At 42.8% G+C, this 262,457-nt stretch overlaps 3 protein-coding genes and 1 long non-coding RNA gene across 8 annotated transcripts; 2 read left to right on the forward strand and 2 right to left on the reverse strand.

Moving 5' to 3' along the window:
- The first annotated feature begins 15,316 nt into the window (after positions 1 to 15,316).
- LRP12 (LDL receptor related protein 12) lies at positions 15,317 to 95,582 on the forward strand. Of its 2 annotated transcripts, XM_062188120.1 has the most exons (7): positions 15,317 to 15,489; positions 49,113 to 49,169; positions 73,035 to 73,170; positions 83,477 to 83,679; positions 85,238 to 86,342; positions 87,867 to 87,999; positions 91,226 to 95,582. In XM_062188120.1, the coding sequence occupies exons 1-7, from the start codon at positions 15,411 to 15,413 to the stop codon at positions 92,090 to 92,092; spliced, it is 2,580 nt and encodes an 859-aa protein (XP_062044104.1). In that variant the 5' UTR covers positions 15,317 to 15,410; the 3' UTR covers positions 92,093 to 95,582. The 2 variants fall into 2 exon arrangements, with proteins under 2 accessions (XP_062044104.1, XP_062044106.1); XM_062188122.1 differs by lacking the exon at positions 49,113 to 49,169.
- Positions 95,583 to 97,329: 1,747 nt separating this feature from the next.
- Positions 97,330 to 111,481, reverse strand: LOC133757585 (uncharacterized). Its single transcript, XR_009865699.1, has 3 exons — positions 111,412 to 111,481; positions 103,993 to 104,037; positions 97,330 to 97,390 (listed from the first exon to the last, which is right to left on the reverse strand). It is a non-coding gene; the product is annotated as an uncharacterized LOC133757585 (long non-coding RNA).
- A 670-nt stretch (positions 111,482 to 112,151) lies between these two features.
- Positions 112,152 to 220,540, forward strand: DPYS (dihydropyrimidinase). Of its 4 annotated transcripts, none has more exons than XM_062188123.1 (10): positions 112,152 to 112,488; positions 124,637 to 124,795; positions 127,544 to 127,723; positions 129,491 to 129,680; positions 144,192 to 144,348; positions 145,818 to 145,959; positions 148,127 to 148,269; positions 180,813 to 181,020; positions 197,295 to 197,425; positions 199,466 to 199,867. In XM_062188123.1, exons 1-9 carry the CDS (start codon positions 112,225 to 112,227, stop codon positions 197,409 to 197,411), a joined length of 1,560 nt encoding a protein of 519 aa, XP_062044107.1. In that variant the 5' UTR covers positions 112,152 to 112,224; the 3' UTR covers positions 197,412 to 197,425; positions 199,466 to 199,867. The 4 variants fall into 4 exon arrangements, with proteins under 4 accessions (XP_062044107.1, XP_062044108.1, XP_062044109.1 ...); XM_062188124.1 differs by having other exon boundaries at positions 197,295 to 197,392; XM_062188125.1 differs by lacking the exons at positions 197,295 to 197,425; positions 199,466 to 199,867 and adding an exon at positions 218,972 to 220,540.
- An 8,864-nt stretch (positions 220,541 to 229,404) lies between these two features.
- Positions 229,405 to 235,842, reverse strand: DCSTAMP (dendrocyte expressed seven transmembrane protein). The gene is made up of 2 exons (XM_062189480.1): positions 235,016 to 235,842; positions 229,405 to 229,429 (listed from the first exon to the last, which is right to left on the reverse strand). The coding sequence occupies exons 1-2, from the start codon at positions 235,840 to 235,842 to the stop codon at positions 229,405 to 229,407; spliced, it is 852 nt and encodes a 283-aa protein (XP_062045464.1).
- Positions 235,843 to 262,457: the final 26,615 nt, after the last annotated feature.

A 262,457-nucleotide genomic window follows, 5' to 3' on the forward strand; every position in this document is an offset into this window, starting at 1 on the left:
TGATGCCATCTGTTGTGCCCTAACCTCTAACGATTGAAGACCACCTTATTTCTACATGGTTACTTTGGTTCCTGATTCTGAAATTGATACCATTTGTACATTATCTCATGATAATTAAATCCTCCAGTTAAGTATCAAATTTCCCAGCATTGAGTCAGACTGGATGTGGGTGGGTGTCTATTATACTATATGTTAGTATAATATATTTCCACTGCTGCTTCTGCATCGCTCTTCCTCTCTCTTCTATTGCATTTCCTCCTGATGGGTGATTGTCATCTCTTCAGATTATTCCATTGCAATGGATATTTTTATGTGTCAATTCAGCTAGACCTGGGACCCAGATATTTGGTCAAACAGCAACCACTTTGAAGGTGTGTCTTAGATTAGATGAACATTTAAATCAGCAGACTTTGAGTAAAGCCAGTTACCCTCCACAATGTAGGTGGGCCTCACCCAGTCAGTTGAAATTCTTAAGAACAAAGATAGATTTTCCCCAGGAAGACATATTCTGTCTGCAGCCTGTCCTTGGATTTGAGTTGCAATATCAACAGTTTGTATCCAGCCTGCCAGTCTGTCCTGAATATTTTGGACTTGCCAGCCCTACAATTGAGGTGATCAAGTACCAGCTTGCATAACTTGAAATGACTTCAGTTTTTCCCAGAACAATTTCACAGAGCCCTTGGACATTTCTGAGTAGGTGTGACATGATTTGACATATATTTAAAAATTCATTCTGCCTGCAAGTTGAAAATAAATCACTTCTCAAAGTCACTTAATTTTCCTGTACCTCATTTGCGAAACCAGTAAGCTTGATTAGAGATCCTTCTAGGTTGCATTCAACTTTTAAGAAATCATAAGAATATGAGTAGAACCGATTTTTCAAATCCCAGGTTTAACTGTTTTGTGATTGACAATAGACAGTTTCTTAAGTACACACCACTTCAAAAAAATAAATGCTTGCCTATAATTAATTTATGATGATCCAGGCTGCTCATCAAAGTGCCCTTCAAATTCTCAGGTTCTCCAGTTTCTCAGGCCTCACAGATATTTTCACATGTCCCCACTAAAACTTGGCTTGAAGAGCTGCTGATAGGAAATATGGCAGAGATTCAGCAGATGCAAGATTTATTGTGACTCAAATTTAGACAAAGTTAATCAAGCCTTGGCATGGGAAATTTAAGCACAAAGTATTGAGATATGTTGCTTTCCTGATAACAATTTTCAAAAAATTAAATGCTACTGTTCTAAATAGACCAAACTACTTGAAATAATTGAAGATTTTTCAGCATTTGATTGATTGTCAGTGTGAAAATAGGCCATGTGTATTTTAGTCAGGGTTCTCCAAAGAAACAGAATCAATAGAAGATAGATAGGCAAATATTTATTTCAAGGAATGGTCTTATGTGATTGTATCGGCTGGCATGTCAGAAATTTGCAAAGAAGATCACCAGGCTGGAAATTTAGAAGAGATGATTTTTCAGTCTAAGACCAAATTCCATAGGACATCAAGATGGAAACTCAGATAGGGTTTCTATGATGTGATATTGAGGAAAATTGTTTCTTCAGGAAATCTCAGCCTTTAGTCTTTTTAAAACTTTTTATTTACAAAACAAAAATTGTGAAATAGCACAGAGTTCCCACACATGTCACACCCAGATTCCCCTATTTAACATCTTACATTAGTTTAATATATTTGTCATAATCAATAAGCCTCATACAACTTCTGCTATTATTAACATATCATATTAGTATTTGTCACAATTAATGAACCACATCCAGTTTCTCCTAATTTTTTTTATCAAAGCTTTCTCTGTCTCTCCCATCCCTCCCAGCTCTAGTAGTCAACATTCTGGGTTTAAATTGAGGATTTTTTCCTTTTAGTTCCCACATATGAGAGAGAATATGTGGTATTTGTCTTTCTCTGTGTGTGTGTGTGTTTGACAGGTAGAGTTTAGACAGTGAGAGAGAGAGACAGAGAGAAAGGTCTTCCTTCCATTGGTTCATCCCCAAAATGGCTGCTACGGCCAAAACTACGCAGATCCAGAGCCAGGGATCAGGTGCTTCTTCCTGGTCTCCCATGTGGGTGCCAGGGCCCAAGCACTTGGGCCATCCTCCACTGCCCTCCTGGGCCACAGCAGAGAGTTGGACTGGAAGAGGAGCAACTAGGACTAGAACCTGGCATCTACATGAGATGTCAGCACCACAGGCGGAGGATTAACCAAGTGAGCACAGCGCCAGCCCTTTTCGGTGTTCTTAAGGCTGTCAACAGACTAGATGAGGCCCACTTTATTTAAGTAATCTGTTTTACTCAAAGTCTTACAGATTTAAATGTTGATTATACTTTAAAAAATTACTCTCATAGCAACACCCATACTGGGCTTCAATCAAACAACTGGGCAGCTTAACCTAGTCACGTTGACATGGCATGTTAATCATCACACTATAATAATCTTCGGTTCTAAGACCCTGCACAGGGCAGAGTCTCAATAAGTGCTAAACCAAATCATATCAATTCCCAAATAATGCAAATTATCCCAGTTATCTGACATTTTGTATGATATTCCAATTACATTTGTATTGTTCTTCACTTTTCTCTTTCTGTCGGAAACAAAGCAAAAGCATAATTCAAAGTTCTATGATGAAATTCATGCACTGAAATTAATGAGAATTCATGAGAATGATTAGTATTGTTAATGACAAGGGAAAGGGAAAATGTTCTTCTATTTCTCCATCCCAATATTGGTAATGTAAGTTATATTTGAGAATGACTGGGGTAAAATCTCTAGATTAAGTTCATCTATTATTGTTGACTGAATGTGTCCCCACCAAATTCATATCCTGAAATCTTAATGTTCATGATGGCATTTGGAGCTGGGGTCTTTGGAAGGTCATTGAGTCTTGAGGACTGAGCTGTCTGAATAGGGTTAGTACTCATAGAGAACCCAGAAACTATCCTTACCCCCTTCCACCATGTGAGGTCACAACCAAAAAGATGACTGTCCATGAACCAGAAAGCTGGACACCACCAAACACCAAATTGACTGGCATCTTAATCGTGGGCTTCCCAGCTTCCAGAGCTGTGAGCGATAAATTTTTCATAAATCACTTAATCCCTGGCATTTTCATTTTAACAGCCTGAATAGACCTATTAAACGTGAAAAGTAATTTGATTCATACAGAATTGTTTTATACTAAGTTGGCCTTGAGATGTTAGGAGTAACTAAAAATATGTTCCTGGGGCTTGAAACCCTCTTCTTACAGCTGAATCAATAACTCTCCACATACTAGAGTTTTTTAGAAAGTGTTTACCCTTAAGAGAAACATGGGGGGTTCTATCTTAGTATCTTCCAACATTCATTTTTGTACTTTGTTTCAATTACCTCTGAACTTATGCCCTAGTGCTAGGAATGCAACACTTCATTTAAACATCCATTTTAATTCAATACTGAGTATCTATTTTAAAAAAAGATTGATTTATTTACTTGAGAGGCAGAGTTATATACAAAGAGAGGAAGAGACAGAGACAGAGAGGTCTTCCATCCTCTGGTTCACTCCCCAAATGGCCACAATGGCCAGAGATGAGCTGATCTGATGCTCAGAGCCAGGAGCTTCTTCCAGGTCTCTCACACTGGTATAGGGGCCCAAGCACTTGAACCATCTTCCACTGACTACTCAGGCTATCAGCAGGGAGCAGGATTGGAAGTGGAACAGCTGGGACTCAAACCTGCACCCATATGAGATGCCAGTGCCACAGGCGGATGCTTAACCTACTATGGCTCAGTGTCTGATCCATTTATTTGTAACTTAATTGATATCCCAATCTTTCAGGGGTTGGACCTTGTCTTGTTCTTGATATGTTTCTTTTCTTTCTAGCAACAGGACATGTGCCTCTGGATTGAGGATGAATAATTAAAGCCCCAGCTACTTGCTCAGGGTTCACTACCTACCTGGTAGTTGACTGGTCTCCCAGTGATAACTATGTGCCATCTGTCTATTAGGATGCTTCTGCTACCTCAGCCCATCAAGTACCATGCTCTCCCCATGATATTGGGCTTCCTTTCTGGAAGCCAGTCTGTCTTTCCTTTCCCAACTCTTCAAGGGTGCATAGATCTAGTTCTAGGTCCCTATTTCTCCCAAATTGCCTATCCCCTGGCAGAATTCAGAGTACCATCCCTGTATAAAGGGACCTTAGGTTTTCTCACTTGTAAAATTAGGAGATTGGCCTAGAGATGACCCTTTCAACTCTGACAACGTTGTGATTCTATATAAATGCCTCTTCCATTTAATAGCCCCTGACAGCACCTCAGAGAAAATGAAATCACACCAGGTCCTGAGTAGGTCTCTCCCTAACTCCCTTTTCTGATGATAAATTTATCATCAGTCCTTTGGTATAATGTTTCTATTTTTTTTTTTTTAATTTTGACAGGCAGAGTGGACAGTGAGTGAGAGAGACAGAGAGAAAGGTCTTCCTTTGCCGTTGGTTCACCCTCCAATGGCCGCCGCGGCCGGCGCACCGCACTGATCCGAAGCCAGGAGCCAGGTGCTTCTCCTGGTCTCCCATGGGGTGCAAGGCCCAAGCACTTGGGCCATCCTCCACTGCACTCCCGGGCCATAGCAGAGAGCTGGACTGGAAGAGGGGCAACCGGGACAGAATCCGATGCCCCAACCGGGACGAGAACCCAGTGTGCCGGCGCCGCAAGGTGGAGGATTAGCCTGTTGAGCCAGGGCGCCAGCCTAATGTTTCTATTTCTTAGAGAGTACTTTTCCTTAAATACTACAGTTACTATCAGCTCATCCAATTTATTCTAATCAGGCCATTAAGGGATACACTAAAGATTCTCCTTCTAGGTTTCTTACACAACACAAATTGAACTTAAATGGCAAGCATTGCTAATCTACTTCTTTCTCCCTATCAGGTGCTTGTCGTTTGAGGGTATTGGACAGGACCCATGCATGTCTCTGGTAATAAGCCTTTGCTGGTTAGGATATCTTTGGACTTATATATTTCCTTCTCTCTTTTTATAAAAAGAATATTAATATGCAATGCATTGATTGGGAACCTTGTTCCCTGAGGTTTAAATGTAAATAGCGGATTAAGAGCATAACTAATTTACATGAGATACAAACATATCCAAGAAAGCATAACACATTTTAAATGATACACTGAACAAAAACTAATATGTTTTCCGTTGCATATCAGAATAGGCAAGTCCTCTTGCTATATACTTTTACCTTCAAAAATGAGGATGCTTACAATAAAGCTTTTCACTTGCTGTGCTATTATTGTTTTTCCATCTGAGACCTTCAGCGAAGACTGTTTTAGGAAACTGGTATCTACATGGCACACATAAAGTTAATCTTAAAAAACATTAATGAGACTGTTTTCCTTCCTTAAGCCGAATTAAATAAACAACATGATCAAACTCCTTGGCTATACAAAAGTCAGTCATCGATATTTTTTGAAAAATTTAACAGGAAAGAACTCATTCAGTAGACATAGATATATATGGTCTCTGTAGAGTTGAACGTGTCTCTCCTGAACCACATTTGAAGTTACTCCAATAGCTCCAAGCAAAATAGTGACAGAGTAATTGGCATTAAACAAGATAAAGGATATGTGTTCTTTGGCTATTATGTTAGCAACTAAGTACATTGAAATATTATAAGCCAAAAATAAAATTTCCAAAAAGAACATTAGAGATATAATAAATGTTTGTGACCTTTAAGTCTTCCAAAGGTTTAGTATGGTTCTAGGGGGAAAAATTAGACATTCTCCCAGCAGCTTATCTCCTACCTGAGGCAAGGATGGCCTCACAGTAACCGGTAACCTTAGAGAGAGGTTTTAGAAAAAGCTTCCTCACCCACATCTCTCCTCCACCCACTGAAACTCCACCTCAAAATTTCTACTAACGACCTGTTAAATTATAAAGACTCTAGGAGAGAAGCTATATTTGATTTCAAGTTGGGTTCACTTATAAAGTTTTTTTCTCTGAAAACCATCTGATGGAGGAAAGGTGATGGTGGGAAAGCCTGAACATGTTGGGAGCCAAAGTCAGAGGAGGAGAATGTAGGTCAGTCTGGAGATGGGGGAGGAGAAACCGAAAAGGAATCATTGAATGGTAAAGACAGTTTATGGACTTCAATATGCTTCAACTTCCATGCTGAACTTAGAAATTCCCAAGTTTAAATTTAAAATGGATAATGCCATAAGATAAGCTGGGGGGGGGGGGAATGTTAAAATGATTCATGAAATAGAAGAATATATAGATCACTAAGATTTAAGCTTTGATCTAAATTCCAAAATGAATTTCTGAAGAAGCCTTCAGAAAAGTATACCAGATTCCTTGTAGAAAATTCTGTTAGCTCCTCTCCACATGTTGACTTTCTATTCCTTGAGCTCTGTTTGGCACTGACATGTGTTACTTCTGCTCTCTTCTTAAAATTCTCTTTGCTTAGATTTTGAGACATCAGTTTTTTCTGCATCTCCTCCTACCCATGGTCATTACTTCCCATTCTCCTCTTTCTGTTGTTTCCTCTTCTTCTATCTTGTTTAGTCCCTAAAATACTAACTATTTCCATATTTTCTAAAGGAAAAACCATTGTCTCCAAAAGCACAATATTATCCATGCTAGTAATTTTCTACCTTCAGCCCATTTTTCTCTAGAATAGACAGTGCATCCAACTGCTACTGAACTGCTCTACTTGAATGTGCTATCTCAAAATCATATTCATCATTTCTCTGTTCTCTCCAATTCACCTCCTCTCCCAAAGTCCCTAGCACAGGGAAAGGTCACTACCAGTCACTCAAACTAGAAACCTGGGAGTCTTAGATTCTTCTTCTATACAGCTACTGGTCATGGACTCTACTGTCCAATCATACGGCTGCTAGGCCCTCATCTGCCAATTCCTATCCTCACTACTATGGCAGCCTCTTGTCTGGTTTCACATTTCTTCTCTCTCCCATTTCAGCCTCCATCATTGATGAAGCAAGACTCTTTGGCTCAAAATTCTTTCAAGATTCCCAATCACTTACATTGTGCAAAATAAAATGACCCTCATTTGCATAACCCTTTTTGATGTAATTTCTGGTTATATGTCAATTTCCTCACCACCTCCGGCCCCCAAACACACACACATTTCTGAATCAGCAATACCAAATTACTTTACATTCCCAGAACACACCCTGTTCCCTCTTATCTCCACTTGCCATTCATTGGTTTGGAATACTTTCCCACTATTCTTTGGGTATCTCCTACTCAGCCTTCATTTCTCAAATTTAGTGTTTCTCCTCTGTGAGGCCCTCTCTAGCTCCTGTGGTTCTGGTGTATCTTATATGTGTGTGCCTCTGCGGTCACAGTTACCATGTTTGTTCCCTGAGAAGTTCCAATATCTGCTGAAACAATGATTGGCACATAATAGGTGTTCAATAAATATTTATTGCATGAATGGGTGCTGTGTGTATTTTTTGGTGTAAATATTTCCTCACTAGATTATAAGTTCCTTTGTATCTGCAATGACTGGTTTGACAAAGCAGAACTTCCATTGTTAAGTGTTTGAAACAGGTAATACAAATTTCCATATCATCTACAATTCCTTAGCATATTTCACATACTAAAAAATATCAAGTGACTTATGAGTATAATACCAATCTTTTAGCTAATTTTTAGAGAATTTATTTTATTTTTCCAAACAATCCACTGTGGCAAACACACAGTAATGGAGGGAAGACAAAGTTGAAAATAGCAAATGAGGACTAATAATTTAGTTTGGAGTATTGAAATTAGAAGGCACTTTTTGTACATTTCACATTTTAATCTGATAGAGACTGATGGTCCAGAAATTAGTAATGCATTGGCCACATCTTGTATTCACACTGCAAAGGTCTTGCCATCTGTGTTCCTTTCTCTGCTCTCTAATCCTGACTTCACACTCAGCATTAATTTCATCACCCTTTAGACTAATGCTAAGGAACAGCTTTATTTCACAGACAATAGAAGAAGAATGTTTTCAAAAGCCTTCTTTTCTAAGTTTCCCCTGGGCTGGAAATTGATGGCCTTACTTATTTTAATAGTCAGTAAAATAAATAGCGTCCAACTTATAGAAACCCATTTAACTTGGTATAGTGGGAATATTATACATCGACAATAAGAGTATAGAAAATTGTGGTTTCAATTCCAGACTAGTTTTTGAAAAACACATTGGGCAGTATTTTAAATTTCAGCTCACAAGAGTATGTGGACATGGGTCTGGCACTGTGGTGTAGCAGGTGAGGTCGCTGCCTGCAGTGCTGGCATCCAGTTAGAGTCCTGGCTGCTCCTCTTCTGATCCGGCTCTCTGCTGTGGCCTGGGAGAGCAGTGGAGGATGGCCCAAGTCCTTAGGACCCTCTTTATTGTGGGAGACCAGGAAGAGGCTCCTGGTTCCTGGCTTCGGATAGGTGCAGCTCCAGCTGTTGCGGCCATCTGGGGGTTGAGCCAACAGATGGAAGATATCTCTGTCTCTCAGCCTCTGCCTCTCTGTAACTCTGCCTTTCAAATAAATAATCTTTTCAAAAAAAAAAAAAAAAAGAACATGTGGACCTTGTCTTGCAGTGAGGTTTAATGGCTCTTCCTAAAACCAACCAACAAGGATTTGGAGCCAAGGCTCCAAAGCTAGGGACCTTCACTGTAGGCTTCTTGGGCAGTAATGTCAGGACAGGTATCTGTCCTGCCTCCCCTTTGCATTGTCTTCTAACAGCTTTGCTTGTCATTTCTCCCCAGGTGTCCATTTCATTCCTGAGCTCTTTTATTGATTCAACAAATGTTTACTGAGCATCTACTCTGTGACAGGCCTTCATCCACATGCTAAGGATACAGAAAAGAACAAACCCCTGCCTATCTGGAGCTTTCTCACTTGCCTTATTCTTCCTCAGTGAAGATGGGGGAATTGAATATTTTGATTGTAGTCTCCAGATTAGCAAATGCACCAGGCCTCAACTCTGAACAGGATTAGTGAATGCAAAGTAGTTCTCCCGGCTTCGGAGAGAAGTCCCTGTGTCGACTCTTAATGTGATTATTTCTGAGTTAATTAAAAAACGTGCATGACGTGCCTGGCCAGAACATGTCTGATGCCTTACTGGAAGGAGGCTCATGGGGAAATGGGTTAACAAGCCTAAGTAAGGGAACAGCACTGTGAGAACACACGTCTGAATTGTATAGGAAAATCAGACAGGAATGGGAAAGAAAAAGTGTATGTGGTAAGCAGCCTGAGTCTCTGCATCTGTGGGAGGTAATTTAAAAGAGAGGGAGAGAGAGAGAGAGAGAGAGAGAGAGAGAGAGAGAGAGAGAGAGAGAGAAGGGTGAAGCATCTAAAGCAGCCTCACACGCATTTGTCCCGGTACTGAAGGTCAGTGAGCCCAGCTACTCTGAGACGGTGCCTCTTCCTCCCCATTCACAGGGCAGCTGTCAGCCACCCCGCGTAGCTGGGTCTCTGCTCGCTAACTGCCATTCATCACCTTTCAGTTGTGCATTTCAAAGGCTGAAGGCACTTTATGAAATTTTGTTAATACGAGTCTTAATAAAGTGGGGTTATCATCTCAGGATCATCCACAGAGCTGGTAACAACATAGGAAAAAGTTGTGGTGCCTGGAGTTCAGTGCCCTAAAAGTCTAGAACCAGTGTACACAATGTTTGGAAATGCTTAAGTTTTCTTTTCAGTTACTTAACTCATTTTAGTGAGTATGAGAATAAAATTTTTATATTGAAATGCTCCTGACACAATTTCTTTCACATTCCCTGCTGTGCGAGCCAGGCAGCAGACTACGGGAATCCAAAGGCTTAGACTGTTCTTTTCCATCACAGCTGGTACGAATTCAAAATGCAAACCCGCCTGGGTATTTCCAAGGAGAATATTCTTTTCATGATGAAGCTGGAGTAATCTATTCTTTAGTAAAAATGACCTCTGTTTTTATGGCCTGGTAACTGAGCAGTTTCGTAGGATTTGATGTGTTCTTTGAGATCAGGAAAAATCTGTCATAGATCTTTTCTGAAGATTAGGGTAATAAGCAACCTAGGGTTCTCTGATCTTCAAAGGAAACTATAAATAATGACTCCAAGGTCACACACACAAAATTAGCACAAGCAGCAAAAAGCCAGACTTATACTTCATCTAATTGATGCTTGCTGTTGTCCAAAACTCAAGGAAATAAAACTTAAAAACATGACTTTTATTTTTAAAAAACATCTTTCAAAAGGTTTCTAATGAACTTAAACAGAAATCAAGGTAGTATTGGTTAATTCCAGGGAACAAAAGGAAGATAGAAAACAACTACATTCATATGGGTTTTAATTATATATTAGAGAGTAAGGATTGTTTTTGCTTATGTCATTTGTGTGTTCAGTGACAAGCATTGCCATTTATTGTGAGTACCTACTAGGTGCCTGTTGTTGTGTGAGTGTTGAGTGCTTTACATACAGTGTGGTGCAAGTCAGACTGCCCAAGTGTAAATGCTGGCCATTTACTCTCTGTGTGAACTTGACAAAATTACTGACCCTGTCTGTTTATTGGAAAAATTGAAATAAACAATATCATAGAATTGTTTGAGGATTAAATGTATAGCATACCATAGTAATTAATTATATATATTATATATGTATATATATAGTTATTGCTATCTCCATTAAGACATGTAGATAATCAAATGAGGCCTTTTTCCCCTCCATTATATAGAAGGGACTATGAGGTACAAGAAGTTAGGTGCTTTACCAAGGTCAACCATCTAGATCAAACTCAGCTCAAACTCTTGAGACAAATAGCTTTGTCTACTTTAATATACTATACTCACATTTGCCAAATACCCTGGGGAACTTCAAATCCTTTTTGGAGTTGGGCAGAGTACAAGTCAATGAGTTATTTATGCCTGAAATTAGCAATATTTCCCTATAATGAGCCATTGAGTTGCCATCACAGTTGCCAAATTTACATCTGATGGGCTCATGGGGACATTGGGTAAGACTACTTCCCACAAGCACTTCCAGTTTATATCCTTATATCCAATCATGAGAAGGATTGGACACAAGGTTATGCGCATTTAAAACTTAGCTGACAGACAACAGTAAGAAGTTTCAGAGTATCTCTTGATAAACGTAAATATGTAAAGTTAATTTTCTCTTTACTCTTTTTTAATTGATGGGGCAATTGTTTAATATATTACAGAATATACAAAGGTACTTCAAAAAGTTGATTAAAAACAGTGGAAAATGTCTATTATGAAGAAACTATGCAAGAGTTTAAAAAAATTTTTGCACCAATATAAACTTATCCTTTAATTCCATTTTGCACAAACTTTTTTTAAAGTACCTAATGGATGTTATTATGACTAGAAGTTCATGCATGCTCTGTTTGCTTTGAAAATGAAGAAGTTGAATTGATGAGGGCAAAACCAAGTCTATGTGAATTGGGGCTGTTTAATTTAGAGCCAGGTTGATGCCTGCTGGGTATGTTGTCAGAGCACAGGATATAGTAATAACCACAATAAATGTGCTAGGGAACTGGAATAAATGTTGCCTAGATTGAAGGATCTCATTTTTTTTTAACTCAATACTATTCAACTCCAATGGAAATTACAATTTTCTTGTAAATAGATACAATTTAAGTAACTGTAATCTTTAACTTTTTTCTTTCTCCTGTAGTTATTTATATATGTTTTTTCTTTTTAAAAGGTAATATTCCTTTGGGAGGAATTTAAGAGATTTAGCTTTGTCTAGTAGCATACCAAATTAAAACCCACCATCATCAATTTTCTTTCCAATGGATGATGCTTAGAGTGGCAGACTTACATTCCCAGTCACCTCACAGTGTTGATGAGATCATTAAATGCTACCAAGTGGAGTGGAGTCTAAACTGGGACAGAATAAAATTTTATTGGTGATGAGAGTAAAAATTAAACCATTATATGTGATGATAACCAAACAGAAGAGTTTAAAATCAAACAAAAAGATTATTTAAGAGCATATATCCATCAAGTGGAGGACTGTAGCCCTTTTAAAAGTTCATGTGCTTCTCCTTTCCTGATTACATGTACTTGAGGAGTTCAAGAACCACTTGGAAATGGATTAAGAAGCAACTCAAATAATTGTCTCATTCATTTTTTTTAAACTTTTTTTTAAAAAGGGTTGACATAGCCATGTAAAAGTCTGATGAAAATAATCATCTCTTTAAAAAAGCACATGAGCACAAAATTTTCATACAATTTCAGGAGGTTTAAGAGCCCTGTTGAGGGACTGGCACTCTGACAGTAGAAGGTTAATAAGCCTTTGCCAGCAGTGCTAGCATCACTTATGGGTGCTGGTTTAAGTCTCTGCTGCTCCGCTTCTAATCCAGCTCCCTGCTAATGTACCTGGGAAAGCAGTGAAAGATGGCCCAAGTACTTGGGCCTCTGCACTCACAAGTGAGACCCAGAAGAGGTTCTTGCTCCTGGCTTCTGCCTGAACCAGCCCTGGCCATTATGGTCATTTGGGGAGTAAACCAGTGGATATGTGATATTTTCTTTCTCTCTCTCTCTCTCTCTCTCTCTCTCTCTCTCTCTCTCTCTCCCCTTCTCTCTGTATTTCTTCATTTCAAATAAATCAACCTTAAAAAATACAGAGTCCCTTTGAAGTATGTCTATGGGAGCCTGAGTTATGTTTCATAGGGTGCAGAGCAGAGTGCTGGTCCAACAAAACCAGTGGTCCTACCGCAGTGGAACTGACACCCATGCCAACCAGAGTTTTAATGGATTTTGAAGTGTTTTGTTATTTGATATAACGGCCCAGACAGTCATCTAGGCAGCTTAGGTGACAAACTGAGGAACTAATATTGGGTGTCAATTCTGTACTGTACTCTGATACTCTATTAGAAAAATTTTCTATAAATAATGTTTCCTCATACAACAAATATCCTCAGCTGGTGGATATTGAATAATTACTACTTTCCAGTGAGAAAAAAAAAAATGTTGGGTTATGAAGACACTAAGATAGACATCTATAGCAACAGAGTTCGAAGTTTGACAGGCTGAGTATCCTTTATCCAAAATGCTTAGAACTAGAGTGCTTCGGATTAGTTTTATGGATTTTGGAAATATTTGCATAAATCTTACTCATTGAGCATTCTTCATTTGAAAATCTAAAATCTGCAATACTCAAAGTCTGCATTTCAAGTTTTTGAAGTAGGGATGCTCAACCTGTGTTCAGGGTGGTGGTGGTTCATGTTCCTGAAACAACTTACAGGAGGCACATCAGGTCCTCCCTTTGCCAATCCATAAATCTGTGTGAATCTGGGTTTTCTATTCTTCAACGAAAACAATGCATTACAGCAGATTGAATGCAGAAGCAGCTATGTGAATCCAGCTGTCTGGTATTAAATCAGGCAGTAAGGAGGTTTGCAAAGATGGAAATCAGTGCCACTCTTCTATTTTGTTGTTGTTTTGGAAAATAGTAAACTTAATGTACTTTTTTTGATCCTAAATGAATTTGCAAATGTTTTTCAATCGCTTCAATTTCTAAACGGCAAATAGAGCCAGATATCAAAATGTTTGAGAATCTGTGAACTCTGAGTAGACACATCAGACACACAGACGAGTAAGTACCAGGGTGGAGGGGTGTGAAGACCAGGATGGGCAAAGGCTAACAGGAGCTCTGTGTGTCTGATATGGAGGATCCGGTTCTCTGACCAGCTTGAAGGGGCGACAGCGGAGGACACAGTCCAGTCTACTTCCTCACTTCACAGCTGTCATGGCAGTGCAGTTTATGGAAGGGGATCTCAAGAAACAAGCCAGCGGCCTTCGCCGTGCTCCAACTAGCAAAGACAACTGCAGGTTGTTGAGGGAAAAACGCAGAAGCTACTGCTTTTTCCTCCACTGAGGGCGGAAAACGGGTTTCTGGATACATTTTTGCCAGATGATACAAGCCTTGTTCATCGATGGATTTTGTAATACTTGCTCGTCCCTTTTCTCCTATGAAATGCTCTTTGCTGGAAAAAGAAAATCAGATCGGTAGGAGAAAGAGGAAAAGCCTATATGTAGCCCCCAAAAAAGAGTACATCCGTTTTAAGTAGCATGTATGTACTTTGCACTAAACATTGTGTTGGGGGGAAACGGACTTGACTTTGCCATGAGAAAAATTGTCGCGATTTACTTGCTATATGATCTTTGGGTCACTTAACCTCCGAGTCTCATTTTCTTGTCTATTATAAGGATAATATTTATCTCACAGAGGTTGTTAGGGATTACAGGAGGATAACCTATGTCAATAGTGCCTTGTCTTCCGTGCAGAAGCCAGAGAGTGCTTGGAAAGGCCGATGACAAATCTCACGGAGGCGTTAAGGCGTTGTAGATGCGCAGGGTCTGACGTGCCAATGTCACTACACAAAGTGTTTGGAAAAGTGTTTCCAGGACCTCAGGGATCACACTCGCTCGGGAAGAGGCCTGGGGAACTGGGGGCGTGCTGAGTGATCCCCCTCCCACTTTTCCACCCCCAAGGTCGGGGGCAGCCAAGAGCCCCGGGCCGCTTGGCACCCCCAACCCCCGCCGACCGACGTCAAACCGCCTCCCGGCAGACTGGAAGAGCGAACTCCGCACTCATCTTGCGCGACTCATCCCGGGGACCTTGGGCGTGGGCGTCCAAACTCAGTTCCCCGGCCCGCGTCCACGCCGACCCACGGTCCCCGCGCTCCCCCGAGTCAGCGCCGATCCCCGGCGGAGCCCGTGGAGCCCGGGGGGCGAGGGCTAGGGGAAGAACTCCTAAGTTCCCGGCCTCTGACTGTCCACTCTTCCCCCACACCCGTTCGCCGTTACCCTCTTAAGTCCTCCGTACGCCGCCCACAGTGCCACCCGCGAGGATTCAGACTGCGGCGGAGCCCCGTCTCGGGCCCCGCTCTCCAGCCGCCTGGAGTCCGGCGGCCGCGTTCGTGCGCTCGCGCATCGATTGGCCCTGCCTTGCTCCTCGGGCTCCAGTCGCGAGGAAATGGGCCCCCAGCCTTGGAAAGTCCAGCGGCGCGCGGGGCGGGAACCAAAGCAGGCGAGCCAGGGGATTGCCGATCGCACGGATGAGCGCGAGCGCCGGCTGGGGCTCCGTCTGGCGGGTGGAGGCGCCGGCTGTCCTGGGCGGCGCGAGGCCGCAGTCCCGAGTTCGCCCTCCGCTCGCCTCGCGCCGGCGGGCGCGCCGCCTGCCCCGGCCCCCGGGAAGGCCGCCCGGCGTGGGGCTCTCGCTCCGCCGGGGGTGGGAGCCGGCGAGCGGCTGAGGGAGGAGGGAGGCGGCGCGCGCGGGCGGCGGCCCCTCCCCTCCCCCTCCCGCCGCCGCCGCGGAGAGCGCAGGGAGCAGCCTGGGGCTCGGCGGCGGCGGCGTCTGGCCCCGGCTCCTCCTCCATCTCCTCCTCGCTCCCTCCATCTGCCGTGGTTATGGCCCGTCGCTGGAGCACAAAAGAGTCTCCGCGGTGGAGGTCTGCGCTGCTCTTGCTGTGCCTCGCTGGGGTGTACGGTGAGTGTCCGCGTCCCCGCGCCCCGCTGACCGAACAAAGCTGGGGCGACCCCGGGCCCCCGAGGCCTCCTCCGGGTCGGGGGTTCCACGGGAGACCCCGGTAGGGGGGAGGAGACCCTGGCCGCCGGCGGGACAAAGACCCGGCGAGGGGGTGGATGCGGCGGGAGGGCTTTCCCCTCACCGGAGATGCTGGAGCCCACTCGCCCACCTCCTAGACCCTCGGGGAGTGGGAGAGAGGCTGGGGTCCGGGCCGGGGCTCTGGTGGAGCGAGGAGGTGGGCTGGTGCACCTGGGTCCTGCGCTCGAGGGCCCCAGCGCCTCGAGGACTCGCAGCCCCCTTCACGATCCACGCACACAAAGCTGTGTGAGGAAGCCGGGGGGGAGGTCGCCCCTGCCGCCGCCGGGACGGTCCGGCCACCCCCGGGCCCCCTCCGGCTCGGGAAGTTCTCTCCACTGGGAGACTCCCACCGCCCGGCGCCTCGGGGTCCCCGCTCGCTGAGCGCGCGCCCCGCCGCTCCGCTCCCACCACTGCGCCTTGGGGCCGAGGTGCTGTGGATCCCGGGCGTGCAGGGTCCTGTTGGTCCTCCCCGGGAGCAGCGCGCGGGGAGAAGGCCGGGAAAAGAGTTTCCAGCCCCACCTCGGTCTCTTCCCTCTCTCGGGGCGTGCACGTCTGCCTGCACTCCCGCTTCAATGGTCGATTCATCCGTCGTCGCCCGCTCCTCTTGTCACTGTCGCTTTCTGTATTCCAGTCTGCGATCGGGTTAGAGATAGTGCTTTCAGGTTGAGAGAGGGCTGGAGAGAGATGCCGGGAGGACGGGGCTGAATGCTGCGTTGGGGTCAGAACAAGAACTACCTGGGATTAATTGGCAGGCACATCCATCGCTTGGGAGATTTGAATTCCACTTCTGACTTCACCATTTTTAGTTTCTCGGTGAAACGCGTTGAATAGGCATTTCAGAGAACACTGGTAACCTTTCCTTTATGGAGCGTTGCTTTGATTTCTCCAGAAGAAAATAATTAGAAGTTATCGTTCTTTGGTGGATTTTACTTGTAGAAGCTCTGAGTCATTGGCCACCAGCGCTGATTCTCGTGGTGTGAGGGTGGTTGGTGATGGGTTCAGTCAACATGTAATTTGTGAGCAATTACCTCTTTTGAAAGCCTTTATCTATGACATTGAATGTGATGATAACTTTTAAAACCTAAGAAACTACACTAAGTGAAGAATTTAGTGAATTGAAGTGATAAACACCAACAACCAAGAAATAGTGCTTTCTTCGTGTGTTTCGGGATGAATTGCTCTTACCTGATGAGTATGTTGTGGTTTTTGTTTGTTAGAGGGAGGAGAGTGCTTTAGTCCACACTTGATGTGGTGACTGCCCATATGGTGTGCCAGTGTGTCGACCAGGAAAACCAGATCGTGACTTCTGATTGCTAGTTGCATCAAGTGGCTGTGATCTCTGCTTGCCTGAAGACTTGTGGGTTTGGGTCTACACCAGAGATCAATAAGCTATTGTATTGTTTCTTCTAGCTCGAAGTTTTGCTCTAGGCTTGGTGTATTGGCCCAGGAGATAGAAGAAGTGAGAGGCATCTTTAATCTGGAGTAATTAGGAGTGTCCAGTTTTGGCCGCCAGGGTTAACCAGAATTGAATTTGTGGTGTCTGATCAGAATAGATATATAAATGGGCTCTTGTATTGTTACCACTAAAACCTGTGTCTTAGAGTTTGAAGTCTTATTGCCTGTAGGCATAAGAGGCTGTGAACTTCATAATTTGTTTCGGTTCATTCTTTAGGACTTGTACACAAAGTGACTTTCTTGCAGGTATGTATCAAAGGTTTATCACTTTGGAATTTGTTTGGTTAGGAATTGTTAGTAGGCAGAGACTGAAACTCCTCTAACAGTATGAACTCAGATTATAAACCTAGCTGTTGGTTATGCCAGAGGTTGATGTCTCAAACCACAGCAGACTTCAAAGTGTAAGAAAAAAGGAGACAGTGAGCCCAGCAGAATAGTGTGCTGTTAACAGCAGAGAGTACAGGAGCCCTTCACCCTGCCACTGGAGAGATTGTCTTTATAGCTGCATATTTTTGTCCTCTTCAGAATGTGGGATTTATATTAGTAAAAAAAACAAAACAAAACAGCCATACGGTGTGGTGGTGGTGGGAGCTTACATGGCAGTAGTGGGATTTGAATCACTTGAACACATAGTATTTGTGATTTTTAGTCGGTACATACTGAGAAATAAACATCTCTTTGAATCTCTTAGAATAGATAGTAGCTATAACTGCCCTTTATACAGTCAAAAAGTTTTTTTTTAAAAAAAAGTGACTTCAAAAATAATTGAAAAGCTTTGTTAAAACAACTGGATATTCGGAATAACTTTGTACAAAGATCCAGTGAAGAAAAGCAGGTCTAATGGCCAACAATCAGGGAATGGTTCTGCACTGGGTGACTCTTTAACTGTTAACTGCAGCATTAAATGGTTCCACTTGTGCCTTGAGTCTTTAAAACAGCTCATATGCCATTTAAAAAAAAAATTCTATTTGAGTGGTTATATTCTCCATGTGACCATTTCTTAGTGAACTTCGTGTAGTCTCAGACATCATACTTCCAAGTTATATTTTATACACTATACTTCCAGGTTTCTTTTCTGAATGCCAAAGTTTTATTTGCAGCTCTAAATTGTGAAATTAAGTACACTTAATATTTTCTAGAAGTATTTGTTTCAGGATCAATAAATAATTATCTTTCAGGAGCCTGTGGTGTCTTAACTGCTTGAATGTGCCTAACAGGAGGAGAAAGTAACAGGGTGCCCTCTGCCTTTAGAAGTTGAAAGAGGTGAGAACATTAATGGCTCCAGTTGTGAGTTCTGCTGCAGATTGTGCAAGGCCTACAGTAAGGGGAGAAAGTGCGTCTTCATTTCTCACGTAGGGATGTGAGACTCCTGTGTATCCTGTAGTCTTGCCTACCTCCCAAACCCTGATTAGGTGATTGAAACAGATCCACTGCTTTTGTCTTTTTCCCTTCTGTTTGTCTCTCAGGCCAGTGTTTTCTAGTTTTATTTAAACCAGCCCTTAAAATACATTTAACATTGCTTTCAGAAAATACCTAGAAAATAAAACAAAGTTCATAAACTGGTATTGCTGCCTTTGATGCCCTGAGATACTTTCTATTTATTCTCTCTCCTTCTCTCTTTTGTTCATTTACTGACCTGGACTCATTAAATTAATTGTGGACCCACTAATAGATTGCAGTTCTTAGCTTGAAAAACACTGCCCTGGATGAAGCCATAAAAGGTTACTTGAGAATGTTGGTTGTATTGGTGTATCATTTACAGTGGCCCTCACAAGCTGCACATGGTTAGGTTACTTGCTGCCAGAACAGTGAGTAGCAAGAAGAATTCTTCCTGGCATATACTGATTGACCTGTGATAAAATTCATTTTTAAACTGGATTTCAGCTTATTACAGCCAGGAGTCTTTTCTGTGAAAAGTACTGTTCTAGATGTTGTAGTAGCATAAAATACTTGTATTCTTTTTACTCTTGCACTTTATATTTAATGGCTGGATCTTTTCCCATGAATTTTATGGAACAATCAGCAGTACTTTATAAATTTCCACTTTAAGGATAGAGTGTAAGTTCCAATTTTAGGAAGGTTGTAGAAATAACTGGAATATGAGGGGAAAAAATCCAAACCAGATATCAATTACATCTAAAAAAGTCAAACTTGATTATATAAAATAATGTTGGCTAAAATTGAATTAATTGCTTAACATAACCCTTCTTTAAGTTCGGAATCTAAACTATATCTGAATCCTGAGGAGAATATGAAGGTAGGCAGCACATTCCACAAAATTCTAAGTGGTTATCAGACAGAGCATTTTAATTGACTGTTTCCAGTGGGGTAGCTGTATTCCAGAAACAGTAAGGAGTAGATTTGAATGGCGTATGGTAAATGATTTAGTAGATTCCCAGAAAATAAAATCTCCTTTGAAGAAGACATAATAAAATGTTAGGCAAAATGTTAAGACTTTCTTTAGTGATTAGGAAACTTAAAGCTTATCAATAAATTAGGGGAACAAGGAGACCTTCCTGTGTTTCTGATGAGAGATTTTTGTTGTTGTTTGATTTGTTTTTACATTTTATCTGTTACAAAGAAAAGAATGCAAAAAGGAAGCAAATACTTTAAATATACATGAGATTTATATAGATTTAAATAAATAGAAATTATTTTTATTTCAGAATTTTAGAATGAGTTTTAATCCAGTTTTTGCTTCCCAATGAGTAGATGAAAGTTGTTCTAAATTTAGGAATTGTGGGGCTGACATTGTGGCCTGTCTGGTTAAGCCACTGCTTGGATGCCTGCATCTCAGAGAGCCTGGGATTGAGTCTTGTCTTTTCCTTTTCCATCTAGCTTCCTGCTAATGCACCTGAGAAGCAGCAGAGGATAGCCTAAGTATTTGGGTTTCTGCCACCTATGTGAGACATGCATGGGGTTTTTGACTCCTGCCTTCCACCTGGCCCACCCCAGGCTGTTGTGGGCATTTGGGGAATGAACCAGTAGATGAAAGATCTTTCGTGTTTCTCCCCATCTCTGTCACTCTGCCTTTCAAATAAATAAAAACTTAAAAAGCATAAATTTGGGAATTGGTGAGCTCTAATTTTTAAGGTTACCTTTTTCTTTTGTTTCTCCTTCCAATCTCACTGCCAAGAGCTGGGCCAAGCTGAAGCCAAGAGCCAGGAGCTTGCTCCTGGTCTCCCTCATGGGTGGCAGGGGCCCAAGGATTTGGGCCATCTTTGGCTGTTTTCCCAGGCTTATTAGCAGGGAGTTGTATTGGAAGTGGAGCAGCTGGGACATGAACCAGAGCCTGTATAGGATGCCAGAGTCGCAGGCTATGGCTTTACCAAGTTTCTGTTATTTAATCCAGAAAAAGAGAAGATTAAGAACACTTAGTGCAGGAAAGGATATTGTGAATAGTTGTACAACAGATGGCAAAAAGGCATGAGGAGCTAATTTATGAGGAGAAACTAAAGGGTTCTATGGAAAACTTGATTCTAACGGCTGTCATTTTTGTCATTGAAAGAAGTATAGAGCATAACTTCCTACTGTATTTTAACAGTATTTCAGGCAAGAAGCTAAGGATAGGACAAAAGCTAGATTTTTTTTCAAGTTATCTTTTGGACCAAGTTAAATGTTTTAACTAAGTGATCAATAAAGATTGCTGATGTCTTTAGAAGAATCAAGACTATATTGGCAGATAGTGGATTTCAGAACCATCTTGGAAGAATAAAGTGAGTTGTTATCTTTTCTTCTGGATGGTATAGCTTATTTACAGAAGACAGAAGTTTAGTAGGTCTCAAAACTTCCAAATCAATGAAGGTGACAGAAAAAATTTCTAGTTTTCTTCTTTAATAGCTGATAACTCACTCCCTTGCTATTATCAGTCTGGTAAAGAAGTAAAATCATTTTATACTGTTTTTTTGTTTTTGTTTTTGTTTTTGTTTTTATTTGACAGAGTTAGTGAGAGAGACAGAGAAAGGTCTTCCTTCCATTGGTTCACCCCACAAATGGCCGCTATGGCCAGTGTGCTGCACCGATCCGAAGCCAGGAGCCAGGTGCTTCCTCCTGGTCTCCCACGCGGGTGCAGGCACCCAAGGACTTGGGCCATCCTCCACTGCCCTCTTGGGCCACAGCAGAGAGCTGGACTGGAAGAGGAGCAACTAGAACCTGGCGCCCATGTGGGATGCCGGTGCCTCAGGCGGAGGATTAACCAAGTGAGCCACGACGCCGGCCCCCACACTGGTGTTTTTACCACTGAGTGAAACTAACTTGATAGTAGGTATAGATCAGTTTTTGGAAAATGGAATATGGTGCTAATTGTTTAAAATCAGGATTAAATGGAACAAGTAGGATGCTTAGTGGTTGGAATTTGCTTTTCAAACATAAAGAAGAGCGTAAGCCTTCTATTATGACTAATTTCATTAATAGTTAAAGCATCATTTAGGTTTAAAGTACCTACATTGGAGAAAATGTAAGATGAATCTTTGTGTGATATATTCTCAAATACTACTCAGTCTTGAAATTATTGCTTATTCCAATGACACTCAAATCTTTTACTAATTGTTTGAAAACAGAATGCCTTTATTAAAAGCCATGATTAATTCTCAAAATAATTGTGAGGTAGATATTATTATTATTGTTATTAGAAGCAACTGAAGCTTCCAGAGTAGTGATTTTGCTTAAGGTTCACTTCTCACTACTGCTGTTCTCTTCATATAGAGGCCCATTTTTGGTTGACGTCATTGTAATAGCCTTCACTTAGTCTTGGCTCTAGTCTCGCCCTAGATTGATCAGATCATACACAGCAGCAGCCAGAGTAACTTTAAAGTATGAATCTGATTATGTAACTTTCTTACTTAAAACCTAACAGGAATTCCCTATTCTTATAATCCAACACATAATAATCTAAATTGACTAGAGCCTTCATGATCTCTTCTTATCTTTTTGACTTATCTCTTGTCATTCCCCTTAACTGCTGCCCTTCCGCCTGCTGTATACTGTGTTAGTAACTTACTGCATGTGTTTCTCTTGTGTGCAGGGCTTTGTACATACTCTTCCCTCTGTCTGGCTTTGTCTTCCTTCCTCTGCCACTTTCTTTACCAGGCTAACTCCTGCTAACCTTTGAGCTTTCCCTTAGGGGCTAGTTCCTTTGCAGTCTTCCCTGATTCCTCAAAACACAGTGCCATCTTTGTTTTTTAATCTTTATTTTTAACAGATTCATTATGATTTGTAGATACAATTCTAAGAACATGATATCCCCCTTTCTCTTCCTCGTACCATCTTTCTTGTCCCTTTTTCTTTTTTTTTAGTTTTTGAATTAATAAAAAGGCTTAATACTTCATCAACTAAGAAGTTTAGCAAGTAAATAAAAATACCCTAATTTATTGGAAATATAGACAATGGCTATAAGCAACAATTGAATGGAAAAATGAGCATTTCACCCATATACAATAGATTTTAAAGTAGTCAAAGATTATTAAATTGTAGTAGTATATCTTGACCATTGGTTTGACAAAGTTATAAAATAGACTTTTGTAAAACTATATTTGCAGCAGTACTGATACACATAGGCATTTGTTTTCCTTTGTTTTTCATATTTTAGCTCCCACAAAGAACACACAGTATTTGTCTTTCTGGATCCAGCTTATTTCACTCAACATGATGCGTCCATTTTGCTGCAAATGGTAGAATTTCATTCTTTTTTATAACTGCATAATAATAGTCCATTGTGTATATGTATATATGTGTATACATATATATATACACATTGTGTATACATATATATGTGTGTGTGTATATATATATATATATACACACACACCACATTTTTTTTTTTTTGACAGGCAGAGTGGACAGTGAGAGAGAGACAGAGAGAAAGGTCTTCCTTTTGCCGTTGGTTCACCCTCCAATGGCCGCCGCGGTAGGCGCGCTGCGGCCAGCGCACTGCGCTGATCCGAAGCCAGGAGCCAGGTGCTTCTCCTGGTCTCCCAGGAGGGCCCAAGGACTTGGGCCATCCTCCACTGCACTCACGGGCCACAGCAGAGAGCTGGCCTGGAAGAGGGGCAACCGGGACAGGATCGGTGCCCCGACCGGGACTAGAACCCGGTGTGGCGGCGCCTCAAGGCGGAGGATTAGCCTAGTGAGCTGCGGCGCCGGCCCACATTTTCTTTAACCATTCATCGGATGATGGACTCCTTGGTTGGTTCCAAATTTTGGCTGTTGTGAACAGTGCTGCTATAACCATGGTGGTGCAGATATCCCTTTGATACAGTGTGTTCAAGTCTTTTAGGTATATAATCCAGTAGTGAGATTGCTGGATTATATAGCAAGCCTATTTCTAGTTTCTTAAGAAATCTTCACATTGTTTCCCACAGTGGCTTTGTTGATTTACATTCCCACCAACAGTGTATAAAAATGTTCCCCTCTGTCCACATCCTTGCATTTGTTACTTTGTGTTTTGGATTTTCACCGTTTGGACAAGGATGAGGTAATACCTCATTTTGATTTTGATTTGCATTTCCCTGATGGCTAGTGATGTTGAGCACTTTTTCATATATTTGGTGGTCATTTGTGTTTCTTCTTTTGAGAACTGTCTATTGAAGTCCTTTGCCCATTTCTCAAGTGGACTGGTTTTTTTGTTGTTGCGTTTTGTAAGTTGCTGATATATTTGGGATATTAATCCTCTGTCAGATAGGTGGTTTGCAATTATTTTTTCCCATTCTATTGGATGTTACTTCACTCTGTAACACAGTGCCATCTTAAAAGCATCTCAGAGATGGGCCAAGGACCTAAATAGACATTTTTCAAAAGAGGAAATCCAAATGGCCAACAGATACATGAAAAAATTTCAGGATCACAAGCAATCAGGGAAATGCAAATCAAATTTTACGTCACCCTGGTTAGAATGGCTTACATACAGAAATCAACTAACAACAGATGCTGGCGAGGATGTGGGGGAAAAGGCACACTAATCTACTGTTGGTGGGGATGCAAACTGGTAAAGCCACTATGGAAGACAGTTTGGAGATTCCTCAGAAACCTGAATATAGCCCTTTCCACACGACTCAGCCATCCCACTCCTCAGAGTCTACCCAAGGAAAATTAAACTGGCAAATAAAAGAACTATCTGCACATTGTTTATTGCAGCTCAGTTCACAATAGCTAAGACATGGGATCAACCTAAATGCCCATCAACAAAGACTGGATAAAGAAATTATGGAATATGTACTCTATAGAATACTACACAATGGTTAAAAAAAAATGAAATGCGGTCATTTGCAAGACAATGGATAAATCTGAAAAATATCATACTGAGTGAAATAAGCCAGTCCTAAAGGGACAAATATCATATGTTCTGCTTGATCTGTGACAACTAACTGAGCACCTAAAAGGAAGCCTGTAGAAGTGAAACTGACACTATGAGAAACAATGACTTGATCGGTCCTTGTCCTAACTGTTGAGGAACAGCTTACTATTTTATTCTTTTCAACATTTTCTTTTTCTACTTAATACTATTGGTTGAACTCCTTAATTAATACACTGTTATTCTTTGGTGTTTAAATTTAACTGAAAAGTGATCCCTGTTAAAATTAAGAGTGGGAATAAGAGGGAGGAGATGTACAGTTTGGCACATGCTAATGGTAGAGCTAGAAACATGCCATGGGACTCCAAATTCCATTAAGTTGGTAGGTACCAATGCCATCTTACTAGTTAAAGTGATCAGTTTAAGTTCATAATCATAAAGATAGGATTAAGTGTCAAAGGGATCATGTAAATAAGACCAGTGTCTGCTAATAATAATTGATAGAATTAAAAAGGAGAGAATGATCCAACATGGGAAGCGAGATACACAGCAGACTCATAGAATGGCAAATGCCCTGAACAGCACTCTGGCCTCAGAATTAGCCCTTAAGGCATTCAGATCTGGCTAAAAATAAAAAGCCCATGAGAGTTTCTCAGGCATGGAAAGCCAAGACATTGTGGCAAAAAATTACCTAAATGAAAGATCTCTGTGAGTGAGATCCCAGTGGAAAGAACAGGCTATCAAAGAAGGAGGTACCTTTTTCTGAAGGGAGGAGAGAACTTTCACTTTGACTATGACCTTGTCTAAATAAGGTCAGAGTTTATGAACTCAAGAGGCTTCCATAGCCTTGGCAGCTCATGACAAGAGCATCGGGTGATTACTGACATCATAACTAAGAGTGTCAATTGTTAAATCAACAACAGGAGTCACTGTGCACTTACTCCCCATGTAGGATCTGTGTCCTTAATGTGTTGTACTTTGTGAATTAACGGTAAAACTATTCTTCAAACAGTACTTTATACTTTGTGTGTCTGTGCTGGTGCAATCTGTTGAAATCTTTACTTAGTATATATGAAGTTGATCTTCTGTATATAAAGATAATTAAAAATGAATCTTAATGAAGAATGGGATGGGAGAGGGGATAGGAGATGGGATGGTTTGCAGGTGCAAGGGAGGTTATGGGGGGAAAAATTGCTATAATCCAAAAGTTATACTTTCATAATTTATATTTATTAAATAAAAGTTTTCTCAGTAAAAAAAAAAAAAGCATCTCAGAAACGTGATGTGAGCCACAGATGTCAGTCATATAAGGGATTTTAAATGTTCTAGTAGCACTATATAATTGTTTTTGTTACTACAATTAAATAACTGAGACAACTAATTTTATAGAGAAAAAGTTTATTTAGCTCAGAGTTTGGGAGGTTCAAATCCAAAATCTGGTGGTTGCATCTGTGGCCTCTGTGGGAGTGATGGAGGGCCATGGTGGAGCATGTGCTGAGGTTCGTTTTTTTTTTTTTTTTTTTTTTCTTTTTTTAACCATGAATAGATACTGTTTAGGATGCCTTTTCTACATCTCCTAATGTTATTATATGATTTTTCGTTTTGAATTGTTAGTACTTGTATAATCATTTATACTGTTTGATTTCCAAATATTGAGCCTTTCATTCTCAGAATAAACCACTTGGTTTAAAAAAAGAAAAAAAAACTTTACACAGTAAACTTCAACCTTCTAAAGTATACAATTTGGTTATTTTAGCATATTGACAGTATTATGTAACTGTTACCACTAATTCCAGAAATTCTGGTGTAGCCCTTTGTGTGTGGCCTCTTTCACCTAACCAATATAGTATATTCACAATTTATCCATTTTGTAACATGACTGAAAACATCATTCCTTTTTTAAGCCAAATAATATTCCATTTGTCTATATGCCACTTTTTAGTTATTCATCAACTGATAGACATTTAGATAATTTCTGCTTTTTGGCAATATGAATAATGCTGCTGTTAATATTTGTGTATTATTTTCTGTGTGAATATGTATTTTCAATAATTAGGGATATATATGTAGGAGTGGAATTGTTAACTCATATGCTGTGTGTTTACTTTTATGAAAAAACTGCTGATATTATTTTATGTACTACCAGAGTGTATGAAGATTAGTTTCTCCACCACTTGATTGTCTTGACTGTAGCTATCCTAGTGCTTGTTAAGTGTTCCTTCATTGTAGGTTTTTGTTTTTTTTTTTTTTAATTGTATTTCTTTGACAGGCAGGTGGGGTGGGGAGAGAAAGAGAATCTGATGGTTCATTCCTCAAGTGCCTGCAACAGCTGGTGATGGATCAGGTGAAAGATGGAAGCCAGAAGCTCAATAGAGGTCTCCTACATGGTGACAGGAAACCCAGCACTTGAGCCATCCCTGGCTATCTCCCCAGGTGTGCATTATCAGGAAATGGAGTTCAGAGTGGATCAGGGACTTGTACCGAGCTACTCTGATATGGGATGCATACAGTAACATACTGTCTTTGTTACTGTGGTTTTGTAGTAAGTTTTGAGTCAGAATGCGTGACTTAGCGGGGAGCTGGATTGGAAGTGGAGCAGCCAGGACTTGAACTAGTGCTCATATGGGATGCCCACATCTTAACCTGCTACACCACAGTGCCAGCCCCCAATTCCTTGAATTTTTATAAGAGTTTTAGGATTAGTTTGTCAATTTATGGGAGTGAGGACAGCTGGGATTAAATAGAGATTGAATTGAATTGACTCTATAGGGCAATTTGTTAAGAATTGCTATCTTACCAATTTATTTCTCATCCATTAACTTGGGATATCTTTCTATTGATTTGTGTTTAATCTCTTTCAACAGTGTTTTATAGTTTCAAAGTATAAAGTTTTCACTTACTTTGTTAGGTTTACTTGTATTTCATTCTTTTTATTTATTTATATATTTTGAAAGAGTTATGGAGAAAGAGCTTCCATCTGCTGGTTCACTCCATAAATGGCCACGATGGCCAGTGCTGGGGCCAGGCCAAAGCCAGGAGCCTAGAGCTTCATCTGCGTCTCCCACATGGCTGTTAGGGGCCCAGACATTTGGGCCATCTTGCTTTGCTTTTTTCCCAGGCCATTAGCAGGGAGCTGATCAGAAGTGGAACAGCCAGGACACAAACTGGTACCCCTGTGGGGTCCCAGTGTTGCAGGTATCACTTCAACTGCTACACTACAACATGGGCCCCTATTTTAACCTTTTAAAAAATATTTTTAAAATTTATTTTATTTGGGGCCAGCACTGTGGCTCACTTGGCTAATCCTCTGGCTGCGGCGCTGGCATCCCATATGAGCACCAGGTTCTAGTCCTGACTGCTCCTTTTCCAGTCCAGCTCTCTGCCCTGGCCCAGGAAGGCAGTGGAGGATGGCCCAAGGGCTTGGGCTCCTGCACCCACATGGGAGACCAGGAAGAAGCACCTGGCTCCTGGCTTCGGATCTGCACAGCGCCGGCCATGGCGGCCATTTGGGGAGTGAACCAACGGAAAGAACTTTCTCTCTCTCTCTCTCTCTCTCTCACTATCTATAACTCTACCTGTCAAATAAAAAAAAAATTATTTATTTGAAAGGCAGAAAGGCAAGAGATCTCCCGTCTGCAACTTTACTCCCCAAAAACCCACACCAGCTGGGCAAGGCAGGACCAAAACTCAATCCAGGAACTCAATCCAGAATTCCCACTTGGGTTGCAGAGACCCTACCGATGAATCATTACCTGCTGCCTCCCATAGTGAGCATTAGTGGGAAGGTAGAATCCAGAGCTGAGCCAGGACTTGAACACCTGCGTGCCCATATAGGCTGTAGGAATCACAGTGGGGGTCTTGACTGCTATGCCAAATGCTTCCTTCTGTATTTTACTCTTTTTTATGCTGTTGTAAATTTAACTTTGTCATGTTTGTTTTCAGATTGTCGTTGTTAGAACATAGGAATGCATGTTTTCTTCTAGCCTGTGACCTTTCTGAACTTGTTTATTAGCTCTAGTAGGTTTTTTGAATTCCTTAGGATTTTTTTATATACAAGATCATGTCATGTGTGCAAAGATAGTTCTTTCCTTCCAGTCTGGATGGGTTTTTTTTCCCTTATGTAATTACTTTCACTAAAATCTTCATACAGTGTTGGATAGAAATGGCAAGAGTAGACATTCTTATATTTATTTATAATTACTTTTTAAATAATTGTGTTAACCATCTTATTGTTGTTGAAACTGAGAGTATGATAAATCGAACTTATAGTATTTTCTCCATATTTGAAATTTCACATAATAAAGCAAAAGAAACAGGTGTTTAAATACTTAAAAAACAATTGCAGCAAAATTTGCAACCACATTCTCTTTCATTATTTTGACTTCTTAGCTCCTTAGATTTTCTTCTCCATCTCCCTTACTGCTTTAGTTTTTAGGGAATGAGGGGGATCCCATTTCATCATTCTTGAAATCTTTAATGAGATGGAATCTTATTTTTTCTGAAACATTTTTGAATTGTATTCTTCCTGTCCTACCCACCCCCAAGAATTTGTGAGTTGTATATATTCTTGGGTGTACATAGTGGAAAATTTTTTTTTTATTTTGCCCTCACACTTGAATGGTGATTTGACTGGATATGGAATTCCAGGCTGCAAAATTTTCTTTCAGAATTCTGTATATGTTACTTTAGGTTGCCATTTTGAGTCTTATAATTTCCTTTTTGTATTTAGAGTTTATAATTTTCACCAGTGTGTTTCTGTGTGTGTGTGTGTGTGTGTATATATATATATATATATATATATATATATATATATGACTGGAGATGTATTACTGTTTGGCATTTGGTGGGCCATTTTATCTGAACATACTGATATTTTCTAAAACACGTTTGCATGAAAATATGTATATTTGTGTGAATACATACACACACACACACACACACATATATAAATTTCTTTTTATCCTTTAAGTTCCCTTCTTCTAGAACTTCTAACTTACTATTTTTGTCTCTTAGATTTTGTATCCTTGTTTTCTACAGTTGAAAGATTCTTCAGTTTTCTAAATTGTAATTTGTCTATAATATGTCTACTTCCAAATAATTTTCTGTCTTTATGACAACTTGGTGTTTTAAATTAGTTATGGAATTGATTTGTATCTTTCTTATCCTTCCCCAGAATTCTAACTCTTCAGCTCTCCAACTCTCCTTCCCCATCCCCTTTTCCCAACTCACTCCTGAGGATATGACAGGAACTACTGGTCCTTTCCTCAGAAAATAATCTCCATGAGCACATTCAGGAAAAATAATTATACATAGTGTCATGTGAGTCTAGAACTTCTGAAGCTCGTTGATAAACTCTACATACCACCTGGAACCACCTGGGAGCTTGTTAGAAATGCAGAGCCTCAGACCATGCCCCAGATACTCAACTGAACTCTTCATCTTAACAACGTCCTGATGCTTTGTTTCATGTTCAAGTTGGGGAAGCTTTGCTGTAAGTGGTTAGAAACAGTTTCTGTAGACTGGTATATGATCTATAAATACGTTTATTTTTCTCTTATCTTGCCCCCTTTAAAAAATTTAACCATGTCTATGATATCCTCTTGAGCACTTTTTAAAAGAAATCATGCCTTGATCACAAGTTACATTACATGGAATAGCATGAGACAAAGAGGGACTGATGTATATACCCATTCTTAGAATAATAGCAAACGCTTACGTAACAGTTACTATGGGCCAGGCAGCTTTCTAGTCACTGTGTTTGTGTGTCTTAGTTCACTTGGGCTGCTACAGTAACAAACCATGAACTAGATGCCATATAAACAAAATTTCATTCTCACTGGCTGGAGGCTGTGAAGTGCAAGATGAAGGAACTGGCAGATTCGGTGCCGGGTAAGGGCCCACTTTTTGGATCATAGACAGTGCCGTCTAGCTATGCCCTTTCATGGCGGAAAGGGCTGGCTAGCTCTCTGGGGTCTCTTTTATAAGGTCATGAATCCTATTCATGATGGCAGAGCCCTCAGGACCCAATTACCTCACAAAATCCCTAATGCCTACTACTTTATACCTTTACTTTGGAGGTAAGAATTTCAACATATATTTCAGGAGTTCAAACACTCAGAACATATAACTTTGTGTGTTCATGTGTGTATGTGAGACACAAAGAGAAATAATTTATTTACAGCAGTTCTATCAGCCTAGATACTGTTAATATTTCAATTTTAAAATAAAAAATGGAAGCACAGAGAAGTTAAGTATCTTAGGCAGAATCACATAATCGTTAAAACAGAGAGTAAGAATTTAAATCCATATAGCATGGCTCTAGAATTTGTGCTCTTAACCATTGCATACAATCCATTGTACTGCTTCTTTGTACTTTCATTTAGAGAGCTCCTTCAACTCACTGCAGCTCGTGAACAAGCTGATTAATTCCTGATACATTTACTCAGTTTATTTCATTACTAGAATTCATGTGCTTGTGGTATTGCTGATAGATGAGCCAGAAGTGCCAGATCATAAATGTTTTCTGAATTCACTTTGGTTTGCTATTAATTGAGATTTCTAAATGGCAAGGTGCTGAGTTATTGAATTTTATCCTGCCTATGTGAATGTTTGTTGTTAGGCTATTAAATAACTTATATAAATACTTTTTACATCAAATGTTAATTTCCTTAGTCTATGGACAAAAGATAATTTATAGAAATGGTAATTGGATGACTAATAAAATCAGAAACAAAAATTAATTTCAAAAAGTCAAAGAAGTGCAAATAAATACCATCTATCACTTTAGTAAATATGTAAAAATAAAACTTTCCTATTAGATGTTCAAAATGTTCAGTAAAGACATAAAAATAGCGTGGATTAGGGTTCAATAAAATGCATTCATACTTGACTAGTAGAATTGATAAGCTTTTGCTGATAGGTTTATTTGTATTATTTAACATGTCTTTTGCATTTTTCTATATAATTTTATTCATAAATCATTTAATGTTGAACATTAGATATTTAATTTTTACCGTTTTGTTCACATAAATAATGTTATAATTACATCTTCCTTACTATTGAGTCATAAAAGTTGGAGTTACTGGGTCAAAAGTTGGAGTATTTTAAAGAATCTCAATAACAGCACTGTATTTTTATTCAGTGCTTACTATGTGCCAGTTTTTGCTTTACATGCTTTATATATATTTATTTCATCTGTAATGAAAACTATGAGATGGGGGTGTGTTTTGACCCAGCAGTGAGAGTGCTGCTTTGGGAAGCCCACATCCCACGTCGAGTGCCAGATTGTGAGTCCAGTGACCATAATGGTGGTCTCTAAATATCATTCCTTACTGAAAGGATCCAGAAGTCACTGAGTGAATGTCCAATTCCAGTTGGGGGTAGAACATACAAAAGGTGAGCCTGAAAATTCTGTTGTGTCAGAAAGCAAGGAAGCTACAGTAGTTCATGCCAGAAAGATAAGTGCGATATATAGGGTCATACATGAGTCAAGGATGAGAGAACTTAAGCAGTTCCTTAAAAAGAGTAATGAAGGGGCACATATTTGTGCAGCGGTTGAGACATTGCTTAGGACACCGGCATCCCATGTCACGGTACCTGGGTTCAAGTCTCAGCTTTGCTCCTGATTCCAGTTTCCTGTTACTGTGCACCGTGGAAGGCAACAGGTTGATGGCTCAAGTATTTGGGTTCTTGCCAGTTATACCATGTGGAGAACCAGATTGAGCAATTAGCTCCTGGGCATTTGGGAAGTGAATCTGTGGATGGGAGATGTCTATGTCTCCCTCTGTCTGTCTGTCTCTCTTTCTCTCTCAAAAGTAAGTAAATAAACAATAGTGAAGACTGTTGGCAGAAATGCACTGAATGTGTAAAAATTTCTTGGCTCATAGTGGTAGTCTTGTAATAAAAACACGTACACACATGCAACACGCACATACACACACACACACCCAGTATAGCAACAACTAATTGATGGATGTCAGTGAGAACAAAAAGGGCACTAACTGCATACTCTGAAAATAAGAATCGTGAGGAAAGAACTAAGCATTATCTTTCCCTTTTCTGTATGAATTCTGTTGCAAGGTAAGCAAATAACATTACTTGTTGAGGGAAAGTTCTTTTCAAAACCTTGAGTTGATGAATGTGGAGAAAATGACAGGGTTAGAATATCATTTTGCCACCCCTAATGAAATAATTTATTCAGACTGTAATCACCAGTGGATGAAACCATTACACATATGGTCATGTGGAAACTTCTTGATGGAGGAAATATGCTTCCCCAATCTGAATCTTATGAAAAGCAGAATGCGTAGACAGTGTGTTGCATATAAAAACGTATGGCACAAACTCAGAAGTTTTTCTAGACAAAAATATTGTGCCTATGTCAGATCAAGCTTCTCTAGCTTGAGTTGGCAAATTATGGCCTTCCAGTCAAATCCAATGTATTGCCTCTGTTATATTTTAATACCGTTTTATTGAAACACAGCCATTCTCATTTGTTTATGTATCATCTGTGGCTCCTTTTGTGCTGCAGTGATAATGTTGAGTAGTTGAAGCAAGGATCATATGGTCTGTGAAACCTGAAATACTATTTCATTCTTCTACAGAAAAAGTTTGCTGACCTCTGAGTTAGATGAATAAAGTTAAATGATTCCCAAGGAAGGGAAACCACAGAATAGAAGCTTTTTATGGGACAGTTGATCTGATTTCTGCAACAACTCAAAGGTATGGGAAATGAGAGTGTCACTGTAGGTTAAGGGAGACTTAAGCACATCAATCAAATGAAATGAAACTTTGGGTACTGCTTCAAACAAGCAAACAGAAAAAAAAAAATAACAGAATAATCAAGAAAGTCCAGTTATGAGTTTGCTAGATTAAATTGTATCAATAATTATTAATTTTGTTAAAATAATAGTGAGAGAGAGAAAGAAAGAGAAAGTCTCCCATATGCTGCTTCACTCCCCAGATTGCTGTAATGGCTGGAGCTGCACTGATCTAAAGCAAGGAGCTAGGAGCTTCTACTGGGTCTCTCACGCAGGTGCAGGGGCCCAAGGACCTGGGCCATCTTCCATTGCTTTCCCAGGCCACAGCAGAGAGCTGTATTGGAAGTGGAGCAGCTGGGACTCAAACTGGTGCTCATATGAGATGCTGGCACTGCAGGCTATGACTTTACTTGCTATACCACAGCACCCACCCAAGCAGCATTTATTTTAAGAAACTTCACAAGAAGAAAAAAGTAGCAAAGGTGGAGTCAAACTCAACTTTCATGTTTACATTCATATGTATCAATGCTATCTTAGCAGATTTTAGCCTTCTGGCTGGTTCTTGACAAGGATTACCAACAGCAACCTATTTTTTTTTTTTTCTAATATCCTAATTCCATGGTTTCTTTGTTGATGTAAGTACACCCTTAGTTTCCTTCTGCTCCACTGAATCTTGACATTGTTAACAAAGGATCTATCCAGGAATAATCCATATCTTCTGGTCTTGGTGGCAGAAATCCTGATATTTCGGTACTTGATTTAACTCCTGGGTAGCAGTATTGTTTAGTCTTGTCAGTTTAAGTGCTGCATCAAATTCCTTGACCTTAAAAGGGGACTGCCAGTTATCCCTGGGATTGTTTCAAAATAAAAGGAAATATATTACAAAAGTGTTTTGTATATGATGAAGTTATTAGCCAAAATTTGGCCCATTTATATTTTGAAAGGTACAATGAGGAAATTAAGTGTGTGGTCTTTGTGATAACATAGACTTAGTTTAGATATTATTTCTATTTCTTGGTTGTGTCACCTTGAGCAAGTCATTTATTTTGTGTGTGTGATTTTCTAAAGTTTAACTTTTTAAAGATTTATTTTATTTATTTGAAAAATAGTTACAGAGAGAGGTAGAGAGAGAGAGAGAGAGAGATCTTCATCCACTGATTCACTCCTCAAATGGCCACAATGGTTGGAGCTGGGCCTATCAGAAGCCAGGAGCCAGGATCCTGTGGGTGGGGGTGGGGAGGTGAAGGGTAGGGTGGGAGTGGGAAGTTTGTAGCACTGTGCATAGCCCTTTTCCTTGAGGTTGAAAGTCGTATAACTTGGGTCTTGCATTGTAACAGAGTGGGTTAAACCATCTGCAGAGCTGGCAGCACCAGCATCCCATAAGGGTAACAATTTGAGTCCAGGCTGCTCCACTTCCGACCCACCTCCCTGCTGACGTGCCTGGTAAGACAGTGGAAGATGGCCCAAGTGCTTGCACCCTCGTACCCACATGGGAGACCTGGAAGAAGCTCCTAGGTCCAGCTGTGGTCATTGTGGCCCCCATTTGGGAACTGAACCAATGTATGGAAGATCTCACTGTCTCTATCTGTAACTCTGCCTTTTAAATAAATAAACAATCTTTTAAAAAAATCTTAGACTGATATTTAAATTTTGCTTTCTTTATATCTTTTGGATGCTATTTTATACATGAACAATCACTGTTATTATAAAACCTAACACCGTATGTTTGCATTAATCTGTATTGCCACTAGTGATATTAGCAAGAATATAAAAGTAATAGCCACATATTAGTCTTCTCATAATTTAATCTCATGTATGAGAACATTTAAAAAAAAAATGATTTGATACTATAGGAGTTAATGAATATGATTTAATATTTATATTTAAATGATAGTTCATATACCATTTTGTCAATAATATTAAGAAAAAAGATATCATTTATAATATTTTTATTATGTTGTAAAGAAAATGAAACTGCAACACTTTAGAAGTTATTTTAGGTTTTCCAGATAGTAGCATTCCAGTACATATATTCTATTTATATTAATTATAAAAGCCATTTGTACTATAACAAGTGACACATTATAGAAATGTATCGAGAGCAAACACTGATCATTTCTGCCTCTCCTTCTTCCTGTCTTGGAAGGCATGGGGAAACAGTGTCACAAGAATAATGTATCTTTCCTTATGTTTTTCTACATGTGTAACTTGGGTGTGTTATGTATGTTGTTTTTAATGATAATAAAAACAGACAAAATATATGGGGGTCCACAAACTCAAATGCTGACAAAGATCAGGAGGGTAACACAAATTAATGAAGTCTGGTGTCAGTGTCAGGGTGACAACAGAAGATAGTGGACACTGGGCACCTGCAATCTTGTATGCTTCCTCTAAAAGAGGCCAGCCTTTGGGGAGCTCAGTAGGTATATATACAGAAATAAATGTAGACTGATATTAACATTTTTTCAAAAGGAGCCAATAAATTTAAGTATTTGTAGATGAAAACTCTCAACTTTTTAAAAAGATTTATTTTATTTATTTGAGAGGCAGAGAAAGAACTGGAACATAAGAGCACATCTGCTGGTTCACTCCCCAAATGACCACATGACTGGAGCGGGTCCAGGCAAAGCCAAAGCCTGAAACTCCCATCTGAGTCTTACGTGGGTGGCAGAGGCCCACGATGGGGCCGTCTTCTGCTGTTTTCCCAGTCACATTAGCAGGGAGCTGGACTGGAACCAAGTGGCTATAGAAAACTCAGTTTTTAATCTTGGTATTAGGTAGATCTAGATTTGAGTCTGCTCCTGCCAGATACTAGCTGAAGAATCTTGGGCTAGTTAATTGTGGGTCTGTTTTTTCATCCATAACACAGTAATAGATAATAGGATCTAATTTTTTTTTTTTTTTTTTTTTTGGACAGGCAGAGTGGACAGTGAGAGAGACAGAGAGACAGAGAGAAAGGTCTTCCTTTGCTGTTGGTTCACCCTCCAATGGATGCCACGGCTGGCGTGCTGCGGCCAGCGCACCGCGCTGATCGGAAGGCAGGAGCCAGGTGCTTAACCTGGTCTCCCATGGGGTGCAGGGCCCAAGAACTTGGGCCATCCTCCACTGCACTCCCTGGCCACAGCAGAGAGCTGGCCTGGAAGAGGGGCAACCGGGACAGAATCCGGTGCCCCGACTGGGACTAGAATCCGGTGTGCTGGCGCCGCAAGGCGGAGGATTAGCCTATTGAGCCACGGCCCTGGCCGGGATCTAATTTTAAAACTTTGGGAAGAAGACCTAATATCCAGACTTCAGGACAATGTATAATGCTTGTTAAATGATAACTGTTTTGTTGTTTTTGATCAGTAATTGTCTGGCTTTAGGAGTGTGGGAAGGGAATTAACTGCAAAGGGACATGAGGGAGTAGTGGTTTCAGGATTATATATACATTTGTTAGAACTCTTCAAACTGTACCTTTTAAATTGATGAGTTTTTTTTTTGCATATAAATTGTTCCTCAACAAAGCTGAATGTTAAAAAAGTAACTGCCTTCTGTTTTTTCTGCCTACCAGTTTCATCAACTATCAATAAAATAGAGTTGATAACAAAGGTTTTTATCACCAAGATTCTCTCACTATCCCTTCCAAACCCCAGACTCAAACCTAACTACAGTTCCCACAGTGTGAAAGATTTTGTCTGTCACTCTTTTCTCCTGTACTGACTGTGTACCAGATTTATCAGTCCAGGTACAGTACTTCCTATGTAATTTTGAGTAAAGCAGGTGATTAGGTACTTTCCAGAAATGATGTAATGTAATCAACAAGCTAATTATGACCAAAGCACAAACACAAAAAGGAAATAAGTGAATTGAACTGTCTGGAAAAAAAATGTATAAAATACAATGTGCTTCAAAAAACAGTGTCAAGAAAATGAAAAGTCAGACTACAGAATGGTAGAAAATATTTGCAAATCCCATAAGGAGTTGTTAACCCACAATGTATAAAGAGCTCTTACAGTTTAACAAAAAGACAATCCACTTAATAAGAAATGAACGAAGAATTTGAGTGGTTGGTTTGCCTAGGAAATAGCCAATAAACACAAGAAACCTCAGCATCACTACTCATTAGGCAAATGCAAATCCAAAGTACAATGAGGTATCAATTTATAACTCAAAAGGGTGGCTAAAATAAAAAAGTAGACAATAATAAATGTTGTCAGGGTTGTGGAGAAATTGAATCCCCACTGCTGGTAGGACCTGTAAAATTATATAGACATATGGAAAGCAGGTTGGCAGTTCTTCAGAAAGGTAAATTTAGGATTATGATATGACTTCCTAGTTCCGCTGTGTGTGTGTTTATTCTTAAAGAAAGTGAAAAACATGTTTCCACACAAAAACTTGTGCAGATACTCTTAGCAACATTATTCATAAAATGTGGAAACTATTCAAATGTATTTCAACTGATGAATAACGAATTTTTAATGTGTTGAAAATGTTCAATTTTGATGTTTGCATAACTTCTTGAATACGCTAACACAGAGACTGTATACCTTAAAAAGCTTAGTTTTATCATACATGTAATATATCACAGTAGAGCTGTTAATGGAAGAAATATAGCTATATAATTTTCTTCTTTTTTAACTAATTTATCTGAGAAAGAGACATCCTTACCACCACCACCACCACCACCACCTATCCACTCATTCACTCTGCAGATACTCTCCAAATGCCCCTAACAGTCAGGACCAAAGCTAGGAGCCAGGAACACAATCAAAATCTCCCACATATGTGATAGGAACCCAATTACTAGAACCATCACTGCTACTTCTCAGAGTCTGCGTTGGCAAGAAAGTGAAGTCAGGAGCAAGACCCAGGGAATCAAACCCCAGGCACTCCCAAGCAGGACACAGGCATCTTAACCACTTGGCTAAGTTGCGTATTCTTCTTTTTTTACTTTTCTGGAATTCTTAATCTCTTCAAACGTGCATATTTACTCCATGAACCACAGAGGTCATGTGTAGGAAACAGTGAACTCAAATAGTCTTAAAATTCCTTTTCTAGTTTATGTTATGAGCTGTTCTCTCAGTAGTTCAAGCTAATTTTAGAATAAAGAAAATTATTTCCATCTGCATAAACACTGAGATACTTAGCAGTAGGATTCATAAAAATCTTTTCATATTCTTTAAGTGATATGATTTATTCTTTGAATACTAGGAGCTTTTGTTATTAGTTTAGTATTTGAATACTAGTTCATTGTCATCTTACTCTTATTTTCAAGACAGCTCAAACATAGAATCTTGCTAATACTACAGGAAGTCTAAACAAATAGAAACATTGAACTACCAAATGTCTGTTAAGAATGTGTTTTAAAAATTATAATGTATCTTTCCATTCAAAGTAAAAGTGGAAATAATCATTGCTATTAAGTGGCAGTTAGATTCAGGCCAGTTCATAAAAAATCCACAATGGATGGCTACAATTATAAGGTAATAGAAGTAATACTCAACTAGTAATTAAATAAAGCAGGAAAGCACAATCTTATTTCCCAGGGATTCCTTAGACTCTTTTTGCTTGAAATAACTTAGGTATTTGTTAGACATTAATGCTTCTCCTCAGAAAGATGTATTGGGGCCGGTGCTGTGGTGCAGCGGGTTAAAGCCCTGACCTAAACCACCAGCATCCCATGTGGGTGCCGGTTTGTATCCTGGCTGCTTCTCCTGATCCAGCTCTCTGCTTTGGCCTGAGAAAGCAGTAGAAGATGGCCCAAGTCCTTGGGGCTCTGCACCCACGTGGGAAACCTGGAAGAAGCTCCAGGCTTCTGGCTTTGGATCGATGCAGCTCCGGCCATTATGGCCATCTGGGGAGTAAACCAGCGGATAGAAGATCTCTCTCTTTCTCTGTCTCTACCTCTCTGTAACTCTGTCTTTCAGATAAATAAAATCTTTTTTTAAAAAGAAAAAATATATATTGAATTCCTCATATGCTCTCAAAGGGTGCATAAACATCTTGATTCAACCATAACTGGGAAAGGTATATGTTTGAACCACCACAACAAAATACTACAGACTGGGTGACTTAGTAACAATTTATTTTCTAACCATGCTGAAAGCTAGCAGTCCAAGCTTTAGGTACCATCAGGGTTAAGTGAGTCCTCTTCCTGGCTTGGAGTGTCCTTACATGGCATGGAGTGTCTTCACATGGTATCTTCTCTGTGCATGTGAGGGGAGAGATCATCACTCTTGTCTCTTCCTCTTATAAGGACATCAGTCTTAGATTAGTGCCCCACCCATAGAACTTTAGTTAACCTCATTTAACAGAGGTCCAAGATTCAATGGTAGTTTTGAGAACTAAGAAAGTGGCCACTCTGCACACTTTAATTCTAGGTCTTGGCCGGCGCCATGGCTGAACAGGCTAATCCTCCGCCTTGCGGCGCCGGCACACCGGGTTCTAGTCCCGGTTGGGGCGCCGGATTCTATACCGGTTGCCCCTCTTCCAGGCCAGCTCTCTGCTATGGCCCAGGAAGTCAGTGGAGGATGGCCCAAGTCCTTGGACCTGCACCCGCATGGGAGACCAGGAGAGGCACCTGGCTCCTGGCTTCGGATCAGCGAGATGCGCCAGCCGCAGCGGCCATTGGAAGGTGAACCAACGGCAAAAAAGGAAGACCTTTCTCTCTGTCTCTCTCTCTCTCTCACTATCCACTCTGCCTGTCAAAAAAAAAAAAAAAAAATCTAGGTCTTAGGCCTGCTGACGTGTAACTGAGGCTAAATGAGCCTTCTTGTATCAAGCCTACCTTTCTAGCAGACTCTGTTAGAACTGGGAAAATGGTGATTGGCTCACTGGTAATGAAAACAGAACGTGTTTGCCCAGCATTGCTTATTGCATACATATTTTCTCAAATAAAGGATGATGGTCATGCTACAGCATCAGATTTGAAGATTCTAGGACCTGAAATTTGAGCCCTTCTCTCATTTTTTGTCTTCTCACGTTGTTTAACATGAATTATCTATAAGGTTCCTTACAATGATGTCTTACTATAAAACCAAATAAGAAGTTTGAAACTATAATAAATTGTCATAATTGTTTTGCTCTGCGTGCTTTACATGAAGATAATGAGGGTGGGTACCAAAACAATGCATCTGATATAAAGCCTGACTTTAATACATCTATATGTTTGCTTGTGCAAATCTAAACTGGAGCATTTTTTATATCATATAGATAGTCTAATATTCTGTCAGAGGGTTTTTTAGTTTGTTTCTTTTATTACTGGGTTTGTTTGTTTCTTAAATCCCTTATTACAGATAATTTAAAATATTTGTGAAAGTAGATAGAATACTGTAATTAGCCTCTATGCACCCAGTACCTAGGCCCAAACAATCATTAACCGAGAGTCTATCTTGCCTCCCATTTGTAGCCATATTAAATTCTTTCTTACCCATATTTTTTGAAGAAACTATCAACATCATTTCATCCATTACTGGTTCAGAGTATATCTCTAAAAGACAAGGATACCTTTTTTTTTTTGACAGGCAGAGTGGACAGTGAGAGAGAGAGACAGAGAGAAAGGTCTTCCTTTTGCCGTTGGTTCACCCTCCAATGGCCGCCGCGGTTGGCGCGCTGCTGCCGGCGCACCGCGCTGATCTGATGGCAGGAGCCAGGTGCTTCTCCTGGTCTCCCATGGGGTGCAGGGCCCAAGCACTTGGGCCATCCTCCACTGCACTCCCTGGCCACAGCAGAGAGCTGGCCTAGAAGAGGGGCAACCGGGACAGAATCCGGTGCCCCGACCGGGACTAGAACCCGGTGTGCCGGCGCTGCAAGGCGGAGGATTAGCCTAGTGAGCCGCGGCGCTGGCCAAGGATACCTTATTTTTAAATAAAGAATAGTGCGTTGCCACTTGTGATAATTTTTCCTCAATAAAATTTCAGTTCAAAATTTAGAGTCCTTTCATGAATGTCATAAATGTTTATTTATGAATCAGAATACAAATAAAGTCTACTGTTTTCAATTACTTGATAGTTCCTTCAAACTTTTTTCAATCTATATAGGTCTCTTCAAAACCTTTATTTTTCTTTTTTTAAATCTTAATAATGTATTTGCTGAAGAATTTTTCAGACTAGAGTTTGCTGAGTGTACCTCCGTAGAATGATTTAAAATGTTCCTCAGTGCTCTGCCTTTCTTATTGTTGATTAGAGTCAAAGTCCCAGTGTTTAATAGAGTCATCTTTAACTATATGAGTTATTTTTAATTTAAAATAAAAGTAAAGTTAAATAAAATCTAAAATTCAGTTGCTAAGCTATACTAGCCTCATTTCAAGTGATCAAAGCTGTATTATTGACTATCATAATGGACAGTGCTTCTGTAGAACATTGCTGTTATTCTAGAAAGTCATTTTGGATCAGGCTGCTTTAGGTGGAGGCTTGATCGAATTCGATTTCCTTTTATGTGTGTGCTTTTCCATTAGGAACCAGATGATGTTCTCTCTCTCTCTCCCTGTCTTTATCTTCTGTTGATGGCCAATGCCTGAATCTTTTAGTTCGTTAAAGTATACAAAATGCAGACCATTGGAGTTCTAGAGCCTCTTTCAGGTCAGAGTGATTTCTAGAAGCTTTGTGGCTGAGTTAACATTTAATTGAACCTTGACGTTTCTCAGAAAAGTTGATAAATGAAGATACAGGAAGGAGGGGGATTTGTTATTGTTTTAAATAGAGGATGAAAGAGCAGTGTGTTTGATGTACAAAGGAGAAGAAATTAAAATTGAAAAAGGATGTTTGGAACCTAGAGTATGTAGGTTGTGAATGCGAGAATAAGGAGTTGACTTTGGAAGGAAAAATAGCTGCAGTAGTTGTTGGTTGCCTATCTGTCATCCAGTTATCCCCTTCTTCTGTGCTTCAGAAAAAATTAATCCAATACCTCACTCCTAGGCTTATGCCAATAATCATGTTCCATTTTGTTTTCCTTGATGGGTGGGCATGTGACCTAGGCTCTTCTAAGCAGAATGAATATCAGAGCATTTTGTTTCAAATGATGGGAAACAAATATTCTCTCTTTCTCTGAAATGTTATGCCTGGATTTGCTGTAACCATTTTGTTAGGTTGGTAAGAAAACCCCCACAACTGCCAAGAGCAATCAGGCAGAATGGCAAATAGATTCCTGAGTCCAATCACACCTCAAATCCAACCTAACTCTTGACTTTATTTATTTTTAAATCAGCTTCATTGGGGTATAATTTCCATACAGTAAAAAGCACACATTTTGAGGTTATATTTTGGTAGATTTTGACTCCTGTAACATAGCCCATCAAGACACAGAACATTTCATTACCTGAAAAAGTTTTTCCATACCCCTTGACAGTCACCCCTACCTCCTACCCCCAGTACCATGGTTCTGATTCCCTCCACTCTGAATTAGTGTTTCCTGTTCTAGAACTTTATATAATGAAATCATACGGGATGAATTCTTTTATGTTTGTCTCATTTTGCTCTATAGTTTTTTGGAATTTCTTCTTTAGATGTTTTTATTTCGCTTATATAGTTGTGGAATTGTTAGGTCATAGAAGTATATGTTCATCTTGAAAAGAAACAGTCTGTTTTCTAAAGTGGTTGCACTATTTTATATTCCCATCAGCAAAGTTGGAGTGTTCCAGTTGAAGCCTGTTTTGAAGCTTTGTTAGGGCAGTTATAGAATATCCTTCACTCTAGAGGTAAGTTCTATACCTATGTTGAGGGGGTACTTTCTGATATGAAAGTCTTCATTCAGGTTTATCTTCTTTGGAGTTCTTTGACTCTTGCTTTTCAGGACTTCATCACCTCCTAATTTGGTGTGATGGAATTAATTTTCCAGCTTCTAGGAGTAGTTCTGGCTTATTAAACTAAATATAATGGTCTCCAATTGCATCTGTTTTGTTGTGACAAACAGGATTTCATTCTTTTTTATAGCTGAGTATTATTCCATAGTGTATATATAGCGTAATTTCTTTATCCAGTCATCAGTTGATTCCATCTGGGTTGATTCCATATCTTAGCTATTGTGAACTGAACTACTCTAAAAATGGGAGTACAGATAAATCATATGTTGATTTAATTTCCTTTGGGTAAATTCCCAGTAGTGGAGCAACTGGGTCATATGGCGCATCTATTTTCAGATTTTTGAGGACTCTCCTACAGTCTTACATAATGATTGTACTAGACTACATTCCCACAACAGTGGTTTGGATGCCTTTTCCCCCCATATCCTTGCCAGCATCTGTTACTTGATGTTTAGATGATAGCCATTCTAACTCGATAGGTGGGGTAAAATCTCATTGTGGTTTTGATTTGCATTTCCCTGATGGCTAGTGATCCTGAGCATTTTTTCATGTATCTATTGGCCGTTTGTATTTCATCCTTTGAAAGATGCCTGTTCATATCCTTCTCCCATTTCTTAAATGGCTTGCTTATTTAAGCTTATTTTGAGCTCCTTACATATCCTATATATTAATCTTTTATCAGATTTATAGTTTGCAAATACTTTCTCCCATTCTGTCAGTTGCCACTTTACTCTGTTGAGTGTTTCCTTTGCCATGCAGAAGCTTCATAGCTTGATATAATCTCAGTTGTCAGTTTTTGACTTTATTGCCTCTGCTTCCAGGTCTTATCCAAGAAGTCTTTATCTATACCAGTGTCTTACAGTGTTTCCCCTATGTTTTCCTCTAGTAATATCATGGTTTACGGTCTTAGATTTAGATCCCAGATCCATTGTGAGTTGATATTTGTATAGGTGTAAGGTAGGGGTCTTGTTTCATACTTCTGCATGCGGAGATCTAATTTTCCCAACACTGTTTGTTGAAGAGACTGTCCTTTATCTAGGGAGTGATTTTAGCTTGTTTGTAAAAAATTAGTTGGCTGTAGATGTGTGGATTAATTGATGGCATTTCTATTCTGTTCCATTGGTTCACTTGTCTAAGTGACAGAGAGAGAGAGAGATCTGCCATCTGCTGATTCACTCCCCAAATATCCACAATACCCAGGGCTGCGCCAGGCCAAACCTGAAGCCAGGAATTCCATCTGGGTCTTCTAGGTGGGTGGCAGGCACCCAAGTACATAGGCTGTTATCCGCTGCTTTCCCAGGCACATTAGCAGGAAGCTGGATCAGAAGCAGAGCAGCCGGGACTCCAACTGGTGGTCTGATGTAGGATGCCAGAGTTATAAGCTGCGGCTTAACTCAATATGCCACAGTGCTGGCCCCTCAGACATTATTTTCTGATGACATCCTGTTGTACAGGTAAACAAACAAACAAAAAATCTGAGAAGTAATCTAATTGAGGTTTGTGACTAAATAAATAGTATAGCAAGAGTTTGATTGCAAAAAGTCTGGTTCCAGGTCTCAAATTCTTTCACTGCTCTATAACTTCTTTACTAAAACAACATCTGTTTCAATTGATTCTCTGGTGTATTGCACTCAAAACTACGGAAGAGCGATTAATGGGGATAGCTGGCAGTGTTAGTTGATCACCTCTTGATAGTTAGCAGGACTGAAAAAAATTTTTGCATCATAAAAAATTACTTCCTGATTCAGGTGAAAATGAAACATTTTCTTGAAAAACTTTTTTTAAGCAGTTTTCTACTTAATCATTGGGTTCATTAATGTCAGCTTCTACTGTATAAGTACAGAAATCCTGTTTCATTAGACTACATGTTTTTCCAGTGTTTACGACCTCCAAAGGGTGACATTTTGCAAAAATAATGTAAAATGACTGCATCTGAATATGAGTCACACCCTAAAGACAGTGGTGTGTAAAGAAATCAGTGTCTGGTCACCACTAATGTATGAGGAACAACACACATTCACCTCTGGTTCCAGTTCCAGAGGTGTTCCTTATGGTCTGGGTGTTACCCTCAGACTTGTCGTCACCTGTGTAAAGGCAAATACATGGGGACTTCAAAGGGTTTCTGGAAAATGGGATTAAAAGATAAGTTTTAGGGGGCCGGCACTGTGGCTCACTTGGTTAATCCTCTGCCTAAGGCACCGGCATCCCATACAGGTGCCGGGTTCTAGTTCTGGTTGCTTCTCTTCCAAGTCCAGCTCTCTGCTGTGGTCTGGGAGGGCAGTGGAGGATGGCCCAGATGCTTGGGCTCCTGCACCCGCATGGGAGACCAGGAGAAGGCACCTGGCTCCTGGCTTTCGATCGGCACAGCACCGGCCATGGCAGCCATTTGGGGAGTGAACCAGTGGTGGGAAGACCTTTCTCTCTCTCTCTGACTATCTATATCTCTACCTGTCAAATTAAAAAAAAAAAAAAAGATTTATTTTGCTGCAAAAATGTTTGAAATCATATATACTTAATCATGTATACTATATTGTGGAAAAAAACTGCATGGATTTCAAACATTTTTTGCACCAAAAACAATTTTTAATTACATTTTTCATGAACCTTTTGAAGTGCCTATATATATATATATACATATATATATAATATACTCATATGCATATTATAAACTGCATATGTAATTTTAAGTTGTTAGGTCAAATTCTAATGCAGTTCAGAAAACATTTTTAATTTAATATGGATATCATTCTAAATTACTAAATATAAAAGTATTTCATTCAGTTTATTGACTTTTCTTAGAAGCTAATCAGTTTATTCATTTGCATACTTACATAGATTTTTTTCTCTTTTTTTAATATTTATTTATTTATTTATTTGAAAGGCAGAGTTAGAGATTTTTCCATCTGATGGTTTACTCCTCAAATGACCTCAATAGCTAGAGCCAGGCCAGATTGAAGCCAGGAGCCAGGAGCTTCTTCTAGATCCCCCACATGGGTGCGGAGACCCAAGGACTCCCTCCACTGCTCCCCCAGGCACATAAGCAGGAAGCTGGATCAGAAGTGGAGCAGCCAGGACTCGAACTAGCATCAATATGGGATACTGGCATCGCGTGCAGTGGCTCAATCCATTACACCATAGTGCCAGCCCCCTATAGTTCCTTTTTTCCTGTTAGGAAGAATTCTACCAAGCCCTGTATGGATAGATATTATTTCCATTTAGAGATGAAATTGAGTCACAGACAGATTAGGTAACTTGCTGTAAATTTAACAAGTAATAGAGCTAGTAGTAGAATTTTGGCAATCTAATCCAAAATCTACAATATTAAATGCATTATCCTACATTTTTTCCTTCTCTCTTTTTAAAAAAAAAAAATTATTTTAAGAATACATCTTAATGGAACATTATGTCTTTTTCTTTTTTAAAAAATATTATTCTGAAAGAATTACAGAGAGCAAGAGAGAGAAACAGATTTTCCATCCACCAGTTCACTCCACAGATGGCCACAAAGCAGGGCCATACAACATTCTGGAGCCAGGAGCTTCATCCATATCTCCCACATGAGTTCTGGGGCCCAAGCGTTTGGGCCACTTTCTGCTGCCTTTCCTAGGACATTAGCAGGGAGCTGGATTGGAAGTAGAGCCGATGCCCATATAGGATAACAGTGTTGCATGTATCAGCTTTACTCGCTGTGCCAGAATGCAGGCCCTATATTTAATCTATTTATTGAATAGGAAAAAAATGTAATGCATAATATATATATATATATAATGTATTAAAACTCGAGCATAATTTAATATGCTACCTTGAAGTCATTGGGAACTTTAGCATCATAAATTATGCTATAATTTGTAGTTGTCTATAATACAGAAGTAGAAGATTTTGTTTGTTTTTTGAAATTTGCAGTTAAAGGGAGAAAGATATTCCATCTGCTGGTTCACTCCCCCAGACAGCCGCCATGGCTGAGCCAAGTCGTAGCCAGGAGCTAGGAGCTTCATCCAGGTCTCCCACATGGGTGCAGGGGCCCAAGCGCATCTTCCACTGCTTTTCCCAGGCCATTAGTGGGGAGCTGGATCGGAAGTGGAGAGGCTGGAATTCAAGCTGGTGTCCATATGGGATGCTGGATTCACAGGCAATAGCTTTACCGGTTGTGTCACAGCACTGACCCCCAAATAGAAGATTAAAACTAAAACCTTAACAGTGCTTTTCAAATTTTAATGTGTATAGATAACATTGAGTGTTGGAGGATCCTGCTAAAATGAAGATTCTCATTTAATAATTAGAGGTGATTATTGCATTTCTCATAAGTTCCAAGGGACAGTACTGATCACCTACTTAGGAGTATCAAGCATTAAACAGTTTATGCTGACTTCTGGCAAATCTTGTTAGATGATATATTGAATCCATTTCTTATTTTGTTTCTGCTACCTATTTTTATAAGTGGTGTGTGATAATGAAATGGGTGGAGTCTCTAGTTGTCTCAGTAAGTAACATTAAGCATTGCTATGAAAAAGAAATTGTGCCTTATCTGGTATTAATGCACAATACTTAAAATCTTTAGGATCTGGTTTATTTATATATTTAATATAGCTTATGTACCTGTTTCACCATTTCTGCTGTGTCATTCTGGAAGGAAACAACATTTGATACTGAGTGATATAGCTATAGCTGAACTAAAAATGTTCTGTTATTCTATTGTTTAATAATAATAATTATTAGGCCGGCGCCGCGGCTCAATAGACTAATCCTTCGCCTGTGGCGCCGGCACCCCAGATTCTAGTCCTGGTCGGGATGCCGGATTCTATCCCAGTAGCTCCTCTTCCAGTCCAGCTCTCTGCTGTGGCCGGGAGTGCAGTGGAGGATGGCCCAGGTCCTTGGGCCCTGCGCCCGCATGGGAGCCCAGGAGGAAGCACCTGGCTCTTGGCTTCGGATCAGCGCAGTGCGCAGGCCTCAACGCGCCAGCTGTAGCGGCCACTTGGGGGGTGAACCAACGGAAAAGGAAGACCTTTCTCTTTCTCTCTCTCACTGTCTAACTCTGCCTGTCAAAAAATAATGATAATAATAATAATTATTATTTTACACTATTATAAAATTGAATACCTTTTCAGTGCTATATGCCAGGTACTATATCAAGTGCTTACGGGGCATGGTTTCATTTTAATCATGCTGACATACTTCATTTATTCACCTGACAGCTCTTTGAGCACTTGCTGTGTCCCAGGAATTGTGCATACAGTGGTGAACCAAATAAACAAAGCTTCTGTTCACCTACAGCTTAGTGCAGTGAGGGATGGTATATAGTAATCAATCAGTCATGCAAGTGGATAGTTGCAAAGCAATAGTTAGTAGTCATATTTGCTGTTTTCCTTCTCTCTCAGCCATAAAAGATAATTCTGCTTTTGACTTCTAAGCTTCTCTCAGCTAGCTTTGTACCCCACTTCACCCTACTCCTGGGAGAATTCTTTTCTGGGCTTCTGAGCAGTTGAAGTGCCAGATACAGATGATGAGTAGAGTGAGACCAAACTTTAGAAGTAATAATGAACAATTTGTGCAAAAAGAACAGATAGAGGGAAATCATTTACAGAAAAATTAAAGTTTTAAATATTTAGTACCTGTGAAGACACTGTTCACATTAATTTGAAAAGAGTATCTTCAGTACTTTAGTGTGAATCATGGAAAACCTTGCTTTTATTTTACTGGGTGATGGTTAATTCTAAGTTACTGGAATGTATCTCTGTGCCCAACTCTGTGGAGTGGGATACAAAAAATCAGAGACTATGAAAACAGAATGTAATTCTGTTCCTGCTTTTAAAACTGTTGTTGTTAAGAAAAGGTTTGAAGATTTAGAAGACAGTGTAAGACATCTTTTAAAAAAATCAATTATTAAGATGTGTGACTGTGCTGTGTATAAAGCAATAGTTCTCTAGTTAGTCCTGAGTTCCCTTTTGATTATTAATTGATAGAAATTATTTCTGGTGTCAATCAGATCTATATATTTAACCTTTATATATTACACTACACTGTTGTAACTTATAAAGTATTTCATTTTCTCTATTATTATCATTTTGAGCTTCCTAGTGTTGTTTTGAAGATTATTATAAGAAACTGAAATTTAGTTTCTGAATATTAGAAGTAGTTCTCTATAGTTATTTCTCTTTTAAAGGGAGAATCTAAAATTTTTTATAAATTTTATCTTGGAAATTAGTTTATTCATTATGTTTAATTTTAGGAAATGGTGCTCTTGCAGAACATTCTGAAAATGTGCATATTTCAGGAGTGTCAACTGGTAAGTCATTTTTTGTAATGTTTAAATTTCATGCATGACTTATATGGTAAATATTGAAAGCCACCTGGTATCTTACAGAGTGATATTTGGCTTTAAAAATTATTACTGCTTTTTGCAGCATGTAATAAGGAATGAAGTAACTGGAACATGGAGAAATTCATATAAGATTAAATTGATACTTGCATGCCCTTGGATTGATTATACTTTTTCAAACAGACTGCATAATTTTTTTCACTCAAATATTAAACTGAGAGAAAAGTTAGCTCAAGTTGAATTAGTATTTTCTTGCCATGCAAAGTTATGTGAAATTAAATTTGTTAAAATGTAATTTTGAATGTTGTTGCTGGGATTTAGAGCCTTAAAAATTAAGCATTTTGCTTGATTTTTAGATTAGAGTGCTACTGTTCATCAGCGTCTAATATTTGAATCTACAATTGGATGTACAATTCATTTGCTGTTAAAAGCAATACAACAACATACTTATGTCCATGAAATTAAGAAACTTGTTGAGGCAGATGCTTTTTTTCCACTCATCTAAGCTTTTGTAACTTAATAATTACTTAAAGTGCCATAAAAAAAAGTCTTCATTCTTAGGTGACTTCCACAGTATTATTACCTAAAGTTCCTAGGAGAACAAAAATATTTAATTTTTCATGTACTGAAATAAAGTTTTTTACTGTTAATTTATTATTTCCCCATATTCTTGATAGGTTTTATGTGGTTAAAAATAATTGTGTTTAGTATGTTTGTTGGTTCGTTGATTGATTGGTTTGTGTCACCTTATAATTTGTTAGATTATTTTTCCCTCATGAAGCAAAACTGCAGCTTTGCTCTTTTGTTTTGTGAATGACTTTGTACTCAAATAATAAACTTAAATACTCTAAAAGTTAGTGTGTACTCATCAAGCACATCTAACGCCTGGTTTCCTGAAAATGAAAACCAGTGCCTCTGAAGGCTGTATTCATGCTTTCACAGTTTGTTTCACCTTTTCCATATGCTTTTAAATTTTAGGCAGTTACATATATCAAGTAAAAATAAGGTTACTTTAAAGATAACCTGAATTTTCTCCCCTTTTCTATTTTAAATAGTTGGTGAGAATTATGATTACTTTTTCAGGTTGTGACTATAAAATAAAATTAACAAACATTTTAATTTATAAAACCAAATGATTATTGTGTGGTTCAACTGTTTTCAAAAGTCTGTAGTCTCAGGATCCCTTTGAAGCTTTTAAAAATTACCCAAGGATCTTATTAGTCTGCTCATACTGCCATAACAAAGTATTACTGGATCATTTAAATTAAAACCCTTATTTTTCTCATGGTTCTGAAGGCCTGAAGTCCAAGATCAAGGTGCTGACAGAATTGTCTGGTTCCTGATAAGCCTTTTTTTGCAGCTTACAGGTGGCCAGTTCTTGCTGTGTTCTCCAGTGGCCTTCTGTGAGTGCTTAGAGCAAGAAAGGAGGTCGCTGGTGTCTTCTCTTTTCTTTTTTTTTTTTTTTTTTCTTTTTAAATATTTATTTATTTATTTATTTATTTATTTGACATAAACAGAGGGAGAGCAAAAACAAGCTACCATCTACTTGTTTACTCCCCCAAATGCCTGCAATAGCCAGGGCTGGGTCAGGCCAAACCTAGGAGCCAGGTCTCAATCCAGGTCTCTCTCATGGGTGGTAGAAATCCAACTGCTTGAGCCAACACCTGCTGCCTCTCAGAATACACAGAAGCTGCAATCAGGAGCCAGGATTTTAACCCAGGTATTCTGATATGGGATGTGGACATCCCAGTTGGTATCTCAACTGCAAAGCCAGAATGCCCACTCCTTTTCCTCTTTGAAGGATGCTAGTACTGTTTTACGGGAATGCCTACCCCTATGTTCTTATTTAACCTCAGTTCGCTCCTTAAATGTATTCTCTCCAAATATACTGACATTGAGGATTAGGTCTTCAACATAAGAGTTTTCAGGGAGGACATAGCAGGGATTTCAAAGAATTTTTATTTGCAAAGACTATAGCTGCCAATATTTATTTTATTAAAATTAAAACTGAAAATTTTAAACATATTAATCCAGGGAACAGATGTCTGATGTGGTGGTTAAGATGATGCTTGGATTGCTCTCATCCTATATTGGTTGGAGTGCCTGGTTCAAGTCCCAGCTCTCGCGCTTCTTATTCCAGATTCCTGCTAATGTACACCCTGGGAGGCAGCAGGTCATGGCTCAAGTACTTGGGTCTCTGCCACCTATGTGGAGGTGCAGGTTGAGTTCCAGGCTCTTGTCCATGCCCTGGCTGAACCCTGGCTGTTGGAGCAATGGAAGATCTCTCTGTCTCAGTCTGTCCCTCTGCCTTTCAAATACAAATGAAACCCCCCAAATTTAATCATATTAATCTAACTAAAAATAGCAGTAATAATCCTGGTGCTTGTTTACATCAATAATGTGGTTTTATGAAATGAAAACCACTAAGAATAGCATTATTTTATAATTTTTTAAAGCCTTTGATGATTGGGTTAACATAGGATAGATTCTTCCGTCTGTTTCTGCATTCAGTCTTGCAACATGAAATTTTGTTTGACACATATGAGGGCAATCCAGCTTCACACTGAGATATAGTTGGAAAAAAGAGAAGGAGATGGGGAGAACGGGAGAGAAGAGGAGAGAGGGAGGGAGAATATGAATCAATTTTCATTTGTTGGTTCACTTTCCAGATGGCTTCAACAGCCAGGGCTGTGCCAGGATGAAGCCAGGAGCCAGGAGCTTCATCCTGGTCTCCTACGTGGGTGGCAGGGCCTCAATTGAGTACTTGGACCATATTCCATCTTCCAGTGCTTTTTCAGGCACATTAGCAGGGAGCTGGATTGGAAGTGGAGCAGCCAGGACTCAAACTGACACCCATATATGCTGTACCACAACACTGGCCCAAAGAGGTAGTTTCTTAGAGGTTAATTGCAATGTGGAATCTAAAACCCTATCAGTGAACATTTTATAATCTATTATATTGAAATCTAATTAGCCTTCCTTGTCCTTTAAATAGATTTTCTTACAGTGTAACAATTTATGATAGTCATTGGTTTAAAAAAATTCAGAAGACAAGAAAAACCAATTAGATTTTAATTGTGTAAGCAGGTTCATTGCATTTTTTCCTTTGGTCAGTATGGAAATATGGAACTATAATGTTTAGTATAGTATAGGTTAAATTTGTTTAATCCTAAATGCTTGAAACTTTTTCCAGTTTTAGAATAACTGCTTAGACTTCACTGGTTGAGCATTGCTAATCCAAAAATCCTAACTCCCAAGTGCTCAAATCATTTGGATCATTTTGAATTTTGGATTTCTGGACTGGGAATTCTCAAATTGTAAAAGTTTTCTGAAATCCTTGCATCCCCAGTAGAAAGTAGGGCGTCTTCAATTCCGGTATAAATGGAGAACTAGATTCCGAAAGAATCTCTGCATGTGGAACTTCACTTTCTGTTGAGAACAGCAAGCAATAGCTGTGGAGAAGTCCTCTGTGCTCCGTGGTGCTGTTTCTGCTTGGACAGTGCTCAGGGTCCTACTCTAGTTTTTTGTGCTTGGGAAAGTCTACTGACAATTTAGCAAGAATTTTAACTAGTATACATTTAGTGTTACTCAGTAATGTATAGTCCAGATCAGGACACTTTGAAAATGGGAGAGTGCATTTTTTTTAAAATCATGCTGGCACTACTGACAAAACCAGGACTGTTCTGAACAAATCAGAGGGTATAGTCACCCTTTCTGTAAAGTTCAATTCATTCTGCATGTGTTAAAACACCTAATGGGGACTTGTGCCAAGAAGGATAGAAGAAAGCAATGAGTAAAATATTCTTGTCTCAAGGAATTTACTTGTTAACAGAGAAGGTAAATACGTGTCTCCCATGTGGGTGGCAGGGGCCCAAGTACTTGAGGCATCTGTTGCTGCTGCTCCCAGGTACATTAGCAGGAAGCTGGATCGGAAGTGGAGCTGCTGAGACAAACCAGTGCCAATATGGGATGCCAGCATTGCAAGCAACAGCTTAACCTCTGTGCCACAACTCTGGCCCCAATTCTAGAAATAATTTGATTCTGTTCTCCTTACTGTTGATTATTCCCAACTCAAATTTTTAACTTGTTTTCACAGATTCTATTTATTCTATATACAGATTTCAGTAGACATTTTGAAAGATTTTTTTAAAAGGCAAAAAGATGAAAATTATCCATTTAACTCTACCCATCTAGTATAATTAATAGTATTTTAGCTTATTTCATTTTTTCTTTTTCCTTTTTTGTGCATACCTTAAACAATTGTAAATGTGCTTGCATTGTAAGTAATCTCCTGCCCTTTCTATTTAACACTTTAGAGAATTTTTTTTATAGTATACATATCCATGTTTTAATGCCTACTTTAAATTCCCATCAAGTGACTACAGTATAATGTTTTGAAACAGCAGTGGGTTATTTCCAGTGGGCTTTTCCTAGTCTCAATCATGCTGCTGCAGACATATAATCTATATCTAGGGGTTTTTTTTTGTTTGTTTGTTTGTTTCTAAGAATATTTCCTGAACATAAATTTCTAGAAGTACAATTACTATATTATACTTCATAAATAATTTATTGACAGATTGCTATCCAGAAGGGTTGTGCCAGTTTACAGAGCTGTCTTCAGTGTGTAAAAGCACACTTTACCTTGAGTTTCATCACATTTTTCTTATTTAAATTCTTTCTTACCATATTTCTGTTCAAGTCTCACCCTTCTGTTTTCCTTAAACTTTTTATGAAAAAGTAACTGTTTTTCTTTTTGATTCACGGCCTGAAGTTGTGACTTTGTAAAGATAAGAAAATGAGATTGGTTTTCATTTCTCGTTAGACAACAACAAGCCTGAAATTTAAAAGATTTTCTGGCTGCTGCTAGGAACAGATACTGTGGCTTGTGCTTTGTCAGAAGGTATTGCTACATATTAGGATTAGCATGTTATTCCCAGTTTATCAATGATACAGCTTCTAAATGTTTCGACCCTTTAATAATGTTAGTTGAAAGCTGTAATTGAAGTTACCGTGATCCATAGTATACACCACACTTGACTTTGAATCTGTTTTTCAGGCAAGGCAAAAGTGACATTTCTGAGAGCTAAGAGAGAAGATATTTACATAGAAAGTTCCTTTCTTAATCCTGTGCATATTAGCTGAATTAGCAGAGTATAGTAGAGATTTCACATAGATTTCAAGCATTGTTCTTTATTTCATCATGACTTTATGCTGTCAAAATTCTTTACTCTTTCTTCTTTTGTATATTTACATTTTATAGTTCTTATTAAAGTATTCAAAGGCCAGTAATTTAATTATGACCTTTTTAATTGGGAATATGTTAATTTCTAAATTGCAGCTAATTTGCTATCCTTAACAACATTTTGTACTAGTGTAGAGCTTTAGGCTTCAATAACTGCACATGGTATTTTGAAGTTTCCTCTAGAGAACATCTATTCTAATAAAACTTATTCTAGAATTGTTGTTGTTGTTGTTGTTTTTTTGTTTGTTTGTTTGTTTTTTTGATAGGCAGAGTGGATAGTGAGAGAGAGAGAGAGAGAGACAGAGAGAAAGGTCTTCCTTTGCCGTTGGTTCACCCTCCAATGGCCGCTGTAGCCGGTGCATCATGCTGATCCGAAGCCAGGAGCCAGGTGCTTCTCCTGGTCTCCCATGCGGGTGCAGGGCCCAAGGACTTGGGCTATCCTCTACTGCCTTCCCGGGCCATAGCAGAGAGCTGGCCTGGAAGAGGGGCAACTGGGATAGAATCCGGCGCCCCATCCGGGACTAGAACCTGGTGTGCTGGTGCTGCAAGGCGGAGGATTAGCCTGTTGAGCCAGGGCGCCGGCCTATTCTAGAATTTTTAAGACCATCTAAAATGAAAAAATTTGAAAAAAAACAAAAACTGTTCATTTGTAAGATTTGTGTTTAAGATATAGAAAAGCTGTTCCAGGAGCCAGAAGCTTCTTCCAGGTCTCCCACATGGGTGCAGGGGCCCAAAAAGTTGGGTCATCTTCTGCTGCTTTCCCAAGGCCGTATCGGAGAGCTAGATCAGAAGTGGAGCAGCTGGGACTTGAACCAGTGCTGCTCATATGGGATGCCAGCACTACAGGCAGTGGCTTTACCTGCTCTACCACAAGGCCGGCCTCTCACTGTATTTTTTTTTTATTTCATATTTATTTTACACAGACCTAACATGGTAACTAAACAAGGAACACATAGGACATGGAAATAGACATTGTTAGTTTCTATGATCTTGTCCCAGGACAGAATGTATACTTGAAGGGTTAAAGCTATTTCAATAATAAAAATTGATTAGTCAAATATTTTTATTTTGCCAAAGGACTCTAACAGTTGGCCTTTGGCGACTCCCAAACATACAATGAACCCCAAACAAAAACAAAACTAAATTGCACTATTACAAAGACACAAGTCCGTGAAACCACAGAAGCGGCACCAGTTAGGGCACAGCGACTTCAAGGAGACGGTTGTTTTTTCGCTTGCACGTGGGGACGCTCCCGTTCTGCTGGCTGCCCTGAATAAACTTCACACATACTTTGTCTTGTCTGAATTGTACCAGTGTTTGTAGTATCTTTTAAAAGTTTTTTAAAGATTATTTATTTGAAAGGCAGAGTTACAGAGGAGGCGAGGGGCCAGGGACAGATCTTATATTCATTAGTTCACTCCCCAAATGGACACAATGGCTTGGGGCTAGGCCAGGCTAAAGCCAGGATCCAGGAGCTTCTTCTGAGTCTCCCACATGAGTGCAGGAGCCCAAGCACTTAGGCCATCTTCCACTGCTTTCCTAGGCACTTTATTAGCAGGGAGCTGGATCAGAATTCAAGTGGCTGGGATTTGAATCAGTGCCCATATGAGATGCTAGCACTGCAGGCAGAGTCTTATCCCTTTATGCCATATTGCTAGCCCCTTTTTACAATTTTTAATTTTTTTAAAGTGAACAAATTTCATGTATTTCATATAAACAGATTTAGGAATATAATGATACTTCACACCCTATGGTCCCTCTTGCCCATACCTCCCTCCTTCTTTCTTTCTTATTCTTTTAATTTTTACAGTGATCTACTTGCAGTTTCCTTTATATTCATAAGATTAACCCTACACCAAGTAAAACACTGTTCTTCAACAGTGGAGACAAAGGCTGAAAACAACCATCGAATCTCAATGTCAATGTAAATTTTGCTCATATACAGTTCATTTTTTTGTATTCTATTAGTTACCACAGATCAGGGAAAATATATGGTGTTTGTCTTTTGGAGACTGCCTTATTTACTTAAGTATAACAGTTTCCAGTTAGATCCATTTTGTCGCAAAAAAACAGGACTTCATCCTTTTTTATAGCAGAGTAGTATTCCTGTGTGTGTGTGTATCTTAAAATTTCTTTAACCAGTCATCAGTTGATGGACATCTGGATTGATTCCATATCTTAGCTATTGTGAACTGAGGTGCAATAAATATTGGCATACAGATAACCCTTTCAAAGCTGATTTCATTTCCTTTTCCTTTAGGTAAATTCCCAGGAGTGGGATTGCTGGGTTATATGGTAGATCTGTTTTCAGCTTTCTGAAGTGTCCTTACACTGTTATCCATGATGGCTGTCCAGTTTGCATTCCTACCAGCAGTGGATCAGTGTACCTTTTTCTTCACATCCTCACTAGCATTTATTGTTTGTTGATTTCTGTATGAGAGCCATTCTTAATAACCTCATTGTGGTTTTTATTTGCATTTCCCTGATGACAATATATAGTACCTCTAATCCATGTTTCAAATGAAGAGAGCAAAGAGAACATCATTTTTTAGGTGATAATGAATCTGTTAGGGCTTTTAGGATTTCAAATTATGAAAACAGAGCTTAGTGTGAACTCAAGAAACAACCCTTCAGATAAAGAAAAATGAGTGTTGAATTTTTAAAAAAAATACACTGGTATTTGATACTACTAATTTTTTTTTTTTTTTGGACAGGCAGAGTGGACAGTAGAGGGAGACAAAGAGAAAGGTCTTCCTTTTTGCCGTTGATTCACCCTCCAATGGCCGCCGCGGTAGGTGCGCTGCGGCCGGCGCACCGCGCTATTAAGGCGGAGGATTAGCCTACTGAGCCGCGGCGCCGGCCCGATACTACTAATTTTAAAAGTCATTGGCAGCCGGCGCCGTGGCTTAACAGGCTAATCCTCCGCCTTGTGGCGCCGGCACACCGGGTTCTAGTCCCGGATGGGGCGCCGGATTCTATCCCGGTTGCCCCTCTTCCAGGCCAGCTCTCTGCTATGGCCCGGGAGTGCAGTGGAGGATGGCCCAAGTGCTTGGGCCCTGCACCCCATGGGAGACCAGGAGAAGCACCTAGCTCCTGGCTTCGGATCAGCGAGATGCGCCAGCCGCAGCGGCCATTGGAGGGTGAACCAGCGGCAAAAAGGAAGACCTTTCTCTCTGTCTCTCTCTCTCTCACTATCCACTCTGCCTGTCAAAAAAAAAAGTCATTGGCTACTTTCAGACAGTCTTTTTTAAAGGTTTTGGAGTAGAGTATTCTTATGTTTCAGAAAGGAAAATGCTGGTATTCTGATTTTCACTAAATGTTATTTTATGTAATTTAATTTTATTGATGATGTTAATTATACCACAGTGCATTTTATTTGAGGCTTCTCTATATTAGATATTTATCATATCTTATATATATTATCAAATTGTTGATTAAACAATCATTTTTATAATAAGATTATTACATATAAGCAAGCCTCAGAAAGTTCATAAAAATGAATATTATTAAAAATAGCATGGATTTCAGAAACTTTGCAAAAATTAAGCTCATATTAATTTACTATCTGAATAGAATATAGTTTAAGACACTAAGCAGGGATTGAATTGGAATCCCTTGGCACTCTACCATTTGGGGCAAGTCCAATTGAGCATGTCCCAAATTGTACACCTCTTCCCTCTCTTATTCCCACTCTTATATTTAACAGGGATCACTTTTCAGTTAAGTTTCAACATTTAAGAATAATTGTGTATTAATTACAGAGTTCAACCAATAGTATTAAGTAGAACAAAAAAAAAATACTAAAAGGGATAAAGTATTAAGTTGTTCAGCAACAGTCAGGGATTCCAATTCAATTCCATCAAGGTGGCATGTACCAATGCCATCTCAATAGTCCAAGTGGTCAATTTCTGTTCACAATTGATCGTAATGATAGGACTAAGAGTCAAAGGGATCACATAAATAAGACTAGTGTCTGCAAATACTAACTGATAGAATCAAAAAGGGAGAGAATGATCTAACATGGGAAGTGGGATACACAGTAGACTCATAGAATGGCAGATGTCCTAAACAGCACTCTGGCCTCAGAAGCAGCCTTAAGGCATTTGGGTCCAGCTGAAAAGCCCATGAGAGTATTTCAGGCATGGAAAGCCAAGACACTGTGGAAAAAAAAATGACCTAAATGAAAGTTTTCTGCGAGTGAGATCCCAGTAGAAAGAACAGGTCATCAAAGAAGGAGGTAACTTTCTCTGAAGGGAGGAGAGAACTTCCACTTTGATTATGACCTTGTCTAAATATGATCAGAGTCTGCGACCTCAAGAGGCTTCCAAAGCCTTGGCAACTCATGACAAGAGCCTAGGGTGATTACTGACGCCATAAACAAGAGTGTCAATTTGTTAAGTCAACAACAGGAGTCACTATACACTTACTCCTTATGTAGGATATCTGTCCTTAATATGTTGTACATTGTGATTTAATGCTATAACTAGTACTCAAACAATATTTTACACTTTGTGTTTCTGTGTGGGTGCAAACTGTTGAAATTTTTACTTAATGTATGCTAAATTGATCTTCTGTATATAAAGATAAATGAAAATGAATCTTGATGTGAATGGAAGGGGAGAGGGAGCGGGAGAGGTGAGGGTTGCGGGTGGGAGGGAAGTTATGGGGGGGAAGCCATTGTAATCCATAAGCTGTACTTTGGAAATTTATATTCATTAAATAAAAGTTAAAAAAAAAAGACACTAAGCAGAATATATCAATTTGAAAAGTGTTTCTATCAAAGCAACATGAACTTTTAAAATTGAAGCAAACACAAACATCAATTTTATGGTGAAACTTGATAAAAGAATGGTGAAATCATTGAACCTTAGCATGGAGTTTATGTGGACAGAATCCTGAAGAAATCAGCAGCTTACAAAAGGATTACTTAACAAGGGAAGAGATGGTGTTGAAGATGAAGCCCACAGTGACAGACCATCCACCTCAAGTTTGAAGGAAGAAATTAATTTTATTCATGCCCTAAATAAATAGGATCAGCAATTAACAGCAGAGACAGTGGCCCAACACCATAGACACCTAGTGGGTTCAGCGTACCAGTTCAGCATACGCAGCTGTGACTGAAAAAGGTCTGTGTGTGACCAGATGGTTGTGACAGAATGCTGCAGACAAGAGCAAAACTCTCAGTGGGAGTTGTAAATAAGCGAGATTAAGATCCTGAAGCATTTCTTCAAAGAATTTTAACAGTGGATGGAACATGTATGATTCTGAAGACAAAGCACAATCAAAGCAGTGACTACCAAGAGGAGGAACCGGCCGGCGCCGTGGCTCAACAGGCTAACCCTCCGCCTTGCGGCGCCGGCACACCGGGTTCTAGTCCCAGTCGGGGTGCCGGTTCTGTCCTGGCTGCCCCTCTTCCAGGCCAGCTCTCTGCTGTGGGAGTGCAGAGGAGGATGGCCCAAGTTCTTGGGTCCTGCACCCCATGGGAGACCAGGATAGGCACCTGGCTCTTGCCATCGGATCAGCGCGGTGCGCCGGCCGTAGCACGCCAGCCACGGCGGCCATTGGAGGGTGAACCAACGGCAAAGGAAGACCTTTCTCTCTGTCTCTCTCTCTCTCTCACTGTCCACTCTGCCTGTCAAAAAAAAAAAAAAAAAGAGGAGGAAGCTACAGTGGGCTGATCAAAAATAAGGGGTCATGGCAACAGTTTTTTGGAATGCTCAGAGTATTTTGCTTGTTGAATTTTTTTGCGTGTTGGAAGGCTGAAGAGCAGTAACATTCATTTATTAGGAGGGTGTTTTGCTTACTATTTTATTCTTTTTAGTATTTTCTTCTGCTTTATACCATTGGCTGAACTCTTTAATACACAATTATTCTTAGGTGTTTAATTTAACTGGAAAGTTTAAAAAAAAGTTAGGCCGGCGCCGCGGCTCACTAGGCTAATCCTCCGCCTTGCGGCGCCGGGGCACCGATCCTGTCCCGGTTGCCCCTCTTCCAGGCCAGCTCTCTGCTGTGGCCAGGGAGTGCAGTGGAGGATGGCCCAAGTCCTTGGGCCCTGCACCCCATGGGAGACCAGGATAAGTACCTGGCTCCTGCCATCGGATCAGCGCGGTGCGCCGTCCGCAGCGCGCCTACCGCGGCGGCCATTGGAGGGTGAACCAACGGCAAAAAAAGGAAGACCTTTCTCTCTCTCTCTCTCTCTCTCTCACTGTCCACTCTGCCTGACAAAAAAATTTTAAAAAATTTTTAAAAATTAAAAAATAAAAAAAGTTAATAAAAGTTAAAGTTAAAAATAAGAGTGGGAATAAGAGAGGGAGGAGATGTACAGTTCGGCACATGCTCACTCATACCTACCTCTAATGGTAGAGCTAGAAACATGCCATGGGATTCCGAAGTCCATTAAGTTGGTAGGTATCAGTGCCATCTTACTAGTTAAAATGATCAGTTTAAGTTCATAATTGATCATAAAGATAGGTTAAGTGTCAAGGATCACATAAATAAGACCAGTGTCTGCTAATAATAAATAATTGATAGAATTAAAAAGGAGAGAATGATCCAACATGGGAAGTGGGATACACAGCAGACTCATAGAATGGCAAATGCCCTAAACAGCACTCTGGCCTCAGAATCAGCCCTTAAGGCATTCAGATCTGGCTAAAAATAAAAAGCCCATGAGAGTTTCTCAAACATGGAAAGCCAAGACACTGTGGCAAAAAATTACCTAAATGAAAGATCTCTGCGAGTGAGATCCCAGTGGAAAGAGCAAGCCATCAAAGGAGGAGGTACCTTTCTCTGAAAGGAGGAGAGAACTTTCTCTTTGATTATGACCTTGTCTAAATAAGGTCAGAGTTTGTGAACTCAAGAGGCTCCCATAGCCTTGGCAGCTCATGACAAGAGCATCGGGTGATTACTGACATCATAACTAAGAGTGTCAATTGTTAAATCAACAACAGGAGTCACTGTGCACTTACTCCCCATGTAGGATCTGTGTCCTTAGTGTGTTGTAATGTGAATTAATGGTAAAACTATTCTTCAAACAGTACTTTATACTTTGTGTGTCTGTGCTGGTGCAATCTGTTGAAATCTTTACTTAGTATATACGAAGTTGATCTTCTGTATATAATGATAATTAAAAATGAATCTTAATGAAGAATGGGGTGAGAGAGGGTTAGGAGATGGGATGGTTTGCAGGTGCAAGGGAGGTTATGGGGGGAAAAATTGCTATAATCCAAAAGTTATACTTTCAAAATTTATATTTATTAAATAAAAGTTTTCTAAAAAAAATTGTGTTTTGAGAAACCCAAAGGTTTAGCAGAAAAACACTAAATGCTTTACTAGAAAAGCTTCACCAGAGTGTCCTTCCCAACACGATGACATTCCTGCTCATTCCTCTCCTCAGGCAGATTTCCAAAAGTTTTGATAATAAACCACTAAGCGTCCACCTTGCGGTCCTGATCTGGCTGTTCCTTTTTACAGTTTTCCTAATCTTAAATCTTTATAGGATATCCATTTTTCTTCAATTAATAATGTAAAGAATGCTGCATTGACACAGTTAAATTCCCAGAACCTCAGTTCCTTAGGATTACCTCGTATCGTTACTTCAAAAAAATGTCTTGAACTTGATGGAGCTTTTGTTGAAAAGTAAAATTTTTTATATTTTAATTTCATTTTTCCATGAACTTGTAGTCTACTTGCGTTATATTTTTATATTTTATTATAATAAATTATAAATAAGCTCAGTATTAGAATAGTACATATGGGTGCCAGATCTGTAGACAGAACAAATTATATTGTGAAAAAGTGTATGATGCTCAGATGGTAAAAATGAAATTCATGTGGTTGTGGGCCAGGCCTAGCGAAGATGTAAAAAGAAGTTGATTCAGACATTTAAAATTTTCTTTTCTACTATGTAACTTTGAAAATAATTATTCAAAGTGTGATAGCATATTTGTTGTTTGTAATTTTGCCAAAGTACAACTTTGAATTGAATGTACTGTGCACCTGCTGTGTAAAAGCCACTTTGTGGATAAGAAAACTGGACTGAGGATACCAGTTGACTAGAAGCATAGCATAATTAAAGGAGTGATTTAAACTGCAATAATATAGATAACAGAATCAAGAACAGAGCACATAATTGTTCTTCTTTACCCCCTATTTAAACACACTCTGAATATGTTATTTATTTCTGGGCTCCACCCTTAACAAAGGACAAAATGACTACAGCACTTGTAGAAGGTGTGGGCATACTAAAAACTATGTGAAAGCTGATAGAGATGGCTTGGAAAATCACAATCTACAAGACCAGTTTTTTTTACTCAAGTGCTCATTTCTACCTAATGTCATCTGTGCTTCCTACAAGAGTCACAGTGAATTCCAAAAATTAATATTCTTTTTATTCTGGAAATAGAAGTATTAGTTTGCTTGGTAATATTTTAGTCTTCTATAGGAAAAGATAGGTACTATACCAGTTTTTTATGCCCTTACTGGGGTGGGAGGAAGAAGCTTTTTTATGCCCTTAAGAAAAGATATCTTTCTATCTGTGCTTTGCCAGCCAGATTTGGAATTACACTTATGACTTAGAAATTTCAGGGTGAAGCTTTAGCTAGTATATTTTGGGTTCTTTGCAGTCGTCATCTTTACTCATACTGTTGTGACCTTGTTTTTCTGTTTTTCCAACTCCGTTTGCCCCAGTTTTGTGACTCTTCTTACTTTTTTTGTTTTATTTTACTGCCATGTAACCCCTGAGTATTATTTGTTTCTTTGCTGTGGACATCAGTAACCTTTATGAAACCAAAGATTTACCTGCCCCAATTAGAGCTAAAGGCCAACTAAAATAGTTTTCTTTAACTAATGTCACTTAGGATAACAGAAATTACTGCATTCATTCTTAACTGTGTATATTAATGAAGAAGAATACTCATGTGAATTATAAATAGCTGGATGTAGGATTTCCTACTTGCAATAGGAACATGTGGTTTCAGAATATTTGTCTAAGAGTAGTAAGATGGTCTTCAGTGGCAGTGATTGGATAATATTTTTTTCTTGCCTGCACTGATTCTTATAAATCACAATTAAAAGCTTTTCCATCTTAAACTAGTAAATATTTCTATCCAAGTGCTATTAAAAGAAAGGTTCAGTTTTCTGATTTTAAAAAGCTTGAAACTTATCTCTTTCCAACACTGTCCTCACTGTGTTGACTGTTTTGACATTTCCACAAGAAAAAGTTGAGCTCAGGATATTGAGTAGTCAGAAAGGAGCCTGGACAGCCAAGGAGCAGGAAAATCAAGAGCAAGGTATGAGCAACAAGCCCAGAATAAGTATCAAGTAGCAAAAGAAAGACTTTCAAACTGAGGTCTTTCCTTCCTAGCCATGGGCTTCTTATGTTTTGTGTTCAGGTTGGAGGACTTAGTTATGTCATAAGTGCAAAGAATACTGGCATTGATGGTGGAGTCAGGGTCTAGCAAGGTCACAAACTCCAGTGAGGTCCAACAGGTAACTCAGTAGACTAGGAGTGAAGTGAGAGAACTAGTAGAGAATCTGTGAAATAGAAGTTGGAAAATTCATGACCAACATAAAGGTATTGGTGTTCAGAAAATGTTTAGTCATTGCTCATAACATATTTTTGGAACTTGTGTGGCCCACACACCATTTATGCCTGACTTCTGCCTATAAAGACATGTTTGTTCTGTTGGTTAGTTTGGAAACATGTATGCCAATTCATTAGGAATCTTTCTTCTGAAAAGTGGAGCAAGTCAGTAATATTGAGGAGTGGTAGCAGTGAGTGTGGGAAGTGGGAAAGTTATTCTGGTGACCAGAGTCAAGAAGCTGTAACCAAAGGGGAACCACCAGGCTGAGATCCAGAAATCCACTCCTATGCAAAGAACAGTTAGGCATTATGGATAAAGTCCACTTTGATGCCGTGGAGAGCAGTTTTTTTGACATCCCACACAGAGGTCGGCAAGCTGGTTCCTTCAGGGCCAGGCCAGAAAGTCAAGTTGAACAGTGATCTCTGACAAAATAGGAAGGAGCTGCTTTGACCCTTGGGATGAGGTGGGGGTGAGTCTCCAGTCTTTTAATATTTCAAATAATACTCTTCTCCTAAATTAAATTGGGCCAGTAGATACCTGATTTTTCTGCTGATCATCCAACTATATGAGTATATTTTAAGTTTTCCATGTTTTGTTGCCTTTTATTGTTTGCATAGACAATATTTTCCTTGAATTGCATAATTTGCTTGTTAACCTTTATAATCATTCTTAACATTCATCCCATAAGGCTATTCAACAGTAGCCTCAAACCACTTGCAGATTTTTTTAAAGCACATTTATTTCCATTGGAATCAAACTCTTCTTACTAGTATTTTCATCTCTTGGAATTGCTTTTATATTTATCACCCATAATGGAGCTAATAATATTATAAGATAGCTATACTCTGAAAAATAATGTAGCCTAATGAAAGAAACTACCATTACCTATAAATGCTATTCTTTGCCCATGAACAGGATGAACGTGATTTTATTCCATAGCAAAACTTTCTCAAAACCTACAGGAAAAGGAAGTATTCTATATTTGCTTTTTGGCTGGTCTCTTTGTTTCACTGGTTTCTCTTCCTGTGCGTTGTAGTACTACAAATAATCTTTACAAAATATTCAGATCACATCCCTTGTTTCATAGTAGGTCTACCTTCTCTTAACTGGAATATTCTTTTTACCCTGATGCATATACATTTCTGTTCTATAATAGAGATACTTTATTCCTGGTGAATTGTATTTACCACCTGTTCTATACTCACATGATGCAATTTTCTGGAGAGCCTTCTTTCTGTTTTAAAAATATCAAATAGGGCCGGCGCCGTGGCTTAACAGGCTAATCCTCCGCCTTGCGGCGCCGGCACACCGGATTCTAGTCCCGATTGGGGCGCTGGATTCTGTCCTGGTTGCCCCTCTTCCAGGCCAGCTCTCTGCTATGGCCCTGGAAGGCAGTGGAGGATGGCCCAGGTGCTTGGACCTGCATCCCATGGGAGACCAGGAGAAGCACCTGGCTCCTGGCTTCGGATCAGTGAGATGCGCCGGCCGCAGCAGCCATTGGAGAGTGAACCAACGGCAAAAAGGAAGACCTTTCTCTCTGTCTCTCTCTCTCTCACTATCCACTCTGCCTCTCAAAAAAAAATATATATATATCTATATCTATAGATATAGATATATATATATATATAATCAAATAGAGGGTCGGCGCTGTGATATAGCAGGAAAAGCCGCCGCCTGCAGTGCCAGCATCCCATATGGGTGCCGGTTTGAGTCCCGACTGCTCCATTTCTGATTCAGCTCTCTGCTGTTGGCTGAGAAAGCAGTAGAAGGTGGCCAAGTCCTTGGGTCCCTGTACCCATGTGGGAGACCCGGAAGAAGCTCCAGGCTCCTGGCTTCAGATCAGTGCAGCTGCAGCCGTTGCAGCCAATTGGGGAGTGAACCAGCAGATGGAAGACCTCTCTCTCACTCTCTGCCTCTCCTCTCTCTGTGTACTCTTTCAAGTAAATAAAGAAATCTTTTTTAAAAATAATATACATTCCAGAATGTAATATTGTTTAAAAAAGATACCACATGTGTGAGTTTACATGTGCACTTTGGTGATTGTGTTATGTCATTTAGTACTCTTGTTTGCTCTCAGTAAATGTTACATAATTCTTGGATTCAGTTAATAAACATACATCAATGTTTTAATGTTATAATTTCTTTACATTTTTCTTGTGAAGTTAGGTGGTTAGTAAACATAGCTGATTTTTACTTGTAGTTCAGTTTTGTGATTTATTAAAACATACAAAAATTTCATGTCATTTTTAGTCTCAACTACTTTTTGTCATTAAGTGTCAACCCTTGACAGATTTGGAGGGAAAAGAAGCAAACAGTCCTTTACCTGTAAAATAAGAAATTGTAGTTTTCTTTTTCTTTTACAAGTAGTTTAGCTCTCATCATGCATTTCTTTGCCTGCTTTTTTCCTATGCTTTAAAACCATGAAATCTCAAATTGAATGTGCAGTTTATTTCATATCACTTCTGTTTTGAAGTGGTTCTCTTAATAGAGGTTGTTTGAACATTTCCAGTTTTCTCAATATTTAAAGATGATAAGTATGATGCATTAACTTAGTTTTAAAACCGTGGTTCTGTGTTTCTCTGTGGAATTATTGAAATAGTATCAGGATAAACATATAGAAGTCTTGAGTATTTCTCAATCATTTAGTTCTGTGCTGTTTTCTAAACTATACTGTGAGGTATTTTGTATCTTAAACCAGAAAACTACCATTAAAATTTTATTCAAAATCTTTACCTATTGATTTCTTAGTTAATTTTCCCTTTTTTTTTTTTCCAGTTTCTTGTTTTATTATTTGTTTGCTGTGCAGAGGGCTTTAGGGAGAGAGAGCTGGAGCCAGTAGCCAGGAACTCAATCTATCTCTCTCATGTGGGTGTCAGGAACTCAAGTACTTGAACCATTACCTGCTGCCTCCCTGAGTCTGCTCTGTGGGAAGTCTGAGTCAGGGGCTGGCACTGGGAATCATCCATAAGCAGTTCAATGTGGGACATGGGCATTAATTTTTAACCTCTAGGCTTAACTTAACTCCCAATTCTGTCTTTCTTGGCTGATGGCATGCATGCTAAAATTTTAAGAAGTATATATTCTGTTTAGCTTTTTAGATAATGTTACTCAGTTTTTAAATTTTTATTTCAGATATCCTGTACTCTAGCTCCACTGTGTGTTAAATTTAATTTATGTGGTGGGGGTGGGGGTGGGGGGGTTAGTCAGATAACATAATCAGCATCATATTCTTACAAAGTTTGAACAGCGGTGTTCAAATTGAAAAGTTACAATCTTTTGAATGAACTTCAGAATCCCTTTAATTTTAGTTTGCTCCTACCCTTCCCCCTCTCCCCCCTCCTCCTTTCTCCCTCCTCTCCCCCCCCCCTTCTTCTTTCTTCAAGGTTTATTTATTGGAGAGGCAGAGTTACAGACAGAGATAGGGAGAGTCAGACAGAGAGGTCTTCTATCTGCTGATTCACTCACGAAATGGCCACAATGGCTGAAGCTGGGCTGATCCAAAGCCAGGAACTAGGAGCTTCTTCTGTGTCCACCAACATGGGTGTAGGGGCCCAAGCACTTGGACCTTCTTCCCATCTTCCACTGCCTTCCCAGACCATTACCAGAGAGCTAGATCAGAAGAAGAGCAGCCAGGACACAAACTCGCACCTATATGGGATGCGGGGGCTTAACCTACTACACCACAGCACTGGTCCCCTTAGTTTGCATTTCTAGAGTTATGGGAAATTTATTAATTAAAAGTATAAATGTGTATCATTATCCAGAATACTTGAATACTTATTTATATCTAAGATATTGATCACAGTAAGTTAAATAGATAATTTTTGTAGATGTTTAAGGACAAAACATTAATATTGATAATTAATAGATGTATCAAAAGAGCAGAATGAACACAGACTAAAATACAGTCACTTTTTTAGTAACATTGTGCATTTGCTCCTGAAAAACCTCACAATAAAATAACAGGGCTTATAAGAAACATATTGTTAGACCAGACCCAAATACTAGCATAATCAAAAACCCAGACATTTCTACCTAAAAGGAGTCCTTACTCTGCAGCCATATATGCTCAGTTTCATGCTCTGCACTTAAAACAGTTTACTTCTAACAGAGACCAGTTTAATCTGTCATACCTATTGTTCAATTCAGGTGTTTTGCTTTCATAATAGATTGATACCTTCACACCCCTATCTGCCCTTGTGGCTTCTCAAGAGAGCCAAGCCATTCTTTAACCACTTCCCAAAGTACTGTACTTCTATAGGGTTTTTATATTTTTTCTTTAACTGTGAAAATTCCTGCCTTTGCTTATTTCAAATCATTAGCATGCTTATTTCAAATCATTGCATTATTTGGATAAGATTCTTCCACTTGCCAATTATGTGTGAAATAATTGTTATTGAAGAATTAACTAGACCATAGCTAAAATAATTATGTATAAGCAACACAGAAGGCATAGACAGACGAGACAGATGTAACACAAATTGAAAGTGCTGTCCAAATATAGAAAGATGAGGTTCCAATGAGCAAACCATATGTAAACAGGTTTAAAACAAAAAAATAATTAATTTTGTAGAGCTTTCAGAGTATAATTCCCTACCCCTTCTCTACCCTGGCTGCTGCAGTGTCAGATAACCAGTTAATCATGGCATAATTTCTTCTTTTTTTAAAGCTGTATTTATTTACTTGAAAGTCAGAGTTACACAGAGAGAGAAGGAGAGGCAGTTGGAGGTCTTCCATCCACTGGTTCACTCTCCAGTTAGCCGCAACAGCCAGAGCTGTGCCAGGAGCCAGGAGCTTCTTCCCGGTCTCCCACGCAGGTGCAGGGGCTCAAGGACTTGGGCCATCTTTTACTGCTTTCCCAGGCCATAGCAGAGAGCTAGATCGGAAGTGAAGCAGCCGGAACTCGAACCGGCACCCATATGGGATGCTGGCACTGAAGGCAGCGGCTTTAACCTTTACACCACAGTGCCAGCCCCACAGCATAATTTCTCATTCTGTCCAGAACATAGGGGTGCCTAGGACATGCTAAATGAACAGTCACTACACTGCCTTCCTTCCCACTGAGCCTCAATAAAGCCTTAGTAGCCATATCAGTATATTCCAAGCGTAACTACCAGTCAGCCAGCTCTGGCATATCCTGTAATGTTACTTGTTGTCAGTTACTGTAATTCAAGCAGTATCCTAAGTCCTTTACCAAAATACTTGTATTTAATCCCCCCATGTGCAAGGTAGTATTTTAATCTCCATTTACAGGTGAAGAAATAGAGACTTAAAGTTTATCAAGTTGATCACCATAAGCCTTTTAAGCCTTTTAAAATGATATAAAATGAATAACAGTAATATAATAACTGAAAAAAGTGAAATTATAGTTGATAGTAGATGCTAGAACTGAAGTGTTAGATGCTTGAGAAATAATTTATAAGGCACTGAAATAATGAAAAGAAGTAGAGCAGTCAGGAAGCCATTTGGAAGATGGGGACAGAAGTATAGAAAATAAAACCCCTTGATTCCTTAAGAGGTGGTGAAACCTCAATTTCTGACTTTAAAATTTCCAGTTTTAGTTCCTGTGAGGCCTTTACTTCCTATCCTTGAGAATCCATGAAACTGCCTATGGTATTTTTTATTTTTGAAAGGCAGTGAAAGGACAAACAGAGATCTCACAATTGCTGGTTAAGTCTCCAAATGCCCGAAACAGCCCAAGCGGGGGCATGCCAAAGCCAGGAGTCAGGAACTCAATCCAGGTCCTACGTGGGTGACAGGGACCCAACTGTCTGATTTATCACCTGCTGCCTCCTAGGTTGTGCATTAGCAGGAAGCTAAAATTTAAAAAGTGGAGCAAAGACTTGAACTCAGGTACTATAACATTGTGGGATACCGATATTCCAAGCAGTGTCTTAAATTACTCTGCCAAATGCCCACTCCTACCTGTAGTATTTCTAAAGTAAATTTCCTTTTTATTTAACTGCTTTTCTTGCAACCAAATGATGCTTAAGACCATGAAGATTCAGAATATAGGGTAAAGAGCACGTTTTAGGAAACACACAGTTCTAATCATGCTGAACTTGAGATTGGAACTTCCAGTGGGTACTATGTAAAGTCTCTGGATTGGAGATGCTGAATCTATGACATGTAGATCTCAGTTGAAACTGAGATCCTCCATCAGAAGTAGAAAGTGGCAAAGGCTTGGGAATGGAGACTGAGCACCAAAATATTGGACGCTGGTTGAGAAAGGAGGATCCAGTACTAGAGGACTAAGTCAGAGCAGGCAGAGTTGGGAAGAGAACGAGAATAAATGACACCAGCAAAGTCAAGGTAGGACGGTATGAAGAAAAGAAAATCAGCATCAGGTGCTCCAGAAAACCCAAGTGTCTTAGGGATTGAGGATCCACTGGATATGGCAGTGAGGTCAGTAGTGGTTTCTAAGGAGATGAGGGAAGAATTAGAAGTCTGACTAAAGTAGGTCAAAGAAAAAAATGCAAAGAAAGAAAATGAAAACCTTATCAATGTATCCGAATGAGCTATCAGAAATATAGTGGAAGTATATCATGATGATGAGAGGAGGGAGAGGCTCATGACTGAGAGCTGAAATCAACCTTAAAGATAGTTGAAGAAACTTGATTCCTAGTAAGTTTAGTAGTTGCACCATGGCAAACCCAGTAGGTGACAGAACAGACAGCATCTAGGTCTTCTGACTCTACACCTACCAGTACAAGTAGGCAAATTCTTAATCCAAAAGGGAGGAGAAATTTTTAATGGTTCTTTTGGAATTTCAATTTATTTTCTCAGATATAGAATGGAGTAAATTAGGTTGCATTAAAAGCCACTGGCACAAAATGCCAAATTCAATCATATTACAAATGGGCAAAACTAAATGTATATATTCATAACTATGTCAAGAGGAAACTTTATTGTGCTATAGTTTTGCTTTTGATTAAGGAGCTTCATTAATATTTTTAAGTGTTGCAAAAATATACACTCATAATTAAAATGCAAATTACTAAGTCTTAAAATAACTTCTTATTTATGGTGCTATGTGTAATTGTATGAGAATAAAATTGTCACAACATGTACTTTTGGGGGTCATACCAGAATATAACTTTAGTTTTTGTTGTAAGAGCACCACCTATAGGTTTCTTATGTATTTGGACGATTTTTCTTAAAGCAAAACCTAGTAAAACAAAAACCTAATAAAATTCTCTCTACTTTTTCCTTATAATTAGGCTATTTATTAAAGATTAGCAATTTTATGCTTTGTTATAGATTACCTCCATCTAGGTTTTGTATATTTAAATCAGTTTTAAAGTATTTTAGTATTTACATGCTAGTATGGTGTTATAAATTTAAGTTAAATGTTTTTAAAGATACAGCTTTGGATTTTATTGATTTTTCTTTTGTTCACTTTATATTTCAGTGAGTTCCACTCTTTTTTTTTTTTAAAGAGTATTTATTTATTTGAAAGGCAGAGAGAGATCGATCTTTATTGCTGGTTCACTCCCCAGATGACCCCAGTAGTTTGTGCTGGGCCAGGCTGAAGCCAGGGGTCAGGAACTCTATCTAGGTCTCCCACTGGGTGGCAGGAACTCAGCTACTTGGGAACTCAGCTACTTGGGCCATTGGCCACTGCTTCCCTGGCACATTAGCAGAGAGCTGGATTGGAAGCAAGGTAGATAGGACTTGAACAAGGCACCATAAGGTTTGCCCCAAAGTTAAATATGATTTAACTCAAAATTATGTTATTCTCTTTAGTGCAGATGATTCTGTTAATGAAAATGAATAATTTTCCATAACAATTGTTTTGTTTCTTTATCTGTATGTTTATTTATATCTTTAATATCTTCTCTAATGCTTTGGTAAGAGATAACGAAAAAGAAGATCTTATAAATGACTTAGGATATCTTTTTATTAAATTATTATGATGATAACTCAAAGTAAAGCAAAACTCTTTATTATTAATAAGCCCTTAAATAGAATTCTATTTGGATTAATTTAGTCTTATTCTAAAACATCATTCATTACAATCAAAATGTTTCTGTAAAAGAAATTTACCTCTAATGAAATTTAGTGAAACACCATCCAAGGGGCAAAAAAAAAAAAAAAGAAGTTTTGTGCCTTGGCAGTGAGATAGATGTTCAGCTTTGATGGATGGTGTCTGAATTCTGTGACTACATATGAGTCTCCTTGATCTGATATTGGTCCAAAACAAGATCCCTTTGGCAGTGCACCCTCATTCCAGGTAGATCTCTTTTAGGCATGAACATTTTTTTTCTTTACTAAAATATTCTTTTAAACCTTGATTACATGTTTCCTTCAAAGAATGAGTTATTTTGTGTAAATAAGGATTGACTTTAAGTAATATAGCTTGCTTTATGTTAGCCATTCTGGATAAAGTTTTTTAAGTTACATAGGATTCTTAAGCTGTAATAAATTTTAGAAGTTAAATTGAATAAATAAAAGACTATAGTAATTCTGAATGTTTTGCTATCTTTATTCAGTCATTCACTAACTTCTTATAGTTACAATCCAACTTATTATGTTTATTTGTCTTACTGTGTTTATTTGAAGTATCCTAAAAGCAACATTTGCTCCTAAGGATCCAAACACACTAACTGAGTAGAAACTGAGCTTTTAGATAGCTTATAATAAAGAGAATAAATTTGGAAGATGAGTTTTGACTAAAGATAAATGGATGGATGGGTGAGTGGGTGGGTGGATCCACCGATTGAGCTCCATGGCAAATGCTAGTAATTCTGATTTGAACTGTAATGCAGTGACTGAATTTAAAAACCTCCTTTCCTACCCTAAACATTCACTTAATTGTCTCAAAGGGAAGAAATTAAAGTATCTCACTAGAATAATAGATGCATTTAAAGTTTATAATACCACATCTTATTGTACATGATTTGCTGCCTAAAGTTTTTTTTTTTTTTTTTTTGATAAACACTGATTTACTTAATGCTGTGTTTTAAAGTGTAATAATTAGCTGAGATTGCTTTGGCTATCTTCCAGCTTGTGGAGAGACTCCAGAACAAATTCGAGCACCAAGTGGTATAATCACAAGCCCAGGCTGGCCTTCTGAATATCCTTCCAAAATCAACTGTAGCTGGTTCATAAGAGCAAACCCAGGGGAAATCATTACTATAAGGTAATTTTGACTGTTTTCTGTGTTACTATATAGTATTTTACTATAAAATAAATGGAGTTTTCAAATATCATTACTTAGCATGTAGTAATATAAGAAGCCTTTCCAGAGCATTTAATAAATTATAGATATCAGTATCATCTTAAGTGTAAGAATAATGGCCTATCAGACAGTGCTTTGAACACTCTAATGGGAGCAATGTAATTTTCAATGAATCATCTGTATTCTTAGTTACTTTTTGGTTAAAAAAAGTACATATTTGTAAACCTAAAAAGGAAAGAAAAGTGTAAATGGATTTATAAAAATTATATTTTTACCAGTACTGGGATTTTTCCACATGAAACAATTTATAGAGATAATTCATCTTTTATCCAAAAAATTAAACTTATAGCTTACCAGCTCAGTTATACAAAAATTAGAAATTGTTGGTTGCACAGAAGAGATGCCATGGAATTCTACCATAAGGTTTTGATCATGTGTTGGATCCTTGGGATTTCACAAAGTAAGATAACACCAATAGTCACATGCAGTGCTGAGATGCAGAACAAAATTACAGTGAGCCCTGTTTGTAAAGGGAAGGGAGATAACCCAATTATTAAAGGAGTTAATATCTTTAGATTTATGCAAATCAGAGGTATGGGGGCTGGGCATTTTGTGTAGCTATTAAGTCAAAAGTTTTTTATCTAGAAAGGATATATGCTTTAAAACATTTTGGTCAAAAAAAAAAAGTAATTCAAAGTAATTAAATTAAGGTCTTTGGTAAAAGTGGTATTAGAAACATGGTTTTAAAAATTCTGGATAGAAGAAGGAAACTGAAATTACAGAGTATACTAGAGAACTTCAAAAAGGTTGTTGAAAATGCACATTAACTTTTAATTCCATTTTCCCAGGAATTTTTGAATAGTCTTATAAACAAAATATCCTGAGAGCCCTCTATATAAAACTGGCTGAGGTTGGCATTTTTCACTTCATTCATACTGAGATTGAAGAGACCCACCAAAATCAACAAAGGCCACCTTATCTGTTGGAATTAGAGGGTTGGATCGTAACATATGTTTCAGGCCAAGGACTGGGATCTGGCTGCTTTACTCAACAAAACAAACTGAAAAAAACTTCCACTAATCACTGTTTTAACTTTAGTGGGATCATTTAAGATTTGTTCTATATGGACACCCAGGCAGGGAACATGAGAGATAAGGTATTAAAAAATAGAACTGGGGCCAGCGTTGTGGTATAACAATTAAAGCCACCCATAGCCGGTGCCGTGGCTCAATAGGCTAATCCTCCGCCTGCAGCACTGGCACACCGGGTTCTAGTCCCGGTCGGGGCTCCGGATTCTGTCCCGGTTGCTCCTCTTCCAGTCCAGCTCTCTGCTGTGGCCCGGGAGTGCAGTGGAGGATGGCCCAAGTGCCATCCTCCTGGCACCTGGCTCCTGGCTTCGGATCAGCGCAGTGCGCCGGCTGCAGCGCACCGGCCGCGGCGGCCATTGGAGGGTGAACCAACGGTAAAGGAAGACCTTTCTCTCTGTCTCTCCCTCTCTCACTGTCCACTCTGCCTGTCAAAAAAAAAAAGCCATCCATATGGTGCCAGTTCATGTCCTGACTGTTCCACTTCCCATCTGGCTCCCTGCTAATGTACATTCAAAAAGCAGGAGAAGATGCCCCAAGTACTTGGGCCCCTCCACCCACATGGGAAACCCAAATAAAGCTCCTGGCTCGTGGCTTCAGCCTGGCCTAGTCCCAGCCCTTGGCGGCAGTCTGGGGAGTGAACCAGCAGACTGAAGACCTCTCTCTCTGTCTCTCCTCTCTCTGTAACTCTAACTTTCAAATAAATAAATAAATCTTTATTGGAAAAAAAAAAAAGAAAAACCTTCGACAAAATGGCCTGCAAGCCAAAGTTCCAGAATATGTAGGAACATTTAATGCTAAGAAACACAGGGAACAAAATCACATTGGAGCAAAAATGTACTACAGACTTTGATTATGTCAGTGGTTCTTTCATAACTTTCTTATGTCATAGATATTTTGTTGTCTAGTGAAGCATATGGATTTTTCTCCAAATAATGTTTTTAATATATAGCATTGCAAAGGTAACCTATTACATTAAGATATGGCTATCAAATATTTTAAAATATTTGTAATGTAGTAATATGCTTGTATATGCTTAACAATACACTTGTATTTGCTTATCGGTAAAATCAAGTGGTGATCAGTAATTTCATAGTAACTTTGAGTGTGTATTATTTTTTTTTTTTTGACAGGCAGAGTTAGAGAGAGAGAGAGAGAGAAAGGTCTTCCTTCCGTTGGTTCACCCCCCAAATGGACGCCACGGCTGGTGCACTGTGCCAATCCGAAGCCAGGAGCCAGGTGCTTCCTCCTGGTCTCTCGTGCGGGTGCAGGGCCCAAGCACATGGGCCATCCTCCACTGCCTTCCCGGGCCACAGCAGAGAGCTGGCCTGGAAGAGGGGCAACCGGGACAGAATCCAACACCCCAACCAGGGCTAGAACCTGGGGTGCTGGCACCACAGGCGGAGGATTAGCCAAGTGAGCCGCGGCGCCAGCCTGCATATTGTATTTTTAGATATATAAAATGAAACATAATATGAATACCTCTGGTTTCTGATAGTAACAGTGACATAAAATGTAAATACCATCATGGTTGTTTATATTTTAAGTGAAGGAACTGCTAATAAAATTTTAAGAATAGTAGATGGAAGGCAGTGTTGTGGCATAAAGTCATCAACTGTGACACCATCCCATGTGGACTCTGGTTTATGTCCCAGCTGCTCCACTTCCCATCCAGCACTCTGCTAATGCTCCTGGGAAAGCAGCAAAAGATGGCCTATGTACTTAGACCCCTGCACCCACATCGGAGACCCTGATGAACTCCTGGCTTCCAGTTTCAGCCTGGCCCAGCCCTGGCCGTTGTGGCCATTTGGAGAGAGAATCATAGGATGAAAAGTCTCTTTCTCTCTCTCTGTTTTCTTTCACTCTGTCTCTCCTTTCTCTCTAATTCTACCTTTCAAATAAAAAAAAAAATTTTTAAAAAGTAAGCTACTAAATAAACATACAAATGGGTTAACTCAAATCTCCAATGAGTGATTATCCAATCAGATTTATTGAGTGGTTGGTTGGTTGGTTTGTATGACCCTGCTATAAAGGACCTTTCTCTCTGTCTCTCTCACTGTTTCATATAGCTAAAATAAAACCAATAACACAAAGTCTTAAGGTGGGAGTCGGGGTAGGCATTTGGTACATCCAAGCAGCCAGTAAGATGTTGCTTGGGATGCCTGCATCCCATAGAGAAGTGACTGGTTCCAGTCCCAGCCCTCTAATTCCAATTCAGCTTCTGCTAATACATACTTTGGGAAGCAGCAGAAAATGACTCAAATATTTGGGTCACTACCTCCCATGTGGGAGACCTGGATAGAGTTCTAGGCTCTTGGCTTCAGTCTAACCGAACCTTGGCTATTGCAGGCACTTGGATAGTGAACCAACAAATTGTAGATCTACCTGTGTGTGTTTGGTTGCCTTTCAAATAAAATGAAAACTTACCCCACTTTAATCTTTTGGCATTATGTAAGGTGAATAAATTGTGATATCTATGGGGATAGCTATTATTTTCGCTGTTAATCATCAATCTTTCTTTTTATGGTGAAACAACATATATTTAGTATTAGTGAAGCTGGACTATGTTTATGATCCTAAATTTTGTTGGTGACATCCAAAGAATCATAATTAGGAGCCAAACAAACATACGCCTTCTTCTCTCCCTCAGGCCTGATTAGGGTACTGTCTGACCTTAGCAGTGTCATAGTTTCCTCACAGCCTGTTTGACCTGGTGCTTGCGGGCTTTGACATCCACAGTGTACACAAGTGTCTTGTCATCTGTCTTCTCCATGACAGAAACTTGATGATGGCATAGTGCTCAGGCTTGTTCCTGCAGGGGCACTCTCCTGAGGGTACTTGGGCTGCTGCTGGAGCCATCATGGTCGTTGTTGTGTCTTGGCTGCCAGAACATGAGTGATGCGTGGGTCTTTGTGTGTGTGTGTGTGTGTGTGTGGTTTTAGTCACCTTTCAACACTGCCTTTTTGGCCTTCAAAGCCTTTGCTTTGTCATCAGCTTTTTTGAAAAAGTTAGAGAGGGAGAGAAGAGACATCTTCCATCCATTGGTTCACTCTGCCAGATGGTTGCAACAGCCAGCACTAGGCCAGGCCAAAACCAGGAGTCAGAAGCTTCTTCCAAGTCTCACATGAGGGTAGCAGAGGCCCACACCTGGGCCATCTCCTTTTGCTTTTCACAAGCCATTATCGGGAGCTGGAACAAAAGTAGGGCAGCAAGGACACAAACCAGTGCCCACATGGGATACCAGCCTGCCGACAGTGGCTTTACACACTACACCACAATGGCTGCTGCACTTTCAATCCAGCTCCCTGCTAATGGCCTGGGGAAGCAGTGGAAGAAGGCCCAAGTATTGCCGGTTTACCTTAGGCCAAAATTTAATATTCGGGTTCTTGCCTTTAGCTTAGACAAGAATTCTAAGCTCAGGCACAAACAAGACATGTAACATAGTGAAGTTCAGGATTTATTTGGAGAACTACACAGGAATGTGGGGGCTTTATTAAGGGAGAACAGGTCAGAAAAAGTAAACGGAGAGTTTCATACTAGCCTTTTCCAGGGAGTAGGCCAGAGCTGCAAACAAGAGAAGGCACACCAAGCAGGAGAGCGACTAGCATGTAAATAAAGCACAGGCAAGCAGGCATGAGAAGCGGCAAAATGGCAGCTGGCTCAGCTCGCTCCAGCCCCTTAAGCACTTCCAAAAGTGGAGCGGTTACATAATCTGATTGACAGGTGGTTGGATACAGGTGAGATCACACAGCAGGCAGGGGAGGTGTGGCCTCCAGCTCTTGAGCCTAATCCTGTCTCCCTGATTGGGTCCCTGGCTCCTGGCTCTGGCTTTGGATTGGACCTGCTCCCGCCATTGCAGCCATTTGGGGAGTCAACCAGCAGATAGATGGAAAACCTCTCTCTCGCTCCTGCTCCCTCTTTCTCTCTCTGCCTCTCTGCCTCTCTATAACTCTGCCTTTCAAATAAATAAATTAAAAAGTAGTATAACATTGTTTTATTTTTTTGAGAGATAAAAGCAGGTTTTATTTAAGTTGGAAACCTCCTGCTGAAGCAGCCAGAAGCGGGGTTCTAAGAGAGGAAGACCAAAAGGGCTGTTGGAGTGGAGTTTTTGAGCACAATTTTGGGGGCAAAAAAAACCTGACAATGATTAGTTACAAGGCAGGGACAAAACCCCTCACAGACTCAATTTGTAGTATTCGCTCTGTCTGGCTAGCTCGTGATTAAACAGAAGAGCCATCTGGAGGGTGGGCTCACCACTCCTTTGCTGTTCTCATAAGATTGGAAGCTCCCAAGGAGTGGGACAGGCATTTTTGTTTTGCTAAAAGCAGCTTTTGAGGAGAAACATACAGTGGAATTCACTTTAATTTTGTTAAAGATAACTTTTGAGGGGAGGCAAGCATTTTGCACCCTCAATTTCCACAGGGACCGACCTGACTGCCTATTGACCCATCTGACTGCTCCCCCAGAATAATGAACCCCGACTTTTGTTAGGGGGTATGGGACAGTGACCGCTCCAGCTTCTCCAGGCTGAGTATGGGCAGAGTAGGGAAAGGCAGTCAAGAAGGATCCAGCAGGAGGTGGGCTCTCGAGGGGGCGCAGGGCCAGCTTGCAGAAACGGCTTCCATCCAAGGTGTCGTGTGCGTGCCATCTACAACTTCACTGTCTCAGGTCTGGAGAAAACGGATCTAACAAGCAGATTAAATACAGGGTCTAAAACAAAGGACAGAGTCATTATCAGAGAACTGAAGGAAGATGCTGTCCAAGCCGTGAGGAAGTTTTCCCATTGAGAGGCAAATAGAAACTGACAAGAGGGGCTTGATAATAATCAGGTGGGCTTTAAGGCCTGGCCAGGTATGAGACTCAGACCTGTCTATCTCCTCACACCCGGTCCTGGAAGAGGCCTCACAAGGGAGGGAGGGCACCTGTTGACTTCCATTACCTAGCTGACCTGGGAGGAGAGCTGGCCTGAATAGAAGGCAGGTGGCATCTCTAAAAGGAAATTTACAGTCCTGCCTGCAGTGTTACTGGCCCTACTTGGCTGGCCACTCAGTAGTTCTGATTACTTTGGAAGCTGGGCAGAGTGAAGGGCTTTTCAACTTAGAGCCAACAAGGTCTGCAGATCAGATCTGGGAGTCCTTTGACTCCAGGACAATTTTGTTTCCAGCAACCCAGCTCTCGGCTGGCAGAGCACGGGACCTTCAGAGGCTGATTTCTATCGTGACTGCTGTCTGTCCGAAGCCCTGGCTTTCCACATCAAAAACTAGTGCCATTTGGGGTGGAATGGCCTGTTGGATCTCCTTGATGGCAGATCACTGTGTAAAGTTGTTATTAATTGGCATGCTACCTAGCTTTACATTACTCCTGGTTTGACAAAGGTATAAAACAGTTTTACAAAACTATATTGCAGCAATACTGATACACACAGACATTTCTTTCTTCTTTCTTTTTGTTTCTTTTAAAATTTTAGCTCTCACATATAAGGGAAAACATGTGGTATTTGTCTTTCTGGGTCTGGCTTGTTTGACTCAACAGGATGTCCTCCAGTTACATTCATTTTCCACAAATGATAGAATTTCATTCTTTTTTATAGCTGAATATTCCATCGTGTAAATATACCACATTTTCTTTATCCATTCATCTGATGATGGACACCTTGGTAAGTTCCAAATTGTGGATGTTGTGAAGAGTGCTGTTACAAACATGGTGATTCAGGTATCTCTTTGATACGTTGTATTCTTTTAGTTATGTACCCAGTAGTGGGATTGCTGGATCACATGGCAAGTCTATTTCTAGTTGAAGAAATTTCCATAATGTTTTCCACAGTAGCTGCACTGATTTACATTATAAATTGGTGTATAAGTGTTCCCTTTTGTCCACATCCTTGTCACCATTTGTTATTCTCTGTGTTTTGGATTTTAGCCATTCTGACAGGGGTTAGATGATACCTCATTGAAATTTCCCTTATGGCTAGTTGAAAAAATGATGAACATTTTTTCATATATTTGGTGGCCATTTGTATTTCTTCTTTTGAGAACTGTTTATTGAAGTCCTTTGCCCATTTCTCAAGTGGACTGGTTGGTTGGTTTTTGTTGTTGAGTTTTTTAAGTTGCTGATATATTTGGGAAATTAATCCTTTGCCAGATAGGTAGTTTGCAGATTTGTTTCCCATTGTGTTGGATGTCTGTTCACACTATTGATAGTTTCCTTTGCTTTTTGCTTTTCAAAAGCTTCTAAGTTTGATATAAGCCCATTTGTTTAGTTTTAATTTTGTGGCCTGTGCTTTGGCGGTCTTATCCAAGAAATCGTCACCTACACCAAGAATGTCTGGGAGTGTTTCCGCCACGTTTTCTTCCAACGACATCATAGTCTCAGGTCTTAATTAGGTCTTTGATCCATCTTGAGTTGATTTTTGTATATGGTGAGAGATATTGATCTAATTTCATTCTTCTACATACAAATACCCAGTTTTACCAGCAGCATTTGTTGAAAGAGATTATCCTTACTCCACTGTATGGTCTGAGCACTTTTGTCAAAAATCAGTTGGCTGTATATATGCAGATTAATTTCTGGGCTGTCTATTCTGTTCCATTGAACTGTGTTATTGGGTTTTTATGCTAGTGCCAAGCTGTTTTAATTGCTGTAGCTTTGTGGTGTGCTTTGAAATCAGGTATTGTGATGCCCTCAGCTTGGTTTTTCTTGCTCAGGATTGCTTTGGCTATTCTAGGTCTTTTGTGATTCCACATGAATTTTAGGATTCTATTTTCTAACTCTGTAAAGAGTGGCATGAGCTTTGAGAGGGGCAGGGGATTCCTTCTTTGCTTCTAGCACTGTCTTGGTGAAAAAGCCATCAGGTTTCAATTAGAAAGTGAACAAGATGGATTTTTTTTCTTGCGAATTGGTGTGAATGGGCTGTCCCTGTAGATTTCATCTTCAACATTGTCTCTTCCCTTCTTACAAGTTATCTTTTTATGAACTGCTGATCTCTTTGGAGTATTGTCCTCATAAACTTTTCATAAAGTGTCAGTGATTTCACCATTCTTCTACCACGTTTCACTATGAAGTTGATATTTGTTTTTGCTTAAATTTTTGCAGACTTCATGTTGTTCTGATAGGGACTGTTTTTAAACTGTTGTCTTTTCCTTCTGAGTGCCTTAAATAACAGTTAATATCCCCACATATACACATGATTGTGATATATAAAGAGTTCTTGGTGCCGACACTGTGGCATAGCGGGTAAAGCCGCCACTTGCAGTACTGGCATCCCATTTGGGTGCTGGTTTGCGTCTCAGCTGCTCTATTTCTGATCCAGTTCTCTGCTATGGCCTAGGAAAGCAGTAGAAGATGGTCCAAGTCCTTGGGCTACTGTACCTACATGGGAGACCCAGAAGAAGCTCCTGGCCCCTGGCTTCAGAATGACCCAGCTCCGGCCTTTGCAGCCATTTTAGGGAGTGAACAGTGAACCAGCCATCTTAGGGAGTGTCTCTGCCTCTGCCTCTCTAATTCTACCTTTTAAATAAATAAATCATATACATATATGTGTGTATATATAAATATATAATGAGTTTTAAGCCGGCGCTGCGGCTCACTAGGCTAATCCTCCACCTGCGGTGCCGGCATCCCGGGTTCTAGCCCGGTTGGGGCGCTGGATTCTGTCCCGGTTGCTCCTCTTCCAGGCCAGCTCTCTGCTGTGGCCCGGGAAGGCAGTGGAGGATGGCCCAAGTGCTTGGGCCCTGCACCCACACAGGAGGCCAGGAGGAAGCACCTGGCTCCTGGCTTCAGATTGGTGCAGCACGCTGGCCGTAGCAGCCATTTGGGGGTGAACCAATGAAAAAAGGAAAACCTTTCTCTTTCTCTCTCTCTCTCTCTCTCTCTAACTCTGCCTGTCAAAAAAATAAATACATAAATAAAATAAATATAAACATATATATGAAGAGTCCTTAAAATAATTAAGGATGAAGATTATAACTAGTATATTTACAAGTAATGAAATAACAATAGTCAATAAACATAGGGAAAGTATTTCAGTCTTAGTAATATGTTAAATCTTTTTTGTTCACCTCATTGACAACAAATTTTTTAAAAACAGTATCAAATTTTGCTAGAGGTATTGGATATACATAGTCTAATGTACACTTGGATGAATTGTGAATTAGTATGAACATTTTCTGTCATTCTCTATCAGGTTTTTAAGAACAGAATCGTGTGTCTTTAACCCTGGAGTACTATTTTTAGAAAAGTTTGTCTTGGAGAAATACTTGGTCATGCCATAGGAAAGATACATATGTATAGGTTCTTTAAAGCATTGTTTATAATAAAGAAAATTATAATTAATGAATTCTTCTATCCACCTTTGTTATAGTTCTTCAGAATATTTAAAGAAATAGCCTGATATGACCATCTTTGGATAATTAACCTCATTATTACTTAGGTTAAGGCAGAGGGAAGAATATAAAGTCAGATTTTCAACTTTTGATGGGACATGTTCAGATACTGAAAAATGATATTTCGGTTTCTCTTTCATAAATGTTAGCAAATTTGGTATGAACTCTTAATTGACATTTTTTTGCCCTTTACTCACGCCCTTATTTTTATGAACTATAAAATAACGTTTGGCAACAAAAATTATTTATTAGAGTACTCCAACCAAGAGATTTTCAATGGAAATGTTCTTTTGTTTGTTAATTTTTGATTTTGTTACTTTACTCAGATTGTGCTATTTGCCCTGCAGAAAAGGTCAGTGATAAACTTTTCATTAAGCAAGCAAATTAGCTGATCTAAGAAAAGTCTTTGTTCTGTTCATTATTATGGAGTGGTGTTTCTAATTCAAACACAGAATAGTTTTGGATATTCTAAAATACAAGTGGGTTTTCCTAAGCACATACATACACAGAAGAAAAAGAAAACAATGGCAACTATCACCATTTTTTTTAGCATTATTTTGGAATTTTTATTATTTATAAAGAAGTTTTGTTCTAGAATCTGAGAAAAAGAGCATTATTAAGGAACATAGAAGCAACATTGTTATTTGCTGATGATACAGTCAAATGCCTAGAAAGCCTAGGAGAATCAGTAAATGTATGGAGATTTACAGTCATGTCCTCAGTTACATTATACTGTTAATGAATTATTTTTCCAAAATTACCTTTTTAAATAGTCTTTTCTAACTTTATGTGTGTGTGTAGTTTTCAGGATTTTGATATTCAAGGGTCTAGAAGATGCAGTTTGGACTGGCTGACAATAGAAACATTTAAGAATATTGAAAGCTACAGAGCTTGTGGTTCCACAATTCCCCCTCCATATATCTCTTCACAAGACCACGTCTGGATCAGGTTCCATTCGGATGACAGCATCTCCAGAAAAGGTTTCAGACTGGCATATTTTTCAGGTGTGTTGTAACAAAATGAAAGATACTGAACCAAATTCTGTACTCTAACTGCTCAGTCACTTCAGGGCTGATCTAAACAACACCCATTTAGTAACAACTAGACCCTCCAAATAGCAGGGAATGCGGGATAGAAGCTAGAGTCAGGTGCCTTAGAGTTGCAAAGGTGTTTTGTGTAATCCCAATAAAATGAATAATGTCATAAACTAAAGTCAGTTTTCCTTTTAAGCTTCTCAAATACATTAATTTTAAAAATAGCTCTTTCTCCCTCCAGTATTTCTCCATATTCTGAAAGTTGCTTCAGAATATGTTTGTGTGTGTTACTGTTTTATTACCTTCAATGAAAAGCCATAACACATTTCCCCTTTATAGTCTCAGAGGAACTGTTCTTTTACTTTTCTCAAACTGTGTTCACAAAGAGTGACCAGATCATGTGAGTGTGAGTCATACTGAGCATTAGAGTTATGTGTATTCTTTGCTGAAAATTATTTATCTTCTGAAATAATGTGGTCTCCTTTAGCAAGCATGTGCTGCTTTTTATCTATTTTAGCCACATGATTGCCACTAAGTTGTTAGTGGAAAAAAAAAAAAGGAAAAGTAAGTATTGGCCCAAAATTGTCCATTGGAGGACTACAGGAATTTAAAGTATTGTGGTTGTCTTTTCTTGCCTCATTATTGTTACAGATTTACAGTGGTACACTAAGATAATTAGAGTCCTATAGGCAAGTGAAATTTATCTGTCCCCATCTCTTCTTTTGATGAGCAGATTTATTCCTTTAGCTAAGATTCATGCAATACATTGCAGTTGTATTAAAAGAAGAGCAATTACACAGTGGAAGTATTTTGCTATGATTACATGAAATGGAAACTTACATTGTTAATCTTAGCGAAAGTTTGCATAAATAATGAGCTTGTAAAGTATACTATGATGTACATGGCAAAATATTGTGTCATATGAGTGTCATTCAAAAGGTTTATGGAGAAATGGAATTTAAAAATGAATTTGTTTTGGTGCAAAAAAAGCTGAAATCCACACATAGTTTTCTTCATAATACACATAGTCCGTGGGCTTTTTAAAAACTATAGCTTTCGAACTTTTTTGATACCAAAATAAACTTACCTTTTGGTCCATTTCCACTAACTTTTTGAAGTGCCCTAGTATAAATGAATACAGACAAGAATTAAAGAAGAATATATTTAAAAGTCTTACTATATCCTGTTGGCTCATATATCTTACATCATATTACTTAGCCTTCTGCAGCAAAATAGTTCTCTGCAAAACCAGAGTTGGTCCCTTCTCTCTTTAGATCAAAATATAAAGACCCTCAGGGAAAAAATGATAGACACTATTTAATAAATTAAATTTTTAAGTAATTAATGTACCAATTTTAATTTGTCACTAGAACGTTTACCTATCTTTTAAGAGTATTATTTTTTAAAATCACTATCACTTGGACTTATTTAACATTTATTATAAAAATACCAGTTGCTGTTACATATCTTTTGAAGAGTGTTTTTTTCTCCTCCTCTCTCCATCTTCCTTCTATCTACATCCTCCCAGGGAAATCTGAGGAACCGAACTGTGCTTGTGATCAGTTTCGCTGTGGTAATGGAAAGTGTATTCCAGAAGCCTGGAAGTGTAACAACATGGATGAATGTGGAGACAGCTCCGATGAAGAGATCTGTGCCAAAGAAGCTAATCCTCCAACAGCTGCTTCTTTTCAACCCTGCGCTTACAACCAATTCCAGTGTCTCTCCCGCTTTACCAAAGTTTACACCTGCCTCCCCGAGTCTTTAAAATGTGATGGGAACATTGACTGCCTTGACCTAGGAGATGAAATAGACTGTGATGTGCCAACTTGTGGACAGTGGTTAAAGTATTTTTATGGAACTTTTAATTCTCCCAATTATCCAGACTTTTATCCTCCTGGAAGTAATTGCACCTGGTTAATAGACACCGGTGATCATCGTAAAGTCATTTTACGCTTCACTGACTTTAAACTTGATGGCACTGGTTATGGCGATTACGTCAAAATATACGATGGGTTAGAGGAAAATCCACACAAGCTTTTGCGGGTGTTAACTGCCTTTGATTCTCATGCACCTCTTACAGTTGTTTCTTCTTCTGGACAGATAAGGGTACATTTTTGTGCTGATAAAGTGAATGCTGCAAGAGGATTTAATGCTACTTATCAAGTAGATGGCTTCTGTTTGCCATGGGAAATACCCTGTGGAGGGAACTGGGGGTGTTATACTGAGCAGCAACGATGTGATGGATATTGGCATTGCCCAAACGGAAGAGATGAAATCAACTGTACCATGTGCCAAAAAGAAGAATTTCCGTGTTCCCGAAATGGTGTCTGTTATCCCCGTTCTGATCGCTGCAACTACCAAAATCATTGCCCAAATGGCTCAGATGAAAAAAACTGCTTTTTTTGCCAGCCAGGAAATTTTCATTGTAAAAACAATCGTTGTGTATTTGAAAGCTGGGTGTGTGATTCTCAGGATGACTGTGGCGATGGCAGTGATGAGGAAAACTGCCCGGTAATTGTGCCCACCAGAGTCATAACTGCAGCCGTCATAGGGAGCCTGATCTGTGGCCTGTTACTCGTCATTGCTTTGGGATGTACTTGTAAGCTTTATTCTCTGAGAATGTTTGAACGAAGGTCAGTATCCAGACACAACTATAGTGATTATAGTGTCTGCAGTCAAAACATTACCACAAGTACTTTGATTAGTAATATGTTTTTGTTATATATTAGTGTAAAAATGAACAAATGCTACTTATTTATGATTTATAAAATTGGTGTGAAAAGCCCAAATTGAAAGGAATAAACAATCACAAACTAATAAATACTTATCTCAGAGTGGGGTAAGTAAAGCCAATCTTTTATTGGCCTGTTCTTGTTTTCAGAGTAATCTGTTTTATAGGAATTTAGCAAGTTACAAATCTCAGTTGTAATTTTTAACCTGTCTTGATAAATATTCAGTTCCAGATATCTGAGGAACTACTACATTCAAAACACTACATAGGTTAATAGAAGAAAGGATAAAGCATAACTCACAAGTAGTTTACAGATAGGAAGAATGACCTGGTGCATGAAATAGGATGGCAAAATGCAAATACCGGACAAGCTGAAAACAAAGTGATATAAAAATCAGAAATACCTAATCTGAAAGGGGGGATGCGCAAAGGCTTTAATTGGAAAATTGCCTTTGAAACATATTAGTAGAATGTAGGTAATATTTTTAAAAGATAGCCTGGAGAAATATAAGGAAGTAGGAATGCCCAGCACTGCACATAGTGCACTTGTTCTGGAGCCCAGGATCCATGTGAAGGATTAATAGGAGATAAGACTGGAATGCAAGGCTGGCATCCTCTTGTCAGATTGCATAGTTCAGCGAGAGCCACATTCCTGAATTCTCAGTTGAGTAAGAAATGGTTAATCCTTAAAGAGTGACTTCAAGGAGAGTAGTGTCCTTTGTGAGCAAGGTAAACTGGACCTGGTAGAGGATAAGGGCAGGGAGGTCCCCTAGGAGGCTGTTGTGGAGACGGTTACCTTCAGTCCCAAGAGAGTTACAAATTAATTTTTAAAAAGCTTTACATAACAGACAGTTGAGAGACTAGATGGCACTCAGTCACACAGCATTGTAACAGCCGCTACCATGTCATTTCTTTGCCAAGTATAAACACCTGGAGAACTTTCCACACCACTGCAACAGAAGAGCACAATAAGGAGTCTGAGGTCTTCAGTTCAGGCTCCACCTGTTCCAGGGAGTGTATTGGTGACTCAGGTCACTCTTCCCTGAAAGGAAGTGTGGGGCTTGAGGGACGAAGTGTCTTCTGAGAATGCTGAAATTCCGTCACCTTACATCTGGGGGTCACCCGCCACCCATTTTCTTTGGGGTTTAAAAATTAGCATTTTCTTTTCTCCCTTTATTTTTTACAGAGGTTTTCTAGTTTATTAAAACTTTGATGCAAACTCCTGCTAGTGTAAAGCCCCCCAGGAGCAGATGGTCAGCTTCATATGTGTGTTCCCAGTGAGGCATAGCACATCTTTGCCATAAATGCTGGTTGAATAATCAAATATACTGAGATTCAGATTGTTTTATAATTACTGGTAATGGAAAATTAATGTTTTGAATTGCCTTTTTTTTAACTCTTTTTACCCTCTTGTGTATTTTTAAAGATCATTTGAAACTCAGTTGTCAAGAGTGGAAGCAGAATTGTTGAGAAGAGAAGCTCCTCCTTCTTACGGACAATTGATTGCTCAGGGTTTAATTCCACCAGTTGAAGATTTTCCTGTTTGTTCGCCTAATCAGGTAAGTTGCAGTTTATGGTTTGTATTTCACTACTTCTTAAAGGAAATGTGTGCCTGTATATATGGATAATTCCATTCACGCACTGCCATCTGCCAGCCCTACCCCCTAAGCCCTCTGAAGATAAAAGCACAGCACACACACTGCCCTCACTCTTGACCCTGCTTGCGGGTTTGGTGAGTTCCCCAAACCACCTTCAGGTCTGATAACTCAAGAAGTGGACTCAAAGAACTCCCTGAAAGTTGTTTACTCATGGTTACAGTTTATTTCTGGGACATAATACAGATTAAAATCAGCCACGGGTAAAGATGTGTAGGACAGAGTTCAGGAAGGACCTAAGCATGGACTTCTCGGTTCTCCCTTCTCCATAGAGACAAGAGAGCGTTCTTCTGTTGACACAGATGTGTAGCCGTGTGCAGGGAATATTACAAAGCAGGGATACTCAATCAAGCCCCCAAGATTTTACTGGGGCTCCAACACAGTGATTTAACTGCACATGTACCTGCTCCTGGCCTCTAACCCCTCTAGAGATTGATACTATGTGACCCAGAGCCCTCACCCTATGTCAGGTTACTGGTGTGGCTCAAAGCCTTTACCCCAGATCACAGTGTTGCTGTCTGGCTGGCCCAATGTCCACAGGCAGACATTCCTTTCAGGTGTGGCATTCAGGGCCTCAGACATCATGTCCCAAAAGCCAAGGATGAAGACCTTGACCAGAGTTAAACCTTTTACTGCTTCCTTCCCCACTCTGTAGAAAATTTTTGTAAGAAAATTCTGCTTCAACATTTTAAGAAAATATGTGTGGTGAACTAGTTTTTATTCATTTAATGAAATCAAACTCTCAAGTTTGAAATTTTTGGTAACAAATTATCAAATTTCCATAGCAATTCTTAAGAAGAAAAATAATCTTGTAATCTGTCATCTTATTTAAAATAGAAATGTTTTCAGCTTCACGAAGTGAAGAAGTATAAATCATTCCTGAAAGAGATGTGAGATTCCCCTTATGGAACCTACTGTTAGTTTGGTAGTCTTTGAATTAGACACTTTAGCTAAGTACAGAGCTTCACCTTCACAGGACATTGTGCGGAAGGCTTTGTTGATCTTGAGAAGCAGCAGTTGCCTAACACAAAAGACTGGTGCCTTGTGTTCATGGCTGTGTGCAGTAACAGTGCTCACACAAAGCCTGACGACCCAAAGCTAAGTGTAGAGAACCAGATCTGTGGAGAGGGCACGAATGAACCTGTTTCTTGGGTGTGTTAATTCATAGCTAAGGACTTAATTGCTGAAAAATTCTACTCACTTGTATAGCAAATCAGTATGTGCTGATAACCAGGTTTCTTCCTGTCTGTGCTTTACTAGACTATGAAACATTTCTATGACAGCAGCTTCTTTACTTTCCATGAAGTGTGTCCCTGGCAATTGAAAGACCTGTGTGGATATCACAAATACATGTACTCTAAGTCACAGAGGGAACATAAGCTATAACATCTTGCTTCTTCTCTAACCTGTTTTCTGTGAGAAGAAAAGCAAGGGACATGAGGTTTGGTAGACAGAAGCTGTTAACAATGTTCTATTAATTCGTCATTGTTTCCCAGATGTACTGTATTTTAAATACTAAATGCCAGGTTCATGAAAGCTATATTTGTTCCAAGTTTGAATACTCATTTTATAACCACTAGATGGAGCCTCAAGACCAGTTTATACAAATGTACATCTTAAAATATCTGTAAACTCATCTTGAAAAAAGAATATTGTTCTTTCCATTGGGCAATACAGATAGCTTCCATAGGCACTAATTAAAAATCACAAGTTTTCCAAAAATAGTGAGATAGATTTCTGCTTAATACTAAGCTATAGAAAATAAAAATCTGTAAACATTAAGAAGGAATCCAAGCCAGCGCCATGGCTCAATAGGCTAATCCTCCACCTGTGGCGCCGGCACACCAGGTTCTAGTCCCAGTCGGGGCGCCGGATTCTGTCCCGGTTGCCCCTCTTCCAGGTCAGCTCTCTGCTGTGTCCCGGGAAGGCAGTGGAGGATGGCCCAAGTGCTTGGGCCTTGCACCCGCATGGGAGACCAGGAGAAGCACCTGGCTTCTGCCTTCAGATCAGCGCAGTGCGCCGGCCGCAGCGTGCCAACCGCGGCAGCCATTGGAGGGTGAACCAACGGCAAAAGGAAGACCTTTCTCTCTGTCTCTCTCTCTCACTGTCCACTCTGCCTGTCAAAAAAAAGAAAAAGGAAGGAATCCAGATGGGTAGATATGACTTTGGAGTGGTATAAGAAAGTTGATTTTTTTAGCTTTATTTTTTGTTTGCTGTGCTATATTAGAAGTGTATTGAATTCTTTATTTGCGACTATAAAATTAACTCCTTGGTATCCATTCAGTAAACAAATCACTGCAAACCAATGCTGGGACATACAATTTTCACATATTTTCAAAAATTTCTGCTTTGTAAATCCAAGCTAATTTATTCTGTGCTTGTAAAAAAAAAAAACAGCTTTGGATCTGTTATTCACAGGTTTGGTCACTTACTGATTTACAGTGGAGAATCTTTTTCCTTCCTTGTTAATAAAAGTATCATATAATTGTATTTTGTAGCTTTGGTATACTTTTAGGATTGGGTTATTATGTGAGGCTTTAAAACAAAGTAACTTAAAATTGATGGTAAATATCATTTTTAAGTGGCATATATGAAAGAATTATCAAGAAAATCAAACATAATAAGCAGTGTTTCGAGTTATAGATTAAATTCTTTGGTGGGTTGAGCCTTTACAGATGAAAGAATTAAATTGATCTTCCATAGACATTAATAAAAAATTAGTTTTGGGGCCGGTACCATGGCTCACTTGGTTAATCCTCTGCCTGAGGTGCCGGCATCCCACATGGGCACCGGGTTCTAGTCCCAGTTGCTCCTTTTCCAGTCCAGCTCTCTGCTGTGGCCCAGGAAGGCAGTGAAGGATGGCCCAGGTGCTTGGACCCCTGCACCCGCATGGGAGACCAGGAGGAAGCATCTGGCTCCTGGCTTCAGATCGGTGTAGCTCCAGCCGTAGTGGCCATTTGGAGGATGAACCATCAGAAGGAAGACCTTTCTCTCTGTCTCTCTCACTGTGTAACTCTTAACTGTCAAATAAAAAAAAAAATAGTTTTCAGCTACAACACATTCCTATTAGAAAGGTGTTTTTTACTTAATACTTTGTCAGAAAACTTAGGATCTTTTCTTACTTTTGCAGGCATCTGTTTTGGAAAACCTGAGGCTAGCTGTGAGATCTCAGCTTGGATTCACTTCAATCAGGCTGCCTATGGCAGGCAGATCTAGCAACATTTGGAATCGTATTTTTAATTTTGCAAGATCACGTCATTCAGGGTCATTGGCTTTGGTCTCCGCAGATGGAGATGAGGTGGTTCCTAGTCAGAGTACCAGCAGAGAACCTGAGAGAAATCATACTCACAGAAGTTTGTTTTCTGTGGAGTCTGACGACACCGATGCCGAGAACGAGAGAAGAGATGCAGTGGGAGCGTCTGGTGGGGTTGCAGCTCCTTTACCCCAAAAAGTGCCTCCCACGACAGCAGTAGAAGCAACAGTGGGAGCATGTGGAAGTTCCTCAACTCAGAGTGCTCGAGGTGGTCATATGGATAATGGAAGAGATGTGACAAGTGTGGAACCCCCAAGTGTGAGTCCGGCACGGCACCAGCTTACAAGTGCGCTAAGTCGTATGACTCAGGGGCTACGTTGGGTTCGTTTTACATTAGGGCGATCAAGTTCCGTAAGTCAGAATCAGAGTCCCTTGAGACAACTTGATAATGGGGTAAATAGTAGAGACGAAGATGACGATGTCGAAATGCTAATTCCAGTTTCTGATGGAGCTTCAGATGCTGACGTGAATGACTGCTCCAGACCTCTTCTTGATCTTGCCTCCGATCAAGGACAAGGGCTTAGACAACCATATAGTGCAACAAACCCTGGCGTAAGACCGAGCAGTCGAGATGGCCCCTGTGAGCGCTGTGGCATCGTCCACACTGCTCAGATTCCAGATACTTGCTTAGAAGCAACACTGAAGAATGAAACGAGTGATGATGAGGCTTTGTTACTTTGCTAGGTACGAATCGGGTAAGGGAGATTGTAAGTTGGAGCAATATCCATTCATTGTTTTGTAACTTTACAATTGAACTAGTTTTAGTTTAAAAAGAAACAAAAAGATGCAGGGTTATTTCTTATTATATGTTAGCCTGCATGGTTAAATTAAATAACTCATAACTCAGAATTTAGAGTTTCCTGTTTTTAGCAGCTACATGTTTATGTATTCATTTTGTTCGATAATGTTCTTCCATTGGTTTCTCCTTGTTTTTATCCTGGTACTGTAGTTCACTGTAGAAATGTGGCTGCTGAAACATTTATTTGACTGTCATTTTATCTATCCTATGTTAAAAGGTTTGTTTGTACGAAATAGTACCTTATTTTAATTGAATCTTTTATGCTTTTGCCAACACACCTTATAACTTATGCTAGATGTTAAGGTTGGTAATGTACAAAAAAAAGCAAGCCCTTATACTCACCTGTGTTCTTATTTGTCTAACATTTGACTATTACTGGATTTCATCATAATATGAACTTGTCAACAGGAAAAAAAGTTTCTCAAAATTTTTTTCTTATGTTTAACATGCAGTGATGTGAAATTTAGGTAGAGTTAGATAAATTAATGGCAAAAACAAAACTCTTTTATAGATTTTCTAATGTTGACTTTAATACTCAAATATGGTACAAACCAAATGGTAAAATCCCTACACATTTAATTTTTTTCATCTGTATTTAGGAACAGGATTGAGAGAATGAAGATACTCTACTATGCATTAAATCTTGAACTTTATAAAATATGTACAAAAATTGTACATGACAAGTTCCAGCTGGTAATGTCTTTCCCTAATATAGGGTTATGCTTGTATTGGACCCTAGGGATTTGCACTAAAATCACATCAAGGTCTCAGATGAGCTTAGTGCACAAGCACTATCACTTTAAATATTATTATTTGCTACCACAGTAACTATATATTTCCATAGCTTTTGGGGGGCATTTTTATTACAACTTGAAATTGCTTTGCTGGTTTCATATTTATTTGTTGTATTTAAAAACTGCATTATTGTAAGAGTGATTTTTTTCCAGTATATTTTATTCATGGGGGGATTAAGCTACAGTCTTGAAGAAAAGCAGATGAGTCATTCAGATCACCCCCCATTTTTTTAGTAAAGTGAATTGCAGAATCCTGTATATTTTTTTATTGTCAGTTTCTGTTTATTTATTCTTCAGCTGTCTGTTTTAGTAGCTTAATAATTGAGTATGAAAAATGTATTTGTGTGTGATTATTGCTATTTATTAAATTTAAGTACTTTGCTGAATGTCATTTTAAAGCATGTTTGAGGTCTTGTGTATTTGTCTTGTTATGCTGTCAGAAAGAACTGACTAAAATGTTTTAATATGTATCAAAAATTAAAATAATTTTTTTTATTGCCTTGAGGTACTTTTTAAATCAAAGTTGTTTTTTATTTTTATTTGGTGCATATAAATTCAGTCCATAAAATATGCAATATGTGTAGAAGAAAACTGGGATGAGGGATGTTCTTCCTTAACTGCTTTATAGTAAAGTAGTGGTATATATAGAACTCCAGGAGAGAACTCCCTGAGAGTCTGAAAATCATTTGGCTTTGGAGAAAACTGCCCTTAATTGATGTACCGTGTAAGATGCAGTAACACAATCAGTTTTCTTTTTATACAGTTTCCACATATATTTCAGACCCCTATAGAATACTATACTGGTAGAATTTGTGTTACAAAATTAATCTTCTTTTATACCCTACTAGTAGTATACATTGGGATATAGGGCTTTTGTTTTTATTTTATGGCCTATGTTTTAATTTATTTTTTAACTTAATCCATCATCCTAATTTAGAAGTAAGCAATCCATGTGCTACCCCGACCCCTGTCTTTGAGTTCCCTTTCAGAGAGGCACATACCAATACCAGATTCTTATCTCTCCCTCCAGAAACATCATCATACAGTACGTAAATGTGTGCATATGCATGTACATGCCATACATGGCAAGGCAAATTATACTGTGTGTTCATCTTCTTCTTTTCTCAAAGGGAAAATATTAGAGTGTGAATATTAAAAAGCAGAGTTGAATATGTTCATTTACATCACTGATCTACCCTGAATCTAAAGCTTCAATTTTTTTTTCCCCAGGAGATTTCCTAGTTTTCCCAAAGCTATTTGTTAAACATACATTCTTTTTTAACTAATTTGAAATGGAACAGGGCTGGCTCTACGGCATAGTAGGTTAAGCCTCCGCCTGTAGCATCAGTATCCCATATGGATACTGGCTTGCGTCCTGGCTGGTCCACTTCTCTGTCTCTCTCTGTAACTCTGCCTCTTAGTAAATCTTAAAAAAATAATAAATGCAATGCAACTACTATCACACAGTAAAAATCCATATTATTTGTGTGTGTTTCTTTCTCTTTTTGTACCAGTTAGACTGGTTTATTTGAAATTGAGAGTTACAGAGAGATCTTCCACCTGCTAATTCACTCCCCAGATGGCTGCAGTAGTCAGGTCTGAGCCAGACTGAAGCCAGGAGCCAACAACTTCATCTGGGTCTTCCATGAGGGCGCAGGGTTCCAGATATTTGGGTCGTCTTCCACTGTTTTTCCCAGGATATTAGCAGGGAGCTGGATTGAAAGTGGAGCAGCAGGACCAGGAACCAGCACCCATAGGGGATGCCAGCATCACGGAGGGTGGCTTTACCTTGCTCTGCCACAGTGCCAGCCCCAGCCCTACACTTTTTAATGACTACTTTTAACTCTTTCAAATATTCTTGTTTATTTTTCCATTTGAACTCCAGAATCAGTGTGTTAATTTCCATAAAACAAATTCATGGGTTCTTTGCTTTGGCCAGTTTTAACTTGATAGGTTAACTTGGAGAGATTGGACACCATCATTGTAGTAAAGGTTTTTATATAAACCATGGTGCCCTTCCTAAAATTGGTGCCTGTTTAAGTCCTTTTTCTTGTTTCCTTCATATGTATTAAATTTAAAAGAGATCCCATATATTTTTAAACAGTATTTTCTTACAAATTTCATCATTTTTGTGACTGTTATTAATGAAGTCCTTTATAGTCTGATTTAACTATATACAAAGGCTAACAGCTTATAAATGTTAATTTTCCACCCAGCTACCTGACTCCATTTTCTTAGTTTGTAACAGCATTTCAGTTATTTTGTGTTTTCCAGATCTGCAGTCATGTTGCCTGCAGACATTAATATGTAACCTTTGCTTCAGTGTGCCTACCTCTTTCTGTTGTGTAATTGCATTTTCGGGTACTTACAGAATAATGTTAAATAGCTTTGGCTATGATGAACTGGGTTGAGCTGGATAACATTTGCTCATATTAAGGAGATCCATTGATTGCTTTTAAAAAAAATGTTTAAGAATGCATGTTTTATTACATGCCTTTTCAACATCTGTGGAGATGCCCAAATAATACTTCTCTGATCCCTTAACATGAATTTCATTAATATATTTTGTAATTTTGAACCATCCTTTGCATTCCTGAAATAAACTGTAGATGGTCATGTGTATTTTTTTAAAATGTTGCTAGATTGTGTTTCATATTTTATTTAGGATATCTATATTTGTGAGTGAAATTAACTGCAGATTGTGTGTGTGTGTGTGCGCGCACGCGCGCATGCCTGTGTATTTTATCTTTCAGAAGATCTGTATTTTATGCTAGTGGCTTTAGAAACTTTGTTCCCATGCTCTGGAATAGTTTGAATAGCATTGGAATTTTCAGTTCTTTAGTATCCTTGTGACATTTTCTGAGTCAAGTGTAGTTTTTGGCAAGTAGCTCTTTAATAACTTTGTTGGTATTTCCTGTTGTAATTGGTCCATATAGCTTTTATGTTTCATCTGGTATCAGGAACCAGACATTTCACTGAAGTTTCTGAACTGAACTTGCCTAGATTTGGGCAGTTTTCTCTTCTGTGGATCTGGCTGCTTCTCCTTATGGTGTGTTAATGTTTCTTCCCTCTTCTGGATTAAGATAAATAAGTGCTAACTCAGAGAGCACTTCACTCATTTTATTTCTTCTTAATTATTAATGTGAGCTTTAAGCTATGGACTAGATTCTGAGCACTGATTAGCTAAATCACCTAGATGCATTAGTGTTACCATGGTCATTTTTTAGGTGCCCTTAATTTCCAGTATTTCTGTTTAACCCAAAAGATGTTTAAAGGAGAATTTTTTTTCCTTTTTTGTTTGCTTTTTCTAAGATAATGGGATTTTTTTTTTTTAATGTACATGGCACTTTTGGTCCTGAATTCTTTTACTTTTGATACATACTGATACTATCACAGGTTGGATGTTGCCTGATTGTATTTTTTGCTAAGGTGCTCAACATTTAAGATAATAGAAAGTAGTAAAGTAAAATTCACAGAATATTAGAAGTGGATATTAGAAGATCAGATATTAGAAGTAGAAGTATTTTTTTAAAATGAAGTTAGCATAGTGGTTTAATCAGCAGTTTTCTACATTTCAAAGAAATCTGTCATACCCATACGTGTTATATATACCTACATGTAAATATAAATCATGCATGCACACATAGTTTACCACTGTGTGATGTTACACAGTTTCCTTCAGAAAGGCCATTTTGACATTTTTTGGCACACATCCACCCCCTTAATGTATGTATCTCATGTTAACACCATTAGAACCATATCTGTGAAAATGTTACCACCAGCTGCTTTTTCATTATAAGGAAGTTTATTTTAAAAGCATTTAAAAATGCTTCTGAATGTATTTTCATTTCATTTGAGAGGGCTTCCATTCACTGGCTCATTCTCCAGGTGCCCCACCCCCACCCCATAGCTGGTGCTGCTCTGGTCCAGGCCAAAGCCAGAAACCTAGAATCCAGGTTTCCTATGTGGATGCCGAGGACCTAACTACTTGAACCATCACCTGCTGCCTCCCAGGGTACACATTAGCTAGCAGCAAGCTGGATTTGAAGCAGAACACTGGCACTCCAATATGGAATGTGAGTATCTTAACCACCGTGCCAAATGCCCAACAAATAGTACTTACCCATTGTTGAGTAAGTACTTTCCATTGAGTAATGGACTTACCAAGTCCTTCATTTGTAACTGAAATCACAAGCCTATGAACTATAATTCCCAATGGCAAATGACCTAAAAGGACAGAACTTAGATTTAACTTTAGTCATATCTGAGTCTGCTGTGAGTAAGATGGATCATGAAGTAATATTTATCAAACAGGAGGAATAACTCACCTTCAAGTAGGAATTGACAGATGGGATATTGTGCAAACTCACTGAGCTTCATCTTTGACATCTGAAAGATAATTAGCTTTGAGATTACTAAGAGGAATAAGTATACTATTTGTGAAGGCTTTAAAATATGTTCTGGTCACTTGTTGCTGCATAACTACTCCTCCTCCCAAATTTTATGCTTGAAGTAAATAACTACAGTCATTATTCCATTTGCCAATAAATAAATTATGTGGGCAGAGCTCAGCAGAATGGACTCTTCCAGCTCCTGCCTTCCTGTGGGACTGAAAGACATCTTCCCAAAAGAGCCTACCTTCGTGGCTGGCCTGCCAGTGCTGGATGTGGACTGGGAATCCAGTGAGGGCCCCTAGCCAGAAGCCTCAAAACTGTTCCACATGAGCCTTTGCACAAATAGCAGCTTAGGCCCTTACAGCGTGGAAGCTGGGGTTCAAGAATGCATGAGGCAATATCCTTCAGCAGAAGCTACAAGGCTGCATATAACCGAGTCTTAGAAGTCCCAGGATGTTACTCCTGACATAATGAAGGCCAATCCATGTTGAGCACGGAAAGAAATAGACTCCAATCCTGCTGAGAGATCAGCAAAGAATTTGTGATCCCTTTAACCTAATTGCACAGTCTGTGATACATAGAAGAGTGAGGTGCCATTATCAATATTTTAAGATGCAGTTTTAGTCTAGTAAGCATATTTGCTGAAAAAAAAATCAAATTAATTCTCTGTCACAAGTATGCAATTCTACATATCTTACATTTGTTTATTATAAATACAGAGGTAAAATAATTTGCTTTAGCATATTAAGTTAGAAATCAGCTTTGATGCAATTTTAAATATATTTAGACAGTTGGTGGAGAGAAATGATTACCTGTTATTTTCAACTATATTTAAAATGACATCTATTTCAACAAGGTATGCTAACCTATAAAACCTTGAAAATTATTCAACAATCTAGTGGGTAAAAACCTGGAATCAGATTTTAATCCTACTCCACCTACGGCACGTGGCCTTCAGCAAGTTGCTAAATCACTTTGTGTTTTAGTTCTTCATCTGTAGAATGGAGATGATAATAGGGATGTGGGAGAATTAATTAATACTCTCAGACATAAGGTTCTTGGAACATCATCTGGCTCATTGTAAGTGCTTTGGAATGGTCTGGTTTTATTAGTGTTTAAATATCTAAAAAAAACCTCTGAAACATTAATTAAATGGCATCTTGTATGTGAAAAGTTCTAAAATAGTAGTAGTTTCTCAAGATGAAAATGTGACACCTCTGGGGTCATGGAAGAGAGTTGCAACCCAGAACAGAAGTCCAAAGAGGAGCAAGAAAATGAAGGAGAAAATGTAACCGCCCACTTGTGCTGAAGTCTAATGGAATTTCAAGACCCAGGAGCCTTGGATGAAAGGACCCTGCAGAGCCCAGGGCCTGAGGAAAGTACCTTAGTGACAGTGACTCTGGAGAAGGGCTTTATGGGACTCTTAGAACCAAATACTTATCAGATCACCTAGTTCCCCTTATGTAGCCAACACTGCTAGCTGCATACTTGATATCTATGCAGAGCAGAGAAGAGGTTAATTTAAGGAAAAGTAAGAGAAAAAGCCTGATATTGCTAGACAGCTACATCAACCCTGACCCGGCTACTTCAAACTTCCGGTTACCTAAAAAAAAGAAACCTCAGGGCCGAAACTGTGTTATAGTAGGTATGGCATGGGCACTGGTTTGAGTCCCGGCTACTCCACTTCTGATCCAGCTTTCTGCTATGGCCTGGGAAAGCAGTGGAAGATGGACCAAGTCCTTGGGCCCCTGCACCTGCATGGGAGACCCAGAGGAGGCTCCTGGCTCCTGGCTTCATATCAGCCCAGCTCCAGCCATTGCAGCCATTTGGGAGTGAACCAGCAGATGGAAGACTCCTCTCCTCTTCCTCCCTCCCCCTACCCCTCCCCTCTTTCCTCCCTCTCTCCCTCTCCTCCCCCTCCCCTCTCCTCCCCTCTTTCTCTCTCTCTCCCTCTCTCCCCCTCCCTCCCTCCCTCTCTGCCTCTGCCTCTCTGTAACTGCCTTTCAAAGAAATAAATCTAAAAAAAAAAAATTTTCTATGTATTTAAGCAATTGTTGTAGGCTTCTCAGTAGTTACCCACTGAGCAACATTCCCAACCAGTCTACAGATTCTTACATCAGGAATCAAGGCGGGTTGGAGGGTTAAAGGAGATGATGTATGGGACAGAGAAGGAGAAGTGTGTTAACTGCGTAATAAATGTAGCTAGAGTTGATGGCAGGGTTGTCAGTAAACTGCATCCTTGCCCTTTTCCGAACACAATGCAATTTGTATCTTGGACTAGACCATTAGATTTCATCTGGACAAAATGTTTTGAGAGGGGCCAGCACTGTGGTATAGCAGGTAAAGTCACTGCTTGCAGCACTGGCATCCCATATGGGCAACAGTTCATGTCCTGGCTGTTCTACTTCTGATCCAGCTCTCTGCTATGGCCTGGGAAAGCAGCAGAAGATGGCCCAAGTCCTTGGGCCCTAGCACCTGAGTGGGAGACCTGGAAGAAGCTCCTGGCTCCTGGCTGCAGATCTGCACCTGCTCTGGCTGTTGCAGCAAATTGAGGAGTGAACCAGGGGATGGAAGTGCACAGTGCTCGCTCTCGCTCGCTCTCTCTCTCTCTCTCTCTCTCTGCCTCTCCTCTCTCTGTGTAACTCTGAATTTCAAATGAATAAATTTTTTTTTAAAAAAAGGTTTTGAGAATTCACAGGATTTGAAAAATCAGTGCTCAAACATTTGAGGACTTGGTCCCCCCATGCCAACCTGGGACAACAATGGTGTACTGATGACAAAATACTTTTTAAAAAATTTGCTCTTAAGTGTTTCCAAGTAAGGATACTTAGATATCGGGGTGAGTATTGGGAGGAAGCTCAAGCCCATAGAAGTTTAATATCCTCCTAGAAGTGCCATGGGAGCTATATTAGGGAGAAATGGCACAGTGCAGTGAGATGGACAAGCATGGGCTCTGGGGTCAGACACATCACAGCTTGAATTCTGCCTCCACTACTTTTGTGAGTTTTGTGACTGAATAAATCACTTTATTTACCTAAACCTTATTGTCTTATCTGAAAAATGAGATACTACCCTTAAGGGCTACTGAAAGGATTCAATGATGGACAAGTATGAAAGATATAAAAGAGAAGTTACTTCTGTTTATAAATTATTTTACAAGGCAACAAATAAACAATATTCAAAATATTTTTCTCAGTTTCACTATAATAGAATCAAATTGTACTTGAATATTTACTTTTTTTAGATTTATTTATTTGAAAGGCAGAGTGTAAGAGGGAGAGACAAAGGGAGAACTGTGGGTTCATTCCCTAAATGGCCACAACAGGTAGGTGTGGGCCAGGCTGAAGCCAGGAGCCAGGAATACCATCCTGGTCTCCAAGTGGGTGGCAGGGACCCAAGTACTAGTGCTATCTTCCACTGCTTTCCTAAGTGCATTAACAGGAAGTTGGATCAGAAGTGGAATAGCCAGGACTTGAACCAGCTCTCCTATATGGGATGCTGGCATCACAAGCAGCAGCTTAACCTACTGCCCCACATGTCAGCCCTTAATTCTGTTTTATCTACTGAGTTCTAATTTCAAGTGAACATAGAAATTCTTTGCCTAATAGCTTATAGAATTAGTTTTCTGAAGTTCCCCAGGCTAACTAGAAGAGAGAGAGAAAAAAAAAAAAAGGGGACCAGTATGGACATGAATCTCTCTCTCCATTCACCTTACAAAGGTGAGCAAGACAAAGAGCAGGTGCCATTTTGGACATATGTAACAGCTGTGCCAGCTCAGGGCTGCGCCAACTCTCAGCCAAGCAAGAAAACCTGACTGATGGGGAAAAATAACAGGAGGTTAAGACCTAGAGAATGTGTGGGGCTTATGAACTGTGAGTGTGGAAAAAAAAACAGGGTGTGTGGGAGAACTTACGGTGTTCCTAAGATGTACTCAGTGGGAGATGCCACAAACTCAGTAACCTTGGCAACCTGGTGGGAGATTGAAGGGGAATCTGAGCTTACACTGAGGACTGCACAGATCCTTTGTGTGGTCCTTGGGATAGAGCAGACGAATATTATACCCACAGGGGCCAGTGCTCAGACACTGACTGCCTTCAAGGAGAATAGCTCAGCTAAGCAGAATTACTTCTCTGATGAAAGAGAGAGAGAGAGAGAGAGAGAGAGAGATTTACCACACCAAACCTGGGTGTGTCACCTTTGCCACACCCTTAACCCTGAAGAACAGAACAGAGCTTTATGGCCACACCCACCACAAGCCTTTAAGGATTCACCAAAAGCAGACAGTCCACTTAATCTAGAGTCATAGTATAACGAGAAAAGCCACCACAGCGAGGGAAAAAAAAAAAAAAAAAGAAACAAAAGAATATCTCCACAACGCCAAGCAACAAATGCAGAAACAGAGGAAACAAGAACAAGGAAGACATTATTATGCCCCCAAATGAACATGACACTCCAATACAAGATTATGAAGATGATGAGATAGAAGAAATGCAAGATACAGATTTCAAAAAATTTATGGTAAGAACATTTAGAAGTTCTCAAAACAAATTCATGAACTACAGAAAACCTTACTGCACAGGATAGAAAATCTCTCTTGTGAAAATGAAATCTTAAGGAGGAATCTAAATGAATTCTAAAATGTGCAAGAGAGAAACATCAGATTACTCTCAGAGGATCTCCAATTAGACTCACAGCAGACTTCTCATCAGAAACCCTACAGGCTAGGAGGGAATGGCGAGATATAGCCCAGGTACTAAGAGAAAAACTGCCAGCCCAGAATATTATATCCTGCAAAGCTCTCATTTGTAAATGAAGGTGAAATAAAGACCTTTCATAGCAAACAAAAATTGAAAGAATTTGTCACCACTTGTCCAGCCCTGCAAAAGATGCTTAAAGATGTGTTACACATAGAAACACAGAAACACGGCCATCAGTAAGAAAGAAGGTAAAGGAAGAAAACCTCCCAGTAAAAGATCACAGAAAGTTCAAAGCCTATATTAGAAATATCTTTGGGAAAATGGCAGGGCAAAGTTACTACTTAGTTTCCATTTTGTGAATTTTAGATTTTAGCTGCATCTTTTTCCTAGTTCCTTTTGTTGGCCTTGGCATTACAGCCACTTTTTATTGAGATTTTGCCATACAATATAAGCCCCATTTCTCTATCTCATCAGTTAACCATTAGAATTTGTCAAGTACTCAGTGAAACTGTAACTATTTCTTTGGTGTGGAATGAAAACAAGCATTTATTTATACTTCCTGGGTACTAACTATAGTGCTAAATGCCTTATGTCCTTCATGGCTAATACTCAGAACAAATGTGATAGAAATTGTCATCCACTCAAACATCAACAGAAACATCAATACATGCCCTTACCCTTGAGGTTGAAAGTAGTATAACTTGGGGCCAGTGTTGTGGCATAGTGGATTAAACTGCCACCTGCAGCACCAGCATCCCATAGGGGCGCTAGTTAGGGTCCCGGCTGCTCCACTTCCAACCCAGCTTCCTGTTAATCCACCTGGGAAAGCAGAAGAGGTCAGCCCAAGTGCTTGGGCCCCAGCAACCATGTGGGAGACCCAAATGAAATTCCTGGCTACTGGCTTTAGCCTGGCCCAGCCCTGGCCATTGCAGCCATTTGGGGAATGAAACCCAGCAGATGGAAAAATTCATTCTCTCTCTCTCTCTCTCCCTCTCCCTCTCTCCCTCTCTCTCTCTCTCTCTTTCTCCCTTTCTCTCTCTCTCTCTTGCTGCCTCTCCCTCTCTCTAATTCTGCCTTTCAAATAAATAAATGAATCTTTAAAAAAAAAAGTAATGCAACTCTTAAACTTGAACTATTTTGCTATTGTATTATGTTTTTCACATTTAGAATTTTGGAGAGATTTTTTTCTATTTTTTATTACAGCCATATAGAAAAGATTTATTTTTTTAATCATATGTGCTTTGAAAACATTAAAAGGTTAGAAAACAACTAGTTCACCATTATTGGGTTGGCTGTAATCAAGTAGGCAGGGAATAACAAGTGTTGGTGACAATGCAGAGAAATGAGAACTCTCATACTCTGCTGGTAGGGATGTAAGATGGTGCAGGTGCTTTGAAAAATAATCTGTTGGTGGTGCCTCAAAAGTTAAATACAAAGTTATCATGTGACGCAGGAATTTCACTCCTAGACAGAGACCCAGGAGAAATGACGACTTGTCCATACAAAGACTAAAAATATTCACAGCAGCCTTATTCCTAATAGCCAGAAAGTAGAGACAATTCAAACATCTGTCACCTGAAAGATGGATATGTCATTGGTCAATGCCTCGAGCAACTCACAAGTCTTTATCATGACTCATTTCAAGTCCCTAAAAGCACCTCATGTTCTCCAAAGTTGTATTTCAGGTTTTCAGTTACATTCCAAGGACAGATGAATCACCAGCCACCCTGGACTGGAATAGACCCTAATGCAAGAGCAATGCCCTACATAGATGTTTCAGAAAGTATGTAAAGGTCACCGTTTGCCTCATTTTAATACTAACACCTCTGCCCCAGAAGTTGCTTAAACTTTATTACCATAATCTGCAACCTGTATCTGCACTGTATAGACTTGTACTCACCTCCATATGCAGTGACGAGAACTCTTCTCACATACTCACTTCCCCCTAAAATAAAAAATACCCGTTTCATCTGATGATATCACAACTTTGGAAGTGATTTGCCTGTGATCACCTTTTTCGCTACAAATCAATCACTTTTTTTTTTTTTTAAAGATTTATTCATTTGAAAGAGTTACAGAGAGGCAGAGGCAGAGAGGGAGCTCTTCCATGTGCTGGTTCACTCCCAAATTGGTTTCAACGGTCAGAGCTAGGCCTGTCCGAAGGCAAGAGAGCCAGGAGCTTCTTCTGGGTTTCCCACACAGGTGCAGGGGTCCAAAGAGTTCGGCCCAAGGAAAACTCCACTGCTTTCCCAGGCCATAGCAGAGAGCTGGATAGGAAGCACAGCAGCCAGGACTCGAACCGGCACCCACATGGGATGCTGGCACAGCAGGCGGCAGCTTTACCCACTATGCCACAGCATTGGCCCCCAAATCAATTACTTTGGGTGACAACTCTTTCAATGTGTGTCTGAGCACTCTCTAGCAGGCCAGCCTATGCTGGTGGCTGGGTAGCAGGTACACAAAATGGGATCTAGCCCTGCAATGGGATATTATTTGTCAAAAAAAGGGAACAAAGTGAGGCTGGTGCTGTGGCATAGTGGGTAAAGCCTCTGCCTGCAGTGCCAGCTTTTCATATGAGCACCAGCTTCTATCATGGCTGCTCCACTTCCAATCCAGCTCCCTGCTGTGACCTGTGAAAGCAGCAGAAGATGGCCCAAGTACATAGGCCCCTGCACCCACAAGGGGGACTGAAAGAAGCTCCTGGCTCCTGGCTGCGGACTGGCAGCTTCAGCCATTGCGACCATTTGGGGAGTGAACCAGCGGAAACAAGACCTTTCTCTCTGTCTCTCTTTGTCTGTAACTCTCTCAAATAAATAAATAAATAAATAAGGAACAAAGTACTGAAGTGCTGATACATGCCACTACCTGGATGAACCTCAAAAACACTCTGAAATGAATGAAGTTGGTTATCAAGACCAGCAATGGCATGATCCCATTTATAGGAATTGTCCAGAACAGGCAAATCTACAGAGACATAAAATAGATTTGTGATTGCTTAGGGGTAAGGAAGGGAAAAGGAATCTGGAAGAAGTGTCCAAGAACGGTGACCTAGACAAAGTTAAACAGAAGAGGAAGACTTTATTGATAGCTACTGCAATGGAGAAGACAGAGAAAACTCCAGTCTGCTGAACTACAAAGCAGGTAGGTTTTGAAGCACCAGGACAAGCTAGCAGGAAATATTGGCGTGTGATCAGCTCATCTAGGCTTGCTAATGGGCTCTGAAAGCAGTTAGGAGACTGGGAGGGAAGGACACTGGCTTCCCTGAGGGTTGCATTTAGAGGATGGCCCCTAGGTCCCTGGGAAAGACATCTCTGGGCTGTACTACTGGCAAGGGAGTGGCTGGAGAAACATTCATCTACTCTTGCAGAGATGCGATGACATATGCATGGCACTTAGCCCAGTGCCTAGTCTCGTGTGGCAACAGGTAACTGCTTCATGGATATTTAAGGAGGGACCACACATGCAGGCACCGCTCTAACCAGTACTGCCCTTGACCTTATACCCCAAGCCCTGGCTCTCCTCTACCGCACGCCTCCCAGACGTCAAGGAGTTCACAGCATCAGGGAGACATGGCTGCACCATGCACACTTTTGGACCACACTCCTGGTATGCAGAATCCCAAAGTTTCCTGTCCTAATGGCCGAAGCCTACAGAGAGTGGCAGCCTGTGGTTCTCCCTGGGTCCATCTTCCCCAGGCCAGATGGAGGGCAGTGAGGTGCTGTGGAGGAACTGAGCGGTGCCCGCTGAGGTGTCCACAGACACAAGAACAAGGGCTCTCACAGGGTGGCTTGGGGGCTGCTGAGAGAAGAGCCAAGGGTTAGCTTCCCATAGATCATAGCAAACACTGAGGGCAGAGCAGGGTCTCGCACTGGAGACAAAACAGAATCCAAAACAGATAGGAATCATATTAAAAACACAGAATTGTGTCTGCTAACTGAAAGAATACTGATAACCCATTTAACTTTTCCCTCAAAGCCTACTTTGGTCTAAGTCCACAGCTATGGCTCTGGAAGTCCAACTTTCCCCTTGAACACTGCTTGGATTTAACCAGAGTACATGAAGGATTTCTGCCTGGAGGAGCTGAGCATCGTCACATTTTAAAGTAATGCTTTTGCTTGTTCCCCCGAAAGACTCAAGGCAAAGGAAATCTACGTGTTATTATTATGATAATAAAAATGCCTTATCTTTAAGAAATGATTTATGCAATAATATTCTTCTCAGAGGGAAAAAAAAACAGAAAATAAGAAGTGTCAAGGATACAGGGGAAGCTATACTTTGGAATGAAAGAATTTGGAAGATATTTCAAAATTAGAGACAAATTATTATTTTTTTTGTCTCTCAACAAATGTCACTTACTGTGTAACTAACATTTTTATATTTCTCCAAATGTTCACATATATATCAAGGATATTTTATGTATTCAAGTATACTTGATGTAAAAGTTACATGCATGAGTAAGACTATGTACACCAAATGTAAGTTTTGTAATGTGAAAAAGGAAAAATGGAACCTTATTATTTTATGTTAAAGATTTATTTACTTGAGAGGCAGAATTAGAGAGAAGTCTTCCATCTGCTGGTTCACTCCCCAAATGGCTGCAAAAGCCAGGGCTGGGCCAATCTGAAGCCAGGAGCCAGAAGCTTCTTCCGGGTCTCCCACGAAGGTGCAGGGGCCCAACGACTTGGGTCATCTTCTACTACTTTCCCAGGCCATCAGCAGGGAGTTGGATCAGAAGTGGAGTAGCCAAGACATGAACTGGCACCCATATGAGATGCCAGTACTGCAGATGGATGCTTAACTTACTATGCCACAGCACTGGTCCCAGATGTTATTAGTTTAAGAACTCTCATTATTGGGGCTGGCGCTGTGGCTTAGTGGGTTAACGCCCTGGCCTGAAGCGCCGGCATCCCATATGGGCACCATTTAAGACCCGGCTGCTCCACTTCCTGTCCAGCTCTCTGCTATGGCCTGGGAAAGCAGTAGAGGATGGCACAAGTCCTTGGGCCCCTGCACCCACGTGGGAGACCCAGAAGAAGCTCCTGGCTCCTGGCTTCAGATTGGCGCAGCTCCGGCAGCCATTTTGGGAGTGAACCATTGGTTGGAAGAACTCTCTCTCTCTCTCTTCTTCTCCTCTCTCTGTGTAACTCTTTCAAATAAATGAATCTTAAAAAAACTCTCATTATTAAACCTTTTAAAGTGAATAATCATATTCTTTGTCATAACATGAAAAATTTGCTTAATGTGAAGAATACATTGTATAAATCTAGAGAGTCATAATTTTATAATACTTGTGTGCAGATGTACTTGGAACTTAGAGGTTCCATAAGAATGCATTAGTCATAGTTAAGAAAATGGTGAAAGCAGCCAATTTTCTCTGGGTTTTGAAGAAAGGACAACTATCTTTCAGTAGTGCTACAAAGTCACTGGGGATCGACCTGTTTTTGATGACAAATTTCTGAGTATATCAAACAGTTGGTCTTTTCAAGAGGACACCTAGTGGTTTTGTTTGATATTGCAATTATTTATGTTGCAGCTCAATTGGTTCAGTAACTTGTTTATCTTACCAAATGAACTTCCTTGAAGTTGAAAGGTACAAACTGAGACGTAAGTGATGAGAAAGTGGAGTTTGAGGCTTCAAAGCAGTTTTAAAGAGACTTCTGTCTATGTCCTTATTAGTACAGATCAAATAGGGAAGTCCTACGATAGAGTTCCACACAGTCACGTGACAGAATGAAAAGTTGGTGAGCTTGTCTCTTGCACTGCAGTTCTCTGTAACAGGTCTTTTTTTGTAAGGTCTGAGTCATTTATTTAGTTTTTAGTTGGCACATGAAATTATACATATTTATGAAGTATCATGTGATGTTGTGACACATGTATACTTTTGTTGTAATAGCTCTTTTAATACAAAGATATAAATGATACAGTTTTTCTTCTCCAGAAGTTCACAGATTGGTGCAGCTGCTCCACTTCCAATCCAGCTCCTGGCTAATGCGCCTGGGAAAGCGGTGGAAGATGGCCCAAGTGCTTGGGTACAGGGACCACAGGAAGATGCTCTTGGCTCCTGGCTTAGGCTTGGCCCAGCCCTGGCCATTGTGGCCATTTGAGAAGTGAATCAGCAGATGGAATATCTCTCTGTCTCTTATCTCTTTCTCTGTGAACTCTTTCAAATAAATAATTAAATCCTTTTAAAGGGGGGAGGGCATACCTTCACTGTCCTTTCTCTACATCCCACAGTCTTGTTTTACAATGATTCTTCCAACACCTGGGCCATCAGAATCTTACCCGTGTCACACCTCTGCAACTTTGATACACTGCTACGGGGGGTTGGGGACAGCGCCTGCTCCCCTGCTCCAGCCCTAGCTGTGGCCCTGGCCCAGGCCTCCCAGGATTCCTGGAAAAGTGGCAGTAAATCCCATAAAGTCTAACTTTGCTCTGGACCATGGGACAGGAACAAGAGACAGGACAAGAGACAGGAACAGTGCTGTCAAGTTGCTGGTGATGTTTAAAACCCAAAGTAAATTCAGGCCTTGTAGTGCAGAGTTATATAATGGGTAAATTACAGGTTCCAGGATGAAAGCCTTACCTCCAGTGGTCACTAGGTTTGACCTGGGACCAATCAATTGACCTCAAAAGGCGCATCTGGGTATAGGCATTTAGCCCAGCAATAAAATACCCACAACCCACATCTGAGTACCCGGATTCAATTCCCAGCTTGGGCTCTGACTCCAGCTTCCTGCTAATGTAGACTTTGGAGGTGGGGGACAGCCATGATAACTCAAGTGACTGGTTCCCTGCTACCCACATGGAATACCGGAACTGAGTTCCCAGCTCCCGGCTTCAGCCCTGACCTAGCTCCAATCACTGTAGGCATTTGGGAAGTGAACCAGTGGATAGCAGCTCTGTGTATGTGTGTGTGTGTGTGTGTGCCCGTGTGCCTGGGTGCACATGTGCGTGCTCACGTGTACCTCTCAAATTTAAAAACTGGAAATCAGAAAAGGGTTCACCTATTAAGTGAAAAAACAGTACTAGTTCAAGGAGTTGTGAAGATTGAGGAAAATAATACATGTGAGGTATCTGGCTCTGTACTGACACGATGTGAGTAATCGATACACCTTAGCTACTGCTGCTGATAGTGTTATCAGGGCACCATCTTCTCCATCTGTCTTGGGGTGGTGCTTCAGGGATGGGTGCCCTCTGGAGCTGCACACTGAGCCAGTTCCCTCGACAGCTCTACAGAATCAGGGGAGACTAGTCCTGCCCACCATGCAAGTTACTGTTGAGCAGTGATACAAATGTTGTCGCTGCTCATCAGCCCAAGGACTTTAAGACCAGTCCTGCTGTTTCAGTCTGTTTGGCTGCTGCACCATTGATAAACCACAGAAACTTACTTTTCACAGTTCTCAAGTTTAAGACCAAAGTGCCAGCAGGTTCACTGTCAGGTGAGGACTCCCTGCTTCCAAGGTGGTGCCCATCTGCTACATCTCATGGTATTTAAATCACCATTCACACGGGAGAGACCTCTGTGGCCGAATCACTCCTTAATACTACTGCACCGGAGATGGAGTTTCAGTATGAATTTTGGAGAGGATGCAACATCCTAAGCATAGCACCTGCCAAACATCATCCCCTGATGACTGCAAGTTTTATACTCCACATGGAGCTCCCTTTCCAAGCAGAGACTAGAAATAAGACAGTCCTGGATCTAGAAGGCCTAAGTCTTACTTGTTCTCCAATTCACTAATAAGAACCCAAGAAGAGTTTAAATCTTAGGAATACACCAGACACTCTCTGTTCCCAGAATCACAAAACTGTAAAAGTGGGAAGGATCGGTCACCCAAGCTCTTGTCAGCCTTGCTCTTTTCAATTGAGGAAATTGAGCCCATGAGTACTTGCTCCAGCTCACACCAGAAGTTGGTATCAGAAGCAGGATCAGATTCCTAATTCCAATTCCCTCGGGTGATTTTCCTCCAACCCTTCCATGCTACCTACCTCCCCCCACTTTCATCACTGATTGGGGTATAAATCCACTGCCCTGCCAGAAGCCAGGGAACTGGAGCATGCCAAGACCCCAGCTCAGGTGCACTGTCCTGAGACAGCCGACTCTTCTCGCTCAGTGTTGCCCACACACCCTCACCATCCCCTCCCTCTACCCCACAGACAGCTCTTCCATCAGGTGGAAACACTGAAAACGTCTCCCATCCCCCAGGGTGGCCACAGTAGGACAGGGATGGGCCAGGAGAACAGAGAAGGCAGACTTGGCACTTCCAGGACGGCCAAGGACTGAGGCTGAGTCCAGCGAGCTAGTTTCCAAACACTGGAACCACTCCATGAAGGAAGTCACCTGCTTGCTCCTCTGGCTGTTCTGTGCCCGTGGACCCTCAGCAGGGCTGGGAAGCTCTTAACTACCAGATCGCTCTCACCTGTACTCCAAAGCAGACATGCTCCTACAAATTAAGCATCAGAACCTTTGTAATCCTCCTTTAAAATGTTCCCTGGAAATCACTGCTCTGAGCAAGAATGCTTTCTGATGTATCTTGATATGTTAGTCAATCAAATTGATTCCTTCTCCAGCAAGAAAAGTGCAAACCAGCAGCGGTCTTGCTTCCTGCCTTCCTCCCAGTGCCAACATTGTGTACCCATCTTAGTTGGTTTTTGGCCATTGAGGACCCAGTTTCTGGAGGCTGAATAGGGCAAAGAAAAGAGAGGTGAAAGGCACTGAGGCCAAGCCTTCCCTGGCTGAGCAGGTCTGTCCCACTGTGCCTTGCCCTCTGCAGGCTGGTGTGCAGGAGAGCTGGCTAGGCAGCCAGAAACCCCTTTTTTTCTGCAGGCCAGCGTTTCTCCCTCCTCTTACTCCGCTCTCTCTCTTCGGCTGCTGCTCTCAACCACTCTCCCTGAGCCACTTCCTCCCACCCCAGTGACATTCCACAGCCCTTTCTCCAACAACAGTTTGAGGCAATTAAATGCAGGAAGTTTGTTTTGTGTTGTGTTGCAGGGCACCTCACGATAGAAAGTGCCCAAGATAAAGAACTCTCTGAAATCATTCACCTGGACAGTTTCAGAAAGGATGTTCCAACAGCACTGACATCCAATCTTCTACTCCCAGGGTAGTGCTGACTTGTGCAGCGTGTAGGGCTTTCATTATGTGTATAATTACCCCTTTCACCTTTCCCTTGACAATCATTGCATAACCTTCTTGGGTTTCCTGTCCCTGCCTTGACAGCCAAGTCTATGGCACTTTAAATTATTGATGCCTTCTACTTTTTAATCATTTTAAGGATGGTGTAAGCTGAAGCTTGGGCAAATCCGGCAGTAATAATACCTTGCACCCGCTACTGGAAACGCCATCTCCCAGATCATGGGTGACCCGTAGAAGGTCTCTCTCCAGGCGTTCTCAGGTGACTGCTGCAAGTGACAAAAGACCCAAACTAAGCGAGCTTAAGCAACAAGTGGGGAAGACCAACGGGAAAGGCTGTGGGAGTGGCTGGGTTTAGAGGCTCAATGTCGTGAGAACCCAGGCTCTCTCCAGTTCCCTGGGCCGGCTCTGTTACCGCTGGCTCCTCTTGCAGGTGGAGAATCCAACCCTGGGCTGCCTGGCTGCAGGGTCAGCGCTGCCTGTACAACAGGGGCCCAACCAGACGGCGGGGTTACCCAGTGACCTTGCGGCTGATGTTCCTACAATCACGAAATGGTCTAAACACCCCTTATCAACCGACCCTTTGGTTAAGGGACTGCTCATTGGAGCTACAAAGAAATCCGAGCCCAGCTGGGGGTGACTCTGCGTGTTTTCACCGCTGCTGTGCCGGCTGCCGGTGGCCCTGTCTCTTCCTCCCTCTCTGGGCCCTGCAGACACGCTCTAAACAAGGGGACCTCTTAGGACGGAATGCCCACACCCTTTATTCTCAAAAATCCCAAGACCTTTCCCTTCCAGGGGCTCAGACAGCTGGGAGGGCCCAGACTGTGTGGGAGGACTGTGCCCACCCCCCGCCCGCCCCGGCCCTCCCCGGGGGGTGGAGTCCGCACCTAACCCCCTTTAAAGCCGCCGAGGGGGCCCAGGGGGCTCCGGATTCTCGGCCGTAGGTAGCAGAGGCCGGGGCCTGGGCCTTGTCCTGTGCGTGGGGACCACTACCTCGCCATGGCGGCTCCCGGGCGCCTCCTGATCCGCGGTGGGCGTGTGGTCAACGACGACGCCTCGCAGGTGGCCGACGTGCTGGTGGAGGACGGCGTGGTGCGGGCGCTCGGGCACGACCTGCTGCCGCCCGGGGCCGCGCCCGCGGGGCTGCGGGTCCTCGACGCCGCGGGAAAGCTCCTGCTGCCCGGGGGCATCGACACACACACGCACATGCAGTTCCCGTTCATGGGCTCACGGTCGGTGGACGACTTCCACCAGGGCACCAAGGTAACCTGGCTCTGCACCACGCAGAGCCCGCCAGGGTCGGGCCGAGCCCCGTCGCACCTGCGTAACGCGGAGGCCTTGGGTGGGTGGATGGGCCCAGCCGAGCCAGCGACCCCTGCATGTGTGCGGCTGGGGCTAGGATTCTCCTCCTTGAGGGCCCTTCCAGAAGCCGCTTCTGCGAGGGTCGGTGCCGCTTCGGACTGGCCAGACGCCCCCTACTTTTCCCTTTGGGTAACTGACCAAGCTTAAGGCCACTTCTCCATACCCCCGGGTCCCCAAGACCCCCACTGTCACCGGTGTTCTGTAGGAGTACGGGAAGCTTCCGTGCCGCGTCCAGGGAACCTCTTTTGAAGGTAGGAATTGTCGACCGTCTCTCGCAATGCTGCAATCCCAGTCAAAGGAACGGGGGGCTGAGCGGTGCGAGTGCCAGGGTGGGAAGCTCCCTGCGCCCGCGCCAGCTCCCCCATTCCCCCCAGCCCCGGGGAGAGCCGGGGGGAGAGCCCAGAGGCGCCTGCACGGTGAACCGAGCCGGGCTACAGGCTGTCGAAGCAGTTGCGAGGATTGGGTTTGGTGTCCCCACCTGATTTCCAGCTGTTCCTCTGTCCTCACACCTCGCCCTCCAAGTTCCCCAAACCTCTGTGATTGACCAGAATGCATAACAGAAAAAAGAAAGGCAGGTGGACTGGACGCGCAGAGCAGGGTCTAGGGCAGCCTACCCAGATCAACATTTGGACGCTTCTTCCTCGTTACTTATTATCAACCTTTGTCATCAGGTCTTTGGTAGGACAGGTCACTCATTATTTACTTTGAAAATCGACAAATTTTGAGTACTTGTTGTTCCTTTTTGTTAAAAAGTAACCTGTGCTGAAGTTTAATGAACTTGTTTCTACACTTTTAAATACTTTTTTGAGCTGTTAGAAAATTGAAAAATAACAGGAAAGTGGAAAGAAAACCATTACCAAGACCAGAGTCTCCTTGCCAACAAAACATCATCACCCTGATGCGTTTTAACACGCTCTTTTAGGTAACTGAGATAGTTTTACCTATGTTTGCGATTACATGTGTGTGTGTGCCTCTAAGAAACTTTGTAACCGCTCTTGCCAGGAGTAGTGCAAGCGTTTTAGTTCCTACAGAGGTAACCTGTTAACCAGGTGCTCTGCAGATGGCAGGACAGACCACCAAACACCACCACTGGTGGGGGCTAGGGGAAGTAGCTGTCTTCTATTGTCAGGCCTCCTTTCACTTCTCTCCCTTCCATCAGGGAGGGGGTTGGATTGCTGTGGGAGAGGAACCTTCCCTCCCTTTCTCAAGGTTTTTGTGTGTGCCCTGAGGTCCCAGGTTCGTGGTCTTTTCTGGGATTTTCTAGCCAGGGGAGATTTACAATTCCTAACTGAAAAGGCGGATTCTTCTAGCCTATCACAGCATGCTGTGTGCGTCTGAAAGGATTTATCCACCAGCTGATTTTCTAGGCATTTCTGTACTTCCAGGTTATCAAAACATTAAACAAAAACATGTTCTCCATGGGCTTAGGTTCTAAAGTAGAATATATTAAGCTATTAAGGTTAAAGCTCTAGAAAACCCCAAATTCATGTTGAACGTTAAATAGGACTCACGAAGGAGCTGGGTTGCAGAAGTCTACTTGCAAACCAGTCTGTTGGATCCCAGGAAATAACCATTGCCAGCCGCAGAAACAGCTGAGGCAGAGACCTTGGGAGCTCAGTGTTTGCCTGGGTTCTGGAAGGAGGGCATCACGGAGTTCTTTTCATTCTTTCCTGGTCTACAGGGCAAGGTCAGTGGGTCTCTGGTTTGAGAAATCAGGGAGGAAGGATCCTTTTGTAAATGCTGGTTCTGTTATCCGTTGTGCCTGAAAAATATCTTATTAATAGTGTTGAGCAACGTTGGTTTATCCAGCACTTGCTGCATGCCAGACACTGGACTCAATCGTGCACTATCTTCCAACAATCCCAGGTACCTTTATCTACATCTTACAGTGGAGGAGATTGAAACGTAAGTTACCTAAGGCCACACACCCAGTAAGCGGCTGAGTGGCTCTTCAAATTCAGTTCTGCCTGCCCCATCACTAGAATTCTTAGTGACAAGACTCTATTCCTTTGAAAATTCACCTAATGTTCAGATTTGTCAGGGTGGCAAATGATGGATGAGGAGGCTGCGTGCATTGTGTGTGACTGTGAGATGGCTTTTCTCTAAAACAGAGCAGGGCAATCCTTAGAAAAGGCAGCAGCTCTTTGCCTTCCCAAGGCTGGAGGCAGGCAAGGCTATCAAAGTAAATACACATGGAAGCTATTACGTTTGTAAGGCTTTTGTATGTGCATTTATAGCCACATCATCGTCAAGGATACAGAAATGAGTACCGTGAGTACAGAAAGCTGTAAAGTAAAAATGATAGATCACACTTTCAGAAGACGGGCCCCAGTCTCCTGAAAGGTTAGACCAATAGCTGTTTGCTTTCTGTATCAGCCAGGCTGATCATTTATAATATCTGACAAGTAGAAGGGATGCTGTTTGTGGTAATCCACTTACTGATCACACAGATTGTGCTGGGGCCCCATTTATAAAATGAAATATAGGTCAAGTAAAGGTTACATGTTTTGCAAATCTAATTCATGTCAGAGATTGGTTTAAAGCCAATAATTACTTAATTACAGGTTAAAAACTTTCTATCTGATATAACTAATGGAAACAATGTTCTTCTTTAAAGAAATCATATCTCATTTTGTTGTTCCATTGGGGTCTTTTAATAATTCAATATCCACAAGAAAGGACAATGGGATATTTTATTAAGTGCATACTGTGGATTCAGTAAACTTTAAGAAATTATGACTTTGCTTTTGTTATATCCTGTTATAAGGGAGTAAATTACAAGAGGTTGGCAAGTTTTCAAATATACATAAATTTATATTCAGACATGTACAGGTTGGAGTGGGTAGATTTGCATGAAAAACTAGTAGTCAGTAGCTGGTAGAAGATATATCTTTTTAATAATTAGGAAAATATACAGTATACTTTTTTCTTTCTTTTTTGGAAAAAGCAAAAGTTCTTAGATTTATTGAGAAAGGAAATTATACTTTGCTTCGAACTTTTTGGTTAAAAATCATTGCGGTGTATGATCAAGCACACGTTTATGGTTGTATTTAGGGAGCTTCCTCCCCTTGGAAAGGACAGTACTTCAGGAACCTTGGGTGCAAACCAAATCTCTTTCTGTTGCTCGCCAGAGCTCCAGGCTGCGCTCCAGGGGCTGTGAGGGCTCACTCTGAGACCTCCAGCAAGTCGCTAGCTCTCTCAGGCTGTCAGCATTTCCTTGTCTGTGGAATGAGGCCTTGGTTAAACAAACAACTTGATGAACAAAAATTGTTAAGCTGTGGAACATGGCATATACTTATCCAGGCCTGAAGAAAATACTCAGGCATTTAAATTGTACTATATATTAGTTGAATGAATAAGGCTCTGTTAAAATCTTACAGAAGGATATTAAAATCCCCAGATTTTACACCAGTTGTACTTTTAACATTTTGCTTCCTACCTGTTCAGATTTTTCTCTTTAGGGGGCATAGAAGCATTGTTTTTCCTCTCACCTAATTGGGCATACTGTTTGGAATCGGTCACCTCAGTACTCCTCCTTGTCCGTAAATGTTGCTGGAGAAGCCAATTCCGTGTCCTCCTGGACGCAGATCTTTCTCTCTGGTCTTGGTATCTCCTGAGCATCAGGCTTCCGTTTCTTTGGGTATTAGGGCCAGGATGTCCCGGAAGCACCCAATTGGAGCAAGTTCCATATGGCATGTCTCCCCCTTCACGGAGTGTGATGGGTGCATGCTGACTGCCCTTCAGTTCACACTCGGAATATGGTTCCCATTTCCCTGCGTTCTGGTCAGAGGTGCAAACTGACTTTTTAAAATATCTGTGCCAATTTAATGGGGAAACAGAATTTTAAATTAATTACTGGTGAGGCTGAGCTGTGAACATTCACGTTGTGTGAAAGGTTGCATGTTTCAGCTCCAAGCGTTTGTGATTTTCTGGTTTTCTTGAATGACTATCTAATGATTACAACATTAACCTTTGGGCTAATTAAAAGAAGGAAAACACCATCTCCAAGATTAATTTGAAGCCACTTGATGCTGAGTAAGGCGTGGGCCCTGTTGAGAGTGCGTGGGTGAGGACTCTTCCCTGAATGTATCGGAATCTAGTTCTTGCCTTTGGATTTTCATCCTTTAGTACTTCTGCTTTTCCACAGTTGATTGCTCCCTCACTTGTCTGGCCTGGGTGTTTTGTCTCCAACACAGGTAGCCAAGGTTTCCATCAAGCTGCTGTTAGGAAGGAAAACTTTTTCTCACCTTTTACGTGTAGTGATTGGGAACCTGGAAATTAAATGGATGAAAGATTAGCAAGAGAAAAACAGACTTTTTAATATTCATGCATGTACATTAGGAATTCCCAGAAAAATGTGACTCCAGGAGGTGGTTAGCTTTTAGGCTTACATGCCATGTTCACAGGAGGAGGAGAGGGGGAGAAGGCATTTATGGAAAAAAAAACAAAAACAAAACAATGACCTCGCAATTGGGAAAGGTGGGGTAGGGAGGAACAAGAGAACAGATAGCACTGAGGGGCGGTAAACAGGCCCAAAGGAGAAGAGCTGGGAGAGCCAGTAGTCTGTTTAGGTGTGTTGTGGGCTTCCCATCTGGTGATGAGTCAATCTTCCCTGTTTGCAGAACTCCCCGAGAGGATATTTATAACAGTTGAGTCTACAGCAGATATGAAAATTCAGGATAAAAGCTTATTCTCAAATGCGCTCGGCTCAAAATAATTTTTGTGGGATAGTCATGTATTTTGGAATCTCGTCTGCCATCTGGCGCTAAATTACTCCGCACTCAGGGTGGTGCGTGAGTTCCCTGGTAGTGAGGCCCCCTTGACTCAGTCAGGAAGCATCTTTTGGAAACCCAGCCAACATCGTGGTTGGTACAACAGTTACAGAGGAGACCCTGGTGTTGGGTCTCAGAGGCAAACAGGCTGCAGGAGTCTGGGTCTCTAATGTCTGGGCTTTAATGATTCATTATATGCAGTAGCCTTCCAGAAATCCAGAGTGAATGCTGAGGACTGTGACTCCCTTTGAACTCTGAGTCCGAGTCTGTGACATCTGAGCCTTTCCCTTTCCCTTTTGCTCAGTCGCCGGTCCTCCTGGCTTCAGCACCAGGAGCAGGTTCCCTGGCTGACAGGTGCGCCTTGACAGATACCCAGCGTCTATCCCCCAGTCCCTCCTGGCGCGCTCTCTCACAGGTCAAGTCACAGACTGAGGGTGGATACTTACATTTTTCAGTTATGCTTCATTGCACAGAACATGAAATTGCATGTCACAGAGAGTCCTAGGGATCTGTTGTTTACATAGAAGCAAAGACCTTAAAAATCGACTTAAGTAAAACAAAATGGAGGGGCCAGCGCTGTGGTATAGTTGGTAAAGCCACTGCCTGCAGTGCCAGCATATGACCACTGGTTCAAGTCCCAGCTGCTCCATTTCCGATCCAGCTCTATACTATGGCCTGGGAAAGCAGTAGAAGATAGCCCAGGTGCTTGGGTCCCTGCACCTTCATGAGAGACTGGAAGAAGATCCTGGCCTCAGATCAGCACAACTTTAGCTGTTGCAGCCATTTGGGGAGTGAACCAGTGGATGGAAGAGCTCTCTCTCTCTCTCTTCCTCTGCCTCTCTGTAACTCTGCCTTTCAAATAAATAAATAAATCTTTAAAAAATAAGAATTAAAAACAAAATGGAATTTTTTTTTTAAACCAAGTAGTTCTTAACTGAGGCATAGAAACAAAAATAAGCCATCGTTTTGTTTGTTAAAAGTCCTAGTTAGGCATAGGCATTGTGGTACAGCAGGTTAAGCCCTGGCCTGCTATGCTAGCATTCCATTTGAGTGCTGATTCAAGTTGTGGCTGCTCTACTTTTGATCCATCCCCTTGCTGATGTGCTTGGGAAGGCCATGGAGAATGGCTCAAGAACTTGGGCCCTGTATCCACGTGGGAGACCAGGTGGAGTTCCTGGCTCCTGACTTCAGCCTGGTACAGTTCCAGCCACTGGGGAGTAAACCAGTGGATGGAAGATCTTCCCTGCCTTCCCCCGCCTTCCCCCCATCTCTTTTTGTAACTGCCTTTCAAGTAAAATAATAACTTTTTTTAAAAGTCAGTTATCACTGACTAGGTGGTGGGCTTTGGACAGAAGTAGGCATTCAGCCTTTGGATGTGCTCAGAGCCCGTGTTTCATGATAATATTGCCATAGAGGGATCTAGGAAACTGTATGGCCAGGGCTAGCAATGCTGGGGAGAAAATGAATTTCACATTTAAAGTTCATATTTACATGCAACTTCCACAGTTTTTGCAAGTTGATATAGAAAAGGTAAATCATAATTATTCCATCTCATGACTTTTTGGGGAAATTCACTGGTCCCTCCCTTCCTTCCTCCCTTAAACATTTAGAGAATATTTATGCTTCAGGCCCAGTAATGGGCATAAGGCATACAGAAATGAAGCAACACTGATTTTGTGAGAATCTCTGGGGGAGAAGTGGAAGTTCCACAGATGACTAGCAGGAACCAGGGTTAAGAATCTCTGAAACAGGTAGGTAGGGGAGGGAAGAACATGCTTATGTCTCTGAGGTACAGAGGAAGTCAGAGGTCTCCCAGACGAGGGGGGGAAATGTTGCTAGAGTGGGGCTAGTGACTTGGTGGGGCGAAGCTCAGTAGGAACAGGAGGAGGTGGCTAAAGTTGAGGTCATGCAGGGCCTTGGGAGCTGTGTAGTGATTGTCCTTCATCTTACGCACAAAGGGAAGTCACTGAATGATTGGACATGGCTAGTAAGGCAAGGCAAGTATGTGGCAGGTGTGTCTCCTACTTCGGAGTTGAGTGTGCATTGTTTCCTAAGGGTTCCCAGGGACACTGACCTCCAGCTGCTCAGTGGTAGCCTACCCATAGCACACCCACTCACAGCCTTCTTCCTTTCCTTTACCTGTTCCCTTCTCATTCTTCACTCCACTGTGAAGACAAAGGTGCCACAGGGCAGGGGAGCTGAAGTGCAGGAAATTGAAGGACTCCTGCAGTCCATCAGAGAGTTATCAGGGTTGTTGGAGGGTTGGATTTGAGGATAAAGGTAGGAAGAGGTAGACATCAAGAGTGACTCTGGTCTCTAGTTGGCACAGTCGGATGGGTGATGGTGCCATTTGGATTGCACACTAGGGCAGGCAAGGAGCTGGGAGTGGACAGGCCACATGAAGGGCAGCTATGCAAAGCTGAATGAGCATCCATCATAGACATCAGTTGGAATGCTGAAGTTTGTTTCCGTAAGACTTAATGACTGAGAGAAAGCAAGAGATTCAGCCAAGAGCTTTTCTCCTGAAGGCTCAGAAGTACTATTGAGTTTCTTATTATATTTGGGTGGAGCAGGTCTTGTGATGGATTTTAGTTAAACAAACTCACTTGTTTCAGGATGCACTCAGAAATGAAAACTCAATGGCATCATAAAAAGGAAAAGAATGCTTGGGGATGCTTTCAATAATGGTTCACAGTTGAATACATTCTTAAATCTTATGTTATATAACATTATGACCCACTGACGGTTAAGAGTTTATCTCAATTGATGCTCCATTGCATTGGCCCTGGAGATGGCATAGGCTCTCCTGACCCCAGCCCCCACAAAGAGGGTTGTAGATATATTGGAAGGTCTTAGAGGGAGAGCAACTAGGGTAATGAGGAGATGAGAGAAGTGATGTATGAGCCAAGACTAGAAAAGGTAAATGCATTCTGTTTGATTTCTCCCCACTGTTACTGTCAGTTAGCCAATCAGAAGGAAGCAGGGGAAACAACTGTGTTTCATATCACAGTGTGCAAGACCCTCAGCCTCTGCGCTTCTCTTCCATTCACTACTGTTCCTAAGAGTTCATCCCCAGTCTGGGGTGGGGGGAGAAAGAAAGGAAAATGGCTGCTCTTCTGCTTCTCCCCCCACCCCTCCCCTTCTCCTTCTCCTCCTCCTGCTCTTTCTCCTCCCTCCACTTACCACCATGTTTCCAGGTTCCCTCCATGTTGTAGCATGCATCAGTACTTCAGTCATTTTTATGGCCAGAAGCTATCCCATGGTAGGGTGGATTTCACACACACACACACACACACAGAGAGACAGACAGACAGGAGAAACCTTCCATCTACTGGTTCACGCCCCAGATGGCCACAATGACCACTGCTGGGCCAGTTTGAAGCTCGGAGCTTCATCCAGGTCTCCCACATGGATGACAAGGGCCCAAGCATTTGGGCCATCTTCTTTTGCTTTTCTCATGCCATTAACAGGGAGCTGGATTAGAAGTGGAGCAGCCGGGACACAAACTGGCACCCATGTGGGATGCCGGCACTGCAGGCAGTGGCTTTATCAGCTATGCCATAGCACCAGCCCTAGGAGCAGACCACCTTTTGTTTAGCCACTCATTAGTCGGTGGGCATTTAGGCTGTTTTGACTTTCTGGCTATTGCTGAATGTTTGTCCACCTGTGTGGCCATGCATTCATTTCTCTTGGATATGTACCTAGGAGTAGAATTGCTGGGTCGTGTGGTAACTCCATGCTTAACTTTCTGAGGAGCTCTGAACTGTTTTCCACACTCCCACAAGCCATGTACAGTCAGCAGCTTCCACATCTGTGGGCTCCACATGCACAGATTTTACCAGCTGAAGATTGAAATATCTTTTTAGAAATCATGACGGTACTGAATGTGTATAGATGTTTTCTTGTCATTACTCCCTAAACAATACACCATGGTACCATTTTACATATCATTTTCATCATGTTAGATATTGTAAGTTATCTGGAGAGGATTTAAAGGTACAGGAGGCTAGAAATAGGTTATTTACAGATGCCATGCCATTTTATGGAAAGGACTTGAGTATCCATGAATTTTGATATTTGCAAGGAGTCTTGGAACCAATCCCTCACAGACACTGGGGGATGACTATATCCAGTTTCCCCACGGTTTTCATATGCTAAACTTTGAATAAGGAAAGAATAATTTTTAAGCTTGATTTTCTAGTTCAGTAGACACTAGGAAAGAACTTTCTTCTACCACTTTAATTAACAGAGCTTCTGTTAGAATAAATACCCTTCGTCCACAAGGGATGTCTGTTTTGCATTGGAAAGACCCTTGGAGGAAGAGAAGATTCATCTGTATTCAAATAAAAATACAGAGCCTGATTTTTTTCTAGTATTGTCATTACAACAATAAAAGTTTCTTAGGAAATACAAGTATGTATTGTTTTGCCATGAATGAGGCGTTGCTATGTAAAGGTGGAGACAAAGTACAGGATTTTGTACAAAAAGTGAGATTTTAAAGGACAAAAGAATCAGAGTAAGGCCAAGTGACTTAGGAAAAAATTAAAAAGACTGGAAATAAGCCAGAAAAAGGAGGTAAAGCAGCACTGCTCTCCTACCAAGTATGGATGGGGAGACTGGGGGAGGGGGGCTGTGCGGGGAAGCCGAGGGGGTGTTTGAAAAGGGGGCTAGGAAAGAGGCTGGCGGCGCTTCTCCTCCTGTGTTGTAACATGACCGTGATTCTGGTGCTGAGATAGATGGAGGGGAAGTGAAAACATTGAGACTCTGCCATGGTGGCACCAAGGCTGTTGAGGGATCCTGAGCTGAAGCTCACAAAGCCCTTGCCTGGAGTCAAGTTCTTCAAAGCACAGAGTGCCCATCACCTCGGCTTAATCCTCCCAAGTGCCTGTGCGGTGTTGTCCTCACTGCAGAGGAGCCAGAGGCACGCAGAGGTTGAGGAATTGCTCAGGAGCCCAGCGCTAATCAGGGCCGGACTGAGCTCTGTCTGCCCTCATGGTTCCCCATCCACGTCAGAGCTTGTTTTCTTCACTTGCTTTCTCTGAATTTGACAGTTAAAAGCACATGAACCCCCTCTTGTGGTTTTAGTTTAAATGAAATAATTTTTAAGTAATGAGTCAAAGGCATTCAATTTATAATTTTTAAATTAGCCATGATAATAATGTAATATGATATGCCAAGGGGTATACTGAGAGTTGAGACAGGATACAAGGACTTATACTCTATGTCAAGAAGATGAAACTTTGGAAGGCATTGTGGTGCAGCGGGTAAAGCTGCCGCCTACAATGCTAACATCCCATATGGGTGTCAGTTCGTGTCCCAGCTTCTCCACTTCCAATCGATCTCCTTGCTGATGACCTGGGAAAAGCAGCAGAGGCTAGCCCCTTCCCTCACTTGGGAGACCCATAGGAAGCTCCTATTGCCTGGCTCTGGCCCAGCTCAGCCCTGGCCATTATGGCCATCTGGGGAGTGAATCGGCAAATGGAAGAGCGTTCTCTCTCTCTCTCTCAACTCTTACTTTTAAATAAATAAATAGATCTTTAAAAAAAAAGATGAAACTTTATTCCAGAGGCAGTGAGAAGTATTCACATTTGTTTTTTTAACTTTTCAAATTTTTAATTTTTTGATTGACATGAAATAATTGTACATATTCCTGGGTACAGTGTGCTGTTTCAATTCATGTATCACTTGTGTGGTGATCAGATCGATCAGGGCAGTCAGCATATTCACTACCTCAGTTATCCTTTCTTTATGGTGAGCGTATTAAAAATCCTCTGTTCTAGCTATTTTGGAATATATAATGTGCAAGTGTTGACCACAACCACACTACTGTGCAATAACCAGAACACCCTCCTTCTAATTGTCACTTTGTACCCCTCCATCAACCTCTGCCCAGTCCCCCATTGCCCTTACTCTTTGGAGTGATGTGGTCATATCTATGCCTTGGAAACTTCCCTCTGACGTGAGGGGTTTGCACTGACAGAGGTGGGAGCAGAACAGGAGTGATGAAGACCAATGGAGACTGTGTTCAGATAGTCAAAGTGAGAGACAGGAAGGGTCTCAGGGCAGGAAAAATAATACTGGGGCCGATAATCAAAGAGACAGTAAGGAGTCACCAGCAGCTCTGGCTGTGGGAGATGGAGACGAAGCTGGAAGTGTGATTCTCTAGGATCCCTGAGCATCACAGGGCAGATGGAGACACAGGACTCCAGGACGGAGCCTCATAAAATGGAATTTGACAAGAATGACGTTTCTTGAGAAGCAAAATGTTCAATCTTTTCCATTTTGGCTTTGCTTTACAGTCTTCATTCTGCTTTCTTTTTGTCAAAGCCATTTTATTTTTAAATTTTCATTTTATTTGAAAGGGAGGGAGGGAGGGAGGGAGGGAGGGCGGGAGGGAGAGAGAGAGTTCTCCCATCCACTGGTTTACTCTCCAAATGTCCTCAAGCAGAAGCCAGCAGTCTAAAGCACAACCTGGATCTCTCATATGGATTACAGGGACCCAAAGACTTAAACCAAAACCTACTGCCTCCTAGGGTATGTATTAGCAGGAAGCTGTAATCAAAAATGGAGCTGGAGCAGAGGCCAGTACTGTGGCTTAGCAGGTAAAGCAGCCGCCTGTGCCCCTGGCATCCCATTTGGGTGCTGGTTCGAGTCCCGACCACTTTACCTCCAATCCAGCTCTCTACTATGGCCTGGGAGAGCAGTAGAAGATGGCCCAAGTCCTTGAGCCTCTGCACCTGTGTGGGAGATTTGGAGGAAGCTCCTTGCTCCTGGCAGCGTATTGGCCCAGCTCTGGTGTTGCGGCCATTTGGGAAGTGAATCAACAGATGGAAGACCTCTGTCTCTCTCCCTCTCTGCCTCTGCCTCTCTGTAACTCTGCCTTTCAAATAAATAAATCTTTAAAAAAAAAAGAAAGAAAATGGAGCTGGGACTTGAACTCAGTCACTTCAATACAGGACTAGGGCATCCCAAGCAGTGTCTTAACTGCTGTAGCGCACTTCTGCCTCCAAAGCCATCTTCATCTTTCTGATCTATTACTATTATTATTATTATTATTATTATTATTTTGCAGAAACAATTCTAGCAGTTTTCATACTTCAAACTTTACACAAAACCTATGCATGTCCCTCTGGGTCTTTCAAACAGGCGGCATCTTGGTGCAGGTGCCCGGTCCCTTCGCGATTGTCCAAAGGCTTGCAAATGCACATTGCTCAGGGTGGTCAAGGCTTTCACCAGAGCGCTGATGGCCGCTTGGTGACTCCCTCTTGTGATTCCAGGCTGCCCTGGCTGGAGGCACCACCATGATCATCGATTTTGCCATTCCTCAGAAAGGAGGCTCCCTGATCGAGGCCTTCGAGACCTGGCGCAGCTGGGCTGACCCCAAAGTCTGCTGTGACTACAGTCTTCACGTGGCAGTGACGTGGTGGAGTGACCAGGTAAGGTGCTGCAGCTCCACGTTGTTCTATTTGGTGGCCTGCTCCTTGCCCTGCCCAAACAGATGCTGTGGAAACACAAGAACCCAGTGACATTGGTTGCTTTCCAGTGACAGGAAGTCAGCGGTGCAGGGAAGAGTGCCCATTGCACAGTCTGGTCCTTTTTTAAATTTTGAACCCTATGAAACAAATCACATGACAATCAGTCATTTATGCTTATTCACAACATCTCTCCTGATCTTTAATCTGTGAATTATAGATGCTTTGAATATAATTTTAAAAATGTGTTTGTTTATGTATTCAAGAGAGACAGAGAGGGAGTGTTTCCATTCACTGGTTCGCTTTCCAAATGCTCACAATAGCCAACCCTGGGAGCACAATCCAGGTCTCCCAGGTGGGTGGCAGGAACCCAGCTACTTAGCCCTTACCCGCTGCCTCCCAGAATCTGCATTAGCAGGAAACTGGAGTAGGGGGTGGAGGAGCCCTGAGTAGGATTTGAGTATCTTAACTGCTAAGCCAGATGCCTGCCCCTTAATGTAATTTAAAAGTGCTGGTTTCTCTTTTTCTCAGCTTTGACATCCCCAGAATCTTTAAAAAGAATATTTCCCCATAGATGGGAAATTCATCAGAAATGTTTCATTTCTGGAGAACAGTCACTCTCGATGCCTCTACCCCATTCCCGACCCTTCTTGGGAGAAAACTGGATGGAAGCTCCGGCCTCCCCAGCTGTCTCCTGACTCAGGGCTCTTCCTGCACGGCTCTGCTGATGTTACCCCCGGTAGGCGCTCATTCTAGAACTCTGCCAGCCTTGGTCCATGAATTACTTGGGCACTGCAGAAATAATAGCATGATTCAGAGAAAAAGGACTGTTTGGGGAGATGTCAAAATACATTGACTTCTCTGCATCTAGTGTGTTTTGTGCTTTGGAAGAAACTTTTCTTAGGATTTTTTTTAAAAAGATTTATTTACTTGAAAGTCAGAGTTACACATAGAGAGAAGGAGAGGCAGAGAGAGAGAGACAGAGAGAGAGAGTCTTCCATCCGCATCCCAATTGCCCGCAGCAGCCAGAGCTGTGCCAATCTGGAGCCAGGAGCCTCTTCCGGATCTCCCACGTGGGTGCAGGGGCCCAAGGACTTGGGCCATCTTCTCCTGCTTTCCCAGGATAGCAGAGAGCTGTATTAGAAGTGGAGCAGCTGGGTCTAGAACTGGTGCCTATATGGGATGTCAGCACTGCAGGCAGTGGCTTTACCTGCTACACCACAGCTCTGGCCCCTTTCTTAGGGTTTAAATCCCATGTTTTTGCACATTGGTCTTAATTCAGAAATGCTTTTAGCAGAAGGGTTCACTATAGTGACATGATTTAAGTAACGTGTTCTCACCACCTCTTCAAAATCAGGCTTTGGACACCAAGTTAATATAAAGCAAGTAATCAATCTTTAACAGACAAATTGGACTACAAATAGCAAAGTGTATAGTCCTCAGCTGTGGTTAAATTTTCTCCAAAAAATGCCATTCTAAGTGATGCCTCTGATCTCTTTTATGTCTTTCCCTCTTTCCCTCCTTCTCTTTCTTCCTTTCTCTTTTTTTTTGACTATGATCAATAATCCTATGCTTGTTTTATATATATATATATATTTGCATATATATATATTTGTTATATAGCTATTTGCATGTTTTTTTAACATAGGGAAATTTAAACAATTTTACTTGTACAAATCTACTGATGTTTCCTTTGATTTTTTTTTTTCCTTTTTGAGACTTGAATTGGACCTGTGAAGGCAATTTCTGAGTTTTGATTGTAACTTGCTCCTTGCCCTTGGCAACCTTGAAAGACCCTGAGATGTTCGACTGTTCCACTTTCTTGGGAGCAGCCAGCACTCATCTCCTAGGGCTGCCAATCATCACCTGGCTGCCATGGCTCCACAGCTAAACCATGGATTTCTCAGAATTTCTCAGGCAAGCCTGGGTTAACCGACATCTCTTTTTTATTGTTGTTATTACCATTATTATTATTATTATTATTAGAAAGGCAGGAAGATAAACCAACACAGAGAGATCTTCTTTCTGCTGGTTCACTCTCCACATACCTGCAATAGCCAGGACTGTGCCAAGCCAAAGCCGAAAGTCTAGAACTCAACCCAGGTCTCCCATGTGGATAGCAGGGATCCAGCCATTTGAGCCCTCACAGCTGCTTCCAAGGGTGTGCACTGGCAGGAAGTTGGAACAAGAAACGGAGCCAGAACTCAAGCCCAGACACTATAATGGGCCATGTAGGTATCCAATGCAGTGTCTTAACCACCACACCGGAATGTCTTTCTCTCCATTTACATTCTCTCCTCCCCTCTAATAACCATCCTGTGGTCTTCAGACTGGAGCCAGAACCTGTACCTCATATTAGCTTTGATTTCTTCTAGATGCACGATTGTTTCTGTTGCTGCCACATGGCTTCATCCTTACTTTCTTGGTTAATTTCCTCAAGTAAGGAAACAGATGCAGATAATCTTATAGCCAGGTAGAGAACTGAAATACTTTGGGGAAAGCAACTAACTTCTTCATGATTTAAAAGCATTAGAATAGTAGCACTCACTCAGATGAAGTGGGGTGTAAGTGGGGAGGGAGGTTGATCAAGGCCTTCACTGCATTCTTCTGGAACTAAGCTGGTTTTCTGATTTTCCTGAGTTCTCTTCCAAGTTCAACCTTGTGGCGAATGTTGAAATTACCAAAGAGTGACATGTTGTTGTTCCCTTTTAGGTTAAGGAAGAAATGAAAATCCTAACTCAAGAGAAAGGTGTTAACTCTTTTAAGATGTTTATGGCCTATAAAGACCTGTACATGGTGGGAGACGTGGAGCTGTATGCGGCCTTCTCACGGTGCAAGGAAATTGGAGCCATTGCTCAGGTCCATGCAGAGAACGGAGACTTAATTGCAGAGGTAAGGGGCCAGCATTGTGGCATAGCAGGTAAAGCCACCGCCTCTGATGCCAGGATCCCATGTGGGTGCCAGTTTGTATCCTGGCTGCTCCACTTCTGATCCAGCTCCCTTCTAATTGCCTGGGAAAAGCTGCAGATGATGGCTCTAGTACATAGTTTCCTGACATCCATGCTGGAGACCCAGATGAAGCTCTTGGCTTCAGGCTGGCTCAGCCCTGGCCATTGCAGCCATCTGGGAGCGAACCAACAGATGGAAGATTCTCTCTCTCTCTCTCTCTCTCTCTCTTCAGGTGGCATCGTGTGCACTGGAATGAGGATTTCCCTGTTTCACACCAGCTCCCTCTGTTAGATGACAAACTTGTGCGGTCACAACAACCCACAGATATTTCCTTTGTGTCCCCCAGCACTGTTGCATGCTTTGCTTTTTGAGCGGCTCCCACTGTTGCTGTAGAAATGCCTCGGTGTGGACAGCACCAGTGTGGTCTGATTAGGTAGATTTTCAGAGCCAAAGCTTTCTGAATCCTGGGTATTAAAATGTGCTCTGGAGGAATCTAAATGATATTTATTCCTCATGTTCATTCCATTATTAATGTCCAAAGGGGACTCCAGCTGCAAGATTTAAGAAGCTGTCTCCTATCCTTCATAGGAGCTGCTTTTTTTTCCTTTCTCAAGGCTCAGCTCCCATTAAAGAAAGTCAGGTTGAAGTGCAGTTGCCAGAAGGCAGAAAGGAATAATGAGATGAGAGCATTGGCTGTCAAATCAAAAAGGTGGCATTTATATTTACCTTTTAATTTTCAAATCAACTCTTTATTTCCCCAAATACCACAACAGCCAGGGTTGGGTCAGGCCGAAGTCAGGAACCTGGAACTCAGACTTGGGTCTTCCTTGTGAGTGTCAGGGGCCCAACTACTTGAGCCATCACCTGCTGTTTCCCAGGGTCCCGTCAACAGGAAGTTGGAATCGGGAGTGGAGCTCGGACTCAAACCCAGGCACGCCAAAATGAGATGCACCGAGCCCAGAAGCGTCTTAGTTCCTATGCCCAATGTCTACCCCAGACCCGAGTTTAAATTTGACTCTACCTCTGCCTAAATGTGTGACACTGAGAAAGTCACTTCACTGCTTCCAGTCTTGATTTCCTGCCTGTTTTTCTAAGATAAAGAGAAGTTTTAAGAGAGGACTGGTGCCTACCTTCATATTCTCACCTTTTCTTTTCTTTTTAATTTAATTAATTTATTTTCACTTTATTCGAAAGAGATGGAGACAGAGAGACACAAAGAGATCTTCCACTCAGTTGGTTCACATCCCAAATGCCTATAACAGTCAGGGCTGGGGCAGGCTGAATCCAAGCACCCGTAACTTGATCCAGGCTTCCCACATGGACGGCAGGGATCCCAGCATACCTGAGCCGTCACCTGCCACTGCCCAGGATACACACAAGTAGGAAGCTGGGGCTGGTAGTAGAGCCCGGACTCAAACCCAGGCACTCCAATACGGGATGTGAGTGTTCCAAGTTGGCATCTTAACCACTGCCCCAAACGCCTTCCCCCTTTGTCATCTGTTCAGTCAGAAGAACTCGATAGTGAAATGTGCATATGGAAAATGAACATATACTATCAGAATGTTAAATTATTTTTACTCCACACACCCTGTATACACACATATGCACACACCCTGAAAGCCTGACAGTGCATTTAACTTACAATAAAATAAGGTGTTTGTCATCAGTAAACCTTCTTGCTGTCTGTTTCTATTCCTGCTGTCTTTTTAGGGAGCAAAGAAGATGCTGGCTTTGGGAATAACAGGCCCTGAGGGCCATGAGCTGTGCCGCCCAGAAGCAGTGGAGGCAGAGGCCACGCTGAGAGCCATCACCATTGCCAATGCTGTGAACTGCCCCCTGTACATCGTGCATGTGATGAGCAAGTCTGCAGCCAAGGTCATTGCCGATGCAAGGAGAGACGGTAATTCCCGACTGTAGCCCCCTTCTAATGCAGTGCTAGCTAAAGAGTCAGGTAAAATACATGCCACCTCTGCTTCTGCAAAAGTTGCGTGTGGGTTTCCATTGCTTTTCCACCTCGCTCTTTAGAAGCAGCCGGTCTGTCCCTCCTTATGCAATCCTAGTTCACCTTATGCTCATCTTCATGGCTGCCCCTCTTTATTCAGGTTCTTTCTTCTGCATCCTTGGAATGTCAAGCCATTTCCTTAAGCCATATGTCCACACCCTCAACATCACTCCCAGCCACATTTGAATCTAACAGTTAAGTGCAAAGCTCTCCGGTTAATACTAAACAAGTTTCCCTATCTCTTAGACACCTTCACTCATCCTCCAGTACCTGAATCTGGGCAGTACAGGACACCAGTAGGTGCTGAATGCATTTCTCTTGAATGTAGTCGATTTGTCTGCCAGCAGCTTGTGCGGGGCAGTAATTGAAACAATTATTCACATACTATTTTATGATGATTATTTTAAGACATTAAATTTATCCCCAAATTGCCCAATTGCTTCAGTTCTCCAGTTCAACTGAGTATGTAAATTGGCATCTTAAAAGAAAGAAATAATGTCATATGTTTGATAAGAGTTGAGAAGGGAAATAAATTTTACTCATTTGCCAGCACTGATCAAAGAGGGGTAGAAAGCAAATAAGGTACATTTTATTCAATGACACACTCGTAGGAGCTTCTATTATCTTGCCTGTAGGAGCACAGATGATGAGAAACAGTATTGTAAAGCACCATCTTGACTAATTTTGTTTGTTTTACTGAAACTAACTGCATTTATAGAGCACAGTATAAAAGCTACAAAAATGAATTTGGCATGTCTATAACTGATGCTGACATAGATTTTGTCAAAATTGCTCCTTGCTAATGAAGGTTCAATAAGGATTTTGTGCAAGTTCTATGCATTTTTAAAATGTAATCTATAATATTTTGTGTTGTTGAGTCAGCTCAGTTTCATAGGAGTTATTAAGATCTTACTATCAACTGATGTTACTATCAACCATTTCTCATTGCTCCCCTGTGCCTCCACACACAGCAGAGATGCAGTACACATGGAAGAACCTTAAAGGAATAGCCCTGCACTGCCATTTTAGTGATAGTATTAAATTTTCCCCACCAGATGGTGCTGTTGCCAACTCTATGGAATCCATTGCCCTGTAATTTGTTTTCTGCATTAAGTTGTATGCCATGATCACAATGTTAGAAAATGATTTAAAGGACAGTAAAATTGGCAGAAATGGCCAATCTGAACCTAAAGGCAAGCTAACATTTTTAGTGTCTGTCAGGAAGCAGTTTCTTGATCTTGGGCATTGATTCTACATTGGGTAGAATCCCTTCAGAAACAGAGCAGAGATCTAAGGAAGGTTTTAGAATACATATCATGGCAGTAAACTATACAGGCATTTCAGTTTTATTTTAAACTATCTGAGAATTTTTAGTTGCATTTGTTGAATATGTAAAACGTTTACATGATCCAAAAGTCAAAATTATACATTAAAATTATATATTCTCCCTTGTTGCCCGAGCCTTCAGGCACATGGCCTTTAGGCCACCCGCTCCCTGCTTTCCTGCCTGCCTGCTTGCTGTAAGTGGCTCAGTGCTGGCCTGCTCTCTGCTTGGTATGGACCCAGCTTAGCCTCTAGACCTCGCTTTCTCCCCTAAAGAAAGCCGGTACTCTCCTGTGAAGTTCTGTAACTGAATAAAAGCTTAAAAACTTTAAAAAAAGCATATATTCTCAGGTAAGTCTTACCTTCTTTAACACCTTCTTCCCACACTGTAAGTAATTGCTTTTATTCATTTATTTCTGGCCTACTTCTCTTTACAAAACAGTAAGTGTATATAAATATTTATTATTTATAACATGTTATTTAGAATATACAATGTATAAATGCTATTTATAATTATGTGTATATATTATTTCCCTCTTTCCTATACAAAAGGCTGTATACTATACACAGTGTCTGACATCTTGCTTCTTTTTCTTTGCCTTTGAAAATATGTCTCAAAGTTCATCTCACATAAAATAGATTTTAGTCCTTCTCTTTCATAAGCAAAAACAATGTGCTAGTGTATTCATTCAACAAGTCCTTTATTGGTGGACATTTTGGTTTTTTCCAATCTTTAGCAACAGCCTTGTGCATATGCTACCTCATATTTGTTGAGGGCATATTGGTTTCCTATGGTTACTGTAATGAATTGCCACAGCTTCAAGGCTTAAAACATAGTGCATCGTTTTACCATTCCAGATGTTAGAAGTCTGAAATAGGTCCCTCTGGGCTAAAATCAAGATGTCAGCAAAGCCATGTTCCTTTCTCGAGGCTCCAGGGCAGGATCCCTTTTCCTGCCTTTTCTAGCTTCTAGAGGCTGGCGACATTCCTGGGCTCATGGCTCCTTCCTCCAACTTCAAAGCCCACGTGGTGGGCTGCATCCTTCTCGCATCTCACTTTTCTGACCTTCTCTCCTGCCTCCTCCTTATTCTCTAAGGATCCTTGGGTTATACTGAGCCCTCCTGACAAATTCAGAATAATATTCCCATCTCAAGGTATATTAATTTAATGCAATTATATAGTTCCTTTTCTGTTTAAGGTAAACAATTCGCAGGTGATGGGGATTAAGAGGTAGACATCTTTGGGATACTGTTGTTCTGCCTTGCACGACGGCTATCTTCAGAGTAGATGCCTAGAAGTTAGACTGCTGGTTTAACAGAGGGATGCATATGTAATTTTTTTGGTCTAATGCTAAGTTTCTTCCCAAAGGTATTATAAATATGAAATATTTAAAATATCACTCCAAATGACTTTCATGGAAAGTTCATCCACCCTGACAGCACTCATTTATTATCTAACATGATTTCTGAACATGAAAAAGCAAAGACCTGTTGTCATCTTTTCTGAATAGGGAGTAATTCTTTCTACCTTACAGATTTATAATGTGAGAGTTTCTTGTCTGTAAATATCTTTGCCTGTATGTTCTATCTGTCTTCTGGGGCTTTGACACCCACAGTATGGTCCCTAGAATGCAGCATTGGCATTCTGGGAGCTCATTCAACATGCAAAGCCTTGGACCATATCCCAGACCTGCTGAATCATAATATGCACTTATAACTAGAGTCTGGGTAATTCGTATGTATATTAAAGTCAGAATCACTGCTCCAGGAGGCACAAAGGACATCCAATTATTGATTACCTCTATTGTGGTGACCTAGATATACAATTGGACAATTTGATATTATTGTCCAGTTGCCAACTGTATACTCAGAAGAGAAGCATCCTGATTATAGCAACTAACATTGTTGAGTGCTTAATATATGCATAACATATGGTAATATTTAAAATATTTTAATCTCATTTTGGGCTTTTCTAAACATGATCCCATCAATGTATTTTAATAGACATCTTCCTTTTTTATTTCCCCAGAAACCTTTTATTTAAGGAATACAAACTTAATGCATTTCATAAATACAACATGAAGAACATAGTGATTCTTCCCACTGCACCCACTCTCCCACCCACACTAGCACCCCTCTTCCTCCTCCCTCTCCTATACCCATTCTTATTTTTTACTAAGATCTATTTTGAATTAACTTTATACACATATGATTAACTCTATACTAAATAGAAAGTATAATAAATAGTATGAATAAAAAGAACTGTTCCTCAACAGTCGAGACAAGGGCTGTTCAAAGTCATTGCATTTCAAGGTGTCAATTTCACTTCTATAGATTACTTTTCAGTTGCTCTATTAGTTATCACAAATCAGGGACAAACGTATCCTATTTGTCGGTTTTGGACAGGCTTATCTCACGAAGTATGTTGTTTTCCAGTTTCGTCCATTTTGTTGCAAACAACAGGATTTCGGTTTTTTTAAAACTATGTAGTATTCCATAGTGTACATATGGTTTTTAGTTGACAGGCATTTGGGTTGATTCCATATCTTAGCTATTGTGAATCGAGCTGCAATAAACATGGGGGTACAGATAACCCTTTCATATGCTGATTTCATTCCTCGGGTAAATTCTGAGGAGTGGGATGGCTGGGTCATATGGTAGATTTATATGCATGTTTCTGAGGTATCTCCATACTGTCTTTCACAGTGGTTGTACCAATTTACATTCCCACCAACAGTGGATTAGGGTATCTTTCTCCTCACATCCTCACCTGCATTTGTTGTTTGTTGATTTCTGTATGAAAGCCATTCTTATCAGGGTGAGGTGAACCTCATTGTGGTTTTGATTTGCATTTCCCTGACAGCTGGTGATCCTGAGCATTTTTTCATGTGTCTGTTGGCCATTTGGATATCCTCTTTTGAAAAATGCCTGTGTCCTTTGCCCATTTCTTAACTAGATTGTTTTTTTTGTTGTTGTTGAGTGTCTTATTATCATTATATAGTCAGGTTATTAATCCTTTATCAATTTGCAAATAATTTCCTCAATTCCATCAGTTGCCTCTTCACTTTGCTGAGTGTTTCTTTTGCAGTGCAGAAGCTTCCCAATTTGTTGTAGTCCCATTTGTCAATTTTGGTTTTGATTGCCTATGCCTCTGAGGTCTTTTCCAAGAACTCTTTGCCTATGCCAGTGTCTTGCAGGGTTTCCCCAATGTTCTCTAATAATTTGGGTCATAGATTTAGGTCTTTAATCCATTTTGAATGGATTTTTGTGTAAGGTGTAAGGTAGGGGTCTTGCTTTATACTTCTGCATATGGAGATCCAATTTTCCCAACACCATTTGTTGAAGGGACTGTCCTTGCTCCAGGGATTAATTTTACCTCCTTTGTCAAAGACAAGTTGGTTGTAGATGCGTGGGTTGATTTCTGGCATTTGTATTCTGTTCCATTAATCTATTCATCTGTTTTTGTACCAGTACCAGGCTCTTTTGATTATGATAGCTCTGTAGTATGTCTTGAAATCTGGTATTGTGATGACTCTGGCTTTGTTTTTGTTGTATAAGATTGCTTTAGCTATTTGGGGTCTCCTGGGTTTCCATATGAATTTCAGCGTCATTTTTTTTCTAGATCTTAGAAGAATGTCCTTGGTATTTTGCATTGAACCTGTAATTCGCCTTTGGTAGTATAGAAATTTTGGTGATATGGATTTTGATTCTTCCAACCCATAAACATAGAGGATTTTTCCATTTTTTGTGTATTCTATATTTTTCTTTACTGCTTTGGTTTTTTTTTAAGATTTATTTATATTTATTTGAAAGTCAGAGTTAGAGAGAGAGAGAGAGAGAGAGAGAGAGAGAGGTCTTCCATCCTATGGTTCACTCCCCAGATGGCCACAATGGCCAGAGCTGTGCCAATCTGAAGCCAGGAGCCAAGAGCTTCTTCCGGATCTCCCACACGGGTGCAGAGGCCCAAGGACTTGGGCTCTGCTGCTTTCCCAGGCCACAGCAGAGAGCTGGACAGGAAGTGGAGCAGCTGGGTCTCGAACCAGCACCCATATGGGATGCCAGTGCTGCAGGCCGTGGCGTTAACTCACTGTGCCACAGCACCAGCCCCTTCTTTACTGCTTTGTAATTCTCATAATATAAATCTTTGACAATCTTGGTTAAATTTATTCCATTAGCTATTTTTATAGCTATTATGAATGGATTGATCTTAGAAGTTCTTTCTCAGCCATGGCATTATCTGTGTAAACAAAGGCTGTTGATTTTTGTGTATTGATTTTATATCCTGCCACTTTATCAAGCTCTTCTATGAGTTCCAGTAGTCTCTTAGTAGAGTCTTTTGGATGCCCTATATATAGGATCATGATATCTGGCAATAGACATAGTTTGACATCCTCCTTCCCAATTTATACCCCATTGATTTCTTTTTCTTGTCTAAAGGCTCTGGCTAAAACTTCCAGGACTATATTGAATAGCAACAGTGAGAGTGGGCATCCTTGTCTGGTTATAGATATCAATGGGAATGCTTCCAGCTTTTCCCCGTTCAATAGGATACTGGCCATGGGTTTGTCATAAATTGCCTTGATGGTGTTGAAGAATGTTCCTTCTATACCCAATTTGCTTAAAGTTTTCATCATGAAAGGGTGTTGTATTTTATTAAATTCTTTCTCTGCATCTATTGAGATATTCATATGATTTTTAGTCTTCAGTTTGTTGATGTGATTTATTACATTGATTGATTTGCAAATGTTGAACCATCCCTGCATACCAGGGATAAATCCCACTTGATCCGGGTGAATGATCTTTCTGATGTGTTGTTGGATTCGATTGGCTAGAATTTTGTTGAGGATTTTTGCATCTATGTTCATCAGGGAAATTGGTCTATAGTTCTCTTTCTTTGTTGCATCTTTTTTCAGGTTTGGGGATTAAGGTGATTCTGGCTTATAGAAGGCGTTTTGGAGGATTCCCTCCCTTTCAATTGTTTTGACTAGCTTGAGAAGAATTGGAGTTAATTCTTCCTTAAATGTCTGGTAGAATTCAACAGTGAAGCCATCAGGTGCTGGACTTTTCTTTTTGGGGACGGTCTTTATTAGTGATTCAATTTCTGCCTTGGTTATTGGTCTGTTTTGGTTTTCTGTGTCTTCATGGCTCAATTTAGTTAGGTTGGATGTGTCCAGGAATCTGCCCATTTCTTCTAGATTTTCCAATTTGTCTGCATATAGCTGTTTATTATAATACCTGATGATTCTTTTTATTTCTGTGGTATCTGTTGTTACATTTCCTTTTTCACCTCTAATTTTATTGATTTGGGTTTTATACCTCTTTTTTGGTTAATTCAGTCAATGGTGTGCCAATTTTGTTTATAATTTCAAGAAACCAGCTTCTCATTTTGCTAACTTTTGTATTTTTTGTTTCAATTTTGTTTACTACTTCTCTAATGTTAATTATTTTTTATCTCCTACTAGTTTTTGGTTTGATTTATTATTGTTTTCTAAGTCCTTAAGAGGCATAATTAGCTCCTTTATTTGGTGCCTTTCCAGTTTCTTGATGTAGGCACCAATTGCAATAACTTTTCTGTTAATACTGCTTTTGCTGTATCCCATAGTGTTGATATGTTGTATTGTCTTTATTCATTTCCAGAAATTTTTTTATTTCTCTTTTGATTTCTTCAATGAACCACTGTTCATTCAGGAGCATGTCGTTCAGTGTCCATGTGTTTGCATATGTTCTAGAGATTTCTTGAGTTGTTTATTTCCAGCTTCATTCTATTGTGGTCTGAGAAGATGAATGGTATGATTTCAATTTTTTTGAATTTGCTGAGACTTGCTTTATGGCCTAGTGTATGGCCAATCCTAGAGAAAGTTTTATGCACTGGTGAGAAGAATGCATATACTGCAATTGTAGGATGAAAAGTTCTATAGGTATCTGTTATGTCCATTTGGTCTACAGTGTTGATTAACTCTGTTGTTTCCTCGCTGATTTTCTGTCTGGTTAATTTGTCCATTTCTGAAAATAGAGTAGTGAAAATGCTCTGTTACAATTGTATTGGAGTCTATATCCTCCTTTAGATGCATTCACATTTCTTTTAAATAGCCAGGTGCCCTGTAATTAGGTGCATATACTTTATAATAGTTATATCCTCCTGTTGAATGGATCCATTAATCATTGCATAGTGTCCTGCTTTGTCTCTTTTAACAGCTTTTGTGTTAAAATCTATTTTGTCTGATGTTAGGATAGCTGTTCCAGCTGTTTTTTGTTCCTGTTAGCATGAAATATCCTTTTCCATTCTTTCACTTTCAGTCTGTGTGTATCTTTGTTGGTGAGTTGTGTTACCTGTAGGCAGCAAATAGATGGGTTTTGTTTTTTAATCCAGTCAGTCAGTCATACAGACTTTTAACTGGAGAGTTGAGGCCATTTACATTCAAGGGGACTATTGATAAGTAATGACTTCTCCCTGCCAGTTTTCCATAAGTATTCCTATTGTTTACTTTGCATTGCCTTTATGCTTTTACTGGGAGAGGTTGTGCCTTCACCTGCTCTCATAGTGATGACCATGTTTCTGTGTTTCTATGTGTAGCACATCCTTAAGCTTCTTTTGTAAGGCTGGACAGATGGTGACAAAATCTTTCAATTTCTGTTTGTTATGGAAAGTCTTTATTTCACCTTCATTCATAAATGAGAGCTTTGTAGTGTGCATCTGGGTTGACAGTTTTTTCTCTTAAGACTTGGAATGGATCTTGCCATTCTCTCCTAACCTGTAGGGTTTCTGATGAGAAGTCAGCTGTGAATCTAATTGGAGATCCTCTGAGAGTAATCTGGCATTTCTCTCATGCACATTTTAGAATCTTTTCTTTATGTTTTACTATGGGGAGTTTTACTACAATGTGTCATGATAAAGATCTTTCCTGGTTGTGTCTATTAGGAGTCCTATGTGCTTCCTGCGCTTGGACGTCCCTTTCTTTCTGCAAATTAGGGAGGTTTTCTGTAATTATTTCACTAAAAAGGCCTTCTAATCCATTCTCTCCGTACCTTCAGGAACTCCTAAGACCTGTATGTTGGCCTATTTGATAGTATCCCATAAATCTTCAATATTTTTTTTTTTTTTTAGTTTTCTAATTTATTCTTTCTTTTTGGTCTGACTGTAAAATTTCCAGAGGTTTGTCATCTCACTTGTATATTCTTTCTTCTGCCTCACCAAGTCTGTTGTTAAGGTTTCCACTGTAGTTTTCATTTGACCTATATTCTTCATTTCCAGCATTTCATTTTGATTTCTCTTTAAAATCTCAATTTCATGGAAAAAAATTTCATTTATGTCATGTAATTATGTCATTGATTTATTTAACTCATGGATTTGCTTCTGATTACTTCTAAGTAATCCTATGATCAAGTTTTTGAAATCTATTTCTGGCATTTCTTTGCATTCTAGTATTGAGGTGTTACATTCTTTTGGGATATCATGTTGTCTTATTCTTGTTTCTTGAATTGTGTTTATTTTAGGCATTTGTGGAGATACTTGTTGGGTTTTTTCCCCCCTCTATGGTGACTTTTATTTTTGGACTATACCTCTGTGGCTAGTGGAGTGTCTACTCTTTCAGTGAATACCCCAAGGTGTGTGCTGGGTGCGGCCAGGGAGCTTTGTTCAGTGCTAGACATTTCATTAAGACTATATTTAGCAATTGACCTTTTAAAAACTTACCTTCATATTCAAGACTGACCTTTGCTTCTGAAAAATTTCCTGCTATTAATTCTGTATTCATTTTGCTTCCTTTTCCTGGGACTCCTTTATCATTGCCCATCATAACATTTAATGATTTTCACCATTTTTTTAAAAAACCTTTGAATTTTTACTGTGTGGTTTAGGAAAATTTTGCAAGCTTTTCCTGCCCTTCTGATGATCTTTTGCTTTTGTAATCATACTGTTATTTCCAGGAAAACTTTTCCTCTGGCTGCTCCTTTTCCCATGGTGGTTTATTCTCTTTTTATATTTTTCTTTTAATAGATGGATTATCTTATTGGCTTCTCTAAGAATATTAATGAAGATTTCTTTTTTAAAAAATTATCTTCTGCTTTCTGGATTATCTTTGATTTTTCCCGAGTCAATTTTTCAGTTTTTGAAAACCTAGATCCTTCTTTTTGTGCTTCTTGTGCTTCTTTCCAATGTCTGTTCACTTTCCCACACCTCCCAATAGAACATGCATGCACATAAATTCACGATTTTCTATGCTTTGTTTCAATTAGTGGTGACATCACCCAGCAACTGAACTTGGAGCTTTCTTTACTTGTATCTATTATAATTTGTTTCCCATTTACAACTGAAAGATTTAGGATACTTTTATTGTTCAGTTTTCAGGTTAACTTACTTTAATTTGTCTTAATAAAACTCAATTCTTTTATCCATATTCCTGTATTTAGGGTATAAGTATTATTTTCATTTCAAACTTCATACTTTTCATGAAAATATGTATCCTTTATGGTTAGTTTTTTGTTTGGTTGTTGTTGGTTTCATTTGCTTTGATTTCAATTTTCCTCATAGTATAAAGCTTTACTTTTCAGATTTATTTTTGAAAAATAACAAGTTTGCAAGTTTGTAAAATATAAAATTCTCTTCCAGGGAGGTTTGGGATGTCTCATTTTCTATTTTATTTAGACTCTGTCTCCCATGTATTCCTCTTGTGTTTTAAAAGAAGGGAAGAAAGACCCCGTACAGCAACCACACTCTCCCCAAATGGTCACATTGGCTGCGGCAAGTCAGTGCTAAGCAAGAGGAAACCAAGTCTTGCTTGCGCCTGCACTGTGCGCTCCTGCCTAGTGCTTGGTGCTGTGGGAAGATGAATGCAGCTGATCAAGGGGGAAGCATGTCTCAGCTTTCCTGCTGTTTCTTGTCAGCGACATCCAAACATCCCATTGTCCTTTATGTTTAGAGCAAAATGAGCTTTAGAGCCAATTGCAAAGCCATTGAAAACTAGCCACTTCAAAACATTTTGAAAAATTGAATTTCATGACTATAGGGATAGTAACATTTCTGGAGTGCATTAGTTCCCTGTGGTTACCATCACAAAGTACCACAGGATAGCTGGCTTAGATACCAGAAATTTATTTCCTCTCAGTTCTGGAGTTTGGAGGCTTGAGATCGAGGTGTTGGGAGAGTTGGTTGTGGAGGGAGCCTGTGCTCACAGGGCCTCTTCTTGGCTTGCTTGTGGCCGTCTGCTTCCCAGATCTGCCCATGATCCCGCCTCTTTTTGAGTCTGTGTCTACTAGCTCTTCCTATGAAAACTCCAGTCTTTGGGGATTAGGACCCACGCTGATGGCCTCATGTTAACTTAATTTCCTCTAACTAGGTCTTATTTCCATATCTTCTGAGGCACTGACAAAACTTCAGTATATGTATTTGATAAAAAACGTGATTCAGTCTATATCTTGAAGTGACTCCACAGTCCCTGGAAGGCTCCCTGTAGTTTCACACACATTCATTGATTTGCCCTTCGCACAATTGCCACACTAGAAGGATATTGTGATCTCATTTCATACATAAGAAACACTGACTGTAAGAGCAGTAACTCACCTTATACAAGGTCACCAGCTAAAGATCAAATTTGAACATAAATCTGTGTGATCCATTCTACCAGACTTTTCCTATGCATTTTTCTCTCCATTTCTTTCTTCTTTTGTAAATGTGTTGTTATTTTGAAGCAAAACAATGCCCAGGAAATTTCAACTTGTGCTTTTAGCTAGGAAGATGTATTTACTTATTTATTCATTTACTCATTTATTTTTATTTTGAATGGCAGACACAGAGAGAGAGAGGGAGAAATTGATAACACACACACACACATGTGCAGATCTTCCATTTGCTGGTTCATTTCCAAAATGCCTACCTCAGCCAAGGTTTGGCCAGGCTTAAACCAGGAGCCTGAAAATCAATCCAGGTCTTTCTCATGGTGGCTGGGACCACCCTACTTTAGCCATCACTTGCTGCCTCCCAGGGTGTGTATTAGCAGGAAGCTGGATTGAAAGCAGACCTGGGACTCTAACCCAGACACTCCAATATGAAGTGTTAGCATCCCAGGTAGCATTTTAATGAGCGTGTCAAACGTCCACCCAGGAATTGGTTTTTATAGTGTTTTTGATTTCCTATTTAGTGGGCAACATTTCTGCTTCTGGACACCAATGCAGCTTCTCTGCCTTTTTCCACCTCAGGCCTTTAACAGATCTCAGGACTCAGTAACGTACTGCGTGCAGATCCATTCCTGGTGTTAACACTGGTTCTTTTGCCTTTGTCTAATAAACAGGTTGTCTGGTGGGGGAGGGGGCTAGTCTGGATTGGGTTGACGTGGTTCATTGTTCAAAATATTTAGAAACTCTCAGAGGGCAAGATGCCTTTGAGTGGGAGGTTGCATCATAAGTGCAAAGTCTTTTTTTTTTTTTTTTTGGTTTTGAGCCAAAGGATGGGGAAGGAAAGGCTGTCTGTGGGTAGACAGGGTACTACTAATGTACAACTCACTAAGACAGTGGAAGGAGATTAATGGTGAGGGTGTCTCCATGTCCCAGGAGTTGTTGAAACCATCTGGTCTAGAGTGTGATCAAGAGACTATCAGGCTAAGAATGGATATAGCACTTTTCATTGCCAACCTGCTAAGCATAGTAAATAAAACCAGTAAGTGAATTGGAAAATTGCTCAACCACATCTACAAATAGCCTGTGGTTGACTTAAACATTTTAAAATACATGCTCTTTACCAAGAGATGAAAAATTACACTTTTCCTAGTAACACATCCTAATTCTGGCTATGTCACTAATTACTGATGCATTCTTGGACAAATTAGTCTCATTGATTGTCAGTCTCTTTGTCAAACAAGTATGAAGATTGCTGTGAAGGTCAAATTAGCTCATAGGTGAGAGCTTTGCAGATTCTAGAGTGCTATGCAAGCTACTTATTTTATTGTTGCTTTATTTTAGCCTAAATCCAACAGCACCCCTGATTAGGCTGAGTTATCCATTTTGTTTATCCAGATTATCCAAGCCTCCTATTTCCCCTGCCCTTTTTTTGCCTCTTGTATAATTTCCAATCCTCTGGAAATGTTTCAGGCCCTTGTAAAATAGAGGGATGACTATTAGGAATGTGTGCTTGTTCATTTTTAAATTCTTGTATTTACTGCTGCTTAATGGAGAGATAGATGAAAACAGCCCAGTCAACGAGGAGGTGATTGTATACACCAAAAAGTGGACTGTCATATTTTAAAGGAGCTAAGCCATTCTAAGGAAATTACCTGTCATCTGGCTTCAAAACAGTTCTGGCAGACTCTTGGTAGATGCTGACACTTTTAATTTTTCCTGAGAGCTATTAAAATTGTTGGACTTTTGGAACCATATTCCCATATCACCTTGATGGGCCAAGTGATTGAATAGAGCATGTGGTAAGGATCTTTCCTCTGTGATGAAGCACCGTGGAAAATCCTGAGCTGGCAACTCGTAAAGTGATTGCAGATCAAGTCTCTGAGTTCTCATTGTCCAAGCATCAGTAAGAAGTGCTCTTGGAATAGGAAGGTCTCTTTGTACTTGCAAATGAAATATCGTGTCTGTCTTGCTATCTCTCTGGAAGAGAGTAAGTACATTACCTCTTACTTCACTGAAAGTGATTGCTACTCATGCTAAAGGCCATAAAGAGTTGTTTATAAAGCTTTCCCCTTCTCTGGGAGTAGGTTTTTGGGAACCAGGAAGGGGATAGTGTTCATCTATGTGTGAGCCTCATGAAAGCAGAGGATTTCGACCATGGCAAAGCCTGGGAGATAATTTTAGTGACCATAGTTTCATACCAGGTCACTTAAGAAGTGAAATTCTTAGGCTTCCATAAACCTTGCTTTCATGGTTTTTCAAATTGCTCAGCTAGCTAGAGGAAGATGGCTAGTTTGAGGAAGAAATGATCTGTGCCGCTAGGGCGCTACATCGCAGTGTAATAGGACTTGGGCAGTTGGTGGCCATCCACCAACAGTAGTCTCCAAGGAAGTCAGTTAATTTCAGCTATATTTCAAGATTTTAACTAAAATGTGGCATCTGATTAACCAGAGTGAACTAATTTGGTATGCCAGCATCTCCTTACTGTGCACTCCTTTTTATGATTGCTTGGGTACGATGAGGTTGGTGCCAGTGAATCTATTATTCTGACAAATGCTAATCAGAAATAGGATTCTGATTTTAAATTCAAATGCACTGTGCACTATTAACTTTCAACATTGTGTGCTTTTGATGGCCTCATTTGCATGATTGTTAAAATATGCATTTCTGGCTACGATTTTATTATCTGAGTGTTCTTTCATTTCATATAAATTTTTTGAGAAGCTTTTTCTAAGGATTTGGAAAGTTTATTAATCTATTTTCAGCAGAGATTTACTGTGAATGTCCATATGACCTTATATAATAATTTTCTGTTACCAGGCTAGGATAACACAAAAGTTAGGACTACTAGAATCAAAATACTTCTGTTCAAATCATACCTCCTCCAATCTCCCCATGTGGTGGAAGATAAGTGGCATACCTATAAAGAAGTTATGTAGCCCATAGCTTGTCTTCATTTTCAAATGAATATATTAATAGGGTTTGCCTGATAGAGCTTTTGAGAAGATTCCATTATGATGGCGCATGGGTCTCTCACTAAGTAATGCTGTGGTAACTTGGATCTAATATATGAATTGCTTATAATTAGAGATTTATTTCTCATTCATATTCAAGTCCATCATGGGTTAGCTTTTGCCTCTGCTCCTTAGTCCTTTCCTTCTTTGGCACAACTGAAGGCGCAGCTCCTCGTGGGGTCATGACAGTGGGAAAATGGCAGAACCCCATGATGGCTCTTATTCCTTCTGCTTGGAACAGCACAGGCACCTTTTAATACACAATGACTGGCACAGAGTAGATTATCAATAAACTTTAGCTGTCCTTTTTAAATCCTGTTCAAAAAAGCAAATTATAGTTTCAAATTCTGTTAAGTATCAATATTATTGTCTGCTAGAACAGAGAATGCTAATGTGTATGTGTTTGTCAGATGGCTTTCTTAAGAGAAAATCTAGATGCTGAATGGTTCCTTTGAACATTCCAGGGAAGGTGGTCTATGGAGAACCCATAGCAGCAAGTCTCGGCACTGATGGCACTCACTATTGGAATAAAGAATGGCACCACGCAGCCCACCATGTTATGGGCCCACCCCTGAGACCAGACCCTTCAACGCCCAGCTTCCTCATGAATCTGTTGGCTAAGTAATCATTTTGCAGATGACTGTGAAGAGTTTTTGCCCAAGGAAGGTTTTACAAGTCTGAGTATTTGGTGGGAGAGAGCTTGTCCTACATCTTCACTGTGTACTGACCTCTCAATATTCTGTTCTATTTCACCTGACAGATTCTGGGCACTCCCTTGGAAAACAAAAAAACTGGAAAACAAAAGACATTGGCTTGATTATGTTTGTATACATTATCAAAACCTTTCCTGGGCACAGAGAATCAGTTGATTTTTATTGAAAATTTTTATCTTTTGGTTTTTTCTCTTTCTTGATTCTCAGAGCCAGGGCTCTTCATTCTGGTTAATTTTTTATCAGAATAAAAAAAAAAGAATATTCTTTTAAAAAAGATTTATTTATTTTATTTGAAAGGGTGTGAGGAGGGGGAGAGAGAAATATTCCATACTCTGATTTATTCCCCAAATGGCCATAATTGCCAGGGCTGGGCCAGGTGGAAGCCAAGAGCCAGGAACTCCATCCTGGTTGCCTATGTGCTGACAGGAACCCCAGGACCTGGGCCATCTTCCACTGCTTTCCCAGGCATATTTGCAAGGATCTGGATCATAAGTAGGGCATCCAAAACCCATATGGGATGCAGGTGGCAGCTTAACTCACTATACCACAAAGCCAACCCCCAGAATACTCTCGAATTAAAAATTTTTAAATGCTGAAATAATACAAGAACAAGTTTGTTGTGTAGGAAACTGTGTCACCTTCTGGGAAGACAGGATCATTTTTCTGGAAAATTACACCATCTGTGGACATCCTGACACTCCCTATTCACAGATAGTTGGATTTGAGTTACCAAGGAACTTTTCACTATAGACTGCGTATGAGCTCATTTGCCCTTTTCCTTTAGCTTCCTCCCTCCTTCACACTTCTGCATCCCCCAGATGATTCACAAGCCAAAGCAGCATTCCTGGCCCTGTGACATCACCATCCTCAGCCAGTGTCACACCTCTTGTTTATCACAGCACAGCCACTTGGCCAGAGGTTGCCCTGAAGGACCTGCCCTCCATTCACGTAAATCATCATGGTGATGTCATTGTGTAGTTCTCTCCTCACGAAGAGTTCTGCATTATTGTAGTGACACTGAAATTGTCATCATCAAATGGATGCAGAAATTATCCATTTTCATGCAAGAAATTGAGTCTCAGAAAAACTCATGATCATGGAGCCAAGATGGGATGAAGCTGAGCCCAGAACCCAAGTTTTCTAGCCTGTGACCCTGCATCATGCTTCTTGTAAGCATGGTCTCTAAAAGTGCTTCCTAGGATAAATTCAGGAGAGGGGTGAAATAGACCCGTGAAGATGCCACTCATTCTCCAGTGCATTTTTTTGACTTCCAGCTGAGAAGGGGGTCAAGAGATTAGGCAAGGCTACGGTAGTGTCCTCCTAACACTTTCTGTCAACCCTCTCCCATCACATTCATGCTTTCTTTTTCTTTTACAGTGATGATCTAACCACAACAGGGACTGACCACTGCACTTTCAACACCTGCCAGAAGGCTCTTGGGAAGGACGACTTTACTAAGATTCCCAATGGCGTGAATGGTGTTGAGGACAGGATGTCAGTAATATGGGAGAAAGGCGTGGTGGGTGTCACAGGTTTCAGAATTATTTAGCCTTTCCTTCACCCAGGACCCTGCTTATTGTTGGAGGCACAAACCCCTAGAGAGAGCTTTTTGCTTGTTTCCCAAGGGTGGAGATTGGGCATGCAGTGCTGTAACCACCACCATGCTGTCCTCTCTCTCCCCACCAGGATATGGATCGTGTCAGCAAAGACATAATGGCCTTCTCTGTATGCTTTAGAGGATTCGCTGCACTGATGTGCAGAGACATTCAGGGACAGATTTATTGCTGAAGTTCCTGAAATGTTGCAGCGCTTCCACTTGACTTCTCATGTTCTTGAATCCCCCTGATGTAGCCGCACAGCTGGTGTCTCTGTCTCCAGTGTCTCACTTGCTATGATCTACTCTATATTCTAGCACCAAAGCCACCACTCAGAAAGGAAGTTCTTTCTTTTCATGCCACTTTCCTTTCAAAAGCCCTTTAGTTTCCCCATTGCTTAAAGAACATTTGAATGCTTAATTTACATAAGGGAATCTTCAAAATATCTCTGTAACACTATCTTCTGCTAATCATGCTCCTTAATGCTGGCCCTTTATCCTGACTCTGACCATCCTTGATGACTTCCCTTCTCTTTCTCTTTGCTTAGGTTTCCTCCCTCCCTCCCTCCCTCCCTCCCTCCCTCTCTTCCTTCCTTCCTTCCTTCCTTCCTTCCTTCCTTCCTTCCTTCCTTCCTTCCCTCCTTCCCTCCTTCCCTCCTTTCCCTTCCCCTTTCCCTTTCCCTTTTTTTGTTAAAGATGTATTTATTTACTCAAAAGGCAGAGTTACAGAGAGAGAGAGCTTCCATGCACTGGTTCCCTCTCTAAATGGCCACAATGGCCAGGACTGAGCCACCCTGAAGCCAGGAGCCAGAAGCCTTCGCTGGGTCTCACAAGAGAAGCACTTGGGCCATCCTCTCCTGCTTTCCCTGGTGTATCATCAGGGAGCTGGATGAGAAGTGTTGCAACCAGGACTCGAAACGGTGCCCATATGAGATGCCTACATCATGTGCCTTAACCCACTGTGCCAAAGTGCTGGCCCTTGCTTAGGTTTTCTTGGTAACAGTCCAACCATCCTGTTTGAACTTTTGCTATTACAAAGAGTGATATCCATTATAGCAGATTTTCATAATCTATTTTAGCTTCTAGGTATTTAAATGGCTTCAAAGTGATTAAATATTTCTTGATAGCATACCTGACATCATACTATTTTCTGAAACATTAAAATGGCTTAGTCCAGAACTTTAATTTCAGGACATGGGCTTTTTTTTTTTTTTTTTTTTTGGCAACAACCTTGTGATAAATAAATCTTAAGAACACTCTTACTATGTAAACATACATAGGAATAAACCACCTACACTTTTTCATTTTCTTAGGGTCCACATCTCTTTTAAGTCTTTCCCATAAAAATATCTTGGAACAGACTGTTCATGATTATTGATGCATGTAAATTTCAATTACATAAAATTGAACCTACTGAGTCAATTTTTCCTTTCTAAAGCTGCTCTTATCAGTCTTTTTTGTTTGTTTTTAACTCTGTACTAGTTTATCAAATGTCTACATGATTATCTCATAAATCTTAGGTCTGCAATAAATAAAGCAGATGACAAATGTAGTAGGTGGTGGTAAACTTTAGATGGAAAATCCTTGCCAACATTTTGCAGTCATCTGTAACAATGTTTGTGATTCTGGGAAGGATGGAAAAATTAGTAGGGGTGTTTTTAAGCTGATAGTTTTTTTTTTTTTAATTTTTTTTTTTTTTGACAGGCAGAGTGGACAGTGAGATGGAGAGACAGAGAGAAAGGTCTTCCTTTTGCCGTTGGTTCACCCTCCAATGGCCGCCGCGGTAGCGCGCTGCGGCCAGCGCACCGCGCTGTTCCGATGGCAGGAGCCAGGTGCTTATCCTGGTCTCCCCTGGGGTGCAGAGCCCAAACACTTGGGCCATCCTCCACTGCACTCCCTAAGCTGATAGTTTTTGTTTTAAAGTTATGTTCAGGCTTCCATACATTACCAAATAATCTCCATCATTACTGCTATGGTTGTTTAATATGTGTCAGCATCCAGAGATGTGGTCAGATTCTCAACATAAGACATTAGGTGCACTTCTCCTTGGTTTAAGAAATATGAGTCTTGTATTTTTGACTTTTTTTTACAGCATAGTGGTAAAATGGATGAAAACCGATTTGTTGCAGTTACCAGCACCAATGCAGCCAAGATCTTTAATCTTTATCCAAGAAAAGGAAGAATAGCTGTAGGATCAGATGCTGACATTGTGATTTGGGACCCAAAAGCCACAAGGTAAGTTCTTGTATCTCTTGGCTTCGCCATGGAGAAAAAGTACTAACTTGCAAAGAAGTTGTGCTCTGGCCTTAATCAGCCATTTCTTATTAGGCAGTTTTTAGCCTTGCTCAGGTTTTTTGAGCCTGTGCACATTGTAAAAGTTTTGAAGTACAAATATTCCTTTGTTTTTCTTGGCACGGAAGATCCAAATGGTGTGTTGCATCCTCTGGAAATGGATACAGATATGAGTAGAAAGCCAATATGAATTTGCCACTTCAGTGCCTGGCAAATGCTTGAGTTCACACAGAGGAGAGGTGCAAAGCAATGAAAAAAATCCAAGGCTTCATTTGAAAAGGGCTGAATTGAAAACTTGAAATAATTACAGCCTTTTTAAAGCTTTCAGACAGAAAAATTCCAGCACAAAGCATATCACTTTTAGTTAGCCAAATTTTCCAGTTGAGTTCATCTTGAGCCTGTCATTCCCAATAGACTCCAGCTTTTTGTTTCCAATTTCCATAATTCTATGTTAATATTGCAGATCTGGCAAATTCCACCAGCTGAGGAAAGCATTCAACAGAGGTTGGAGCTCTGCTAATTTCTCCTTGCAGGATGCGAGCACAGACATCACCTGCATCCTGATTTGTGTTTTTCATAAACTGTGCAGTTGTAATGGAGAAGTCCCACATGCTTGAGCATTCTGGGTGTGTTTTTATGCATGTGCCTATGTCAACAAGTATACCATCAGCTCGTAAGCCTTTATGGTACAGGTGTTTACTTGAAATCTATTAGTTTTTTTATGTAGTAAACAAATATAGTTTCCTGGGGGTGGGGTGTGATGTTGTCACAAAGACCTAGGTTTCAATTAAAGGGCTGCTGGGCTATTCTGTGGAGCAAAAATGACCATCTGAAGAAGTACCCTGCCCTCTCTGTGAGCCTAAAAGCAAGCACAAGCTACTCCCTTAGAAAACACCTGTCTGCACTGCTTGACACTCTCCCCAGGGTCCTCAGTGTCCCTACCGGGACCAGTTCACAGGGTGGGCAAAGCAGCCTTTAATCAAAACTTGGGTGAATCACCTCTCCCTGGTTTACGATGCACACAGTGCCATGAGCAGTGATATGAGCATTTTATTTCTGTAAATGTCCTAATGCACCAACGAGACACAACCCACAGTCTTTTTGTTTTTGTGCTAAGAAGCTACTGTCTATTTAAAGACTAAATATCTGACCGTCAAATGATCTAGGTCCCTCTCTTTGCACAAAAAATTCCAATAAGTAAAACCAAATATGAGCAGCTTCCCTTCTGGGCTCAAAACCTGTGCTTGGGAAAGCAATGGGAAAAAAATGCTTGGACTTTCATTGATCTGTGGATGAACTGAGCATGTTGTGTCTGGAGAACTGGGATTTTAAATATCAGTGTACACAGGGCTGCTCTGCAGCCTCGGGAGCCTGCCCAGGATCATCTTTGCTGTAATTCAGTTTAGGCTGCTGCAAGGATTGGGACCAAGTAGTTCTTTGGAAATGACTTGTGGCTTAAGGAGACCATAAGATTCAATTAAGAAAACCTAGATGATTTCAGAAAGGAAAATGTTACCACATAGAAGCAATGTTTGTGAAAAATGATAGTTTTGAAGCACAACATCTGGGAGAGTCATAGCAATGATAATACTTAGTTATAACCTGCCTTTACACAGTTCTAGTAGATTTGAAAATGCTTTGATATCTAAAATGTGGTTTACCAGGTAAGACAAATACCTTATCGCTATGAGAAAAACCATAGCTGTCGACAGTGTAGTCACAAATCCCATGGGAGAACCTGACTCATGTTGTGTCAGGATATCAGAGTTAAACCCTTTGAATTACACTTCTTCCTCCAGTTGGGTGGATCAGTAACTAAAAGCTTCCTGGGACTTGATTACGTTCTCTGTTATTCCTTATCCAAGTTGAGGAATAGTGACAGCACTCTGCTGAGTGATGTGACTATCTGATCTCATTCCCAATCACGTGGAGGGCTGCAGGAGGCCATTCCCAGGGTTCTTCTCTCAATCCCATATCTGTGTACCTGGAGCAGGGCATAGCTTCGAGAGTCTCCTTGGCTGCTTTCATTCCTAAGGACGACATCAGCTCAGGAATAAGGCATTGTGTTCCTCAGACAACTGGACAGAGAGAAACGACCGAACGTAAGGTTGTGAATAATTCACTTACTTTATTTGCCACATATTGCTGCCTGCAGGATATTTATAGGCCGTGATTATGTCTCCTTGAGTCCTGGTTTTAGACTATATAAATTTAGACCACTTTCTCACAAGTCCTAGCTACTGATTTCTGTAACATTGTTTTGTCCTTTCTTTCCTGTTCAGTTGTTTCACAGTAGTACGTAATGATCCAGATGTGTAATTTTTTAAAAAAAGATCTGTGTATTACTTGCTTAACTTCCCTTATTTCTAGTCTAATAATAACTAACTTAAGGTCAAACTAAAAAGCTTCTATGCCTTTAACTTTCTCTCTCTCTCTCTCACCAGTTCTCCAATATTTCTTTTATTATACCTGTTCTTCATTTATACAATAACAATAGAAAATTAAGTAATTATATTTTAATATATGGGAAAAAGATATCTGTTTGGCATTGCATTATTAGTATGAAGTTTTCTTTAACTATGAGATTCAGGTGTACTTTCTGATCCTAGATCCACCAAAAGTCATTTAAAGTCTCTGACTAGCCACTCTCTCCTATATAAAGTTATTGGTAATTGTTATTACTAGTCGTTGTAATGTCTACCTTACAAGATTTTTGTTGGAGTCACAAGCTAGTGCATATAAAAAGCTTTGTAAACTAAGAATTATTATGGTTATTTTGTATTTTTAAAATTTATTTTCATTTTTTGAAAGGCAGAGAGAGAGAGAGAGAGAGAGAGAGAGAAGGAATCTTCCATTAGTAGTTCATTCCCCAAATGCTCTTAACAGTCAGGGTTGGGCAAGGCTGAAGCCAAGGAACCTGAAACCCAACCTGGATCTTTCACATGTGTGACAGAGAAGCAAATACTTGAACCATTACCTGCTATCTTCCAAAGTGTGCATTAGCAGGAAACTGGCTTGGAAGCAGAGGAGCCAGGACTTGAACCACTTACTCTGAGATGGGATGTGGGCATCCCAAGTGGTAACTAAACTGCTATGCTACATGTCTGCCTGCTATTTCCTACTTGTCTAGTTTGTGTCATTCTTTGCAGTCCTTTTTCATTTTTTGATTGTTCCAGTTACTTTGCCTGTGGTGACCGGGAAGGCAGATGAACCACAGGCTTCAAGTTTTCTAACCCTCAGATACTTTTAAAAACCTGGAGATGTTTATGTTTTTCTTTTCTTGTTTTACTGTCCTTTCAAAAATAAGGAAATAGTATTAAGAAATATTGAATCTCGGCTGGTGCCGGGGCTCACTAGGCTAATTCTCCACCTGTGGCACCAGCACCCTGGGTTCTAGTTCTGGTTGGGGTGCTGGATTCTGTCCCGGTTGCTCCTCTTCCAGTCCAGCTCTCTGCTGTGGCCCAGGAAGGCAGTGGAGGATAGCCCAAGTGCTTGGGCCCTGCACCCGCATAGGAGACCAGGAGGAAGCACCTGGCTCCTGACTTTGGATCGGTGCAGTGCGCCGGCTGTGGCGGCCATTTAGGGGGTGAACCAACAGAAAGGAAGACCTTTCTCTCTGTCTCTCTCTCTCTCACTAACTCTGCCTGTCAAAAAAAAAAAAAAGAAAAGAAAAAAAGAAAAGAAAACAAATATTGACTCTTTCTAGTCCCCTTTGGATTTCTTTGATTTATTCTAGATCTTGCTTTAAGAATTTTCCCTAAGATTCTATCAGAATATTTTGCACTATATTTACCTACTTCAATGTGAAACTTGCAGAGCATGCTAGAAAAAAAAGAAGGAGTATTGAGAAGGAAACTTCACAGTATAATGAATCTGCACAAGAAGAAAGTATGTTTATCATGGTGCACAGTAAAAGAGATTTTTTTCAGAGCCTGTGTGCTGAGTCCTTATCTGGGTCAATTGCAGTACCAGCTTTCTCTATTCTCAGCCTGGTTCTTATAAGAAAGTTGTTCAGCTGGACTGGCTGTTCTCAACTAAAATTTATGCTGATGATCTCAGTTGGAACCTTTCTGATGCACAACAATGGTTTTCCCTTCTCTGACTGCCCATCCGTGATACCTAGCTTTCCTCTTCCTTAGAGGTGGCCCATCAACCGTCAGTCCTCCGCTTGCCACCCTGCGTGCCCACTACACATACTGTGCCACAATCTCTATTCACTTCATCCCTTATTAATATTCTTGAGGTATAGTTTCAATTTTTAAAGTAAATGATTTATTTTAGGATGTTTCAGATTTATAGAAAACTTGCAAAGATAAAACAAGGTTCCCATTTACCCCATAACCAGTTTCCACTATTATTTTCACTCATTAGTATAGTATGTTTGTCACAATTAATGAACCAGTATTGTATGTTATTGTTAACTAGAGTCTACTTTGTGAGAAATTTCCTTAGTTTTTACCTAATATTCTTTTCCTATTTCAGGATCTCATCCAGGATCCCACATTACACTTAGTTGTTATGTGTCCTCTGATCTGTTGCAGTTTCTCCTACTTCATTAATTGTTTTAGTAATATTTAAAAAAATGTTTTTGCTTATTTATTTGATTTGAAAGACTGAGAAACAGACAGTAATATCACATCTACTGGTTCATTCCCCAAATGCCTGCTACTTCTGGGGCTGGGTCAGGTCAAAGCCAGGAGCCAGGAACTCAATCCAGTTCTCCAAAATGGATAGCAGGAGCCCACCTACTTGAACCATCAATTGCTGCCTCCCAGTGTGTGAATTAGCAGGAAGCCTGAATCAGGAATGGAGCCAGGACTTAAACCCAGGTATTCTGATATGAGATGGGGCTTAACTGTTATACCAAACACCCGCCCTTCTCTGACTTTGTTTTTGATGACCTTGACAGTTTGAAGAGTATTGGCCTGAAATTTTGTAGAATATCCCTCTATGATGGCTTCTTCAATGATTTTCTCATAGTTAGCCTCGGGTTTTGGGGTTTGGGAGAAAAGGACCAAGAACCAAAGTTCCATTTTGATCACATCATGTGAAGGTACACGCAGTGAACCTGACTCATCACCTGGTTGAGTTAGCATTTGTCAGATTTCTCCACCCCCTAAGTATCTTCCCCCTTTCCGTATTGTATTTTTTGGAAGGAAGTCACTATACATATCACATACTCAATGTGTTGGAATTATACTCTAGCTTATATTTTAATTAATTCTATATGACCCGGGCCTAACCCAGTTCAGCATACGAAGTATTTTTGTTGAGTGGGCAAGTGAAAAGGATGCAATGTTACTTGCAATGCTGGTGTCCCATGTCGAGTGCCAATTTGAGTCCCACCTACTCTTCTTCCAGTCCTGCTCCCTGCTGATGCACCTGGGAAAGCAGCAGAGGATGGCTCAAGTGCTTGTGTCCTTGTCTTCCACATGGGAGACCCAGATGGACTTTTGGGCTCCTGGCTTTTGCCTGGCCATGTGGAGGAGTGATAATCAGTAGACATTAGCTCTCTCTTGGTCTCTCTCTCCCTCTCTGTTGCTCTACCTTTCAAATAAATGAAATAAATCTAAAAAAAATGGCATAAAGGAAAATCCAAGATATTTTCTTAGACAACACTTACGATGAAAGAAAAAGTAAGAATAGCATTTCCTCACTTCATCCTTCAGCTCATTGCATGAGATCAATAAATAACTGTTGAAAGAAGGCATGAGTCAAGACAAATACAAGTAGAAAGGATTTTCCAAGGACAGAAGGAAGAACTGTTCCAATAGTCATATTTTTCTGTAAGTATCCCCTTCATTTGTGAGTCAGGCAACAGTGCATTTGTTAAGCAGAACTCTTAGAGAAATGAATGGCCTTCGTGTGCTCCATCATTCACACTTTGCAAAGGAGTGCCTTGGGGAGCCACGTGCTTAGACTCAGGCTGTGTAAGAGCCAGGAGGGTCTAGTGGAAAGAGAGGAAATGCAAAGTCAACATCCTTCATCTAAGAAAGGACATGTTAAGAACTCCAGAGAGAGGGGGCAGAGGAGTGACCAGGGCTGAGTTTTGGCTCTACTTCTGATGCAGTTTCCTGCTAATGTGCACCCTGGGAGGTTCAAGTACTTAGGTCATTGCTACCCACTGTAGGAGACTCAGCTGGAGTTCCAGACTCCTGGGTCAGCTTGGGTCAGCACTGCTGTTGTGGGAATTTGATGAGTGGGCCAGCAGATAGAAAATCTCTCTGTGTGTCTCTGCCTTTTAAAATTTTTTTAAATGAAAACAGAAAAATAGTGATAAAAGGATACCACACAGGAGAAAGAAACAAGTTGCCATTGAAGCTCAAAGAATAAAGGTCACTCATGTGTTGGTGCCATCATTGGCATAAACTCACATGACAGAGTAAAGGACATGTGATATCTAGCCCCAAGAGTGATGAATAAGTAGGGAAGTGAGATAAACTCATTGGCATTGATGGGAAGGAAGGCCTGGGTCGAAGTGTTTAAGGCCAGGGATTTTGTAAGAGAGAGGTAGGTTCAGGAAGGGAGAAGAAAGGTAAGGATGTCATGAATTATCTCCAGGCTTAATTTTGATTATTACAGACACGGAATTTTAAATGAAGCTCATCTTGTGGAAAAGCATTATTTAATCATAAATAGATATATCTATAGGATTTTTTTCCTTGCAAAAATTTCCCTCCTTTTATTTTACCTACCTGATTTTGATACTGTCTGCAACCTAGATAATGTGCAATCTTTCTGTCTCACCACAACAGTAGATGTTTGTCAAAATTTTCCAATGAAATTTCCTGAAATGGTTTTAGAAAAAACCAATATCCAGTTGACTTAAATCAGGCAGATTGTATTGCATCCAGTATCCTCAAGAGGGCACCCACAGCCCACACTGAGTTCAGCAGCTCCAATCAGGCCATGAGAGCCACTGGTTATGCAACAAGAAGCAGGCCTCTGGAGAGTGGATGCATTTGCTAATGATGTTTGGCTTCATGGTACATAGATGTTTTCATTTTGAAATTCTTGTTACTTATTAATGGCATGTGGGAATATGCTTGCCACAAAGTCTGTACCCTTAAAAATGGACAGCATTATGGTTACTGAGAGAGATCAGTGGGTGGGGTAGGGAAAGCAGGGCAGCTTCTCTCTCCCTCCCTTTCTTTCTCTCTCCCTCTCCCTTCCTCTCCCTCCTTCTCCATTCCTCTCCTCTCTCTCCCCCTCCCTCCAACTCCCTCTCTCCTTCTCTCCCTCCCTCACTTCCTCTCCCTCTGATTCCACATTTGACATGAGGTGAGGGATAGTGAGAGAGCTGGGAGTGGGTGACTGGAGGGAAGGCTTAGATGAACGTTCTGATGGAAGATCACCAAAAATGTTACCAGCCTGGAAAAAGTTCCTGCAGATATCAGCTGCAGTAGCTCTTCTTGTGTCATTGCACAACAGAAAAACAACTGCATGCCATGCAAAGAGGACATCAACCGTTTTTGGAAGTACGTCTGCTGAATTCAGCTTGACGGCTCACTGAGCCAGCGTCTATCACTTGTGACAGAATTATACGTCCTAACACTTCACTACCTGGGTCAAAGCTTCGAATCTGAGGACATATTCCCTACCCAGATGTTTGACCCATTTTTGTAGAATATTTTGGTATTTAGGAAGAAGGAACCAGGAGCACGATTTTCATGTGGCATTAGGACAGGGTCTACATTGTATTGTGTGCTCAGCACAGAGATCAAATCGACCAACTTGTTAAAAATCTTATTACAGAGAATGGCGTGTAAGTTACTTGCAAGCCTGTAGCTGCAGCCGTAACTCATGTCCGGGCAATTTAAGACCATCTTCTGAGCTTCGGCTCCTCGGTATTCATTAAATCGCACTTAGTTACTATGGCAACTGTCCCTTGCCCGTATTTATGAGCTCCAGGCTATCTCACAGAATCTCCAGCTCACAAACACACAGCCAACACGTTGTGTGCACTGGGACATTTAATGAAGACTTCTAGCTGGACTGTGCTCTGCAGAGCAAGCAGATTTGCCTTACTGTTATTTTAGTTTATTGTTTTTAATTCAATTATAACAGGCTTTGACCTTGACTATACTCTTACTGAAGGCATTGTGCTGTCTTTCCTGCTTAATTTCCTTCCCTTTCTCATGGAAGATAGAGACAGGAGTTTAACTTTCTGTTCATCCCGTGGAGAGTCACGACGTACAGCTTGTGAATGCTCCCCTCTGGATTGCAGAGGGGCTGTGTGTGTGAAATAAAGCAGGGGAAACATGACCTTCATGCTTGGGGAGTGGAGATTGTAGGGTTGGGAAAGAGAAGAATGAGAACAAAGGTGTGCGTTGGCACCTAGTGATGATGGTGGCTTACGAGAAGGGTGACTGTTCCATGGAGGCCACCAGGCATTTTCCTTTGAGGTTGTGTGTTGTACATCATCTGACTAATTCATACACACTATGGTTCTCCTTCCCTGAGAAGAAGCGTGCACACATATACACACTCATAGTGACACAGCAGCCTGCAGGTCTGCTGATAACATCTGATCAGCCCGACCACTCTCCTTTTCATGCCTGTGTCTAAGAGTGTTTAGAGCTAACTCTTCTCCCTGTCCCTAAGCACAGAGACATCCCAGGGCGCAAGGTGTGGCATGAGGGGTGGGCAACACAGGTCCTCTGCTAGGGATAAGAGTAGAATGAAGAATAAGGTGTGTCCTGTGGGAGTTCCTGGGGTGCCATGGCTGAGGGCCTGCTGCTCACTGTGGTCCAGGTACTGCTCCCCTCATTTCCAGTGACCACAGACTTATACAGTAATTATGACAATTTGCTAGCAGATGACAGCAAAATGTTTAGAGATTAATGCCTTTTGCTAATCCACCCTAAATCGAACTCGCCATCTGGGCTGTTGGGGGAGCAGGACCACAGTATAAAGAAAAGCCTGTTGGACTAAATTCCTACTAATAGGAATTGGGTGACCTTGGAGATGCTATTTATTTTTTTCTGAATTTCAACGTCTTTGTTTGTGAAAAGGGCGTGATGATATCTATTCCATAGTATCGTTGTAGCTGTTTAAGACAGTGTATATATGGTACTTGACACCTGAGGGGCATTCAGTAGCCCTTGGCACACAGTAGGTGGTCAGTTAGCACATAGATAGTAGTAGGTGATCACCAGGAATACTGGTCAGTTTGTGGAATGAGTGCGAGCCATGGCCAACTACAGCTATGATTTCAAAATCAAAATATAGGGGCCAGTGTTGTGGCGCAGTAGGTTGAGCTGCTAACTGAGAAGCCTGCTTCCTGTGTGAGCACCAGTTTGAGTCCTGGCTGTTCCGCATCTGATCCAGCTCCCTACTGGTACACCTAGAAAAGCAGCAGAGGATGGTCCAAGTGCTTGGGCCCCTGCCACCTATGTGGGAGACCACAATGGAGTTCCAGGCTCCAACCCCAGATGTTGCTGCCATTTGGGGAGTGAATCAACAGCAAGAAGATCTCTCTCTCTCTCTCTCTCTTTCTCCCTCTCCCTCTTTCTATTACTCTGCCTTTCAAGCAAATAACAAATAAATCTTCAATTAAAAAACAATAAAAAATCAAAATATAATGACTTAATTCAGACAAGACCAAAAGATACTAGAATTATATTTTATATAAAAACTCCATCTCCTATGTATTCTGTACACCTCCATTTTAAAAAATTGGCTAAAGTTGAGGTACTTTGATGGATTCTTTGGCTATAACAGCCTGGTTCAATCAGAATTCTTAAATGTACCCAGAGTTGACACCTTTATAAAAATCATTTGCTGTGAAACTGTTCAAACAAACCACCCAAGATTCACTTGTGTCCTTCAGAAGACATTTGCTTTAAAAAAAGTCTTGGACTACACACATAAAAAAGCCATCTCTGCCAATAACATGTGGGTAACAATTTAACCACGACTTCTTTCAAGTTGCTTATTTAAACATGTTCTTATGCAACTGAACCTTTCAAATGAACTAGAAAGGATTTCTGGAGACTTGACTACTAATAGCTGTTGGGTTTTTTTCCTGCAAATTATGAAAGAGAAGTTAAGAAATGAATCACATTAGCCCATTCTATCATTGATCATTTGCCTTTGCCAGAATAAGCAAGTTTATTTTCAGCATCAGGATTGGGCAAAATAAGTGCCAAAGGGAGGTTGTACGAAAGGCAGAGGCTTTCCCAGCCAAGCACGCACTTTATTTTCCTTCCCACCTGACATATTTTGTATGCTCTTCCGTCTTTGAGATTTGCCTGTGTTATTTACAGCTGCATCCTTAGGTTTCAGAACAGGTTCATGTAAGAGCTCAATAGTTAAATGAGTGAATGAATCAGATACAAATAATACTGGGGCAGTGAACAAATACATGATTTAAAAATATTTACTGGACTTTGTTTACCTGCTCTTGGAATTAGTTTGAAAGTCACATTTTATATTTTTCCCTTGATTAAAAAAAAAAAAGGAAGGAATTCCTGCACTTATCTTCTTCCACAAAGCAATACAAGTTGGTGTCACCAGACCTGTCCATTTACATGATGTATGTCAGATTGGATCCTTTTGGGGCGGGGGGGGGGGGGTCAAAAAACTGGTTTTTGGTCTCAGACTCATCCCTAACTCTGGCTCATTATCTTAAAAACATGAGCCCTTTGTTATGGATGGGATGGAAGACAGGTGAAAATGGATCAAAGGAAGTTTAACATTAGTACCTGAAAAGAATTTCAGGGTTGTTATATTTTTAACACACAACGAAGAACAATGGCTTCCGTACAAAGACCACTGGAGAAATAATCAGTTGAAATACACAGCGAGGGCCAGGCATTTAGCACAGCTGTTAAAATGTCAGTTGGGTCACTCACATCCCAAGTAAGAGAACCTGGGTGCTAGTCCTCTCTGCTCCTGATTCCAGCTTCCTGCTAAAGTTCACCTTATCTGATGGGTTTGATGACTCCACTGCTTAGGTCCCTGACAGGTAGAGGTGATGGCTCAAATACTTAAGTTCCTGCCACACACATGGGACACCCAGATTGAGTTTCTAGCTCCCAGCCTTATCCTGGCCCAGTCCCAGTTATGTGGACATTTGGGTAGTGACCTAGTAGCTTGGAGATTTCCGTCTCTATTTCTCTCTCTGATAAGGTCTTTTCCAATGACCCAAACAAGACACCACAAAATTCGAGCTACTTTTTTCCTTGCCCTAAAGCAGAATTTCTTCTGGAAGCAAGCTCTGATATTTTATATAATAGATTTGTGTAAGAGGATCTCAAAAATCATTGGATAATTGAAATTAAAACATGAAAATATAAAAAATTTATTTCTCAACATAAGCTCCATCATGCTCATTACACTTATTTAAACCATGAGAGCAGTCATTTAGTCCATCCCTAAATGGTTGAGAGTACTGGGGTTTTAACTATGTCAATAAAGAAAAATGGGTGCTTTTTAAAAATATTTATTTATTTGAAAGGCAGAGTTAGAGAGGAAGAGATAGAGAGAGAGGTCTTCCATCTGCTGGTTCACTCCAAGTGTGGTCCCTGGACCATCACCATTAACATCATGTGGGAATTTGTAAGAAATATGGATTCACAGGCCCAGCTGAGAGCTGCAGCCTCAGAAACCCTAGAGCTGGAGCCCGCCAAGCCCTGCAGGGGAGTCTGAGGCACACTCGGGTTTGAGTCCTGAAGTCACGGAAGACTTACACGCTGGCAAAGCCCACTTAACTCTCCCAGACACTTAACTTTGCTTGAGTACTGCTGGTTTAGTGCATTTACTTCCCAAACAGTCCAGTTCTTCTTGGGATAGATGTAGTCATTAAGAAACTCTTCATTTGATTGCATCCAGACTTATCTCCTTCCAGCCCCTAGCATGTTTGGCCCCTGAAGCTATGCAGAATATATCTACACTCACATATGATCATCCACCCATTCATCCACTCAGACATCAGAAGACAGCTCCTGGCCCCTTTAAGTCCCCCCCAACCCCCACCTCCATGACCCCAAAAACTCCTCTGCTCACTTTTCTCTTGATACACAGTTGTCCATGTCCTACAAGTGTGTGACTCTAAAACTGGACACAGTTCTGCCTATGATACCATCAGTTTTATAACTAACTGCAAAGCTTCATTTCCTTTATTAAATTTTACTAGGTTCTACTTTATGAAAATACTATTTACATAAGTCAAAAACAGGGAAGCGTGGGTACTTGCATGAAGTTCTAATGCCAAATTTACTCAATTAGTCGCTGGGAAATTTACATGGGGTCCTCTCTGTTGTTTCTGTTGAGACGATTAGGATTCAAGGACATGCTGCTTTTCCCATTACACTTGTAAGTGTTGGAGTAAGTAGTAATTTACAATGCCCGTAGGTTTTCTAAATGCAATATTTTATAAATCAAAGGGTGCAAAGAATCATACAGCTAATGCCTGTGCATTGATCTCCCCAGACCTTCCCTCAGTACCTTAGGTTTGGTGTTTATTGCCCCCACCCTATACACGTGCATTCCAAGGCAGATACACACACATACACACACACACAATTTTTTAGCTTTATATGAACTGTACTGCATGTATCATGCAACTGTCTTGATACTAGGCTTGTGAGACTTATCCATGTTGAAATAAGTGGATTTGTCATGTTCCTCTTCCCTGTTGTATTCTATTTTGTGACTATGCCATCATTGACTTTATATTCTTTTCCTGGTGAACATTTAGATTGCTTTTGAATTTTCACTATTTCAGATCCCATATATCTTTTCCTCTCAGGCTTCCATCTAGACTTTGGTTTGTTTTACATGAAATGCTGTCCCATTTCTCCCAGCAGAAACACATAAAATTGCTTAAGTTTTGTAACTAAATGCAGAACCGCCCATCTGTCTCTATTACATTTTATCTCATCCTACATTCATTTACTCAGTCCTTGAAAACCATGCATCAGGGCCCTGCCACATGGTGCCGACAGAGAAAGTGGCTGGAAAGTGCTAGACCCAATCCCGTTGTTTACCCAGGAAGCAGAGGCAGGCCTGGTAGAGAGCAGTGGCTTCTGCTTTGTGCTGCAGTCATTGCTTATTGGTTTATAACTGACTTTCGAGGCACCGACTCTCACTATCAGAGTAAGCCCCCTCCTCTGAAGATTATCTGATCACATAGACAAAATGAGAGCCGCAGAAACAAAGCTGTAGGCCCAGCAACTATGACGGGAGTGGGCCTGGTCTGGGAAGTGGATGAGGAAAGAAGAGGAGATGATGCAGGTTCAGAATCCCTCACTGTCCCCTGAGATGACACAGCCAAATATTCACTATCAGACTTGAGTCTGTGCCTGTTTTATAACTACCCACCTAAGCCTTGAAAGAGTGGCACCCCCCCCCCCCCAAGACGCACACATGCAGATACCTGGTTGCTGTTCGTCAGGGCCTCTGATTACAGCCACACATGATTTGTACAAACACAGGGGCTCTTGGTTGCCCAGCTCTCCTCATAGGTGAGCTGAGATTCGTGAGCCCGAGGTCAGTGCTTCCTCACTGTGCTCTGGGGCCACAGATTGCCCGCTCTCTCCGTGGGTACAAGTGTGCACTTGCCCGGCACGGAATGTGGGTCCCTGCCACTCAGCCAGTGCTCCAGGACCTCAGGGCTGAGCCCGTCCGGGGGGCTGTGGGGCTCCTTTGGAAACCAAAGGGCAGTGGACATTTTCCCAGAAAGATCTCATGTGCCTGCAATACACCTGCTCCTTGCCCCCCAAGGAGAGGAGCCTGTGCAAACCAGAGAGAGCGAGAGAGAGAGAGAGAGCGCGCCTGGGAAGGAGACCCAGGGTACTTCCTGGTTATTTTGCAGCTGCGACTGGAATCACATTAAACCTTTTGCCTAATTTCCTTTGTCTAGCTTGATTTCTCTTTGGCTGGGAGGTAAATGGATCAATACTGTTTTTTATGCCGAGATTATGTTGCCTGAAGGAAATCTTCCATCGGTTCACTGTGCCTGCCTGCAGTCTTGTGCTTGGGGCTGCGTGCTGTCGGCAATGAACAGCCTCCCCAGCATGCACACCAGGGCTGCTGTCTGCACGGAGCCCATCTGGAGAGGTCAGCTGGGCTGCACCTCTCCAGGGCGTCGTGCATGTGTTCCTCTGGCCGTCTCCTAAGGTGCGCATTGATCGGTTTATTGTAGTTCCTTCATTTCTGTGAAGCCTCTTCTCCCACCCCTTTCTCTGTATTTTTGATGCTCTGATGCCTCTCCAACATTTCTTCACAGTGGTTTCTTTACCTTCCCGTTATCTTTTCTTCCTGTCAGCTCCCTGCCTCCCCCCAGTACCCTGCCTAGGATTCTGCTCTTTTCTTCTCACCAAGAGAGGGAAATGTGTGCTTTCAGTTCTATTCTCCTGCCAGGCATTTCAGGAAAGCTAAGCTTCTGTAGGCAGAATAATGAGAAGGCAATTTACACACAAGAGGAAAAATTGGAACATTTATCTGTGTGGGAGCGTTGCTGAATTCCTCACCTGGTAGGGGGAGAAAGACGGTATTGATCAGTTGTCTGTAAACATGTATTTATTGCACGCTTAGTGTGTGTAAGAAATTGCTGAGTTCCGTGGGGAACATTAACGTCAGGTGTAATGCCTGTAGCCCTAGGGGCTGCGTCTTGGTTGGGCAGACAAGATGCAAACATGGGAAAGGATAAAATAACTTTTGGAAGGGAAAAATATTAACAGTTTAGCGCACCAGTACAGGTGGCGAGAAAGGTCTCCTGGGCTTGACTGACAAGTGACCGGCCCAGGTGACTGTCCTGACTCAAGGTGCTCTGTAAAGACGTTGAGGACTGCTATGGGATTGGGGCAGGCTCTGCGCTACCTGAATCCTTGGGAGTGGCTCTGGAAGACAGAGGTCAGGAAGACCAGCCATGTGGAGAAGTCAGGGCTTGTTGAGGAGAAATGGGAAGGTTGTATTCTGGGGAAATGATACTTGAGGGGTCTAATGGTCAGGATGCCCATGTCCCATGTCACAGGACCTGGGTTCCATTCCCAGCTCTGGCTCCTCACTCTGGCTTTCTGCCAATACACACCCTAATAGGCGCAAGTGATGGTCTAAGTAGTTGGATCCCTGCCATTCACGGGGGAGACCCGGACTGAATTCCTGGCTTTGGCCTGGCCTAGCCTCACATCTGCTATTGCAGACATAGGGGGAGTGAACCAGTAGATGGGAGCTCTCCTGCTTTCTGTTTGTATGCAGAAGGGTCAGGATGACAGAGTTGAAGATAAGATTAGGCCTGGCTAGACTGCCAGGGGCCTCAACTGTTAAGTATGGAAGCTTTTCTATGAGGCAGCAGAAGCTATTGGATGGTCTCCGTGAGTGAGGATCTGAGTTGATCTATGCTTCTCAACCTTGACATGGCACAGTAGAAAATGCTGTTATTTGTAGAGCACATGGCAATAAAAAGAAGAGGAGTTGGAGACTGTGAGGAGGGTATAGTGTCACCCACTTGCCCTGGTTTGCCTGGGACTCTTCCGGTGTTAGCACTGAAGGTCCCATATCCTTGGAAACTCGCTCAGGTTCAACCTCCGTGGTGTCTCTTTTTCATTCTGTTTGTTGTTAGATGCCTTTGATGAAAGTGACTGGTCTAGGAGCTCTACCCACATTTGGAGTCTGAGTTTCCATCTTGCATCTGGGCTCATCACTTGGAGAAATCTGATTAAATATTTAGTTGATAGTGGTGAGTGTGTGGGATGGACTGAAGTCAGGGAGAATGGTCAGGAGGCTATTATTAGAATCTGGCTTGATGGCTAAGGACTCAGTCATGATGATGATGTGGAAAATGGGAAAAAAAGAGGAATTGCTTTAAGGGATATTTCCCCAGGAAGGAATATCCACCTTATCAACTTGGTAAAAGATTACAAATGGAGTGGGAAAAGAGGAGTCAGACATCACCTCAAAATTACTGCAGCTTTGTTCATTTCAGATGCAAGCGTTTGTTAAGTGCCACCTGGATACAATGCATTTTATTCAAAGCTGAGTGAAAAATGGCATAACCGTAAAGGAACTTACTATCAAACCGGACAGATAAGAAATGGCCCAAATACCTCAACTAACTTTCATATGTAAAAGACCCGGGTATTGGACCAGAGTTGAGGGGCATGGCATTTACGGCCAAGCCAAGCAGTTAGATTCAAGTCCTGGCTATGCAGTGTATACTAGCTGTGTGTCCTTGGGACAGTTACTTCCCTCTCTGAGGCTCCCTTTCCTCCTTTGTGAGATGTAGATATGATGATAATTGTACTGACTTCTAGGAGTTATCAAGAGGAGATAATACCTTGAGTACTGTGCAGTGTTAGGGAAGGTAAATACCATCAGTATCATCATTATGTAGCAGATGATACAGCACTAAAGGTATACAAATTAGCAGAGAGGAGCAAAGTCGTGACTTTGATAAAACGGGAACCTAAAGTTAAAGAGCTTAGAAAATCTACAGTAGTCCCAGAATTCAGTTTGTTTTGTCAAGCCTGTTTTCATCCATTTTGTCATTGTAGTTTTATACATACTCTCCCCTGCACATTTAGTTTGTAATTGGCATATTGGTGAGGTACAATTGTTCCAGGATTTCAGTAGAATGCCCCTTGGACATTACATTCCACTGGGCCATTAAACACTTTTGAATGATCCAAATATATTTTAAAAATCTTTGATTCCAAGGTGCTTTGCCTGACAGCACAGAACTGTGGCCTCAGGGGAAGACTTCAGATAATTTTTTGTGTGAGGTCCTTCATCTAGGTTTCATAGTGATGGGTAACTTGTGCAGTTTTTAATGTTCTTTTTGCTCTTTTTAAAACCTGACTTCTGATTATTTCCATTGGTTGGATTACTAAGAACAGAATTAATGTATCAAAGGATGCAATCTTTTGATACAACACAGTCTCCTTTTTCCTTGATTTTTGCTACAGTGCAGGTAAAAATTGTTACCTTTCAGCTATAAATTGCATATATTGAACTCTAAGGAAGTTGAACATTTCATGTTTGTTAGTCATTGGGTATTCTTTTTCTTGTGGAGAAATACCTTTTCATGCCCTTGGTTCATTTTTCTTTTGGTAACATATCATTTGCATCTTTATTTAAGTGATCTGTCACATTTCTTGCAAACTCCCCAAGGTTCTTTTGAACAATAAATGCTGTAGTTAAATGAAAACGTTTGGCAAAAACTGTAGAGCACCACTTGCCTGTTACTATTATTAAAATGTTGGGTTTGATCATTAAGGTATGTTAGGATCATTTGAGTAACAAAAAGGTCTGTAGAAATTCAGAAGTAGTATGCCTGGGGTGTGAGCTCTGTGGAGCAGGAATTTCCATCTGTGTAAGTCACTCCTCGTCCCTAGCACATAGGACAATGCCTGCCTTGTAATAGGCAATCAACAGGTACATGTTACAGCTTTTTTATTTTTATTTGAGAGGAAGAGTTACAGGCAGAGAAAGAGAGCGACAGAAACATCTTCCATTCACTCCCCAGATGGACCTAATGGCTGGAACTGAGCTGATCCAAAGTCAGGAGCCAGGAGCTTCCTCCAAGTCTACTACATGGTTACATGGGTCCAAGGAACTGGGCCATCTTCCACTGCTTTCCCAGGCCATAGGCAGAGCTGGATCGGGAGAGGAGCAGCCAGGACACAAACTGGTACTCACATGGGATGCCAGCACCACAGGCAGAGGCTTAGCCTACTAAGTCACAGCACCATTTCCTCAACAGTGCATGTTAAATGAATGAGTACTTGAAAATCTATAGATAGATGGGACTTTCTACACCCTTCCACCCCAATGACTCTATTTCACTTTTTTTTTTCCTCAAGCCAGAAGGGAATGTGATATATATAGTAGGTGGGCCAGAGCTGTGAAATAATGTCCTTAAAATTCTGGATGTAGGAAACCCATTTCTTAGAACCTACTTTCTTTATGGTAACTTTATAAGCCTAATTAGTAAGTCTGCCTCATTTATTTATGTGAAAAACCGGAGACAAGAAAAGTTTAGTAATGCAAGCATGGCTTTCAGCAATATGGCAAAAGACTTGGTTTTTAATTTACCAGCATTGTAAATGTCTGAATATGTGGCAAACATACTACTTACTGTCCCCATGCCTCAGTTACTGTGAGGCCCGCCCTTCCTTCCTTCCTGCCTTCCTTCCTTCCTTCCTTCCTTCCTTCCTTCCTTCCTGCCTTCCTTCCTCCCTCCCTCCCTCCCTTCCTTCCTCTTTCTCACCCTCCCTCTTTCTTTCTCTCTTTCTCTCTTCCTTTTTTCCTTTCTTTCTCCCTCCCTCCCTCTCTCTCTTTCTTTCTTTCTTTCTTCCCCCTCCCTCCCTCTCCCTCCTCCTCCGTCCCTCCCTCCCTCCCTCTCTCTCTCTCTCTCTCTCTTTCTTTCATGCCTATGAGAACCAATTATATGCAAGGCCTAAAACAAAACATGACCATATGTCTTAAAATTGATTCAGTCCTTGGTTGTCTATTTTGGAGAAATTTTTTACATAGCAACTTATGCTGATGAGTATAATTTCCTGTGTAGACCTAAAACCAACTCCCAAGTGCCTGGCACCATCGTCTTCTCTAAAGTTTTCTGTTTTGTTTTTATTCCTAATTAGTCTACCTCCCATTATGTTTTCCTTTTGAGGTACATGGTATTTCCGGGAGAATGTGGGATAAAATACCAATACACACGCTTCTGCGGTGTTTTGGATGGGTCACCTGGAGAGGGATGCAACGTGCAGTGGCTCAGCACTTAGAGTTTGGGGTACAGGGACTCTGATTTACAGTCTTGGTGACTTGCTCGGCTTCTCTGAACCTCGATTTCTTCATTTATAAACTATGGATTTAAAAAAAAAACATTCATAGGGCTCCAAAAAAGGTGAATTAAATTGATGCATGAAAAGCTTCTAGTATAGCGTTCAATATATAACAATGCAGTTGGGGGGGGGGGGAGCCACAACAATACAAAAGTTGCACTTTGTAAATTCACATTTATGAAATAAAAAATTAAAAAAATAAAAAACAAAACAAAACAAAAAAACAATGCAGTAACGAAGCTGCGCTGGGATGCTTTTATTTATCATCATCATGATCGTGATAGGTGACCTTGGCCACAGCTTATAATCACTGAGATGCCATTAGTAAATCTAAGAAAAGCAACTGAAAATGTCAAAGGTGAGGAAGGAGAGATCCCTGCAAGAAATTATTCCAGGAGTAACTCAACCCGGTCTAGTAGCATTCAATCAGAAAAGCAGGATCACGTGGATGTGTGTGTATGCATGTATGTCTACATACATATGCATATGTACATACATGTGTGCACACAGTCACATTGATATCTATCACCTGATCTCCCACAGGTGTGGGGGCTGGAATCCCTGTAGCACTACTATCTTCATGGCTGACGCTGGAGCTAGAAGTCCAGGGGACACTGGGAAGGGAAGATGGAGGTGAAGTGGGCAGGATAAGGACCAGGTGGAACCACAACACAGGGCCTAAAGGAAGCTGTACTGGTTCTGGTTGCTTCTGCTCTTGGTGCTGTGCTGTGATGTCTGCTTGTGGTCATGGAACAAACGCATCACACCCGGCCCAGGAGGCAGAGCAGACAAAGGTGTGGCAGACACCCTGGATGTCTGGAGGGCGGCAGGCCTGACCACCACCCCACTCTGAGAGCAGTCGGCAGACACCGTGTGCTACAAAGTGCCTGCTGCTTTCCTTCCACCTCTCCCACCTCTGAGCAGTGAGTATGGTTATCAATGCAGTATACATTTTAGGGTTGAAGACGGTGAGGTTAGGTTTAGAGGCATTCAGCTGTTTGCTGGAAAGGGCAGTGATGGGATTCAGTGCAGGCCTGGCCTAGACTCTTACTAAACACAGCAAAGCTTACAGCCTCTTGAAAAGGCAGGCAAGGAACAGGTGCCTATGGCACAGGGTCAAGGCTAATCTCTGGAGCCAGACCTCCTGGCTGTGTGATCTTCCACGTACAGACATGAATGAGCATAATCCACTATCAAAGGCTGCTCTGTCGAGTCCTGTTCATCTACATGAGTTCTTGACAGTGGTGTCCGGCGTTCCAGGCAGCCTATGAACGCGGCTGGTACTGCCCAGCTTGCTGGGGTCTGCGCATCTCTCATGTCTGGCCGTGGTCGATTGCACCTTACGCCCTCCTGTGCGCCGTCCCCTGCCCCATCCGTCGCACTGAGGAGTTTGCCCGAGGTGCGCTCGGTGGTGAAGCTGAGTCAGTTTTGCAGGCTGTGTTTCAGCTTTTCAGCAGCAGCGCCTTGGACTCAGCCCCGAGCCTGCCCCAGGCAGACGGAGGTGACAGTTGACGTTGCAGGACCGCATGAGCCCCCAGCACCTCTCAGACACAAGCCTTTTGGCTTGGGCCACGTTGGAACTTTATTGCTAATTGGAGGCTGTGCTTGCAGCTCTGACAGAGCCTCCAGAGTGCTCTATTTTAGGGCGGTCGATGAAACGCCGAGTGTGCGGTTCCCCAAAGGGATGACTAGCTGTCACCGAGTCCGCGTGCGGATGGAAAGCGGATAATTACTCTCCCCATTCCAAGTCTGGTCATCTTTGCAGTTAGGGAAGAGGGTAGTGAGCAGGGGATAGCTCTCGATGGTGGGCTGGAGAGCGCGTGGCAGCCTGGCCTTTACGCACGGGGCAACGCAGGGCAGGTTACGGGAGTTCTGTGGGTCTCCATTCCTCAAGGATTGTTGAGAGAGCAAATGGGGGCACCGCCCACGGAAGCACTCAGAATACAGCAGGCGCTGGAGTTTGTGGGGATGGTCATTGGCGTTCTTCTGCTCCTACAACTTTTAGGACATGTTTTGACATTTGTGTTCTTTATTTTTGTTTGTTTGTTTTATTTTTCTTTGTCTCTCCCTCTTTTCTCTCCCCTTTTCTGTCCTTGCCCACCATTTTCTTCTTTATTTTGTGCCTCACTTGCCAAGTTTTAGGTCTTCTTATTACTCCCTCAAGGGAGTTGTGGGTGGGGTTGTTGCCTCATTTTGTTTCATTTTGTTTTGCCACTGGAGACACTTAGATCTGGCAAAAGCAAACACTTTTTGTAAAGGGCCAGAGAGTACCTTGTTTAGGCTTTGTGAATGTCTCTGTGCTACTGCTCAACTCTGCCATTGTCGTGCAAAAGCAGCCATGGCTAACACCTGAATGAGTAACTATGACTATGTTCCAATAAAACTTTATCTGCAAAGCCAGTTGTGGGCCACAGTTTGCCAACCCCTGGGTCAGAGAGTTGGAGGCTGTAGGCTCCTGTCATAGTACAGTTCAGTTCCTGTCAGGCATCTTTTTTAAAGATTTATTTATTTATTTGAAAGAGTTTCACAGAGAAAGGAGAGGCAGAGAGAGAGAGAGAGAGAGAGAGGGAGAGGGAGAGGTCTTCCATCCGCTGGTTCACCCCCCAATTGGCCACAATGGCCAGAGCTGCGCTGATCCGAAGACAGGAGCCAGGAGCTTCTTCCAGGTCTCCCACTTGGGTGCAGGGGCCCAAGCACTTGGGCCATCTTCTACCGTTTTTCTCAGGCCGTAGCAGAGAGCTGGATTGGAAGTGAAGCAAAGGCCTGCCTCCTTAGCGCAGTAGGCAGCGCATCAGTCTCATAATCTGAAGGAAGTGAAGCAACCAGGACTGGAACCAGCACCCATATGGGATGCCGGCACTGCAGCCGGTGGCTTTACCCGTTACGCCACAGCACCGGCCCCCATGACAGGCATCTTGACATCAAGTTCACACCAGCACACTGAGGAAGACTTTGGGGTCTCAGTGGCTCTTGGTCCCTACTTTTCCACAGCCCAGTCTTTGGACAGTGAGTCAGGATGTGACTGGGAAAGGTTACTTTGTGGTTCACAATTGAATACCGTTGGAATTTAAAAGAATTCTGAACAGGCTCCATTTTGACAGTTGGATCATAAGAGGCTTCATCAATTCAAAACTGACTGCTGGTTTTGGAGCAGTCAGCATCAATGAACCTTCCTGCCATGGCAGAAATATACCAGCATGGTGCTGGCACCATGCACACTGCCTAGTTACTGACTGCTTGTCTCAGGCCGCTTCCAAGTGAGTTCAAAACCTAGTTTTGCCATGTGATTATTGTATCCTCGGTACTTGAACTGCCTTCAGCTTAGTTTTCTCATCCATAAAATGGGATAGTAATAATATTGGTATCCTATGCTTCCTGTGAAGATTAAATAAGACAATCCTTTTAATACCTAACCCAGAACAAAGAGTGTAAGTACTTGTTATGAGAAGAAGATGGTTTTTGTCCACTGGGGAGCTTCTGACTGGCCCTGCAGCTGTGACTTGGGAATGGGAACATGCAGCATTATGTTTGCCCTGTCACCTCTCAGGAGTGTGGGAGACCAGGTCTTGATTCTTAGGACTGCAGAGTAAGAAGTCTCCTCTGACTTTTACAGGGTTATCTCTGTTCCTCTTTGTGGATTTTGCACAATTCTTTAGCATCCTGGATGGTGTGGTTATCTGGCCTGTGCATAGTCTTCTCGTCTCCCTTTCACTAACGTACCTTACTCAAGAAGTTATTTTCCAGTGTCAAACTCCATCTCATCTGCCAGCATTTCTGCTTACGAACTCTTTTTATTCCCTTCAGTAGAGGTAGAAGGAAACTAGGTCATCATCTTCCCTTCAACAAAAGAGCAAAGCTTAGAAGCCCTCAGACAGTGTGTTAGCCAGTCTCTCTGTTCCACTCTGCTGGTGGAGAGCCCGCCTATCTCCTCTTCATATTCAGCCATTCCTTTTCTTCCAAAAATATAGTTCGAACTGAATGTGATAATAAGCACCTGGCCTGTTCTGTACTTTGGAAAGAATTTTGTGTGGATTTTACCCAATGTATTCCTACATAGAAAACTGACATCTTTTGCTCCTCAAGTTGTGCCACAGTCTGTCAAGCAATGTCATCTTGCCAAAAGAAAGTCAGCTCCCCAGGAAGAGTGACAGTAAAATGGTAAGACCTAGTCGGCACACTCCGCAGTATGACAGGCCACTAGCCTTCCACAAGTTAATAATTATACTTTCCTATAAACACACAGCTCTTTAATATTCCTAGGACATACATCCTATTACTTGTATCATGCTAGCTTGGCTAATTTTCTTTCAGTTCCTATTACTTCAAGACATTAAATTATTTTTAGTTCCTCACTTGCTGAAAACTAGTGTATAGAGCAAACAATATTTATGTTAAGTAGTGATCCAGAAATGTTCTAATTACTTATTTTCAGATGAGCAAATATGTATATAGAATGCCTTCCATTTGCTCAGCGCTGTGTGAGGTGTGCGGGGGTGGGGGGGGGGGTGAAGGACAAAGCACCTATACCCGAGGTCAGTTTTCTAGTGTCTAAATCCAATTTCTCTGACCATGACCTATGGCACACAGCTCTAAGGACAAAATAGCAGGGATACCTGATCAGTTGATTCCTTTCAGTCAATGTTTGGGCAGTGTTCTTATAAACCTGCATTAAACATTTTGTCATCCATTGAGCAGCACTACAGTTCCAAGTTATTGCCCAATTTAGATTTAATACCATAGCCAAAGCAATTCCCATTTTCTCTTCTGTGGGAGGCGGGAGTAGAAGTCTGAACAGAGGCTGGAAGATTGATGGGTGCAGTAAGCAGCAACTTTGCTTAATAATGACAATGTACTTGAAGTAGCACCATTAGCATTTCCAGAGATGTGGCTGCTTTGCTCCCCATTTATATAACTTGTCACGTCCAAGAAATTGACAGAAGAGGTAGTTTGAAATAGACAGTTAGAACACATGTCAAAAAATATCTTCTCTCATGATCACATTGAAAATGACTGGTCAATTTCAGCTCAAGAACTCTTTAATGGCATCCTAAATGCTTTGCTGCTAAACAGAAAACAAACTAAGAAACATTAGGAACTGTGGAACACACTGCTTCTCATTTGTTTCCTGGTGAACGATGTTGACATTGACCAGATGCTTTCCAGGTGGTTTTCCAGAAAGTGTTTAAGGGGCAGGGTTATCTAATGGTTAAGAGCCCAACCTCCTGAAGCCAGAGGCCCAAGTTCACCCCATAACTCAGGGTTTCATAACATGGGCCAAGTTATTCATCTTTCCTGTGCCTCATCATCCTCTGTCACATGGGAATAATAAAAAGACTCAAAAGATTTAACCATTAACCAGCATTGTTTCATGTTGACTATGCAGGCATCATGTAACATAATAGAGAGAAACAAGATATATTTTTCAAGATGCCACTAATAACCTTGACATAATTCTATTAACTTCTTCTTGGTTCTCATAGCAACCTAGTAAAAATCCATCTGTGTCAAGGACAAAGTGACTATGTTGGAGAGAATACACTAAAATACCAGAGAAAGTCATGTCTCTGGGAATCGGGAAGACCTGAATCGCTCTAAGGAATTCTCTTCTTCTCTACAAAGTTCCCTCTGAATGTACATGGCCAGTGTGCAGTCTCCTGCAGGCTTTGCTTCGGTAATTTTCTCATCTAGAAGCACAGTGGCTCTTTGGTAGAAAACTATTTGCAAAAGGGACAGAATGTTTTCCTGCAGCTGTGATGTGAGTGGTTTCAAAGTTATTGACTAAGTCGGAAAATAGCTCTGTGTTATCTTCTGAGCTTCAGCCTGGGAGCTGTATATACTGGAAGTGACACTCAGTAAGGCCACCTTGACACCCTCTGCAGGGACATGTGCCTGTTTGATACAGACTCCGATTGAGCTTGACAAAGAGCAACTTTTCCCCTGGGGCAGGGTGACCAGGAGAACACACTTCCTGTGAATCTGCTAATGAAGAGTCAACAGCCCTGGCCTCCAGCCCCAGCCCTGGATGGAAAGCCTTTAATCATCCTGGATCCTTCCTGTCTGGGGCAGCCAACATCCTGGCTGTCTGCTCAGTAATGAGAGAAAGTTGCTCCCAGAAAAGCCATTTTCTTGAGCCAATTTGCATATTGTTACAGTTGAAAAATGTTTGATAACGATTCTCACCTGCTTTTGAATGGAATGAGGGCATTGACCCGTGTTTGCGTTTGTTCTGCAAGAAAATTTGGTTGAAAATAGCCTTTTGGTTCTGTGTTTTTGAACTCTGCCCCAGAGATATCCCTGGGCTCTTCATTAACGTCTCTATCAGCCAGAGTTGAATGGTAAACTGTAGTAGCCAACTTGTGTTCACTGCAGTACCAACTCTATGGGAAGGCAATGGGGAGTTCAGAAACCAAAGGCACAATCACTGCTCCGGCTTCCAAAGAACAGAGCCTAGAACAGTCTCGGGCACCTGTAACAGGAATTAGTCCATGTCCAGGGATGCGACTTTTGGACATGTTCAATCCTTTTTGACCCTCTGCCAAAAATCCTGACTCCTGAGAGAGTGCAATTGCATACCTCTTGATTAGGGAAGCAGGGGATGCCATGCCCAACAGTCTTGCCAGAGTATCTACAATGGGGAGAACATTTCTTAAAGCAAACTTGAGATACCAGAAAGACACCAGAAAGAGGGTAAATAGGTGCCTAAGGACCAAACAACAGCTCTTGCTACCCTGCATGTCTCAGGATGGGACGGGATGGCTCTTGCTACCCTTCATGTCTCAGGATGGGACGGGATGTCACTTAGGGGCTGAAGTGTGCTGCAAAGATACATAGCCATTGCCCAGTGATCTGTACTGATGCGCTACTCCTTTGGTTAAATCTCCCTTTTTTGTCAGAGCCTGGGCATGCAAGTTCTTGCTTTCTTCCAAAATGGTCTCCCAGGGTTCAAAGCACTGTCTGCTTACTAGATGACAAGAGGCCCCCAAGTGGCTCCACAGGGAAGGCTATGAGCCTGACTCTGGCCTTTACATCTGGACCTGGACTGCATCAGAGAGGCTTTTTGAGCCACTTATGAAAACCTATGGGATATTTCATTATAATGGAAAAAAAAGTCACAGGGAGAGTTTTGAGAAGGATGAGTCTATTCTTGGCTGCTCTATTTGTATGATGTTGGCCCTAGAAGGAAGTCAAGAGAACATGCTAACTGCTCACTCCTGTCCCAGGCCTCTTATGGGACAATACAATGGGGGGGATAGTCAGCTGCTTAGTATTTATACTTCATTCAACAAAGGCCAAAAATGTGTGCTTTCGAGATTATTATAAAAAATTAAGAGTGGACAAAGAATCTCTGGTGGCAGGGGTGGGATGAGGGGGTCCAGGCTGAGAGGTTACACAGCTAGGACCAATGTCCCAGGCAAGAGAACTGGACAGTAAACAGCTATGATGCTCCCTGTCCACACAGACACCCTGGACTACTGCTAGAACCTCTATCATAGCTGGCTCTCAACACAGGATTTACCCATCTTCACCCGCATCAACATGTTTTCCTGTAGCATCTGCTTCTGCTTCCCAAGTCACCAGCTTGCCATGCAAAGTCTGATGCTTAGGCACCAATTTAGAGGAGCCCAGATCTTATGCCCAGGTCCAGATACAAAGGAAGTTGGGAAGACATGTTCTTGACTTCGTCCTTGGCAAGAATTCCCAAGAGGAAGTCCGTTCAATGCAATAACCGCTGTCCTTGAAAAAGCATGTGACTTTGAACTTCTATGCATTCCGTTAATGGGCTGCATCACTCATACGGTACCGTGAATGAATAGACTGTAAATTATGCTTTGTAATTTTATGTTTCAAAGTATCTCTTAACTAAATATTGAAAATGGGCCACGATTTTTTTTAACCTTCTTATGTCAGGGTTACAAATAGAAGGGTACGTCAAAATGTTCATGGAAAAATGGAATTCAAAGATAATGTGCATTTTCCATGAACCTTTTGAAAATCCCTCATAGAACAGTATTTTTTAAAGATTTATTTATTTGAAAGGCAGAGAGAGAGGAGAGATAGATCTCCCATCCACTGGTTCACTCCTCAAATGGCTGCAAAGATAGGAGCTGAGCCAGGCTAAAGGCAGCTGCTAGGAGCCAAAAATTCATCCAGTTCTCCCACGTGAATGCAGGGGCCCAAGGACTTAGGCCATTTTGTGCTACTTTCCCATGCACGTTAGCAGGAAGCCGGATCAGAAGTGGAGCAGCCAGGATTTGAACTGGTGCTCATATGGGATGCTGGCATTGCAGGTGGCAGCTTACTCTGCTGCACCACAATCCTGACCCCGTTCTCTGTCTTAAAATGCACATCCATTAAGAAAGAGCCTTGTGAAGAGATCATGACAGTAATGCAGGCACAGAAGAAAAGCTCCCTCCCTGTCAGCCTGGGTCATTGTCTGGCCTGCCAGGGACCAGGATCTCTGAGTGGAGTTTTAGGGAAAGGAGGGAGCAGAGGTGAGCAGGGCATTCAAGGTGAAAAGACCTGGGAAGTGAGAAAGCGCCTAAGAGGCAGAGAATTAGGCTTTGGCTGGAAGGAGAAAGTTGGCTGACGAATAACACCCTGTCAGACACCTCCCAGTGTGAAAGTGGGAGCACATTCTTTTTGCTGCTGGTGATAATGCCTAGAATTTACATTTTGTGTTAATTTGACTTCATTTACATAATACCTTATTCTAAAGAATCTCTTAGATGTTGCCTAATTGTCCTCTTTCCCTTGCTCACCCCAAGGCTGAGAAAGTCAAAGTAATGACCTGTATTTGGCATGAGGCACAGAAATGTGATTTGGTATTTTACTGTCAACCTCATTTTAAGTTCACCAACAGTAGAAGTAGTGTAACAAGAACGCTGAAGGTACATTGACTCTCCCATAGTCATTTTTCCCTAGATCACGAAAAACTGTCTTTTCCTTTTGTTTGTGTCCACATGTATATGTGTTTTCCATGTAGACATAGTGAACATACTCTCTATAAACTGTTTTTCCACTTAATGTTACATCATTATTGGGGTTTTTGCTTCTAGGTTATTCTTTTTTTAAAAAAAAATGTATAGGGACTGGCATTGTAGTATAGCAGATTAAGCTGTCACTTGCAACAACAGTATTTCATAACAGAGTGCCAGTTTGAGTCCTGACTGCTCCACTTCCAGTTCAGCTCCCTGTCACCCATCTGGGGCACAAGATGGAGTCCCTGGCTCCTGGTTTAAGTCTGGCCCAGCCTCAGCCATTGCAGCCATTTGAAGAGTGAACCAGCAGATGAGATCTCTCTCTCCACCACCCCCACCCCACCCCATCCCTCTGACTTTCAAATAAATTAATAAATCCTTAAAAAACTTTTTTTTCCATTTTATTTGAAAAATGGAGGGGATTCTGGAGACAGAGAAAGATATCCTATTCATTGACACACTCCTCAAATGCCTACAACAGCCAGGGTTGCACCAGACTGAAACCAGGATCCCAAACTCGATCTGGGTCTCCCACGTGGATGACAGAGATTCAAGTCCCTGAACTATAACCTGCTGCCTCCAAGGGCATGCATTAACAGGAAGGTGGAACCAGAAGTAGAGCAAGAACTCAAATCCAAGCACTCTGTAAAAGGGGTACAGGGAGTCCAAACTTTCTTAACTTTTATGCCAAATACCCACCTCTGTAGAGTTCTTTATTCCAACCTTTTGTAAATGCCAAATATTGCATTGACTATTCATTAGAATATTGTCATGCTTCAGTTTTCAATAATTTAGGCAACATTGTAATTACAGTCACTGAGTATAAAGCTTATTTCTTCTCTTAGATTCTGTTCCTAATAGCTTCGGTAACTCTTAGAATTTCCCTTTTCCTCCTACCATTCTTACACTTCAAATAAAATTTCCACATGAATTTTTTAATTCACATTAGAGAAGCAATCTCATAAAATGTTTGCTTGAATGTTTATCATAGTTAGGTTCATGATTGTCAAAAACCGGAAATAGTACAAATGCCGTTTCGGGGATAAATGGATGACACACTGTGGTACATTCATTTAGTGGAAAACTACTCAGTAGCAAACAAGAACAAACTGTTGATATACAAAGCAGCTTGGATGAACCTCAAAGGAATCATGCAGAGTGAAAGAACACAGTCTCCTTTGTTCCATTTGTGTGATATTCTTGAAAAGGGAAAACTACAGTGAAGGAGAATAGATCAGTGGTTGCCCAGAAGTAAGAAATGGGGGTATGGTATGACTACAAAGGAAGAATATGAGAATTTTTAAAATGTCTAAATTATTTTTTTATTTACTTGAGAGAGAGAGAGAGAGGGAGACAGAGAGCGAGCAATTCCCACTCACTGGTTTACTCCCCAGGTGGCCACAGAGGCTGCGGCTAGGATTGGACCAAAACTGGGAGCCAGGAACTCAACCTGTGTTGCCCATGTGGATGTCAGGCACCCAGTTACTTGAGCCATCACCTCTGCTTCCCAGGCTCTGCATTAGCAGGACGCTGGAGTCATCAGCTGGGGCCAGGAATCAAACCCAAGCACAGCGGTGTGGGACACAGGCGTCATAACTGCTAGACTGACACTGGCTCCCTATGTATGAGTTTGGGGAGCTGATGGAACTGCTCTATGTCCTACTTGTTGCAGTGGTGACGCTAATCTGTATATGTGTCAAAATTCATAGAACTGTAGACAAAAAGGTCATTTTATTGTGAATTTTAAAAAATATGAAAAGATCTCAGTTTTATCCAACTGGTCATTTGTCTTTTGACTATTTAATACCTATAAAATACTGTCTACCTGGGAAATGTTATAAAGATGGAATAAAATGCTATAAATTGTCTCTTGACATACTGGAGCTCCTCCTTTTCTTTTCCCTGGTGGGCATTTCTCAGTGGGAACAGATCTTTTTTTATTATGTCTGTGCTTTTTAAAAATACCTATGTGGTTGTTGGAGACCAGACTGAAGCAACTGAGGGCTTCACGCAGGAAAGTGCCATGATCTGATGTTTCTTTTTGAAGTATTGTTTAAGCAGCTTTGTTGAGGGTGTAGAAGGGTAAAAGCAGGAACAGAAAAGCCAGGAATAGGTCTTTGATTGTCCAGATGAGAGATGACAGTGGTGTGGCTTTGGGTGAGAGCAGCAGAGAGGGAGAGAAGTGGGCAGGTTTGGGACTCATTTGGGGAGAGACAGAGTCCATAAGCTTGACGATGGTTTGAGGGGTGAGGAAGGGTAGATGGTGGCATCATTTACAGGGAGGAGAAACTGGAGTGGGTGAGTTGTAGCAGGAGTTGCAAATCAAGCCTTCTGTGTGAGGCACAGAAACAAAAGAGGCAACAGGACACAAGAGTCTGGAACCAAGGACCAGGCCAGTGCTTTCTTGTCCATTTTTAGGACTGTATCACACAACAGCTCTTCCAGACTGGGGTTCGAGGTGCTCTGAGTTGTTTTACTTTGGGGTAGTAGAATACTTCTATTTAATCCTTTCCTGAGAGGAATTGTAGAACCTTCCACCAGAATGCAAGTCATGCTCATATTATTCACAGACACTAGATTTTCTTTTCTATTTAATGTGATTTAAGGAGAGGGGGCACCCAGCATTTCTAATTATCCATTGCCAGAAGTTATTAATCACATTATGTAGGATGGAATACTATTTTTTTTTTTTTGACAGGTAGAGTGGACAGTGAGAGAGAGACAGAGAGAAAGGTCTTCCTTTCGCCGTTGGTTCACCCTCCAATGGCCGCCGCGGTTGGCGCGCTGCGGCCAGCACACCGCGCTGATCCGATGGCAGGAGCCAGTTGCTTCTCCTGGTCTCCCATGGGGTGCAGGGCCCAAGCACTTGGGCCATCCTCCACTGCACTCCCTAGCCACAGCAGAGAGCTGGCCTGGAAGAGGGGCAACCGGGACAGGATCGGTGCCCCGACCAGGACTAGAACCCGGTGTGCCAGTGCCGCATGGCGGAGGATTAGCCTAGTGAGCCGCGGCGCCGGCCGGGATGGAATACTATTAATAAGCCACTGAGATAAAGCTATCCCACTATAGGTGTCTATCCACTAGAAATTAAATCAGTATGTCAAAGATATATCTTTACTCCTGTGTTCATTGTAGCATTATTAGCAATAACCAAGATACAGAATCGGTCTAAATGACTCTCAGTGGATGAATGGGGGTGGGGGAAATGTGGCACATACATACAGTAGAATACTACTGAGCCTTAAAAGAGAAGGAAATCCTGTCATTTATGATACTATAGGTGAATCTGGAGGACATTATGTTAGATTAAGTAATCCAGGTACAGAAAGACAAATACCTAATGATCTTGTGAAATAAAAAAAAAAAAAAAGAACTCATTGAAGTAGAGAGTAGAATGGTGGTGACTGGCGCTGAGGTAGGTGGGTGCATGGGAGAGATGTTGGTTAAAAGATAAAAAATTACAGTTATATAAGAATAGACCCAGGAAGCAAGAGTTCTGTATGATATGAATATTTAAGTTTATAATACATTGCATTCTTAAAAATGCTGAGAGTGGATAGAAAGTGTTCCCACTGAAAAACTGAGACGATAACTGCGTGAGAGAATGCAGGTGTCAATCAGCGAGAGTTAGTCATTCCACTACGCATTTGTGCTTCAGGATATCTTATTAGACGCAATAAATGCATCAAATTGGATCTTTCCAGGAAAAACAAATACAAATAAGTTGATGAATATGTAAGCACATGACATAGGGTATAGTTAGTAAGCGATTGTATTATTATTTTTTTTTTTTTTGGACAGGCAGAGTTAGACAGTGAGAGAGAGAGAGACAGAGAGAGAAAGGTCTTCCTTCCGTTGGTTCACCCCCCAAATAGCCACCACAGGCAGTGCTGCGCTGATCTGAAGCCAGAAGCCAGGTGCTTCCTCCTGGTCTCCCATGCAGGTGCAGGGCCCAAGCACTTGGGCCATCCTCTACTGCTGTCCCAGGCCACAGCAGAGAGCTGGACTGGAAGAGGAGCAACCAGGACAGAATCCGGTGCCCCAACCGGGACTAGAACCCGGAGTGCTGGCACCACAGGCGGAAGATTAGCCAAGTAAGCTGCGGCGCCGGCCAAGAGATTGTATTATAACAATTGCCCTCATATTTTCTGCTTTGCCCCAGACAAGGGGAACTATTCAAGATGCACTTTCTCTTGATAACTACCAAGTGTAACTTGAGAACTATCCAGTGATGATTGTTTCTGGGAAGGCAGGGGCAAGAATGGGATTTGGGAAATGAGGGTTAGAGGAAATCTCACTGCAACTGGAAAAAGTTGAAGTCGTGTGGCTGGATGCTAGGTCAGTGTGTTCATTAGATTCACCTGTTTAGAAAGTTCCATAATTTAAATGTAAAAACAATATGTTATTCTTTAATGTGTAAATAAAAATTAATTTGGAAATCCAAACATGAAAGACAATGCCTTTTCCCATTCGCTCCTTCCTCATTAATCACCTTAAAGTGTGATCACTTGGGTTTTTCCGTCAGAAAATAGAATTACTGTGTAATGAAATGTTAATGCAATGTTCTATTCTTAAAGTCACTTGCTACAGTGATGAAGCTATGGCCTAATAGACTTGCTAAATTTTCTTCTAAGTCATTCCATTTTAAATATTTTATATTCATCAAGTGAGCAGATGATGACCCGGGATTTTTTTTTTTTTGTCTTTACAAACACAGAACCATCTCAGCAAAAACTCATCATCAAGCTGTCAACTTCAACATCTTCGAGGGCATGGTTTGCCATGGGGTGCCACTTGTGACTATTTCAAGAGGCAAAGTGGTGTATGAAGCCGGAGTCTTCAACGTCACAGCGGGAGATGGGAAGTTTATTCCTCGCAAGCCCTTTGCAGAATATATTTACAAACGAATCAAGCAGCGAGACCAGGTGAGTCATACCGTGGTGGGCTGTTACCATGATCTGTACCGTCACCTGCTGCTTCACGTCTGGCTGGTGCTGGTGGCAGTCATGTACATCTTGGCAGTCACATACACCTGGATGTGTACTTAGTATATTTAGTATATTCCTGGATGTCAACAATAATATGTGAAACGTTACAGGCAGGTGCAAATTTTCAGAGAACTCACTGGGGGGATGTATTTCCCTTTACAGAAGGGTGTGTCTATCCAGGGTTTCCTCCAGGTAAGGTAAGGGCCTTGGGCACGTTTTGGCAATTGTGTCTGAGAGGGAGACACTCAGATGGATAAGGCAGGCAGGTTTTATTAGGGAAATACCTGTGAGAGGAAATGCAAGGGAGCCAAGAAAGGCTGGGAGTCTTGCAGGTGATTCAGGTCTGACCCAGAGGGAAAATCAAATGGGGCAGGCGCATTGCAATACCACCACACTGTCTAAGAGCATCAGCAAGGCCTCCAGGAGCCCTGGAGCCAAATCCTGGGTCTCCCAGCTGCAGGCAGCACCCATTTCACTGGCTGTGAGCCCCCGTGGGGGATGGAGGTTGGGGGAAGAGGAGGCAATGCAAACCATGATGGAGTTCAGAACTCAGCCTCTACCCCTTATAGAATTGAGTCTTCTGTTGTTGAAGTTCTGCAAATCCCATGCTGAGCAGACCATGTGGTGGTTGGGGTCAGGTAGATCCATGCATGCATTTCACCTTGCCTCTCCATCTCCTAACTGCTGACCAGGAACTACTGCTGCTATCATTTTTAGGCCTCTCCTCCACTGGAAAATGAAAACATTTCCTCTCTAACAAATTGTGACACTCAAGTAAAACTTTTTTGCTTTAAATGTATAGCACATAGTAGGAGGTTGATAAGCATTAGTCCTCCCTCTTTGCTTACCCTTTCAAAGGCTCCAGTCTTTTTAATAATTGTATAAGAGGTATCTGCTTTTATTATATCTTTAGCTTTCATACTTATTTTACAGAGTTTTTTTTCTTTATTTAAAGGCAGAGTTAAAGAGGGAGAGACAGAGAGATCTTTCATCCACTGGTTCACTCTTCAAATGGTTACAACAGCTGGGGCTGGGCCAGGTAGAAGCCAAGAGCCTGGAACTCCATCTGGGTCTCCCACATGGGCACAGGAGCCCAAACTCTTGGGCCATCTTCTGCTGCCTTCCCAGGCATGTTAGCAGGAAGCCGGATCAGAAGTGGAGCAGCTGGAACTCCAACCAGTGCATGGCATTACAAGCGGTGACTTGGCCAGTTGTGCCCCTACACTAACATTGGAAAATTTCAGATTTATCAAGATGTATATGTCTGGATTTGGGATGCCCTGAATCCCACACAGCTGGGACAAGCTAGGACCAGATGACAGGGCCTAGAGAAAAGCTCTCTGCTTTTCTCCCAGCAGGCTTCACTCATCTGTGTTCTAAGCCTGGCCACGTAGACTTTGCAACCCTTGGAAAGCTTTCTTTTTTCCAGTTTTCAAGCATACATTTTCTTTTTCAAAGTTCTTTGGCTCTTTTTTTTTTTTTTTGATTCATTCTGTTTAGATCTTGTAGTCTCTTTGATTTCTCCTCTAATGTGTTGTGAAAATTTTTTAACTTGTGGATATTCAGAATCCATTACACAATATTCCATTTTTTAACACTTGCTAAGGCTTTGATTGTGTAAGCAAATGCTCTAAGATGCTATAAATTCTCAAGAAGATGCTACAATTCTTTATATACTGCACTTCAGTAATAGCAGCTGATATTTAAAGTTAAAGTTCATTTTGCCATGGGGTTAATTTATAAATGTTGATAGTGACAGTGACAAGAGTCCCAGGTGTTTCTGGACACGTGTGTGGTAAGCAATAGCAGCACTAACATTCAGTGACTGATCACTGCTCACAGAATGCGAGCCTCCTTGCTAAGATCTCTGTCACTGCAGCAACCTTGTGAGAGAGGTGTTATTTCCCTCATTTAAAAGATTAAGAAACTGGGGCCGGCACCATGGCACAGTAGGTTAATCCTCCACCTGTGATGCTGGCATCCCATATGGGCGCTGGTTCTAGTCCTGGCTGCTCCTCTTCCAGTCCAGCTCTCTGCTGTAGCTTGGGATAGCAGTGGAAGATGGCCCAAGTCCTTGGGGCCCTGCACCCAGGCGGGAGACCAGGGAGAAGCTCCTGGCTCCTGGCTTCAGATCAGCCCAGCTCTGGCTGTTGCGGCCATTTGGGGAGTGAACCAGTGGAAGGAAGACCTTTCTGTCTGTCTCTTCTCACTGTCTGTAACTCTACCTCTCAAATAAATAAATAAAATCTTAAAAAATAAACACATAAATAAATAAAAGATTAGGGAATTAAAGCTTTAAAGGATTAAACATCTTGCCCAAGTCACGTAGCTAATATAATGGCAGATCCAGAATGTAAACTCTGGTTATCTGACTGCAAAATATTTCATCAATAAACTATATGTACTGTAAACTATAGAGGCTGAGTTAAATGAGGTAATGAGAGGTTTAGGTTTCAAAAAGAGTCTTCAAGAATTACATTTGGGATCAGCGTTGTAGTGTAGATGGCAAAGCTGCCATCTCCAACACCAGCATCCCATATGTGCTCCAGTTCAAGTCCCAGCTGCTCCACTTCTGATCCAGCTTCCTGCTGATGTCCTTGGGAAAGCAGCAGAAGATGGCCCAAGTGTTTGTGCCCTTGCCACCTACACGGGGGACCCAGATGAAGTTCCTGGCTCCTGGCATGGCTGTGGCCTGGTCCAGCACTGGCTGTTTTGGCCATCTGGGAAGTGAAGTAGCAGATAGAAGATCTCTCTATCTCTCTGACTTTCAAGTAAATAAATATTTCCTTAAAAAAACTAATCTGAATTAGAGGCATAGTAGTAATAGATGGACGAACAGAGGGTGAGTTTATGAATTGCTACAAGGTAGTGCAATGCCCAGTTCAGTCATCCCCAAAGACCACCAAGGAGCCGATACTGCACACGAGAGTTTTATTACAGGTCCAGCTTGGTCTCTCAATCAACACTGATGCAGCGGGTCTGAATTGAAAGCCCCGACCCTTCAGTTAACAGGGTTTTTAGGGTTTTCAGAGACATTCTATACATCATGGTACCATTTAGCAAATCATCTCATCCCGAGGAAAGTTCAAAGGACATCTCCTAGAATTGATTAGTGCATCCAGTGGTGGGAACGGACCCACTAAAGGTGGTTGGATGGCTTTGGGGTTGATGCCTTTTGAACTGATTGGCCGAAGCATAGGGTCCGAGCTGCTGGGGTGTACCTGCCAAACTGCAGGGTCTCAGGTAGCTATCAATCACCTTGTCTGCCCTGAGAAGACACCAGGGACTCTAGGTATTTCTCTGTTATCTGTTAATCGGCTGTTGCTAGGAGAGTTTATTGCAAGGTGAGCTCATTTATTTACTCCTGGCTTAGGGTTCAGGGCCTGGTCAGGCCCAAGTTACAAGATGGAGGCCTAATTTAGAATAGTTACACCTTGATTCAGGCTCAGGTCTCACAGTAGACTCAGTACAACTCAGGGACAGATAATGTGATGCTTATGGTAGGCCCAAGGCCAAGCTACCCTGGGTAATCAGATCCAGTTATTCACCTGCAGGGGTGCTAGACCAATATGGAACACTTGGCAAACTGTACTGTTTTTGTCTTTTTATTATAAAATATTTCACAAAATATATAAAAGTACAAAGAATTCAATGAGCACACAGCATTAACAAATTTTAATATTTTGTCATATTCATTTCTCATGTAAAAATTATATTTATGTATATATGCACACACATACATACTGTTTTTTAAAGCACATAACATGGAATTCATGGCAAAGACCATAAAATGAACAAATAAGGGTATATTATTTTGTAAGAGTATAATTCAGTGATGATAAGATTTTATATACTAAATAATATTGTATCTAAACTTTTTATTATATATATAAACTTCCACATATAATAAGAGAAAACATGATATTTGTCTTTTTTTGCCTGACTTTTTTTACTTAGCACAAGGATCTCCCATTCCATCCATTTTGTTGCAGATGTCAGGATTCCATTCTTTACTGTGGCCCAGTAACATTATGTATAAATACTGCACATTCTTCATCCAGACATCCACTGATGGGTATCTAGGTGGATTCCTTATCTTAGCCATTATGAATACTGCTGCAATAAACGTGGAGTGTGCATTTCTCTTTCATACGCTGACTTCATTTCCTTTGGATATAGTCCCATAAGTGGGATAGCTGGATCTATTTTTAGCTGAGGAATCACCATGCTGTTTTCCATAAGACTATACTAATTTGCATTTCTATCAACAGTGTAACAGCATTTCCTTTTCTCCACAACCTTGCCAGCATTCACTCTATTTGGGGCAAATAATATTTAAATGAGTGGCTTTGCCTTTGTCTTTCTCCTATAGGGAAAACTTGGGGGACAGCAGAGTTCACCAACTGACTCATTTCATCCATTATCCTTTTCAAATTACATTGTATTTTATTGTCAGAATTAATTTCAACTTAATATTTTATGAGTTGACTATCAATTTTGAGAATCAATCTAGTTCCTTAGTATTTTCTTTTAATATCAACTTTTTAGGCACTCTAGCACAGTATTACTTTTGAAATAACAACAAGTAACAGTTAGCATTGTTATTGTATATCAGCGTGAGCACTTACTATCTTCCAGGGACTGTATTAGGCGATCTATACTCATTATTTTATGTACTCCTCACCAGCCTTGTGGTAGATATTGTCACTCCCATTTTACCGAATAGAAAGCTGAGTCTCAACAAAGTTAAGTAACTAACCCTGGGTCAAGCAGTAAGTAAACATAACAGCCAAAATGTGTGATAAAGTCTTTCTGATCTCTTTGTACCATGAGATCTCTGTAGAGACAAGAGAGGAAAATGGTCATGACACCTAAATCATGAAAATGCTTATTTTTAAAAAGTGATCAAAAAATCAAATAAAATGAGGAAAATGAAATGAGGTATGGGAATTATCTAGAAATGTTTCCAACCCATTAAGCAAAGATAATCTATAGAATAAAATAGATAAAATAAAAAGAATAAAATAAAAATATCACACTCAAGAAAAGGAGTTGACAGGTACTCTGGACTTTCAATTCACATGAGGTGATCAGAGCTCTTGCATTGGTTGTCATTTTAAACACTTACATTCCTCTATGAGTGGGAATAAGAGTTTAAGGCATTAAGAATGGCCAACAATGGTTTTCCTGCTTATCCATTATCTTCCCAGAAAATGAATCAGTACGCATTCTGGATTCTCAAAGCACAGATCACAGAGTCACGTTGGCACTCCCCAACTTCACTTGTCCCTGCTGGAGTGTAGTTCATTCAGGACAGCATTTTATTCTTTCCATGATGGCATTTGCTACATGGCAGGCACTTTAAGTTAATAAATTGCCAACAGGAGACCAAAGGCTATAGTTTCTGATTTACATAGAAAGACATTTAAAAAATTTACCCAAAAGCCAGACCACGGCTCAATAGGCTAATCCTCCGCCTTGCGGCACTGGGTTCTAGTCCCGGTTGGGGCACCGGTCCTGTCCCGGTTGCCCCTCTTCCAGGCCCCCTCTTCCCTGCTGAGGCCAGGGAGTGCAGTGGAGGATGGCCCAAGTCCTTGGGCCCTGCACCCCATGGGAGACCAGGAGAAGCACCTGGCTCCTGCCATCGGATCAGTGTGGTGCGCCGGACACAGCGCGCCTACCGCGGCGGCCATTGGAGGGTGAACCAACGGCAAAAAGGAAGACCTTTCTCTCTGTCTCTCTCTCTCTCTCTCATTGTCCATTCTGCCTGTCAAAAAAAAAATTTACCCAAAAGATCACCCTCTGCCCCATCCCAAATAGTTGGATTATCTGTGAGCTTCAATCTTGTCCATGATTTTATCACATAATAAAATTTATCAGCTACTGCAGCTATCACGATGATTGGATGATGTGAGGAATTTCAAAGGAAAGAAAAGACATTTTTATCCCATTAGACATTTTTGAGGAGTTTGTAATTAATTTATTTAAAAATTTAGACAGCTGATCCTTAAGGAAAAGATTTTAAATCAGATGATGAGATATCACACTTTATTTGATAGATGTAATACAAAAATCTTATTCAATTTTGTATAAAACATCTCTTAAGGAAGAACGTTGGGGAAAAGGAAAGAAATAGAAGGGGGAAAAGGTAATAGCAACTTAGATGTTCAAGAAAATGCTGAAAGAGCAAAATTCCATATGGTTAATTCCTTGCTAAAAAATACACATAGCTCTTTAATTCGAATAGATTACATTTATGTAATTTTTGTGTGTGTACAGTATTATAATTTCCACCAAAAATTGAAAAAATGGACATCCTTTAAGTTATTCTTTAAGTCATCTCTTTTTTTTTTCTTTTTCCAGTAATAAGCAATCCTAACCTTTTCTGGAAAGTAAGGATCATGTTGCATTTTATAAAGAAACAGGAGTAGCATCATGGAGTACCGTTTGGTTTCAGAATCCTGCTGCCAGAGCTTTTATGTTGGGTAGAATCTTTGACATGATCAGCATAATTTGCCTTGAAGATAAGATACAACTGAGTGCAGAGTGGATCTTGTCCTTGCAATGGGTATTTTCCATCTCTCAAATAAGTATATCAATGTCTTTCTCAAGGTGGTAGCGCAGAGAAATTAATTTGAGACATGTCATCAACTGCCATAGAGCCCCAATTTCCTCAGTTTGTTTGCTGGTAATAATAAAAGGTGACACTCAGTTGTATGCCACAGCTGGCTCCTTTGAGCTCACAAAAGGCACTTCTGTGCGTCTCTGCTCAACTCCGTGTTCAGGGGTGTCACCTCTGCAGCTGCGGCCTGACCCAGCGGGAGTATTAGGCAAGGGATATCAATTAGGGTTTGAACAGAGGCGAGGAAAAGGGAGGGTACATCTGGCTGTTCCTATTTGCCAGCACATCACTGCACTAGGGACACATTCTAAATACTCTGTGTGCACTTTATCTAAGCATTCAACAATCGTCCAGTCAATATGTATTGAACACCAATTATATGCTAAGAACAGCTTAATTCTTACAGAGGTAAATAGTGCTATTCCTAGTTTGTAGATGAAGAAATTGAGACTCCAATCCAGACGTCACAGTTACTAAGTTGGAACTCAAACCCAGGTGTGCCTGCCTCAGAGTGAATCCTTTAACCTCTGTCACTGTAACACCTTATTCACAAAGCTGAATCTCTGCTCTCATACACAGCCACCGCCCACCGGCCTTGGCATATCACTACCCCTAGTCTCTCTTCAGCACACGGTTCATTTGCCTTTGGGCTGGCAAACGTCCCAGATGATCCTGTCCTGAGATAGGAGGGCCCCACTTTGTTGTGTTGTCCTGGAGAAACACATCACAGGAGGTGTTCACAGGAGGATAGTAGGAAGTTCTCAGAACGCCCACATTTTCACTGTTGTCCATCACTTCTCTTGAACCTAGGGGTTGCTCATGTTTCAGTGGCTCACAGAGTCGGGGATCGCTCAGTTCTGTGTAAACTCCGCAGGCTGGAAATGGACTTCATTCTCAGAGAGTCACTGCTCACTTGAAGCATTTGTGGTCCGGTCAATGTTTGCTGCTCTATTTCTATGTTCTGTTGTCTTTACTGATATTTCAGTATCTCAGCCACCACGGGCAGCCTTGGGGTCTGAGGATTCTTCTCTAATTGTCTTGCTGGTCTCAGAAAATCTAGCATCTCCAGCCCTCCATTCTCTGCAAACAATGCAGCTCAATTTTCTATCAACTTGCTCCCTCTTCTTTCCCCGATCAGCTACCAAAACAGCATTTCTGCAATTATGAAAGTGTAATGATGATTATAATGAAATTGATTCATCGTACAGCATGTGACATTATTCTCACTTTGCCTTTCTATTAACTCATCACAATGTCAGACATTGTTAGATGCCATGAACTCAAATTGAACTCTTCATCTACTGAAGTAAAGCATCAGTGTCCTGTGAGCTGAGGCATATTTAGAACAGGACTTAGAATATACTTAGAACATACTTAGAATAGGACTTAGAACAGTTGCTCACATAATTTTGCCCTTGGGCCATTTTGTTAGGATGTGAGACCCTCAAGGTGGGAGGAATTGCTGTCATAGTGTGATCATCAAGTGTTGACCAGCATGTAATGGGGGGAAAACATACCGTAACCCCATCAGCCTCCTAGAGAAGTGTCCTTAGGATGCTACTGTTGAGATGCTTCTTAAGAAAGTTGTCCAATAATTTTAGTGAGTTACCCTCAGATGACTCAATTGTCCAGTATCATTTAAGAAGTTCCAAAAAGTCCTCCAGTCAAGGAATCTTCATTTAACACATAGCTGCTGAGCGTTAGGTGTGCGTCTAGGTGCTGGGGACTCGGGCATCTCTGATCTCGCAGAGCTGACATGCAGTCACATACCACATCACAATGTTTCAGACAACGATGGGTCACATAGCCCACATGGTCCCATGCGATTATATTGCCTAGCGACATTGTACACATCTTAGCTTATACGTATGTACTCTAATGTTTGCACAATGATGAGCTCACCTCGCAATGTATTTCTCAGAACATAACCTTGATCTTAACTGACATACAACTGTACTTGTTTCCACTGTGGTTCATGGATCTTAAGTTCTAGTTATATATATTTTAAAGATTTATTTATTTATTGGAAAGTCAGAGTTATAGAGGGAAAGGGAGAGACAGAGATCTTCCAACCACTCTTCACTCCCCAAATGGCCACAACAGTCAGCGCTGGGCCAGCCTGAAGTCAGGAGCTTCTACTGGGTCTCCCACATGAGTGGCAGGGGCCCAGATGCATGGGCCGTCCTCTGCTGCTTTTTGCAGACCATCAGCTGGGAGCAGGATTGGAAGTGGAGCAGCTGGACTTGAAACAGGGCCCATATGGGATGTTGGCATCATAGGCAGTGGTCTTGTCTGCTATGCCACAACTCTGGCCCCTCTAGTTATATTTCAGACACCTTTTTGCCTCTCTTTGCTGAGGTCAGTTAGCCACATGGACAAGGAAATCAGGATATTGGGAAAGACAAAGGTGGGAGATAAAATTAGGCGTCATAGCATATATAGATTTAAAGTCATGAATTTGAGGCCACAAAGGAGAGTGTGCTAGAGAGGCTTAAGGCGGAGCTCTGGGCCTAGCACCCTCAGGGGGAGGAGAGGAGAGAGGAGGAGGCAGCAGATGAGCCTGAGAATGCGGCCCAGTGAGGCGGGAGGCCAGTGAGGAGAGCAGGGACTGCTAGATGGCAGGGGAAGAAACCTGCTCACTTTGTTCAATGCAGAACACTTTGATTCTATTCGTTTGGCAGAGAAATTGGAGACTTGCGAGAGAAAGAGAAAGAAAGAGGCTTATTTTGTCCAGCACAGAACATTTCAATTCTTGTTTATTTGTTTGAGAGATAGAGACACAAATGAGAGATAGACAGAAAGAGAGCTCCTATCTGCTGGTTGACCCAGCAAACACTCCTAACTTCTGGGACTGAGCCAGGCTGAAGCGGGGTGTTGGGAACTCAGAGCTTAAGCTGAGGCTCCCATGTCAGCGGCAGGGCCCCTGAACTTGAGCCATCACCTGCTGCCTCCCAGGATGTGCATTAACAGGAAGCTGGATCAGAAGCAGAATCCGAGCATCAGCATTGCGGTTCAGCAGGTTGAACACCATCTGTGACGCTGCATCCTATGTTGGAGTGCTGGCTTGAATCCTGACTCCTCCGCTTCCAACCCCCTCCCTGCTAGTGCTCCTGGGAAGGTAGCAGAAGATGCACCAAATGCTTGGGCCCCTGCCACTCATGCGGGACACCTGGATGGAGTTCCTAGCTCTTGGCTTCAGGCCTGGCCTAGACCTGGCTCTTTGAGGTCATTTGGAAGGTGGACTAGGCATGGAAATTCAATCTATCTATCTATCTATCTATCTATTGATCTATCGATCTCTCTATCTATGTGTGTGTGTGTCTCCATGTCTCCCTGTCATTCTGCCTCCCAAATAAAAAAATACATCTTCAAAAAAACAAGCAGAACCAGGACATGAACCCAGGTACTCTGATACGGGATGTAGATATCCCAATTAACGTTTTAACTGTTAGGCCAAGTGCCTGTACCTACTCTAGTTTTCTGCAGGTCTTTCTGTGCCTTATCCACTGCATAAATGCCTTCTAAGAATCAGGTGTGCTTTTAGCTGGGATAATCAGGGTACAGTCACTGTGCTTATCTGGGGTACCAAGAAAAGAAACTACTCTTGACCTGAGCACTAGTGAAACTTACATTTGTTCCGCATTGGGCCCCCCATATGCTAGGGTCTCTGTCTGCTCATGCTTCACAATTCTAAGACACATTTACCATTGTCACTGGAGAGAAAGAATATGACTAATTTTCCTAAAAGAATTGTAGGTTAAGGGGCTGGCGCTGTAGCTCACTTGGTTAATCCTCCGCCTGCAGAGCCGGTATCCCATATGGGCGCCGGGTTCTAGTCCCGGTTGCTCCTCTTCCAGTCCAGCTCTCTGCTGTGGCCCAGGAAGGCAGTAGAAGATGGCCCAAGTGCTTGGGCCCCTCCACCTGCATGGGAGACCAGGAAGAAGTACCTGGCTCCAGGCTTCAGATAGGCGCAGTGTGCTGGCTGTGGCAGCCATTTAGGGGGTGAACCAATGGAGGGAAGACCTTTCTCTCTCTCTCTCACTGTCTAACTCTGCCTGTCAAATAAAATGAAAAGAAAAAAAATTCAATAAAAGAATTGTAGGTTAAGTTTATTTAGAAAGCAAACGTGCACCTGAACTTCTGAATAGTGTCAGTGATGGTTTCAGATTGTGCAGACAGAGTGTCATTGCTTTTCCATTTTGTCACAGTGAGCATCTATTGGGCTTCTAAATATACATAGCATACAATGCCAAGGGCATGAGATGGTGCAACGAGGAAGAGATGTGAGTCCAGCTGTTCCAGAGCTTATGTAACTTTTAAGGATAAGAAAACATTACAAGATTCCAAGTTAGAACTTGAATTCCCTTTGGTAGATGACTGTCAATCATGATGTGTGGGATAGCAAAAGGCCCTGAAAGCAGGTGGTTCATTTTGACATGGCCCTTGGGCTAATGTCCTGAGGTCGTCCTGGAAGGAAACCAGACCCTGCCCACCCAGAACCTCAAGCACAGATAACGAATGAGACTGCGTGTGGATTAGACACGGTGGTCAGGGCTTGGATGTGAGATGGTCAGCAGCACAGCAGTAACCACCCAGACAACTCGGTGGCACGGCTGGCGCAGTGACTGAGCAGTCAGAGAGCGGCTTTATGCACCGGGGGACCTGAGAGCTGTCCCAGAAAGGCAGCCAGCCAAGAGAAAGCTCAGCCTGGAGAACAGATCCATCGTGAAATGCAACAAAGGAGATGTGAGGCCAACCAGAAAAAGAGGAGAGAAAGCTTGGGTGGGGACCTCCCACTCTCTCCGCCCCCACATCTATTGGACTCTGGTTCTGGAGAAACAGCAGCACAGTGGCTCTCCGTGTGCTGGGGAGACAGTGGTGTGGCAGCCTCCCAGGCCGATGATGACGGGGGCCGAGTTAGAAAAGGCAGAGAGGAGAGCACCACACCCCAGCCCTAGCAAAGGCAGGGCTGGCACGAGAAAGGATTCTGATTTGCCTGGTTTGAGCCATGCACTCTCTTGGGGCGTTCAGCTGGGGCAGTGGCAGGGACTCCCTGAGTGACCGATCAGCTTGTCCCTGTAGCAGGAGCTGGAGGCCTGGGCTGTGCAGCCCTGCTGGAGTCACTGGTGCCACCATCAGTTCCCAAGAAGGAGTCCAGGACTGACCAAAAAGGGACACCTGGAAACCACAAGTAGGAAAGATTCAAAGGAACAGTTGCAGGAGGAGGGAGACATGATGGGAGCCGAGCGGGGACACATGGCACAGGGGCAGGTGACACAATTAGCTGCCCTCTTAAGCCACTTTCTCTAGCGGTGCCAGGTTGTGGAAAAGGCTGGTGACTGAGCTGAAATAGGCCACTGGTTTTGCTGAGCGTGAATTCCAAGAGAGAGCCACACGCAGGCTCCTTTAAGTGATGAGCAAGAGGGGGGCAAAGGAAGGTGGGAGTAAACCTTGGTTCTTTGGCACAGCCCTGGGTTTCCCTGCTCATTGTGTTAGGTGCCCTTTACCCTGCCTTGGTTCCTAAATCACACGGCCACCCTGGGCTTCCTGGGAGCACCCTGTGGTCTGGCTGGGAAAGTCTAGCCCGGTGCTGGAAGGGAGGGTGTGGCCAGAGAGTGGGGCCTGCGGGAGCGGAAGGATTCAGATGTGGGTTGGCTGCTGGGGAGCAGAGTGTCCGGGGGTTGGCTGGCAGGGAGGGAGGCTGGGCCCTCATTCCCTGGTGTCTGTGTTCCTAGGGTGACAAGAGCACAGGGGAGTGAGGGGATGGAGGGGAAGGAGGCCCAGGGGAGTCTTGGCAGGTGCTCAAAGGCGCAGAGGCCTGGCAAGGCGAGGGCAGGGGTCTTCCCCTTTCCAGGGGGCTTGGTGTGTCCATGCTGTGCTGTCGGGACCGCGCTGCCTCGTCCTCTGTTGTCTCCTCTGCGCTGAGCAAGCCTACTGGGGCTGTGTGTGCTCAGCATGTGTCTGCCCAAGGAGGCACAGCAAGGCCTTGTCTCTGGAATTCCCAAACACTGGGAGGCGGGCGTTGCTCTCCGCATTTCAGGGGTGAGGAAGTGGGCTCGGAAGCATTCATTCACTTGTCAGTTTCCCATAGCTAGTAGACAGCAGAGCGAGAACTCAGGCTTAGAGCTGTCTTACTCCGAAGGCCTCATTGTTGACCACAGCAGTGTATTAGTTTAGGTCGTTACAATGAGACCTGCAGTGATGTGTGTGTGTGTGTGTGTATGAGTTACACGAGTACATATTTATTTACTAGGATCTTGTTATACACTATACCTTCATCATTTCAACAATCAGTCCTCAGCACCAGCCTAGAGAGCAGGTGCTGTTACTGCCCCCAGTTGACAACTCAGGTGCCTGAAGCACAGGGTGGAGAAACTTGCCTGGGAGATCTGAGCCCAGAGCCAATGTTCTTAACCACTGCAGTGTACTGCCCCTGGACTGGTCAGTGTGGTCGTGCACGTGTCTACAAACAGCGTGATTGGGCGAATTCCCTTGTTTACAGCATCAGAAGTTCAGAACTCTGTGTGAGCACGGAGATAACTGTAGCCAAATTCAGCAAAGGGATGTACTGCGTAGTTGGGCACTGGAGAGGTGAGATTCTGCAGCAGGCCTGTGAGACACAGAAGCCATCCAGAAAGTGAAAGACACACGCCACACACCCCCGCCACTCACGCTGCTACAATCTGAAGCGAAATGCTGAGTCCTGGAAACACAGCAAAGCAGTCTGAGAACACAGCTGGACTGCAACTGGAAGAAAAAGTAGGACAGTGGCAAGGTTGTAGGACATGGTTACGGGGCTCAGGGATGTGAGGTATGGCAGAGACCCCAGTGAATGTGTCCCCGGGGCCTTTGGCTGATGCAGATGAATGTGACAAAGAGGGGGCAACCAGGGCCGCAAGGTTGCCAGGAATTTTGGCGAAAGAGCAAAGGGGTCGGGATGCATGATAAATTCACATTCCTCAGCTGCAGTGGTCACTTTGGAAGTTGGGCTGAGTGAAGGGCTTTTCAGCTTAGAGCCAATAAGATCTGTGGCTCTGACCTGGGCATCCTTCAACTCCAGGGCAGGTCCATTTCCAGTGATCCAACTCTTGGCAGAGCTGCCAGGGCTCTTCACAAGCTGACTTCTGCTGAAGCCCAGGCTTACGACATTGAAAGCCACTGCAGTGGACTGGCCTGTTGGGTCTGCTTGAGGGCAGATCACTGTACAGATCAGCCAGTAATAGGCCTGCCACCCATTGCTTCTGATGCCTAGCTTTCTTTTCCTCCTGGTTTGTGTTAAAGCAGACCAGAGGATGCAAGTCAAGGGAGTGCCCAAGTCCCATCTCTAATCTTCAGTGGCCTGAACTACAAGTCTATAGTCACAGGCATGTTCTGTAGTAGTTTTTCTAAGGTAGACAATGCCCATGAGGAAAATTATATTCTCACTTTAAAACTTTCTTTCCCTTTGGTCTGAAAGGGAGGTTTTTTTTTCTACTTACTGTATACTTCGCTGATGGCGAAGTGAATCTAGCTATGAGATTATTATTTAAGTTCTTATTTTGGCTATGCTATTACAGAAAAATGTTAGCCATCTCTTTTATAAGGTCTAAAGATTAAATTGTGCATCCTACAGATTCCTTTATAATAGAATTAGTTTCCTACCTTGAAGAGAATAGAGAAATGAAAGAACAAGTTGGGCTTAGAATAGAGAAATGAGGGAGCAAGTCCTAGATTGCTTGCTGACAATAGCAATATTACATGAATACTTAGCAAACCGTTTCAACCATTGGATAACAACTTAAGAAAACATTTACCAGAAGGTCCAATGCTTTCTATAAATTTTAAGAATCATGTATTTGAAAACACCTCTTAAATATCTAACATGGTGTAGTTTGTTTAGCCAGTAAACTTAAGCACAACCATCTAAAATGTTTTTAGTTTCTTTCTATCAACACGTTTAAAACATATGATACACAGATTCAGGTCACACAAATTAAAATGTATCTTTGAATAATTTTAGCAGCTTAAATTTATGGACAATCTTATCTATAAGCCATTTAAAATAAAACTCTTAATAAAATTTCCCCATGTGGACATACAATATGTACACACATATAACATAGCATAATAGACCAATATAGCAATTTTGATAATAGTTTTTAAAATCTTTAACTCTTTTTGTAGATTGCCAATTGATTTGAATTGCTTTTTGTTTTTAGTAACCTCAGTTAACCATACTTTCTCTCAGTTGGTACTGTTAATACATTATTGGCTTCATCTGTTTACAGAGCCATCCCAAAGTATTGAATACAATAAAAGTGGCTGGAAAAAGTCCATAGGAACCTATAGGAGGACAGCTAAACACAGAACCAACAACGCTTTAGTTTTATGAGCAGCACATCATATATAACTATGGATGACAAAAGACTTTAAGTCGCCATGTTTAAAATTATAAACTCATCAACCAACAAGAGGCACTTGCTTACTTCACAGTATTTTTGAAAGCACCAAAGTGACCACTGCAGCTGAGGGGATGGTCAAGTAGGGTCAGCAACATTGCAGGCAGAACTGTAAATTTCTTGTTAGAGATGCCCCCTGCCTTTACCTGGCCAGCTCTCCTCCCAGGCCAGCCAAGTAATGAAAGTCAACAGAGTGCCTTCCCCTAGGAGGTTCACACCTCCCTTAGGATATACCCCATGTGAAGAGATAGATAGGCCTGGGCCTCTGAATTTACAAGGCCTAAAGCCCACCAGATTATTATCAAGCCCCTTCTATCAGGTTCTATTTGCCTCTCAATCAGAAAAATTACTTGTAGCTTAGACAGCACCTTTCTTAGCTCCTCTAATAATGACTCTGTCCTTTGTTCTAGGCCCTGTCTAGTGCACTTGGGCCTCATCCCTTTGTAATCATAACCTCTACTCTACCACCAATGGCTCTACTCCCAACCTGGGTGTACTGATGGTCCTCTTCCCCACTTAATGCTGTATAATTGTTCAAACCTTGTAAATGCCACTCTTAGGATCATTGGTTACTATCCTCACTCTGTCTTTTATGACCTTGTCTAAATATGATCAGAGTCGGCAAACTTGGAAGGCTTCCATAGCCTTGGCAACTCATGACGACAGCCTAGGGTGGTTACTGGCACCATAAACTAGAGTGTCAATTTGTTGGGTCAACAACAGGAGCCACTGTGCACTTGCTCCTCATGTGGGATCTCTGTCCTTAATGTGCTGTACATTGTGATTTAATGCTGTAACTAGTACTCAAACAGTATGTTTCACTTTGTGTTTCTATGTGGGTGCAAACTGTTGAAATCTTTATACTAAATTGATCTTCTGTATATAAAGAGAATTGAAAATGAATCTTGATGCAAATGGAAGGGGAGAGGGAGCGGGAGAGGGGAGGGTTGCGGGTGGGAGGGAAGTTATGGGAGGGGGAAGCTATTGTAATCCATAAGCTATACACTGGAAATTTATATTCATTAAATAAAAGTTAAAAAAAAATTCACATTCCTTTTTGGCTCTCACACTTCATAAAAGGAGCTGCTCTTAGCTGTCAGTTCAAGAAGGCAGTGAATCACAGGAGAGAAAAATCCAATGTTGTGTTTCAGACTTGCACACCTACCCCAGTGGAGCGTGCACCCTATAAAGGAGAAGTGATTTCACTGAAATCCAGAGGAACAAAAGAAGACTCCGTGGCTGGCACCAGGCAAGAGGCCCAGGCCTGAGCTGGGTGCTGTTGGTAAGGGAGGGTGAGCACAGGAGGAACTCCTGCATGACAGCGTGTGGTTAGCATGTCTCTCTCTTTCCCTCCCTCCCTCCCTCCCTCTCTCTCTCTCTCTCTCTCTCTCTCTCTCCCTCTCTGTCTCTCTCACCTTTGAAGAGTCCAAGGTGAAAGGCTTCAAAGTGATACAAGAATCAAGGACAGCTGAGCCAAGGGAAGACTGATAAAAACCTGTTGATGCAGAACTTTGGGATGAGCCTTCCAGATGGAAGGAGGCCTTGGGCTGGCGACAGACTCATTCTCTGGGGTAGGAGGAAACATTTATCAGAGTCCTGGAGAATCAACTATGAGCCAGAAGCAGTGGGCTGGTAACTCAGCAGCGAGATCTGTTTCTGTACTACTAAAAACGGGGGGTTCAATTTCATGCTCAAACGTTATACATTGATTGGAACTTTATCTGGAAAAAAAATGAATTTTCAGATTTTAAATGCAACCATATTCCAGAACTTAGAATGAATAAAAAAAAATGAATCAAATATTTCTTTGGAGAAACAAGAAAATTATTTGATAGTATTTGATATACTTTATTTCATACTTTTTTGGAAGTAATATAGATATGGTGATTTTTACAAAATATTTGAGTACTTCATTAATTTCCTCTCAGTCTTTTTACATGTGAGGTTTTTTGCATTTTTAAAAATTTTCTTTTTGGGGACTGGCGCTGTGGCACAACGGGTTAATCCTCTGCCTGCGGCGCCAGCATTCCATATGGACACATTGGTTCTAGTCCCTGCTGCTCCTCTTCCAATCCAGCTCTCTGCTGTGGCCTGAGAAAGCAGTAGAAGATGGCCCGAGTGCTTGGGCCCCTGTACCCACATGGGAGTCCCAGAAGAATCTTCTGGCTCCTGGCTTCAGATCGGCCCAGTTCCAGCCATTGTGGCCATTTGGGGAAAGACCCAGTGGATGAAAAACTCTCTATCTCCTTCTCACTGTCTGTAACTCTACCTGTCAAATAATAAATATCATTTTCTTCTTTTTTCTTTTATTTGAAAGAGAGAGAGAGAGAGGGATATCTTCCATCTGTTGGTTCATTCTCCAAATGCCCATAACAGCCTGGGCTAGACCAGATTGGAGCGAGGAGCTGAGAACTCAATCTGGGTGTCCCACATTTGTGGCAAGGAACTGATTACTTGACCATCATTTACTATCTCCCAGCGTGTACATTAGCAGGAAGCTGGAACCAGAAGTGGAGCTGGAACTCAAACCCAGGCACTCCAATATGAGTCGCTGGCCTCTCAGATGCTATCTTAGCCACTGTGCCAAATGCCCACCCCAAGTCCTTCCTTTTTGAAGCACCTCCTGCCATTATTGTCCATTTTCTTTTCTTCAGCTGTTTTCTGGTTCTGCTCTGCCAGATTCCTCTGGAGAGCAGCTTTCCTGTGACTTTGGCATCTCTCTAGCATCGCTTCCACTGACTTGATGATATCTACGTGCTTGGCCAGTTTTGCAGTTTGTAATATTTTTTCAGATGTTTCAACATGTGGCAGTCTGCAAAAAAGGTTGACCTGATGGACCAGGATGGACATTGGTTAATTAGGGGAGCTGTTGGAGAGAGGACAGCTTTATACACACTCAGGCATTGCACGCTTGCAATTTTGGCAGCCTATGCTTCCCTATGTAAATGTAAACTCTGTGGCTGCAGGGATTTGGGTGAGGGACACTGGAGTAACAGAGCCCTTGGTACCACCGCTCGTCCTCTCTTTCACTTTGGAATGTTGTCAGTTTCTAACGAAGCTATCAAGCCCAAAGTTTCGGCATTTTTTGTCATTTATAGATGATTGGAATTCTTCCAATCCAGAAAGATTTTGTTAAACCTTCAAGGGAGGATCAGTTGGAGAAAGAAATGCTGTTGAATGCTCTAACGTGTTATTAACGACATCTGTGAGGAGCAGGATTAGTGTTTACTTTGATTATAGCGTTTCTGGGCGGTTAGGCTTGAATTCTGCTTGTCTTTGTGGGGGAGCGTGTTACACTGAGTTCCTTTCATTCTCTTCAAAGGTAAAATCAGAGCAAAGGATGCTGCTGTTCCCTTCGCAGTCGAATGGTGTGCACCCGTGGAGAAACAGGCCTTATTTCAAATCTCCAAGATCCTTTAGAAAAAAATAATCGCTCCAGGCCTCTTTGATTCTCTTTCAGAAGCAATTTCTGTCTTTCTCACTGTGCCTTTGTTGCTGTGTAAGATTGAAGATATAAACGAATATTATTGTGATGGAAGGTTTGTGTGAAAATTCACTGATGATACTTCAGAATGCCATCTCTGCTTGTACTAGATTTCTTACTTTGAATTTTTGAAAATCACTTTCTTGTTTAAAGTATTTTTAAGTGCCTACATTTGTTGAAGGACAGCACTGTGATTTTGCATTTGACTGTAATTAATAAACATTGAGATCTTCATTTTTATATCCTGCTACCCTAGTCACTGGGTCGCCTGATTAGTGGGATTCTGGGGAGTTGGTTTTGATTGGAGAGCATGATTTCTTGTGAGACGTTTGCTTTGGCGACTCATGGAAATGAGCTCCTTGGGCAGACACCGTGTAAGCAGATTGAATGTTCAACCTTACAAGAAGTCCAAGGTCAGTTATTCAGCCACGCCACTGAGTGCAGGGGCCCAGGGCATTAAATGGAAGGAACATGGCTGAGAGGTTGCTGCATTGATAACCTCCTTCCCTCCTCTTCTTGTCTGTGTTATGATCCCTCTGAGCTGAGAAGCTGCGCTCCTAGTTCTTCTCCTGGGTAGCAAGGACAAGAGGGATTTTTAAATCATGGAGTAGAGCTGAGTAATTATGTTCTTGTCTGGGCATCTGACTTCCTCGCTTAGACTGGGTGATGTATTTGCACATTTGCAGAAGGCCAGTAGGAATCCAGTTATCCTCCTGGCATTTGTTTTGAGCCCACAGAAGAAAGGTTGGGGAGCTGCACTGGGAGAAGAACCTTCCTGTTTAAGCAAACTACTGCTCTTTTTTCCCCTTAGGTTAAGAAATAGCTTAAAATATTATTTTTTTTTCCTTCTGTTTTGGTTGGTAGTGGCAGCTCAACAATAGTACTACTAAATTGTCTGAAAGGAAACAATTAAGTTGCTTTTTTACCTAGAAGTCAATCCCCACTCATCCTTTAGGATTTAGTTTACATATCACATTCTCGCTGGCTCCTCAGATCCAACAGGACAGGGTCCGGTTTCTTCATATGCTCCTTTAGAGCAAGACTCTGCGTACCCCACCTGCCATTGCATTACACAGTTGGTGCTCTGCATCTATGGGCTCCATGTCTGCAGGTTCTGCACCCATGGATTCATTCAACTTCAGCCCAAAAATATTTGAAAAAAATTGCATTTGAACTGAGCACATATGGGCTTTTCCCCCTTGTTATTATCTAAGCAATATAGTATAGCAATTATTTACATAGCATTCACACGACATTCTGTATTCTAACTAATCTAGGCATGCTTTGTAGTTTATGGGATGATGCAATCAGCTACATGCAAATACTAAGCACTTGTATGTAAGGAACTTGAGCGTCCTTGGACTTTGGTATCTGTGGAGGATCCTGTGACAATCCCCAGTGGTTGCTGAAAGATGCGCGTAACTACTGCCCTACTTGTCCATGTGCCCCAGGAAAACTCACTCAGGGCAGGGCCGGTCTGGCTCACTAGTATTTCCCTAGCATCTAGTAGAGTCCCTGGCAATTGATGGACATTGGATGAATTTTTATTTATTTTTAAACAAAGGAGGAAATGAAGGCATTTCTGCCAACTTCCTAAATTGCTATAGATGAAATTAGTGAGAGTTCTCAATAAAATAAGGAAAACTTTATGGAGTATGTTAGCTTAAGGGCATTTTAAATGGAGAGCCTAGGCTCATCTATTTAACAGACGTGTTTGGGAGAATGAAATATCTGTAGGGTTCTGTATCCACCAAATCCTTTGAAATGAATCTGAGAATCTCTTTGTTGCTTTTTGTTAGTCTTTGTCAGCAGCATTTTTTAGAAACATGCATGTAAATATTAAAACAAGGTAATGAAAAACATGACTTAAGCTATCAGTGTTCAATACCCTATTTTTCAAAATTGCCTCTGGTTTAAAGAGTCAGATTTCTTTGAAATGCAGACAATGGCACTTTTTGTACAAATGGAAGGAATGAGCAGCATTTTCTCCTCTCCAGTTTCACTTCCATTGTCTACCACCTCCAACAAATGGCATCATGAATTGTAAAGGAATAAAACAAGGACTCTAAACTTGGCTCCTGTGTTTACCTGAAGTGATATTTTATAAAATTTTTAAAATTAAAATATGAGATTATCAAAACATATAAAAAGCATAACAATATTTATCACCCAGTTTCAGTTTAAGAAATAAAACCTGACCAATGCATGGAAGTCTCCTGCATTCCTGTCCCCGTTTTTTTCCCCTTCCTTTCTCAAGGTCACCAACATCCTCATGCTGGGGTTTTATTCCCGTGAACATTTTATAGCTTTGCTATGTGTGTATGTATCTCTAAGCATTGTTTTGTTTGTGATTAAATCTTATAAAGACAGATATTATCAGTTTGATTCCTGTTTTTTTTTTGCTGTCAACATGTTTGGAAATTATTTATTTTGATAAGTTTAGCTATTATGATTTATTTGATGACTTCATAGTATTCCGTTGTATAACCATGCCATCATTTATTTACTCATTTTCTTGTTTGATGGGCATTTATATTCCTTTATCTTGCTGTCACAAAGAGTGCTGCTATAAGCATTTTATACAGGCTTCTTTGTGTATATGCATGAGGCTTTAGGGAAGTGATTTCAATGTAAGGAGTGGACTGGATCATGCTAAGGTGGGCACTTTCTCTCCTTCCCTGGACACTGGCAAGCAAGAGTTAAGTTCTGCCCTCATCAGTGGTATAAGAGTTTCTGTTGCTCCACATTCTCACCAATATTGTACATTGTGCAATTTATTAATTTTGCCAATCTGATCCATATAGAAGGTATCTTACCAGAGTTTTAATTTGCTGAGCTCCTTTTTGTGGTACAATTGCATCGATCTTACTAAGCCTTGGTTTCTTCACTTATAAGAAAGGAACGATAAGGATAACAGTGTCTGCCAAGTACCCAAGGACGTTTGAGGAGTATGAAGCCCAGATGGCATGGTCAGTGAATGGCTGTGATTGCTATGTCAATGGCAATATGATGAGTTAATAACGTGCTACTCACACACTGCCAAAGTCCTGACTGTTCTCTTTCTGTGCACAAGTTCATCATGCTTGGTAGTGCCAACTCCTTTGGCAGCCACAGAAGCATGGAAGCCAAGAATGGGAGGGCCAAGTGAGAGTGGTTGGAGTACAGAAAGGACCTGGAGAGGGTCAGTGGGCCTGGTGGCTTGGGGTCCTGGCACCCGTGAGCACTGTAAGCAGGGATGCATGCTGAAATCCCGGGGGGCATAGCCTGGCTGTTGAGTGATGGCTGCAGGTGCACAGGTCTCAGTGAGGGCATGGAGGCAGCTGCATCTGGCGCCCCCTTCTCTCCATTTTCTCTCTGCATAGGAGGCAGCAGTGTTTAGGGAAGTGATCATGGGCTTGTCACAGGCGAAAGTTGTAGAAGCTACATTTGAATCCAGTGAGGAAGATACGTAAACTTCCTAAGCCGTATTGATAAAGAATAATTTTGCACAGGATGGTTGAAAGGATGAATTGAGATGATATATGTCAAGCCCCTGGCTTTCCACCACCATGGATCAGATTCACCTCTTCAGGAGAGGAATAATTCATGAATGCAAACTAGCCTGTGACAAATCGTCACTTGTGTTCATGGTGAGGACTGCATTTGTCTTAGGAGTTATCTGTAGACTGCCACAGAGCACACTCCGAAGAGTGTAGTTTGTAAAATATAAAGGACCTAGGGTCTGGCCTCTGAGACTGTATAGGCCAAGGAGCAGGGTTTGCGTTACAAGTGGTGGGAGTAGGGAAGCAGTAGCGGAGCTTTTTCAAGAAGTGCTTTTTTTGGCCGTAAGAGAAGATGTAGACTTCACAAGCACTCAGAACTTCTGGCTTTTCTTCCTGAGACCTATAAATGTGCTTAGTAGGTTCTTGCTGATAACACTGACCAGGCCCTGGTTAGGTGCCCAATTGGTACCAAGCTCAGAAGCTATCATTTAGTTCTCTCTCCAGCTCCATAGACAGCCAGTATTGTTATTCTTATTTAACAGATGGGAGACTGAGAGAAGTTAAATGATTGCCCAGGGTCTCCCAGCCAGTCAGGTGTGAATCCTGACCCATCTGACTTCCCATGACTCCCCTAGTGTGTTCTTTAATCATGACTTTGGAAAGTATCCATTCCCGAGGGATGTACAGTTGTTGATCATTAGATTTCATAAGGAAATTACAGTAGCTAATAGTCATCAAAAGCATATAGATTGAAGCCCCAAGCACTTCATAGATATTAGCTCATGTAGTCCTTCCAACAACACCATGAGACGTGGACTGTGACTCCTCATTTTATACATGGTGAAACTGAGGCATGGTGGGGTGGGGTACATCAACTATAACTTCTCAGAACCCAGTTGTTATCACAGGATGGCCTGGAAGGGGTTACCAAGATGTGTTAAGCCTTTTCAGTAAATAGAATTTCTGAACCACTCAGGCAACACTGGTGAACTACCATCTCATCTCTATGTCTGGCTGTATTCTTCCTCTGATTAGTACTACATAAAAAGAAGCAGCATAAAAATGATTTTCTAAAGCCAGTGGCCATTGTCATGGAACTGGACTTGGTTCTTTGTTAGAAGTTAAGCATTCAGGTAAGGATGGTTTTCTTGGAGCAACCTGAAGGCTGAGCTCCCTTTCTTTGATGAATCTTATCTACAATAATTAGACCCAGAACTCATGTTTCCTCCTCCTGAACCTGAAGTCAGTGGCCCAGATGCAAGGTGAGGAACGAGAGTGACTTGCAGTGTGAACAGGCTCTGGGTGTGCCTCTTCTCCTGGTGGGGCTGGAGAGTGGCACTGGGAAACGCTGGCTCTGGGAGCACGGGGGTGAGGGCAGCTCCCTGCTGCTAAGCAGGTGCCACAGACCACTTGGAGCCTGGCCAAGGCTGGCCCCGCCAGTCATCCAGGATCTGAGTTTCAAGTTATATCAGTCTAGCACTTCCTTTCCTGGGCTCTCTCATACCCAAAAGCATCTATACTATGAGTCACCCCAGTGATGCTGAGTGGGCTTGAGTTCAGTAGCCCAATGTTAGTCCCTGCCCTGCACCATTTGCTTTTAGGGATCATGCAAGGTTTAGTTCTGCTGTGAGCTTCCATGTCTTCAGCTACCATAGGAGGAGGTTCAAAACTCTCCACTGTCACTTACCACATATATAACTTAGGCAAAGTGTTTTAAATACTCACAGTCTCACATATCTCATCTTTAAAAGCAGAACTAAGAATGCTTACCTCCTAGGGTTTGAGGAAGAATTAAATAGGATGAGGCATAAGCACTTAGCACTATGTTGACAAAAGAAGCCCTCAATCAAAGTTAGCTACTATTTCTTTGAGCTTGACTGTTTTATTGTTTCCTATCAAAGTAGAGTGAAACCATCTATTGTCAGCTTAGCAAATTTCAGCCTCCTCTGAGTCACAGTTGATGGTCACTGTTGCTCAACAGTATGGTCATAAAACTAAATGAAAAATGGAAAGACAAAGCAAACCGTTCTGAAAAAGAGGTTCCCTAGTGATTGATGGACTATTATCTTCCTACTTGCTTTTGGGGGTTCCCTGGCTTTGAGAGTGGTGATACCCATTTCCCACCGATGGGCACAGAGATCCATTCCCTTGCTCCAGTAATTGATGAATCTCTTGAGAAACAGACCTTGGTGTCTTCGTCTCAAATTCTCTCATGAGTCAATTAACCATAAGTCTTGTGGTCTCATAAGTTAACTATAGGTGAATGAGAGGTCGGTAAAAAATTGGAATTAAAATGTCTCTGGAGTAAACTCTTCTGAATTCATTCATTCATGCTTTCAAATGTTCACACACAGAAAAAAACGGTTTTTGTTCCTCAGAATTTGTTAAAAGAGAAAAAAAAAGAGTTGCTTGCTGAATAAACTTCATTATAGTCAAACGTGGATTGTATCTAAACTTTAAAACCAATAGTGTATTTTTAAATTTCCAGATAATAATCATACATTTTTATGGAGTTCAGTGTGCTATTTCAGTACATGTATACATTATGCAATAATCAATTCAGGATATTTATATTATATATCATCTCAGACATTCATTTTTCTCATTCCTTTGTCATAAAAACATCTAAAATTCCTCTCTCATGTGGGTGAGTGTTCCTCTAGCAATGAACATGCTGTTTGATATACCTGCATCTCACATCAGAGTGCAGCTCTGCTCCCAATTACAGCTCTCTGCTAATGCATACCCTGGGAGGCAGCAGCTGCTGGCTCCAGAAATGGCCCCCAACATGGGATACTTGATTTGCATTCCTTGGTTCCTGGCTTTGACCTTGTCCAGCACCAACCATTGTGGGCATTTGGGGAGTGACCTAGTGAATGGGAGCTCGCTCTGCCTCTTTGAGTCTCTGTCTCACTTTGTCTTTCTTTTCACTGTTTCTCTGTGTGTATGTGTCTCTCCCTTCCTCCCTGCCCCCAACTCTGAAATAAATAAATAAATAAATAACACAATTTTTTAAAAAATCCTCTTTTCTAGCTATTTTGATTTACATAATGCAATAATGTTAACTATAATCACCCTTCTGTGTAACAGTACTCCAGAACCTATTCCCAGTATCTAGCTGTGTGTTTCTATCTGTTAGGCCTAATATCTACCCACCTCCCCAGCCTCTGGGGATAACTATTCTACTCTTTTCTATGTGCTCAGTTTTTTTTTTAAAGAGTCTACACATGCATAAAGTCATGTGGCATTTGTCTTCCTGGCTGACTTCACTTAGCACTGTGGTCTCCAGGCCTATCCATGTTGCTGAAAATGATAGAATTTCATTCTTTTTAATGGCTGAATAGTATTTTATCGAGTAGATATACCTTTCTCTGCCCATTCATCTGTTGATAGAAACTTAGGTTGATTCTATATCTTGAATACTGCTGCAACCTGGGAGTGCAGATGTCGTTTTGATATCTGATTTCATTCCTTTGAACACAGTAGTATAGCAGGGACTATACTATGATCCAAGGACTGCTGGATCACATGGCCAGTATTATTATTATTTATTTCCAGATTGCAAAACTGAGGCACAATGACCCAGTTTATAGGCCTATATCGAAGATCTGGCAAATTAAATCCTCTACATGGGTCACTTCTGCATAGCTGGATCCTATTGCATGTCTTGTAATATCACTAATATCTGTCCACTTGTTCTGGCCACCAAGCAATGACATGAGGGTGAAGTGAGAGCGTTTCTGAATTAGGGTGTGCAGAAATAGCATAATACGATTTCCCTGTGAAACCATGGAGTTGAGTCCTGGCGTTGTATGTGACGTGCTGAAGCTCTGGCTCCACCTGTGAAGTAACTACACTCTCAGGTACTTAGATCATGCTTCAGTTCTTCCCATAGACAATGTTCGCTGACTTCCACTTTCTTCCAGGTAATGTGCTGGGCTCCTGGAATACGAAATCACCCTCTTATGAAGAAGTGTGTGCTTTAAGGTGCAGTCATAAAATAACTTTATTCTTTCTCCCATGGTCCTTTCAAACCTCCTCGCTGCAGGTTAACTCTTGGCCAGGTCTCATAGCTCTGATGATCATGCTCAGATAGCAATAGACAGGAGCCTTGTTTTGGCATGAGATATCAATTCCAGTCTAATGATCAGAAAACAGCCGTTCAGAAACCACAAGCCCATGTGTATTCCAGTGAGGTCCTCTGAATCTTCTCACCAGTCCATTTGCTTCTCTCATCTCTATCCATTTTCTTTCACTCACCTGGTGCAGTTACTGACCCTCCAGTTGTCCACACAACCTCATCTACGTGATGGGCAAGTCACTAAACCCTTGCACCTCCAGGTCGCCCTATACGATATGTTGATGGTCTTTTGACTACTTCAGTTGATCATCAAGAGATCTAAATGAAAATATTTCCAACAATGTCTGGCAGAGAAGCATTCAGTAAATGTTAGCAATTACTATTAGTGCCTCTCTCCCTTCTGCATACAAATATGCTTAAGGTTTTCCTATCCTAAAGGAATTCCTTGACCTCATTTTTTGTTAAGCTACAATCTTTCCCTTCCAGTGAGTTTTGAGCAGTCATTTCTATTTGCATCCCTACTGTTCATTCCCCGAATCTTCCAACCACAGCAACCAGATTGTGTTTGTTTGATATTCACCCGTGATCATGCCCAACAACCAAACAGGCACCCTATTGAAATCCACTGCTGAACACTCCTGAGGAAACCAATTTTCTTTGACTTTCGATGACACTGTACTGATTACTTTCTTTATTAATTTAATAAACAGGGAGTCTAAAGATGCTTGCTAAGGTTCCCCTTATTAAACTTTACCAAGAAATCGCCCAGGCAGGTCTTTTATTCAGGTAAGAGCAATGAAAGAGAATGGGGCAGAAATCAAGGCCACACCCAAGAGGGATGGAAGGGCCAAGGGGACACCGACTCTGGCCTTGTGGTCCCAGCTTTGCTCTGTGGCATGAGCTATATAAATGGGAGAGAATTCATACTGTCTTCACACAGCAAAGTTGTGGTGTCTTTCAGTGGTGGAAACCAGGCACTGAGCTGGGTGCCAGGGAAATGACAAAAGCCCAGCTCCAAGTCCCTACAACTAGATAAGTAAGCCCTCTGGCTGCAGTAAACATAGTAGGACAGTTACATGATGGGGTGCCTCAAGGGCATAGAGGGAGGACACCTGTCACAGGTTCCCCTGTCCAACAACCTTTCTCATCCTCCTTCATCCTCCCCTCTGCTTGTGCTTTCCTCTTGAGCCTCCCCTCTCCCTGGATCCTGCAACTCTCCTGTTGCATTGGGGCTGGAGTGAGCCCCACAACCAGGAGGAATCTGTGTTTGCACACTTGAAAGTCATCTCCTTGACAGAATATCCTCACTGCCAAGAGCCATCTTCCTTGCCTTCTTTCCTTCATTGTAACCAGCACCGTAATGGGCAATTTCGTGGGTGTTCCCAAATAGCCCACACAGTACCTGGCACACCATAGGAAGTCAGTAGATGATTGTTGGACATTTATTCATGTCAACAATGACTTGCAATTAATTGAAATTGGTGTAGTTAACAGAATATTCAGAGACCTCTTGATGGTGGCATCGACTCTTTCCTTTCTGAAGTTGTGGGCCCTTCTATGTCTTCTTGTACTTTGTGGAAGATGATCCTCGACGTTCACATCTCCTCTTAGCTTCTATGGTACATGTCCCTGACAACATCAACCATGAATGTCCTGGGAGAGTTTAGAGTTCTGATATTCCAAAGGGCTGCGCCCATCAGAGTCATTTCCTTGGCAGAGCCTCCGAAAGGGTTGGATTTGAGCAAACTCACTGACCACACACTCCGGCTATTGTCCTTACCAACTACACCACCCATCTCCAAGAGGAGCCATGGACTCCTCCAGGTGAAGAATAAATCTCATTCATTTTTGCATCTTGGTGCCTGACAAGATGCTGGGGAAAGGCTAGGCACAGCTATGGCTTAGGTAAAGTATAGAATTCCCATATGACTTGCAATTCCACTCCAGGTATGCAGCCAAACTCATTGAGAAGAGATGTTCAAACAAAATTTGTCCATGACTGCTTATGGCAGCATGATTCATAATAGTCAAAAGGTGGAACCAACCCAAGCATCCATCAATGGACACAACATGGTATATATCTATACAATGGAATATTATGCAGCTATAAAAATAAATGTGGTCCTGCTCTATGAGCCATAAAAACATTATACTAAGTAAAGGAAGCTGGGCACAGAAGGCTACATATTGGATGAGTCTATGTATAGGAAATATCCAGAATAGGCAAATTCATGGAGAAAGAAATCAAAATAGGGTTTGCTTGGGGCTGATGCCAGTGAAGAAGGGGGAGTGACTGCCCAATGGTATGGGGTTTCTCTGGAGGATAAAAATATTATGAAATTAGACAGTGACGATGATTGCACAACTTAAGACACTGAATTGCCTACTTTACAATTGTACCATGATTACAATAGTAAATTTTGTTATATTTACCATAATTTTTAAAAACTAAAAAAAAAGTAGGTACACATAACCATTTTTTAAATTTTATTTTTAAAGGTTTGTTTATTTATTTATTTGAAAGGCGCAGTTACAGAGAAAGAGGGAGGGAGAGAGAGAAATTTTCTATCTGCTGGTTCACTCCCCAGATGGCCACAAAGGCCAAGGATAGGCCAGGCCAAAGCCAAGAGCCAGGAGCTTCTTCCTGCTCTCCCATGTGGGTGCAGGGGGCCAAGGACTTGGACCATCCTTTACTGCTCTCCCAGGCCATTAGGAGCTGGATCAGAAGTGGAGCAGCTGGGACTCAAACCGATGCCCGTATGGGATGCGGGCCTCACAGGCAGTGGCTTTACCCGCTGCACCATGACCTCGGCCCCACACAGACCCATTTTAAAATAAATTTTTTTTCACATACATGAGGGATTTGACAGCATAGGTGTGAGAAAGGTTGAAGGAAAGAGGGAGAGAGGGGAGTCTCCTGTCGACAATGAAAGGTTTAGGGAGCCCAGCTGCGATGCCCCTCAGCTCCGTTTCCGGAGTTCAAAGCCGAGTCCTTCCAGCCGAGTGGAGAGGGATGAGAAGTGGTAAGAAATGAGAACTGTGAGGACACTCCGGAACCAGAGCTGGTGAGGAGCAGCCTTGTTCTTCGGGTGTGGCTCCAGCCAAGCGCCTTCCCATCCGATTTAGCCATCACTTCGACAGGAGCCTCTGGATCGCTCCTCTGTGCCAGGCACTGCACCCCACCTGCCTCGGAGGCCGCCCACTTGCACTCTCTGCCCACTCTCCAGGATGACATCCTATGGAGAGGGACCCCCACAGAGTTAGATTTGCCAGGGATAGGCTGCCCAGATCAGTGTCCAAGGAACTACAGGAGGACCATTTCTGCCCCCGTTCTAGCTGTATGGCCTTGGGCGAGTGGTTCAGCTCCTCTGAGCTTCAGATTCTGCAGCTGGAGGTGGGAACAGTCCTCATCAGGATGCTGTGAAGCACACCCATGATAAAGTCCAGGATGTGGCTTTGAAACCTCAAATGTCAGATACAGGGAAGGGACAGCACTGAGTTTTTTGCTTTGTTTTTAAATTTTACTTCTATTTGAGAGACGGGGAGGGGGAGGGACAAAGGTAGAGTGCTCCCAACACCTCCCAAATGCCTGGGAGATGAGAACTCCATCCAGGTCTCCCAGGTGGGTGGCAGAGATCCAAGCACTTGAGCCATCATCAGCTGCCTCCCAGGGTGCACAACAGGCAGAAGCTGGAATCAGGAGCAGAGCTGGACTCGAACCCGCGCACTGCAATATGGGATGCGGGCGTCTCAAGTCATGTTATGTTTCCTAGTAGCTAACAACACAGGGCTGGAAGTGCAAGCTCCGCTGAGACCGACCCCCGGGGTCCTCAAGAGGATAGGAGACTGGGATCCGTGGGGTCAGAAGTGTGGGCTGAGGGAAAGATGAGACTGCACTCAGAGCAGCCAGCACCAAGCGGAAGGGGAGTGGCGGTCGTAATGACAGTGACAGAAACTGCACATCTTCCAGGCTACAACACTTCTGCTGTCACGGCAGGGCCCTGGAGAGGCAGACACGGAGGCCGACCGCCCTGCCCTGTGTGCATTCGCACCCTGTTCATTACTCGGCCAGGCTCCCACTGGGTTATCGCCCACACTTCCTTGTCGGGGACAGCGCCGCAGATCGTGTAGACCATCGTCGGTGGGGGTGAGCCGTGGGTGTGCACAGGGCACCTGCGCCTGCCCCTCCTCACGTGCCCCGCCCCCAGCCCTGCTTGCTTAGCCCTGCTCTCCTTGTTCAGTGGCTCACAGACTTCCAGGGACTCTGCCTCTGGCCAGTCTCACCACAAATCATTCTCATGTCTTGGGAAATCTTGTTCTGGGAAGGCCAGCTTTTTCCTTCCTGAAAGAACACATACACCCCCACCAATCTATATTTCTGCTGTGCACAGTCTGGGGAGAGCCTGGGAGGTTTACAGCACATGGGAAAGTGTGGACGTGGTGCTCAGGGAGCTAATGAACGCGTTACAGGGAGAGGAATCCGGCGGTGATGGGGGTGCAGGCAGAGAGGCTGCACCGGCAGCGCTGGGGTTTCCAGGGAGCTCCTGGGAGGAGGAAACGCGAGGATCGTCTTGTTGTTCTGTTTTATTTTGTTTGTAGCCAACAAAGGCCAAATGCAGCTTCACAGGTCTGATTTGTAGGCTCCTAGGCTATTAGAATTATGCCACTGGGTTGAGTGGGACATGGAAAGTGAAGGCATAGCTGGTGCTTCTGTTTATTGAAATTCTTTGGAGGATGCTGACTGAACACCAAGAGGAAAGGTGAGTCAGAGTTGAGGGGTTGTGTGGGCCAGGCCTCAGAGCCACAAAAGGCACTGTGGTGTGCACCATGGGACACAGGACATGGGCAAGGAGCCCACTTAAGTGAGGACTTGTGTGTTGTCACCTGGGGGAAGTCGCTTAGCCTTTCTTTTTTTTTTCTAAAGATTTATTTATTTATTTATTTGAAAGGCAGAGTTACAGAGATGCAGAGGCAGAGAGAGAGAGAGGTCTTCTATCCTCTGGTTCACTCCCCAGATGACCGCAATGGCTGGAGCTGGGCCAATCCGAAGCCAGGAGCCAGGAGCTTTTTCTGAGTCTCCCATGTGAATGCAGGGGCCCAAGGACTTGGGCCATCTTCTACTGCTTTCCCAGGCCATAGCAAAGAGCTGGATCGGAAGTGGAGCAGCCGGGTCTCGAACTAGCCCATTTGGGATACTGGCACTGTAGGCGGCGGTTTTACCAGCTACGCCATGGCATGGGCCCTTGCTTAGCCTTTCTGAACCTCTCTTTCTTGATTCTTGAACTGGATACAATAGCGCCTGCTCTGCTTACCTTACTGCATTGTCACTGTGAGCAAGACATGTGAACAAGAGATTGTGAACAAAGAGCCACATGCAAGTGAGGAGGGTAAGAGTGATACAGTTACAATATGAATGTCATGCTCAAAACGTTGGTTGCTCTGGAAGTTGACTTGTAGTGAAAGAAAATGTTGAATAGGAGAGATTGAAAAGGCAGTGGGAGATTTAGAAATAGACTGGTGGTAGGGAGGGTGCGTTTGACCTAGCGGTTAAGATGAAGCTTGAGACTCCCACATCCTATAATGGAGTGCCTGGGTTCAAGTCCCAGCTCTGCTTCTGAGTCCAGCTTCCTGCTATGTGCACCCTGGGAGGTAGCAGGTGATGCTCAGGTAGTTTGGTCTCTGCCACCCACTTACAGACCTGTATTGAGGTCCTGGTTCCGGGCTTTGACCTGGCCTAGCCCTTGTTGTTGCAGACATGTGGGGAATGAACCAAAATGTCTACTGCGCTCCCATCTCTCTCTCCTGAAATTAAAAAAAAAAAATCCAAGATAGACAGGTAAGATGTCAATAATAGCAGAAGGGCGCTTCTAAAGGGAGAGTGCCAACGAAAGGAGAAAATAACTGGGCCCTGAACAAGAAGCTTAGTGGTGGTGATGGAGCAGGAGGGGGCCTGGCCGGGTCCCACTGGGGTAAGCCGGAGCTTTGGTTCAGTGGCGTGTAGAGAACTGGGGTTGGGTGACAGCATGCCATGAGTGTGTCCTGTGAGTCACTGTCCCATCCCTGTGAGAAAGCCCAGCAGCAGGTGTGGGAAGAGGGAGAAGGCTCACAGAGGTGGCTGACCCATGGCAGAGGGAGGGGCCCTGAAGATGGAGCAGAGGCCAAGAAGACCACTCCTTGAAGAACAGGGTCCTGGACAGGGAGCCCCTTGGCTAGGAAGGGGGCCTCGCAGGCCCCATGGAACAGGACCAGAGCCACAGAGCAAGGGCAGGCTAATTCCCAGGAGTGGAATGCAGGCTCCAATTAGGGAGAATGGAGAGTGGGTTCCCTGTACCGCTCTCTCTGGCCTCAGAGCCTTGCCCAGTGCCTGGCATGCGAAATGCATTTAGTCCATGTTTGTTGGAGAAACCTGACAAACGAATGGTGAATGAGTCCAGTCCAATTCCAAATGCCCAACAAGCTTTGAATTGTATTCCTCTTTTGGCTTTTTTTTTTTCTTTCTCGTTCCAAACAGTGATGTGGATACCAGGTTCACTGTTCCTCCTGAGAACTCCTGACTCTAGCACGTTCCTGGTCTCCCCCCAGCACCCCCCACCCCCCGTGGTGTATGTACACACGGCAGTGGTGTTCTAATGACTTGTTTCCATGGCAACCTGCTTTTGCACGTTGCCATTGTCAATCTGCCTCTCATCACTGGGCAGGCATTGCTGTATCACATTCAAATTTCTAACCATGGCAGTTCCCAGTTCTGTTTACATCCTGTCCTGATACAGAATGTCTTAAATTAAGGGAACGTTGTCTTCCCAGAAATTAATTTTAAAAATGCATTAAAACACATGATGACATGATTTTTTTTCCAATAACTAGAAATATAGAATTTATCCATAGCTTCCTTGCCAGGAAATAACTTTCCCCCTTAGTCACTGACTCTTTTCAAAACTGTTTGCTGCACACATATGGAAAGCCAGCCCCGACAAGATTCTCCAGAGTGGCATCTGGCTGCAGAAATAGCATCTGGCTCTCAAACCCTCCCGCACATCTGTGGGCTTGAACCCGCCTTGGCCACTGTCACAATCGGACCGGCAGCAGCCTCAGCATCGATGCTGAACACCTGAACTCCTGCAAACGCAGGAACAAGAGTCACGGCGAACGCCTGATTTTATTTTACCATGTCGTTTTTATCAGAGTGATATGTTGTGCCTTCTAAGGCCCTCCTCGTGGTTTGCCTCACTTTAACAAAGATGGATCTTCTTGACTCACGCTTAGGCATCGCCTTGTTTTGCTCACAGCACACACGGTGACCACAGCCTCTTTTTCACCTGGACACCTGTAAGACTTGAAACACTCAGCTGGGGCCCACTAACACTAATACTATCCTAATACCACTAATAACGCAGATCACTGCATGTTTTCTTCCCAGGGTGAATTTTCACATCTTCTGGAAGAACTCTCTTCCATATCTGCACCACTCAGAGACAGCGAGACTTGGCCTGGCCTGGGCATAGCAGCTGGTCCTGTTCCTCGCCTGGGGTGCATACCCCCATTTTTGCCGTTCCACAAAGCACCATATTGACACTAGATTAGTACCTGTCACTCAGAAGGCTCCTAGTGGCTCAGCTCCATGTGTTGCTGAGGTTGTCAGTCTGGCGCCTTCCTCAATGACTAGCCTGGGAAAGATATTTTCTAAAGAGCTGATTCTGCATAAGCCGTGTGGGTGATTCTTGTAGAGGAACATCCTTGTCATTTCTTCACTGCACTAGGAGGAATTGTGTCCACCACCCCCCACCCCCCAGAAAAAGATATATTCAAGCTCTAGATCCCTATACTTGTGAACATAATTAGCCTTTCATATAAGTTAGGGTCAGGTATCATAAGTCATGTAGAGATGATTTGAAGGATATAGGCAGGTATGCATAGGTTAAGTGTAAATATTGCACCATTTTATATAAGGGACTTGTGCTTCTGTGGAATTCGGTATCCGCAGGGGTGCTGGAACCAGTCTCTTCTGGATGCTGAGGGATAACTACATAACCTGATTTGGGAAGTAGGGTTCTTGCAGATGTAATCAACTTACAATGAGGTCATACTGGATGAGGGTGGGCTCCAATCCAATAGCTGTTGTTCTCAAAAGAAGAGAGAATTTGGACACAGTGGGGAGCCTGGCATGGGGAGACAAAGGCAGAGATTGGAGTCAGGCTGCCCATAAAGCAAGGAGTGCCAAGGATTTCCAACAGCGCCCACTGGTGGAGGAGACCAGGGAGGATTTTCCCTGAGAGATTTCAGAGGGAGTGTGGCCCTGCTGGCACGTTGAATTTACTTCCTGGCCTTCAGAAAGGCAACAGCATACATTTCTGTTATGTTAAGCCAGTCAGTGTGGGGTTATTCGTTACAGACCAAATACACTCACCAATCGGATCACTAGATAGAGGTGAGTGGTTAGAATTCTCCAGAGCCTCCCAACTCCCCTCAGGATAAAGGGGATTTGCCCAGCTTGTTTTTTGGGTGATAACACTTTCTGTGCTTTTGAATGTGAGAAAAAAAATCTTAGAGATTTCCTCATCTTCCAAAACTGCTCAGTAATCAAATAACAAAAGACATAATTTATTAGACAATATTTGAAACATTGCCCAAATGTGTGCAGGTCCTGGGTATGAATGCCTGATATTCTGGTGCGGGGCTACCTGCAAGCTTCCCCACTCAGTGCTGTAAACCATTGGACCTCCCCTCCCATGCCCATCTACTGATGTGAGCACCCCAAGTTGGCTCATGAACCTGCAAGGGCCACAGGAAATTTGGGGGTTGGCTGTGGAAAGTACTGTGAACTGTAAATTCTGCCCTAGCAAAAGGCTCTGAACACAATGGTTTTAAATTAATTTGGGGGGACCAGCACTGTGGTGTAGTAGGCTAAGCCTCTGCCTGTGGCACCAGCATCCCACATGGGTGCTGGTTCTAGTTCCAAAAGTTCCTCTTCCCATCCAGCTCTGTGTTAATGTACCTGTGAAAGCACAGATGGCCTGCATCCACATGGGAGACCAGAAGAAGCTTCTGGCTCCTGGCTTTGGATTGGCCCAGCTCCAGCCATTTCAGCCATTAGGGAGTGAACCGGAGGGATGGAAGGTCTCTCTCTCTCTCTCTTTCTCTCTCTCTTTCTAACTCTGCCTTTCAAATAAATAGATAAATCTTAAAAAGATTAATTCCCAAACTTAATTCTACCATTTAAAGATAAGATGAGTTGTGATAACTGATCTTAGTCTCTGGTTGCTCTGGGAAAATTCAGCAGATCTGTAGGAAACCAAGAACTAGCCCTCTGTCGGAGGGGGCATGCACAGTTTGGCTTGCCCCTGTCCACCTGCTTAGCACCACTAATTTGTGGTTATCTCCCTGTCCCTGCAAGTCCTGGAGTTTGCAAGCCCTGGGATAGGGGAAGAGAAGCAAAGGCCTGGACTGACAGGATGGTGGTCGGGATTATAAATTACAGAGTACAGGGAAGTGAGCAAAAGAACATGGAACAAGAAAGATCAGACAGCCGAGGTCACAGAAGCAAAAGGTCTTGTCTAAAAATTCAGGGACCAGGTTTTCATCTATTTTTAGATAAAGTAACAGGATGTGGGCACCAAAAAAGAGTGGTCAGTTCCCCAACACAGCACAATGGTGATGACTTAGGCACAACATCCTCTCCTATTTTTAACTAGCTCACTGGAGCTGCGTCAGAGGACTTTGCTGCTGACTCATCCTGTGGAGGCATCCTTCTCTGAATTGCATAAATGCCACCTATACAAGCTGAAGAACATCTGAGAACAAAACCCCAAACCCGTAGAGACTGCGGCACACAGGGCGTTCTTATACATAGTGTCCCGAGGGAGCAGGGTGTCCCAGGCCACAGCTTTCGGGAGTTGTCTAGGCTTTCATGGTTAAGTGCTGCAGAGCTGCAAAGAGAAATCGTTCTTTTGTTTAAGCTCAGTTTATACCCCTATGGTTCTGTTTTGTACTTAGTGTAGATAATTGGAGAATTCTCCAGAGTTTTCAGTGAAACAATTTTCTAGGTGTACAGATATCCCCGCTCCAGGAGTCGGAGCTGAGGAATCTGGAACGAGAGCAGAATGTTCTCAGTGTGTTTTTAGGCAAGAAGCACCTGGTGACCACGGGGAAGGACGTGGGTGTCCCTTCCCGCCCTGGCCGGCAGCCCTTCCCATTTGCTGATGAGGAGGTGCAGGTTTCAAAGACGCTAGGGGGTCCCTGCTCCCACCTCCCCGGGCCTCACAACCTCTGCTGCTGCGACTGTCTCCAAACTGTCACCAACTACATCTCTTTACCGGGGCTTTTCCCACAACCAAGGGAACTCACCGTGCCCTTGGGGCAGTGCAGAGGTACCAGGAACACACACTCCTCCGAAGTGGCAAATGCCAGGGGCTGGCAGGACACGGTGTCCACACCCGCAGCCCTCTCTTCAGAGGCCCAGGTTCTATGGGGAGAGAGGGAGGGAAAGAGGGAGGCAGAGAGAGAGCACACACATGTGCAGGGTATGGGCTCTGGCAGGTGAATACCTAGTTAGGCATCAGTAATGTCGTTTTGTTGTCCATATTGGTGTGTCTGCATGTATAATGTACATATAGTTTGTATATGGGTATACACACACACACACACACACTGTTGGCCCTGCACCTCTGTGACTTCTGCATCTGTGGATTCAACCAACCATGGAACAAAAATATTTGGAAAAAATAATTGCATCTATGTCAAACATACAAGTATACAGACTTTTTTTCTTGCTGTTATTCCCTAAAGTATACAGTACAACAGCTATTTACATGGAATGTGTACTTTATAGGTATTATAAGTTATCTAGGGTGATTTAAAGTACATGGAGGCTATGTGATGGTTATAAGCAAATACTATACCATTATATAAAGGACTTGAACATCCACAGATTTTTTTTATATACATGGAAGCTCCTGAGACCAATTCCCTCCCTCCCTGACAGATAATAAAGGATGACTGTGTTATATAAATATAATGTAGAATATGTGTATATAATAAATATTATACATGATGTGCATGTGTTGTTTATGTACTTTATTATTTATAATCCTTGCTAACTTTGGAAGATGATATTGTTTTCCCTTTACAGTAGTACTATAAAGTTTCCTTTTACAATGAACTTATCTAAGTAAAAATACTGAATAATTTAAAGAACATTTAAGTGAATGGTAGAGAAGAGCCTATACCAATATGATTAACAGTTGTGGAGGTCCTAACATTTTAGGGGGATTTGCTTCAGGACAGACCAAGGCCCAGAAATAACAGAGAATACATTGGCCTTAATTCAAAGAGGACCTAAATTATGTTACAATTCAAGCCATGTCATAGCCTTGTTCTCTTATTACATTGCATGGGCTAGTTTCAGACATATTTTCTGGCCTGGATCATTCATGTGTTCATTGACCATATATTTATTAAGGATTTTATGATGTGTATTTATACAGGGTGCTATGTTGTGTTTTTATGGAGAAGCTGTGACTGTGCCGATTGCTGCGGTAGGCAGAAAGGAAATAAAATTCACAATTCCTGTACATAATAAATTTAGCGTCTAGTTTGGAAGCCGAGATAAATTAGTTATCCATATGCAATATGAGAACTGCATGACACAAAGAGCTATAAATTCAGAGGAGTGAGCTGTTATTGTAAATGAGGGTGGCCTAGGAAGCTTTAATTTATTTGCTTTTAGAGATGAAGAATGAAAACCTGGAGGTGTTCTAGTCTGGTGTCTTCCGCTGTGTTTTTCAGCTCCCTCGGGTGCATCCGGAGCACCAAGGTGGAGGGGGAGGACGCTCATGCTCATCAACCTCTGCTCCAAGCACACACACGTGAGAGTTTCCATGAGTGAATTAGAGAACCAAGCAGTCTGGAAGCCTCTAATTGGGTCCAACTCTTCTGATTTTCAGGTTAAACAGAGATTAAATACGATTTAGCATTTCCACATGAAGTCTGTGAGAGAGCTGGCACTGTGGCCTGCTCACTTAACTCCCTCCCATCTCTTCCCACTGCAGTGTCCAGAGAACCTGAGTGGGGCCTGGGAGGGTGGGAGCAAGTGCATGGGGAGAGATCAGGAAGTGTTTTCTGACTGTGGAATTCTGGGGAGCAGGGGCGTGAAGGGGAATGCAGGTGACTCTTGAAGCTTCAAGGGTAGGAAGTTTTTTTATGATTTATTTGAGAGGCATAAACAGGGAAAGAGATCTATCATTTGTTGTTTTACTCCCCAAAGGCCACCGCAGCAGCCAGGGCTGGGCCAGGCTGAAGCTAGAAGCTAGGAACCCAATCTGGGCCTGCCAGGAGGGTGGCAGGGACCCACATTGTTGAGTTGTCACCTGCTGCATCCCAGGGTCTGCATTAGCAGGAAGCTGGAGTCAGGACTGGAACCAGGAATTGAACCTCGGGTTCTTATTTGGAGCATGGGACTTGAACCACTAGTTAAAATGGCTGCTCCGGGAAAGATCTTTTTGGGTAAAAGGAGGGCTTAGACAGGGGGAGTGTGAGTACTAAGGTGGGGAAATAGACAAGGATCACATGAATGGCTTCCTGGGATGTGTGAACTCACTAGGACTCAGATCCAACTGGCTGGCAGGTGACGCACGAAAGCCTCAGGTTAGGGGGCAGCAGATGGACTAACGTGCTCAGACCCTGCCTCCGAGCACACCGTGGACAGGTCACTCTGCCTCTCTGTGCCTCAGCTTCCTGGTCTACAGAACAACACTAGCATCAGCAACACTGGAATAAGTGAAATAATACACGAAAAGCCAGTGCCTGGTCCCTGCCAAGGGCTCACCACATAATCACTATTATGACGAACTGAATGGAATCAAGAGAGGGGCGGGCCTTGGCTAAGTTACTTGATAGCAGTCCCAGAATTAGAAACCAGTTCCTGCAATTTTTATTTCAATGTCCTTCCTTTCATCACTTCTTATGTTTTAAAACAGCATATTATTATTTATTTTCTAGGCTATATTAGCATTTCCACTCACAAGACATAGTGTTCTTACTGTTTCAGTACAAACATACTTGCTCAATGGTTTCCTTTTGCAAAAACAGTTTTGATTGATTTCATTCACGCCCTAATTAATATATCACATTTACAGTGAGTGCACCACTTACTTTGAAAAAAACCAGATTTTCAATTTCCAGGTCTTCAGCCCCTGCCATTGCAGTCTGACTCCAAACTGTAAGAAATTATATCTGACATTTAGAATGAAATAACTATTCTGATTGCTTCTTTGTGTCTGTGGAAAAACCAGCATTTATTTTGACCAAATGTTATCTTTTCCCCTTTTCATCAAATAAATCATACTCATGGCCCGAGAGCTTCTGCTGTTCTTTACGATTCATTGGCCAACCGTGAAGGAACAAACAAATCGAGTGCTGAACCTTGGGTGGCAGCCATTGGAGAATCTCTCCAGAGACTGCCGTCTCCCAGGGAAGCAGAGACCCCAGGGGTGGCAGCTTCCTCAGTCTTCAGGTCCACTCTTAAGTCAGAGATAGAGCTCAGGGAGATGAAGTGGCCTGCAATGTCATACTGCTACTAAGTGGCAAAGAGGGATTTGGGACCCTGTTTTCTCCAGAGTATTTGTGGCCTTACAGCTTGCATTGAAAGTCTTCCTGAGTTATCAGGTGTTGGCGACTCACAGCCTGTAGGCCACATCTGGCTGGTTGGTTGTTTCTGCAAATGAAGTTTTATTGGAACACAGTCATGCTCGCAGGCTTGCCTCGTCTGTAGCTGCTTTCCCGCCGCACTAGCAGAGCTGAGTACTTGCACCAGGGACCCGATGATGGCAATGCCTGAAATATTTACCATCTGGTCCTTCACAGGAAACTTTGCCAAACCCTAATGCATATCAGGTCTGCTTGAAATTTTCATTCTTCTGCTCTTTTTTTGTGTCCAACCCAATTGTCAAAATTGCAGAAAGTCAGGCAGGGCAGGGAACAATGGGAGAGAAGAAAGACGAAAGAAAAAGCTAACACTGACTTACCGAATTTGGGATAGGAAGAACTCTACAGAGACTATGAAGTAGTCCATATGTCATCTTATTTAATTCTTAAGAAAGATGCTGTGAGATTGATACTTTAATTTCCATGTTATAAATGAGAAAACTGAGACTCAAAGAGGTAAGGACTAATGATTACCACAACTAGGATTTGGATCCAGCCTTTCCCATTCTAAAATAGCTCTATTCTATCATGTGATTTTCATAGCCAAGGTTACCATCCATTTTTTTAGAAATGTGATATACCATCTTCTAAATTTTGAATTAAAACTAACGTCTGGTACCAAGATATATTTAATAAATAATGAGCCGTAGGTTAAATTTGTCTAATTCATGGTGTCATCATGCTTTCATTTTCATTTGAGTGCTCATTTGTGTAAATGGATGGCTTGGACCGCAGGAGATGAGAACAATATGTTTCTCGACACACAATTAGCATTTTGCATTATTGAAGAAATTTAATAGCTCAGCAGCAGGCAGAATGGAAGCCCTGTGTGTATGTACACATGATGAATTGCATGGATACCATGTAAATGTGTTTTTGTTTAGTCAACAATTCCTCTCTCCAAGGCTTGCTGCAATTCTCTTAGTGGTTACCAAGGTTACCTCATCACCTGAATCACTCATGAAGAACCACAGAACACAGATTGCCAGAATTCCTCTGGCCGTCGTGGCTAAGTCTAAGTTTAGCTTTGGGAACCTGTAATTTTACTTTATTTTTTTAACCTCTGCAGGTGAGTCTGATGACCCATCAGCTTTGGGAACAACTACTCTAGAATGAGCAGATGGGCCAGGGCTGCACCTTTGTCCCTGTCCTTCCTGGTCTTCCTTGATGTCCTCTCTCTGCTCTGTGTCTGCACTACATGGGACAGAGGGCAGGGCGGAGCCATCTCACCCTCCAAGCTGCACACCTCCTCAGCATCCAGCAAACCGGGGGAACACTGTCTGCCTTACCTGTGGTCATCGTGGTCACCAGTACTTTCTTTCTGTAATTGCCTTTCTCGCTTTGCATTTGCACAAATACCCCCCAATAACAGATCCAAATCTGATTTCTTCTGCTTGCTGGCTATGCAAATGAGGCTCATGGATATCCGGAATGTAAATGGTAAGAGGTGATTATCTCCTACACCCTATTATTCATCTCCTTTTCCTTTCCTGCTTTTAAAAATGTCATTGCAACCACCATGGGTTAATACCAAAAGGGGCTTCAAACTCTGAAAATTTGAAAGCCTCAGCCACTTATTCACTTTTTAATTAAAAATAGTTTATTTTATTTATTTCAGAGACAAAGAGAGCTCTCATCTGCTGTTCACTCCTCCAAGTGGCTGGGCCAAGGTGGGGGCAGGACAGAACTATGAACGGGAAACGTAATCTTGTTCTCTCACATGAGTGGCAGGGACCCAGGTACTTGAGCCATCACCTGCTGCCTCCCAGGGTGTGAAGCTGGAATCAGAAGCAGAGCCAGGACTCAAACGCAGGCCCTGCAGCTTGGGATGCAGGGGTCCCAAGAAGCATCTTCACTGCTGTATCCAATGCCCACCCTAGTAACTTGTTACTTTAAAACTGCTTCTCACAGTGTATGTGTGGAGGGAGTATAGGAGCCTAAAATCATAGGCTTTTAAATACGTACGTGTTCATTGTTTCAGCCATTCTCTCTTCTACAGTACAAATAATTGACCTCAAAGATCCTCATTACTTCTTGGGAATCACTATTACCGAGTCTGGGTGAAACATCTAGTTCTTACTTCCTCAGCGTGAGGTGTGTATTTTGGTGTCTTATGTAAATTAGGATAAAAATCTGTGGTGTGTGAGGACTTCAACATATCCCACATTGTGACTATGATTGCTTAGCTCCTAAAAGAGAAAGCAGAGATTTAGAATCTAAGACATGGAAGGATATTTAACATCTCACGCAGAACAATGAAAGTGATCTCCTGCTGGGAAGGTGTGTAGAATGACAATGGATTAATTCCCAGAGAAAAACTCAACTGACTGCAAGAATGGAGTCAAGTGGGGCATCAGAATGACACCTGAAAGACCTGGCCACAAATTGGGATGTGTGAGATGAGGAACAGTGCTTTGGAGTCACTGAATTAGCGTGAGAAAGGAAGCTTTATGAAATTACCTAGAGCAGGATCTCTCTGCCTTCAGAAGATTAACAGAGCACATTTCACACTACGTGGATCAAGAAACTTAACTAACCGTTCATTTAAACCGAAAGTGGGGAGACAAGCTGCAATGGAACGAGCATCTTCATGTCTGAATTAGACTGACCCCAATGAGCAAATCCAAACCTTTCAAGGTCGTCTTTTGTGACAGCACCTCCTTGCCAATCTGTCCTTCCAGTGGGAAGGTCACTTCAGATGGAGGCCAAATGTGCCTAACAGATGAAGACAGCGGGTCCTATGAGGGGCCGAGAGGCATCAGAGCACAGTTAAGATGCCCATGTCTGGTATCAGAGAGCCTGGGTTTGATTCCTGGCTCTGACTTCTGATCGAGCTTCCTGCTAATGCAGACCTTGGGAGGCATTGTTGATGGCTCAAGTCACTGGGTCCCTGCCATGCATATGGGAGACCTGGATGGAGTTCCCAGCTCCTGGCATCAGCATGGCGTTCGGAGAGTGAGCCAACAGATGAGAACTGTCTGTGTCTCTCCACCTCTGAAATAAATAAATAAAAATACAGTAATTGGAAATAACAGTGATTATGCTGCTTCAAGAAGGTAGATTCTAATGAAATGAAATTAGGACACCTTTATTACCCCTTCTAGCCCCGTTCTTACAGAGAAGAGAGGTAAACTGGGCATTTGTAACAAGTGAGGCACAGAACCCAGCCATGGTCCCCTAAAGGCACCACCTGCCCCACCCATGGCATTCACCTGAAGTTCCTACATATTTTCATTTCTTGTGTATCATCTGCCTGACCCCCTGACCACCTTGGAATTGCTCAAAGAAGGGACACAGGTGGGTTTCTGGGCATCACTGGTGCTTTCTGGGTGGCTCTGTCCAATGTTTGTGGAGATGCAGGTGATGCTGCAGGTAAGTAAGTAGGTGAGTTAACAAATAGAATTTAGAACACAGAGGCATCCAATTCTCTCTGAAGCTGGCTGCTGGGGTTTGGCTGCGGCCTGAGTTTGTCCCCTAGTGGTCCACATGTTGGAAGCCTGGTCCTCAGTGTGATGGTGTGTAGATGGGGGCTGGGTGGCAGGGTCTTAGGTCACACTGGGAAGGGGTGGACGTGTTTCTCAGGAGAGGATTGTGATAAAGGAGCAAGCCTGGCCATCCCCCAGCACCTGGAGGATCAAGGACTGTGAGCCTAGTATTCAGCCTTAAGTATAGTAAAACAAACAACCGGACAATCAACAAACCAACTAATCCAGTGCTTCTCCAGCATAGCTATTCATTAAACCACCAATGCACCTTAACCATGCCAGAGCCTGGGCCCCAGCCCAAACCAGGCACCAGCAGTTCTTAGACACCCCCCACCACCACCACCTGGCTCCTGCCAAGGAAATTATGGTTTGTGGCCAGGTGGAACCACCGACCAGGCCAGTTGACCTCATCTTCAGCTGACCTAGGCTCACGGATCTGCCGTCAAGACCTGACACCTGCTAACGACACTCATCCTTGGGGATGTGTAGGTCCCATCCCTACCTCTTTCTCGTATCTACAAAACATAGGAAAAGACATGAGCATGAGAGGCAGTGAGGAAACAACTTTATTAGGCAGTTCTTCAATAAGGGTACAGGAGAGGGGAAGTCCCGCACAGCACGAGACCACCCACGGGCAACTAGGAGGCACCATCCAGAAGAAGGGGAGCCCAGGGGATTCTGTTGGGGGAGGAGACTGGGAACACTGGGTGCTGAGATGATGGCAGTCAGGCTGGGAGTGCATGCTGCCGAGGGCCCGGAGGGGCTGCGCTGGGTGAGGTCTTCTAACCACAAGGCTCTATCTGATCTATTGCTAGCAGATGTGAGGGAGGTTGTGAGGGATATGCAAAAGCAGGAGCCTCTAGATGGCTGAAATACTGCTCGTTTGGACTATGTTTAAAATAATCGAATGAGTAAACATTCATTTTGGTGTTTGCGGGCAGGGTTTTGAGTTAATGGATCTCAAATTGGAGTAAAGGAGTCAACAAGCCAGGGGTCAATACACAATGATCATCTTTTTGGCCCACTTATCTGACATCGCTGCCTTGCAGAGTTGTGCAAGAGTTAGACAGGAGGACATCGGGAGGCAGACACTGTCAGGGCAGAGCAGTCGTGGTGTGGTCAGAAACTGCCCCAGGCAGGTGGCAGGGGCCCAAGGGCAGGGCCACAGAATGAGCATCTGTGCCTGTCCCTTTCTTCGACAGCACCACCAAGTACTGACTGGGTGTCCCTCAGGCTCCAAGACCTAGGAAGCGTTGGCTGTATTTTGAGTTCCCTCTGAGTGTGGAGGTCGCTTACGTCATAAATGTGCTGAGCTGACTCTACTGCTTCCCCAGTCGGCATGAGGAGAAAGCGATGGAAGAACCTGCCAAAACTTCGACGGCGCTGGGCATCTGGCTTAGCAGTTAAGACGCCACTGGGTGCCCACACCCACCCTGGAGTGCCTGGGCTCCAGTCCTGGCTCTGCTGCTGCTTCTAACATCCTGCTCACGCAGAGGCAGCGGGCGAAGGCACAAGCACTCAGGTCCCTGCCACCTGTGTGAGGGACCTGGATTAACTCTGGCTGCTGGCTGTGGCCTGGCCCAGCCCTGGTTATTTGCAATCATCTACGGGAGTGAACTATCAAATGAGAGATCTCTTTGTCTGTCTCTCTGCCTTTCAAATACATTTAAAAAATTAGTTTTAAATCTTCTACAAATGAAGTCATTCAGAGTCACTTGAAGTCTGCACAAATCCCAGTCTTCCTCCTGCCATTTATCTCCAGGGATACTTTCCTTACTTCCTGACGTTACCTGATATATAGTATGAAAATATTAGTAATATTAGAAATATATTGTAAATAATGCAATCAATATTAGAAATAATAGTAATCATAACTACCTCTCAAGTTCAGTGGAGCATAAATGAGGTAGTGTGTGCCAAATGCCTACCCTAGTGCCTAAGCCAAAGTTCATTCTTCAACAGAAAGAGAGAGAGAGAGAGAAAGCAAAAGAAAGAAATAAAGAAAAAACAAATTCCTCTGGAGAATAGCTATTCCTTGTAGTGGAATTCCAACTGGGACATGTAGAAGAATTTAGGAAAATAGAAAATAACTATTTGTCCAAACACAGTAACAATTTTTGCATCCACTGATGCTAAAATTAGAGGGTAAGAGTATGCTTAGAGGCAGGATGTTTGCTTGATATCTAAGTATCTCCTACAAGGTACTTATTAATTACAAAGGGAAAAATAGTAACTTTACAGTGAAGAATCTGGCACATACCCCCTTAACCCAGCGATCAAAGTCACTGCACCATCAATGAGTCTGGTGGGCACCACGTGCCTCCTGCTGTGATGCGTGAGGAGGGCATAGCCCCGCCCCACACAGTTCTCACTCCAGAAGTGCCACCTGGGTTCAACTGCGAGGAAACATCAAACTCAAACTGAAGGACATTCTGCAAAATACTTTGCCAGTTCCCTGGCACCGTCAAGGTCATGAAAGTAAAAATGAGTCTGAGGAACTGTCGCTGGGAAGCCCAGACTAAGGAAACATGACAACAAAGTGCAATATTGGGTGCTGGCTTGAGTCAAGGACCAGGAAAGGACTATGAATGGGTCATTCAGCAGACACTGAATAAACTCTAGAAATTATTCATTTTTAAGTGTTATTTTCTGCACATGGGTGTTTGGTTTAGTGGTTAAGTCACATGTTGGGACACCTACATCCCATATCGGAGTATTTGGGTTCAAGTCCTGGTTCCATTTCTGATTCCAGATTCCTGCTCTTGCACACCCTGAGGGGCAGCAGATGATGGCTGAAATAGTTAGGTGCTTGCCACATATGTGGGAGACATGGAATGTATTCTTGGCTCCTGGATTTGACCTCAGCCCAGTCAGAGTCATTATGGTCATTTGAGGGGCAAACCAGCAGAAGAGAGCATGCTCTCACTTGCATTTGTGCTCTCTCTCTCACTCTCAAAAAAATTTTTTTTAAAATTTTTAAAAATATTATTTTCTAATTATTCTATGGTTATTTATGATGTTAACATGTGGGGATAATGGGATGAAGGGTAAAGAGAACTCTTCTCTTTTTGCAATTCATTTCTGAGGTTAAAAATTTCCACTTTGACTACGACCTTGTCTAAATAAGATCGGAGTTGATGAACTCAAAAGGCTTCCATAGCCTTGGCAACTCATGACAAGAGCCTAGGGTGATTACTGATGCCATAAACAAGAGTGTCAATTGTTAAATCAACAACAGGAGTCACTGTGCACTTACTCCCCATGTAAGATCTCTGTCCTTAATGTGATGTACTATGTGAATTAATGGTATAACTAGTACTCAAACAGTACTTTACACTTTGTGTTTCTGTGTGGGTGCAAACTGTTGAAATCTTTACTTAATATATACTAAATTGATCTTCTGTATATAAAGATAATTGAAAATGAATCTTGATGTAAATGGGATGGGAGAGGGAGTGGGAGTGGGAGACGGGAGGGTTGCGAGTGGGAGGGAAGTTATTGGGGGGGAAAAAGCCACTGTAATCCAAAAGCTGTACTTTGGAAATTTATATTTATTAAATAAAAGTTAAAAAGATTTTTCAACATTCAAAATTAGAAGTTAAAAAACAGGAGGCAGGCGTTGAGATATAGTGGGTTAAGCCACCACCTGCAACACCACTGTCCCATATGGGTGCCGGTAGGAGACCTGGTTGCTCCACTTCTGATCCTACTCCCTGCCAATGTGCCTGGGGAGGCAGCAGAAGATGGCCCAAGTCCTTGGACCCCTGAAACCACATGGGAGACCTGGATGAAGCTCCTATTTCCTGATTTTTGACCTGCCACAGCCTTAGCTGTTGTGGCTATTTGGGGAGTAAACCAGAGAATGGAAGCTTGCTCTCTCTCTCTGTCTCTCCCCTTCTCTCTCTGTAACTCTGCCTGTCTAGTAAATACAAATAAATCTGAAAAAAAAATTTAAAAATAAGGCCAGGCATTGTGTTGTTGTTAAGCAACTGCTTGAGATATTTGCATCCCATATCAAACTGCTGGTTCAAGTCCTGGCTACTTCACGTTCCATCCAGCTTCTTGTTAATGTACTTGGGAAGGCAGCAGATGACTGCTCAAATGCCTGGGTCCCTACTATCCATGTCTGAGACCTGGATGGAGTTCCTGGCTTCTGACTTTGGCCTGGGCTAGCCCAGGATGTTGCAGGCATTTGGGGAGTGAAATCAGTGGAGATATATATATATCCCCATTATTTATGTCCGTGTGTGTGTGTGTGTCTGCTTTTCAAATAAATTAGTAAATAATTGTTTTAATCTGATTTTATGTTCCTCATTCTGAGATTTAAAAGATAATAGAATAATAGAATCAAGATCCGAAGAGGTTTTCCTCCCTCCTATGTATTTTGAGTGTAAAGGTGAAAAGAGGCCCCAGGTGTGCATTGTCATAAGCATTTCAAGACTTTATATGTGACCCTAGGCAACCCAACATACGTATTGGGCTAAAGGAAAAAAATAGAGATCCAGGCAAGGAGAGCGTTGAGCAAGGAGTTGGTGAGAAGAAAGCAGGAGCTGCTGGAAGAGATTCTGAATAAGGAAGGAGCGGGGAAGAGGGGCGTGATGGGCTGGGGAACGGCTGGGGACAGAAGACTTGAACTTCAGATGTTTATGTTCTTGGCGTTTGACTCAGTAGAGATTTCAGTTTTATTTCTATTTTTTCCTTGACCATTACTCTATGTTGGATTCATCCCCAGGGGGTCCAGTTGTAGTCCAGCTCCACTGCGGCACAGGCCAGAGCACACAAGCCTTTCCCAGGTAGCGCTTTGGCTTTATGATCCAAAGTAGTTGGAAGGAAAACCCAGGAGGTGTAAGGTGGCAGAGCAAACACGAACTCACGCCGAGGGCCTGCGATACCCTTCTCTAGAGCTGGGCAGAGATGGTGACCACCACCAGGAGACCAGAGGAGAATCCCTGCAGCGTGGGGCTGAAGAGCTTGGAGTCACTCACGGATTGTCTTCACTTGCCACGACCTCTTGTCTCTTCCTAATCATTTTCAGGACTGGAAACCAGAAATGAACCTGGAAAGTGGATGAGTGAGCACTGAATTCATTTCAAATGCCTCTTTACCTAAATTTTTCATGGGGAGGGGGAGCTACTGGTGTGAGGAAAAATTGCAAGACTTTTCAAATAGGTGGAAAAGCATGTTTTCTAGGTCTTAGTCTTTCATCCCCTAAAAGATGTTCTCCGATTCTACAAGTTGCAGACAACTGTTACTACTGAGGCAAATGATTCTTGGCATGCAAATGAACTGACCCTGGGAGTACAAGTGATCTCTCCCATCCACCCTGGTGGAAGACGCCAGTTCTGCATCTTTTAAGCAGTTGCATTTTTGGTAGCACTGTATATGTACATTTACTTTGAATTTTCTATTGAATTGAGTGTAATTTGTTACTGTTCCCTCCTTAACAAATAAGCTAAACAAAATTTTAATGTATGTTCATTTTAAATGTATATGAGATCAGTATGTCTCTGCAGAATGAGCAAATTCCATGAAATTTCTCAGGTATATATATTTCCCTCTGTTTTTTTCTTTACTCTTGACCTGGGAAAGTAAGCCTTATGGAGCATTGTCTGGTAATAGCCAATACAGAAGAGCTTTCTAACGTCTCTCTCCAATCTGATGGAACACACTTATGTTGGAGAATATCTTGTAAAATCCTCTGGATCAGCATTCAAATCACAAATACAAGAGCCTAACCACCAACACCTGTTCATTTTCTACCTGCTGGAATACAAACCTTGATGTAAGGTTGGAGAGTGCATTACAACCCCCTTCCACCTGCCCTTCAGGCCCAACAGTTCTTTCATTAGAGGTTACACTCCCACCTTGCCCTTACCTTTGTAAAGTACAGACTCAGTTTCCTTTTGACTTCTCCCAGTGGCCTCTTTGCTCTTTTCCTAAGTAGCTTCGCGTGTAAGTATTGGATGCGCTCCCTTTCCACGCTGGGGTAGAAGGATGTGGACACCAGGATTTTAAGCTGTATTAGAATGGAGGATAACAGTCCAAGAAGCAGTAATGCCACAAGGATCACACCGAGAGTAGCCCACGTCTTAGACAGAAGGAGCGTTGGTTTAGGGACACATCTGGGTTCAAACACAGTTATATTGAAGGAAGAGCTGTAGATGATGTCTCGAGTTCCTTGCTTCTAAAATGAAAGAATAAAATAATCAAAATGCATGACACTTTTGTATTCAACTCCTGCCTTTCTCAATATCTCCCCACAACACAGAGCATCCACCTTCAAATATACAGGGAGCTTTGTCTAAAGGAATTATCACATAGTTTGTGTGTCGTGATTATAGCAAAGGAAAAGCAATGAGTCTTAGTTGTAACTATCATGTTGTTTTCCAAAGTGGGCTTGTAATGTATGAATTTCCTTGAAAGAAGGCAGTGAATAGGGTTGTCTTTTCTTTGGAGAGCCACAATGCCCACAGACTAAAGTCTCTGAGAGAAAGCACACAAAGCTGTTTAACTTTAGCTGAGCAAATCCGACCAAACCACCTATTTTCATGGAATCCGTTTCTCTACGCTTAGAGCAGGAGGTGCTGCTGAGAGAGGGAGGAATTCATCTCTGCTGGGAAGGAGGAGATTGTCCTGGAACACAGCCCTTAAGACCCAGGCACGTCCTCCCAGTCAGGACAGACAGCCCTGAGCCCAGCACAAGGCTGCACGGACGTCAGCCTCTGCATCAAGCTCCTGGAGCTGGGGAGGGGTCATCCCTGTGCACCATTTGATATCTCTCTCCAGGGTGGTATGCTGGCCTCTGGACTGCAGGAGACTCTCAAATCCTGTTTGCACAGAGAGCTTTTCTCACTCCTTGTGGATGCACGTGAGAGGTACGCAAGGACAAGAGAAGAAACGGGTTGCCCTCAGCAACTGACACAGAGGGCAGAAGGTGACATTGAGCCACCCAGCCAAGCCACCCGCAAGAGATGTACATGCTGATTCAGCTCTTTCTTTTTCCTGACCTAGGAAAGTCATTTAATCTCCTCTCGGTGGATTTGTTTTCTAATTTGGTAAAACAGGAATTAATGGACCAAATCCTGCCCATGAATAAACTACTCTCAGTGTAAATTAAGCACCTTGGGGATGGAGCATTAACCTTACAGACTGGAGTGCCTGGTAAGTTGTTGTCTACCCTAGCTGTATAGAGTCTTGAGACCCAGAATACATAAAATGACTGCTCACCGACAATCCAACCACACCCAGAGAGCAGGGGGACCTTGGGTCTGCCTTTGTACTTGGGAAGAATCTGGAAACACTGAACCTGGGCCCTCAACACGAACGTCAGACGAGATCTGCAATTTCCCCAGTACCATGCTTGAGCAACCACAAACGTTTGGGTTGCCTCTCCTTGTCGCTTATTAAAAAGCCAGCCAGCCTGCAATTTAAATAGAGAGATTCCAGTCCCCAGAGCAAAGGCATGCAGTCTTTTTAATACTATTGAAGAAACAAACACATCGATTGAGTCAGTGATGAGAAATCCTGCAATAAGAAAGCAGCGGGTGTTCGGACTGGGAAGAAGTTATTTAGTCTGAGAGTTTAACTGGGGACTTTGCAATTGGGAGTCAAAGCTTCCTAAAGATTGAGTCAACAGCTCTGTACGAGGTTGGTTGAGGGCAATGTGGAAGACAGATTAGCTCTTTCAAAATGCCTATGTGGTACCCTGGTGATTTAGAATGTTTACTTCCCTTAAGTCAACAATTTGGTGGGATGACACCAAGTAAAGGATGGAGGGCAGACTCTGCTCTCCGATGGTCCTGCCAAGTTAATGCAGCCAAACACCATGTACATAGTAAGTGCTCAATAATTAGAAACTACGGCTATTTTTACTTACAGTGCCCACCCAGGCAGCCAGCTTAACTTGGACCATTTGCTATCGTCTTTATTTCAAACATTTATTTAAAATCATTTGAAAGTGAGAGAGAAATAATGGCAAAACTTTGAGCTGGTGTTTATCTTCTGGCTTGACTCCTTCACAAATCTGCAGCAACAGAGAAGACCAGGAGCCTCCAAGGGCATCCTGGGATAAGGGCAGGGCATTGCCAGTCATGCAGAAGCCGGCTGCTGGTGGTGCAGTCTCCCAGCACAGCAGGAGCATTAGAGAGGCGCTCCCAGCAGTCTCGCATGCGCATCTGTTCCAGTGCCCACCACCCTGCTGCTGTTTTGTGTGTACGTGGAGCCTCCCTCTGGGATGTGAGCCCCTCTGTGAGAGCCATCACAGTCGACCAGCAAAGCCCAATGATGAACAGGTTAGGTCATTGTCACGAAAAAGCTTCTGTGCTTTTCGGGGGGCTGGGGGAGGCAGAACCTGCTCTTCTCCTCCATGTCCAAAGCAGTGAAAACTGACATATCTGGCATGGCTGTTGACTGAGAGAACTAGATGAGCACAGAGCAGAGTGGGAAGGAGGGTGAGTGAGAATTGAGAGGGAAAGACAAGAAAGCAGAAGGTGGAAGGAGAATGGGGCCAGGGCAGAGAGACCTTGTTACTGGCCACCCCCGAAGATCAAGCAAGTTTGAAATTCTTCTTAGTCTTTCATTTGAAACTACTTCCATTATCTGCCCTGCTCCAAACATCCACGTTGACAGGGGGCCTTGTAATTAACTGAATTCCTCGGGGAAGCAGAGAGCTCAGAGTAATCAACTCTGAAAAGCAGCCCAGGATTAGGAGGGCAGGAGCCAGGGGACCGGATCTGCTGAGCCCAAAGGAAAGAGAAGAAAAAGTGTGGATGCAGCAGGAGGGATGGAAGCAGAGAGAGAGAGATGGAGACTGGCTGTCTAAAGAGGGGGTGCAGGCAGTGTGGCTATCATTGTCCCTGAAAACTTTCCCCAGCTAGTCACAACCTGCGGGGATTTGATAATGAGGAAAGCAAGCCAGGCACCAGCCTGGGCTAGTGTACTTAATCCTGGAAGGCATCACACATATAGATGCACACACACACCTGCATGTTTCACTCAGTTCAGCTTCATCATTTCTCAGTTTAAGAAAAAATAATGCAAGGAGCCGGCACTGTGGCGTAGTGGGTAAAGCTGCTGTCTGCAGTGACGGCATCCCATATGGGCGCTGGTTCTAGTCCTGGCTGCTCTTCTTCCCATTCAGCTCCCTGCTGATAACCTGGGAAAGCAGTAGAAGATGGCCCAAGTCCTTGGGCCCCTGTACCGACGTGGGAGACCTGGAGTAAGCTCCTGGTTCCTGGCTTTGGAACGGCACAGCTCTGGCCGTTGCGGCCAATTAGGGAGTGAACCAGCAGATGGAAGACCTCTCTCTCTCTCTGTGTGTGTGTGTGTGTGTGCCTCTCTTTCTCTCTGTGTGTAGCTCTGATTTTCAAATAAATAAAATAAATCTTAAAAAAAAAAGAAAAAATAAGGCAAGTGTCTGATGGCATCCATACCCTCTAAAATCCATATTATCAGTCTTCTGGAGGGAAAATGGAAGAGGAAAAAGATGGGATGTACAAATCCACAGTGCTCTCTGTTGGCATGCATCTGCCAAGAGGCCGGAGATGAAGAAGAGAGGAGAGAAAGCCAGGCTCAAATACACTACTTTGGCTGATCACCAGTTTTCACAGATCCCACGGCAATTAGAGGCTGCCCTTCTGGCTCTGTTTCTTTGGTGATCAGTTCAGAACACTGGTTCTCAATTTTGGATGCCTGTTAGAACTGCTGGGAATATTTTAAAACCTCTCACCATGATCCAATTAAATTGGAATCCCTGAGGGTTCTGGGGAGCAAGTATTGGGCTTGTTTGCTTGTGTTTCTTCAGCAGAGATGCTCTTGTGTGGCCATGGCAAGGTGCACTGGCTCAGAAAGTCCTTGCTTCCTAGCACCCAAGTCAGAGTTTCCCAGAGAGTGGGCTCTGGACATCTGCTGTGCAATCACATGCAGCACTTACTACCAACGCTCTCATTTACAACAAAACTTTTGTTGCTCTGATGCATCTGGAGACCGCCTCTGGAATGACTCAGGATACACAGAAAAGTAGTGTTCACCCCAGGAAGCTGCTCCGAGTCTACTGACCCCATCCTGAGAGTGACAGGAAGTCAAACCCTAACTCCTGGTCTCTTAGGTTCATGCCAGATGCTCCTGGTGGAGAATCAAGTTCATGGCCAACATCAGAGACATGGATCCCCACTTGTCAGTGTTTGCTATCAGTAAGGGGCTGGAAACTGAACCCCACCCCACCCCCAATAAAAGGTCCTAGTCTCTGGAATCTGAAAAATGTTACTTCATTTGCAAAAAGGATCTCTGTGAGTGTGAAGAAATCAAAGACCTTGGGGCTGAGACATTGTCCCGGTGAGCCCTAGCACAATCACGCATATCCTTGAGAACAAAGTCAAGAGAGGTTTCCCTACACAACAAAGACAGCTGTGTGGAGACCCAGAAGGCAGCAGTGGGGCCTACCTCTCTGTGCAGCCTCAGGTGAACCTGGAGCCCCGGCAAGCTTTGGAACTGTTTGCTCACTGAGGCGAGGAGTCGATACAGCAGATAGTCGGTGGCTGCAAACAGCACCCAGATGGAAAGATGGGTGAGTACAGGGAGGAGGAACAGCCCCAGGCTTTTCCTTTCTTTAGGAGTCAGCCAGAAAGACGGGATGACAACATACTTCTTCCTCTCTTTCTTACTCAGCGGGAGGACACAGGGCCTCTGTTCATGTCTCTCCTCCTCATCAAACCGAATGAATTGCCTGGTGATGTAGATGTTCTCAAATTTACAACCACAGGGGCCCAAAAATCGTCTCATAAAGAGGCCAGTGCTAAGCAGGACCAGCAAGAGCCCTGCGAAGCAAAGAAGCTTCTGACCCAGGGAGGACAACGTCTCTGTCATGGTCATCACCTGGCACCAGACGCTCAGCACTTGCCCTTTGGTGTCATTTAGCTGGGCCTCCAGGGCATGCTTGGTGTCGTAAAGAGAGACCGCCAGTGTCTGGTTCCAAGAAACAAGGTCATCAAATAGATTTAGTGAAGGCGCTTGGCTATAAATCCACTGAATGGCTTTGATATATTTTTCCAGAAAAGGGAAATGTATGGAAAAGCTCTTTGCCCTCAAGTTGCAAGACATACTATCTAGGAGACCTTTAAAGTTGTGAAAAATATTTTGCACGTGTCCAAAGATCACTATCCCTGTGCCAGCTGCAATCAGAGCATTTCTGCCTTCCCGCAGACCACAAGAGAGAAAAGCAAGAAGCATGAAGCACCGTGCGTGCTTGGAGCTGCACAGCAGAACACTCGTGAGAATCCAGCATGGAGCAAATACTGAGACGGACGGGAGAAGCCAGTAGAAGGCCACGGAGAGGAGGCCCACGGAAATGAGAGCCACGAAAGAGCAAACTCCCAAGTGCCGGAGAAAGTCCATCCATCCAGGGCTTCTTGGAGACACATAAGTCCTCCAAAGACTTAGAAAGATCTCAGTGCCTGAAGTCCAGACACCCATGTTTCCTGTGACCCTGGGAACAAAAAGGAAACCAAGGTCAGAAGTCGCCTTTGAATGTCCTCTGATGTTTGTAAAGGGCATGGTGGGAGACCAATTGATAAAAGCATCAGCATCGTTCTTTAAGCCTCTCTGTGTCCAACCCCTTACAATGTGACGTCACAGCTCCTCCCAGCAAGGGCTGGATCTGGTTTTCTATCTCTTCAATCTGGGCTGGTCCTGTGGCCTTTTGGGCCAATTGGCCATGACACAAGCAGCCTTGTCTTCTCCTGAGTACATCACTCCCGCTCATGTACTCCCTTGGGACCCAAGCATGGCCAGGTAACATGTGTGGCTGCATTGGTCTCCCACCACTGCCATAAAAAAATATCACTTAGTGTTTTAAAGAAATGCGCATCTATTCTCTTACAGCTCAGTGGGATTGGAAACCTGATGTGAGTCCAGTGCTGTGATCCTCTGGAGGAAGCTTTTTCCACCCTCTGCCTACATCCTCTGGCTGTGGACCCTTCTTACTCCATCTCAAAGTCAGTGACCTCTGACCTCTGCTTCCATCCTTCAGTCTCTCTGTGATGCTGAACTTCCTCTTACAAGGACATTTGTTATGGCATTGGGCCCACTAAGATACTCAAGGAAAATCTTCCATCCAGAGATCCTTAATCCACTCAGCAGGTAACATAATCCACTGCATACGGTAACATACTCTCGGGCTCTGGGAGCTGGGACACAAACATCTTTGAGGAACCAATGTTCAGTCTAGTATGCCAGGCTGGACACTTGGAAGATGAGCAGCACTTCAGTTCCATCGACTCGGTCAATAACCAGAGAATGCTGGACATGGAGAGAGGCCATTCTAAGACCGCCAATCCCTAGCCAGTTGATCACAGTCATATGAATAATAATAAATACCAATTTATTTTAAGCCATTAAATTCTGCACCGGTCTGTTAAGCTGTAATTATTAATTGATATAGGCAATGATACTGCATCATGGGATGAACCTTAGGCTAATGGATGGACTGAAATTTCAATAAACTGCGTTATGTAAGCTTTCTCTTCAATAGTCATCTGTTTCCTTGTGCTCTAATTCTACGGACCAGAAAGCACACCAAGGGCATCCAAACTTAAACATGGGGTTGGTGCAGGCTGTTTTATCTCCATTCAGTAACCATGGCCACCTCCCTCCCTTGCGCCTTTCCTCTGAGTACAGTCCCCTCCTGAGATCTGAGACTCTTACAATCAAAATAAGAAGCATTTTGTCACGGAGTTATTCATATTTTCTTTTTCCCAAATCTGGAATATTAAAATGCAGGTGCCGTGGGGCTGCTGCCCCCCTGCCAGTGTGCAGATTTGGGCCTGTGATGCACTCAAAGAGACTGGGGTTCCTTTGGAATGAAATGAAATTGAGATTGTTCTCTCTTGAATGACATGAAACTTTCTAGCAAACATTGAATCATATGTATGGGATTTTAATGAGGACATCAATCAATTTTTAAACACTCTCAAAGAAATCCCTTCTCACATCCGATCTGACAGGGCGGGATTTAAGGAGCAGCTTAACGCTGTGAGAACCAGCTCACCATGTGAGAGGGCAGGAACGGAGCAGCCAGAGGTGAAGAAGTGATTCTCTGTCTGCGTCCAGGCTGAATGAGGCTAATGAGGGGCAGAAATAAGGCGGGCGAAATAGGCAGGTTAGGCATGAATGTGTGTATATTTCCCCTGCAAGAATACAGGAGGCTGGCAGGTGCTATCACGCGATCTGAATGGAAGCACTCTGAACAGAAAAGAGATCTAGGGAGAACGAGGGGGTGGAGTAGGGTACTGGTCTTGCTGAGATTCAGGACCCCGCCTGCAAGAACTTTGAACTCCATCAGGAGGAAAGGGAATTGGAATGGGGACAGCAAACGCCATAGCTCTTCTTTGCCGCAAGATGCTTCCTTTTGAACTGAAGGTTGGCGGTGCTCACAGGGGAGAGGGGACAGTTTTGCCGAGGTGCCCTGTGCTCCTGTATCCCTGGTGTTGCCCACTCATCACACACTTGCTGCACAGCAGGGGGAGGAGGACTTGACAGCCAGGAGTGGCTGCCGCCTCTCCTCCCAGACAAGTCCCCTCTCACTTTCTGTAGCCTGACTTCAGAATTGACCCCAAACCAATGTCTGGCTAACTGATACCCTTGTAGATATTAATTTCTCATTACATTACAGATGCTTTTTATAAAGCACGTCTCTGCAGCCTGTATCCCAGCCCTTGGAGAGGGGCTGTTGTTTGCATTTTACACAATGAAAACGGAGCAGCTCCCGAAACATATCGGCAATGGCCCAGACAGTGGTGACACAGCGAATTGCAAGCCAGCATCCCTGACTCCTGGGTATGCTCTCTGTTCTGCACCTTGTCCTCATTCCATGACTCTGGCTGTGGGATGGGGCGCTCAGCTTCCTGTGTTTGTCCCTGCAGCAAACACATGACACTTTTTGCCAGTGACTGATCCAATATCAGAAGCCCCTATCCAATGTCTGCTCATTTCTTTCCCCTGCATGGCAGAGTTGTCCCTGTAAGGATCATACATCTCAAATCAGCTGATTCCTCTCTGAAGCAAGTCAGAAATCCCAGCTGCTTCATTTTTTCCCTAATTTCCCTTATGAAGCACCATTTTGCTTACCTCTCCAAATATTAATAATGTATATTCTGGATTCATTTTTCCCTGCTCTTGCCTTCATTCTTGTACAATGTGTTCCTAGTACAGACATTTCTCTGAAAGTAGGGAACAGACTTATGGACACATTAAAGTTTTAGCATTCTGCAATAAAATCTAATAACAATTAAATAAGATAGATGGTTGCAATTTTGTCCTGTAAGAGGCACATGTTTTCTTAACAAGCAGAAGTTCTAATCCTATCATCCTTGATTTTGTGCTGAAAACAACGTCACCAAAAGATACCAAAACTTTCTGCAGTGAGAGGAAAGAAAACATTCCCTCCCCCCGCCCCGCCGATGTTATAGCTCAAGCCACAGGGCAGAGCTTTGGGGACCCGGGGGCCAGTGTTCTGGGGGGCCTTTCCATCACGGTCGCCAGTAACCTGGATTTTATCCGCATCCTCTGTCCCTCACTTGAACATTGTTATTCAATCTTGAGTCACTCAAGATCTTCCTGCCCCTTCCCGGTGAAGTTTAACGAGGAGAACCTTAGCAAGCACCCTGAGACCCCTGGAAATAAGATACCCGGTAAATGCGACTCATTTCTCTTGTTTTGGTTTCTTCTTGGCCTCATAAAATGGAGAACTTGCACTGCTTGATCTTCAGGCAAAGATGGAACGCCTGAGTTGACGGGGGGCCTAGGCGTAGGTGCTGGATCGTGCCACTGCTCCTTAGCCCCTCTCCAACATGGTCTGCAAAGAGAGCTTCTAAGTCTGGTTGAGACCTAGTCACCCATGCACCTGCAATGCAGATTCAACGGCGTCCTGTGAACTGCCCGTGGATTGTCAACCACATCCACAAGCTTCTACATCTGACAGCAGATCTCTCCTCCCCAGGTGAACGCTGATGCCCCCTCTCCCTGTTTTACTTCGAGACCCCCACAGCCAGCCACAGGCTCCTCCTTCAGTCAGGGCCTCCTGGACTCAGGTACCGTGGTCTGAGGGCCAGTTTGGGGGACCCTCTCTCCCTGCTGAGCTGTGCCTCCCTGGGACAGGGGAAGGGAGGGCATTCAGTGTTCGTCCCACTTTCTCTGTTAAGCTGGAGGGTCAGGGTTGGGGGCTCTTCCTGCACCAGCCCAGCAGGGACACAAGGGCATTACTCAACCTTCAGGGCTCAGAGAAACACCGCACAGGAGCACGGAAATGAAGAGACCCAGACACTCCTTGGGGGCGTGGAGCTTGAAGCAATGGGCAGGGGCTTTCTGGAGGCTGGAGATCCCATGCCCACCAAAGTGGCAGGGAAGCAGCCCGCAGCCCTGCAAGCTTTTAAGACCCTATATAGGGCCGGCGCCGCGGCTCACTAGGCTAATCCTCCGCCTGTGGCGCCGGCACCCTGGGTTCTAGTCCCGGTCGGGGCACCGATCCTGTCCCGGTTGCCCCTCTTCCAGGCCAGCTCTCTGCTGTGGCCTGGGAGTGCAGTGGAGGATGGCCCAAGTGCTTGGGCCCTGCACCCCATGGGAGACCAGGAGAAGCACCTGGCTCCTGGCTTCGGATCAGCGCCCTGCACCGGCAGCAGCACGCTGGACGCAGCAGCTATTGGAGGGTGAACCAATGGTAAAGGAAGACCTTTCTCTCGTCTGTCTCTCCCTCTCTCATTGTCCACTCTGCCTGTCAAAAAAAAAAAAAGACCCTATATAGACCCAGTGCTGGCAGATTTTCTGTGTGTGTGTGTGTGTTTTCTTTTCAGAGAAGTTAGAAAACTATGGATTTCTTTAGGTGACATCTGGTTTTAAAAAAATGTTGGCTCAAATCATTCTTAAGCTCCCTGATGGCTGGTTTTGCTCCTAACTGTCAGTTTGCAGCCCTTGCCCCCCTGGGTGATGCTCACTTTGCTTCCTTTCTGTCTCTCCACTCTGCCTTCTCCTCACCTTGGCCTTCTGGAATCACTCCCCTGAGGTTTCTCCTCCCCACCACCCCACCCCCCATTTTATCACCATACTGCAAGTCAACTTCCAAAAAATGTACTGTATTGGAGTGAAAGTGACATTTTGAGATTCAATGACTGTTTACAGCCCTGCTTACAGTTCACAGTAGTTGAGGAACAGGGGTTTTTCTTCTTCCTATTTGTAGAACTCTTACTTAGTGTAGGGTTAATCTTATGAGTATAAAGTAAACTGAAAGTAGATCATTGTAAAAATTAAGAGGGAATAAGAGAGGAAGGAGGAGGAGGGGTAGGAGTGTGGGTGGGAGGGAGGGTAGGGAGGGAAGTCTCACTACGTTCCTGAATCTGTATCTATGAAATACAAGAAACTTGTTCACCTTAAAAGATTTTAGAAAAAGAATAAAAATAAAGCAAAAAAAAAATAAGTGAGCTTCTGGTCTCCCACATGGAGGTTTTTCTCTGTGCCTTGAGAATATTTATGCTGGCCTAAAGACCTCAAAGTCTTCTTTTAATTCCTCTCTCTTGTGCTTCCTGGATGAAGTCACTGCCTCCCTCTCTCCATCATTTCTTCCATAGCTACTGAGAGGCTGCCTGATCCCTTTAAGCTGAAATTTCTCTCGATTTTGCCTCCATTATCAATAATGTTTACTGCTGAATTCAATATCCTCGTCTCCCCAGGATAAAGTCTCTTTTTCTTTATTTTACCAATAGTGACAACCCAAGAGTAATGACCAGCTTCTGACTTTTATCCCAACCTACAGTTTGCCCCCCATCCCAGGCAAGGAGGCTGTGGCTGGAGTCTCTAGTGCAGTGTTGCTGTAGTAACACACTTTGCCTGGCTTAGTGGGAGGGAGTAAGGTAAAGAACAGGCTTGGTGCTGAGGAGCCACACGGAGCCAGGCAGTCTGTGTATCCAGCCTGGGCCCACACTCACCTGCCTGTATGCAGGGCTGAGCTGTTGCCATGGGAAACAAGCAGCCAGACTTGTGCAGTGCACATCCACCGCACATGCCAGCTAGCAAACACTGCAGCCAAGCGCACACCCAGTTACTGTTTTCCTTGGGGAGAGTTGAATGTCAGTGGCAGCAGCAAGCGCCCTGGCATGGAGGGCACAGGGCTCCGAGCCCCATCCCAGCCCTATCGGCCCACTTTGGGGAGAGTAGGGGGGACAGACCACTGTCCTTTGATCACAGAGCACTCTCAAGGCATAGTCAAATGCTTGCTCGCTTCAGATGCAAGCCTCAGTCAGCAGCTACAGCAAACGGAGCCATGACATACTAATGAGAACCTCCAAATGAGTGCACCCTGGGAGCCTTCTAAGTTGTGGATATTGAAGATGTATGTTCTCAGTGAGGCTCCAGAGCAGCTAAAAAGACACCCACAGCCTTCTGCTGGTGCAAGTGCGGAAGACTAAGCCACGTCAATAGGGACTGAGGGGAGGGCAGCGTCGGGGAAAGGACTGGTGCTGATACCAGGCCCCGGAGACTGTCTCCGTGTTCCCCTCTCTGCCCACCTGCTGAGCACGGGCCTCCTCGGACATCCTGCCGTTTGCATTCAATGAGGCCGACTCCTGCTGTCCACACTCCCATGCGGGAGCCCACGGCCCGTGCCCAGCCAGCCCAGATGCAGTCTGCAGACACCCCAAGGGGAGAGAAGCCCAAAGGGATGACTCCTTTGTGCCGGCTGGGCCCCTCCACCCAGCTTGCCCGAGCCCCTGTGAGCACCCAGTCAGAGCCCATCAGCCTGCCCAGCTGTCCTCATGACTCTGTGTGAAACTCATGTTCACAGAATCCGCTCAGGGCCACGTGGAAGAGGAGAAGGCACAGGACACGGAGATGGGAGTCCTGTGGTCTAACCGGCCTCTACCCCAAAGAGACCGTGGGATCTGGGAGGGCGCCCTTCCTGTCTCGGGACCTCAGCTCCAAGGGCTGGCCAGGCTCGAAGGTCCCTGCCAGCCTGCTCGTGTCTGAAACGCAAGGTGAGTGACAGCAGCCAGCAGGCTCTTGGCATGGGTGCCACGGCCAGTTCTAAGACAGAAGATCAAAGCCCAGCACCTGTTCGTGGGACAAAAGAACAGAGGGCTCTTTCCCTTTTTGGTTTTTCTTTTCTTTTTTTTTTAAGCCCTTGCAAACTTATAATTTGGTTCAGAACACACTGTTCTCACAGACTGCCAAAATAGCTTGAGCAGGATCCGAGGCCTCCGCGCAAGGTGGAATGAAAAGCTCATCTCTTTGTCTCAGTCGGCCTTGCCTGGGGACAAGGCCTCGCTCTGCGGAAGCAACCTTCACACCAGAGAGGAAAGATGGATGGAAGCCACCGGGTAAACAGAAGCGCACTTGTGGACCAGTGCCGTCCATCACCGCAGTGCTTGTGCAGCAGGGCCTTGCCCGGCTGCTTGCCCTGAGCAGGACGGAGCTAGCCGGCTTCTGGCCACCCACAGGAGGACTGGACGCCAGGGGCCAAGGCTTCAGTGGCTGGACTGGGGTGCACACTCACAGATGGGATCCTGCTGGGGGCTGTGCCTCTGGTCCCCTTCCCCAAAAGGCTCAGATGCAGCTGTCAAGGCTGAAAATTCCATCCAGAGACCAAGGCGGCAGGGGGGAGCCAGGCTTGCGGCCCCCTCCAGTCTCCACTGTTGATGCCCATTGACTAAAGGTTCTGTTTTTTTTTTTTTTTTCCCAAATAAGCAGTCCCAGAAACAAGATTATTCTGAAAGGTTACTTACAGGTTTCTCTCCAGTTCTTCTCTGAGTGCAAAGCTGCCCATCCCGAGGACTGAATCTCGATATAAAGCAAGAAAAAAAGGGAACCAGAAGTGACCTGAGGGTCACAGCCCCATGAATCAATCTCTTCGTTTCCCCCATAAAATGACTCAGGCCTCTAATATCTTCGAAAGGTAAAACCGAGCCAAAGGGCCGTTCATTCTAGCATTTTCCTCGTGGGAGAGGTTCCACAAATCAGTCCTAGGAACTAATGAAACTGTATATTTTGAAACACAAGGGGCTCAGTTAGGAAAACCGGGCTGGTCTCCCTCCCACTTCTCATGTCACCCTCTCTCCCACGCCGGTCTCCACCCCAGCAGCAAAAGCCTTCCCACTGCCCCCACCAGGCTGAGAGGCAGCTTGAGGAAGAAGCCACCTGCCCTGGCACTGAGACCCAGGGCAGAGAAGCGTCTTTCACTTGTGCCTGGGATTTTCCCTCTGAGAAGTTTAGTCTGCAAGTTCAAGGGACCAGCGCTGTGACTTCGGAGAGCTAAAAACCTCTCTACACAATTATTCTGCACCTGTTTGTAGAGATCTCGAGTATCAGAGCAAGCAAAATGTTCTCATCTGTTTCGCATACCTAAGCCGATGTCTGCAACTCTACAAACAGGCTCATACTTGTCGAAAACATTTTTCCCTTCTCCCTTGCAATTTTCAAAATATCATTCATTTGCTTTCAGTTCAGTGCAAATTGATTACATCCAACCCAATGGAAGGGACATTTATTGAGACTACTGAATGCTTAGGCCCTGGTGGGTGTAAAACTTCATGATAAATTTAGCTCCTCGTCTTGAGAGCTCACAACATATTAGAGGAGGAACAATCTTTATACGTGTAGGATGGACATACCTGGGCAAGGAAAGAATATTTTTTAAAAGATATATTTTATTTATTTGGCAGCCAGACTTACAGAGAGAGAGAGGGAGAGACAGAGAAAAAGAGATCTTCCATCTTCTTTTTTTTTTTTTTTTTTTTTTTGACAGGCAGAGTGGACAGTGAGAGAGAGAGAGACAGAGAGAAAGGTCTTCCTTTTGCCGTTGGTTCACCCTCCAATGGCCGCCGTGGTAGGCGCGCCGCGCTGATCCGATGGCAGGAGCCAGGTACTTATCCTAGTCTCCCATGGGCCATCCTCCACTGCACTCCCTGGCCACAGCAGAGAGCTGGCCTGGAAGAGGGGCAACCGGGACAGGATCGGTGCCCCGACCGGGACTAGAACCCGGTGTGCCGGCGCCGCAAGGTGGAGGATTAGCCTAGTGAGCCGCGGCGCCGGCCAAGATCGTCCATCTTCTGGTTCGCTCCCTAAGTGCCTGCCATGGCCAGGGCTGGGCCAGGCTGAAGCCAGGAGCTTCTTCTGGGTCTTCCTTTTTTGCTAATGATAATTTTATTTATTTTTTCTTTTTTTGACAGGCAGAGTGGACAGTAAGAGAGAGAGACAGAGAGAAAGGTCTTCCTTTTCCGTTGGTTCACCCCCCCAGTGGCCGCTGCAGCCGGCATGCTGTGCCGATCCGAAGCCAGGAGCCAGGTGCCTCCCCCTGGTCTCCCATGCGGGTGCAGGGCCCAAGCACTTGGGCCATCCTCCTCTGCAGTCCTAGGCCACAGCAGAGAGTTGGCCTGGAAGCGGGGCAACTGGGACAGAATCCAGCGCCCAGACCGGGACTAGAACCCGGTGTGCCGGCGCTGCAAGGCGGAGGATTAGCCTAGTGAGCCGTGGCGCCGGCCAAATGATAATTTTCTTTTACAAGCGTGCAGGGCGGGCAGCTACCTTCCAGGTGGGACCAGAGTATTCATCAGGACTCTGCAGAGAAACAGAACCATTTGTGTGTGATTTGTGTGTGTGCATGTCTGTGTGTGTGTGTGTAGAGAGAGAGAGAGAGACAGAGATAGATAGAGATAGAGAGAGATAGAGACAGACACAGAGATAGAGATAGAGATAGAGATAGAGATAGAGATAGAGATAGAGATAGAGATAGAGATTTCCAGGATTTTATTCTCTCCATTTCGGAGGCTGAGCATTGCATAGTCCGGGCCAGTAGGCAGGAGGAAAGAGCTGAAAGAGCTCCACAGCCCTTCTTATAAGAGATCGACTTGGTCCGAAGGCGAAGAGGCTTTCACTGGAGCAAGAGGGGCCAGGCAGCAGTATGCACGCTCCATGGGGGTTCCCAAACCAACGTGGGTGGCCCCCGGAGAGGGAAGGCCGTGGAGAAGGGGAGGCAGGTGGGATCTTATGGGCAGGAAGAAGCCCAGGAAATGGCTCTCGGCTTTGATAGTGGAAGTCACCAGTGTTTTTGGAGCAGCCACTTCAGTGGCAGGGAGCAGACGTAAGGGGGACAAGAGCCACTCTGCGGTGGGCTGGGGAGCAAACCCAAGGCCAGGAGGGAAGAAGTAGCCCCGAGGGTTTCTGTGCAGCCGTGCTGGAGATGGGAAAGAGAGACGGGCCGGCTGCGGCAGAGATGCTATGGTTTCAGTTTCTGAGAGACTGGAGAAAATTTAGCATCATGAAGGAGAATGAAGTTAAGAGGAGTAGAGATTTTTGCACTCTTCATGACGGGAGGCAGGAGCCCGCAAGGATGGTTCCTGGCATCTTTGGGAGACAGAGCTTCTGCCCAGAGAAAGGGGAGGGACTCAGAGGTTGCTAGAAGCTGCTGCCAGAGGAGAGCACTGGGAAGAAGAAACCAAAGACTCCCCTGGCCCAGAAGTGGAGCCAGTGATGTGATCTTTGTGGTCACCTGCATTCCCAGGCCTTGCAGTCAAAGAAAATGGCTTCTAGGAGATCCCTGGAAGTGGGCTTGCTCAAGGTAGAGGGGCTGGGACACGGGCAGATGAGGTCCAACTGCTACTGTGATATTTCCTTCTTATGCTCTGAGTAAGCCAGGAGGATGGGGATGCTAGGCCCAGCCAAGAATAACATGACCAGCTCAACTGTGCTCGATGGCTCTGAACACCTGCAGTCAGTGCGCTGGACTCTCAGAGCATCTAGCTGCACTTCACAGATAAACCACCTCAGCGCAGCGATGCTCAGAGGGGCCTGATAAGCAGGAACCACCCAGATTTCAACAGGCTGCCAGCCAGCTGGCTTCAGAGCTGAACTTCCCCCGGTGACCCTGGGACTCTGCCTCAACTGGCGGTCACCATGGAAACTAATGTGTGATCCAGAGTCAGCAACCTCACGTGAACTGCACTGGCCACCAAGGGATTTCTGCCTCCCAGGGTAACTTGAGGTGTGATGAGTCACAGAAGTGTGGACAATATGAGGCTCACTGTAGCCCCATGGGCTCCTCGGGAGAACTGCAAGATAAAGAGGGTGTTTTGTGACATGGCACAGACATGGGTTATCCTCATGCCCAATTTAACCCCTTAAAATTGCTACCCTCTTTCCTGGACAAGTTTCATATGCTGAATGAAGAATACAAGAGTTCCTTCCTGTGAGTCCAGTTGCGCCACCTCTGCCCTAATGCTCTGTCCTTTTGGTTTCAAACTGACAGCCCCAGGTCTCTGCCTCTGAGCTCTTCACGATGATACGTCTTGACCACTTCTGCTAGTTTAATCATGGGGCCTGCTGGTTTCGCTTTCACTTCTATACTGAAGTTGCTACCTCGTTTTGGTCTTTTTGTCCTCTCCAGAACATTTTCTAGCTCATTCCACCTTTTCTCTTGTTCAAGTCCACTCTTCAAGCATGGCTGTGCTCAAAGGCATGGTTGCAGGAGCTCAAACTGTGTAAGGAAGTCTAGGCAGAGACATGATGAAGTGAAACGGGGAGAGCACATTGCACGAGGAGTCCTGGACCATCTCAGGAACAGAACGGGGAGGAGGTGAGAGCCAGTGGAGACCTGGCAGGATGAGCACAAAGTCACCAGCCAGGGAGGGCGTGTGAGCAGAGCCAGTGAGTGCTGGTACCCCGAGAGTGCCAGTGTGGCGCGAGTGGGTGCTCACCAGCAGGCCCCACCCCCTTTCTGCCCCCTCCATCCCCGCGGTCACAGCAAGGATATGTGACTCAGCCATGGCTAATAGAACCTGAAGGGAAGTCTCTGAGGAGCTTGTGGGAGATCTTCCTCTGCTCTTAAAAAGACATGCATAGGAGGAAACATGTTCTGAACAAGGCATAGGTTTACCTGTGTGTGGAGTCTGCAGCAGCTGCAGCCATTTTGGTAACATGAGGGGGGACACAGAGCTAAAAGATGGAAAGCATTTGGGTTATTGTTGGTATCTTTTTTTTAAAATTTTATTTATTTATTTATTTATTTGAACGACAGAGTTACAGAGAGGCAGAGGCAGAGAGAGGCACGTCTTCCATCATCTGGTTCACTCCCCAAATTGCCACAACGGCCAGAGCTGGGCTGATCCAAAGCCAGGAGCCAGGAGCTTCTTCTGGGTCTCCCACGTGGGTGCAGGGGCCCAAGGACTTGGGCTGTCTTCTACTGTTTTCCCAGGCCACAGCAGAGCGCTGGATCAGAAGTGGAGCAGCTGAGATTTGAACTGTCGCCCATATGGGATGCTGGCCTCGCAGGCGACGACTTTACCCACTATGCCACGGCACTGGCCCCTGCTGGCATCTTTAAGCCACTGAATCCCTCTTGAGCTTCTCTGTCCTCAGGCTCCTGCTGTAAGAGAAAATAAATACCCCAATTGTACAAGCCACTTTTTAAATAGACTTTGTTAGATTAGTTTTGGGTTTCGCAATAAAACTGAATGAACAACCCAGCCCCTGCCCTCACACATACATGGCCTCCCCCACTATCCTTAACCTCTACCAGAGTGGTGCCTCTGGGACAATTGATGAGCCACATTGGCAAATTATTATAAACCAAGCTTATGTTAGGGCTCACTCTTAGTGTTGTACATGTCGGGTTTGGACAAATGTATGAATATACTCTGCATCATTGTAGTCTCCTACTATCCTAAAATCCTTTGTGCATCGTTGGTTCATCGCTCTTCCTCCAACCCCTGGCAACCACTGATATTTTTCCTGTCTTGGCAGCTTTTTTTTCCCATAATGCCCCACAATTGGATCCTATAGTCTGCAGCTTTTTCAATCCTATGCATTAAAGTCTCCTTCATGTCTCCTGATAGCCAAGCCTTTTTAAGATACCATATTGTCAAGATATAATTGACACACAACAAACTGCACACCTTTACTGTGTGTATCTGAGAAGGGTTAGTGTGTGTACACCCATGCAACCATCCTCATTATGAAGGCAGTGGACACATTCAACACCCCTGGAGTTCCTGGTGCAGAACTGTGATCCTCTCCTGCCCTCCCCTGCCAGCCCCTCCCAGCCACCACTGCTCTGCTTTCTGTCACTGTAGATTAGTTTGCACTTGCAAGAATTTTATAGATGGAACCAAAGAGTATGTCTGTAATGATTTTGATATTTGCCTATTTTGTTGTTTATTTTGATAGTTTTTCACTTACTGCTGAAGAGTATTCCATTGTATGAATATACACCTTACCCACAATTTGACATTTGGGTTGTTCCCACTTTGGGGCTATTAAAAAATAAAAGCTGCCATGAACATTTGATTATGACTTTGACAAATGCTTTCATTCATTTTGGAAAAAAATATTTACAAGTGGAATGACTGGATCTTATGGCAGGTAAATATTCAATTTTTAAGAAACAGCAAAAGCTTTCTAAAGTGATCATAGCATTTTATATCCTCTCCAGCAGTGTAAGAATTCTTGTTACTCCATATCCTTGCCAACACTTGGTATTGTGAGTCTTTAAATTTAGCCACTCTAATTGTTGTGCAGTGGTATATCATTGTAGCTTTATCTTGCATTTGTCTAGTGGTTACTGATGTAGATAACCTTTTTAATGTAATTATTGGCCTCTTTAAATCTCCCTTGGTGAAGTACCCACACTACTCTAATTCATTTTAATTGATTAATAAATATATAAATAAACTTGAAAGGCAGAGAGACAGACAGATAGAAATATGCCATCCACTGGTTCACTCCCCAAATGCCTATAACATCCAGAAATGAAATAGACCAAAATCAAAACCAGGAATTCAACCTTGGTCTCCCTAGAGGGTGGCAGAGACCAAACTACTTGTGCTATCACCTGCTGCCTTCCATGGTGTGTGTTGCCTAGAAACTGGAGTACAGCTGGGACTCAAAATCATGTACTCTGATGTAGGGTCCAAGTGCCCCATGTGGCATCTCAAGTGCTATGCTAAACAGTGGCCCCTAAAACATAATGTAATATGGTCTCTTCATACCATGGCCCACACAGAGCAATGAGGCAGCTTTTCCTATGCTGAAATGGATTGACCACCAACAAATACTAAGCAAGGAAAAAAACTGAGCAGCAGAATGATGTTCGTTACACGTCATTTGGATAAAAAGGGGTAAAAGATTTGTAGAGGTGTGTTATGTTTATCTGCACCATTGTCTCTGAGAAGATACACAAGCAACTGCTTAGCTATAGCTGCCTCCGAGGAGAGCCCCGAGTGGCTAAAACAGTTTGCAGAGGACGAGTTTCCATTGCATTCTTTGTGATCTGTTTTGAATTGTCAAAGACACGAAGCATGGCCGATTTAAAGAACAAATAACAGAAAACTCCAATAATAATAATGATAGTCAACAAAACCAAAATTTAATCTTCTGTACAATTAGGTAATAGTTATATGTTAACAGCATTATGTTTATAGAGCCATATGAATATTGTATATAATACCAGTGCTGCAGAAGAAATACCACAGCAGATGGACATGCGTTTGTGCCAGTTACTCACTGGGTGGTCTTGGACAAGTCACTTATCCTTTCTGAGCCTCTGTCTTCCTCTGAACTAAATAACACCTATTAGTGTCGTGCAAATTAAAGGGCAGCCGGTACTCTGGGCTCTCTTAGTGCCTGGCTTCCTGTTGGCCCCTGCTCCTTCTGGCCATCCGCCCAGATGCCGGCCCAGGCTGTGTCCCTAATGTCTTTTCCACACAGGCCCAGGATGGAGAAGCCAGCGGCTTCCCCAAGCTGCCCTGAGTGGGAAGTCATTCGCACAGCCACCTCCTCCAGGTGGGCGCAGCTGCTGTGACCACGCGGACTGGGTGTCATCCTTGCAGTTCTTCACTGTAAGGGAGGAGACCAGGTCATGAGTCAGCCTGGGGGTGGCGAGATGGGGAAGTGGCTTATTCCTCCCCCTGTTTTCCTTGAGGGGAACGCTGAGGCACTAAATGGCTGAGTCACATGTTCCTGTCCTGGGAGCTGGACAGGGACTGGGGGCCTTGGGGACTTGAGCCCCATCCAGCGCTGACTTACCCGGCTTGGCTGGCAGTTATGGACAGAGAGAGAAAGATGGATCTTCAATCTTCTCTCCACTCCCCAAATGGCCACAATGGCCTAGGCTGGGCTAGGAACCCCATCCAGGTCTCCCATGTGGTTGACAGGGACCCAAGTACTTGGGCCATCTTCTGCTTTCCCAGGTGGACCGGAAGTGACGCAGCCAGGACCAGACCCAGTGTTCCTACAGGACACTGGTGTTGCTGGCGCCAGCTTAACACAACACCAGTCCCCTGTGGCCTCACTTTTAAAAATCAAGTTCTCTAGGTGGGAGATAAAAGACTGAACTAAAGATTTCAACTGAAGACCGGAATGAATGATTCCTTGATTTTCACCTGTTTTCTGTGGAAGCAGAGCTGTTTACTTGAAACCACAAAATGAGTGGAAAGAATGGGAATGATATTTACATCCGGGTTTAATTGTTCCCTCTCCGCCGGCATCTCTGGCTGGCTCAGCTGGGCCTCCCAGTACCTTCAAGAGAGCCAGATTTAGAAGAAATATTACTTCAGCTCTCCAGATAGAAACACATCCAGCCAGGAGGCACAGACTCTGGAAAATTGCTAATAAATTGCTAGTGCCTGCTATTAAAAGGATCGATAAGATAAGGGCGGAAATGACGGATGGAGGGACGTTGTGCTTCGGGTGCTAATGGGGGACGCGGCATCCAGCAGCTGACACCACTCCCCAGTGGGGGCGGAACTCGCTCATCCACCTCCTGCAGCACAAGCTCCCCTGCCTCATTCGGTGCCTTGAAGATCAGAGGTTACTGATGCTCATTATGAATGATTAAGTCAGATGGCACGTGGAGGAGCTCAGGCGTCAGGGAAATTGCCCCATTACTGTCCCCTGGTTCTGTTTGTGATGTCTGCAGGGGTCAGAGCTGGGGGAGGGGTAGCTGGTTCCCGGTGGGGCTGCCCCAAGACGGAAAGACCTCCCGATTATTCAGCTGGCTCAGCCTCCACTGTAGCTCCAGCCAGCTGCCCTGCATGCCTGCCCAAACCACGCTTCTTGTTCCTGGAGAGGAGGCCTTCTTTCTCCCTCTCTGTTAGGCTCTGAGGGAGGCAGCATGGCCCTTCTGAGATCCAGGGAGGGGGGCACCATGCACCCGACAGATGATCTCGTGGTCACACTTTCTCTGTCCCAGGAGACATGCTCTGGGTGGGATTCCAAGGTGCCCGAGGAGCCTTGTGGGCTGAAAATTCTGCCTGCCCCCTCTCATTTTCCCCAGGGTTGCCAGCTCTTAGCCCTTCCAGAATGTCTTGGACAATCCACAGCTTTTTGCCCAAGTGTTCCCCCAATACCTGTGTTTGCATTCTCAGGGGTCATCTCAGGCAATCAGCTGTGTCTGTGAAGAGCAAGGCCAAGAGACAAGGTGACATGAATGGGCTGCAGGTTAGGGGGCCAGAACTGGGGGTGGATATAGGCAGGACACTTTAGACCCTGGTCTTGGCCTGAGCGAGAGCCAGATTTGGGCAAAATAGCAAAGCAGGCAAATCATTCATGACTCCCTCGACATCTCTCTCTCTTTCCCCAGTGCCCTCCATGCATGTCCCCTTTCTGCTCCAGGGAGATCTGGATTTTGTTGCTGCCTTTGCAATGTGCCTGGGCTCAAGGCAGCTTTCATCCCTTTCTCCCAGACCAGAAACTCCCGCTCCTTTCCACAGGGCCTCCCAGCCAGCCAGTACCCTGCTCACCAGGCAGCCCGGGGCTCATGGGTTTAATACCAGTGATTTAGCAAGTGGCTCATGAACCTGAGCCTGTTCAGTGAATGCCCCTTGCTGAGAGGGTCTGCACACAATCACTCACCCACATAACAACCACGAACAGAGTCAACTCGCTCCCAAATGTACAGATGAGCCCCAGAAGGGTACAAGGATCCCATGTACAAGGCACCCATGTGCTGGAGAAGTTTTATGCACATGTGCCCAGAAATGACGCTAGATCAGGCCACAAGACCTCGGCTCTGTCCTGGACACCTCTCCTCTCCTCTTCCAGAGGGGCTCAGGAAGATGTCTGTTTCGATCGGAGAAGCTAAGGCACTGCTGTCACTGGGGGTCCACGGGGGGGGGGGGGGTGTGTGTGGTAGGGGCCCGGACCACTGCAGTCAGCTGTATCCTTGACACTTGTCCAGGTTAGGAGGAAGGTATTGTAGGGAAGCCAGCACCAGAGGAAACAGTAGCTGGGAAGTGACTGGCAGCATCTCAGATGGGCCCCGGGCTTGCCTTACCTACCAGGAACAAGTCTGCATGCTCTGGATCCAAGTCCAGACCCCGGACTTGACCTGAGCAAGAGCCATATTTAGGCAAAATAGCAAACCAGGTAAGTCATTCATGACTCTCTCTCTGATGGGGGACTCTTGGCTTGGAAGGCCCTAGGGAGCTCTGCCCACCCAGGGCCTGGGCCCAGTCTTCAGCCCCAGCTTGCAGGAGGACAAGGGCAGCCTGGACCCCGACAGCACCTGGAGACTTCTCACTGGCACATTTATGCCAGGAGCAGCCACTAACACATTAGGCAGCTGCCAATGTGCCACAGAACAAGCTATCAAAGTGCCAGGGACAGGCACGTGTCCTCTCAGCTGGGGACTTGGTGTGGTGGGGGCAGAGAGGGGATTTACACATGCATGCCCAGAAGCAAGGCCACGCAGGAGTCAGCAGCGCGCACAGTCTGGTTTGACCCTTGTGGGGGGCGGGGTGGAACTCCTGCAGTGGGCGGGGGCACAGACCTGTCAGGTGTTGGGTCCCACAAGGGAGGATGGAGTTGGGGGCTGAGCGCTTTTGTAGGAAGAGGCCTGTCATCCACACTTGGCCTGAAGGTGGCAGCTCTAGCCGTGTCTGGAGAGGGTTGGGAATTTTCTTCAAAGTAGGCCAGCTCTGCTGTGCGCTGCCTGGACTCTGGCCAGCCTTGGGAGATTATGAAACAGCCTCATTCTGTTTCCAGAGCTGCGTTGGAGGCCTCATCCATACCGCCCACCACTGCACTGCGTGGAACGGCGCAGAGCAGCCCCTGGCAGAGGGCAGGCCCCCCACAGGGCCTCAAAGAGACCGGGGCAGATGTGATCTGAGCCTCAAGTCCATGGGGATAGAAAAGCCGGTTCTGCTACTTGCTAGTCTCGTGGCCTTGGCCTGCTGACTGCACCTCTCTGGGGACAATGTTCAGAATTCCCGTGATTTGCCCCCTGCTCTCCTGCCTTTGTCACAACCAAGTCTCACTGCAGGAGTCTCTAGGCCACATGGTTTAGGATAAGGGTGGAGCCTGTGAAAGGACGGAACACTTCTTGGTCCAGTAGAATCCAGTAAGTGGATACCAGGGATTTGTAATCCACTGGGGCCCACAGCCATTGCTAGTTCCTGCAGTCTGTGCCATGAGATGCAGAGCGCCCCCTACTGGGCATGTCAAGGCCTGCCTCTCCAGGAGGGGTTGCAGCTTGTGTGGCAGGCCATTTACACCAATTAAAGTGTTGAATGTTAACCATGGCCTTTACGGGACTGTGAGGCTGAGAAACTGGGAGGTTAAAGCACACAGCTGGCCAGGGGTGATTCAGAGATTCCTACCCATGACACTTCACGTGGCTTATGCAGCTAAACTGAGGGGCCTCTTAAAGACACAGACAGCACGCCTGCTGGCGGAGGCCAGGAGCAGCATCCCAGCAGCAGGTCTCAGGGGCCCACAGCTATTCTGTGCGTGGAGCACAGAGCTCTGTCACTCGGCCACCAGTGTGCAAGGATGCTCCGGGCTCCCTGTGGAAACCAGCAGAGCCAAAGGGCAGGCCGCCTCTGGGGCCGGGTGGACTGAAGCCTTGGGGAGCTCAGTTCCAGGGTGGTCCCTTCCTGTGCCCCATCCCTGGACACTGAGCTGTGCAACTCTGCTTCAAACCCTGAGACGGTGCAAGGCAGGCTCTGAACAAACAGCCAACCCATGGAGCGTGGCAGCAGACTGAGAACAACCAGCGCCACGCACCCCGTGGGAGCCCCACAAACATTAGAATGGAAATTAAGTTGGAGAAGAGACAGCTCGAATGGACTTGGGAGACTGCGTTTTTTCACTCTGTAGATTGCCTTTCAAAGAGAAAAATTAAACACTACACATAAAGCAGACATTCAAAGGAAGACAGACTCTGCTGTCCTGCGGGTACCATGGATGTTGCGGCCGGCCTCGCCTCGGAGACGCCATCTGTCCAGGTGTCCCTGGCCACCTCCGGCAGATAATGTGGGGGTCAGGGGTGGCAACAGCGTGTTTCTGCCTAAGCAACCTTCACTAAAGGATCTGTGCCCAGGAGAGCTTGGAGTGAGAGCAGGGAAAAACCAAACACAGCAGCTGAAACCATTAGAGCCACAAATTGCTGCCTTGAATGCTCCAAGCTCCAACTAAGGCTTTTATGAACCTGCAGAATTCCCAGGGAGCCTGCCGGTTACAGCATCCCAGGCTCAGGCATCCCAGCACCCTCCTGCACAGCCACGGCCACTGCACTAGTTAGCCTGCCCTTAGCCTGTTCCAGGCCAGCCCTTCCTTCCCGCTCTGTGGTGGGGTAGCCAGCACCTTGCAGCCTATTCCTGGGATGGGGGTTGTATTCAGAGGTTGGGCGCCTGTAATTATATTAAGAGCTTTTGACAGGACCAGCCTTTCTGTCTTCTATTTCTGTCTGGTTGAGACTCTATCGTGCCACGATAACGGCTGAAATAAATGTGGGGAGAAGGATCCATCACCTCTTTCTGGAAACAGAGGAGACAGCCCAGGGCACTGTGTGCCCAGTACTCAAGTCCACAGGAAGATTTATTGCCTGTTCTCCCAATAGGAAGACTGCCCAGACTTAGATACAGGGCAAAAATAAAAATCCCATGCTATCTCACTTAGAGTTAAGTTTACTGCATTCAATTTTATCCCAATATCAAATAAAACTGAATGCAGCCCTCCGAGGGCATCTGGTCTACCTTCTTCTTCCTACCTTATAGACTGACTCTCTCCTTGCACTTCTGTTCTTGCCTTGACCTGATTTGCCATGCTGGTTAATGTTGGGAAGGTCAAGCCCACTGGCCAGGACCTTCAAATGGCACGTTGGCATGACTGTCCTCCACTCCCAAGCCACCAACTTCTCTGACCTCAAGGAGAGGTAGTGGTGTAAGAACTGGGGCAAGGCCGGCGCCGCGGCTCACTAGGCTAATCCTCCACCTTGCAGCGCCGGCACACCGGGTTCTAGTCCCGGTCGGGGCGCCGGATTCTGTCCCGGTTGCCCCTCTTCCAGGCCAGCTCTCTGCTGTGGCCAGGGAGTGCAGTGGAGGATGGCCCAAGTGCTTGGGCCCTGCACCCCATGGGAGACCAGGAGAAGCACCTGGCTCCTGCCATCGGAACAGCGCGGTGCGCCTACTGCGGCGGCCATTGGAGGGTGAACCAACGGCAAAAGGAAGACCTTTCTCTCTGTCTCTCTCTCACTGTCCACTCTGCCTGTCAAAAAAAAAAAAAAAAAAAAAAAAAAAAAGAACTGGGGCAGCACAGCGAGACTCAAGCAGACAGCCTGTGAGTTGGAAGCAAAATGGCCTTCACACAGTGTGATACAAGTGTCACAGTTAGGTAGCCACTTGCTCCTCCTCGAGACCCTCCCAGTAACATTGTCAGCTGTCCACTGTACATGGCACAGCTTTGTCAGTGTAAGCCTCATGACATCTCTATGATACATTATTATTAGCCCATTTTTTTTTTTTTGACAGGCAGAGTGGACAGTGAGAGAGAGAGACAGGGAGAAAGGTCTTCCTTTGCCGTTGGTTCACCCTCCAATGGCCGCCGGGTAGGCGCGCTGCGGCCAGCATACCGCGCTGATCCGATGGCAGGAGCCAGGTGCTTCTCCTGGTCTCCCATGGGGTGCAGGGCCCAAGCACTTGGGCCATCCTCCACTGCACTCCCTGGCCACAGCAGAGAGCTGGCCTGGAAGAGGGGCAACCGGGACAGGATCAGTGCCCTGACCGGGACTAGAACCCGGTGTGCCGGCGCCGCAGGCGGAGGATTAGCCTAGTGAGCCACGGCGCCGGCCTATTAGCCCATTTTATAGGGAAGAAGCCCAGTAACTTGTCCAGTTTCACAATGGGAATTATATTCCTAAGTGAAGTTTGAACCAAGATACCCTGAAGTCTACACTGAGAGCTCCTACATGAAATTGCCAATTACATACACAGTGATGGAGAGGCAAAACAGGGGAGTTAGCAGAGGGCCAGCCAGTAGTCAGAAATCCCCATGTTCACTTGTACTCCCTGGGATGTATCTCTTTGGGTCTCCAACTTTGACTGCCATCCCACGCAACTGTCTTCTTTTCTGCCCCTCTCAGGGCAGTTTTCCCAGGGGCTCAACGGGCTCTAGAAGGGTTGCAGAGACATTCTCCAGCCCTGACACCTTAGCTCTCTGAAAGTCCATCAGTTTTAGGTCATGTTCGATGCCTGACCACTGATCTCTCCTTTTTTATAAGTTGGTATTCCATCACCTAAGGCAGCCTAATTTGATGAAGAAGAGGTTTGTTTTGACTCACAGTTCTGGAGGTTCACAATCCAAGACTGGGTGGGTCCCTTTGGTTCAGACTCTGGTGATGGCACTGTGGCTGGCAGGGTGGCACAGAGCACCACGTGGCAAGAGACAGGGAGTACATATGTCTGTATTTATGTGACTGCTTGAAAAGCCATCAAGATTTAATCATGATGGCCCAATCCATTCAGTAACCTCCCAAGGCCTCAACCTCCAAACACACAACTCAACTTTCTACCATATTAGTGCCGTTATCTTTTTTTTTATTTGACAGGTAGAGTTATAGACAGAGAGAGAGACAAAAAGAAATGTCTTCCTTCTGTTGGTTCACTCCCCAAATGGCCGCTACAGCCAGCACTGTGCTGATCCGAAGCCAGGAACCAGGTGCTTCCTCCTGGTCTCCCATGCAGGTGCAGGGCCCAAGCGCTTGGGCCATCCTCCACTGCCCTCCCAGGTCACAGCAGAGAGTTGGACTGGAAGAGGAGCAACCAGGACTAGAACCCAGCACCCATATGGGATGCCGGCGCCACAGGCGGAGGATTAACCAAGTGAACCACAGTTCCGGCCCCAGTGCTGTTATCTTAAGACTTTGAGAATCTATCTGCATGAGTTCACAAGTCACATCATTTTCATCTTAACACATTTTAGTTTGGGAAAATGAAACACCAGCTCTACAGGAGTCTGGCCATTCTGATCACATCCAAGTACTCAGTCCGGATGAATGAATGGACTACTGTCTTATGTCAGTGGAAGCAACATGATCAGGGCATCACAAGGCTTGTCACTGCTTCATTCTGCTCTATACAGACCTGGATTAGTCGAGAGAGTGACACAAAGCCTGGTTTACAGGAGCTTAAACAGAAAAGGTTATATTTTTAGGACACGCTGAGAAGTCTTTGAGTAGAGGATGGTGTTGATCCAGTGGCTTGGTTTATGTGAGGGCCAGCTATGCTTGGCCTTTTTTGCAAGGTTGCAAGATGGTTGGGTGCCTAGCCCCATCAAACCTAGAAGAAAGTTGGGAAGAGGTGGGATCAACAGTACCTATCCCTTTCATCAGTAAAGGCATCCTTGCCAGCAGCTCCTAATGGCCTCCTACCAACATCTTGTTGGCCAGGACAGTGCTATGTGACTATACCAGCTAGCAGTACAGAAAGGGAGCAGCTTCCCATCAGACTAGAGGTTCCAGTGGTAAGGGAATGGAATTATCTGTTGAGTCAATTGACAAGGAGTATCAGCCAGAGGAGCCATTTCTCAAACACATCAGTGAACACTTGCACACAGGTCCAGGCCATGTCCTAGCTATGGGACCTGAGGGGAAGACTTAACCTAAGAGGCCTCGATGTCCTCATTTGTATATTGGAGGTGTGAGCAGTACTCGAGGGGCAGGAATTGTGATCCAATGAGTTAAGCTGCCGCGTGGGAAGCCCACATCCCATATTAGAGTGCCAATTTGAGTCCTGGCTACTCGGCTTCTGATTCAGCTTTCTGCTAATGCGCTTGGGAGTCAGTAGATAATGGCTCCAGAACTTGGGTTCCTGCCACCATATGTGGACCTTGATGGACTTCCAGGCTCCTGGCTTCAGCCTGACCCAGCTCTGGCTGTTGTGACCATTTGAGGAATGAAATAGTAGATGGAAGATTTCTGTGTGTGAGTGGGTATGTGTGGGGTTTCTCTCTCTCTCCATGGCTGCCTTTCTCTATCACTCTGCCTTTCAAATAAATACATTTTTGAATTTCTGAGAACAAAAGAATCCATTAAATGTGAGTGTACCTATAACAGCTGGATTCTGATCAAATTCACAGGACAGATCTGTGGACTTGGCAGAGCTCAGAACCAAGGCTGCCTGCCCCATACCTCTTGCCCTTCTTCTGCCTGCGTGGTGTCTGTTGTGTACCACAGGGTAATGAGTTCCCAAGTAGAAGGTGTAAGACAGAGAATTGCAATGGTTTGGAGCAAGTACCTCACAGCAAATGGGCTGGGTTTGAATCTTGGCTCAGTCCTTACATCTGTGGGTGAATTATGGAGGTTCCCAAAACCCTTGCTCCTTAGAATGGGATAGCATCGGTACTGATACCATTGAGTTGTTATGAAAAGTATTGTAATACTGCTTGTAAAACACAGTATTAGGCAGATGAGAGATCTTCAGAAAGTTCATCAGAAATGTGTGCTATGAAAAAAATTATGCATGGATTTTAAAAAATTTTACACCGAAATAAACATCTTTTAATTTTATATTCCATGAGACGTTTTAAGTATCCTCATGCAGCCAGAGTTTGACAAAGAGTTGTTGGTATAAGGAAAAGGAACTTTCTTGGCGCTGTGCTACTTTCAGGCACAAATTCATCCCAGTGTTAACCTTGCTGAGCTGGAGTAAGAATCAGCAGAAAGAGTAGTCCCCGGGAGGGGTCGGGGGAACAATTTGGTTTGAATTCCAGCTACACCACTTCTGATCCACCTTCCTGCTAATGCACCTGGGAGATAGCAGGTGATGGGTCCCTGCCACATGCACAGGAGAGCCATGTGGATGGAGTTCCTGGCTCCTGGCTCCTGGCTTTGGCTGTTGTAGTCATTTGGGAAAAGACATGCAGATGGAAGATCCTTCTCTTTCTCCTTTTCTCCCTGTCACTCTGCCTCTCCAATAAATGAATGGATAAATGAATGAAGAATGAATGAATGATTGACAGAGTAAATCTGTACACGAAAAAGAAGAGTAAGCCTGAGTTCACATCCCATCTCTGTCCAGTTAAGCTGCCTGTTACCTCTTTGAGTTAGTTCCCCTGCACAGGGAGGAGAGCACTTCCATTGCCAAGTACACAGAACTGAAGAGCACTGGAGAATTCCCAGCATGGAACCAGGCGCAGAGGAAGGCGGGAAGGTGAAGGAGCTGCTTTTGCTCCTGGAACCTTAATCCGGGCTGCCGGGCTGTGCCGACATGAACGGAGGCAAAGAGGAGCTTGGTATTACTTCTTGAAGACAGCTCAGAGATTTCTCTGGAATGCTTTGACAGGATGCCTGCTTGATGAAACCCGACAACAGCACAGCCCCCTGGGGCTCAGCCACAGTCATGGATCAGTCAAGCAGAGAGGAGTAGACACAAGCAGTTTTTCAGGCCCTGCCCTCGGAGCCCTCACTGACATGACAAGCAAGGCTGCAGATGGCAGGGCTGCCAGGGGCTATGCCCACTCTGAGGCACCAGCAATTCACTTTATGAACCTCCCCGAAGTGGTCGGAGGCCTTTGTGGTTGAAGGGAGACAAGTGAGCAAGACGTCTTGGGATTTCTGTGGGATTCCTTCCACACACACACACACGGCTCGGTTCCACAGGTCGTTACGCTCTGTGATTTGAGAGAGAATGGTTGGGGAAGGTGAAACTTTCCAGGCAAAAACGGCAGCTTCGCTCCAGCAGATCTGAGACGTGATTTCCACTGGGAATTCATAGGTTTGCTTTGCATCCTTCAGAATGGAGTGGCCGAGGGCCGAGGAGCCAGCTGCCCAGAACAGACACAGATCTGTTTTGTGAGATGCAAAGGTTAAAGCTGATGCTATGCCACCTCCCGGAAGCATTGCTTCTCAATTCAGCTTTAGTTTCAAACAGAGCTTGCTCATTCTGCGTGATACTCATACAAACTAGGAGAAGTTAACAAAGACTTTCTACTTAAAATTTCACACCCAGGAGTTGGGTAATCATGTGAAAACTGGAGAAATGAGAAAGCTGAAATGCAAAGAATTATTGCACAATTTTTAAAATCACAAAAAGGAAATTAAAGAAAGACTAAACACAAGTTCTTGGACTTCTCATTGCTTTGCAGTACCATGTGCTTAAATTGTTGGCAAATTTTGCACCCATGCATGGGTAAGTCATTGCCAATCTGTGCTTTGACTTCCTCATTAGAGGGTGGCATGGCCTGGTGGCTGGGAGCACAGGATCCGGACTGAGAGCTGTAGTTTTGTCACTCCCAGCTCTACAACCTTGACCTTTCATAGAGTTAGTTGTCCAGTCACCCAAATGGAACCAGAGCCTACCACATTATGGCTAGGCACATGATACGTGCTCAAGAAATGGTGTTGTTTATTATAATTATTAATAATAATATTCTCCAGGTCAGTTTTATTTAGAAGTCTGGTACCAACAATGGGGACGATCCTCTGGTGCTTTATTTGTGTGTAGATTGAAAAGGCTCTATTTGATCACTAGATGGGCACTGGATTTTAATGTAAACCACCAGTGTGCAGAGATTCTCATTTTTCTCTGGGATGCCCAAGCCCTGTGTCTTACACATTTGGTACCTATATATCCATCAGACTTAAATTAACGACAAAAAGGTTGATATACATGTGTATCAATGCAGTCACTATTAACATATAGCCACAAGAAAATCCACAAAAATATAATTTATCATTAAAACGAAGTAAATTCTTTCTTCCATGAACTTTTTGAAGCTCTCTGTTTTAATTATTAACTAATAATTTCACTGAGTTCACTCTTACCAACTTTCTTAAGATTTATTTTATTTATTAGAAAGGCAGAGTGACAGGGAAAGAGAGATGTCTTTCATCTGCTGGTTCATTCCCCAAGGGCTGCAATAGCTAGGGCTGGGCCAGACTGAAGTTAGGAGCCAGGAGCTCCTGGGTCTCCCACATGAGTAGCAGGAACCCAAGCACTTCGGCCATGATGCACTGCTTTCCTGAGCACATGAGCAAGAAGCTAGATTGGAAGGGGAGCAGCCAGGACTTGAACTGGCGCTCTGATATTGGGATGCCAGTGTCACAAGCATCAGCTTAACCCACTGCGCCATAACTCCAGACCCCTCTGACAGTTTTCGAGTGGAGAACATGAAAAGGCTGGAAGACTAGACCCTCTGGCTTTGACCATAAGCTCCACTTGGGTTTGGATGTTTTATCCTCCGGCAAAGCCAGCATACAGGTCCCAATGAATCTCTGCCCATGGGTTCTCCAGTTGTGTCCTATAAAACTGAAACACTTTCCCAATAACCAGCCTCCCCCACTGTCCTGCCTGTAGATTAACAGGCAGCTGTCTAGGCAGGAAAGGAAAAAATATGCAAGAGGGAAGAAGTTCCTCTGTAAATTATATGACATCACAGACAGCTCCTGGAAAGTCAAAGTCATGTCTGGCAGAAACCACGTTCCAGATGGCTCTGCCTGACGATCCCAGTCAGTCTTTGGAGCAATGGTTGAGATTAACTCAAAGTAGCAGGGCCCTCCCACAAAGCTGAGGAAAGTTGGGTTTAAAGGAGAGAAGATTCTTTGAACTGAAATATTCGAACCTGAATCATTTAGCTCCCTTAACTTTTCTTTTCTACTATTAGATTCACTTTTCGAAGATGGACAACAGTTTTCTCAAGAGGGAATTTTAAATGATTAATTAATTTAATGAACAAAAGTTGTATATACTTACAATGGACAGCATGCCATTTTGAAACACGAACGCATTGTGGAATCGCTAAATTGGGCTAATTAACATATCTATTATTTAATGTATTAATCT

The sequence above is a fragment of the Lepus europaeus genome, chromosome 4 (genome assembly GCF_033115175.1).
Source record: "Lepus europaeus isolate LE1 chromosome 4, mLepTim1.pri, whole genome shotgun sequence".
In the NCBI taxonomy this organism is placed as follows: Eukaryota; Metazoa; Chordata; class Mammalia; order Lagomorpha; family Leporidae; genus Lepus; species Lepus europaeus.

Coding starts and splice junctions, on each gene's coding strand:
- LRP12 (XM_062188120.1), top strand. CDS start 15,411: ATGGCCCGTCGCTGGAGCACAAAAGAGTCTCCGCGGTGGAGGTCTGCG. Junction 15,490..49,112: donor GTGCCTCGCTGGGGTGTACG/GTGAGTGTCCGC, acceptor GTTTAATTTTAG/GAAATGGTGCTCTTGCAGAA. Junction 73,171..83,476: donor GGGGAAATCATTACTATAAG/GTAATTTTGACT, acceptor GTGTGTGTGTAG/TTTTCAGGATTTTGATATTC.
- DCSTAMP (XM_062189480.1), bottom strand. CDS start 235,842: ATGGGTGTCTGGACTTCAGGCACTGAGATCTTTCTAAGTCTTTGGAGG. Junction 229,430..235,015: donor AGTAAGAAAGAGAGGAAGAA/GTATGTTGTCAT, acceptor TCCACTTTCCAG/GTTCATTTCTGGTTTCCAGT.
- DPYS (XM_062188123.1), top strand. CDS start 112,225: ATGGCGGCTCCCGGGCGCCTCCTGATCCGCGGTGGGCGTGTGGTCAAC. Junction 144,349..145,817: donor CTCATGAATCTGTTGGCTAA/GTAATCATTTTG, acceptor TTTCTTTTACAG/TGATGATCTAACCACAACAG. Junction 145,960..148,126: donor TAATATGGGAGAAAGGCGTG/GTGGGTGTCACA, acceptor TTTTTTTTACAG/CATAGTGGTAAAATGGATGA.